This window comes from Rhinolophus hipposideros (genome assembly GCF_964194185.1).
Source record: "Rhinolophus hipposideros genome assembly, chromosome: 13".
Lineage (NCBI taxonomy): Eukaryota > Metazoa > Chordata > Mammalia > Chiroptera > Rhinolophidae > Rhinolophus > Rhinolophus hipposideros.
In genome coordinates, this window is record NC_138059.1 from 8611201 (window position 1) to 8899558 (window position 288358).

A 288358-nucleotide genomic window follows, 5' to 3' on the forward strand; every position below is an offset into this window, starting at 1 on the left:
TGTATATGTGTGTATATAATTTCTTTAAGAAGTAATAAGAGTTTAAGTATCTGCACAATGTTACACAGCAAATAAGTCTCAGAATCATGGTTAAAACTGAGGCCCAACTCCAGGACTAGGTTGCCACATAAATTACAGAACTCTCAGATAAGCAATGAAACACAAAATTAGTATGCATATGTCCCAGCTATTGTAGGGGACACGCAAATACTAAGAAATTATTTGTTGTTTATCTGAAATTCTGGTTTAACTGAGTGTACCGTGTGCGTTGTTATGCCTGCTCTATTTTGTTTTTTTCGCTACAGCTGGCAGCCTCATTGAGAGCCCATGTTCTTAAGCATTCTGCTATTGTACCCTGTACTTGAATGTGAGGGCACTGAGCCCTGGACAAAAAAATGTATTCCTTAAGAGTCACACAGACAATTAGTGGCAGACCTAGCTCCTCTCATCCCCACCCCACCCTGGGAGAGTTAGACCCTCCCTTCTATTGTCATTTCAGATCCCAGGTTATGATGCTTAGTGGGCATAACATTTGCGGGGTGAGAAAGGGAGTTGCTGAACATTTATCATTCGATGAAGGTAGTTTTTACACATTCATGTATATGAATACACTTATTATTTTTGTGGTCCTTTGAAATGTGAAATATTTAAATAATGATGATGGCATCACAACTAGCACAGAGTATCCAACGCAGAATGTGGCTTAACAACTTAATAAAGACTTTGGCTTCATTTAATTTTTTCTCTGTTCATACACTTTACCTGATAGTGATTAAAATATGTGCATTTTGTTAGTACCCACAATTGTCATCCCAATAAACTTTAATTAAAAAAAAAGCCATGTGCATTTTGATTTCAGTGTGCCCATTAGAATTTTTGAAACCTTGGGCAAGCTTCTCCCTGCATCTTACTTCTATCCTCTATAAAGTGAAAAATGGGATTGCGTGTTGCTCTCCTAATATTCCTTTTGTTCTTGAAACTGTATGGTTTCAGGATTTGAGAAAGATCGGTTTGGGTGTTTCATTACTGATTTTTCTAACTAACATTGTGATGGCGTTCTGGGATCTGTCTTTGTTTCATTCACGGGTGAGGCAATCCTTTAATCATCCTCTTAGCCCTAGGTCGGATGCTTACATCAGACAGTTTGGCCAATATGTCCTCTACATAGACATAGAATGTTGTCTAATAATCTGATCATCGTTCCTGCAAAGTTCAGCACAATTCTGAGCAATAGAAGGCAAATACAGTATTTTCTATTTATTGATTAATTAATTATTTCATAGTTTGTGGGCACCAACCATCTGAAGGCTTGTGCAATCTGCCCAAACCCCTTTTCTTTCCATGTTCTTTGGTCACAAATCAACATAGTATTTGAGTCACATGGAATGACTTTTCTCTTACCTATATATGTCAGTGTCTTGCCTTTGTACTTTTGCCTGGAATGACGCTAGTTGAAGCCCTCCATTTTCCTTGGTTACCAATGGGAGCTAACCCATGTATGGTGCTCTCTGCATGTCAGGCACTGTTCTACATGAACTCATCCAATGATCTCAACAGCCCGATGAAGTAGGTGGTATTCCTATCTCCATTTTACAGAAGTGGTGACTGAGGTATGGAGAGATTCAGCAACTTCTCCAAAGTTGTGTGGTTATTAAGGAAATGGCAGCGCCAGGTTTCCCACCCAGTCTAGTTCTGAATCCCCTTCTTCCAGCCAGTGCACCAGGCGACCTCAGCAAAATGAATTTCTACCCATCCGTGGTAGGCTGGCCCCCAAATATGTCCATATCACCATCCCCAGAACTTGTGCATATGTTACCTTACATGGCAAAAGGGACTTTTCTGATGTGATTTAGTTAAAGATCTTGAGATGGGGAGAGTATCCTGGATGATCCCATGGGGTCCAGTGTAACCACAAGGAAGGCAGGAGGGGCAGAGTTACAGAAAGAAATGTGACTTCGCAATCAGGGGCCATATGTAGAGAGATTGGTAGACCCTAGGCTGCTGGGTTTTAAAATGAAAGAAGGACCCAGAGCTAAGAAATGCCAACTGCCTCTTGTAGCTCAAAAAGGCAGGGAAACACATTCTCCACTAGTCCTTCCAAGAGGAATGCCGCTCTGCTGACACCCTGATTTTCGATGTTGGGCATCTGGAATTATCTAATACTACATTTGTGTTGTTTACAGCCACAAAGTCTGTGGTAATTGGTTACAGCAGCCACAGGAAACAAATGCAGCATCCGATGAGACCCAGCTGCAATGGTTCTCCTACTGCGAGGCTTTCCTGGGCATGTGCAGGTGCCGTTGACTACTTCTCTGTGCTCTGCAGTATGGGACTCTTCAGAGCCCTTATTTATCGTACTTATTGGTTGATACGTCAGTCTTCCGCATATTGAAGAGTCAGTAATTTTTCATTCCTCAGCATCTGCCTTGCTACCTGCTATATAAACATAATGTACTCAGTGTTTGTTGACTGACTAGCTGCTATTCAACTAGCCCAGAGAGTAGACTGGGGTCCAAGAATCACCAGGAGAGGAGCTCAGACAGACCTGGGCCACTAATAAGCTGTGTGACATTGGGAAACTGTCTTGACTCCTCTGAGTCTCAGTTTCCATATAGGGCTACAGTATTGACTTTATATGTTGTTGTTACAAAAGTTGAGAAAATATGGAGGCACCTGTCGAGCCAGTCATTTAGCTAATTACCTTATCTTCTGTGTGAGGGGAAACCCAATTCAGAGTCTTGGTGTGTTGTTACCTTGGACAGTTTCCTTCACTTCTGTGTTAACTGGTACCCAGAGCAACTGTATGGTACCAGCAGTGAGGATGGTCTCCCTGAAAGCTGACTGCATAGTGGAAAAAGTAATCATCCCTGCTCTTGGAAAGCACATACTGTGGCTTCATTTTCTCCTCCACTTTGGTGTCTTTGGGGAACAAGGGCCAGAGTCATATTTTAAAGCCTGAGGCTAACGCTGCCTTTGGAAGAATAGAAATTAGACTTGTTACAAGACTGTGTGGGCAGCGGTGTTTGTTTCAGTTTGAGGGGTGCACTAGAAAGAGACAGTAGCATTTCTGTGCTCGTGGTTCTCGTGGCTCCCACCGTCTTTCAGAACACCCATGGGTCCAAGGCATGGCAGGCCCATGAGTCTGGACTCTCCCTTCTGCCCTCCGTCATTCACAGCTTCAATGCTGATTCTCTTACTTGTCCCTAGAAATGAGGGGTCCTCCACTCAGAGTGTAGACAAGGGCTACGTGTCATTTGCTCTACCAGGCTACCTGGGGTGAAGAGAGACATCAAAAGACAATGAGGAAGGACAAGAGGAAGCAGAAACCCCTTTGGAGCAAGAAGGAGAAGCTACAAATTGGCGAGAAAAGGAGAAACAGCAAAGGGGAAGAAGAAGCCTAGAGGCTGGAGTTTCCTTTTGAATGGACCGGTGAAGCTGTCATGCTGTTTTCTCTGTTCCTCCTGGGAACCCGCCCTTTTACCTCTGCTTGCTTCATATGCCCACGCCAGTCGCCTCACCAGAATAATTCCTCCTCACCTCTCAAAATCAGTTCAGGACCTGGCCTTCCCTGATCATAGCACCGAAAACATAGTGTTCCCCTGAGAAGCTGTTCTGCCTCACCACACTGCTTCACGGTGTAGGGCAGTGTGATGTGTGCCTGTCTTCTCCAGTGGACCACGAAGAGCTCGGAAGATTGCTTTATCAGCTGCAGTGTCAATGACCGTACTCTCTAATTCTAACACACTTGGTAGGAAGAATCCCTTGGAGGTTTCTGCCAACAGCACCAATATATGTCCCCCTAGTTTGGAATTAGTACTTAGCGTAGATTATGGGATCCGTCGCTGGAGATGCTGAATGTACCAGAGCCTGAATGGCATCAAACATCAATATCAGTCTATCAAAAAAAAAAAATCAGTCTATCAGCATGTGTTTGTCGGAATAGGCCATTCGTTCATTTATTCATAAATCAATTCATTCTTTCAATAAATGTTTATGAAGCACCAATAGTTGATGACTCGTTGTGTTCATTCATTCACTCAACACCTATTTACCGAGTGCCTGTTAAGTGTGCAAACTGTGTGTGTGTGGTGAATATAACAGTAATGTTTCTCCCATGAAAATCTTACAGGATACTGCAGAAAACAGAGAATACAGGTGGAAATACTCAAATGTAAACTTATGATAAGCACTTTGGAGGAAACCAAAAAGGCGCAGTAACAGAGAATAGACATGCAAGGGTGGTTGGACAGAGAAGTCCTTTCAGAGGAAGTGACAATGAAGCCAGCATTCGGCTAGACAGGGATCTCAGGGGGAACTGAGACACTGGAAGGCAATACTTACAGAGGTTCTCAGCGGGATACTTCCTGCTCAGGACAGTTGCAGAAAATAGAATGTGGATTAAGAACAAAGTGTGGATTGCCAACTCTACTCCGGCCCTCCAGGAAAGATTTCCCAGAGGAAGTAATGTTTCAACTGACTCCTGGAAAATGAGAAGGCATTTTTGAAATCTTCCAGACCAAACGATGAACTTCTCTCCCACCTCCTGCATTTCTACCCTCCAGTTTATGCTGCAAGAAGGATCTTTCTAAACCTCATGTTTGAATATTCAAATCCCCTAATTAATAACTCAGTTTCCCATCCTCTGTATGGGAAATAAAGACTAAGCAACATAGCCTGGCTTTTACAACATGGTCTCAGTGTTAGCAACTGTCCCTTCCTTGCCCTCAAGCTCGTCATCCTTTAGCAAGGAATTCTCAAGCAGGCGCCTTCAGATATGGAGGGTTATCCCAAGGTTTTCCCTCCGCTTGGGTCTGCTCCAACCTCTAGGCTGCTTCTTCAAGGTCCAGATCACCTGTCACCTCGGTGGCACCTGCCCTCGCCACTCCCCTCCCCCCATCCCACACCTAGAGATAGTTAGTTTCTTTTGCCCTTTCATAATATATTGAACCTACCTCTATTTTAGAAGTTATCTCATTAGAGTGTGATTATTTGGGGGTCTGTTTCCTTCATTAGACTGTGTGCTTCGTGAGGGCAAGAATTTTGTCTTAGTAATTGTTCGTTGTACTCCCAGGCCTAGAAAACACAGTGATTGCATCACGGTGAACAGTCAAAGCTTTCTAATTGAATGAATGAGTGAATGGAGGGAAGGGAAATAACTCACTGGGTGAATTCCCATGATAACAGTTTAGTTTAAAGAATATAGGCTGGCATGAGGATCAGAAGGAAATAAGAAAGAATAAGAGATTATACTTAACACCATGAGGAATGTACAAAAAAGTAAGAAACATTGGTTCCAAATTGCCAATTTTCTGAATTCATAAAAGCCATGAAAGCAAAACAGAATTAAGTGTTTGCCACATATATCCATGGATAAATCTGGAAACTAGCCAGAATGGCCCTATCTAATAGTCATCTAGTGAGAGCCGTGTGTATAATTTTGAATTTTCTAGTAGCCACATTTGAAAAAGTAAAAAGGAACAGATGAAATACATTGTAATTATATTTTATTTAGCTCAATAGGTGCAAAGTATTTTCACTTCAACATGTAATCAACATAAAATATTAATGAAACATTTTAATTCTTAGTTTTTGTAGTGACTTCTTAAAATCTGCTACGGATTTCACACTTACAGTACCTCTCAGTTTGGACTAGTTGCTTTTCACGTGTACAATAGCCACACGTGGCTGGTGACTGCCACATTGGACAGCTTAGAGTTAGAGCATCTGGATATTTCCAAAAAGATAAAATAATAATATAATAATAATACATTATTATTTGCCTGCTTATTTTCATTGTATAGGCAGGAAAATAAATATTGATTTAAGCAGAGGGTTTAAATTAACATTTTACACAATTGTGTCAAACTGGTTTTTATATGCGACCCAGTGTCTTTGGAACTTGTATTGCCAGAGATGGGGCTGGGAAAAGTAAGAAGAAAATGGAAAGAAGGGATTACAGTTCCTATTCACAGACATTTTGAAAAAAGTATAAACTTGTAAGCCCTTCCTAAAAAGTTACCCAGAGCCTTAAGCACGTTCATACCTACTGTTTGACATAAGGATCTTACTTGCAGGAATCAACCGCCAGGAAACATTGAGAAATGCTAACTGAGATGTAGGCATTCATTATTAATGAAAATAACTCAAAGTCCGACATTATTAGAGAGGTAAACTATGGTGCATACTTGCAATGAAATATTGTGCTGCCACTAAAGTTTATGCTTAGGAGGATTTTTGATGATGTGGGAAATTGTCTATGACATAATGTTAAGCGAAAAAGCATACGAAACTAAATTTGTATATTCAGTGGTAAACTATATGAAAGGTACAAGGAAAGGCTGGAAGGAAATATGGTAAAGTGATAACAGTATCACAGAATAGTGGAATTATGAGTTGACTCATTGTTTCCCTTCTATTCTGATGAATTTTTCTCACAAGGAGTGTAAGCTAGGTCCATAAGGAAGCAAACAGAAACATGGCAGTTGCATTACCTTGTTCACTTTCCCGTAACTGCCATTGCTCTAGTGAGAAATCCTCTTCCTCACCCTCTTTTCCCTCCACACACATGTGATCTCTCCCTATGGCTTTGAAAAGAATGGAGAGAGAAATGGCTTGCGGGAGGGGCAGGACCTAAAGGCATCTGAGTGATGGGACAGCTCCTTGGAGGCCAAGATGGGAAACCAACCTTCTTGTCTTGGATTTCTAATGTTGACTGGGAACACCTGCCTTGGTTCCTTATCTATAAGAAGCAATGATGATTGTTGGGATGAGTTCCTTTTAGCTGCTTCTGACTGTCTGTGATGAGCCCACTGACAAAGAACTTAAGTTTAGCTTTTTTTTTCTCCCCTCCCCACAATGCATCTATTCAAGTGTAGGTTCTCTGATTCTCCCCCACTCCCAAAGGATTATGCAAAAGCAGTATCTGCAGAAGTAGCTCCAGAATTAGACTTTGTCTCATTCTGCATTCTGCGTCGTCCTTTAATGCCTCTTTAGGGAGTCAGGGTTTGCCTGTATGGTACAGGTTTAAAGTCTACATTTTCTCTATGCAGATTAAGTTCAAACAGATGACTAGACAAACTAGTCCCTGAGACGCTTAGAGCCTTATTATGTCTTTGTTACCTAACATGGTACCCGGTAAGTGGTAGGTTCTTCATATATGTTTATTGACCAGAACTGTTCTTGGACTGATAAGTCCCAACAAATGATGGAACTTTTGATCTCTTCTAAAGATGGTATGATGCAAGGTTGTCAGACCTCTATGCCACCACACTAGTTTCAGCTTCCTGAGCTTTTGTTCAGTGTACTTCTTTTATTAAAATATTTACGCACTCATATCCCTTCATTCACCCAACATTTTGGAGGTGTTGTGCCAGGCACTATTTTTTGACACCCATCAATTATTGGCGGACTGTAGAGGAACTCTGGGGCTTAGAACATTTGGGACTGAAAGTCGAGTTCTTCCTTTCATGAATTGTGTGAACTTGAGCAAGTCTCTCTCAGACTCAGTTCTCTTTTCTATACAATGGGGATAAACTACCTGTGTCACAGGGCTTTTATGAATATTCTATGAAATCATTTGTGTAAATCACTAACCGAGTTCCTGAGATAAACTGAACATTGTTATTTCTTTTAAGTAGCTATATTTCAGATAGGTAGAGACTGTAAAATAGTTTTCATCACTGTGACCTCTTGTTATACGTGTGATGTGTTCTTTTCAGCTTTTGGATCTGGCGAATTGCATGAATGGTTTAGGGGCCCCTAACACCATTGGTTCTGGGGAGAAACAGGACTTTGGTGTCAAGAAAAACATATATTCTTGATGCAATGATGATGTATGTGCTGACTAGTGAGGGGTGCCTGGGTTTACAGGTGCAGAGACCTTTTGTAAAGTGAAATTTCAGAAGCAGTAATGATCTCAATATGACCTGGTGAGGGAGAGAGCTAACATTTGAATATTTACTTTGTGCTGTAGCTTTCATTATCCCCATCATAATCCTTGACCACAAGACAAATTTACAAATGAGGAAACATAGGCTCAGAAATGTTTATTTGCACGAGATTCCCCAACTTCCAAGTGGCAGAGCTGGGCTGTAAATTCAGGTTTGTGTGGCTGAGAAACTCACAGTTTAAATGTTAAAGCATAAAACCTGAAATTGCTAGTCATGGACATTATAATAAACACTGATAAAATCTACTGAGCCCTTACTGTTTGCCAGGAAATTTCTAAGCCTCTTCTACATATTAGCTTATTTAATCCTCATCAAACTCTATGCGATATGTAATATTTTATTTCTCATGTTACAAATAAGGAAGCTAAGGTGAAAGATATTAATGTACTTGCCCATCATCACAAAGCTGGGAACTGAGGGTGAAGAGATTCAGATTACAAGCACTGTGGGTCTGGGATCCTCCTAATAGAATATTTTCAAAAATCGAGCTTCAAATAAGGGTTAAGACTTATGAACTCTGTAACCTGTACATAAATCGTAACTCAAAGAATCTGTAATTTGAAATATAATCACTCTCTACAGTTTTCCATAATTGATCAGAGGTGAGAATTGACAATTTTGCATTTTCAGGATAATGGGTCAACCTATGAAATAGTGTTTTTTGGTTTGACTGCCAACGTTCTGCTCAGTTTTGTCTTCATCTGATTTTTATATTTTCTGAGAAAAAAATAGTCTTAATTACTGGCTGCTGCCTGCATTTGGAAGGCCTGAAATACGTCCATTTCTGTCTCTGATGATATTGGTCAGCAAGCCATGACAATTCATCTTGTTGCCATCCTCACTTAATTTCACTTCTTCAGGTCACTCCCTCACTTCTTACAATTCCCCTGGTTCTCTCTCACTTTTTTTTTCTCTCCATTTTGATTTTTTATGCTTAGTGAGAGACAGATTTAGAGAGAAAGGAGAACTGTAGATTTGCGAATTTTTGAAAGGGTGAGTAAACAAAGTTGCCATGTGTTCGATTGCCGAAGGTGAGTAGTGCACAGCTACACAAGACACAGTTTGTGTTGTCTGGGATGTGGATAACAGTTCCTCAAGTTGTGCATGTACCTGTATGAGTACTGACGTGTGTGTGGTTAAGATGGCATTTGTGTGTGGACATGTCTGTGTATGAAGATGAGACTCATGTCCAAGAATCCATGAGTCACATGTGTAAGCTTGTGTGTTTGTGTCTGAGCATGAGTTTTGATGGTGGAGTGGGAGATATGGGGCAGGAGAGACTAAATATCTTAGTTTCCGTAATGCATGAGGTTGCAGCAAGAGGAGTCACATGTTTCTTTGGCCAAAGTGAAAAAGTGACATTGAAGCACGATGTACGGTAGGTGCAGTGACAAAGTGCCAAGTCAAAATTCTTAGTGGTGATCCAAAATTCCCCCCAGCTTGTTCCTTTCCAAAGAACGCACCCCTTTTTAGTCTGAATAGCATGATTTAATTTTTTCTTGTATGGCAGAATATTTCATTGGAGCTGCACTTCTGAGCTTTACTCCTAGCTTTACGAACTTTTTTCTTCCTGATTCCTGTTCTTCCTCATGTGTAAAAATGATGGAAACAAAAACAAAAAACCAAACATATATGTGTGTTGTGTAATATATATATATATATATATTCCATTATATATATATACATATATATATATATACACACATATATATAATTTTCTTGTATCTCAGAGAAGAGCTGTAAAATCAGGTTATGAAATTTGATAAAAAGACATTCTTAATATATGACAAGTCATACTGATATATATAATACTAAATTTCTGCTTTACACCTGTATTAATGTATTAATAATTCAGTTCATTCATTCTTCAATAAGCATTTGTTAACCAGTTTCATTCTTCCAGGTATTGTGGCAGATATTTGGGGTACCCACACTCTCCTCAAAGTCCCTACAGACTGTAGGAGGAGACGTGCATAAACAGACATTAAAACAAAACACATGGGAAGGCGAACTTGTGACACTCACATTCTAATTGGGAGAAGAGGCCAAGGAAACATAGAAATTCTTACAGGAAAAGTACTTCTCACCACTGACCACCAGTCTCATACAATAGCAATGGCTGAAATCAGACAGCTCTGGAATCAAATCCTGGTTTTGTGTATGTTAGTTGTGAGACCATGGTGAACAACTAATCCCTATACACTTCCATTCCTTCTTATTTAATATAAGGAAGATAGTGTAACCTGCATAGGTTTGGTCGAGAGCCTAAAATGTTATTATGCTTGATACTGAGCGATGATCTGGAACATGGTAGACCCTCAAGAAATATTAGCTATTGTTATTTTTGCTATTATACTACTGGTTTATTTGTCTCTATTTGTATAATTAAATCACTTCTCTTTGAATATATCCCTCTTCTTTAGTTCTACTATCAGTAGAATGCTCCTCATTACCTTTTGAATTACTACAAATGTCTATTTACTTTTCCCAAAATTGAAGACTCAATGTTATTATCTGTGCTGTTTCAAAGGGGTGTATCTAAACCATGCCACCTACCACCAGCTTAAGCCCCTCAATAGTTCCCTCTTGTTTCTTGGATTAGGTCCCAGAGTTGTGAATTGCATATAATAGCAAATGATGGAATTATCTTTTCTGCAGACAACAGCCTTGGTGCAGGGCTTTGGACCAAATGACCTCATTAGCTCTCTTTTAGACTTGGGAGTGTTGGTGTACAGAAACATTTCCTTCTTTGCAAAGGAGGTCAGGGAAAGGGCAATGCAGTGCTTTCCACTAATGAAATAACAGTTACAGTGGGAGAGCAAGTCCCTCAAGGAACTTGACTCTTATTTTTAGCTCAGCTCAAAGGACTGTAGCCTATTTTAGCCAGCCCTGGGATGTCCCACAGCAATCTAAGAGATGAATACCCTGGCTGAAAATATGCTCAGATATTCCAAGTGGAAGAAAGCCGTGAGTAGAGGGATGATACTTATCATCCGACTGCGGGAGGTATGTTTTGACCAAAAAAGAATTTGGCATTTTTCGAGTCTTTGGCCACAAAAAGATCTCTGACACCGTGTGTAAACACTCATGTTTGAAAGTTCAGACCTGGGTTCCACTTTTGCCCACACCCACTATTAGCTGTTTAACACCGAGGACAACAGTTAATCTTACCGAGCCTCAGTTTCCTTTTTGTGAAATTGGAATAATGGTTTCCATCAAAAAGTGTTACTGTGACAATGCAACAAGATAAGGTGTGTAAGATGTCTGTCATATCACAGATGCTCAGGACACGAGAGGTACTTTCCTCCTGATGGGTAGTGGGTTCTGGTGTGGCTCCATGGATTTTCACTGGTGCACACTGCAGCCTTACCTTGGAGATGCCTAGCAAGGAGGTAATGAAATCAGGCTAGTCCATCTCCCAGATCGGGAATTAAAAGAGTCCTAGGCTAACGGTTCAGGACTGTGAATCTGTTTCTTCTGGCATGTATTCCTGCTCCATTTAAGCCTTCAAAATTTGTTTCAGTCCTTGTAAAAAGGGTTCCTGCCTCTTTACATCTGGGTTCTCTTCTTCATTTGAAAGGCCACAGCAGCATACTGGAAAGAGCAGGGTGTTAAATGGCCTCAGATACAGAATTTTGAACATTGAGTCCTGTTCATCATTAACTCTCAATTTATATTTAGGGACAGATTTTCTGCTTCTGTGCGTCATTTGGATTGAATCTTACTCATTAATCCAATTTGTTTCCTTGTTTTTCATTCAATAAATTCTTCTGTTCTAAGCTACTATAGTAATCTGTGACAGTTGTTTAACATTTTTCTAAACATGAAATGAATAGAAAATAAAAAAGAAACAAAATTTGAAACTAGATAGCTAGTAGTTTTGAGTATCTAAAGTGTTTTTTGTTTAAGTTTTAAATGACTAAATTTTTAAAAATAACATTTGGTAAAAGTAAAATAAATGAATCAAACAATAAATTGATACAACCATTTGCAACATATTTGGCAGACAATGATTAATATCACATATGCAGAGCTCTTACAAATTAAAAGAAGTTAGCCAACAGTTTAATAAATAAGAGGTATGAACTAGTTATAAAAAGAAAACAAAAATAACAAATAAACCTATGAAAAAATTGCGAAGACTTACTAATAGTCAAATAAACTTAAGTTAACACATCCATAGCACACATCAAAGATTTTTATTCTGGGTGCCACATAGACATAGGGTTATGAGAGCGTAGGTAGCTCAGTGGCGTTTGGGTCAGTAGAGGTTGGGTTGGGAAGAAGGGACAGTTTGAGCATGTGATCTGTCATGTCACCTAAGATCTCTTTCTTATAGTGTGCTGTGTTTGGTTACAGTCAAATGATAGGAGCAGTTTCATGCCAAAAATAGATGTAAGTCAGAAGAGATATGGAGAATTCAATTGTGTCTTCTTTTCTCCAATGTTACCTGGAGCATGGTAGATGTCTGGATTCAGAGCCAATTAGTGAACTTGTCATGTAAATCTCAGGTTAGTGAGGTATTAACTCCTCTCTTGAGATGGACCAGTGTTAAATAGAATGGGTCCAGTGCCAGGAAGAGAAATGGATACATAGAGAAGAGAACAATCATTTATTGAGCATATGCTATAGTGAAGGGACTCTGCTAAGAATCTTATACGGTACTTTATGTAATGTTCACAACATTCCTAAGAGGTAGGCATAGGTAATTATGCTGATTTAAAAATGGGGAGAGTGAAGCTCAGAGAAATTAAAACACTTGCTTGAAAATCTTAGAGTAAGAAAGAGATGAGCTGGGGTTATTCATACCTGTTTATGTTAAGCTCACTGACCCACGTTTTCCATCCATCTATAGATTATTCTTCAAAGACTTCTGTTCTTTAAAATTTTTTAAATAATCATGATATTGTTTTAAGAAAAAAATATGTTTAAATACGTACTGTTTGAATATAACTAATGATTTTTAAATCACCTGGCAAAAGAGACCTCAGCTTTGAGCAGCAGAAACAATCATCTCCTGCTCTCAGCAGTATTTCTGCCAGGAGAGACTGTTTGCTGAGCAAAACATGTTCTGATTTGAAGCTAGAATCTGCAGGGTTTTTTCTTTTTAAGAGTGACAAATATTCCACATGATACATAAATGTACAATTTGAAAAATATTTGATTTTGATAATAGGAGAACATTTTAAACTTTCATTTTGATGTCTTGAAAAAAACAGTTCATAACTCTAAAAATATTCTCCATCTATTATAGCATATGTAGGTTACACTGCCCATACTGAGCTGTAATCCCATTGAACTGTGTTCTAACAGAGAATGTTATGTTGCAGAAGATTCTTCATTACTATGATAAAAAACTATTTGCAAGAATCCCAGTGAAGAATAGTCATTGGGACCTTAGTGATGAGGAGAAGGATGGAATTAAGGAATGTCCAACTCCTTAATGCAAGGAGATGAGTCAGGTAGACTCTTATACTGGGGGTACCAAAAATATATTCAAGTGGACACTTTGGTCAATGTTGCTCAAGCAGTAGTTCACCGTCATCAGAAGTGTCTGGACGCTGATGGTAACCAGTTTGAGCACCTCTTGTCATTGCAGAAGTCAAATGTGACTTGTATTCATCTTTTGTTATCGGTATATATTGAGTATTACAATTTTAATACAGTGTTTTCCTTTCTTAAAATGTGTATGCATTTTTTTGGCACCCTCTGTAAATAGTAGATTTTTTCCCCTGAGGTTTCTGCTGAGCCCATAAGCCACACCTCCTTTTCTGTTAATTGACATCTTTTAACAGGTATGGGCCTTGGCCACCACTATTACTATGTGACCCTATTTTCTCAGCATTGCCCTCACATCTGGCTTTCAGAACCAAGAGTGGGTCACATGACCTGCAAGGGTCAATCATGTTTTCCGATGTTGGATTTAAAATTGGAATTCAGAGTTGTTCGTCAGATTCTGCTGGTCACCTAGGAGAGGCATGTGACTTTGGAGGTGAGCGTCTTTAGTCATACGGCCAGAAAAGGAGAGAAAACCTGTTTGTGAACTGAAAAGTGTAAACGAGACATGTAAATAAAACATGTCATAGAGTGTGGGACTGAGGACGTTTGGGACTTGATGTTTTTGACAGGTTTTTGTTTGCAGGTTTTAATCTCTTCTGTGTTTTCTGTCCTTGGGTTCTGTGGAATGTCCTTGTCTCCTTTTGACAAAGTTCACCTTTCTTATTTTCCTGCTTAAGCTCATTTGTGTACTTTTCTCTTTTTTTTACCTGCAACCCAAAGAGGCTTGATTAAACCCCCAGGCTGTCACCTGCACAGAAGCCAGCAGAGGCTATTGTTCCTGGGATGGCCATGTGTTATACGGCCTAGAAAGTGAATTAACCAGGAAGTTCAGTGTCCAACTTCCAGGCAGCACAATTGAATGCTGCAAGCCGTGGGCCTTGAGGAGGCTAAGACTCAGAGAGAGCAAATCAAGCTGGGGTCCAAAGGCGAGCGTGCCAGAGAATGTCTGAAGTGGCTTATTTCCCAGGGTTATTGTGAAGTCAGTGAGACAATGTACATGAAAATGCCTTCTTCCTTGTAAAGGGCAAGATAGTTTAGTGGTTTAGGGCACAGACTCAGTAATCAGCTTCCTGAGTTTAAAACTTGGCTTTGCTGCTCTCAGGCTGGGTGACCTTGGGTGAAAGTTAAAACGCTGTGTGCCTCCGTTCCTTTGATCTGTAAATTGGAAACGATAAAGATGGTTTCTACTTCCTAGGGTGACTTTGTTCATTAAAAGAGACTGAGTAAAGTGCTTAAAACAGCTCTATCTGTGCTGTGGATTCTATGAAAATGTTATTAGTTTTTATGCAACTGTATTGTTGGATTTCACTGTCTTAGACATTGTGATACTAGCTTTATAAATAACCATGGCATTCTATACTACAATCTACAGAACACACTATGTGTGATACAAATGTCCCTTGCACTTAGGTTTTATGCTATTAAAAATAATAAAATAAATCAAAAAACTTGTATTAAGCTTTTATTTCATGGCAGGCACTGTACATGTACTATTCAGTTTAGACAGTGGTAACAGGCCTGTGTTGCATTCAGTTTTGTTTCCATAATCCAGATGAAGACACCAAGGAGGTGACAGGTTGAATACTTGGGAGAAAAATCTCAGAGGTGAGATATGGCAAAGCCCACTCAGGTCTAAACCCAAGAGTGATTGACTTCAAACTGGCCAATCTACAGCTTTAATCTCAATGCCCATTCATAACCTCACATAAGAGGTGGGATCAAACAATACGGTGAACGTTTAAACTCAAAAAAATTGATTACAGTAAAAGACACACTGCCATTCATCCCCCTCAAAGTAGTGCCCCTCGCTTTGAACACACTTGTCCCATCATTCTTGCCACTTTCTGAAGCAGTTCTGGAAGTCCTCTTTCGTGAGTGTCTTTAGTTGTGCTGTTGTGGCTGCCTCGATGTCCTGAATCATTTTGACTTTGGAGAAGAGCCGGAAGTCTCATGGTGCCAGATCCAGGGAATAAGGTCGATGAGGGCACACTGTAAAGTTTTTATTTGACAGAAATTATCTTACCAGAAGTGATGTGTGACAGGGAGCGTTGTCATGATGGAGGATGATTTACAGCACTCTTTAAAACACACCTTCTCTCAACCGTAGCTCACACCCGACTGACTGCACCAAACAAGTTGAAACGCGTCACACACTGTTCCTAAGGTTTGACACGCCCCTTCCCGTATTGAAAAATCCCTGCCTTTTTGTTGGATGGCACTGGGCAGCAGCATTCACCGTATTACGGGACCACAATGGAAAGGCTCCGAGTCACACATCACTTCTGGTATGGCAGTTGCTGTCAAATAAAAACATTACAGTGTGTCCTCGTCTACCTTATTCATCGGATCTGGCACCCTGTGACTACTTCCCCAAAGTCAAAATGACCACGAAAGGAAAACATTTTGAATCACTTCAGGACATCCAGGCAGCCATGACAGTGCAACTACAGACACTCACAAAAGAGGACTTCCAGAACTGCTTCAGAAAGTGGCAAGAACTATGGGATAAGTGTGTTTGAAGTGCGGAGGAGTATCTCGAGAGGGATTAATGGCAATGTGTGTTTTACTATAATAATTTTTTTTAAATTTAAACATTCACCATAGTTTTTGATCACACTTCATATATATGGTCATGTAACAAACCTTTGTGTGGGTCCTTCGCTTTCTCAAAGTCAAAGGCAATTTTTCCTGCATGAATTCCTGTAAGTAAGCCACACTCTGCAGCTGGCTTCTCTTTTCTCTTCTTTACCTGGGGAATGAGCCAAAAAATACGAAATAAAATGATTGTTAAGTATTGAGGAAGTGTGGCTGAGCATAGAAAGGGGTTGTGGAAACATGAGAGAGCATTCAGGAGGGCTGGGTGTTGCTCAAGATGTAAGGCAGATTGGGGAGCATAGAAGAGTTCCACAAACTCTTTACTGCAACTGAATAGCTTTTATAATTGCTAGAGAGGCTTATCTGATTAAGAGAGGAGCTGTGGGAGTTGGGAAGATCTGTAACAACCATCTTTCAGATTCTCCAGGACTGTACACTGTGCAGGCCCACAATTCATAGGGCAAAACATAGCTCCATTCCTAATGGCAAACAAATTTTGGTTGATGCAGCGACATTTTTATAATTTTACACACAGGGGTCAATTGATTCTAGAACATTTTTCTCAATAATATCATCCCCTGTGTGTTACAACTCTCATATATACTTAAAGAAGATTTAAGAGTCCACCAGAAGCCCTTTGCATCTCTTTTTGTGGAAAGAGTGGTGCTCAATCTCTAGTTGAGTTCCAGTAGTTCAATTGGTCAACCCAGTAAAGTAATAAAATCAAGGGATGGTTTTTGGGACTTTTTCATGTTCTTCATCACTTCTCCAAGACTTTCAGACAGTCATGGGACACAGCCCCAGAACTGGCTTATCCCAGACCAGGAAGATTTGTTTCTACTTCTTTTTGTCTCCTAGCTTTGACATATAATTGACAAAATCATAAGATATTTAAAGTGTACAATGTGATGATTTGATGTATGTAACATTGTGAAAGGATTCCTTCTAATGAGTTGATTAACATATTCATAACTTCACATTTTTAAACTCCCCCCCTTTTTTTCCCCTGGTGAGAGCACTTAAATTCTGACTCTCTTAGCGAATATCAATTATACAATACAGATGTATCAACTATTGTCACCATGTTATACATTAGGTTCTCAGACCTTATCCATCTTGTAACTGAAAGTTTGTACCAATTTACCAACCTCTCCCCATTTCCCCCAATCCCCAGTCTGGGTTATTTCACTTAGTGTGATGGCTGCAGGGTTTATCCATGTTATTGCAAAAGGCAGGATTTTTTTCTTTCTCATGGTTGAATAATATTCTGGTGTGTGTGTGTGTGTGTGAACTTCTTTATCCATTCAACCATTGATGTTTGCTTACATGATTTCCATACCTTGACCATTATGAACAATGCTGCGATGAACATGGGAGTGTAGAGATCTCTTCTAGATAGTGATTTCATTTTATTTGGATATGTACCCAGCAGTCGGATTGCTGGATCATATGGTAGCTCTATTTTTAACTTCTTGGGGAAACTCCTTCCTATTTTCCATAGTAGTTGTATTAGTTTACATTCTTACCGACAGTGTATAAGGGTTCCCTTTTATCCACCTCCTCATCAGTATTTGTTATCTATTGTCTTTCTGATAATAGACATTCTAGCAGGTGTGAGGTGTTTCATTGTGATTTTGGTTTATATTTCCCTAATGATTTGTGACTTTGAGCACCTTTTCATGTGCCTGTTGGTCCCTTGTATGTCTTCTTTCAAAAAATGTCTATTCAGATCCTTTGTCCATTTTTAATTAGGTTGTTGCTATCATTATTATTAATTGTTGTTGTTGTTGTTATTATTATTATTATTATTATTGTTGTTATTTTGCTATTGAGTTGATTAATTCCTTGTGTATTTTGGATATTAACCCCTATTGGATATGTGGTTTACAAATATTTCCTCCCATTCCCAAGGCTGCTTTTTCATTTTATGGATGGTTTTCTTTGCTGTGAAGATGCTTTTTAGTTTAATGTTTACTTTTGCCTTTGCTGTCTTTCCTTTTGATGTCAAATAAAAACACAATTGCGAAAACCAAAGCTAAGGAGCTTTTTCCCTGTGTTTTCTTCTAGGAGTTTTATGGTTTCAGAAGTTTTATGATTCAAGTTTTTAATTTATTTAGATTTGATTTTGGTGTGTGGTGTAAGATAGGGGTCCAGTTTTTCTTTAGAATGTAGACATCCAGGTTTTCCAGCACCATTTATTGAAGAGATTATCCTTTCCCATTAAGTATTCATGGAACCTTCATCGAAAATTAATTGATCATATGTGCATACATTTATTTCTTTAAACTTTCTCAAGAAAGGAAAATTAAAATTGTGGAATAAACAAATTAGCCAACTGTCTCTTCTTTTCCTCACCTTTATCCCTACCTTCAGGCTGTGTGGTTCAGATGTACCCATCTCACTTTGGGAAGAAAAGCTTTATTTTTGTATCCAACAAATATTTATTGAGTACATGTATCAGACATGAGACTAGGCATTGGGTATGAACTTCTTTCTGTGAGCAGGTGGGCAAATGGACGTACCCAATGTCTTCCGGAATCCTGGTCTCTGTGTAAGGGCTCCCAGAACCATGACCACCAGATCTTATCCTGGAAATCCATCTCCCTTTCTGATCTCTAGTTCTTTCCCGCTTCTTCATGATTTGCCTCCTCTTTGCCAAGATCTCTTGCTTCTCATCTTACAAATATTTACTGAGCACCTACTGTGAGTCAGGTACCTTTTAAGTTTCTAGAAATGCATCAATGGAAAAAATAGAAAAAGATTCCATATATTTTACTGGTGATAACATTCCATGAGCTCATCAAGGAATCACTAAATACTTATTTTCTTCAAAACCCAATGCTATCTCTAACTCTTTGCCTTTCCTCTATAAACCCTTTCAGTCCCTTCTCTGTCAGATAAATATCTAAGAATCATGCAAGACTCATTTAAGTGTTTTTCCCCTATGAAGTCACTCCTGACTCCCTTCCTCCAAACAAAGCTAATGCCTCGTTTCTTTCGGCTCCTGTAGTTTGATCACATATTTTCCTGTCTGTTTTTCACTTTGGACTGTACACTCCATGTGGAACGAGATGATTGCCGTTGTTATACATATTGACCTACCATAGACACTTATTTAGGTGTAACTAACATGGGGGGCAGAGAGAATATCTAATATTCTAAGTAGCTTGTTAAGCCAGTTTATCATATAAACAATTTAAGGATATAGGATATATTGCTTTAAAACAGTCTTGCTTATGTTTCACTTCCTTTTAGTAGAGCTTTAGAAGAACAGTATGAATCAAACTGGGATGCAGAGTATCAGAGAATTGTGGGAATGTTGGCTACATCCAACCGCCTTCATTATAAGTCTATAAGAAACCCTAAGGAATTTGCATTTGAACTTGAAACAAAAGAATACGCAGCCCAAGATGTAGAGGTAGGTGGTAATCTCCAAATCTCTTTGGAATGCATTCATTTGGTAACCATTTGTCCCCATCCTTCCTGGCCTGGATTAAGCAGTGTCCTTTTCTTATTCAGAATGTTTGAGGACAATGTGTTATCTATCTCTGCAGTCTCAGCAGCTAGTATGTTCTGGAACTCAGTGGGTGAATGGTGTATAAGTGATACATTAGTCAAACAACAGGTTTTAATAGGTATTTATTAAACTGACCAGCTATTTGAGCAAAATGACTGAATTACCACAATGTCTTGTTATCTGGGCACTACCACAGACATTACAAACTGCTGTTACAGACTCTAGACAATTATTTAAGCAAATCTCAGATGCCAAAGAAAATGAGCTGCCATAGAGGAAATATGCTTACTACATGAAATATGAAATGAGAGGATATGTTTTACTTTATGTTTAAGAAAATCTTGACTATGATGAGGAGACATAATTTTTGTTGGACTACATCTTTCAATATAAAAACAAAAAGTTTATTGTCCAATAAAATATTTTTAAAAACAGCTTGGTTTTGTATCAAATGGCAAACCTACCACTGTAAAATACAGTTTTCACTAACCAAGTCGATGCATTCCAACAAATATTTATCGAACACCCACATGTCAGCTCATGTAATGTCAAGATTCATAAAACAGCCCCTTCCCTCCAAAGAGAGTTTTACAATAGTGCAGTGGCCCCTGGGGAGAGGTGTAGTTTAATTAAGAGACAGCTGAATGAGCAATTGATAGATCTAGTTTTTAATATTTAAAGCATGTGCAATCTTGGCCAGGTCATTTAGGCTATGTACCCAGGATACATTTCCTGACAGATTTCTTGTAATGCACACCAGTCTAAGCTCTAGCCTTAAAATCTAGGCAATGCCTAGAACATAGGAGAGACTCAATAAATATTTGTTGAATGTGTGAATGAATGAATGAATGCATGAATGAATGAATGAAGGTAGAATATCAAGCAGTTCTGTGTTCCTGCTTTGTTGGTAGTCAGGATTTGGGAAAGAAGCATTATTAGGAAATAATGAAAAAAATCCTCCCAAACACTTTTCTGCTTGAATGAAGGTCAAGGAAGACTCAAAGAGTTTTGGTCTGAACTATGTTTTAAAAATACCAACTTTTCCTCAGACACTGCTGGTGGGAATGTAAATTGGTGTAGCTACTATGGAAAACAGTATGGAGCTTTATCAAATAATTAAGAATAGAGGCCCCATATAGCCAAGGAATCCCTCTTCTGGGTATCTACCCGAAAAATTTGAAAATACTTATTCGTAAAGATATATGTACTCATACTCGAATGTTCATTCAGCATTATTCAAAATAGCCACGACCTGTCAACAACCTAAGGGTCCTTTGGTGGGTAACTGGATAAAGAAGATATGGTATATACATACAGTGAATACTACTCAGCCATAAAGAGATGACATATTGCAATTTGTGATAACATAAATGGGTCTTGAAAGCATTGTGCTAAATGAAATAAGTCAGATAGAAAAGGACAAAAACCATGTGATTTTACTCATGTGGGATATAAAACAAAAAGCAACACATGAACAAACTCACAGATACTGAAAACAATATGGTGATTACCACAGGAGAAGGAGGGTTGGGAAGAAAGAAGAAGGAAAGGGGGCCAATTGTTTGGTGATGGCAGGGGACTAGACTTTGGGTGATGAGCACACAATGGAGTATACAGATGCTGTATTATAAAATTGTGCACTTAAATTTATATAATATTATTTGACCAATGTTACCCGAATACATTTAATACTAAGAAATACTAAGTTTTTTCAGGAAGATTGGCCATTTCAGGCAGAGGAAATAAAAGTCTAAAAATGTGAGAGGTCATGGTGATGTCGGGGATATGCAAATCTCTTGCCTTGGCTGGAAAATAGGGCAGGATACACATGGCGTAGGGTGGAGCTGAACCAAGAGAAGACACGGGTGGGGCCAGTTGAGGAAAATGTGTGCCAACTTCATGTATGTATTCATTGAAAGATGCCTGTGAATGGTACATCCACTCTGGAAAACACTTTGACAGTTTATTATAAAGTTAAACCTATGCATAGAGTTTGACCCATTCCTAAGTATTTCTCCCCAGAGAAAGGAAAGCTTTTGTTCACATGAAACTCTATATATGAATGTTTATAGCAGCTGTATTTGTAACTGGCCAAAAACTGTAAACAACTCAGATTTTCTTCAATGAGTGAATAAGCCGTGATATATCACCTGATGGAATACTATTCACCAATAAAAAGGAATAAAATAAAAAATATTGATAGATACAACTTGAATGAATCCCAAAAGAATATATATATATATATGTGTGTGTGTGTGTGTATATATATATATATATATATATATATATATATATATATATGCATTTATATTCCTTGAACTTACAACATTTCAAACATAAGCTTCCTCAAGTACTAGAAACAATTTTTTCCCCCACATAATATGTTCTGTTTATGACATGATATTTCATAAAGACGACTCACATTTCCCCTGCTTTTTTGCCTCTTTCACAACGATCCAAATTGTTCATTGTACTTTTAATTTATGAATTTGTGGGTTTTACTGAACCTCTTGTAAAGTTTATGGAGGTACAAATATGTTCTATTTTGGTGGGAAACGTTAGACTCAGGATATGCAGATATTAACATATGAAAAGCCCCTTTTATGTGCTTCAATGGATGAGGATTCAGATGGAAAGAAGGTGGGAATGAGACTGGAATTCCCCTCAGAGGTCCTTTGGCGCTAGTCTAAGAGATGAAGATCCTTGTGGACTCCTTGACTATAATCTCTTGCTATGAACCCTGAGTCTCCAGTCCAGAGGGGATATGCGTCACGGTGCCCTGGTAAAGCCCCGTGTTTTTTACGCATGCTCTTAAAAGCTTGCAGAAAGGCAGAGCACAAGAAGCATTAGAGCTCATCTTTGTGTGGACGAGGAAACCAAAGCTTAGGATGGCCAAGTTTCTTGCCCAAGGTCATGGCACAGACCAGGATTAAAACTCAGTTTACCCACATGCCTGGATGTGTGTTCTCTGTTTTATTATCTGCTGGTTGACACTTTAGCTGTTTGCTTGTATTTTTTGAGCAACAATCCCAAGACTCGGAGGGTAAAACTTTTGTTGTCACAAAACAGCCTTAAAAAGAAGTAGGAAGTAAACAATTTATTAACCCCATGCTTCAGAGAAATAAAATAAATCGAAGTAGCCTTTGTTTCTATTTATGTGCATTTGTGAGAGTCTTTCAATGTCAAAGTTCAAGAGTGAGGGAGAAAAGGATTGTTGAAAAGCAGCCAGATCTCCATTTGATAATCACTGTTATCTGCACGCAGAGAAAATGTTCTTGTCCCTTTTGTCGGACAAGCCTGGGCTCTGAGTTCCTTTTCAAAATGTGGAGATGGTTTGCAATGAGTCCTGCACACCCTCTTGCCTAGTTTTGCTTATCTCATGGTGGGGGCATTTTCCAGATGTTTTTCTTGAGTGATGATCTGTGGGGTATTGTCCCAATTTCAACCTTAAAAGGGGCCCAAGTATCAATGGCCCAAGTGTCAATCTGATATTTGACACAGGGCAGCTTAGCACATTGAAAGTGCAGCCACCCAGGAAGTCTAGCAACTTGATATGGATTTTAACGTTGCCATTCGCTTACTATGTGACCTTAAGGAAGTCATTCTCCTTTGTGGCCTCACTTTTCCTATATGGAAAACAACAACAAAAAGTTGGACTAGATTAGAAATGGCATATGGACTGTTCTTTCCCAGTTTTGGGCCTATGTAGGCGTCACAGGTGAGGGTAGACCAGCTCTTCCTCCGTGAATCCCAGAACCTTCGTTCACGGTAACATACTAGTGCTACAAATGTGCATTGTCATTTCTCATGGATACGTCATCATGAACAGAGGTTGAATCTCAAAATATTTTTGGTTGGACGAAAGATGAAACAAGGAACTTGAAACGTGTTGCTGGAATCTGACGTTCTGTCTGACTTTTGCACCTGGAAGTGACGGGCTCCTCCTTCCTATGTCCTCACAAGGAGTCCCGATACCCTACTCACTGATGATTTCCCTGCTACGTCCTCCTCTCACTTAGCTTCTCTGTGAGTTGTACCTACCAGAACCAGTTCACAGTTTCTTATGGCTCTTTAGACAAAGCTGTTTGGATACTTCCGCAAATAAAACAGACTGTTATCGGCATTAAAAGACATTATGCACAGGATGTGTCTCAAACAGGAACTGGCACATGGTTAATAGCCTATTACCATCATTATTATTACGACTACAATTGTTATCGTCACTATTAATAATTTAGAAAAAAGGGTTTCTGCTTATCTGTTAAGGATTATCATTAAATATGTATTCTCCATCTTCTCTATCTTTACAGCAACCAAACCTATTAAGCGCTTCTAGATCTGAATATTTATTCCCTACTCTCTGAGGATGGCTGAGCGAAGCCCAATTTGACTGAGACTTTTATTATTTCTGGACTCTGCTGATAGGAAGTAGTATGTGAAGCCTTGTTGTCTAGGATTTCTTCCCAATGGACAATTTTTATGTTTTTTTCTTTTATATGAGAAAAGAGGAAAAGGGGGGGGGGGAGGGAGGAAGAAAGGGAGAAAGAAGGGAGGAACGAAGTAGGGAAGGAAGGAAAGAAGAAAAAAATTCATGTTGCCCTATTAGAAAGTCAATTCTTTGTTTCTAAGAAATACTGTCATTCTCAGAGGCTTGTTCTGTGTCCCCACCTCAGTATAAAATAGATTTTCCTATTATTTTTTCAAAACTGTGTACACATCTTTCATGGTTGTGACACATTAATTGGCATGAATATGTTTTCCTACATTGAAGTGTATCTATGTGAGAACAGACACTTACTTCTCTCTGATCTTCTTGTCTTCTTCGCTCACTATTACCTTACACAGAGGAGGTGCTTAACAAATATTTGTTAAATCAATGATTCCTAACAGTGAGGGAGACGTGGAAAGCATTTCAAAGAAGCCCTGTTTCATATCTCCCAGAGTGAGAAGGAATTGTGTTGATGTCATTTTGAGAAGTCGAGGTATAGGTCCCCACCTACACAAGTCCATTGCTCTTCACAAATTCCTGGCCGAAGTCTCTGGACACCATGATGGTTAATTGTATGTGTCAACCTGCATGGGCCAAGGGACGCTCAGATACCCAGTTAAACATTATTTCTGGGTGTGTCTGCGAGGGTGTGTCTTCTAAAACAGATTAACATTTGAATTGGATGGAGTAAATCAGATGGCCCTCCCAGATATGGTTGGCCATATTTATCCACTCATTTGTCATTTCCTTTCCCAAACTATTGAAGGCCTAGATAAAACAGAAAAGTGGAGGAAGGGCTAATTCACTCTGCCTGACTGCAGTGCTGGGACAATCATCTTCTCCTGTCCTCATGCTCCTGGTTTTCAGGCCTTCAGGCCCAGACTGGACTCGACACCATCAGTTCAGTGGGTCTCAGCTCAGGCCTTTGAACTATGTCCCTGGCTCTATTGGGCTCGCAAATGGCAGGTCACGGGACATCCTTCACCTCCATAATCTCATGAGCCAGTACCTTCTGGTAAATTTCTCTATATCACCTTTTAAAATAATTACTATTCATTTGATCCTTCTTCTTATAAATGCCATATCCTCTTTATTTTTATTATTATTATCTTTCCTGCTCAGAATATAATTAGGCTTTTAGATCAGCAGAGCTGAAAACTAGTCTTTGTTGAAAATGAATGATGCTAAGGAAAGTAACCATAACCTCTGCCTCCCCATGAAACCCTCAGCAAATTGCACATTTTTAAGGATGGCTTTTGGAATCTATCATCTATTAATAAAAAATGTAGTAACACACTGCTGTTTGTCTCAAGGTGGAGAGCAGGGCTGGTTTGCAGAGACCTAATCATATTGGGGTGACTTCTGCCGCACTCTGTGTTGCTGTTTACATATATTTAACCCTCATTCGGGCCCCGCATGATAGGTTTGGCTCTCATTGTGCACACAATAAATCTGAGGACTAGGAGGGACACGCAATGTACCCCAGGTGCTAGGTTTAGTCTTTGCTGCCTCCTAAAGATGCAAGGTTACAGAAATAGGAAAAGGAATTGAATTTTTTCTGTTTTTGAGTTGAAGGATCTATGAGAAGCATGACATGAAGATGGGAAAGAACGTGGTGTGTCCAGGGAACCTGGAGTTGTAAAGGTTACACAGAGGGGCGTGTCAGGAAGTGGAGTGGAGTAGTACCTTGGGGTCCAAGCTCTGATTTGTAAGGCCGAGCAATGACATTGTGATGACAAACTGGTAGCTATTACCACCACACTACTCTCTTTGGAAACAGGGTAAAATATGCTTATTCCTAAGAAAATGCTGTCTTTCCTTTCAACCTTCAGCTGTGTAATTGATGATAGAAATAATTATCAAAGGCTTTAGAGTCGGCTAAAATTCATGGAAGTCTCTCTTAAAAACAAAAAAGAGAATTCCATGGTAATGCGTGTTATATCCAATCCCTGAATGCATGCGATGCCAATTACTGCCACCTGCCCTGTCTTGTCTCAGTTACAACACCCCAGGGAGACCTGCACTTAAGGCTCTGTCAAAATGTCAGCTCTGTTTCTGGGGCCAGATGCAATAACTTCCCTTGAAGATTGCCGGGGCGGGGTCCCATGTGAAAAGCAACATTAAATCTTCCCTTAGGCTAAACAGGGACTGCCAGTCTAGCACTGTGTTTTCTGCATATATGGCGAAACTGAACATTTCCCTCCAAAAGTAATGCTGTACCAGATGCTCTAGATAGGTTGTTTCATTGAATCCCCAGCACTTGAAAGCCTATTTGTCGTCATTCCCAATTTTCACATAAGAATATCGAGGCTCCAAGATCACACCTTGCTTTATGTGGGTAAACAAGGATTTTTAGCATAATCATTCTCATCCCAACATCTATTCTCCATCTCTCCCATTATACATGGTAAGAATTTGCTTAGATTTCTTTTGAATTCTTTCATTGGAAGCCTTCAATAACTTTCTCCTCACTTTCTTCAAAATTCTGTTTCCATCTCCAGCCTCTACCGAGTCTAAATAACTTCCATCCTCACTGACTTGGAACATTCACCACCATCTTGATTTTTCATGATGGTACCTGTGCAAACAATATCGACACTGAGGAATGGCTCTCTTGAGACGGTCCCAAATGACAAATATAAAAACAAAAAAGTGGTTGCCCATATTTGTGAGATGTGCCAAAAGAGCAGTTTAAAAAGAATGCAAATGATAGTCACCAGTTTCTGAAAGTGATGAAATTCTTCGTCTCCTTGAGCCCATATACTTGATGAGCACTTAATGATTTCACATTACTTTCATAGGCAATATGTCATTAAATGTTCATAATAGCCCTTAGGCAAATATTTAGGAAATATAGCAGTCCATCTGTAAAATTCCTTGTTCAATGTCTCCAAGCTGCAGGTAGCAGATCCAAAATTCAGTTCTAAGGATTATAACTACAGTTAGTGCTGTTTTCACAGCTGTACTGTTGCCTCTCAAAACTTGCTTAATCTTCAATTATTTAATATTTATTCATCCACATATTCTTTCAACGATATTACATTTTTTTTTCATTGACCAGACATTATGCTCAGTATGTGACATCAAAAAAAAAAATCTCTCTTATCAAATAGCTAATAATCTTAATGAAAGACTGGCATGTAACTAATAGTCATAATTTAGTAAAATAAAACAACCTAAGTTTGAGAGCATCATAGGGAGCTACAAAGGAGAGATGGAGTTTTGTTTACATGCTTTGCAGAAGCTGCTTGATATGGCTTTTGACAGATAATAATACTTTTGCCAGGTGGCTAAACATGTGAAAAATTTGTCATGTGAATATTGCCTAACAATCTATTATATTTTGTTAAAAGAACAATGGCTTCAAAAATATACAATGATATCCATATTATAACAAGTCATACTTTCACTTTTCTCTATCTTAGGGCAACATTTAATTACATTAGATCTTCCTTAAATCTAGATCCTCTTGCAGTTGCTGGGTATAATTTTTACACATTTATACATATACAGAGTTATTTTATTTAAAAGATTATTCTCTTTGTTAACCACTTAACTAAGGGTTTCTTTCCTTATTATGAATGTTAGGAAATGTGAATGTTCTCTACATATTGCAAGAGTATTTGAATTTCATCTCAGGGAATTAGGTAGTTCACTTATAATTTCTTGCCTTAATCACATTGGTCGATAGAGAAGCCCTTTTGAAGGGCTTTGATTTCTGTTTGGAAGCAAAAGACTAAACACTCTCATGAAGAGAAACATAATGGTTGTCCAACACTTGCATGAATTAGCCATAGTTCAGGCATTAGCTTTGACATAGTTATAATTTAGTACACAGCCATAAAAAAAAGTGTTGGGGAGTATGTAAAGATCAGGTGTCGTTCTTCCCAATGCTCTGAATCAGTGTCAAAAACAAATCCCAGCTGAGTCCAGACAGATACCTTGAGTGAGATAGACCACATGCATAGGGAAAGGCATGTCCCATCCAAGTGGTGTAGCTTCATGTCAGCTACAGCGAATCGTGGCCATGCGCCATGCAGAAACGTGGGCTATTGCTGCCAGGTCTTCCGCGATTCTATAAGAAATTGGAAAGTTTTATATGGAAATAGCTGATATTTACATTTCAGTACATTATTTGTTCATCATTCATTCATTTAAAATAATGAACTAAGCAAAACACGTAATAGGCGATGGTCCACCAACCACTCATGTAGGAATCCATCTCTCAATGGTGATGCCAATTCACTCAAAGGATAAATAGCTGCCCCACGTGGGAGGGTCAGTCTCAGGTCATCCTGAAGGCAGGGTCACCACTGAGCGACCATTCTGATTGGGTCTCTGATGGCTCTCACTAATGCTACTTTTTTCGGGGGGTGGGGAGGTCTAACTGGATATCTTCTTGGCATGGATTTGGGTCTCATTGATGTCACAGGCAGACACTAGACTGAGTTGTTAGTGCTGAGGGCAATGGATATCTTAAGGAGGAACGGGGAGGGCTGCATCTGGTCTCACTCTCCACATGCTGGGCCTCTTCTGCTTCTCCAGCTGGATAATGGAGAGATGTTTCAGACAATCTTGGAGGTTTTATCTAAAAGTCGCAGTTTAACTTAAGTAGTAATTATAGGAGCCTTGCTAAATACCAAATTGTTTTATTCTGAATCTTAGATAACTATGAATAAATCAAAAATTCCACACTTACTCATTTTGGAGTAAGTGGAATAGAAAAAGCAACCAGATCAATAGGATGATATATTGTTTAACCGGCTATGCACACATAGCCTACTTAATCAATAAAAAAAGATGTAACTCCCTAGTCTGACATCCTGCATTGTGTTTACCTTAAAAACCATTAAATAGAGCAGTGGACTGTTCTGTGATCATTTTCACTTTTCTGTATTCCTTTCCAGGTTAATCTGTGTGTTCTGGGAGAATAACTGTCGATGTTAAATTACTATAGGCCAGAGTTGTGGCTTCTTTTCCTAATTCCAGCAAACTCAAGGCAGGATGGAATTTCATATTCAATAGTACAAGCTCTGGCACCTGACTGCCTAAGTTGGAATCCCAGCTTCACAAAATTGTAGCCCGAAGTTTTGGGCAATTTCCTTGACAGCTCTGGGCCTCAATTTGCAAAGCTGCAAAATAAGATGTTGTGAGGGTCGTTGTATGGTTGAAATATGTAAAAAAATGGTTAGGACAATGTCTAGCCCATAATCAGTGCTTAGTGACGGTCACCTGTCATGATTATGTGCCTTGTAGCATAGACGTCCATGTGATATCCAACTGATGGATAGTCTCCTGTCTGATTAGTAGTTTCAAGCATCTATTGATAAAGAAGGAGGGATATAAGCGGACTGAATGCCTGCAGTGGAAAGTCACCCTCAGACAGGAAAGGGCTATAAAATGGGGGCTTCCCTGATGATCTCCCCAGACACACACTCTGGGTTCCGATTTCAGGAGACCACCTCGTATTCTACACCTTCTACAGATAGACTGCGGCTCAGTCTTCAGTGACCAGCTCTATGCCATTGTCTGTGTGTAGCCTTTGTGGGGAGCCCCAGGTAGGATTATTGCTGCCTCACGCTCTCACAACCCGGGCAACCGCCTCCATGCTAGCACTCACCCTGTACAACTGCATTAAGTTTCTGTCTCTTCTCCACTCCATGAGTGTCTTCCAGAGTCGGGATCAGGTTGGTTCTTTATGTCCCTGGCATTTGCAAAGTGCCTGACACAGCAGAGAGGCTCAAAGAATATTTGTTCAATGACAGATGAAAAATATATTTAATGGCCGAAACACGGATGCAATTGCTGAATGAATGATCAAAGGAAAACAGGAATGATTTATTTCATATCCTGTTCAACTCACTACTCAGCTTGGTCTCTTTGTTACTGCTGCTACGTCCTGCCATTGCTCATGTACTTCCTTTTGTCCTTTGTGCCCTGTCTCCTCTCCATCTTGCCAAATTCTACTTGTTCTCTGAAGCTCAACTTAATTCACAGTTTCTAAAAGTTGTCCTAACCATCTGGCCTTCATTAAAATTCCGCAATTTCCATAATTTCCATAACACACTACTTTATATTTTTGTTATCTCCCTGACAATTTGTAAATTTCCTGAGAGGAAGACTCACATATTCTATTTCCCTTTATGTATCTTATATTGAGAGTGACATTAAGTTTCCAAAAATAGCCACTGGAGCAAATTTTGGAGCCAAGGAGTTTTTTTTCATTATAAGGGAAATCATAACAAGGATGCGTACTAAATATTATTTATGTCTTTTATTTTACTAAAGATCTGAAATAATGTTTTCTAACTTCTATCATACACCAAAATAAATTTTAGATATACCAAAAGTTGAAGCAAAAATAATGAAATTAGAGAAGTGTAACAAGTCCTAAAGGTAAACATATTTAAGACACTGCTGTGGGCAGAACAAGTCAAGAAAAATATTGATGATGTAAATATTGAAAATAGCATCTTTGTGCATCAAACTACTTAATGGCAAATGATAGTCACCTCTGTGTCAGAAAAAATAATATCCTGGATATATAAGGTATATTTACAAATCAATAAGAAAAATGAGCATATCAATGGAAAATTGAGTAAGCAGATAAACAATAAAGAATAAACACAATAATCAGATAAAGCATTCATGCTCCCTAGCGATCCAAATGAAAATTAAGTGAACACCGAGATAAAAGTCAAGACTAAGGACAAATTACTGCAGTGTTTCCTGAGGGAGCTTGGTGATATGTATCAAAGAGCTTGAGAATGTCCCTATCTTCTCATCCAGAAATTCCACTTAACAAAGTTAAAATGAGTCTGATGGAGGGTTGGAATATACTTGCCAACATTGTAATGGCTGCTTCCTTTTCTTTTTTGTTCTGTTCTTTCCTTTTCTTTCCCTTTATCTTATTTTCTTTTAAATACTATGTATTTTTCATCCTTTCTGTAGAGACGACATTATGCATGTACATTAAATAATTCTTAAAATAAGTAAGAATGCAAAACGCTGTTAAAAAGAAACATCAACAAGTTAACACCATTGACTATATCTCTCATGTACAATCCATGGTGAAAATAGTTGTTTTTTTTCAGTTTCTGTCATGTAAACTTACTAATTTTATCTTAATGAGACACAATAAATTTTTGTAAAAAAAAAACACAGGTTTTTGACTTAGGGACTTGAATTGAATTATGGCTTTACTTCTCAGCTGTCTGGCTTGTGGCAGTGTCCACTGTACTGGGAGCCTTAATTTTCTTATCAGTAACAAAGATGTCTCACACGTACCTTTCAGGTTTGTTGTGAGGTTAAATTAAATAAGCCAAGTAGAGAATCTGGCAGAGTTCCTGGTGCTCGGTAAATGGGTGTCATTCTGTAAAATGAAACCCATAGAAACTATAGACAGTTTTATAGTTTTATGTTGAGAAACGATTCAGTCAATAATGGAGGTAGACACACACGTGTTACCATAACTTGAACAGGAGACTTTTTTATGGAAGTGTGAAGCTGTGTGCTTTGCACGTGATAGGTGCTTAGAGTTAGTTTTTTTGGCTCTAGGAGGTGGGCCTAGAATATGCAGAGGCTGGGCCGGCTCTGAACTTCTGGCTACCTTCTCATCATTGCATGAGTGTCTTTGGTTAATCTGCTTAGTGTGTTTCTTCACTATTTATTTATCTGGCTCTTTAACTTGGGACTAGGCGTGGCATGGAATGGCGATGGGGAATGTCAGTTCTAGTGTTGCACGGACAGCTCCACTGACAGAGAGCAGAGGGAGGAAAACAGATGTAGGGATAAGCAGCTTCAATGCCTGCTTGCCAAATCTTTGCTCATAAACTTTCCCAGGAAGAAAACCTCTGTAAAGCCACTCTTACATTTTTCTCTCTTTTTAAAGATCGAGCCTGACATTTACTCTTTATCGCATCCCGTCTCTGAATGATCTTCTAATGCTTAGAGCCTCGCATGGCATTGCCATATCTCCAACACATAGGCCCTAATCCCCTCTGATCTGGCAGGAGTTTTTCTTAGATGTGCGTGATGAATGCTGAGAGATTTGCTAACAGGTGGGGCATGGATCATTCCCAGGCCCTGGGGGGGGGGGGCCGGCATGGCAAACAAAGGCAGTGGGTCTAGGATTCACTGCCCTAACTACTTGTGCATTGAGGGCAGGGAATGGGCTGACGGGGGCCATTCCACACGGTATTTCTGGCGTGTGACATAGAGAAGCTGTTCAGAAAACGTTTGTAAATGTAAAGGTGAGCCTTATCTGTGAAACCGGCCAGGTTGTGTGCTTCTAGTCAGTGATCTGATAAGAGCCTGTGCTCTCAAAAACAATTTGTAAATCTCATCCCTCCTCCCCAGTCAAATAATATAACTGCCAAGGTCCCTACATCCCACTCGAATACCTCCAGCGCAGCCCCACGGAGACAAATATTTATATGACATGGAAAGAAGGCTAATTTTGGATACAGACTGAGCTGGGGGTTCGAGCTGTCCAGGTTAAATTAGTTTATTCCTATAAAGTTCCACACCTATGGGAGGTCAGAAAGGGGTTCTAATTCTCAGGGAGTGTCTCCTAGCAACTTGACTGCTGCCTCCTCTGGGAAGCCACCCCCAATTGTCACTAGCCCCATGTCTCAGATACTGGCTTCCCTCATATACACATGTATTCCTTCATCCCTGTTGCTCACTTCAGTTCCCCTGTTGCTAACTTAACGTCCTCATTCTGGGCCTGCCCCAGAGCAAGTGCTCAATGGACAGAAGTTTCTGGCTCAGGGTCCTGGACACAGAGTGTTGGTGGTGGGTGGTGTGATCGTTCCTGGGACACACTTAATACTTGTCTTTACCATCCATGTTCAGAGATTCAATGGTGATTTCTCCTGCTTCTCACACCATTGTTTTTCTCCTCATCACCTTGGCTTTGCCCTTCCCAGCGTGGGGTGCCACTGTTTGGATCCAACCAACATGTGCTTTGGGGTAGTTCAGAGACTTGCCAAGGAGATATTTCCACAAGTCCCTTGGGATATTGCATGAAGGATAAAACAGATTCCAGGGATAATGATGCAGATGAGACCCATCTTTGGGGACAGAAGGAGAGAGAGGTGGGGGGTAGAAGTGGGATTCCGCTGGCCCCCATCCTTCCTCCTTCTATGCAGGTTCATCCCCAAAGCAAAATAATTCCAGTGAGTTGGGCCGCAGTGGCGGGGATGGGAGTTAATTTTAGAAACTGGAATAGGGAGAGATGTGAGCAGCAGGGGCAGGAATCTGTCAAAAGTCAATAAGAAGGGAGAGATGCCCTTATATTCTAGTTACTAGCTGTGTGGCCTTGAACAAGTTACTTCAGTGCTCTGAGCTTCCATTTGTTTCAGTAATGGCTTCCTCTTCAGCTGAATGTGGATGAGCCACAAAACGTAAGGAAACACTGATGAACCAGGACCTGAAAAGAATACAAGGAGTGAAGCTTTGGGAATCTATGAAGCCACTGAGCCTTGACCCCCACCCCCCACCCCCTGCCCCCAGTGTTCCAACACAGGCATCAATCAGTTCCAAATCTTTCTCCATCTGTGTATCAAATGGTTTAAGACTCAAATTCCAAGGGAAAAAGTCAGATTGGCCTAGCTCGGATCATGTGCCCACTCATGTCCCTTTGATTGCCAGTCTCACTAAATTTAATAGATGATGGAGGGGAAAACTGCTCTGTGGAGAGAACTGCTGGATAGGGGCTTGACCACTAGAAAAGGGACTCAACCAACCCTGACAGAGAGAGGTGACCTGACAGAGAGAGGATTGCAGTAATACATAGCGTGACCTTTCTCCTTTCTAGCCCTTTGTATCTCTTACTTGACCTCCAATGGGCCAAGCCAACTGGCAGTTTGATGGCAAGGGAGCCCACTGATACAATTTATATGAAGCCAGCCTCCGAGGGAACACAGCAGCATAGAGAAGAGTGTGTAGAGTGTCCCGAAAACATTCATAGCAGTGAAGTCTTTCTTCCCTCTTATTTAGAAAAAGGCTCCATGACTATTCGTATCCCAGAAAGGAAAATGATGTGTGTAATGTCTGGTTCAGGAAATGCCTGCTAATGTGGAAGTGGCCAAATGCATGAGTCAGCGGGTTTCTCTCCTCTTCTTCTCTGGTGAGCCTGGTCTCAGCAAGGCCCCGCTCCAGCTGTGGGTGGATGCCCCCTCCTTGACGAGCCTCATGGAGGCTGTGGGTGGTAGTTCCTCCTATGCTGGTGGCTGCCTGAGCTCCTGCCAAGGCTGAAGGAAGCCACTTCAAAAGATACCACCACCACCGCTGATAAATGGAATCAGAAGGACCCTGCTTCAGCCTGGACTGCTTCTGAGTGCTTTTCACCAGGCCCTGTTGTTGAGGGTACATTCTTCTTCTGAGTGGATTTGGGGACTGATGGGATGCCTCTCTGCCAGGCAGCCATTTGTGAAGTACAAACTCATCCCTCAGTGTTCAGAATGTAGTGAGAGGGTTCAGCCTGAACGGAAAGAAAATGGGGCTTCTGCCATGGATTGCCTGTGTGTTCCCACTTGTTCTTTGCTAAATAAGGTTGGAATACTTTTCAGTTTATTCTTAGGAAAGAAGGAACTTGTAATCTCTGAATGCATTAAAAAATAGATGGGCTCAAGTCAAATTTACATTTTTCTTCCGTAGTTTTCAGATGAATCCAATCACTGTGATTCCGTGTTTTAGGAAAATAGACAAAAACAGATACTTATCATAAATGAGTATTTCATTTTTATAAGGGCAGCATGGTATAATAAAGGGAGCACGGCAATGGGGTCTCCAAACCTGGATATTAGTGTCAGTTCAACTTGGGAAAGTCATTTCTCCTCTTTGAGTCTCAGTTCCAACATTTGCTGTGAGAGTTGGGTAGATAAGAAAGTGAAGATTCAAATAGTCGCTGTGACCCCGTATGCCTAGAAAAAGCTCCATAGCAGATGGGACAGAAAGGAATGATGGCTCTAGATGGGAGGCATTTAAAAAAAAAATGGAAATGAAAGCTACCTTAATGAAAAGGGAACTCAGAAATGAGACGATTAAATATAACTAAACACATTTTAAATATAAATACCATGTATTTCCTGATTAGTGTCAGGTAACTATCTCAACTATCTATCCCGATCTCTGGTCTAAGAGGAAAAGGTCAGAGACAATTACAAAGAAGGTGCTTTGTAAGAGCACCTTTGTAAGAGGAGGGACTACATTGTGATCAGGGAGGGCTGCTGTCATTAGTGATTTATCTCCCCTCCCTGGTTTTATTAAAATATAATTGCCACATAACATCATATTAGTTTAAGGTGTACAACATAAGGATTTGATCGATGTACGTACTGCAAAATGATTACCAGAGTAGGTTTAGTTAACATCCATCATCTCACATAGTTACAATTATTTTCTTGTGATGAGAACTTGTAAGATCTACTCTCTTAGCAGCTTTCAAATATACGATACAGTATTATTACCTATAGTCACCATGTTGTACATTACCTCTCCATAACTTATTCGTCTTATAATTGGAAGTTTGTGCCTTTTGCCCACCTTCACCAATTTCCCCACCCCTCAGCTCCCACCTCTGGCACCCACTGATCTGTTCTCTGTGTCTATTCCTTACCTTTTAAGTTTCTTGAGTTGTGGCTTTAAAGGTTTACATTGCATTTTTCTTTATGCCTTTTTATGTTTTAGTATTTTCATAATAAAGAAACGTGGATAGGATTGTTTGTACAACATGGTTTTGTTTTTGATCTCAAGGTGATGGAGAAGTAGTGAGGCAGTAACACGAGAAAACTCTGGGATTTTGGATTTAGGCTCAAATCCTAAGGTTGCTACTCCCTGGCACTGAGTCCTCTCAACTATAAACATTAAAGTGTAATATTTACTTCAGAAGATTAGAGATAAAGACGTAAAAGTCTTTACCTAGGTCATGCATTAATGGGGGCTCTTCTTATCTTGACATTCGTTCCTGTTGTCTACATCTGTCTAATGCCACTCAAAGCTCTTAGGGAGGAGAAGGCTGAGACACACACTGTTGAATTTGGTTGTTCATTGAGCCTGGTCATGCGGTTGTTCTTTCTTCTCTAGGGCACTTAGTATTGAATGTGCCCTTGAATGAATGACAGGGCATTGGGCAAACCAGTTAGTTTCCTCAAGCTGCTCTGAGAAATTGTAGCAGCCATATGGATATCATTTGAAAAGGCTCAGTTAGAATGGAAACAGATTTCCAAGGGAAAAGTGGGACAGGAATCCATCAGGAGGCTGGAACTTCGCGAATCAGCAAGGAAGCTCCTACCTAGGCCAACTCTGTGACAAGAATCCCTTCCTTTAGTGAAAGACAGAGGCAGCTTGGAGTAGCAGTGAGAGCATGGACTTAAGTGCCGGATAGCCCAGGTTTGAACTTAGACTTTTCATTTCTTGACTGACTTTGGACAAATTATTTAACCCATCTCTACCTCAGTATCTTCACTTGAAAAATGGTAGCAGTCACCATACCCAAAGTAAAGGGTTTTTATGACAATTCTGTGCACTGGTATTATTGAAGTGCTTAGAACAGCACCTGGCACATAGTAAATGGTACATAAATATTTTTTTAATAAAAGAGGAGCCCAGATGGTAAAATCTCTGGTTCAGGAAATTCCTAATAATTTGGAAGTGGCCAAAGGTATGAGTCAGCGGGTTTCTCTCCTCTATATTTTTAATATGGACCCTTGAGGAGAAACTTTCGATTATTATTCATGGGCTTAGGAGTCAACTTCCCTACTATTAATTATTGTTAATGAACCTATATGTCACTTGGGGCCTCTCTGCCCACAGAGATGTTAGTAACTTTGGCTTAATATCCTAGGATTCAATGATTGGGATAAGTGTAGAGTCCTCTCCCTGACTTCGGAACATGTTTAACTAATACTGTGAAAGGGGCTGGAAACTATGGCTAAAGTATATTTCTCTCTCATGTAAAAGGGAGTCTGAAGGTTCCTGTCTCAGTCTAGGATGATGCTATGCTGTCAGCAGAAACCTTTCTATCATTCAGATCCATCCATAGCTTCCACTCCCAAAGTCACTTCATATTCGCAGACGGCTGCCTCTGGAACTCCAGCCATCACATCCAGTTGTGGGCCAGCAGGAAGAGTCAGAAAAGTCAAAGAAAAAGAAAGAAAGAAAAGCATATTGACTCTTTTTAAAGGAGACTTGGCAGAAATTGTAGAAATTAGTTCTACCTGTATCTCTTTGGCGAGAATTGAATCACATGGCCTTACCTACCTATTAGAGAGGATCCAAATACAATAGCACCTCGGTTTTCAAACGTCTCTGTTGACGAACATTTTGGTTTACGAACGCCATAAATTTTATGGATCTATGGCATCATGAGCTCGTAAAATTCATGCTAAATTTGCAGTTTTAGGGGTTGATTTTAAAGGGCTAGAATGGATTAATCAATTTTGCATTACTATCTATGGGGAAACTGTGCCTCGGTTTTCGAACGTTTCAGAACTCGAACTGTCTTCCGGAATGGATTCCGTTCGAAAATCGAGGTACCAAGGTAGTCCTTCAGATGAGTGCATGGTCAAGTTATGTCACTGTCCCCAGGAACGCTTTCTTCTATGACTCTCCCTTACCCTCCCCAAAACTGTTTTTATAAAGCCAGCGCGTCCAACTGACTTTTCTGCTGCACACAGGTCCCTGGAACATTATCTAGCTCCTATCCTGTTTTCCTGTAACTCTTTGAGAAACCCAAGTGACCAGCCAGTTAGAAAGCTGGAGAATAATAACAAGGGTGCCAACCATTTATCAAGTGCCTGCCCATATACCCAGTGCTTCTGTTGCAGACATTTAATCTTCACCATAACCTACTGAGGAGACCCCTGTCAGCCCATTATCAGCAGTGAGCAAATTATCAGCCCATTATCAAGAGACAATAGTCAACAGCATGATTTTTATTTTTAAACAGTGCTTACATTTTTTTTTTTTTGTGGGCCATGCATTCATTCACTTATGTGTTTTTTCATTCAATATTTCCTATTTTTTACAAAAGCTCAATGAGAGCATACATAGCAAATTGGGATTGTATGGAGGGTCAAATAGTCAAATACAATCTATGTTTTATGTGATTTTCCATCTAATATTCTTCTCAATTCTTCTCTCATCCTGGGCAGCTAAGCCCACTTCCTTCGCCTGTCTCTGCAGCTATAGTAGTTTCCAGATCCCCCATGATAAGTCTCTTCTTGCCACATTCTGGTTTACCAATGCGATTCTTGAATGCAACACTCAGATTTGAATCTAATTCCTAGATGTGGACAGTCCAGAAAAGAAACAAACAAACAAACAAACAAACAAACAAAAAAGCAAGCCCTTGTTCATGATAATTTTAGTATAGATGGTCAGATAAAAGTGAAAAATTAACTAAAAAAAAAATAATAATAAAAAAAAGGTTGTCTCATTCACACCCAGTGCTAAGACTAACATAAGGTGGTATTGCAGTTTTGGAAGAGCTTGGGCTGTGCTGTTTAGCGATGATTATATTTAATGGAACGTGAGAACTGCCTACAGATGTCTGAAGGGTTGTCATGTGGAACTGAGATTAGAGTTGACTTTATTGCTCATTCTAACTTTCTACTAATAATAACTATTATTTATGGAGCACTTTCAAAAATCAGCTACTGTGCTAAGAGTATGATTTGGAATACCTTTATTCCCTATAACAACTTTATTATTTAGGAGTTATTATTTCTATAAAACAAAGGCAGCTAAGTTTTCGAGAGTTAAATCACCTACTTAGGCACACTCAGAGAGTAAGTAGCAATAATGAGAATCAGATCCATGGCTCTGCGGACTAAAATGAAAGCAGTGAAATTACTGAATTTCGGGCCATTCTCATTTCTGCCCAGGGCCTCGGTTTCTCATCTGTAAAATAAGAAGTTTGAGTCATAGTGTTTATATAAGCAGTAGTATGATGGAGCTGACTCTGAGAACTGATAGGTTTTATTTTCAGAAATTTTGTAAGCCAGTTTTAAACATAGCCATTATTGCCAAACTATATAAACTTCAAAGTAAACATATGACATTAAATTTAAAAATAATAAATATTTCAAACTTATCATTTACTAATTATTTTAATACACTTGACGATTATGCTCTCAATGCTATTTATATCTATTGTATCTGTATGGTGGAAATATTATAAAATGCTGCACTAATTGCCATCTTTTCCCAGCTTCCATTCAGTGAGGTCATGTTAGCTTGATATCTGCCAGGTGGGAGTATTTACACCATGGAAATCAGCAAATGATACAAATCAAGGCTTGGTTTATTGTTTTGTTCATTGTACTGACTTAGGAAAGTGATGGAAAGTATTAGTAATACAGATTCAAGGTAAAAGTGTGTCATATCAATAGATATTTCATGTGAGTAGCAAAAAGAAAATGAGGAAATAGTCTCCGATATTTGAAAATTCTATCCACTTCAGAAAAAAAGTCACTCTCATTGATGAAGGAGAGAAGTTTTTGTTGTTTCACTGTTGTCTCATTCATTAACATAAATAAAAAATATCAATCAACATTCATTCGTCAGTTGCAACCATAGGTTAGCTATAATGAAAAGAATACTCATACAATAAAAGTATTGAACACATTCAGTGAGAAGCAATTGGCTTTATTTATAATAAAGAATACTATAATTTTATTTGTGTTATACATCTTTCATAGCAACAAAGTTAACTATAAATGTTTAAAGGTAAATATATGTGTATCCACATGTAAAAGACTGGAGAGCTGGATGTTAAATCTTTACTGGCATGTCACTGCTTATGAGATCTTTCTCATCTTTGATATTTTAGGAGTCCAGCTAGCACACTTTCTAAGCACGTGCACACAAAGTCATTTCAACAGTTCTGGGATCTTGTTTCTTCACCTCAGGCAACACTTTTTTTTTTAAAGTTTCTGTTTTTCTGGATACTTCAGTTAATAATTAGTTCACATCTATCATTTTGCAAGCTGCTAAGAACTAAGGATACTTTGAGGAAATGCAACAGGTGACTATAAACGAGGAAGTTATGAGGGCTGTAGAGAGCTGCCCCATGCTGGCCGATGGTTTGAAGCCTGACACCGCTCAGGTTCTCGTGCAGGCAATGGGAAATTCCGATTCATGTGACTCTTGGCAGAGCACCCATGTGATATCCTCCGTGGTACTGACGAAAACTCTAGAAACAATAGATTGGAATGAATAAGGAAAAGCACGTCGCAGCACCCATGTCTGAGAGTTGAAAATGTTTGCATTTGGAATGGGCTGCCTAGAGAGGTAGCAATTTCCCGTGCAAAACCATTGCACAGTAAAAGGAGAGTGCAGATAATGCTGAATGTTCTTCCTTTCCCATCAGAACGTGTCACAATCCTTAGGAGCAGGATACCAGAGTGGGAGTTGGGTACAGTGGACTACAGAGAGGTAGCTAATGGCTTGTGAGACTTGCAAGTTCAGAATGTATGAAAAGTCATATCTACTTGACATCCTGGATGGCCAGAGTCAGAATACATGCTCCTTGAGCTGATGTTCTCCACGTCAGTATATGCTCCCTCAATGGCTGTGCATTTCAGGTGTTTGTATATTAGCTCTCATATAAGAGTTTATGTCTCTTGGGGCTGAGAACATGTTTAGCCATAACTAAGAGTCGCTCATCAAATCATTTGTCTTTCCCTCTCTGATCTGTGTGATTTTTGAGGGAAATCAGTACAAATTCAATTCATTCTCCCTTTCCAGTTCCTCAAGCTCTAGAACTGTGCAGAGCTGATAAGAAAACCTTCTTTCTGTGAATTCTCCCCGAGCCAAAGCTCACTTGTAAAAACAGAATGGTTTTTTCTTCATCAATAGACAACATCTTAACATGTGATCTGTGGATTACGGTTTAACAGTTATGGCTCTTTCAGAACTTCAGGGATGAATTCAACTGAAGCCAACCAGTGAATACTTTTTTAAAAAAATTAACCTGGCATTGCTACTTGTTTAGCATCAGTGAAAGGCCAAGTAGAGAGATTTTGAAGATGAGAAAGCTAATTTTGACTGAGTATCCACTTTGTTTCACAATTGTGCTAAACACATTACGTGAACTATATGTTTTAATCTTCACCATTCTAAGAGGGAAGAAACTGAGGCTAGTAGGTTAAGATGGCTTGCCCGACACCAAACTAAGTAGCTTTTAGGTGGCAAAATCAGGATTTTAACTCCATTCCAAATACCATTGTTTTTCAAATAAATCCTATTGCTTGTTTGTATTAATAGAAAGCTTCTATTTGAAAATAGGTGTTTTGACATTTATCTAATAGGTAAACATCATTTTACTGATATTTCATAATTATCTATGGAACTAGATTATCATCGTGACACATGAAGAGAAAAAGGGCTAGTTGAAAAATAACGTAGAGGTTGCTTTGTTTTTTTGTTTTTGTTTTTTTGACTAGCTCAAAGATATGAAAAAGGGGAACCAAAAACAGAGGGAAAAATAGATGCATTAGTGTGACCCAGGTGCACACCTTATATTCATCAGTCAAGAAATATTCTAGTTCCCCAAGTACAGGCTTTCTCCAACCATCATAGCCAACAGTCTCCTTGCCCCACAGACAGCTTCTTTCATTCACCATCTGTATTCTCTACGTTCATCCTTATCTTCTGGTTCTCGTCACTCGTCATCTTCCCTGGCAGCCATGCTAGACTTCCAATCCCTAAAGCTTGCCCGGTGGCCCCAGGAGTGAGCACAAGGGCACTAGCTGCGATGTGCTTTTCCTTATTTATTCCAACCTATTGTCTCTAGAGTTTTTGTCAGTACCACGGAGGAGATCACATGGGTGCTCTGCCAAGAGTCACATGAATCGGAATTTCCCATTGCCTGCACGAGAACCTGAGCGGTGTCAGGCTTCAAACTACTGGCCAGCATGGGGCAGCTCTCTACAGCCCTCATAACTGCCTCCTTTATAGTCACCTGCTGCATTTCCTCAAAGTATCCTTAACTTAGCTCTTAGCAGCTTGCAAAATGATAGATGTGAACTAATTATTAACTGAAATATCCAGAAAAACAGAAACTTAAAAAAAAAAGTGTGGCCTGAGGTGAAGAAACAAGATCCCAGAACTGTTGAAATGACTTTGTGTGCACGTGCACACGCACTCAAATACACATGCACACACACATACACACACATATACACACGCACACACACACGTGTGTGCATACAGACACAATAATACCTTCTCAGTCATGGAGTAAACTGATTTTGATTTAATTCATAGTCTCAAAAATAACTCTATATACATTATTCTAGTATAAACTATAAACCGTAGTAAATCTGTATTTTGGTAATACTCCCCATGCATAGGTGTCAGGACACTTTCCTAAGAGCTGAGGAACCAGTAACTGTCTTTAAGGAGAATGACAATATTTGATTTATGCTTTAAGTACTTATCAGGGATGGAGACAGAATAATTTTGAGTAGTATTCAGAAAGCATCTAACTACCAAGCTTTAAAAAATAATGACTGTAAGTCAGGTGGTGAATTTTCCTCAAGACATCTAAAAAAGTATTTTGTGAGAGACACAAAAGAAAGAAAGAAAAGACATGGAAAGAAAATCTCTCAAAATGGTTGCACTTTGTCTCCTCCCTTGTGCATTTCAAAGAAGCCATTCAAAGCGAGTACATTCTAATATACAAACGAGGGCTTTGCAACTAGCCTGATTATCAATTTGTGTTCTTTTTTTTGAAACAACTTGTATTTTGCAATTTATTCTCCCTTTTCATTATTACAACAATGACTTAGAATGATGTTTCTCTTAACTCAGAGACTGTATTCTCATTACCCGCTGCATTGCTGGTGATTTTTTTTACCAGGTTTGGCTTTCTACAGCGGGTATGGGCTTTGCGTCTTCCCAGACCAGTCTGTCTGGAAAGGGCTTATGGCAGCACTACTGTTTCTCACCTCAACTGTGTCATTTCCTCAGTTTCTTCATCTGCCAGGCTAGAATAATATCACCTTCTCTGGGTGCATGATGGGAGCCAATGAAATAGCTCTTGGCTGATGCTTTCTTTTTCTGTAACAATTCCTGATCCTTCCCTTTTCTCTATAGCCCTTCCTTATCCATCTTCACGACCCCTTTCGCTGTGGTGACTTCTGTGAGCAAGACACTGGATTTTGATTAGAAGGGTTGGTTCCATCCCAGTGCAGCTAGTCATTGTCTGGGCCTTTTCCTCAATTGTGAAACAAAGGGACCTCTGACTTATGACCCCTTCTGATTTATCTCAGCATCATTTATGGTTTGTTTTTATGTCAGCTAATTTTTATTAATCATTGTCTATTACCGAACACTGATCTAAACAATTTACAAATGTTTGCTTCATTTTAATATATTTTAGGTGGTATTTAATGAAAACAATATTAAGGTAATTATGTTATGAATTATGTTATGAATTATGCAGATGAAGAGGTGGAAGCAGTCAGAGAATACCTAAGTTTTCCAAAGGTTTTGCCACTATTAAGGAAGGGGGTGAGGTGGGAGGGAGACCAACTATTTTGACTTTAATCTACAAAGCTTTGATGAAAATCCTTCACCACCTACCCAATCCACTGCAGTGGTCTCTTTGGGCACCACTATTTCCAGCAGCAATTCCCCTGACTCAGTGAGGTGGACCATTCAGCTCAGGCCCTTTAGCCATTGAAACCATTTCTGTGGTCACTACTGACTTAGTCTCACTCACACATTGGACACTGCTTTCCTGCTTTTCCTCCCTTCCTCTCTTCTTTATTCCTTTCCTCTGGTTCTCCTTTTTTTCCCATTGACAAAATTTAATTAATGTCTGTTTTGGTCCAGGAGATATACTCAGATTCAGATAAGAGGATTCAGGAAAGAATAAGACATTATTGCTGGTCTCAGACATTGCACAATGTAATTGAGTGGAAGGGCAAAGATAGAGCTTTACACAGGAAAATTGTAGTGTCATATATTATGTTCCTTTGAGAGGCAGAGAGAGCATGAGATAAGGAGAGATAGGAAGAGAGACAGAACACAGGCTAGGCGAGCCACACAACCAGGCAGGGGCACAGAGACAGGGCACAGAGTGGACAGAACTATTAGCTCTCCCTGGGGAGCTTTGGGGAAGAGATCCCAGAGGTATTCATATCTGAACTGGATCTTGAAGAAAAGTTGAAATTTTATATAAAAATCCAGGGAATCCCAGGCAAAAGAGGACACTAAGACAATAGCCCTGTTTTGCCTTAAGACTGGAGCATTCCATGTGTCTGTCCTTGGGGGAGGAGTGATGGAAATAGGTTGAAAGTATGGCTTTAGACAACATCTAAGGGCTGTGTCCATACTTCATATATTTAGGTATAAGCTGATGAGCACTAGAGAGCCCTTGAAGGGTTTTAAATCATGTTAGGTCTCTCCTTGACAAGCTATTCTTGGAAGCAGTGTGGAGAAGAAACTGGAGGAAGTGGGAGGTTGAGCAGAAAGCTCTTGCGGAAGTTTTGTTAAGAAATGATAAGGGTCTGAACTATGGGGGTGGGAGTGAAGAGAGTGAGGGAGGGGTGGATGATTTGAGAGAGATTTGTTGGTGTAGAACGGGCAGGACTTAGGGATAGAGGAGAAAAGGGGAAGATAACCCCAAGATAGACCGCTGTGTCTCCTCACCTCCATTATTTCTTCCTCTTCAGCCCTTCCAACCTAACTGCATCCCTCCCTGCCTTCTTGTCACCTGCCCTTGTGACACTTAGAACACAAGGGCCCTTGTGGGCAAAAGAAACCCTGAGTCAATAGATTCAGTCCTGACTCGACCCCTAGCCTGCAGCCCTTTTATAGGGATTCTGCAGCCCAACCATGCCTCACGGCTCTGGTCTTGTAACCTCTTTGTTCCCCAGTTCTGCTCCTGCCAGCTTTGGGAATGTTCTGATTTTTCTTTTTCTTTTTTGTAAATTCCAACCACAGGATGTGTGAACTAATCTCCAAAATTCAGTCTTCTGTAAAGTAGAAATTGAGAGATCGTTGCTTCAGATTATGCTGAAGTTAAAGTGTCCTTCTACTTTTGGTAGATAATGTCAACATGGAGAAACATTCATTCATTCATTCATTCATTCATTCATTCATTCATTCATTCATTCATTCATAAACATATTCATGGAGCTGGCAGATGCCAGATGAAGAAAATATAAGGTAAACATTGTCTTCTCAAATAAGAGGATGACTGAGGTCCCTGCTGCCATGGAATGTACCCTGTCTTGTTGGAGCGGCTGATGCTGAAACAGGTGGGCCGTGTAATAGAATAATGATAGACACCATGACAGATAGGGAAGAGATATTCAGGTGGCAGTGGTCAGAAATAACGGTGCAGAGTGAGACCTGCTTGAAGCAGGTTCATACAAGAAGCGCTCTCTGATATTTAACTTCAGAAAGACTAGTGAGAAAGTAGCCGCAGCTTGCAGAAACACATGACTACAGTGCTACACAAATGACAAATGTACATTAATATTGACCAGGAATAAAGGTAAACATTGAGCCACACTTTTCATATCCCTACAGGAAGCCAATGCGGAAGTCATAAAGTACCATGCCACAGGCCGAAGGGACCCTTCGTTTTTAAGAAACCCACATTCTCCTTCTATACGGAGGCACACCTAGGTCTATTAGAGAGACAGGCCATCAGGGGTGGGCAAACACTTTCTAGAAAGAGTGAGCTAGTAAATATTTTAGGCCTTGGGGGCCATGTAATCTCTTTTGCAGCTACTCATCTCCACCCTTGTAGCCTGAAAGCAGATACCTATAATGCCTAAATGAGTCCGTGTGCGTGTGAATAATATTGTATTTATGCATGTGGCTATATGAGTTTTCATGTCACAAAATATGATTATTTTGATATTTTTTCCAGCCATTTAAAAACTTAAAATCTATTCTTAGCTCACAGGTTTACAAAAACAGGCAAGGAGGCCATATTTGGTCTGCAGACTGTTTGCTGGGCAAGGTGATTAAAAGTGCAAACTCTTCAACAAACTGCCTCGGTTTGTTCCCAAACTGCTTTCGCCAGCAGTGCACTTACACGTCCAGGTCAAAGAAAATTGACTTTGATCTTGCTCTGTTCTCTTTCTTATCTTTCTATCCTTTTCTTCTAAGGCAAGCTTCTTAGAAGAGTAAGCTATACTCCCTCTCTGTGGCAAATTGTGTTTTACAAAAACAGCTTCAACAATACTTTCTGTCTCTGATGCTCTTCCAGAATTCTGAACCCCCTTTACCCCCATCAAGACATGGTGTTGATGTTCCACCCCTTGAAACAGGACAGGCCTTTGTGAACCCCTCCATTAACAGAGCGCTTCAGAAGTGACGAGATGACACTTACGGGCTGGGTCGGAAAAGGCAACACAGCTGCTGCCTGCCTCTCTTTCAGGACATGTGCCTGTCGACCTTGAAGCTGCCATGTGGGAAGTATGGAATGGCTATTATTTCCATTGAAAGGCTTTCATTAGACTTCTCCAAAGCGGATGTGATTGTAGGAAAAAAAGAAAAAAAACCCAAAAAACCCCAAGCAAACAAACTGACCCTGTGCATTATGTGACTGGAATATAAGAAACCTGGGAGCTGAGGCCATGATCAGTGCAGAGCCATTCCCTGGAAAGCTTTGATAACAGGTTAGGATCTTTGACTGGATCTTGAAGGCTCCATGTGGCCAGTGGAGAGTTTTATGGGTAGGAGCAGAATGGACAGATTTCTGTTTTGGAAGGACCACTCTGGCTGCAGTAGAAAGGCTGGATTTGAAGGAAGTGACAATGGGTTTGAGACCTGATTAGAAGTCCCTTATATGGTCTGGATAATGAGAACTTAAAGGAGGGCAGTGGTAATGGACATGGGCGTGGATGAGGGAACCGAATCTAGAGATGTTCTAGAGACAGAGTGAAAAGGAGAACACTGTTTAGCTGATGGACAGATATCGGAGAGTTGCTCTTGTAGTTTCTTCTCCTACCGCCTTGTGAGTAGAATAGAGCTTTCTTTCATGTAGCTAAGGCTCCTAGCCTGATTTTCCTTTTCAAGATTTTTCTTTTCCGCCTGTCAATATGCAGTACAGTTCCCACGTGGGTGGTTCCTCTCTTTCCTCTTCAGCAGACACGGGAACCGTTCCTTGAAAGCAAGATGGCACAGATAAGCTCACAGCTGGCCTGACAGTGCTGCAAAGTGTTCCTCTGTGCTCCGCCTGTGAAACACCTGCTCCTGTGGGCCACAGACCTGGTCCCCTGAAGATACCCTGGGAACCCTGTCCCAAAGCATCCTCCCAGCTGTTATCTCTACCCCATCACTGTGTTCGGGGTTTTTAGTCTGGGAGATTACATCTTGACATGCCTGAGTGGAAAGATCATATCCTTGTAATTTTTCACCTGTATAATTTCTCAGCTGCCTTAGTTTAACCTGGTGTATTTATGGCCTAACTGTAATTTAGGAGGATACATAGTAACTGCCAATTCCAAAGGACAGCTCTTTCAAATTGCTGCTCGGAACAGCTTTCTGAGTGAGTGTAGTGAACTGTGGTAAAACCGATCATTTCAGTCAATTAGATTTTTAGGCCAGTCACTTTTTACTGTTCTGAGAGAGAGAAAGAAAGCATCTGAAAGCTAGAATCAATCAATTACAGTCTAAATGTAGAAAGGAGGAAGAAATTAAAAAAAAAACATATTTATATATACAGAGGGTGCCAAAAAATGTGTACACATTTTAAGAAAAGAAAAAAAAAACTATTACAATTCTACTACTCAATATATAGTGATAACAAGAGATGAATCCAAGTCACGTTTGACTTCTGCAATGACAAGAGGAGCTCAGAGTGGTTACTGTCAGCGTCCAGATATTTCTGATTACAGCGAACTACTGTTTGAGCCACGTTGACCAAAGCGTCCACTTGGATACATTGTTTTGGCCACCCATATATATTTTGCAGAGATGAACCTTATAGAGGTCACTTGAGTTCTATTATAGAGTGTTCATTTTACATAAAGCAGAAGTCACCATTAAAAAAAAATGCCTACCAAGATCCTTTGGATAGAAATTGGGGTCAAAGAATTAAAAAGTTGAGATGGGAAAATAGAAATTTCCTCAGCTGAAAAAGGGAGGGCTTGTGAAGCAAACACCTAAGCAGAGCCAATCAGGTAGGGTCTTTTTGGTAAAGAATCTACTGACCCAGATTCAGAAAGTTCTATTACTTATTTATTAATAATTGAAATAGGGCAGAAACCCGCTAGTTCTGAAGATATACAGTAGGTCTTCTGTGACTTCAGTTTCTTTATCCAACTCAAGTCTGGATTATAATGTTTAGAGATTCTCAATGAAGAGATTATGCTCTCTCCTTAGATAACTGGACATCAAAACATCACTATAAAGAGCATGAAAAATACACTAATTGTCTTATAATATGTACTTTGCAACTTCAAATGCATAAATCTTTCAAAATATTTTCTCACATTAAAAAAAAAAAAAAGTTTCCTAGGGACAGGAAAAAGAGGAAATAGGCCAGAACTGGATTTGGGTCATCCAACAGCACTCGTTATTATGATGTTTTGAACTGCCCAAGAATGAATGCTCTGCCTTCGGACCCACCCTGAAGACTTAAGACATTGTTTAAATGACACCTTTTCCACACAGCCACCCATGACCACTTCAGTCCATTGCAGTCACTTCCCCCTCTGGCCTGCTACAGCAGTTGCCTACGCCATTCACCTAAAACCCTCTTTTAAACAGTAATTCTTCTTGCATGATCTAGCAGCAGGAGCATCTGATTTCAATAAGCAGGTCTGGATTTGGCTCCTTGTAGCACTGCTTCCAGCCAAATATGTTTGGGTAAGTATATCAGCCAGGATAACAGAGACCATACTGAGGAGATAAGTAGAGGTGACTTAATACAAAGGGATGAAGAGGGTCCATCCCTAAGGCAAATAGGAGAGGATGAGACAACCTAAGAGTAGCAAGAGTAGGAAGCCACTAGTAACAGAGGGCTTGGAGGGACCCGGGGGAAGATGGTGCTTGGAAGCCAGGAAACAGAGCAAAACTATTGCAGGGCTGCCGTGTGGGAGATTGCACCAAAGAGGGGGAGGGTCTGTCTGGAAAGGGTTTGGAACCACTTCAGAGGAGACACAGCCACTGTCAGAGATACTGCTTGAAGCAGAACAGGAGGGGAGAAAGTCCCTGGTCTCTCCCCTCTTCCAATGTTCCATTTCCTACTAGTGCTACTCAATGGCAAAGTCTACCTGGGAGCCAACTGACAAGGGCACCTCAAAAATGTGCTCCCCAGTGTACTGCACAGAGTGGGGGTCAGGGGATGGAGTTGAGGGCAATGCACAAATCACTGGCCCAGTAAGTCATTCACCTTCTGAACAACTGTATTCTCCTCAGTCAAACTTTAAAGCGATGTCTTTCTCACCCACTTGTTGAGAGTATCATGTGAGCACATTTATATATAAAATTGTGAAGACTACAAATTGAAACTTTTTGATGATACTTTGGAAAAATGTTTTAGAGATTTCAAATGTTAGATGATGGCAGTTCCACTTCTAAAAAAGTAGAAAGTCATAAATATGCATACAGATGTAGGCACAAAAATGTATACCTCAGTGTCTATATACTGAAAGTTGTAAGGAAACTGCAATAGGTGTAATATATTCAGGGCTTAAGAAAAAGAATTTCTTTCTCCAAGGATGTTTTCCTCATTCTACACAACATGAACAAAGGATCATAAAAACAGGATGAAATGCTATGGAGATCCAGAGGTCAGAGAGGACAGTGAATATCTTCCCTGTTTAGATGTCTAGATGTATGACACACAGCGTGTGTGTTATATGGACTACAGAAATGTTAGGGAGCATTTTTCATATTTGTATCCAAATGGGAAAATTCTTCCAGATGAAGATTTAAAAAAAAATTAATCGGTTTTCAAAATTTTGAAGCTCACACCGTAAAGAAGCACTGGGGTCACGAGATTTCTAGCTTAGCTAGAGGAGTAAGAGGTGACACAAGCAGAATTAGGATCCAAGTAACCTGTGAGTTCATTCCAGTCTGGTCCTGTGCTGACCCTCTTCAGGCCTCTGCTTCAGTTTCCTTGTGCGAATAAGGAAAACCAGAGACAGCCCCTGTACACCACTGCAGAGCACTTGGCAAACGGCTGAAACTGCTCTCCCAGGATCTGAGGCTCCATGGGTAACTCACTCCCTAGCCTGGCTGGTCCGTCCTCTTTATGCTCATTCCGCTGATAACTATCAGCGCAGTCAGCCCCGGTCACATTGGAATCATGCTTCAAACATTAAAGTCAGATGCTTAGATTTGCATTTAAGAACCTCCCTCCACCCACCCCCTACACACACTCACACACACCCTTTGTCTACCCTAAAGTACCCTACAAGCTTTATCTTTCACAGTCCAAAGTGCATTCTTCTTGGGAAGGGTCAGAACAAATTTTGGATTCTAGCTTCATAGGGATTTGATCTTCTGTAATTAATTTAATCTCCCTGATTAAGGACCATAAATAACACAAGTGAGGAGGTTGGGACAGGTGTCAGGCCATAGTAGGTGTTTAGTATTTTTTCACCTTGTTCCTTTTGTTCCAATACTACCTTGTGCCCCAGGCAAAGGTATTGTTTACCTTCTCTACAAAATATCTCATATGTTCACCTCCTCATGCCTTAACTCATATATTCTTTTTGCCTGGAGGGTCCATCTCTGTCCTTGATATGCCATTCGATTGCGGTTTCCTCCATGAAGACTTACTTAGTTAACCGAAATCGAAAAGACATTAGAAGGAAAATTCAGTAGTCCTTTTTCTGAATGTGATAAAGACACTAAATCCTTTAAATATGTGTTTTAACTTTCTATTTGTTTTGTCCTCTGTCTTCAATGTCTTACCTATCTCTCTAACCCTAAGACCAAACCAAAAACGATGCTAATATAGAATGAGACTAGACCTTGCAATTACACAGACATACCTAGGTTTGAATTGGCAAAACACAATAAGTGTTTGAGATATTTCTGCCAAATGCTATTTAAGAGGATGTTTCCTTTTCAGCAGGTTGGGATCATTAGCAGAAATGAAATAAATACCCTAGACAAAGGAAGAGCTATCCCAATGCCAGTGTCAAGCTGGAATGTTTTCTAGTCCATTCCCTTTTCTTGCTTAGCAAGCACTGTGCTTCCTGCTTCTGGTTTGGACCTGAAGTGGAGGTTCCCAAATCCCAACAGGAAGGTCATACTTGTGGTCTCCCTCCCTCACTGAAACCTCTCTGAAACCTGAAGCACTGGAATTTCATGTGGGTGTCATTTTCTCAAGAGATTTCCAGCTGCAATTCCCAGAGCAGAGGTGGGCCACTGTATGCTATTAGAAAAGTAACAAAGAGGAGGAATGGTTGTGGATCTAAGACTCCCTTATTATCTTGCCAAGTGTGGGTTCAATAATTAAGAAGAGTTCCTGTGGGGAGTGGTGGGATTTTTAAATATAGGATAGAATCTCAGTAACTTGAGTTATGCTAGTAGATGTTCACATAAAGGCATGGGAAAGGAGAAGATTAATCCACCCATCCATCCATTTATTCATTTGCAAATATTGAGTACTCATGGTATGCCAGTTACTGTGCTCAGAGGAGGTCCTTTTTAGCACTATTGAGACTCTACTTCTGTGAACTGTAGGGAGTCAACTTAGAAATTCAGGTGCATAAATAAGATTATCACATGAATTCTTTAGTTCCATGCACATTTATGAAGAACTTTACAACTCAAGAAACTATGGTAGTCACTGGTGATGCAATTCATTGAGTGCTAGCCATGCTCTAGATGCTTTTGCATATGAGATCTTAGTTTTCACAACAATCCATGGATATAATCACCACTACTTTATAGTTGATAAAAGTAAAGTTTGGAGAGGTTTTGCAATTTTCACAGGAAACATAGTTAATCAGAACCAAGATTCAACTCATTATTTGAACATTTATCTACTGATGGGCATTTATATGGTTTCCAATTTGCAGCTATTATAAAAGGTGATGTTATGATCATTCTTGTTCTTGCCTTTTGTATGCGTATCAACATTTTTATTTTGTATATACCTAGAAATAGAATGTCTGGGTCATAGGATATGTATGCACATATGTGAAACTGTAGTACACATTAGCAGTTGATATAGTTTGTCCCTACATTGTTTTTTCATAATTTTAATTAGTTGATGTGGCAAATTCTGTTCCTCAAAGATGGCCACAACAATATCTTCCATCTCACGTAGAAAAAATCCTAGGATTATGGTCACAGGCACAGCCAAACTCCTCAGCAGCAATCAAACCCAACTCACCAGCCATGTGAGTAAGCCATCTTGAAAATGAAATCTGCAACTCTCAGATGAGCTGCTCCAGCTGAAAGTACAAACAAGTCATCTCTGCTGATTCTTGCAAATGAATTTTCAAATTTTCAGATTCATAAGCAAAATAAATGTTTTTTCATTCTTTTAAGCCACAAAGGTACTATCAGCTTATTAAGTTCTGTGTCCAGTTGGACTGTGACTTTTTATCCATATTAGATCTTTGCATTAGATTCTTCATGTCTCTTATCTTTAACTGTTTATTCTCTCTTTTTACAATGTTCTGCATTCTGCAGTGGTGATAGCAGAACTTCCCCCACCCCAGGACAATAAAATATTTAGCTTTTCCTTGTAGTGTACAGCTCTTGCTGATATTCCATATCCCTTGATCAGTTCGCTTATCTTCTGTTAGTTCAGGAATAAACTAGAAATAGTGATTTATCTGGGACCTATTTCCTACTTTTTTATTAAATTTATTGAGGTAACATTGGTTAATAATACTATATAGGTTTCAAGTGTACAATTCTGCAGTACAACATCTGAGCATTGCATTTTTTTCACCACCCAAGGTCAAATCTCCTTCCACCACCATGTATTTGATCCCCTTTACCCTCTTCTATCATTCCCTCTCCCCCTTTACCTTCTGGTAACCACTAAACTGTTGCCTATGTCTATGAGTTTTTGTTTGTTTGTTTGTTTGTTTGTTTGTTTTTCTTATTCATTTGTTGCTTTCAGTTTTATATCCCACATATGAGTGAAAACATACAGTTCTAGACTTTTCCCATCTGACTTCATTTCACTTAGCATGATAATCTCAAGATCCATCTATGTTGTTGCAGATGGCAGTATTTCATCTTTTTTTGTGGCTGAGTAATAGTCCATTGTGCGTGCATGTGTTTGTGTGTGTATGAGAGACATATTCTTGATCTAATCATCTATCGAAGGACACTTTGGTTCTTTCCATGTCTTGGCCACCATGAATAGGGATACATAAATCTATATGAATAATTGTTTTTAAATTTTTCAGATAGATATCCAGAAGAGGGATTGAAGTACCTAGTCTTTTATACTTCCAAAACAAAACCAACAACAACCAAAAACCAAAAAAAGAAACAAATGAAAAATTATTTTCAGAGACATAAAATACAATTTTCTGAGCTGAAAAAGAAAATCAGAATATATGGACTGAAAGAGCTCACCATATTCTAGGTACTAAATAAGAATGTGGAACGGTTTGTGAAATTTTAGAATTGCAAAGAAAATGGAAATAATTCTAAATGTCTAATATACTGAGTGCTGCAGTGGGAGGAAACAGATTATTTTCAGAGGAACAAATCAGCCTGACTTAGGACTTTTTCAGAAAACCATAGAATCATGAAGGATAAACATTATGCTTTAAGAACTCTATATCAAACCAATATAGTTGCGTGTGTGTGTGTGTGTGTGTGTGTGTGAGTGGGTGTTAAACAGAAAGACATTCTCAGATATCTAAGGATTCAGAAAGGATTCATAAAGAAACTGTCTTAAAATATATTTGAAGATACATCACTAAATATGTAGGATTTATCTTCATATCCCATAGATCCAGGTTTCAGAACTTGCTCTACTATGTTCTAGTTGAGAGACCTTAAATCTCCTCCTTTTCTCATTGATTTCCAGGTTGATTTTACTCTTATGCTTTAATTATTCATAAATACTGGCCTAAAGTCTTTGAAGGTAAAGAACAAGTTGCATAACCTCTTCTCTTCTACAACACGTTCGCAGGGCCAGGGACATAGTGCCAGTGGTCAATAAATATAAGCGGTCAATAAAAGATGAGTGACAGATTCTATGAGTTACTATCAATAAGCCTACTTGCTTCAAATATATGTGTCAGAACTCAGAAACATGTTACTAAAAACAATGATCAAGTCTTATTTTTGTGAGGAATATATTGAAATAGACATAACACTATGTAAGCCAAAGAAGAAGACACCAGTAAATGTGAAAATAAGACATCAAAATAAACAACTGTGTTTACTAGGAGATTAACAATTACATGAGGATCACTTTGCTTAACAGTATGCAAATAAGTTTTTAAAAATAGCTATGAACCGTAATGCTCTAGAAAATATTTGGGATGCAAAAAATGATATTAAGACATTTGTCAAAAGCTACCTTAAAAAAGCATCAGGTAGACAAAGAAATAAGGGCCTTAAATTTATTTCAAAAGTAAATTTTACTAAATATCTAAGGAATGGAATTTAAGTTGTTTGAGTGTATAAAGAGAAAGAAAAAGCTTCTAAAGAATTTTTTACAAATATAAAAAAACTGATACAAAACTTATCAATGGTGATATTGAGAAAATATTGATACAAAACTTATTAAAGGTGACACAATAAATGAAACTACAGATGAATTACAGTTTTGGATATTGATGCAAAATTTCTAAAATGTGTTAGCAAATAGAATTCAGCAGCTTATTAAAAGATTGAAAGATATTATTGCGGTGTGATTCATTCAAAAATTCAATATATGAATATAATTTTCCATATTAATTACAGTTCAAGGCAGAAACAATATATTATTATGTCTGACGATGCTGACAGAATGCTTGATAAAAAGCCAATATCATTTTTGAATAACACAGTTGATAAGTAGCAATGCATTAATACTTAATTAGCAACATGCTTAATAGTGAAACACAAAATGTTTCCATTAAGAAATAAAACAAAGATATTGATTATCACTCCTATTGCCTAAAATTCTGTGGAAAAGCCTTTCCTTTGAATTGAGGCACAATAAATATGAGGTATAAAAATTTTAAAAGAGGAGAAAAATTTCAATTTACAAATACCTGAATAATTTCATAAGCCTGGAAAACCCAAAAAAGTCAACTTGGAAAATTATTATAAATAATTTGAAAATTTAGTTAGGAAAATTTAAAATTAATATCTGAAATCCTATTGACTTTATTATGGTCCAATAAGATATATTACCTAAATAAAAATCCATTTAACAAAAGCCATAAAGTAACGAAGGAATAAAGGCCCAGGAATAGAACTAAGTACAAATGTACTAGATTTATATGAATAAACTTTAAAATGCTCTAATAGGACATAAAGTGACCCATGAGACATAAAATACAATTTGAATTAATGGGAATTAATGCCTAGTTCTAGTTAAGATAATGAAATATTGTAAAGATGCTAATTTACCCTATATTAATCTGTAAATTAAGTGTGATCCCAGTAAAATTATCAGTAGAATTGTGTTTCTAAAATCAAACATGCTGAATCTATAGTTTGGGTAAAGATCAGGCAGGACATTTTGAAACAGAAAGATAAGGTAACAGACTACAATATTACATATTATTATAAAGCTTCCAAGTGTAACAGAGTTTGGTACTAGTGCATGAATAGAAATATCAAAAGAAAAAAGCAAAGTCTTGAATAAGACAAATAGTATAGACATTTGGATTATGATAATATCAACATTCCAAATCCGTGTGATAAAGACAGAATATTCAACACATAGTATTGGGACATGCTACTGAGAAAAGAATAAATTAAGGCTAGTTCCTAATTTATTGCTTTTTCAAAAATTTTAATCTAGATGGATACAAACTCAAAATTAAGATGAAATGGAGTTTTCTTGTAATCTTTCAGCAGTAAGCTTTGTCTAAGCAAAATATATAATTTAGAATTTTCAAAAGTGATAAATATATCTTCATGACATTTTAACATTTCTACTTGTCAAGAAATATTATAAACAAAATCAATATACATCAATAACTTGGGAAATATTTGCATCAATTATGATAAACAAAGACATAAGGTCCTTAAATTTAGTACAAATCAGTTAACAAAAACACTGGCTCAATATAAATACGGACAAAAGGCACAAAAATGTACCATAAAAAAAGAAATACCAATGGCTTTTAAACATAAACATGTTTAACTTCCCTCAAGATTAGAGAAATATAATAAAACAAAAAGAATATTTATAGAGTGGACATGATAAAACGTGTTAGTGCTGGTGAGACTGTGAAACTCCCATTCTTCCTCCCAAACTGTCAGTGGGAGCATTAATTGTTATCTTATTGGAAGGCAATTTGGCAATGTCTACCAACATTCTAAATAAGTAATTTTTTTTAAATAAAAAATTTCAAGTTCCTTTCATCCTGCAGGCAACCAGAACGTGCACAAAAAGCATCATATATCATGACTTTTGCGGCCATAGTGGTTGTAAGCGCACATGTTTACACAGTAGGTGAATGTGTACAGATAGGGATTGATGATGTGCATTATAGAGAATCCATATTGGGGAAAACTTTGTAGAACTTATTTAGAACAATACCCATTACTGAAAAAAAATCACAGGATGCAGTATACTGCATTTCAGTGGATGTGAAAAAAAGTGTATAAAATATGCATCTTACAATTGAACAGAATATTTTTATAGACAAAATTACGATTGTAGTAATCTATTTCTATGATTCCTCTAGAAAAGGGGCAAAAGGTTCGATGGAAAGTTTGTCATCAGTCTATAGACATTGTTACTGCTTCACATTTACCATGTACATGTCATGTCTTTTTTTTTTTTTTTTTTTTTTGTCTTACAAACAAGAACTAGTTAGTAAAAAAGCTCCACCACCTCAAAACTGTCTCCCTTCTTGGATGGGTGGCGCACTGTGAAAAATTTTCTTGAGGAATCCACCTTTGGGGAAATTTCAGTCTCTGCTTCAGAGGCGCTGTTAGAAAACTCCATGAAATCTCGGGCTCAGCTTCTACTGATGAATTTCACATAGTAGCCGCCTGCTTTTTCGTGCTTTGTGTCCAGAACTGATCAGGTCTTTAAGGAACGCCCCCCACCCTCAAGAAGAGCCTCCTCTGTGTGTCCTTTTTCTGGGGTGTGTCCCTTCTGTTTGCCCTAAAGATGCTTTGCGAGGCTCTGATCAGCGTCATAACCTGATTCATCTCTCTGGCACCCAGATAATATCTCTTAATGTTCTTTTACATTCTAAGCATTCAGTAAGTATTTCTTAATTGAACAAGTAAATGAAAATTTTATGTTTTAAAACAAAATTCATTATAAGGAATGAAAAGTATCCTTGTAGCACTGCCATAGGACTTACTATGAGCCAGTGTTGAGTGTTCTACACACTATACATGCAGTGTAAAAATATATGTAATGTATATACATAATGTAGATAACATACAGAATATAAAAATGTATTTAGCTGTATCTATACTTTGTACATTATGCATATATACATGTATATATATATGTGTGTACATATGTATATATATATATATATGTATGTGTGTGTTTATGTATATGTGCCTATATACATATATATGTGTTTATATACACATATATATATATATTTACTTAGTATGGGTAGAGATGAGATTTGAATTCATGCAATCTGGCTCCATTGTGCACAGTGAATGTTCTTCACCTTGAGCCTCCTTTTTCTCACTGTCCATCAGCCCTTCCTGCCCTCATTCCCTCTTAGACCAGCCTGGGTTCCATGACCCACCATTATATTCCTTCCCTCATAAAGAGACACATCTCTCTGGCGTCTCTTGCTCTCATGGTTGGTTCTCTACTTGGCAAAACCTCAGCTTGGTCAGGTCCAACTTGCTGTCTCTTCCACGTCTGCCCAGAAAGGTCACAGAGGCTAGACAAATGCACACAGCCCTGCTCATGGATCACATTTTCCATTTATAACCCCAAACCCCAAGAGGACCGTTAGTCCCACCTTGCAATCCTGTGCCCTTCTGGACTTGTCACTCTCCCACTGTTCTAGATGACTATATACACCATTTTTCTTTTCGAACCACCACCTCCTTCCCCACTTCCCAGTTGGCTGATGACTTTGCCTCTATTTCTCTTAACAAAATGTTCCCAGGGGGAGGGTAGATAACATGAAACACAGAATGGAAGCATTGCATGATGGAAGTGGTGGGCACTAAAGCTTCCTGCCAAGTACAAAGTCCATGTGAATGGTGTAACTGCTACTTAGCTCCAGTTTTATCATGGCCACGAAACCTGGTGTCACCAGAAAGGGCGATCTTTTCAAGAGAATTTGACAGTTCAGATTTTGATGTAAATATCTCTGATTTTAAGTATCTTGAGAATAAAATATTTCGGCAAGCTAGGCTACACCTTGTTGGCCAGTTTGTAACTCTGTAGGAAAGAGTGACTCAAGAGGGATCATTCATGATTTTTCTTATAACTTTGGAGAAGGCAACCAGAATTCTAAGAATAGTTTCGACCAGAGCTGCCATGTATTCTCAAGTATTTCCTCTTTCAACAGCTAGAATGAGTTCAGGATCCAGAAGGAATGTAGGATTTTGAGTCTTTAACAAAGAAAGAGACTGTTGTTTAATGTGGCTGTAGAGAAGTCACGGGGAAGAGCGCAGGGCCCTGGAACTAATAACAGGATTATTCTTACACTAACAGGGGTACTGATCAGGTGCATTACAGAACATCCACACATTTGTAATCTGTGAGCTGACACACCTCTTCCAGGAACACAGCCAGCCCTGAACCCTAGGAGCAAGCTTAGAGAACAAATAGTCTCACCTCATTCTTCTCCTTCCACCCATTGGCAAAACCCAGCTGGAATCCAGAGGACACGTCATACCCCTGACGTGGTTCTTACCTGTCAGAGCACAGAGCAGGTGGAGAGGAGTAGCAAGTAGACACAAGAAAATATAGAAACAATATAAATACACAGATAGATTCTTTTAAATAATAAATGATGTAGAAAACAAACTAAATAGAGCAATGCTGTAGAACAAGGGGTCAAAGTATAGTCCTCTGGCCAAATCCAGCTCACTGCCTGCTTTTGTAGGGTCTGTGAACTAAGGTTGGTTTTTACATTTTTTTGATTGTTGAAAAAATATCAAAGAGAGAATAATATTGTGTGACATAAAAATGATAGGAAATTCGAATTTCAGCATCTCTAAATAAAGTTTTATTGGATCACAGCCATGCTCCTTTGTTTGCATATTTTCTATGGCTGCTTTCATGCTATAATGGCAGAGTTCAGTATTTGCAACAGAGACCATATGGCCTGCAAATCCTAAAATATTTACTATTTGGCCCTTTACAGAAAGTGACTGCTGGGGCTGTGAACTATTATACTTTAAACTGGGTGGTCAGGAAAAACCTCTTGAAATGAATGTGTATTATGACATGGACGTCAGAGAAAAGGGCTTCACTCCACCTTTAACTGGGTTGTCCTACAAAATTTTCTTTAAGAAATAGTCTAACAACCATTTTGCCTGTTTTAGTACCTCGTGAGAGGAAAGTAAATGGCACATTTCAGCCATCATGCGTCCATAGGCCAAGTTTCCAAAATATAGAAGTTGGGCTCCAGCAGAAATATTTCCAGAAGGTTATATATGAAAACAAGGAAAGGAATTATTGTTATAATACCACAGGTGAGTTTTTTCAGCCAAAGATTGCATGTGTTATTTTGATTTTAGACCATCGGATAGATTAATCAGAACCCTCTATAGAAGTGTTTGAACCAAAGGAAACTCATTCTTTCTGCCAAAGGTCCACTAAGTCATTAACAGAATATAATAAAGATCTGAGGCTTTAGTTTTGGAAAAGTTGTCATAAATTCTCCCCAGAAGGAACATCCATCCAGGAACTTTTGCAAATTCCACCCATATTTTAGGTGGAGACTGGCTGGATTAGACTGCTGTATGAGTTGAGGAGATCTAAAGAAACCTCTGTCATCCAACTTGTGTTTAATTGAAAAAACAAAAATCTCTCCTCAAGCTACGGCAAATAATGACCTATTAGGGACTGCCGCTTTATGTATATTATCTCATTTAATTTTCATATGAGGTGAGAACACATATAATCTTTACAACGTTTAATCTGTATGGACATCATACAGACGTGAAAAATTAGGTACTGAGAGGTAATTATTACCATCTCCCTTTTTACAGATGAAGAAAGAGAAGCTTATAAAGTTTAAATACCTTACCCCAATTTTTATGACTTTACTATATAAAAGGCTGGAATATGAATTTTGCATGAACAGTAATTCCAGGATTCCTTTACTGATAATATACCCATAAATACACACACACACACACACACACACACACACACATACACATACACACATGCACAGAGGATACTGCTGATTTCTGTTTCTTGGCATACGAGAAAGCAAGTTTAATCCTTCCAAGCATAAGCTTTTAGTCAATCAGGCCTAGATTAAAATCCTGGCTATCTAACCAGCATGAAAATTCAATGAGTTTTTAACTATGTAACTTTTAATATCTTCATCTATAAAAACTGTTTTTTAGCATGACTTACCCAATCACCTTCATTGCACTACCTCTATTTATCTGCCTTTTTATAAATCTATCCTTATTGAACATGTTCAATCCGATTTCCTTACGGTAAAATAGTAGAACAAATCAAAAATCAAAAGACCAACGCCCAAGCAGTACAAAAAGTAGGCAAAAGAAGATGCCGTATCCACCCCCACCCAATTGTCAAATATACTAATACAAAGAGGATCAACCACATTTGTAATAAATAAATACAAATACAAATAGTTTGCGGTTTATCTAATGGATAAAACTTTGCAAGATTAACACTAATAGCACTGGAAAATTGGTAGGAAAATTGGCAGCACTCGTTAATACTTGGTGACTGAAGTTGATGTATTTCACGCCAGGATTTCCATTTTGGGTTTCCTCCCATTTACCCTCTGCCTATTCAATGTCTAGCTCAAGAAAACTGCTGTTGGCTTCGTACCTATGTTGAGCCAAAGATTTTATCCCATTTAATTTCATTATCATATCAATCCCATCATGTGAATGATATAGTTATCCTTCATTTGAAAAATGAAGGAAAAAAGGCAGAAGCCTAGTGAGGTTAAGTAACTTATCCAAGATTTCACACCCTGTATTTATTACAATCAGTGTGCACCTGACACTACTGATTTGCAGAATATTGTCGGTAGATGGTTCTCTACCTGTTCTGACATCTGAACTATTTTTCTATCTTTAGATGGTGTTACTCCGTCTCACCCTTAGTATCTAACATGGTTATTTCACATAAGGTATTTTTGAATTAATATTATCCATATTTATAGCAGCCTTTCCTGATTGGAGTTCAAAACTCAGGGAGAAAAGAAACATCCAGTTTCAAACACTGACCTCTTTAAATGCTTGTTTTTTGTACCTTTTGTTAATTCAGTTAAGAAATGAGTATCATTAGAGTTGATCTTCACCTCTCCTCATGGTCTGGCAAGATGAAATATCAAAATTACTTCAAGAGATAATCGGGGAGAGATGAAATGCTTTCAGATAAGAAACAAGAGAGCTTCTTGATCAGTTTGTTATGGAAATCACAATTAGAAGAGAGAGATTTCAGCTAGACAAAATGTGAATTCAGCAGTAAATCATGGAATTTCAAGAATCAATGCCCAAACGGCAGTATGCCAATGAAATATAATTAAAAAATCAATTGCCAAGGCCACGGCAGTGTCTCCTGGGCCTTGGGCTTCCTTCTCCTGGAGGTGTGAGCCTGCTGGTTAGTAGCCACCTGCACCACCAGGGCTGCAGAAGGCGTACACCGAGACGGGCTGACCTGCGCCTGTGGCTCCCACACCACAAGTGCTTGGGGGGGCGCTGGTGGCAGGCGAGTCGTGGGTGACCGCACCTGCGGGGTAATTGAGGAGGAGGAACCATCCTCTCCTCCTTCACAGTCATTCTGGACACACTGCAGGGACTATTTTGGGGGTTCCCACTAACTTCTAGGAAGGACGCATGCCCCGCTCTGATCCCAGCTCCATGGACACCTGTGTGATCCTTTTCTCGTCACCAGGAGCTCTCCAGGAGTAGAGACTCGAAAGGATAAGTATTAACAATGAAGGAATAAACCAAATATCTGTTATACCTCTTTAATTGGATAAGCAGAGCAAATTTAAAGAAAGTTTAAGAAACATAGTAATATAAAATGGCAAACATGCCATGTAACCTGGAGAAGCTCACTCACAGATCCACAAGGAGCCTTGTTTAAGAATGTGTGAGATATCTCTCTCGCTCGCTATATATATATGCATATATATATAGCGAGAGAGAGAGATATGCATATATATACACACACACACATACATTCACATATAATATACATATATGTATATATAGTCACAGATATAAAGTACAGCATAGGGAGTATAGTCAGTGGTATTGTAATAACTATGTACCATGTCAGAGGGGTGGTAGATTTGGGGGTTTATCACTTTGTGAGGGGTGTAAATGTCTAATCATTATGTTGTTTTGTACACCTAAAACTAAATTTAAAAAAAGGGTGTTATGTTAGTGTTTGCAATAACACAAGTTGAAAACAACCTAAATAATCTTCAGTGTGAGACTATTAATGTCACTATTATTAATTGTGATATTTTCACAGAATGCAATACAATACGGTAGTTAATACACATGAAAAAGAACTACCGTACCTGTATTTCAGGCTTCATTTCAAAAGCAATGTTCATCCAAAAAAAAAAAAAGAAAAGCGACAACAAATCGAAGAATGACGTGTGCTCTATGATACAAAGCAAATACAATTTAAAATAGGCACAATAATTGCAGATACGTAAACTCAATAGTCATTCAAGTCCTAGGAGTGAGGAGCACAACATTGCAGATGATGATTAATCCTGTTCAGATGGGGAAGGCATGAAGAAGTGTCCGGGGAATCCCAGTACACGGCCAATGTTTCATAACCTAAAAAAAATTTAAAGAAATATGGCAAATATTAATTTTTTGATGCTCGCTACTCAGACATTATTGTACTGTTTTCTGTAATTTTATGCTTGCATCAACTCCATTATAATGAAAATGTTTTTAAAAAAGCAATCGGAACTGTGTTACCCAAATACAATAGGCTACCTCTTCAATCTGGCCCTAATCCCAAATTATTCATTGTTTTCCAAAAGCTTGTTTACCCACTGAGAGGTTTTCCCAGCTATTACATAGCAAACAATTACTGGATGAAACTCCTGTAATTAACTTGCTAGGTCCAAAAGAATTCTGTGTCCAGCAAAACGCTGTCTTTCTGTTTCAGGAATTAATTGTATTTAGAGGCCCTCAAAGAAGAATGGGTTTAAAAAAATTATCTAGGTCACTATTTTTCAAACCATTGTTATAACAAAATTTTGCTTTATTTTGAAGTGAATTGTTACCCAATCTGCTAGATATAAAGCATATATAAATGGGTGTGCTCTGCTGTATTAAATCCCTTCCTGACTAAAAGGAAGCCGCACTTGTTGGAAAAATGTCTGATTCCAGTCTGAGGCAGGGAACATACTAGATGAGGCTGGGACATCTTGTGCCATGGTAAAGAGGCACTCAAGCACTAATGGTGTCCCATCAAAAGGGCACGGAACACTTTGAAGGAGCTGCCACTGGCCTAAGATGGGACATTTAGGAATCAAAAAGAAAAATGACTTCAGTGCATTAAGACACATCAAATACCTCACAACCTACAAGTTACAAATAATACTAAAGCCCCAAACAAGCACAAAACAAAAATCAACGATCCTTAGCGGTGACCATTGAAAGTTGCTTGAGCACAAATCCTCCTCTGAAAATACATAAGTAATGGGACAGATGAAAACAAACACAGAACCAAAAGCAGGAGACCCAGATGTATCGTTCCGTGTTTTACTTGTCCTGATGGGCTATGGGTTGAAAATCACTGATAAAGGCCTTCCTTCTGTTGGACACTTACGTCTCTTGTAGGACCGTTCCAGCAAAGGGCTGCTGACACTGTGAACCTCTGCCGGTACTGGGGGTCCTACCTCCATCTTTTGAACCATCCATTGAATCTTTAATGGCATTACGTTTGAGAATACATTTCCTCAAAGAGGACGGTATTTGTGTTTCTACAGCTTTAATCCATTGGGTCTTTATCTCCACTTGGACATTTTAAACAAAGAGCCAACCCTCTTTCCTATGGCCGTCTTACAGGTTACATCTTACATCTTACATCTTACAGTTGTGTGTAGGCAGCTTTCAGGTGTCTACCGGCCTGAGCCGGATTACATCTCTCCAATTCCTTTCTTTAGTTCTGACTCTATGACATAGTTTTGGTTCCCTCCCCCCCCACCTGGGTCCTCTGCATTGACTATACTCCAGTTCATCTTTCCCTCTTTTATATCATGCATTTAGAATTAAAGAGGAAACGCCCTACATGTGGAAATGAACAGTCCAGCATAATGAGGAATTACTGTTCATACTTGTTAACCTTTCCCATATGATCATTTGGCGATATATTAAGTTCACACACACATACAAAGAAGCACTGGGCCTAACTTTTTAGGTTTGGAAATCTGGTGTTACTCAGGAATCAATGTACAGTTTTAAAAAGTTACCAGTGAGAAGGAAGAACGATTTCACCCTCAGGAACTCATCATGGGTGCATTTTACACACATTGCAAGAGGATAAAAACCTGATGTTTGGACTGCGAGTTTGTTTACCTTCATGCCATGCAATTTCTGCCTGAGACTTAATTCTGTGTGAGGGAGGTTGAGAACAGCCGTTTTCTCTACTTCCTGGAAATAATTTGGCAGGCTCACAGTGAAATAATTGCTCTACTCTATTGCCTTCATGAAAAATTGATTTGTTGTATTTTATTATTAGGTTTCACATGCATAAATAGGAAACAAGAACAATGTATAATTGAAATAATTGTAGGGTGGCTGAATATTCTCATTTTTGGGAACCGTTGAGCTTTTAGGTCAGTTTTAGAAGATGGCTTATACTCTGCAAACTTCAAAACAACGGTTGACATCGTGTTGTTTGTTTCCTCAGTTTAGGCTCTACTCAAGACACATTAAGTCCTTTAGGTGTGGGAAAGAGATGGAAGTTGAGAATAAATGCCTGTCATAAAGGAGACATCTCACACGTGCTGTACCACTATTAAATTTATTATTCTCATTCTGGCATAGTGATCACCAGAAAAGGACCACTTAAGATGCATTCTGAATCATAATACATGGTGTCCCATCTTTCACACAATTTTTCAGATGCTTTTAAGTGTTTAAAATTATTATTTGGTACTGTGTAAGAGTTGTGTTTTTCTAAAATTACCACTCTGCTTTAGGTGGTTAGTAATAAGACTGGGCTTAGAAAATACATAGCGATAGCAGAAAAAGAAACAAATGGATTATTTTGAACGACTGAGAATTAAAGACCAGAGTGTCACAGAATGAGCATAAATAGGAATGTTTTATTCATTCAACAGTTTTTAAAATTAAATGAATACTGAGAGCCAGGTACCATGCAAGGTGTAGGATATAATAATCATCAATAATGAATAGACTTTGGTTTTGGCTTTCATACAGTTTACAATCCAGTGAGGAAGAGAGACATTGAACAAATTAATTACGTAAAACATTAATTACTATTATTACACGTGATATAAATGAATTTTAGATTTCTGATTTGAGGGAAAGCATAGGTTGTCATCTAATCTGGGGTAGAAAGTAATACCAATCTTCTCTCGGGCAACTAACATGAATAGAACGGGGACTAGCAACGGAAAGTGTGGTTTGTGCAAAGGGAGCTTCCTTCATCCCGAAACCAAAGTTTGTGTGAAATCCTTGAGAAGTGTGTCCAGAACAGAGTGAAAACCTATAAAAGAGACGTAAAATGAGGCTACAGGGACAGACAGGGGCCAGGTCATCCAGGGCTTTGCAGGCCATAGAATCCTATGCCTTAAAAACAATGGTAGTCAAAGAAGATTTCCAAGTGAGTAACAAGGGTACACCTTCAAGTTTAAAATATCATTCTGGCTATCATTGATTGGAAGGAGAGGAGATTTATGTTTTGTGTTGTTAATTCTTTCTCTGTTGAATGACCTTGGGCAAGTTGCTTCAGGTATCTGAGCCTTGGTATATCTACTGGCAAAATCAAGGGATGAAACTCAATAATTCTGAAGACATCATAGCTCTTTAAGTCTGTGACCTGAATTACCCTGACATTCTTACTTTGTTCCTGTGCCGCGGCAAATTTGATTTCCTTTAACTGTTAGCAATAACTCCTACACAGCTCTTAAGAGAATTTGCTTTTTGAGAAACATATCTTGAAAGTAGAAATGTCAAATGCAGTTATAAATTGGGAAGGAGGGAGCAAAATGATCACTTATGCAGATGATGTGATTGTCTTTAGAAATTGTAGAGACACTTAAAAACAATCAGAACTAAAAAAGAGCTCAGAAAGAAGGCTAGGTACAAACACATCTTCAAATAAATAAGACTTTGTTTTACATACCAGCAATACCCAGGTAGAAACCAGCAATACCCAGGTAGAAACCAGCAATACCCAGGTAGAAACAGACAAAAGCAATGTATAATCATGACATACAGCTATAGTGAGTGAATGACAGTCCCCTAAAAAGATATGTCCACACACAACTTGCGAACATGACCTTATTTAGAAAAAGTGTCTTTGTAAATATGTCTTGAGATGTTTTTACCCTGGGTTATGTGTAGGACCTAAATCCAGTGCTACGTGTCCTTATAAGAGACAGAAGAGGAGAAAACATGAACAGAAAAGAGTGGAGGCCACCTGAAGACAGAGACAGAGATGGATTAAGGCAGCCATAAACCACTGGATGTCCGGAGCCACCAGAAGTTGAGAGAGGCAAGGAAGCCTTCTCCCTTGGAGGCTTTGGAGGGAGTGCATTCCTACTGACACCTCGAGTTTGGCTGTCTGGCCTCTAGAATTAGTTTCTGTTGTTTCAAGCTACCAAGGTCGGGGTCATTTGTTGCACGATTCGCAGGAAACTAACATGACATTGAAAGCCCCTCACTACTCTCCTGTGAGCCTCATCCTGGTGAAGAGGCAAACCGTCCTTTGAGCAGGATTATCTGGTTTCTATCTCTTTGCTGCAGGTACTGGATGAACCAATGGGCAGCCACAGTTATTCTCTCCTCAAAATCTGATGCAAAGCGCTCTGGGTTCCGGGATAATTAAGAGTACACGCAAATAAAGAAAACCACTCTTCGCGTATAAAGCCATTCTGTGATAGTCCTTGTACAGCCCTTGACTTTGGAACTTTTCGCCTCTTCTTGTGGCAGTGCACATACCATTTCATTTTGTCTGAGGACTGGTGAGAGAGGAGAGAATATATATTACCAAAACGGAAAGGCACTTTGTGTGTGTGAGTGTGTGTGTGTGTGTGTGTGTGTGTGTGTGTGTGTGTGTGTGTAAACAAATAATTTGGAGATAGAAGACTTGCCTTGGAGTCCTGCCTCTAGAATGAGGTTCCTTATTTTTTTGCTTCATTCCTTACCACACTTGCTTTTCCTCCTTGAGCTTTGGGTTGGTCATTTACGAGATGGAGTTCAAAGTTAGTTTGGAAGATCAAGGGAGTTAATTAATGAAATTGAACATGGTTTGGTACATTATGAAGTGTTAAGAAACATTAGTTAATATCCATTTAGTTATTATTAATAGTAATTATCCGTACGCTAGAAACTTCTAGCGTAATTTTAATTATTGTTGGTCCAATACATATATCTTAAAAAATAAATAAATGTGAGGGTGGCTTTGAGAAGAGTTGGAATCACCAGTCCCAGGGTTGAAATGCATCCTGAGACAGAGTTGTGCTCTATCAGTGCTTCTGTAGTCAATAGACCATTGAAATCAACTGGGGAACTCTGAAAATCCACCCCCAGGCAAATCCAATGGTAATTTCTTGGAAAGGGATTTACACATTGGTGTCTTTAAGAGATCCCTGGGTGGCACTAGTGTGAACAATGGGCCAGCAAGCATGATGCTATGATCACTCTGAAATGCTCACGTTCACAGTTGCTTTGGCTTTTCATTGTTAATATTGTATTATTTCTGTTCTTTCTGATTTGGTATTATGCAAATATGATCGTGTTGGCAAAATTACCAAATCACCTAAACGAAGAGTAGACAAATACAGTTATTCTGAATGCTCCATCTTATGTGGTCTTTAGCACCTAGATACTCTCAAATATCTAAATGTGTGTCACTGTGGTTGACGAGACCTCTGATTGTATGGAGACTCAAGAAGGGCTTTTCCAACCAAAGCTAAGAACATTTACAAAGATCATGAGGGCATGAGAGAGAAGGACCAACTCAGGGAATTGCTAGTAATTCCAGTTCAGCCAGAGCATGAGTTATTGAGGATAGAGTGAGCGATTAAATAATTTTTTATGCCAGGACTAAATAGTAAGGATGGTGACACCTCATAAGGGAGTTTAGACTTGAATTACATCAAGTTCTCTGCGCCTTGGTTTCTTCATCTATAAAGCACAAACAGCCCTCCCCCCATAAAGTTGTGTGATGATTTAAGTAAACAACATGTAGGATGTCTGGCATATAGTAGGTGCCCTGTTAGAACTTCCCTTCCTCCATAATCATACCTTTAAAATTTTATATCTCAAATTGTCCTCTAACTTTTACTCTCAGTTTCAGTGTGTTGAAAAAAATAATCCTCTTTGAGAGATGGGATAATAAAGCATCAAGACTTATTTCTCCTTCACTATGTATTGAAATGGGTATTTTCCCCCTTGGAGAGGTCACTACTTGGGTAATGAGGTAGAATAATTCTTTGTATCATTTGACTGGCAAGAAAATGGCTAAGTGATGTGAGGAAAAGAAATGACCTTTCTGAAAAGTCTTTGCTGTAGGGCTTCCCTTTGTGAGCACAGTCATCCTATATTTTACTACAATTTAGTGTATTTAGAATGTTCATGTTGAAAGCATTTCCTCTGGATCGCAATGCCCCTGAGAGGAGTGAATTCCAGGTCAGTACATCCCTTATTTGTTAGAATTCATTGAAGTCCCATTTGAAGTCCAGTGTGACTGTTTAGCCTTTGTTGAGCAAATACCAGCAAATTTTAGGTTTTCTTTGTGAGATACCTATTTGTGCAAGAGCGTTTATATGCATGTCTCATCTTTCCCTCAGATGCTGCTCCCATCTTTTTAAATATTTTCACTCCAGTTTTTTCCAGGTCTGTCTTCTCCATCTCATGTCTGCTGAAGATTTTAGCTTTCTGGCCGTCAGCCACTCAGTCTCATTTAAAAGGAATCTGAAAACTCTGTACATTTCCCAATCAGGTGCAGAATTAATGTGCTGAAGTTTTCTTTAGATTGTGTTTGTTTTTCTCATATCCCTGTGGGTGAGGACATATGGAAAATCTTAGCGGAGGTTCTCAGCCTGGGTTTCAGGGAGACCGGGCTGTGACATCTGTCACCTCTCTGGTTGCCGGGCTCGATTCAGCTCACTGGCTGGCTGGGGGAGCGGAGTGGCATGCCTTAGGCACAGGTGTGTGTCATTTGAACCAAAGGCTCATAGATTGTTGGAAGAGAAAAGCAATGCCAAAGATAATTTTGTCCAATCCCCTCATTGTAGACATTAGAAAATTGAGACCTAGTGGTACACGGGAGAGCCTTATTCAAAATCTTACCTAGAAAGTAACTCCCAGTTTGGAACCACATTCTCTGTAAGTGTACAAAACACAGTGTAGTTCCGTAGAAAGGAAATAGATTTTGCGGTTAGACAGGCATGGCTTTGAATCCCAGCTCCACTCTCATCTGAGAATGTGACCTTGCAAACAGAACTGTTGCATGGGTTGTAGACCATTTATGTGCGACCATTGACCAGGAGGGTGTGTCTGACAAAGAACTTGTGAGCTACACATTGCAAACCAGTACGAGGCATGGTGATCCATTTTGTTAGCCAATTAACAGAATTATGTCTGGAAGCCTTCTAAGTGCTTTCTGGAAACCTGTTCTGTGAGTGCTTTCAGGAAACAAGTTCTGGAAACCTGTTCTCCAAGTTGAAAAGGATTTGGTTCTTGTTTACCCTGCATTTATATTTTAAAGTAAAGAATGAGATTGAACTATGAAAGTTCCTTGAACTATCTGCAGAGAGAAAGATGCTAAAATCTGAGTAGGACTGACACTTTTATTTCCCTTTAAAGAGGGGGTCTGGACTGCAGGGTAGACTTTTTGGGAGACTTTTGGGAGAAGAGCAACTTCTCAGCTTAGCTAGACGTCGCGTGGTCTGCCTGAGAACAACTCGCTATTGTTCACCCAAGAAAATTAACTTCTTTTCCCCTTTATCCTCCTCTACATGTCGTAAGAATCAACCTTTGCCTAAGACCTGTAGTTCATGAAGGTGTTTACAGGCTTATTTTTGATTCTCAAAATAATCTCAGTAAGTAGACAGGGGGAAAGACTATTATCTTTCCTATTTTACAAATAAAATTCATCAGTGAGTATCTGCATTATTAATTTCATTGATTCTTCAGTAATGTTTATGATAGTGTCGTGCTTGCAAGCCCAAATATTCGGTTAAGCCTCCATGATCTGAATCTTACCTGCTTCCTTGCCTCATCTCCTGCATGCGTCCCTCCACCTCACATTTCACACAGTCACCACGAGGAACTCCTCGCATTTGACCTCAGATCACTCTGCAGCTGGGCTGCTTTGTGGATGAAATGAATTTAGGTATGTTAAAAAGTTCAGATAGTTAGCATGCAGTTAGATCAGAATAAGCATTACCATACCTTTTATTACTGTGTTTATGTGCCCTCTATGTAGAAAATCCATTCAACCGTCTTGTGCCTACCTGACTCTGGTACACATCCTTCAAGACATGCCATGTACCACTTCTTTTAATGAAACGTTTAATGACGCCATACAAACTCAGTTATCTGGTCTTCTTGCGTGTGTTCACACTGTTTCTTCGTTATTGCAACCCTAGTACTCTTTTGTAATTGTCTATTATCATTTCCATCTCCTGTTCTGGATTCTCATCCAGACCTGTCTTATTCTGTGTCCTTTTCACGTTTATATGCTTGTGACCAGTCTAGTGCCTTTTAGAGAATGCTTCACAGGAACTCTTTGGCTTGAATCAAACTCTTTTTTTTTTTTTTTTTTTCCCCACCAACTGAACTGGAAAGTCAATGAGAAAGGAAATTGTGTCTTGATCCCTTTAAACTCCCCACAGCTCTTCTAGCCCAAGGCCTTGAGTTATTGGGCACTTGATTTTTCCTGGTTTTCAGGTCCCAAATTAACTTTCTATCACAGGAACCCTCAAGATTCAGACAAGCCCGAGTTCCACCTGGGCCTTTGTGTTGCTCTTCTCAGGCATAGAGGTCATGGGCCAGATAGCTTGGTATCTTCTAGTAAGAGGAACCAAATGCCTCCAGCTTCCTTCCCACTGAGAGGCAGAAAGTTCACAGGATCTGTGTTCTCTTTTCTTTGCTTTTTTTCACAAGGGGAAAGCATATGCCTGAGGCTTCTGCTGCTCAGAGCACCACCTCTCAGCCTTGTCACTGTATAGTTACTTGACTTCCCCTGAAGGAGATTAATTAGCCGTGAAGCCAGCCTGTACCTAGGATTCCTGATTTGGGTTCAGTCATGGTATTTTGGGACTAACTGGAGACAATGCAATTGATTTAGAACATATGTGGGCTTCTCAGGAAATCCTCTGTAGAAGTCATCAATAATAATAATTAAGAAACTCTCTGCTTGCAGGCTGACATAAATATAATTACGTGAGTGATTTCAGCTTTAAACACGACTGTGCTTCCTGTTTGGGGTCCCAAAACAATCTGTGAGCTATCCATCTAATTATTTCTTGTAAAAGATGTCAGGAATAATAAAATGCTTCAAACAGATTTACGAAAGGACTTGGACTTCAGGAAATGTGAAGAGTGAATGCATGTTTGTTTACATATTTTCTCTCTCCAAAACTATCAGAAGGAACTAAAAGTGACAAAAGGATTAAAAAGAAATAAAAAGAAAACATCATTAACCCTAAGACCACAGAATGGGTCCTTCCAGATAACTAACTCTGGAGAAAGTTTTCTAGACACAGTATCATTGGAATCAAACAGAAAAAGAACATCGCTTGTTAAAACTAGGCCACAGAAGGTTTGTCTTTTTTCTAAAAGGCCAAGTTGACTTCTAGCTCACAACTATTTAACTGTATTCTAGAAACTAGTAGTTAGTCAATGAGACTTGTCAAGAAAGTGAAATCATTTTAAGATCTGAAAGAGGGTAAAATTGTCATTATTGGTATGTGAATTGATTGCACACTTAGAAAAGGAAAATGAAAATCTATTTACAAAGGTAGAAACAGAATTTTAAGGAAATTGATATATTAAAAATAATTTATAAGAAATTTGGTTAAAAAGACAGTGATATAAAGCTTTCAATTCTCTATATAAAATAAAAAAAATATATGTAAGCTTAATATAAGCCCAATAAAAACAATAATTGATTTTTTGGAAGTTAGTAGAAAAATGAGAATGGATTGCAAAAAGCAGCGCTATGAAAATGGACAAAATCTAAGAAATATCTGGGTATGTTTCAATGCTATAACAAATTTAAATGTTTTGTTCTGGTCCGTGAAATGACAGACAATTGTTTAATCACATGACATAGGGAGTCTGTCAATAAACTAAAAATATGTGGACATATAATATATGATAAGAAAAGCATTTTAAATTAATGGAGAAGTGAATATTTAATAAGGAGTGTTTAGACAACCAATTAGCCATTTGGTTATAAAATAAACAAACAAAGATTAAGCTACATCTCTTAACTCACATTGACATTAAAATCATTTCTGATGCGTTCAGTTTTTTAATTTAAATATGACAATCACAAAGGTGTCCTTAGAAAATAGGGCAAGACCTTTATAAGAAATTGTCATCCAAAGAAAGAAACAAAAATTTTTGACTAGATAATAATTCGAAAGGATTTATTTGTGGCAAAGCTACAATCCAAGTCAAAAAATGAACAAAAAATTAAAGACTTCTACATGTAGCTCATGAAGACAAAGAGGTTCATTTTCATGATGTATAAACTTTAAAATACTTTAAAAATCTAAATGTATAAGACCCCTTACAAATCACTGAGAAAACGACCAAAAACTCAAGAGCAAAACTCAAAAATGGCATAAGTGGACAGTTCACAATTCAAAAGAAGTGTAAATTTATGAAAATCATGAGCATAAAAATATGCTCTGCCTTACCTAAAATCTATTAGCTACCCAGTTTTCACAGTCAGATTGCAAAGATCAAATAGCTTGGTAGCGTGCAATATTGTTGAATATTCTATTTGTAAAAGTATGATTGATTCAGGCTCTTAGGAAGGCAATTTAAAAATCTTTAAAACCTGATACGCTTTGATCAAGCAAATTTAATCTATAAATTAAATTTATACACGTTCACAGTCATGTGTAAAAGAATGTACATTGTGATATTGTGTGGGAATTAGTTATAGGGATGCTTTCTTAATTAGAGAAACTAAACCATCCCATAGATCTCAATAACTTACTGGAATAGAAGTTCATTTCTCACTCATGGAAAGTCAAGATAAGTGATCTCAAATTGCAGGGGTATCTACAAGTAAACATTAATTCAGGAATGTGGACTTATTCAATGTGTGCCTCCCGCCATCTTTAATACTGGACTTCCAAGATCTTCAAAAAAGAGCAGAACAAATATAGTTACACATGTTATTCACCAACTGAGGAAGAAACTAATGTAAATTCTGCTTACTTTCCATTGGCCAGCTATGTCATATGGCAGTAGCCATTCATAAGGGAATCTAGAAAATGTAGCTTAATTGTCTGTGCAGAGGGAAAAGAAACAGATATGGTAAACAGTTCTCTACCTTATTCCACAGTTATTAATGAAAGACTAGCAAAAAGGATTATAGCACAGCTCCAAAATGAAATAACATACAACTCTGAGGAAGAATGAGCGAGGTTTCACATCTCTAATACAGAATAATCTCCAACATGTGTTTTAACAAAAACAAAGTAAAAAGAGTAAGACAGATTTTTTTAAATTACATTTATTGGGGTGACAATGGTTAGTAAAATTACATAGGTTTTAAGTGTACAATTCTATAATACGTCACCTATATATCACATTGTGTGCTCACCACCCAGAGTCAGTTCTTCCATCACCATGTAGTTGATCCCCTTTACCCTCATCTACCACCGCTCTCCCCTTATCCTCTGGCTGGTAACCACTAAATTGTTGCCTATGTTTGAGTTTTTGTTTCTTTATTTGTTTGTCTTGTTCCTTTATTGATTAAGAAGTCAGTTATTTAAAGACAGTTACAAGAAACATTAGATAAATTGTTCTGTTTAGCTTAGCTAATTTGATAAATGACAAAGAGATCAAAGTTTTGTGATATTAAGAATGAAGAGATGAAAGTAATTTTAAGTGTATGCTCCCTTAGACTCCATAACATATTTATAAATCTAGGAGAAATTACCAAAACTGTTTTCGGTCAGAAGTAGAAAATTTGAAAAGACCAATGATCAAGAAAGATGATTAAAGGTGAACTCAGGAAAGAAGTTGTACCAGAGCAAGACAGTTTCATAGCTGAGCTCTATCTAACCTTTAAAGAATACATACTACTAAAGTTATTTAAACAAAAACACAAGAAGTGTGTGGTACTTTCATGGGTTAAAATTTTTCTAGATGAATACACAAAATATTTTTAAAACAGTTGCTTATGGAGTTGGGGGGGTCTGTGGATCTGAACGGTAAAAAAAAAAACACAAGAAACAAAAACAAAAAACCTTGCTTTGCTTTATAGACCATCTTAGACACCTGGAATTATTTTCATTCCTATTTTTGAAACAATTTGCATGGAACATTTTTTCTTTTTAATAAAGAAAAGAAACAAGAGAATGTGAATAGATAGTGTCCATCCTTCCTAATTTTGGGCCCAGCACCATTTGTTGGTGTAGGTGAGCAAATCTGGAAGACAGGTATCAATGTGTGTGGAGACTCTATGAGTTACCTTCTAACAACCATTCTATATTCTTCTTTAGTTACATAACGTTCAGTTACAGTGGTCATATTGCCACATAGGTAAAATACTACATTTTTTTCCTGTCTCCCTTTAAATAAATTATTGTCATGTGGCAAAAATATCTACATTGAAGTCCATGTTAAATGTTTTTTCTATAACTTTAGATTCTTCTTACAAGGAGGGGTGAGTTATTCTTCCTCCCTTTTCTCCAATTTTCTTCTTGATAGATGGACATTGATAACCAATGGCCAAATAGCTATCTTGAATCATGAGGTTGAACCACACATTCTACGTCTGGTGGATAGAAGATGCCTGGGCCCTGATATCATGGAGTTGATACATAAAACCTGGAATGGATAATTTTGGACTTCTCTACAGAGGGAAAAAAATCATTTTGTTTAAGCCACTGTTAAATTATGTGTGTGTGTGTGTGTGTGTGTGTGTGTGTGTGTGTGTGTGTGTTATGAAACTGAACCTTCTTAATATGCCTCATAGAGGGTCCATTTTCCTTCTGTGTTATCAGTGGGATTGTCCTGCTGAACTGGAGATCATATGGCCATGCTGTTTTTTTACTCCAACTCATATTTCAAAATCAAAATCAAAGCACGAAAGTGACACTAAGTCAGGAGAGAATTGGAAAGCAATAACTTAGGAGTCGATTTTTGTAACTTCAGTTTAATTTGATCAAATAGTAAAGGTATATTCTATGAGGGCTGCTCACCCTTGAGATGAGAGATTCAGAAAATCTGAAAAGAAGCCACTCCTTCCCTCAAAGATAGAAAGTTCCATTGAGAAAAGGATTTTAATAAATTTTCTAAGAAGAAATGTGCTTCCTCTCCATGTCACGTATCTGACTGGAGCAGGTGTACAAGCATCAGGATACAGCCTTCTCCCCTAAATTTTAAGAGGAAGTTTCAAATAGAGATCAGGAAACCAGAGTATGCGTATGAGTGATACATTGCTGGGACTAATTTGTATAACAATTGAAAATTAGTTTGAATATCTTCCTGGTACTGATAATATTCACAAAAATAGATATTGAGAATTTCCTAAATTTCAGAAACTATGCTGAATGCTTGGACTTCCTTCTTTAATCCATATAATACCAACAGTTGGCTCTTATTTTTATAACTCTTATTTAAATGAGGGATACGGTGGTATAGCAATAGACTAGAAACCTAACCCCAAATCATATAACAGTCACATAGCAAAGACAGAATAACCATACCCCCTCTGGCATACCCCCAGCTCCTCACCTTTATACAATATTGCCACAAAGTCTGCAAATAATACATGATGTACAGAGATGTTTATGTTTGGGGTAAAAGGAGACAAAGGTCATGGACAGAGAAGCAATATTCCCAAACAAAATATAATCAAATTGAATCCAATCTTCTATGAAAAGCATGATTACAATAATGGAAATTCACCTAATGCAAGGTTAGGTTAACATCTCACAGGCAAAAGAACCCCCCATATGCATGGAATAAAGGAGTAAAAAATGAATGAGCATATTAATGATGCAGAAAAATATATGATAAAATTCACAATTCCTGGTTAAAAAAACAAGTACATTCTCGGTAAACTATTAATTTCCTCTTGCTGCTGTATGTAACAAAATGCCACAAAGTTTGTGGCTTAAAACACATTTGTTATCTTACACTTCTAGAGGTCAGAAGTTCAAAATGGGTATCCCTGAGCTACAGTAAAGACATGGGGCTACTTTCCTTCAGGAGGCTCTAAGGGAGAATTCATGTTCTTGCTTGTGGATTCCACCCACATGCCTTGGTTTGTGGTTCCCTTCCATCTTCAAAGCCAACAATAGTTGAATTTTTATCACATTGTACCACTCTGACACTACTGACTCCTTTCATTTGTACCCTTGCGATTACATTCAGCCTACCCAGATAATGCAGAAAAATCTCTCCAACTCAAGATCAGAGGATTAGCAACCTTAATTCAATCTGCAAACTTAACACCCCCTTGCCATGAAACATAACGTATTCTCAGGTCCCAGGGATTAGGATGTGAACATCTTTGGGGGTCCATTATTCTGCCTACTATAATAGCTAGAAAATAAGGGAACTATTTTAATATGTATTTCTTAATATTGGGGTTAGCTCTAGCCTATGAAACACTACAACATTATTCTTCTTTTAAGCAGAAATTTAAAAATTCTTTGATCCAAAATTTGTTTAATAATTAGCCTTCCTACCAAAGAAGGATACCAGGACTCCCCGAAAACAAGACCTAGCCGGACAATCAGCTCTAATGCGACTTTTGGAGGAAAAATTAATATAAGACCCGAACTTATTTTACTATAAGACCAGATATAATAATGTAATATAATATAATACTGGGTCTTATGTGAGTTTTTGCTCCAAAAGACACATTAGAGCTGATTGTCCGGCTAGGTCTTATTTTCAGGGAAACACGGTATAAGAATTGTCTCGTTTTATGATTGTTGGCCTGGCAAGTTTGCGACAGATTAATATTAGGAGCAACAGAGAATATGGAGAGTGGGAGGGACAGCATGGGTGCAAACGTGCTCCCATCAAATGTTTCAAGTGTTTGATGGCATATGACACAGATTCTTTCCAGAATGAAGCCTACAGTCCAACCATTGGAAATACATGTCACATACAGTCTCCAGCTTAGGCTCAGTACAGCCAGAACGACCAAAAGCCATTGTAGAACCTGAACTGTGGAAAGCACTGCATAAGTGTGTGTCCAATAAATGAGTGAATGAATGAAAGGATACATAATAAATGGATGAAAAGATGATGGTTAAACCAATGAACCGTCCTTGTTTCCTCTATACTATATATTAGTATTATAGACAGTCACCATGAATTGGCAGTCTATGAACCATTATTTTGTAGATATTGTACATTTGTACATGTACCAATATATGTACACAAAGGATGTGTGCCTGACTTATTAGGCCAAAAGACAGTTATTGGAAAATGTTTGATATTATCATGGCCCCAGAAATCATCATGGCCAGACACAGTTGCCTTAGATAGATACTACTTCGTGGAAATTTTCCTAAAATACTGGCAAAACTCCTCTAACTCTGAGGATATGTTCCAGAAAAGTTGGGCTCCTGCCAAATTAAATCATACGTTAAATATTGAACTAAAAAATGCAAATTTACAGGCAACGTATAGTGGCTTCTCCAAGGTCATGGAAATAACCCAATGTGAGAGGAATCACCATATATCTGAAAATGAAAAAGGCCGTGTACAAAACATTATGTTGTACATAATCGTTTATATATGGAGGATATTCAGATATTTATAAAATGTTTACATTGTTTAGTATAATTTAGGTGGATTTGTGGTTATCTTATTTTGCTTATGTTTATTTCATAGCTTACAAGTTAACAGATATTTGTCATGGCATAAGACACATATTACACTCGAAAATAATTTTCTCTAAGCAGTGCTTAGCATTCAGAAGCCCTCATCCATAAAGCTTAGGAAATCACTAAATGAGCTTACGTAATGTCACTTGCCCTCTATGCTTTCCCCAGTGTCTACCTTCTTTTCCCTTCTTCCAGAGACCATCATCTATTCCTCTTGTGTGACCTCATTGAAATTGTCTACACAACTAGCCCAGGAGGCCTCTGAGAGAAGAATTTTATCGAGTTTTCTCTGCTCATCACTTAAAACAGTACCTTCATTATAGTCAGAATTAATACTAGCCTTTATAAAATATGAAAAAACTGCTTCTTTTTGTCCTCAGCCACCAAGAAAAAGCCCGTTCGATGGTTGACTTTTAGAGTCAGTGTAGCCTCTGGTGTCAGACTCCTGGGTTGAAATTCTGCTGTACTAGCAGGATCGCCTTGGACAAGTTACGTTTAGCTATCGAGGTCTGGTCAGGGAAGAGAGGACAGACTCACATTTAATGTAATGACTATTTACAATGTATGGGTTAGGAGGAAGAAAGTCCCAAGGAGTTGTGCAGTACCCCAGGATTAGATCTGGCTGGCTTCCTTTACCACCCTGAAACCTGAAAGGACAAGGACAGGAAGCATTACCTGGAGACTAGTCCAAAGAGAAGGGAACCATGACCTCAGGTTGCGGGACACAGTCAGTTAGCCATGCCTCTGCAGAGAAGGATGCTGGGGAAGAAATCGTCCTCCCTCAGGTCTCCAGCTGAGGTTTCCTATTGCTTTGAACCCAACTGGAAACCCAAGGAGAAAGAAGAATGTAGAAGCCTAGTGGTGGGGAGAACAGGGCAGGGCAGAGTGTGGATGCCAGTGGATGGACAAATGAAGAAGTCCAGTGTTTCCACTCACATCTCTTTGCCCAAGTACCTCTATAGTAAAGGGGGTGTGGAGTGAGAAAGTAGAGTACTTTTTCCTAGCATTGTTGTGAGAATTGAATCAGTTAATACATGTCAAACACCTGAAACATAACCCTCAGTAAACATCAAATATTAATATTGTTTCTCTCTGCTCATCATGATTTCTTGTGCTACACGTGTTCTAACACCCGTTTTCCAACCAATTGTTTACCTTGAACTTTTTTTTTAATGAGTTCATCTGGACCTTTGATTTCTGGGTAATGTCTTAATTAATTAAACAAGGAGCCCATTAGACAGAGGTGGCTCCAACGCCTTAGCAGCCTATGTACGTAAACCAAAACCCAAGCCTGTAAAAGCTTATAAATTTCAAGGTTAAGAAATCCAATCCTAAAGACAACCAATCACAAAGAGCCAGCTCAGCTTCTGCCCAGTATGGCAACAGCTTAACCTGTAGCCAATCAAATAATTTCCTCGCTTTGTTTCTGTGTCTTCTCTATAAAAGTCTTTCTCCTGGCTCCTCTTGGTGGAGCACTCCTATCCACTTCCAGTATGGTGCTGTCCAATTCACATGGATGTTTGCTCCAATAAACTAAAAAAAATAATAATACTAATCTTTAATATGCCCCAGTTTGTCTTTTAACAATGCCCTGTTTCCCCATCATTGCATCTCATTCCTTGGCCCCTTTCAGCAGACCACAGTCTTAGTCCCTTGTTCTGACACAAATACTAATAGTCTCCATGTTCCCAAATTAAACAGCCGTCTAGGATTCTTCTTCATAAGTTTTCAAAATATAAGACAAATTGTTACCCATATGTTATTTTAGACACCTTTTCACCATTCTGTTTTTCACACAGTCAGATAATTATACACACTTTTCACCTTCCTTCAGCACGATGCACATTTTTAAAATAACATTCACAAGGAGATTTTATTTAATCTTCATGAGTATCTGACTGATGGGACACAATTACCCCTTTTTACATTGTAAGGAGATTGAGGTTCAGAAAGTTTTAGCTTTTTGCTCAACCACACAGCTAGTCAGCATCAGATTATGGAGTAGAGTTAGGTGTCTTGATCCCATAGAACCTTGTTAAATTTCTAATTTAGAGCTAGACTGGATTTTAGAGATCATATCCTAATAATCATTGCACTGTATATTTTTGGTATACTTACTATATGTCTGGTACTGTGCTAAGCTGTATATGCGATTTTTCTGAATATCATGGGAGATAACCATTATAAGTAACTTGCAAAATTCTTAAAGTTAGTTAGTAGCAGAACTGGTAGTCTAATCCAAATCTCCTAAGTAAGGCTATTTCTAATTTTGCCTACATAATCTATAAGTTCTTCATTACTCTTAGAAACCATAGAAAGATTCAGGTTCCACAAGTCCCTTTTTATTGGTTTATTTTCTCTGCCACACAGTGAAATATGGACTATATAATGTCTTATGTTTAAGCAGGAGTTACTTCGTTTCAAAATATTAGTAAGTCGAGGAGTAGAGCCACACATCTGTGGTCGAATTATTTTTTTTGCCGAGGTGCAAAGGCAATCCGATGGAGAAAGAATAGTCTTTTGAACTGGAATATTTATAAATCCATGTGCAAAAAGAAGCCTCTATTCATTATTCACACCCTATACAAAAATTAATTCGAAATGATTCATACACCTACATGAAAAATTTTCAGGAGAAAAATTAGAAGAAAATCTTTGTGAATTAAGATTAGGTAAATATTTCTTCAGTATGATAACAAAAGCACAATTCATAAAAGAAAAAAATGATGCATTGGACTTCATCAAAATTAAGAACTTCTGCTTTTCTAAAGATACTGGAAGAGGATGAAAAGGGAAGCCCTAGACTGGGAGATTTTTCAACTCCCATATCTAATAAAGGACTTAAACATGTAAGAAACTCTTTGAACCTATAATAAGAAAAAAAAAAGTGGGCAAAGATTTGAATAAACACTTCACCACAGAAAATAAGTTGATGGCAAATAAATACATAAAAAGTGTTCAACACAATTGATCTTTAGGGAAATGCGTATTGAAACCACAGTGACATACTGTGACACACCTATTGGAATGACAAAAGAAAGCATCACACAATTAAACCACAACCTGGCAATTTCGAGGACATGAGGAACAACAGAAACTCTCATCCATTGCTGATATGAAAGCAAAGTGGTACCTCCACTTTGAAACCAATTTGGCAGCTTTTTATAAAGTCAAACATTTATTACACAGGACCTGGCAGTGCTCCTTCTAGGTAAATACTCAAGTGAAATGAAAACCCACGTTCTCACCAAAGCCTGCATGCAGATGCTGATATTGGCTTTATTCCTGATTGCCATGAGCTAGAAACAACCTAAATGGCTCTGTTGATGAGTGAATGAAAAAAACAGTGGTATAACCATACAATGGAATACTACTCAACAGTAAACAGATAAAGAACTACCAATACACATAACAATATATAGTAAATTTCAAAATGTATTAGTTTAAGTGAAAGAAGCAACATTCAAAAGGCTGCATTACTGTATAATTCCATTTATATGGCATCCCTTAAAAGCAAAACATAGGGACAGAAAACAGACCAGTGATAGCCAGGGACTGGGGCCTCATACAAGCAGACATGAGGACATTTTGGGGGATGATGGAACTCTACTATATCTTGATGGGAGTGGTGTTCACCTGACTGTATGCATTTCTTTAAATTCACAGACTGTAAAACTAAATGGTTAATTGTTTACATGTAAATTGTAGCTTGATTTAAAAAAGAAAATGACAATTGTTCCTGGAAGATGTGCACCCTAAAATTGAAACCTTCCAGGAGAGAGAGAGAAAAGAAAAGGAACAGAAATAAGAGTTGAGATGAGAAGCCAATAAGTAGGCAAGAATTAGTAAGAAGAAATCCATTGAGGAATAGCCTTTCAATCCTTGAGCTCCCAACTTTAAACCAGCCTTACTAGACAGTCTAGAGCTTTTAAATCTGTGCTGATTAGAAGGTGGGGCCCTCTACAGAGCTCCTTTGAAGACGCTTTCCAGGAGTGGAGGTAAGGGTGGTGCCCGCCCTCCACCCCTTTCCACTCATTGTAAATTCTCCTTTATTTGTACGACACTTGAATTTCAAGGGCAAGTTTATTAACAGAAAGCCATTCTTGGCTCAAAACGAGTTTGAAAACTACTGACCTCATCCAATTCTTTCCTATTTTTAGAAAGGTTTAGAGATGTGTCTATGTTCCCCTAGCTAGTTCATAGTAGAGCTGGCTCTGGGACAAGAGTGACAAAATCAAATATCTACAGGACCAAATAACCGAAATAAGTGAAGTGGGCAGGAAGGACAGTGCAGTAGCCAAGAGTGTCCATCCTTATAGAGGGGCCTGAGAACCACCACGCAAGCGGTGCCACAAGATCTTTTGAGGTTGTTTTTTTTTTTTTTCAGAACCTTGGAATCTGGATTTTCTTGTGAAATAAGACACGTTTTTAAACACTGTTAACCAGTTTCATTTTTTTGTTCACAAACTGTCTTGATAAAATATAACCCATCGTCTGTTAGCTGGGACTGGCTGCAAGCCCCTGGTTTGTGAGCCTTGGTGTGAACTGGACCTCCAAGCTCATGTTTTGTTTTGGCCTCTGACGGTCATTGACCTTGGGCTGTTAGCTCTGAATCCATAGAAGTGAAAAAGAAGCTGCTCTGTTGTCCTCAGAGAATTTGGGAAAACACCCTCCTCATCAACCAAATGGCGGAGATTCTGGAGAGAGAGAATCCCTCCCTGCGTGCCCTTTCCCCAGACGTGCCCCAACAGTCCACTTCCAGCCACCATCAGACAACTCCTACATGCCTTACAAAGCAGCCTGGTCTTGATTGAAATGGCAAAGTTCTTGCCTAGGGAGACTGTAAATTATGTTTTATTTTTGAGTGCCAGTGAAGAATAGTGTAAAGAGCTCTTTACACTCTGAGGAGTGAGATAACCACTCACTGGCTACATAACCTTGGGCAATGTACTTAAAAAAAATTCAAGGCACCATTTTCTTCAATTATCAAACAAGGATGGCAGGACCTAAAGGATGGAATGGTTATAAAGATTAAATCAGATAATATGTTGAGCACAGTGGCTGGCCCCTTAATTGTTGTTCATGTTGATATCCTTATTACTTATATTTTTATTATTGTTGTAATAAGTATTATTTTAAATACCTGGGCCAAGGTCTGGGCGTTGCCACTTCCTAGCTGAGCAATTGTAGGCAAGTCACATAACCGCCCTGAGTCTGCTCCCTCCTCTAAAAAGTGGGCAATGAAATACCTACCGCACACAGCTTCTGCTCATTCTTCTCAGGAGTGTTGTATGAAGGGGGATTAGCATAGTCTGTGGCCTACAGTAGCTCTCCATAAATAATTTTTATGAATATGTCACTGTTATAGATATGTCGTTGTCAGTCTCACTCAACAATGTCAATTATGTGCTGATGGTTTCTTTTCTGCAAGGGATCAAGTTCTGCAATCCTTTTGCAGGAAGTTAGGACGATGTCCAAGCGCTCATTTCCCAAATAAGAGACATGTTGGCACCTTGCCTGGACATCTAACCTGCACTGGGTGTCGGTGGGAGATCACCGTGGAGCTTCTGTCTCTTTCATTTTGAAATGAAGCCAGAGTGGGTTTTCCCTCCCAAGATTCCAGGACCAGTAGAAAGTTCCCTGGAGACGCCTTAATCTCTTCAAGTTACTAACCTGAATCCTTGCATAGATGTTCACCTGAAACCTGAGGTTGGGATAAAGTCCACGTAAACTTTGAAAGCTCTCTGTGTGGAACTGGACAAAGCTCTTAAACATTTTATGGACCCCTAGGCAGCTACTTAAAGGAAATATGGCTCCTGAGAGCCAGACACAGCAGTGAGCTGTGAAAACACAGCTTGATAGATTCCATCCATTCACTTAGCATTTAATCTGCCACGGCTGCACGTCATCTCCTGAAACGTTTCCTAGAATTTCTACTTGACTTTTCATGAGATTACACTTAGTCTCCTCCATTGGTGTGTAGGACCCCCAGAAGCAACACCATGGTTCCAATGGCACAATAATCATTAACATATATAAGATGGTAGAGTTTAACAAAGAATTACCTTATTCATCTTTCACCTTGATTTTTTTTTCTACAATTCCATCCATTGAATATGTTATTATTATATTATCTTCTGCTTATAGGTGAGGCAACTCGAGCTCAGAAAAGTTAACTGATTTTTCCAGAAAAGACTACTTAAGAAAGTGGCAGGCATGAGGTTTAATCCAGGCCAATCTGATTTGAAAGCCAATGCTTAAGCTACATGGTGAGTCAAGACCTCCTCCTTGCATGTGTCAGAAAGAAGAATTTGTATTTTTGGTAAAGTTGCGGCAACTTGCTGAGTTTGTTATGGTCCTCTGATAACTAGGATGGAACTCTATTTTTTGGACTCAAATCCACAGCATCCGATGTTACGATGGTTTAATCTCAAGGCTGAGCCCAAGGAGAAGTGCACCAGCCGGCTCTCATGACCTCCCTTTTGCTAGATTTCTTTTCACAATTTCCACAGTCACTAGCATTTTGCTACCCATAGACATATCCTTAGATGATATGAGCCCCAGGTAAATACAACAGTAGGCCTGTCTTCAACCATCTTATGTCCTTAAGCAAAACCACAGAAAAATAATTATTAATAAGGATAGATTATTGTAAAACAAAAGTATCTAAAGGAAATAGGTGAGATAGGGAAAGGCTAGCTCTCTTATTGATAGGGGCAATCCGTTAAGTACCTAGAAGAGCTCTGTGTGTGTGTGTGTGTGTGTGTGTATCTGTGGTGGGTGTGTGTTATATGTGTACATGTGTTATGTGTGTGTGATGTGTGTGTATCTGTGGGGTGTGTGTTATGTGTGTATGTGTGGTGTGTGTGTTGTATGTAATGTGTGTATGTGTTGTGTGTGTAGTGTGTATGTGTGTGTGCCTGTGGGATGTGTTATGTGTGTATGTGTGGTGTGTGTAGTGTGTGTGGGTGGGTGTGTTTTCCTACAGTGCAGGAATTCCTTCCATCTGACGCTCACTGCCTGTCTCCCAAGCTCTCAACAGCCTTAGTTGTAGCAGAATGGGAAGCCTCGGGTTTTGCCATTAAATTATTCATTTCGTGAATGTATATAGTGAAGACCATCTATGAATAAGGTATTTGCCAGAGGCGGGGAATACAGAAAGAAAGGAGCCAGGGTCTCTGTCTTCAACAAGTTTCTGGTTAATTAGAGTTGTTACCAGTTTGCACAGGGTTGATTAATTATGGGCGGAGGAATAAAATATCACAGATCGGGAGACTGAAGCACAAAGAAAGGAAGAGGTCTATCACAGTCACGTGGTGAACAAATCTGGGCCCAGAACATGAACTTCAGTCATCCCCCTCCTAGTACAATGTCATTTCCATCACACCATGTTGTCTCTTAGACGTTTAATTAAGATCTGTTGGAGAATGTATGTGCTCGACAGAAGAGAAGGAGGCAGGAACAAGAGAAAAGACGAGGGAAGTGAGATCATCTAAGCTTTTGAAGCTGAGCTTTCTGGCCCAGAATTCCAATGCAACAGGAAGTGACTGGACATATGTCAGAAAAGTGATGAGGTTTTAAAGGTGGAGGGTGGAAACTCTCTTCCATCGATAACTATACCTTTGAACAGTGTGTCTTCTATATACTCGTATACATTTCCCAATATTATGGGAATAGAAGCAAGAATGTGCTTCTATTCTTTGCATTAGACTTCTATTTTATGCTCCCCACTCCAGAAAGAAAATTTGAGGAACTGGATAATAAACCTTTTGAGAGCTACCAAAATGCAAACATCAAGAGAATGGGGGAAATTGGGAAAGGTTAGGGGAGATAATCTTCCTAATTTCCTCTGTACTGGGCACTCATACATTTCCTGAATGAATCATTTGGCTCCTCAAAGAAAAGAGACTTGGAAGGATGTCTGCAGTCCAGAGCTGTGCCAGTTCTATGACCACCTCTTTTCATCTTGCAAGGAAAAAAATGGCTTGGCACGTCATTGAGAGTGCAGTGTTACTATTAAAAGAGCAACTGACAAGCCATTGAGTGAAGAGCACTGAAGACTTGGTTCGGCTCCCACACAGTTCAAACAAGCATTCTCAAGGGTGGGGAGGGCTGAATAAATTACTCAACATCTGTATCCTCACTGGCAGCAGCTCTGTAACGGTGGGGGTCCTTTGGTACCACTGTGTTTTATTCTGGAATTAATTGATGTCTTCATCTTTGCCCTGTAACTGGACAACTGCATCACAGAACTCAGAGAAGCCTTAGAGATGAACTGTTCAGTCTCTTCATTTGATAGAAAATTGACGCAGGTATAAAAAAGGGTCTACCGTAGACACGGGCATTCAACAAGTTAGTGGCAGGGTCAGGATTAGAATGAAGGGTTCACCACTTGTGCTCCGGTAACCTGTATTTCTCCTCCCCCAGATGTGGGGATTAAGATTCTCGAGGTTCTTTTATATGTTCTCCACTTTTCCATATGACTCACTACAGTGTAACATATAATACACACGCTACTGCATATTGCAAATGATAGAAGTATCGATGTGAAAGTATTTTTAGGTGAGAAGAAAACTTCAGAGATCATCTTGTTCAACTCCATTAATATCCACGTGATTGAGTAGAAGGTGGGGAAGTAGAAATGAGTCGTACAAGGGCACATAGAGCTCTGCAGTAGCTAGAATGCAGTGTCCTTGATCTTCTAGCCAATGATGGCTGATGGGTGATGGCTCCTTTCATCACAACCCAAATGCTGGTGTGTTTATCTTCCCATAGTCGCTTACTATAGAGAATGAGAAGTTGTGAATCAAAATATTTTCCTTTACCTCTTAACTGGTCAATCTCTTTATAAAAGTCTCTGAATAAATCAGACAAAAATTTCCTCCAGTTAGTCTGGCTCGTCAGCATCCAGAATCTAATTGCATGCAGAGATTGGTCGCATGATATAGTAGAAAGGTCCTAGAAGAAGAAATAAGGTTATTGGGTGATAAAGCATTAAATGTTGGATGCCCAGTTTGGGATGGACTGGTGGAGATATACAAAATTAGGGTCTGGGCAACAAATTCTGCAGTTATCGCCGTATAGCATATAAACACTATTCGGGGGGCCTCATCTCTGAATATCAAGAATGAGATGAATCAGGTGAATGAGACCAAATTCTGACCTTAAAAGAAGGAAGCAAAAATTTTCTATTAAAGAGGAAAAAAAAAAAAAGAGGTGGTTGTAATAGAGGTCTTAAAGAGGATGGATGAAATTTGAGAAGATTGGTAGAGACGTGTCTTTGTCAGTTTGAGTTGCTCTAACAAAATTCCATAAATTGGGCAGCTTAAACAAAAACCATGCATTTCCCAGAGTTCCAGAGAAGTCCGAGATCAAGCTGCCAGCGTGAAGGCCGGCTTCCTGGCTTGCAGTCATTTTCTTGCCTCTGTCCGCACATGGCGAGGGGCAGAGGGGCCTTCTGTCTCTTCTTCTTCTTGTAAGGATACTAATCCCGTCATTGCAGCCCTGCTCGCATGACCTCATCTCAATTTGATTATTAGGTTGGTGCAAAAGTAATTGTGGTTTCTGCAATTATTTGTAACCTTTTAAACCACAATTACTTTTGCACCAAACTAATACTTCCCAAAGGCTTCACCTCCAAATACCACCACATTAAGTTAGGGTTTCATCATAGGGATTTTGGAGGGAAGCAAATATGCAGTCCATCACAGGAGGAATGGGGGAGAACCTGCTCCGAAATACACAAAAGAATCCCCGTGGGGCACGGTGTGACTAGCTGATCTCGTCAGAGTGTCACGTTCTGATGGTGCCAGTCTGCATGGCTGTGGTACCTTCCTCAAACTTGCGGAATACCTGGGCATACAGGTGGAAATATAACACATTACAGAAACACTGGCGATTAGGGACCTAATTTCAGCGTAGCCTGAGGGAAACCAAGAGGGGACTAGGACTTTTTCAGGAGCAAAGGGAAAGTTTCAGGAGCCAAAGACCAGGTTTGGTGGAAATATGGCAGAGAGAAATTTCCGAGGCTAGGGCATCCTGGTCTGAGATGGAAAGGCTGACATTTCAGACGTTAGATGTGGGGCACCTTGTTTGAGAAGTGGGGTGTTTGGAGGAGTCTTTCCAGCTGGGGTAGTGCTGGCCCTGGATGGAAGATCCATAGCTGGGCTAAGGAAGTGGCTGTGCCTTCTCTTGGCTGTACAAGGGCCAAGATATAGCACGTGATCAGCACAGCTCCTGTGTGGTGATACCCCTTATTTATTTTGGACATATCCATGCCCTATTTGATGAAGCTATTGATTTCTTAACCCTCAATGTTCTGTAGCAACCCTGAAGAGGATACTATAATACTATAAAGAAAGAAAAAAAAGACCTGTTATGCACGTATTCTGAACAGTTATATTGTTGCTCAATTCTACTGAGCAAGCATAGGTTAATGGTGTTAGTCGGGGGCAGAGGATTGAAAAGGAGGCAGATAAAACTTATTTTAAACCCCATTTATTATCTGGAGTCTCAGAGTCTTTTCTCCTTTGCAAATTTGCTTTCCCCTCCAGAAGTCTCCATCCTTGAGACGTGCTTGAAATGAAAGCCCATTCTTGCTAGACTTGCAGAATTGCCGCTCAGGCAGGCAGGGCTCCTGGGAGAGGCCATCTCATCCATCAGACCCACTTGCTTTGGAAAGGGGGAGTCCTGTGAATGGGCAAGATGATGACTCCCAACAGCTGGCAGCGTCCAGGTTACAGAGTGGGTGATGCCAGTGCTTACGTGGGCAGCGTGGGCATACAGTGCTGCAGGGATTCTTACATCAGCCCTACCTGACACTGCAGTAGCACACGCACAGAGAGGGGACAGCTTGTTCTCTGCTTCCAGAGGCAGATCAACACATCCAAATGCAGGCAGAACACAAGTGAGGAACTCGGAGCCAGCGTGAGAAGCCAGGTTTTTAAATAAGCAAATTTCTGCTTTCATAGCAGAGAAACTGTAAATAGCATCAGAAAGATCTTTGGGTCAGACTTCTGCCCTCCCCTCTGCGTATGACCCAGGTCAACACACTGATTCAATTGGACAAATATATTGAAGACCCACTGTGTTGCAGGCACTGGGTTTGCAGTTGGGGATAAGCCCTGAGCAAGACAGACGTGGTCTCTGTTATCAGGGAGCATAGCATCCAGGGTTGGAATATACAAATAAAAATTTACAGTGAGGTATAATTAGTATTATGGGACCCCTGAATTGGACAGTCAAAGAGATATAACTCAGTAAATATAACCTGACTAACCCTAGGAGTATTTGCCCAAATTTTCCTCTAGCCTGTACTTGTTTCCTAGGGTTGCTGGAACAATGGACCCAAGGCGGTGCCTTAAAACAACCATCATTTATTCCCTCACATTTCAGAGGCCAGAAGTCAGAAATCAAGGTTTTTAGCAGGGCCATGTTTCCTTTGAAGGTTCTAGAGGAGAAACGTTCTTTCTTTGCTTCTTCCAGCTTCTAGTGGGTCCCAGTATTCCTTGGCTTGTGGCTGCATAACTCCAGTCTCTGCCAAGGTCATCACAAGGCATTCTTCTCCATGTTTGTCTCTTTGTATGTGTTTTCTTCACTTTTTATAAGGACAATAGTCATTGGACGGAGGGCCCACCTTAATCCCCTATAACTTCCTCTTAACGTAATTCCATCTGCAAAGACCCTATTTCCAAATCAGGTCACATTCTGAGATTCTAAGGATTAAGACTTGAGTATATCTTTTTGGGGAACACAATTTAACCTCTTTTACAGCCTAAGACTGTTTTTTTATTTGTGTGTAGGTTTCGACCTTACCATGTCTTTTCCCGGCCATAGCTAGCCCTTTGGGCAATTGACCTGGCTTAATGCTCAACCCTCTTGAAATAATTAGAACTTAGCTCTCAGTTATCCCTGCGTCTTTGTACTTTGGGGTGCTTGGAATGAAAGATTTTTTTCGCTCTCAAATGTGATTTGTGGCTCATAGGATGGTAATGCCTGGAGAGGTCCACCTTAGACCCTGGGTGAAGACGAGACACTGCAAGGCTTGTTGAACAAAACAAATACGGGACACCAACAAGCTCATGTGGGTCTTAACAAACAACATGGAATGATGGAAGTGGTCCCCGAGGAAGAGGGCCTTTTGGAAGTATCTTTCTCCAGCCCCATTACAAATGTCGTAGGTTTTACCCTAGGTTTTATCCAGAACACATAATGCCTTGTGAAGTCACTATTTCAAAATTTGCATCATTTGGAGAGTTGACTCTCTCCATTTGGTGGGGATGAGATCTACTAACTACAACAACAAAATTTCCAAGTTTTACTATGATAAAGCAAGGAAGAAAACAGCATGCTTGCCTGATGTATCAGGCCGTGGCCAGTGAGATGAGAACACTGTTTTCTAGGATTGATTCCCACAAATCCTCTAAATTCCACAGCTCAGGGATGTCCAAAGTCTTCTCTAAGATTTTAACAAAAGCCCAAGAACTAACAATTTTATTTTCAGCTCCTGACTTTGAATTGATCCCATGTAAACCTAAAAGCAGAACTAAGGCTCTTTATCACTTTCTAAAAGAAACCCAATTATACCCAGCATTGGACTGATATTCATTGTTTCATTGTAAGGGGAGAAAGACATCACTGAGCACAGAGAATCCTAGAATCAATCAGTCTCTTTCTCTTTTCTCCCTCCCCTCTCTCTCTGTCTCTCTCCTATAAAGCAGAAGGGCTTCCTATACCTGAAGGGACAGTAGCAATCCTACCTATACCTTCAGAAACTCACCTACATCAAGGACTCATTTCTCTATATATTTTCACTACAACAGTTGGTCTTTCCCTCACACAAATCTCCTACCAGAGGCTAAAAGAATAAACATTTTCTCCATCTCATTACGCTGAGATCGAAAGCCATTATGATTTTAAGAGTTTAATTTGCAGGCTTCAATTATTTTACTCTACAACCGATTACCATCTTTTCTCCAACAAGTTGTCACTTCCTGTTAAACAGAAATGGGACTTTAAAGACCTCTTTGGCATTTATTAGTAGTTTGGTAATTTGGGAGTTAAATGTCAGCAAACATGCTTTCACCAGGCTCCCCTCTTTAAACAACTCTGGAATATGAATGAAAAGCACATAAGTATTTGACTTTTTTTAAACTGGTCTTGGAAAACTGACATCCCTCTAAGAAATATTAATAGAAACAGTCTTTATAGTTTCCTTGCATTCTAGGCTTTATTTCAATCGCAGAAATACATCAGTAACCTCTATTCTGGTGTGCCAAGCCTCTTGTAACAGAGTTCTGTTACCAGAAGACGGGTTAATATGTTTCTCCATAATGTGGTCGAATGGTGCACAATAGTTGTTCTGAAGTGGATTACACATTGCAATCTTTCAGGGGAGGGGAGCTTTTAAGACAGAGTGATGTCCTTGCCCTACCCACAGAGTTTCTGATTTAATTGGTTTGGTGTGGGACCCAGGAAAGGGGATTATATTAAAATTCTCCCAGTGATTCTCACGGGCAGCGGAGATGGCGAAACACTAGTATAGCACAGTGCTTCTCAAACTTTAACGTGTGTGTGTGCGCGCGTGTGAATCGCCTGGGGAGTTGGTTGAAATACTAACTCTGTCTCAAAGGCCATGACAGTCTGCATTTCTAACCAGCTCCCAGCAGGTGTCCATGCTGGGGGTGCTGAGGACAGCACTTGGAGTAAGGAAGATGTGATAGAATTGGCATTATCTTTAAAACTGGACACACCTGAGTCCGATAATTGGTTTGCTGATTGGCTTTGCTCATCATACTAAAGTACACTTTGAAATGAACTTTTATCCTGTCGCCTATAAAGTGGAAATGAAAGTTCTTACATTTTAGGAGTAAAGGAAGAGAATGTGACACAACAGGCAGATGACAAAGGGCCGGGCACTCAGTGGCTAAACAAATGCTACTTCCATTCACTTCCCTCCTCTCCACCTTCCCAAGGGCCTCCAACCTTGGAAAGGCAAAGTGAAATTAAGGGGCTATTGTCCAGGGTGTAGTTGCCATGGGAACATTATTCTTTAGAGCAAAGGGATAGAGGGTGTTAGTAACCACAGCGGCTCAGGGGCCATCAACCACGTATCTGAAAAAAAAAATATGCCTTGAGATCACAATTTTAAGGGCACTCTTTGCATTTTTTGTAATATAAAATCTACTTAGAGACAGCCTACATGGTCTTCCCAACTCAAATGCCCTCTTTCCTCTCCCTTACAAAGGAGAATCACTAAATCTGTAGTTCCAAGTCAAGGTTGTCCTTTACAGGTAGTGAGACATGGCTAGGCAGGTGTTTTAAGGGGTGTTGAGTGCAGAGGTTTTAATCGTGGGCCCAGTCGGGGGGATATGCCAAGTCCATCTGCAAAGATGCTGGAGGCCAGAGTTTTCACACCACCTTGAGTCTGGACCATTGTTACAGACCATGGGGAAGCCTGATGATTGGGAACACTGGATATATAGGTAGGATTTGGGGAGCATTTATCTGCTTGCGTGTGGGCTGAATCAGAAGAACGAAAACAGGAGATGGGAATATCACTCCTTTGGTAATATTTACTAATTGCGGATTGTGTGGGGGACACCACACTTAATGGGGGAGATGTATAGTAAACAAGACACGTATCCTTCCTGCCCTCGTGAAACTTCTATACTACCACTGAGACAGAATAACCAGTAATTAAAGTTATGACATACGTCTAAAGGAAAAATTCAAAGTGCAGCGAGAATAAGTAACAGAGGACCTAATCTGGTAGTTTCCCTCAAACAAGTCTGTCCTCAGAAATGGCTACCAGGTGACTCTCCAGCTGAGAGCTTCCTGTGACATGAGCTCCCTGAGGACGGGGTCGGGGTGGGGGAGGAGTGGGAGGCATATTCTTTACATCTAGGCTCTACCACTTACTGAGAGATTGTGGGCAGGTGTATCAAATGAGGGTAATTATATGTACTTTTCAAGGATTGCTGTGATGGAACGAAGACAGTGTACTGTCTGCAGCATAGCGCTTGTCACATAGTGAAACTCCAAAGTGGTAGATACCTAGTCTTTGGTTTTCAGTCCCATTTCCTGAGTACCTACTGTGCCCCCGTCACAGAAACCGTAACTGCTCACTGAGTATGCCTCTGGTCCTCATCTTCCAGCCTCTTGCAGAGGACTGGTTCGAGTAAGCAGAGTGTCTTGTGTCACGTCTCGGTGGGTTTGCCACTCTTCCTCCTCTTCCCACTGTGGTGAACATGTGGCCACATGTGGAGCTCTTGGGGACTCCACCTGGGTCCTTGCTTTCGATGTGTGTGTGGGGGGACACAGCATCACCCCCTCCCCAAACTTCATTGCACATGTAGCTTGGACAGTACGTAAATCTCATTTAGGTACGTCATCCTAAAGGAGTAGGTTCCTCACCTCAGCAGAACCGAACCCACTCTTGCTCAAAAGAGTGCCCGCCCAATGCCAAGAATTTTTCATGCACCCTTATCTGCAGTAATATAAGTTAGGATCCTGTTGCATTTATACAAAGGTAAGATAATAAATAACTTAAGAAAAAGGCGTTTTAAGCCCCATAGAACAGGGCTAACAGCAAGGCCTGTGCAAAGAACCCTTTGCTTGCTCTTGCTCTTAGTGTAATAAGCGCAGCTCCAACACATTGGACGTTGGGAAGAAGGGAAATGTCGTGTGCTGCTTAGAACAAATTGCTTTGCATTCTGTGATGCTTTTGGTCTTGGCTAAGGTCCTTCTCAGTCTTTTGCTAAGGAGACTTGCAGCCTTACTTCCACCCTGTCCCCCTTACCCCCCCACACCTACCCTAACATTTCACCACAGATTTGATTCCTTCTTGAGGAATGGATTTCAGGCTGGCTGAGCCCTAGGTCACCACATGGACGGTGCCCTCTAGCCTTCTCTCCAGAGCAAGCTTTCTGCTTCTCCTCCCTCTGGCTTCTTAACTTGCCATGGACGTACCTCAGGGCTGCAGAGCAGTACATGATGCGGGTTGGTCGCTATGGCGTTAAACAGGGGAGAGACCATGACTGCTTGCCTGGGAAAGACATAGCCATGCATTTACAGCACCAGAGCCTGTCTCTGTTCCCTCTTCAGCCTCTGCCTTCCTCCTTTCCCCCCTCTGCCTCTCCCTCCCTTCTCCTTTCCCATTGGTATGTTACTGCTGTTTGTGACGGATACAAACATATTTTTGTCAGGTGTGAGAATTCTTCCTCCTTCACTTGTAAAAATCTGCAAACTAGATTTCTACCAATTTCCTTCTTTCTATGTCTCCTGAGCATTATGAAACGAGCTTCAACAGAAACGTATGCTCAGCTGACAATGCTTTGATGGGTTTCTGACAGTGTTTGTATGCCTATCTTTTTCTTCCTGTATAAATACTAAGCATTCTCTAAGTATCTTCTCCCACAAAAAGACAGACATGTGCCCGAAATGAAAAAGAAAAAAAAATTCACTGTCTCTTGATATGAATATAAGTGATTTAACTCTTTCTGTTGGCAAACTGGTATTTATTTTTATTATTATTTTTTTAATATTATTGAAAAGACGTCTTGCAGCCTGGTTGTAAAAGTAAATAGAGCTGGGTGATAGAGAACGATTTGGATAGTGATTTTGGCTCAGCCACCAAGTGACATGTAGTCACCTTTTTGTTCATTCGTTCTCTTATTCAACAATTATAGAGTGAACACATAGTATGAGTATGTATGAGATCCCGGTATAAGTGCCGCGGATATAACAGTAAACAGAAAAGACCCCTGTTTCAAGGACTGTTCTTCCCCAGCAGAGAAAAACTATAAACCAGTGGTTCTCAGACTTTAGTAAGAATCCAAATTATCTGCAGGTGATTGTGAAGACACAGAGCACTGGCCTCCGCCCCCAGCGATTCTGACATTTTAGGTCCTGGATGGGGTCCAGGAGTTTGCGTTTCTATTAAGTTCCCTGGTGCCAGGACCACATTTTGTCAACAACTGATGTAAACAAGTGAAAGGGTAAATACATAATAGAATGCTAGCTAGTGATTAGTGTTAGGAGGAAAAATAGTGTGGGGAAAGGGAATAGAACGATGCAGTGTGATGGGAGCTGCTCTTTTCGTCTGGAGCCTGAGAAAAGGCCTAGCACAGGGCAGAGGACTGATTGAAGTGAAGGCATAAAGCTTTGGGTATCTCAGGAGAGCACTGCAGGATGAGTGGCCGCACCTGTGGAAGGCTGGGCAGGCAGCGCCCCATCCTGGTGGCTGTCATTCCAGCCTCTGTGTTCTTAGGATGCCACACGCCTGTCTAGATTATTGCATGTAACGTGACGGATGGTTCCATCTGGTTTGTGACTTAGTACTTCGCGGCAGGAATAACACCCATTTCATACTTGAATCCCCCTAATCCTAGTCCCGAGAAGCTGGTAAATGAACCAGACATTATTTGAATCCCTTCACAAGTAACTCATTTAATCCTCATCAACGCCACACAAGGTATGACCTGTTATCATTCCCACTGTAGAGATGAAGGAACTAAACCACACCGACGTTAAGTAATTTTCTTAGGATCACAGAGATAGAAAATGCCAGAGGCAGGATGTGACATCATCTCTCATAAATATTGGATGGATGGATGGATGGATGGATGGATGGATGGATGGACGGACGGACGGGATATTGAAACTGAGCCAAGAAGAGTTATCAACTGGCTTTTATATTTTAAGAGAGGGTTTATAAACCAATTAGAAAAAGAGGCAGATATTTGCCCAATAGAAGAGAAAGAGGCTTGCCTATGCAGGTCCAGGCTCCCTCTGTGTAAAAGGAGGGCACATCATTGGAAGCTGTAGGAAAGGAGAAACACATTCAACAAACTGATTCCTCTTAAGGTTCCCTGACAAGTATGTTTTAATCTAATTAATACGTTCAGGAAGTTGGACCAGGAGAAATGTGATTATTTAATTGTTTTGTTCAAAGAGTATGAAGCAGGCTATTAGTCTGGGGTCATGACTCCAAGGTTCATTGCAGGTTATTACCTAGGAGGGTTTTGGAACAAGAGTGGCTGATTGATTCTTTCCCACTGTTACCCTCATTAATTTACAAAGATTCATTGTGTCGGTGCTAATTTGCAGAGTCTGGAATGAAATGTAAAACAGATTCAGACTGATAAGAATTGTTTTGTATCTGCTATTCTGTCTTGTTCCTTCCCCAACATTTTCCCTTCTAAAGATTTTCAGGTGCATGAATTTCCAGTCTGATTATAATTAACTCTTTTTCCATGTGACAGATATTGTCTCTAATAATTAAACAGAGAGCAGGAAGTAGATCTTTGGTATTTCATTTCCAATCCAGCAAAAACTTGGCTCTCCTATTATTCTATGACCTAAGAAAAATCATCTAATTTTTGTTGCTCAGATTCCCCTTCTGCAAAACCTGGGAATAAAATTCAGATTAGAACACCGTACCCCACTTCCCCCATTAGCATTCTTAAATAGCTCCCATGGCCTGCAAGACAAGAATCAAGATTGATGTTTTACAACCCTTGATGATTTGGCCCCAACTTTCTTTCTGATCTCATATTCTGCCACTGTCAAGCAAATATTTTCTGTTCTGTTGTGTCAAATGGTGGCCTGTGTTTTCTCTGTTCTTTCTCTGGAAAGTCTTCCCTCACCTTTGGAGATTTGCCAAATTCTTTCTCTTCCTTTAACTTGTCACTTTCGTGAAGATTTTCTGGCTGCCATAGGCAAATTACTCAACAACTTATGTGCGTTCTTGGTTTCTCCATTGACACTTGTCACATTTTGTTGTTAAGTATTTATCTAAATGCATGTTTCACTGTAATTATTTGTGTGAGTGTGTGTATATATCTGTATGTGTCCTTCGCTTCTTAAAGACACAAAATAGGTCACATCTTAAGCACTTCTTTATGCCAACACACTGACTGGCAATAACAGGAACCTAACATGTTGACTGAGTAAGTAAATGAAAGAATATCTAGCCTGCCTGGCATCTAGGATTGGGGGGATCAAATTGTATACTGAACGCTAAAAGCTCTTTGTAACCCCCAAACTATAAGATAGTGTTCTGATGTAAAGAATCGGCTCTTTATTGAAAGGCTCTAAAAAAGTTTTCCAACTCCATCTTGATCATGGCGTCTGAAATAGTTTTTCTCTTTTTTTTCGGTCAGAAGTAGTCATTTATTGACTCATTGACTTATTCATAGAATCAACAAACGTGCCTGCCAAGCCCTGTAGTAAGCAGTGGAAATAAGGTGAAAAATGAGAAAAAAATGTGGTTCCGAGCCCCATGGATCTCAGAGTCATGATGGATGAGACTTGGTAATTCGCTCAGAGTTTGGGCTGAGTACTACCTCACTTCACCGCCTGTCCAGTGCATGGCTCTCAGTCATGAGAGCCACGAGAGCCTTTCTTCAGTGTGATGCTTTGATCCTTGGTTGGCTGCATCTTGCACCCAAACTTGTTCTTGCACAGTAATGATGGAGCAAGGAAGTTTGTTCAGGGTCCTCCAGATGGGTGGCAGCCTGTTTCCTGGGCTGGTTGACCAGATTCTGGCGGCCATGAGGTGCCAAGGAAAGTGCAGAATGAGACAGTTCTGCAGAGGATTCATCCTGAGACCTTGCTTCTCTATGCTCATTGATGGCATTTAAACCTTTACAGTTCATCCCCAGTATAATATCAAAATGAAATCAAAGTCTTTGTCGTAACATATCTGAACTTCCTTTGATAGATAGAGACAATACAGCGAAAAAGGAAGCTTGAAAGGAAGCATGTTGTTTTTGGCATTTCGATTCCAATCCAGTTTCTTATCTGCAAGAGATGCTTTGCTTCTGTGATCCCTAGTAACAGCCATGCATTTCTTTTCCCCAAATTGTCAAATTCAACAACTTGCTAGGTTTAACTGCTCTTGGCGGCCTCTGGCTATGACAACATGGTTTCTGATGATCATTTTCAGGAAAAGTGGCCTGCCTTTCACTGCCTCTGTCTGGTCGGCTGCTCTCCCATTGCTCTATAAGGAGGTGGGAGAAGCAAGGGGTCAAATCTGTTACTTTTTATAGAGGCGGAGTGAAAATAATTTCCTGTGAAAGCTGAGGACATTCTTTCATTAGTTTTGCTTCCTGCTCTGGGTCTTATACGCTGGGTGATTTTTTTTTTTTCCTTTTGGAACTCGCATGGGCCAACTTCCTGTGCCTGAGGCTGCTGAGAGATAGAGTTTTATGAGTTTAGCCCACCTACACAGTGGTGAGCCTGGGGATGGTGATGAATGAACAGAGGAGAGCAGCTTAAACCATCCCTGAATATCATGCACACAAGTTGAAAGGAGAAGCCTCAAAGAGGTGTTTTGGGAAGGAGCCAACCACAGAGTTTTAGGGTTCAAGAAGACTCAGCGCAGGGGAATATGTTCCAACTTCCTGCCCCATAGATTTCGGTGCTAGTCTTCCACAAATCGCTCTTTTGTACATTAGTCAGTGTGTATTTGCTAAGAACCAGTTGTATGCTGCACAGTGCTCTAGTGTTGGATGGATTGGGCAATTGCCCTTAACACAACTCAAATGGACTTAAATAGAAATGTATTGGCTCATATCACTGAAGAGTTGGGGCTATTTAGCTTCAGGCAAGGATGGATCCAGGTGTTCAGTATCTTTAGGACTCCATCTCTGTCTTTGTATGTCATTATCAGATTTTTGTGTTAGCTTTAGTCTCATTTAGACTTTTCCTACTCAGTAAGCAGATGGCCACAAAACTACAGGCTCGACATTCTCTCACCTTCAACCTCATTGAAACAGGCTTTCTCTTTTCTGATATTTCCAGAAAAAGGCCTGGACCTACTTGTCATGAACAGGGAATGAATCTTATGTTCCACCCTAATCTAGTCGCTATGATTCAGCATGGCCAGGCCTACCTCCGATGCCCATCCCTGTAGGAATGGGGGAAATACATCAGCTCTACCCGAATCGCTTGGCCTGAGGATGAGAGAGCAAAAGATACCCAAGTTCTAAAACCAGAAGAAAAAGGGAATAATACTTGTCAAGAGTAATATCTATTTTAATAAATGAAGAAATAACCTAAGTGATAGTAATTAATTTGCCCAAACTCATAGAGCTAGTAAGGTGTTTTTTTTTTTTTTTTAATGACCCTCAAATCTAGGTTTTGCAACATTTTGACAAGCACTCTCTACTGCTCCAGTGTTCATATTCTCTTCTCACTCAAGCATTCCATGTGCATTTCAGTGTATTAAAGGCAACCTTGTACAGTGACTCCAGGGATATCCACCTCCTGATGTTCACTCCTTGAGGTAATTTCCTCAACTTCAGTATAGGTGGAACCCAGTGAATTCCTTCTAATCAATAGAATATTTGAAAAGTGACAGGCTACCAGTTTTGTGATTTGTTTACAAAAATTTGTGACATCCATTTTGCTAGCAGATTCTCTTTCTCGTGTTGTCTTTGATGAAGCAAGCTGTTAGGTTGGAGAGAGCAGTATGGCCAGGAACGAAGGGCAACCTCCAGCTACCAACCCATAATGAACAGAGACGCTCTGTCTAACACCTGGTGGGGAACTGAATGCTTACAGAACTCAGTGAGCTATCAGGAGCATATCCTTGATGGGTTCCCAACGAACCCAAGGAACTGTGTGACAGTTAATTTTATGTGACTGAGCCACATTATTCTGCGCATTTCTGTGAGCATGGATTTGGATGAGATTCACAGTTAAATTGTTAGACTGACTAAAAGAGATTGCCCTCCCTAATCTGGGTGGGCCTCATCTAATCAGGTGAAGGCATGAATAAAACCGAAAGGCTGACCCTCCCCTGCACAGCAGAGAATTCTTTCTTGCCTGATTATCTTCAGACTGGGACATCTGCTTTTCCCCTGCCTTCAGACTTGAACCGAAACATTGGCACTTCCTGGGTTTTAAGTCTGTTAACCTTAGGAGAGAAACTATGCCATCAGCTTTCCTGGTTCTCAGACCTTTGGACTCAGACTTGAACTAAGCTATTGGCTCTCCTGGGTCTCCAGTTTTCTGACTCATCCTGCAGATCTTGGGGCTTGCCTGCATTAATAATCGCATGAGCCAATTCAAGTATTATAATAAAGTTCTTTATATACATTCACATATTAGTGTGTGTGTGTGTGTGTGTGTGTGTGTGTGTGTCTCCTATGGGTCCTATTTCTCTGGAGAGCCCTGACTATTATATCCTGTGAAATTCCAGGCTGGACTATGACCATTACTTTCAACACTCTGAGGTAATTCATCCACTCTTTACACATACTGTGTTTCCCCGAAAATGAGACCCAGCCCCACAATTGGTTCTAATACATCTTTTGGAGCAAAAATTAATATAAGACCTGGTCTTATTTTACTATAATATAATATAAGACTGTGAGTGGTATAGGAATGATTCAATTTGATAGCACAGCTTGACCTGACTTCCTGGCAGCTTAGCAAAGCTTGAGTGAAAATGCCAGCATGAGCATGAGGATGTCCTGGAGATGATCAGAATAAAAGATGCCATCAGACACATCCATATTTATGCTTATCTAGATACTTGAACCACTCTGTTGAAGAAATCACCTACAGCACTTCCTTCCGCTTTGAGAAAGGACTACAAATTTTGTAAAATACAAAGCCCTGAATGATTTTATTTGATACAAATCATTGTTTTGTATACCATTCTTATTTATTTTTCTTAATGATGAAAGGAGGATCAATTCATATTGTGGACTGCTTGTGCCATAACCTCCTCCAGCAGAAAAATTTCAGAGTGGACTAGAAGAGCGGGTAAAACAGGGAGGATGGCTGTAAACTATACCCTGAATTCATAATTGTGATGTCCTTTCACATAATGAGGTCAGCTCTTTCCACTTAATATACTTCTGGAAGTATCAGACTAGCGATAAATTCCATTCCATTTTTCATGTCACAAATATTGAGCCAGAAAAGGAAAAAAAAAAAAAAGATTTAATCACAGAGCAGCTAAAGTCGAATTCATAAATAATGATGTTTTAAAAGGTGAGTCATTCTTATTCCACACAAATGGCAAATCCCTGAATTATTCATATTTGAGTTGATCTTGTCTGAATTCTTAAATTTTTTTTCTGAGTGAGGGGAAAAACATGTCTTGTCTTAAATACGTACCTGTCTTGCTTAAAAAGGCAGATGATTCCTCTGGGAATATGTGGCGTGTGGCGTTACTATGTTTCAAAAGACAGACCCAAATAATATGTCAATTGATTCCTCCTACTTATCCTACTAATAGTCATTAAGCTTGCTGTGTAAACAAATTTGTACTTCTTACATGAAATTACTGGAAAAAAAGGATTAGAAATTCAGATTGCAACAACCCTGAGATGATAAACCTAAGGGCAGGGGGAAACCTTAAAATTTTTCAATTCCATAACTATAATTACCGGTCTAAATTCTACTTTTAAATTCATAGACTCAGCAGCTTTTGTTGATGTTGGAGGGGGAAGGGAGCACAAACGTTTAAACCACTAACACAACTTGCATTCTCATCATTCCAGCCTACCTCAAGTTAGTGAAAAAGACAGAACAAGGAAACCAAAACCATGTGGGAACCTAGAGAAAGGCAGTGACGTGAGACACGGTTGAAGCAAGTGGTCTGCTAGTGATGGACGGAATCGTAGACAGAAGAGCTGAAAATGTGAAGCTTGGTGTCTTAGAGAAAAGGCACTTAGAAAAACTAAGTGCCTAAAGATGGGAGTTTTTAGCTGAATTTTGGTGTTACTAGCTTTGCGGCATGGGCTTCAGTTTCCTCATAGGTTTACAACATGTATATGAAGGGAAGACTTTCCATATCTGCCAAGCCCACCTCCCTAGATGAGTGTCAAATAAAAGCATGGCTAGGAATGTGTCTTGTAAACTTCATCTTGTATCGTGGATGCTGGACATTTAAAGAAAACAACCGAGGCTGGTACAGTGCCTGGGGTATGATGATCTCCATAAGCCTGGGGAGCAGGAAGAAACTAGACACGAGGGAGGGGTGCATGAAGATAACTGAGCAAGGATGCTCAAAATTCTACAGGGACCAGGGCCATAAAGTAACATTGTCAGGCGAGTCCGGTGGGGACTATGGAGAACATATGAGTATAACCCTTTTAAAAGACGAAACAAATCCTCAGTCACAGCCTATCATAGAATGCTAGCCGGAACTGCCAACTCTTCCAATTACTCATGGAAGCTTTAAATACAGATTCTCATGTGATATAAACTGAATTTAAGTTTTAAAACGAGAGATGGGAGTTGAAAAATGCAAGTGGATGAAACCAGGAGACAGAGTGGGCATGAATGACCTATTCTATAAGACAGAAGAGACTGCTTATTGAGAGCAAAATGAAACAGTCAGTTTAAGTATATATACTTGAATCTACCCAGCAGGCATCATTGAGTACCTGTGTGTTCCATATTTCTTGCATCAAAACCAAAATAAGACACCTTGATTTCTCTTTAAAATTTGTTACATACATGATCTCTACATCTTCCTCTTTCCATGCTCTCTGTGCGTCTGACACATTCACTTGCTAAATATTGTTGACACACGAGAGTATTCACAGTACTTTGCTTTCCCAATTTCTGTTTCTTCTGCATAAAAGTCTCTTCTGTATGCTCCATAGCAGAACTGAGAATTGTTCTTTAAAATCCAACTCCAATGTAACCGTCTCTATCACCCATTTGGAGCCTTCTGTAAAGAATTACTATGGTCTGTATTTTCATAGTTCTTTGCTCATGTATCCTTAAGAGGATTTACTAAGTTGAATTAAAACATGAAATGTGTTTGTCTCAAAAGACTGTGAGCTCTTAAAGTTGGCCAGTGGATTTTCCAACCTGTAAATGCAGCACGTAGAGTGGTTATTGAAACACCATGGGTTCTCCAGAAGTGTTTGTTGAGAGATACATTATACATAGTTCCATTTCCATTTGAGAGATAGAAAACTGGAAATGGTGTTTGGTTGGCCTAATATAACAATGAGTAAAAGTTTGATAGCAAAATGATAACTCTTCTTCATCCCAGTAAGACTTGAAGCTACAGGGAACCACACAGTCTGAAATCTGAAAAAAGTAACATTTCCTGAGAGAGGTGGGATATAAGCACTTTTTTACTGGTGGCAAAATATAAAATGATGCTGAGTATCATACAAGTGGGTAAGAGAACCATATAGTTAAATTGTTAAGCAAATTATGAAAAGCCAAGTGAGGGTTAGTGTGGCAGTGTAGAACCCCTGGGATCCAAAGGTAAAGGAGATATATTTATACTATTTATGTAAGTGTACAGTGTTCTAACAAATGCACTGTATTCACACAAAAATTGTAAAGCATATAATAAGGCAAGAAAAAGAAAACATAAGAAGACAAAGCAATTAATAGAACCAGATTCAGAGATGAGCCATAGTATATTGAAACTATCCAATAGGTAGTTTAAAATAACAGTAATTAATATGTTAAGATTTCTGGAGGAGAAGGTGAATAGCATGCATAAACAAATGGGAAATTTCATCAGAGAAATGTAGCTTATAAGAGTGTATCAAATGAAAATGCTAGGAAACAAAAAGTAAAGTAAAATAAACAAAGTAGCAGAGATGAAAAATGCGTCTGAGACCTTATCATTAGATTCCACATTCCCAGGGAAAGAATCAGTGATCTCAAAGATAGATCAATAAAAATTACCTATACTGAACATAAAGAGAAAAAAATAAACAATTATACAAAAAAAGAGCATTTGAAGCGAGCTGGAAAATTTTTAAACGTCTAAAAAACATAAATTGGGAATTCAGATTGTAAAGAAATATTTCTCCAAAATAATAAAATACATTATATCATAAATTTAAGAAGCTAAGATTACATCAAGAGAATAATACCAATAAAGAGAACACCTATAAATATATTAAAACTTCTGGAAATCAAAGATAATGAAAAATACTTGAGGGTACAATAAAAACAAAGAAGGAAATAGGTGAATAACAGCAGACTGCTCATCTGAAAGCATGAAAGCCAGAAGACAATGAAGTGACATCTTAAAACTCTTGAAAGGAAAACAAAAAGCTAACTGACTTGTCTATATTCTGTGAAAGTATCTTTCAAAATGAAGATTATGCAATAAGAATTTTAAAAACACACTAAAGCAGAGCATTATCAATAACTTACACTGAAAGAATTATTAAAAGAGTTTTTTTGGGGCAACAGATGTAGATGTATGATTCCAGACAAAAGCATAAATCTACAGAAAGTGATAAAGATCTCAAGAAATTGATAAAATAAAGATAAAATAAAATATGAACTTTATTTTAAATTGTTTTAAAAAGGTAAGTAATTGAGTAGAGTAAAATAGTAGCAATGCATTGTGGGTTCATAGCATCTCTAAAAGCAAAGTACATGGTAACAGTAATAAAACAGATGACAGGGAGAAACTGTATAGCTAATTTCTATAGTTGGAAGGGATTTGTACTACACTTGAGACAATATAATGTTATTTGAAGTTAGGCTGCAAAAAATTAAAGATATATGCTATTGTCTTAGGGTAAATTTTCTCAACCTTGAGGAATGTGGCAATATCCTCTGCAGGTTAGGATGCTTATCAGTGTTCTTGAGCTCTACTTACCAGATATCAGATACCAGATATATATGCCCTGGTTGTGAATGGAAATGAAAACTCAACGTGTCAAACTGTATGGTATATAGTTAATACACCGCTTAAAGGGGAATTTGTATCACTGTATGTTTATATTGGAAAAGAAGACATGTCTCATAGCGATGATCTAAGCTTCACAAAGAGCAAATTCAACCCAAGCGAGCATAAGTAAGTAATGAAGGAAGAAATCTATAAAACTGAAAACAGAAAAATAATAGAGGAAATCAATGAAAAAAAAAAGGTGGTAATTAAAAGAGTTTTTTTGGGGGGGGAGGGTAACAGATGTAGATGTGTGATTCCAGACAAAAGCATAGATCTACAGAAAGTAATAAAGATCTCAAGGAATTGATAAAGTGATAAAACATGCAATTTATTTTAAATTGTTTTAAAAAGGTAAGTAAATTGAGTAGAGTAAAATAGTAGCAATGCATTGTGGGTTCATAGCATCCCTAAAAGCAAAGTACATGGTAACAGTAGTAAAACAGATGAGAGGGAGAAATTGTACAACTAAGTTTTGAGGAGCGTTGAATGAATTGAACTGGATCAAAGTAGTCAGAGTGCAAGCTATGGCTTAGAGCATAAGTGATGTATGCAGAATTACCTAGGTTCAGCCGGTGAATAATGTGAGTGCAAGGTCAGGAAAATGCAGCAGGTGAATGTGAGAGAGAAACTCTGTGGAATAGTCCAGTGAAGAAGAAGGAGAAAAGGCAGAGAGGATGAGACAGAAGGGAGAAGGATGGGAAAGAGAAGAAGGGGGAGGAGGAAGGAAAAGGAGAAGAACGACACCAAATAATAATTACCATAAAAGCTAAGAACACACTAAGCACTTTATTATTTTTTAGCTTCACACCTACACAGTAAGTGAGGTATTACTATGTGTATTTTACTGTTGAAGAAACTGGAATTTATAGGGTCACACCACGAGTTAGTAATGGTGCTCACACATCAAACCAATATGTAACATTGTCTCCCTGAAGGAAGAGTAAAAGGAGACAGGGTGTAGGAGCTAGGAGATGGGGACCAGGGAGTCTAAATTAATTTCCAAAGATAATACATATCTGGTTCAAAGGTGAAGGCCCAGTTAATACCCTAAGGGGTATGCCTTTATTCATTTTAAGGGAATAGTGTAATAGGTTTCTATCTTGAGTCTGGAAAGAAACTGACATTTTTTGGGTGTTTTGTGTTTTTTTTTGAGGCGCTCATGGTGATGAGAGTCATCTCAAAGAGAAAGAGGGCCAGAAGAAGCTGAGGGAATGGCAGTGAAATTGAATGCCCTTTGTTCCTGGGGCAAAAATGTATAGGAGAAAGCAACTGCCAAAGAAAAAGAAAGGAAAGGTTAGAGGAAAGACATGATGTAAGATGAGAGGGATAATCAATTTAGCAGAACATTGAGTTCATGCAGTGGCAGCTCATAAGCTTTCTGTAGCATGCAGACAAATATACAATAGAAAGAAGCAAAGGAATTGAAAGGGAGAGAAAAGGAAGGTACTACTTGCCATAACAACTGAATGTGACCGAGCCCTCTGTGTCCATCTGGGTGACTAGGAATTGGAGGTCCAAGCTAAATGCACACACTTTAGTGTCTCTAAAGGAGTGTATTATGTATAATTTGAAAATTTATAATAACTTAAATACCAAGCACAGTGTGTCTGGCATATACATAGTAGGTCCTCAATTAATGACAAAGGCTTTGAACTTCAGAATTTAATTTGAGGCGATTGGAGGAAAAGCATTTAGGATATCACCTGACCTGGGGCAGTGTGCATGCATTGGAGCACACACACACACACACACACGCACACACATGCACACACACGGCTGATATTCGTCAAGGACACATGACACAGTTGTTCCACATGTTTACATGTCATGGTCATTCCAGTGATCAGAATCCATTCTGATTGATTGTGCTCGTGCCATTCCCACCGATAAATATTTTGCATCATCACTGCTGTGCAAATGGAAGCACTCCCACCCTTACCTGCTCATGCTCTTTGCTCTAATTTGATTCTTCTCTCTAAAAAATTCACTTAAAAAAGTCTCTTCATCCTTGATCGATCCGGTTTAAATCACCAGGAAACCTCCCGAACAGAACGGATCACGTCTTCCTCCGAAATCTGATAGCTTTTACTATCTAAATCACGTTGTCAGTTCAAACCAATTCACCAAACATTTCTTGTACTTTTACATGAGACATTCTGTTAGGGAACTGCAGAGATAAAATGATCTCTGCAATGAGGACATTTTAAATATCGTGGGTGAGCTCACTGTGCACACAGCCAGCTAAAGATGAGGCTATCTTTGCAAATATGATCCAAAGACACATGTAGTCGTATATCCCTGTCTTTAGCTTGTTGGTGATTTTTTTTTTTTTCTGTCTGGACTGCCTAATCCCTAATCTTTCTTTTAGGTAAAGCCTAAATATTACTTATTCTGAAAAACCAACAAGAATGTATCTCTTCTCTTAACATATTTCTTCTATAAAAGCACCAGACTTGCAATAGTTACGTGTGTGTGTGTGTGTGTGTGTGTGTGTGTGTGCGTTTCCTCTACCCCACTATAAATGTCTGAAGGGCAAGGGGCTGTACTTATTTAATCCTCATTTTTCAGAATCTAGCATGTCACTTGGCAAAGAGTAAGCCCTCATTCAATAGAGAAAAGACATTTTTATTGTCTCATGTGAGATTTTCTGGTCCTTGAAGACGTAGGGGCATGGAAGGCAGTGTCCTACAGAACAATCACAGATGTTTCATGACCTCAGGTGCTTTTGGACTCTTAACAAGAACCTTATATAATACTGCGAGATTTCCCATTTCATAGATGCAAAAAATGGAGGCACAGAAGTGAATTGATTTGCCCAGAGTCTCGAGGCTTGTAAATGACTGAGCTATAATTTGAACCAGGCAGTCCGGCTCTAGAGCAGTTCTCTTCACCATGTTATATTGACTCTCAAATAGAACATTATATATTTAAAGTGCATACTATATTCCTGGGGTTTGACAAGTATTATTTCATTTTTTGTCCCCTTTTTATTCTGATTTTACTTCTGCCTCGGCCTTAACTGAACGGAAATAAAGATCCCAGGAAGGAAGGAAAGGAAAGAAAGAAGGGAAGGAGGGAAGCAAAGAGAGAGCGAGAGAGAGCATAAATGGAAAGTTTGCCGATATCTTTCCTTAAACACTAGAATCTAATTCTCTTGGTGCCCTTTACATGGTTCTGGAGATAGCATTTCTATTTGACCACATGTGAATTTCACTGTAATACCAAAGACTCAAATGAGAGTGTAGCGCAGAGACATTCACTTATACAAAAAACAGGCAGAAATCAGCCAACGCCAAGCGATGTAGTCAGAGTTCTCTGGCACAGACCCCCATGGAGCTTTCATCTGCTGGAAGCATGTCACTCATCGTGGCATTTTGCGGGGAACCACAACTGAAGGGCCAAGGCGCATTCCCATAAAATGGTTATCAGATGCAAGTCTGCAGTTTCTCAGCGCGCCCTGTGGCTTCAAATTAGCAGCTCACCACAGAGCTAAAGACCATTCCAGGGGCCTCTTTCACCATTTCTCCCCAGAAAAAGGAAATTAGTCCAACGTAACTGTGGAGATAAGTAATTTATTCCTTGTGATTGGCAGATACACTGACCTACCAGAAGCACCGCACTGGAAATGAAAATAACGCAATGCCTTACACAAGTGCACTAGACAATTATGAGGACAATCTTGAGCTCTCAGGGACATTGGAGATCTTACCAAAAAATTGCATAGAACTGGAAGAGGCTTAAGAGGCAAGTAGCCATGCTTTTTTTCTTCCATTTTATTTACAAATGAAAAAATACAGACCCATCAGGATGTCCTGCTTTCCTGAGATCACATTCGCCCTACAAACAAGCAGGGCCTCCAACATGGCCCTCCTAAGCCTTGACCCAAAGTTTATTCAACAATGAATACAAGTTTGGAGGCTTGAAACTTACTTTGGCCCTGACCACGTGGACCACGACAATGTGATGTTTTTTCACACCTTAGTGCTTTAGTTTCCTTACTAAATTGTGTGTGTGTGTGTGTGTGTGTGTGTGTGTGTGTGTGTCTGGGAGTAGCTGGTGAGTAGCGGGGCTGCAGATTTAAATAGGATGGTTAGGGAAATCCTTGCTGAGGTTCTGACATTTGAACAGGAAGGTGTGGCGTCGCCCATGCAGATAACAGGGAAAAGAAAATTTCAGGAAGAGAAAAGAGCAAAACAAAATGTGCTGTAGAGAGGAGATGGAGGACCCCTCATGTATTATAGCACAAGGAAGATGACAACCAGGTCGGAGTGAATGAGTCTGGAAAGAATGGTAGGAAATGAGGTCAGCGAGAAGGGAGCAGATCGTTTAGTTGTTATTCTGCACGGAATGGGAACCATTGCAGGGTTCTGAGCAGAGAACTGACCTGACCTGATTTAGAACTTGACAGAATCGGACCGCGGCAGGGCTCGTGCAAAAGGGGAGAGAGGGACAAGGAGGCCATTGAAATCATGTAATGGATAGGTTATTGTCACAGCAAGACGTCTGGACAGAGTGATTGGGAAGTGAGCACAGATCAAGTAGACTCATAAAAAAAAAATGGAGGTGAAAAATTGAAGGCTAAAAGTATAAACTCTTTAAATGTTGCTCCAAAAGGAAGAAGAGAAATGGGGCAGTCAATAGAGGTGGAAGTAGGGTCGAGAGAGGATTTTGTCTTTTAAACTCAAGAAATGTGTATCATTAAATCTCCTCTCAGATGAGGTCTCTGAAGCTTCAAAAAGTAAAGAAACGTGCCCCCAATCAGAGAGCTATGAGGCAATAGGGTCAGTATTTGATTAGATCTGCCTGTTTTCCCAGGCCGTTTGCAATCCTGGGAAAGTCACATAACAATACCTGTAAGTACCTGACGTTCGGAACCCTTGAATATACTTGAATATACATTGAAATGATAGGGACTGCACAAAACTGTGAGAATCAAATGAGGATATGACCTCCTTAAGGACTGGACCTGGAATGTCTTCAAAGGCAGTTGTTTGAATGAGATTATAGGAGTCCCACACCTCGCAGAATGAATGGGGCTCAACGAAATTTTATTTTTATTTATTTATTTATTTATTTATTTATTTATTTATTTATTTATTTATTTATTTATTTTAAAGAGGGCACAGCTCCCAGTGGCCCATGCGGGGAATTGAACTGGCTACCTTGGTGTCATCAGCAGCACGCTCTCACCAACTGTGCCAACTGGCCACCCCACGAAATTCTTGATGAATACATGTTGAATAAAAATTACCTCAGAGGCAAGGCCTATGACACTGTTTTACAACATGTGGTGTTCGACGATGACTGTGTTTAATCTCAGTGGTATTAACTTTCTCCCAAGCCTCTTACTAGAAAGAGGAGGGAGAAAGGCAGTAAGTTCCCGAGCTCACTCTCGATTAGGATCTCACGCGCAGTTGCCTCCTTTCAGGACAGATGCTCACCTTGCGAGAGACGATTTTGAAGACGTCATACATGAGAAGATGTCAGAGTAGATACATTCTCCATGTGCCCGGAAAGGAAGTGTGAGGAACTTTTCTGTTGGCCTGCAAAAGAGGAGGCAGTTTCCACTTAGAGAATTAAGTCCCTGCTACAGCTCTTGAATTAATGTTAGTGTACTTTCCGAACCAAAGGGATTTTACATTCGAGTAGGCAGCTGTTTTCACCTCCTCAACCAACTCAGTTGATATTCATGTAGAACGCAAGCTCCCAGGAGCTCCCGGACTTGGGGATAATTGCTAGATTAGCTAATAACAGCGGTCCCTCCTTCCTGCTTCTATTACCCCTTGAATAGCTATTCTGGTTGTTAAATCCATTTTTCATTCCAAACAGAAGAACACATTCCAGCAATTAGTGAACGTTTCACAGTTCTTGAACTGTTTATAAGAGTGTGTTTCTGTTTTACATATTATATGAAAAGCCAATAAGTAGAGCATGCGTCATTAATTGCAGCTGCTTTTATGTGTGCCTTTTTTTTTTAACCAAATGCATTAACTTAAAATGCAGTAGCTGAAAGGACACTTTTTAAAATGTATTTATTATTTATAGCCAAAGCTGAATGCCTAAAGTAAATTATTCTAAAATTTGGTATGATACTTCTGAAGAAAACATTTAACCTCAGCAATTGTTTAGCAGGGTTTTGCAAGCATTTCCATATCATGTCAAGTCAATCATTTAATAGTGCCTTTGAAAATGTTTCATTGTTATAAACATGATGCCAGTGTATCATTCATTCCATTAGTTATACATTTTAATACCAGTATTGTCATATGATTTCCATACTGCAAAACGTGCTTATTGTAAGTTCAATGCCTTTTAATAAATTAGTACAGTTGTGCAGTCATTACCCAAATCCAATTGTAGAATATTTCGATCACCCTTGTGTCCTTTTGTGGTAAATCTTCCCTCTCATCTTCAGCCCTAGGCAACCACTGATATACTTTCTGTCTCTAGATCTGCCTTTTCTAGGCATTTCATATAAATGTATTCACACAATATACAGTTCTCTGTGCCTAGATTCTTTCGTGTGGTATAATGTCTTTGATGCTCATCCATATTGTAGCACGTTCTTATTTATTGTCAAAGAGTTTTCCATCGTGTGGGTATGCATTTTTAAAATTTATTCACCAGTTAATGGGCATTTGAATTGTTTAGACTTTTTGCCTACTATGAAGAGTGTGACTTGCTTTGGCTGAATGTACTTCCCTGCAAATTTTGATGATAAGAGTACCTACCGCTCTTCCCCTTCGTTTCATTGATGTGACTTGGCTTGGCCAATGGAATATTCACCGATGAGATGTAAAAAGAAACATGCTTGCATGGTGAGGTCTCTCTCTTGCACCTCTGCCTTCACCATGAAAATTGTTTTCTGGTTGTTCCTGCCCCTTCAGCCTGGTCCTGAGCATAAAAATGTGTGGGAAAGACCCGAGTTCAAACTCTAGTAAAGAACCAAGCCAACACTCACCAGCATTCAGAGACAGAGCTGCCCTGCTGAGCCCAGCTGAGCACAACTGATCCTAAACTTGATGGCAGAAGCATCATGGGTAACAGTTAAGGAGTCCTAAAATGTCATTCAATCATAGGATTAGTCCTAAGGTCCCTGATTTCATCATCTTCGTTCAGTCCAGATGCAGATAAAACTCTTTGACTACAGATCTGTGGCTACGATTCCTATTGATACAGAGACAGGAGAACTAAAAAGACAAGTTCTCCACTCCCAAATACCGAGCATAAAATGGTGAGACAGAAAAAGAAAAACTGAAATAGATAGTTCTGTTCAAAAAGGGGAGGAATTGAAGGCAAAAAGAATAGTCATGATTTACACCTACTGACATTGGTTCCTTAGAAAACTGTTCTGCTATGCTTTTTGTCCAACTAACAATGTTCTTATCTCTACCATATGAGATAGCACCTCTTGCCATTAAAAAATTACGGCTTAGAGGTTTTATTCAAACGGCTTTTTATTCAAAGAAAATTGGGAATTTAAAAGAAGGTCTCCAGTTCCTTTAATCTTAGATTGTATAATTCCGTTAAAACTATTTTGGGTTTACTATGTATCACATTACAGCCAGTCTATTAGTCAAAATGTACATCCACAATTCTTTTTGAGACAGCCTTCTCCCAGTAGACTTATCAGGGCTATTTTGAGATTCAGCTTCTGTAGAAACATGCCATTAAGATCTCAGAAGCAGTTTTGTGTAGCTGAGAGGGTCTAGTGATCCCAACCTTAAATCTTTTAAAGATATTAATAAAGAATTGTATAGCCACACCCTTGATTTGATATTTAATCTGAGGCCATTTCTTAAAAAAAAAAAAAAAAAAAAAAAAGCTGTGAAATAGTTTTAGTTTCCAACTCAGAAAATCTTACATTACAGTCCCTCTAAATTCTGTTTATGAGGTGAATAGTTCTATCTTACCTCATCTCTCTCTTCCTGTAACATACCACATGTGGCTAAAAGAAACCAATTGAAACAAACATTGTTCCTGGTGATTTCCTTAGCCAGATCTGCAAATTCATTAGGGATATTTCTCTCTTCCAGGTAAGTGAAATGACAATTTGGTACTGCTACATTAAACAAATAAACTCTTTTCCAACTTCCAGTTCTCTTAGCACTCTATCTAGACTCTACAAATTTTTTGTCACTATTTTACAAGATTTTTATAACAGTTCCTTCACCACTCTTCCCTCTTCCCTATATGGCCTCATCTGAATGCTCCTAATTTGTGTGTTTGATTTTTGTATGAAAGCAGGCCACTTCTAGGCGTCTGTTTCTATAGCAGTTAGGACTTTGCCGCACAACAAACCGCTCCACCACTTATGCACTTAATACAGCAACCATTCAGTTTGCTCCTGATTGTTTTGATCAGCAATTTGTGCTGGGCTTAGCTGGGTAAGTCTTCTACTCGTGTCACCTGGGACACTTATGCAGCTACAGCCATTGGTACCTCAACTGTGCTTTCTGATACATCTATGCATGGGTGCTGGGTGGGACACACGTGTGCTGCAGGTCAGCCTGGGCTTCTCCGTGTGTTGGCAGAATACCCAACATCAAGAGAGGGTAAGCTCCAGTACACGAATGCTTTTCACACCTCTGTGTACTTCACGTTGGCTTATGTCCCCTGGACCAATGCTCATCACACGGCCAAGCCCAGAGTCAATGTAGAAGGGGCCTCATGAGTGTGTGGATAGAGCAAAGTACAATTCATTGGTGGCCATGACTCTGACTATATAGTGAGAAGCATTGCTTGACAGCCTGACACTATGCTATAATGCCTCATTTTATACTCTTTGCACCTTGTACTTCTCCTTTAAAAAACTTAATTGGTTGTATAATTGGATATTTAACTTCTCACTCCTTAGAAAAATGTATGCTCTTGGGGACAAAGATTATATTTTGTTCACTGCTCTATCTTTACTGTGCATGCACACACGCGCACACACACACAAGAATATTTGTGCATGGTAGGTATCTAAATGTTTGATCAGTGAGTGATCAAATAAAAATAGTCCTAAGGGAAGCACGACAGCCTCCCCAGCTTATTTTCTAGGACCTAGCGTATCTGAACTTAGTTGCACATTTCTTTGTTGCCTTACTTATTACCTGTGTGCCCTTCTCGAATACAAGTTCCATAATGTCAGTGACCTTACCTGTTGTGTTTATTACAAAATGCCTGAACAAACTATACACTCAATACATCTTCAGACATAAGGAGAGAATGGAAATAACGTTAAATGTAATATTAAATACTCATATATTAATATTAGAAAAAGGAATATATGTTATCTAGAAATAGATCAATGAGATAGATCTATTGAAATAATATACTCACTCTCCATTCTGACCAGGTGGTAGGCTCTAAACTCAAAGGCCACCAAAACATACAACTCAAGACTGAGACAGGATATGGTTTCTCCTGGAATCGGAGCCAGATTTCATTTCTCTCTTGGGGAAACACGTTCATTATGAGGTGGAAAGACAAGACGTGGGAAAGCTACCCTGCAGGGGAGTCACAGTGGAAAAGGCATCGCAGTTCCTCGGGTCTGAGGGGGGACATGGCTCCAGAGCTCCGCAGACATGAAGATGAGGGCCAATTAGCATCGTTTTGCAACAAGCACCACACTGACAGAGAACCAGGCCTTTCTTCTCCTCCCCCGGCACTTCTCCAGTTGTAAGTTGGTGCAAATTCTCTTTCCAGCCTCCATGACAGCTCAGAGTCCCTGTATGGTGGCAAAGTGGATAGAGTCACCCCACTGCAACCTAGGAGAACAAGGGAAAGCAAGACAGCACATTAGAAACCCAAACGGTGTCAGAGATGCATTATCATATTTTTACATTCATTCATTCTTTCATTTACTAATTTTATTAACATTTTCACTGAATACTTATTACTCTACGACTCTAGATACTTAAGCTGTGTTGGGGAACCAGTACAATAATCTCCACTGTGGTGAGAGAGACAAAAAAAACCACAACGTATTATTCTCGATAGACTAAGGTCAAAGAAGGGCTTTCCCATGTATCATCGCATTGACAATCCCCTGATCGTGTCCACAGGATATGAAACTGTCCTGTCTCTGCCCAAATCTAATGAAGCTAGCTGGCCTGCATGGAGACGCTGGAAGGCCCTTGACTGAGTCCGTGCAAACACCCTCAAAAGAGGATGTTTATCTCCTCCTGGTCCAGGTTTGCTCAGCCTCTCCTGCAAACCTTAGTCTGAGGACCTGTGCAAGCCTTTGGATTGACAGTTTTCTGATAATCTGGTTCCAATACATTTGCCAATTTCCAAAGCTCTTTAATGATAAGACTTGTGCTACACTTACTGGGTCCCTGTGGTGCACCAGTCTCTGTGCTAGGTACAGAAACGTGACTTGCTAATTTCCCTTTCCACACCCTGGAAGTCAGTGTATTATCCCCATCGCGCAGATAGAGCAATGGAAGCTCAGAGGGGTGTAAGGTTATCCTTATAGTGGAAGGAATAGTGGGAACTTCCATTCATTTAGCGCACTCTGAGTGTCTATTGTATTCCAGGACCTGAATTGGGCCTGTGCTCAAGACAATTATTTTGCTTCCACAAACTGAATTCTTTCTGCCAGTTCAGTCTAGCTTCTAGAAAGGAGGTGGGGGAGGGACGTAAAAAGAGAAAGTAGGGCTAGAGGATGTGAGAGACAAACATCCAGATTTGTCTGTGAACAAACCCCATCCCATTTTCTTTGATTCTTCCCTCTCAGACCCCTCCCGCACCCCTCCCTCTATCATGCCCATGTCCTCACCTCTATGACCCAGGCAAGCGTTTTTTTCTCCAACATCTCCCTTGAAAGGATAACAAAAGTGTTTTCACTGGCACTGTTGTCATGTGATCAAAGCATAGCTCAGGAAATGGGGTCCCTCGAAAGCTGTTTATCTAAAATCTCTTATTTCACCAGTTGGAACATTTTAAAAGAACATTCTGCACCTTCTCTCCCAAGGGCAAATATTTCGGTTACCTGTGTACTAGGAGCCAGGCTGAGGCCACACATACTCTGCTTAGTAAAAGAAAACATCACTCTTCTGTCAGAGTTTTTCCCTTTGTGCTCATGGCCTCTCCCCACGACCCACCAGCCGAGCTCCGAGGCCATGAGGAAATCCTAATCTCCTCCCTCACAGGAAGTTTGAGTGGTTCAAGGCAGGGAAGATATAAAGACAAAAAGCTCTAAAACCAAGCTTAGGTGGGAATGTTTTTTATTACTGATGAAAAACAGAGTCCCTTTTCTGGGTTATTCAGATGAGCTCCGAGTAAATATTTATCTTTTCAGCTAATGGGTCTGTTCTGAGGAGCTCTGCGACTCCCAGACAGACAAGCTGATGGATCACTTTTTGCTTTCCCCGTCTGAGGGTAGGACTGGGTGAAATTATTTGGCACAGGGAGCCCTTTTCCTGCGGCATGCCTGCCGGCGTGTATGGGGCATAACATCCCTCTTTGTTCCAGAACAGGGTGGGTGTGAGGGGAGGCTTTCCTGGGCCCGCCCAGTGCTAGCACTCTGAAATGATTTACTAGTCATATCGTCAGTGTTCCCAGAGCACATAGCCGCCTACCCTGAGGAGAAGGAGAAAGATGGATGGCTGGGTCTGCAACCACCACCTTTCCCTTAGGTTTGAATGGAGCACTTTGTTCTTTGGTGGTTTCAGGGAATGTGGTATTCACACCACCCGTACCCACAACACACACACACACACACACACACACACAAATATACATATATGAATACATGAAACAAGTACATATGGACATACTACACTGAGGGATTTTTGAGGGCGCAGGCTAATCCTTATTCATATTTGTGTTCCCAGATTGCCTAGCAATGCCTGGCATAGAACAGATGATTAATACATACTTTTTAAATGAATACATGAGTAATTATAATTGTAACCATTTATTTAGGACGTAATATGTGCCAGGTTTGGAAAGAAGTGCTTCATAAACATTCTCTTATTTAATCTTCACAACAGACCATGAAATCTGGTGCTGTTACTCTCCCCATTTCACAGATATGAAAAGTGAGGCGTGGTCAGGCAAAGTGATTTCTCCGCGGTTACACAGCTGGTCAGTGGTAGTAGGCTGACTTCACAGTTATGTTTCCAACACTTCCCTCTACAAGCTCATCTACCCAAAGTATAAATTAAAAATATTTCTACATCGAACAAGATACAAAGAAATGGAAAAATAGTCTGTGTTCATGGATTGGAGGAATCAACATAGTTAAAATGACCATATCACACAAAGCAATATACAGATTTAATGCAATCCTCATCATAATCCCAAAGTCATTTTTTAAAGAAATGGAATTTAAAAAGTCACCAGATTTGTATGGAATTACAAATGACTCAAAAGAGTCAAAGGTATCCTGAGAAAAAAGAACAAGGCCGGAGGTATCACAGTCCTTGACTTCAATTTATAATATAAAGTGACAGTAATCAAAACAGCATAGTATTGGCAGAAAAACAGACACAGACCAATGGAACAGAATTGAGATCCCGGAAGCAAACACACACACACACACACACACACACACACACACAGAAACACGGTGCCAAAAAAATGAAGACACATTTTAAGAAAGGAAAAAAACTGTATTAAAATTATGCCGATGGTAACCACTTTAGTACCTCTTGTCATTGAAGAAGTCAAACGTGACTTGTATTCATCTTTTGTTATCGATATATATATATATACATAGTTATTGATACATATTGATATCTCTCTATATATACAGATATATATGTTGATACATATCGATATATAAAACTGTACAATTTTAATACAGTTTTTTCCTTTCTTAAAATGTGTATACATTTTTTGGCACCGTGTGTGTGTGTGTGTGTGTGTGTGTGTGTGTGTGTGTTTGTGTGTGTGTGTGTGTATTTTTTCACAAAGGAGCCAAAAACATACAATGGAGAAAAGAAACCCTCTTAAATAAATGGTGCTGGGAAAATTGGGAAAAAAATGAAACTGTACTGCTGTTACCACACGAAGTTGGACAATTAAGTTCGCGAACTCACCCTAGAAAAAGTGCTACCTACCTCATTGCTGAATATCACTACGGTCACCTTTGAAGCACTCCCCTTGGGAAGCTATGCACCAACGCCAGCGCCTAGTCCACCCTTCAAAGCCATTTTGGAACTCTTTTACTGGAATGGTCATCAGAGCTGTCGTAGTATTACCCTTGATGTCATCAACATGTCTTCCTTTCAATATTTCCTTTACCTTCGGGTAAAGAAAGAAATTACTGAGGGCCAGATCAGGTGAGTAGGGAGGGTGTTCCAATACAGTTATTTGTTTCCTGGCTAAAAACTCCCTCACAGACAGTGCCCTGTGAGCTGGTGCATTGTTGTGACGCAAGAGCCATGAATTGTTGGTGAAAAGTTCAGATTGTCTAACTTTTTCATGCAGCCTTTTCTGCACTTCCAAATAGTAAACTTGGTGAACTGTTTGTCCAGTGGGTACAAATTCATAATGAATAAACCCTCTGATATTAAAAGAGATTAGCAACATCATTGCAACAAGTTCACGAACCTAATTGTCAGAACTCATACACTAAAATTAACTCATAATGAATCAAAGACCTAAATATAAGACCTGAAACAATAAATTGCATAGAAAAAAATATAGGTACTAAACTTATGGACCTTGATCTTAGAGAGGATTTTATAAATTTTACCTCAAAGGCAAAGGAGGTAAAAGCAAAAGTAAATAAATGGGACTATATCAAACTAAAAAGCTTCTGTGCAACAACAAAAAATTTCATCAATAAAACAAAGAGGTAACCAACTGAATGGGAGAAGGTATTTGCAAATAGTACCTCCAAGAAGGCGCTAATATCAAAAATATATAAAGAACTCAACAGCAGAATAACAAACAATCCAATTAAAAAATGGGCAGAGGACCTGAACAGATACTTCTCCCAAGAAGACATGTAAATGGCTAACAGATATATAAAAAAATGCTCAACTTCAATAGCTATTAGGGAAATGCAAATCAAAATCACGGTGAGATTATCACCTCACACCTGTTAGAATGGCTTTTATCAGCAAGGCAAGTATAAAGAAGTGTTGAAGAGCATGTGGAGAAAAAGGAACCCTCAGACACTGTTGGCAGGAACATAAATTGGTATAGACCCTGTGAAAACAATATAGAGGTTCTGCAAAGAATAAAGAATAGAATTACCATAGGACCCAGAAATCCCTCTTCTGGGTATCTGCCCCCAAAATATGACTATATTTATCTGTAAAGATATTTGTACCCCTATGTTCATTGCAGCATTATTCATGGTGGCCAAGACATTGAAACAATCAAAATGCCCTTTGATAGATGATTGGATAAAAAGATGTGGTTCATAAAAATTAGGTTGGTGCCAAAGTAATTGCAGTTTGAAAGCTTAAAAATTGCAAAAACCGCAATTACTTTTGCCCCAACTTAATACAATGGAATGTCACTCAGTCATAAGAAAATATGAAATACTGCCATTTGCAACAACATGGATGAGACTTGAGATTATCGTGCTAAGCGAAGTAAGTCAGACAGGCACCGTCGAAAACCTAATGATTTCACTCATATGTGGGGCATAAAACTGAAAGCAGCAAGTGAACAAAACAAACAAGCAAAAACTCATAGATACAGACAACAGTTTAGTGGTTACCAGGGAGTAAGGGCAGGGGGAGGTAGAAGAGAGTAAAGGGGCTCAAATATATGGTGATGGAAGGAGATTTGACTTTGGGTGGTGAACACACAATGCAATATATAAATGAGGTATTATAGAATTGTACACCTGAAACCTATATAATTATATTAACCAATGTCACGCTAATAAATTTAATTACGAAAAAAGAAAAAATATGGTTTTACAAATGTCATATACAAATAGCACTTTTGTCACCAAGGTGCCAAAACCCTCCCTGGAGGCCTTGGTTATGCAGTGTCTCTGTCTCAGACGTTTCTTTCTTATCTTTCCTCCCCATTTCTAGTCGTCAGACACTCAATGGAGCTGTCAGCTTCATAGTGAAGACTGTATTTCAGTAAGGAAAGAATTTTGAATTTAGCTTCTTTCCAGCAGCACAGATATTTTCCTGAAGAGTAGACTACCAGGTTCCTGATTGTGCCAGTTTTCTAACACTGCCAGAACAAATTGTTACAGATAGAATTGTAATGCAACACTCATTATCTTGCAGTCTGGTAGGTCAGGAGTTGTGGGCAGGCTAAGCTGGGCTCTACTCAGAAAGCTAAAATGAAGGCATGGGCCAGCTGAATGCTTATCTGAAGGCTTTGGGAGAGAGAACCCACTTTCAAGCTCATTCAGGTGTTGAAAGAATTCAGTTCCTTGCAGGTGTAGGAGGGAGGTCTCCATTTCCTTGCTGGCTGTCAGCCAGACACTGTTGTTTGCCCTTAGAAGCTGCACTTCTGCCTTCTCATGTGGCCCAATCCCCCTTCAAACATGCAAAAGCATGACACTTCCTTCTCACGCTTGGAATCCTACTGACTTCCTCTTCTGCAACCAACCGAAGAAAGCTTTCTTCAAGGATCATGTGATTAGATTAGGCCCACCGAGGTAAACCCCCTTTAAGGTTAATTATTCCATATAACATAAGACAATTACAGGAGTCATTCACAAGTTCTAAAGATTAGCAATGGGATCTTGGGGGCCATTCCTAGAAATTCTTCCTGCCATACTTCCCTTCATTATAGCTGAGGGCAAAGAGGAGAAAGTTTGAAAAGGAGGCAAAGGGAACCAACTCAGGTACACCTTGGTAGTGGCCAAAGCAGAATGAAGAAATTGCATCAATACTTCAAAAATAAGTCAAAGCGCATCAGGATAGAGCCAAGGCTTTAAAAGGTGGCACTTAGTGGGCACTTAGTGGGCCCTTGTGAACGAGCCCCCACTGTTCACAGTGAACCATGCTATTGCATAGAAGGACATCACACATCCCTTGGTTGTGTAAGAGCAGTTTACACCTGTGGAGTCCTTTCTGTATTCTGGCCCCCCGTTCTAAGTGCTCTATTTGTATGAATTCGTTTTATTTTCAGATAAGAGTATGATATTAGGAGATTATTACCCCATCTAACAGATGAGGAACCAGTGGCCTCAGGAACTTGCTAAACATTGTACAGCTAGTGAGTGTTATAGGCGGGCTGTGAACGCAGACAGCCTCGCTTCTGAGACAGTGTGTTTCACCATTACACCTGACACATCTCGTATTGTAACCATTTAGAGATCCAGTCATGGGAGAAAGGACTAAAGCAAAAATTGGAACATCAAGTAGGGGACTGTGGCTCTCGGACGTGAGCAATACCAGTAGATGTCAGAGTGGTCTGATGGAGAGAACCTGGGACGTGGAGTAAGAAAATCTGATGTCCAGTTGAAACCATGAAAGTAATGTAGGTTGTGACTTTGAGCAAGTCATTTCAGTTCTCTGAGCCTCTGTTTCCTCAGTTATAAAATCGGGATAATAACATCTGCCCCTCCATCTTAAAGGATAGTCATGTGGTGCGCTGGTGTGAAAACATCATTTTAATGGGTTATGTAAATCTAAGGTAGTATTTCCAGCTGATATTTGTGTTTTGTTTTTTCCAGATTCCAGGAGTTACGGGCCACAAAGAAGAATAGCCTTGTGAGGTAAGAACAGTTTTTATATCCTGAGGCCCCAGTGCTTGCTCAGCAGCACATTTCATGTTAATGCTTAAAGAACTGCCATTCACTGAGCCTTTTGCTTAGTTTGCCTTTGTTTCCCTTCACACGTGTGAAGTCAGCCCACAGGCATCAATGCCCTTGAGTAATTCCATCAGAGATTAGTAAAGGACATTTTAATTCCGATACATGGAAGTTGATTGTAGGAAGTGGTTCATGCAAGTAGGGAGACAAGAGATGTCCCATCTTCTACCCTCTGCAAGTTAGAGACCCAGGGAAGCTGGTGGTGTAATTCAGTCTCAGTCCAGAGTCCTGAGAACCAGGGTGGCCCAGGAAGGACAGGAAAGCCTGAAGGAAGTCACAGGGTCTCTTGTTTTTCTCTGCAGAGAAATAGAAGGGAGAGTGAACTGATGGACTGTGTAACCTAAGGAAAAAGGTGATGGTTAGAAACTGCTTTGGAAAAAAGAGAGGGAATTGAGTAGACGTATGTTAAAGGATTATCAAGACACACTTAGAGGCTGGCTAAGATTGAAAACCATAAATTTGTTATGAAGTCAGTTAGCATGATTATGCAAAGTTCCTTCAATGCGTCGCAGCTGGGGAACAGAAGCAAAAAAATCCCCAGTGTTTGCTTGAAGCTCAGAAAGAAACAAATATTTATTAAGCATTAACAGTTTATCCATCTATGCTCATAAAAGTATTTATTGAGTACCTACTATGTTCCAGACACTGTTTTAGGCTTTGAGAAGTGAACAGTAATCAGACAGACTAATTTTCTTTCAATTTGGGGCTTGCAATTTTGTGGCAAGAAACAGAATTATAAATAAATAAATGAATACCTAAATAATAATTACAGTTTGTAATTCATGTCATCAACTACATACATTTGCATTTAGATATGTGCATACATGTAGGTATTAGTGTATATATGTACACACTATATGTGTATCTCTATTTCTATCTCAAATTACATTGTGAACCGCTGTTCACTAATTTTATTACTGCATCTTAGAGAGGTTAAAGTCTCAAGGTCACACAGATATGGGTCAGAGTCAAGGTGTGAACTCAGGTGCTATGCCCCCTGGCCAGAGCTCATTCTCTGGTTTCACCAAGCTACACTACTGAGCTCCCTGGCGGGGTGAGGAAATGGGAGGTAAGAGGGAATGGGACTCGTTGGTATTGACAAAAAAGAACCAGAAATGGCTGACCAAAGGAGAAGAACATCATGACGCCAGAAATAGGAGTGAGGTCCTGTTTTGGAAAAGGTGGGGGTCAGATAGGGGGGTGTCAACGTTTTGTTGTTTTCCTGGAGGATTGCCAAGTTATTAAGAGAGGGATGATGATGGGGGCGATGTGGATAAGCCCTGATTTGGTCAAGCTCCCATCAGTATTGTACCGGGAAAGTGTGGCTTAGGACTTCCTGTAAGCTTCTACTTTAAGATGGTGTCGGTCTTTCCTTGATGATGGCTAGTCTCTTATTCTTAGTTAAGTATCTAGGGCCTATCCCAGAGGGTCACATAGTAGGTCCTTCATACATTGTTAACTGAATTGATTGAGATGTTTATAATGTACCCAGCAAATGGTAAATGCTCTAGAATGTGGTAAGAGCTCTACACTGTTACTGCCATTGTTGTTGCTTTGTTCCCCGCATAAGCGTATGATTTAAAAATTAAAACATCCTACTTTTATTTGAAGGGAGGGAGGGGATCTGGTGGTTTATTTACCTGTAGAACAGGCAATTTCCGAAGCTCTAAGGTATATCCAATTAGAGAAAAGAAAATCCCTTTGTCAATAATAAAACTCTTGTCGAGACAGTTGATGAATACACTGGAGATCATTTAATGAGCCCACACCACAGCCTCCTCAGTTGTGCTGCTTCTGACTTAAGGGGAAGAGCAGAGTTTTTTTCCTTTCCCCTGAAAGATTTTTTTGTTAACTTTTCAACTCACTCAGCATCACCTGAGTCAGCACATAACCACGCATGACAGTCTAGTTCAGTGAATAAGCAACATGGCTTATTTATAAGCCTTTTTCCCAACTGGGATCCTGGGAAAACTGCTGTTCTCAGAAGTAAATAACGGTCAGAATACCTTAATATATACTCAATGGAAAGTCTAGTGATGGTTCTTTTGTGATGGGCGAGACAGCAAACTCTGAATTATTCCCGGATATGTTAGCATACAATTCTAGGGAGAATGTGCCATATTGAACCCCTCCCCCCTCAGTATTTTGGTTTTATCCATTGCCCCCACCTAGGTGACACTCTTAGATAAATTGTTACAATAGCTTCTTATCTGGTCTGTTGTGCCGGGCGGCCTATGGGGGCTGTAGTCCCTCTCCCCACGTAAGAACGCAAGATATGGCGAGGCCAAAAAGGATCAGCCACGGAGCCATCGGTAGGGGAGTTATACTACTATAGTCTCACTGGAGGCTGGAGCCACATGACCTGCAACCTGCTGTCCACTTTTCTGCCTGCTAACCAACCAACCAACTTGTTAGCTGCACTCCACTGTGCTAACTGCAATTCTCTCTTGCTAGCTCAGCCACCATCTTCTTGCTAGCCCCCCATTTTCTGCTAGCGTAGTCACGGCAGTTATATTAGTGGCCAATGGCTCACTGGTTACAGCTCACAGCCAATGAGCCACAGCTGATGGCCATCCAGTCACAGTTGATGACCATTTCCTACCTGAGCCATCACCTTTCCACATGAGGCTGAGAGCCTGGAAACTGCACTCCTGGCTCTGTCCCCACATTGTCTCTCTGTTTTCAAGCTCCCTGCCCATCCCCACTCCATTCTACTCACTCAGGAAAGATCTATATTCCTTAATTCCTACCACATCAGCGCCTGTGCCATAAAGCATCAAATTAAAAACTGTCAGTTATCAATTGTTCGCCATGTGATGGACAATTTACATAATCATTTTTGTCTGTTTCCATTTATACCTCAGTGCCTAGAACTTAGAATTCTACACATCTGGTCAAAGATGGCATCAAGCATATTGGTTGAATGAATAAATCATATCATTTCATGTTCAATGGCACCTCATCTGGTGTATATTATTTACCTCTTTCAAGAATCTGAGGTAATGGTTTAGTAAATCACCCAAGACTGTAGGCGCGAACCCAGGTTTAAAACGCAGGCCTAGCTGATGTCAGAGCTCCCTTGTTAAACTAATATTCAATTATGGCTCAAAACGGCTTTTAAGCAACTGCTGTAAATAACTGCAAACAACAAGTCCAACCCCTAGTCTGCCCCAATTCTCCAGAAGAACCCATCACCTGCTATGGCCAACATGCCTCCCACGTTGGTCCTCTCTTTGTTCAAATCCTACTCATCCTTAAAGTCCCATTGCTTCCATCACCTTCTCCCAAAAGGCAATCCCGATGGTCTCTATGATGGTTTCTTCTTAGAATTCCTGCTACAAACTCACCCGAGACTCATGCTTGGATGCTAACTCTTATTACAGTTTGTTACGTTGATTGGAAGGGAGTGAGTTTTGCAGTTTTATGTTCCCCACCGGATCTGGTAAAGTGCTGGACACCAGGAAAGTTCTTAGCAAATGCTTTTTAACCAAATCCTAGTAAATTTGACATCAACTCCCGTCCATTTCCAGTTTCTTCCATCACAGTCGTGAAGGGATATTTACCAGAAAGTATTTTCTTCAGGTTGAGAAGATGTCACAAGCTCACGAGGCCTGGATGGAGACAGAAAAGGAGCTTTTTTTCTTATGCTTCCGGGCATGACTCCCAGACTCTCCCGTACTTTCTGAAATCGAGCTTCTGGGAACACTAAGTGTACACGTGCCTCCCCAGTCTCCAACACACACACACACACACACACACATTTCATGGAACTTGACGACACCCAGCCTTGTGAGCAAGAATCTGAAAGTGGAAGGTGACATGGAGAAAGGCACAACAGAACCACATAAGTACAGTTTTCAGAACGGGTTCTGTGCTCCTGTAAAACAAGGCAGGAGAGCCTGCCTGACCAGAGAGAGGTGGAGATATTTCTAGTGCATTGATTTGGAAATCATCAAACAGAATCCTAAATGCCAAGGCCTGAAAACCTATCTCCACTGTTCTTTCCTTCCCTTTTAAGGCTGGCAGATCTGCACGCTGGGATAACACCAAGGTATTTTTAGCAGTGTGTATTGATTTTTTTTGTCCTTGGAAGCGACTCTGTTCTATTATAACCCAAAAACAACAAATAAGAAAAGCCAGCTGTGGCAAAATCTCATTTAAGGCAGCAGCTTAATGATAACGCTGTTAAAATAATCATATGTTCGACCGTATCTGAAGTTACAATGCTTAGATCTTCTGGCATAAAGAGTCTCTCGCGAATGCTTTGCTTTCTGAATAATGCCTTTCACTGAGTGTTCTCTAGCAAAACTGTTAGGTAAATGGAAATTTTCAGATGCGGTGTGCTTGCCTGCTGGCACAGCATACGCAGTACAAGAGAGGGACAGTCAATATCAATAACTGCCACTGGTAAAACAATCAGAAAAAGCTGAAAATGTGTCTACTCATGGCGATTTTTTTTCCCACTATCCAGACTTTCTAGCTCTGTCAATAAAAACATCATCCATGGATTGAAGAGCCTTGTCTTAAACCTTTGCTCCCTTGTACCTGTGCAATACCAGGGACCAGATGAGCTAGATTGTATGGCTTTGCTTATTCCAGTAAAATATTGAGTCTGACAACCTCTTGTCTTTTTCTCATAGACACATCCACCAGCAAAGCTCTATTTATGTCCCAGCCTAGAATACCGTAATATCCTATACCTGGCTGCCCTTTTACTGCCCTTTTGTGCAGGAGGACATGTTTCCCTCTCGAGTTCCTGCCTGAGTCCATCAAATTGTGCATTGTTTTCTTGGAAGTAACTTGGGCCTGTCTCTCGACTCCTGCTCTCATTTCTCCCCTTGGGAAGGGGAGTTGTGCAGAGGATTCATGAGATCGGTAAGCTATGAAGTATGCATCATCTAGACCTCTTTCCCCCTTTATTTTGCAAAGTAGCTTGTTGAAACTCATACGCTCTTGGTTCCTCTATCCTCTGTGTTATGGGGAGGAACCAGTGGTGCCACACAGATGTTTATTTCTCAGGAATTATATTACTAACCTTGATTATGGTAATTGCTCAACCATAGTCTCCTCCCCAGTTTTATTCCTAGTAAACAGGCAAATTTGATCTCCACCTACCTGACTTCTGGATCCGTCCTTACTATAAAACTCATTGAACTATCCCACTTGTGAACCACTGTTCACTCTCATTTTACAGATGAGACTCAGAGAGTTCGAAGATATTTATTTCCCACAGATAAAGTCAGAGTCAAGATTTGAACTCAGGTACCATGACCCCACCAGAGCTCCTTCTATGGTTTCACCAAGCCATCCTATGGAGCTCCCTGGCAGGGCAGGAAAGAGGGAGGTAGGAGGGAACTAGGTTAGTTGGCATGGATGAGAGTGAACCATAAATGGCTGACCAAACAGAGCAAACAATCATGAAGTCAGAAAAGAGAGAGAGGTTCTGACTTGGAAAAGAGGGAGAAGGAGTCAGGGGTTTGCAGTTTTCCTGGCGGATTACCGGGATAGTTAGAGAGGGAGAGATGTGCGCAGAGAGTAGGCTCTGATCAAACTTATCAGTATTCTACGGGAAGTATGATTGAGCATTTCCTTTTGAGCTTCTACTTTAAGTGGTGTTGGTTTTTCCTTGATGATGGCTGTTCTCTTATTCCTACTTAAGTTTCTGGATCTGATCACAGAGGAGCACCTAGTAGGTCCTCCATATGTTGTCAACTGATTTTATGAATTCAGATGTATATAATGCACCTAGCAAATGGTAATTCTGTTTCCATATACTCCAGCCTCTGGAAAGAGCTCCATAAACAGTTTGTTTTTGCTATGGTTCACAACTTGGTAGATGTAGCCAACATGCCAGCCTAAAAGGCTTCATTGTAAGAGTTCTTCTTTGATCACATGACCTGCAGCCAGCTTCTAATTAGCTCTGGATACTAGAATGTTAGACTTAGGTGGGAAGTTGGGAGCCATCTTGAACTACACACCATTTAGTGGAAATGGCCTTTCTGAAATCAACGAGACTATCCTCTAATTCCCAGGTCAGTAAATCTGATGGTGAAGATGCCGTAGCTTTCATTTGTCACTGCTCTAATTGTTAGAGCAGTTTTCCACACCCTGAATTGAAACCTGCCTCTGTGTATCACTCATTGGTCCCAGTTAAGGTGTTTGGACCAACACAGATGATGTTCTCGCTTTTAAGGTTAAGTAATGTGGGCAAGTTGATATGGTTGGCCGTTGATGTAAGACTTCAGCTCAGTTTTGGCTGGCTCCAAACTCCATCCTCTTAACTGCTATGCTACCCTTTATCTTTTCTTAATTACAGAACATGGGTTTTACTCTAGAGAAATTTCATGAAAGCAGGAATCATTCACTAATCATTCACTAACAAGCTTTGTCTCCCCATGATGCCTAGTTCGAAATAAATACGTGGAGTTTAGGAAATAATAATTAAATAAACAGATTAATTCGGTGCTTTCTTTTTCTTTTTTCGTTTTGCAAAACTTTGAACTACATTCCAAGCCTGTCCAGATGTCCTTAAATGTTAATTCTGTCATTTGGTCTTTCTTCTGGTTTTATGCCATCTGTACATTTGATAAAGGGCTGTCTATATCTTACAGAGTGGAGAATTATTATAACACAGTGACCTAGTGCATGGATTCTGAAAGCATGTTGCCTGGGTTTGACACCTGGTTCCCCCCATTCTTCCTGTGTTACTTTGGGCCATAATTTAATTTTTCTGTTAATAGGAAGAAACTAGGATCTTCCTGAGTGTGGTATAACAGGTATGATCCACTTTGTATAGCATACACTTTTCTAACAGGTCCATAAAATTATAAGGAGAGACCTTGTCACATATATTGCCAATATCAAAACAATATATTGTTTAACTATTCTAATGACTTCATAAAACTGGAAAATAAAAGCTTAAGTTTGTCATAATGAACTTCTGTGGGCTTTTTGCAATCTCCACTTGGTTCAATGCATTATAACCTTGTATATTCACATAGTCTGTTCTAGAATTTTTCTTGGGATTGATAAAGGACCTCATTTGTTTGTTGGTCCTGTAATCTGTATTTCCCTCTTTTCAGAATTCAGAGGAACACTTGTCCATTTCCACTTTCCTGATACCTCTTTCTTTCATGATTCTACAAGATGACTTGCGATTCTTCCGTACTCATATTACCAAGAATTTTTGGTATCTTGAAAGGTAATATCTTTGCATCTGGAAACTTAAGGAAGATAGGACTTGCTCCCTAACTGTCTTCTCAGCTATTGTAGCCTTCCATTCCCTCCTAACTGCATCTGTTCTATGCCTTTCACTTTAAAAATTATTCACTTTGGTTTAAACAATAGGTGCATAAGAGCTAAGCAGCTCTGGTTTCTCTGCCACCTGTTAACATGCCACCGGCCACAGTCCACAGCCTCCCCTTCCCTTCTTGCTGCGTCCTTCCCGATCATGTAGTATTGACTGGCAGGGTATCTGTGGAGTCTCCTATTCCATCCCTACCTATTATTATTCTATTCTAAGAAATCAATGTTTTCATAATGCAGCTTAATTCTGTTTCTGAAAATCTGTAGAGAAGTAGCTGTCCTAGACTTGCTACTAAATTATTTCAAAGTTTAGCCACTCACACTTGTGGGAAATATGTTCTTACACGTTCTCTGTCCCTTTGTGTTTCCAGTAGCAATATGAAGTTCGGCTATAATGGTGGGGCATATAGGGGAGCTATATAACTTCTTGTCCTAATCTGGATCCTTTTAACAGTGCAAGGGGCACTATTAAAAATTTACCAGTACAGTAGCTTGGGGCTCTTCTGGGCAAATGGAATGCATTACACCATGAAGGTAGTCCTGTTTTTATACCAGGGAGAAATCTGGGTGCGATAAACTAGAAGAGCCAATTGATTAAGATCAGTAGCTTAGAATGAAAAGTGACAGCTATGGGACTTTAATCATTTAATCAAGTAGTATTGATACCTGCTATGTACCAAGTTCTGTTCTAGGTGCTAAGGTCCCTAGAAACTCCATCCTGGGGCAACCTCACCATCTCTAAGTGGACATTGGATATGCTATCTCCTTGTCTTCAGGTGATGCAAGCTGGTGTTGGGGGTACGGGGTGGGGAGTATAGAACCTGACCTTGGTTTCCCTGATTTCCAGGTTCTGGTCTGACAGGTACCTCTCCCCAGGTACTTCCTAAATGCATGTAAAAATGAGGCAGAGAGATGCCTCTACCTGGTCTTTTGTTCCTGGCAATGAGACCACTTTTGTTTTTCTTCAATGTATTGGGTTTGATAATTTTAAAAAGTTAGGATATTACCAGTGTGTGTTCAAGGGGATTTAGAGAGTCAGTTATAATTTTGTCTCTCATAGTCAGGTTAGGATGCAATCCTGTATCTGCATTAGAGTCAGGAAGACCTGGGTTTGAGGGCTAGCTAGCTCTGCTGCGTACAACTTTGTGGTCCAGCTCTCCATTCCTCAGTTTTGTCATCTGCAGAATGGGGATAATTTGCTCCCTCATAATATTATCACGAAGATTCAGTGAGATGGTGCACATAAAGCCCATAGCACACTGTCCAACCCTAAACCATGATTTCGTCAGAAAATAGTAGTTCTTATTGTCACAATTAGCTGTTTCCTGGTTACTTTTTCTTTCTTCGCCATCTTGACACAGCTCTCCAGAATTCACAAATCTGTAGGCTTCAAGACTTTCAGAGCTTGCTGGATCCATCAAATCCAAACCTCTTGTTTTACAGATGGTGAAATTGAGTAGAAAGGCTAGAGGCCTTGTTCTGGACCACACTAGTTAAATTACTGATCAAGGGATAGAGAACTCCCATTCCAGGGACTGTTCTTACCTCATCTTATTCCCAAAGGCTCCCAAAAGAAGCTTTTATCACCTAAATGTTTAGGCCCCCAAGTGAAACAGTGCTTTACTGACTGACAGTGAACTAGGGTGCAGTGGTTTTTGTTGATTCACCAGCTACAGCAACGAAATTCCACGGACACTTTAATTTCATTAATCTGGGCAGGGTCCTGCCCAGGACCGAGATACCAGGTGTGAAAACCTCTGTCACCTACTTATACCATCCACGAGTAAAAATGAGAATGCACGTATTCCCGCAGTGAAGACAGGAAATTACACTGTACTTTGGCTATGAGATTCCATCTTTTATATAATAAAATTGCCCACAGTACTGTGATTCCTTGTTGCAGTCCTACAGCTGTCTGCCACTTCCGCTAACTGCCACACTCTGGAGAAAGCATGAGATAAAAACTCCTAATTATTTTCCATATATTTTTATTCTTTTAGCAATTCCTATAGTAAAAAGATGGTACTGTGGGAGAAGTGGTTACCATGGAAACTGACCGGTCTCTTATAGCTTGATGTGCGGCAAGAAAATAGGAGCAGCCTCTAGCTCTCAGGAATGCTAAGATAGTGGCAGGACACCTTGCTCTCCCAGCTCTCTGTGCCTGCCTATTTGGACCTTACAAAAGCATTGTACAGTTATCTGTGTTAAGTGACTCTGGAGATATGAGGGGAGGGTGTTATGACATATTTTCAGGTGCTCCTGACACAAAGGAAAGAAGCCCACACTGAATCCACAGACACTGGAGAGTTTCAAAGAAATATGCTTTTCATTGACCTGTTGATGATTTGCCCCGGGGTTGGAAGCAAAGCATCCTGGGTTGAGAGCTCAAGCATGCTGCTAACTGCCTGCCTAACCAAGGACAATCGGAAAGTGGCAGATTAAATTCACCAGCTGTTTCTTGCTGGTTAGCATAGTGGTTAAATACATAAACTTTGGGTCAGCTTTCCTTGGTTCAAATTCTAGCTCTTGCCTCTTCCTAGGTCTATAATCTTGGGCGAGTTCTGTAGCTCCTCGGCTCGTCGGTATCCTCATCTGCAGAATAATGATGATGATGACGATGATGATGATGGCAATGCTATGATAAATCTTTCTTCACATATTTTTATAACATTTAAAAACATGTACCATTTAAGTACAGTGCCTGGTATGTCTGTATACACTCGTTAAATTTTAGCCATTACAATTGCTTATAAATTAAATGAGTTCATCAAGAGATATGATACTGTGTGCCGTATAAAAACTATGATTTTTAGAGAAATCTTACTTTGTAGTGACGGAAAATTTATGCAGGGTTAAAACTCATGGCCACCCTGCAAGATAGGCATTTACACTATGTATTAGGAGTCACTAAACACTGCGTTAGTATTAGTAATATAATATCTACTATAATGCAAACACTAGATATGTTCCATATATATGTAACACTACGCATATACCAAATCTCAGGACCATTATAAAGGCCTTCATTATAAATGAGCTCTTTGTGTAAAGTGTGGTACAAAATGGTCATGTATCACCGTTATTATTTATTTGTGAGCGTCTTCTGTCAAGGTGCTCAGGAACTAAAGAGAAAAAGAAGTACCTGGTCAGCTTGCAAAAAGTCTAGTGGGGACCATGCCATTAGGTATGATCTGTGTTACAATGTGGCAAATTGATGGATAATCCAATGAGTTTCACTTTCCAGGGAATTCGCCCTCTGCCTCTAGTTTCTTCCATAAGAGCTGAGGAGAGAAATGTTCACGTATGTGTCTCTTGGCACAGACTCGGCGTATCCAATATCCTGTGTGAATTCCTCCTTCTCCTCTCTCCTACATCATTTTCAGCCCCTTTCTATATGTATTGATGCTTTAAGAATGTTGTCTTACCCAATCGAATATGCTTTTACTTTCTGATGACTCCCAAGCTGTCCTCATAGCATGAACTGTCCCTCCTTCTCCTTCCTGCCACTCCCATTCCTCTTATCTTCTTAGATAGACTTTAGTTAGCTTTTCCACCACAAATGACATATCCCCTCCTTACACGGTCCCCTAATGGGAGATCAGATATTGTCCACGGTCCTAACTTTGTATCAGACACACACCCCACATCTTTGTTGCGTGCTACATTATATCAATAATGTATTATATTCATAATAATTTTCATGACCTTCAACACTGCTAACGTCCCAGGCGGCTGAGGCAACATCTGTGTTTTCTGCGTCTCCCCAGAGTGAAGCACAGTGGAAAAAGGATGTGTTCAATGTTTGTCCATTGAGTTGAATCGGCTCTATCCAGGAGAAAATTATTTTAGCATCTAAACCTTCCTATAAAAACTCTCTAAACCTAGAGGAAAATATATCAGAACTCAGGCTCACATTAAGTATTTAGAACCAAATGACTTGGGTCTGTTTGGGCCCCTTTACTTACTAGTTGTATGACTTTGAGCCAATCAGTTTGCAACTCAAGCATTCATTAATTTTTTTTCTATCGTTTAGTCTCTCCTCTTCTTTCTCTCTCTCTTTCTCTCTCTCTCTATCTCAGAATCATCCTATATGTTAGGGCGTATGCTAAATGCTAGATGCTGGGGACACACAATTGAACAGGCATAGTTTCTACTCTCATGTTTAGATGGAGGTAGAGTTGGAATAGTGCAGTGTTTAACGGGGCAAAAAAGAAGTAGAAGCCAGTTATATCAAGGTGGGGAGGGGGAGATGGAGTGAGTTAAGGCTCACATAAAATGTGCACAGCAATCATGTCTGTAAGAGCTATATGCATTTTAATTCCTCATACTACTTTTAATGCTACTATTAGAGGTGGGTTCAGTGTATTTGTAGGAGGAAGGAGAAGCCCAGTAGAAAAACAGCTCTCTAGGTATAATAAAACAGAATATAATCAACTACCACTGTAAGAATCTCCTAGCAACCATTCACTGGCCAGCCTGCCTTGTGAGCTGGTGAATATCTATGCTCAGGCTTGGAGAGGGAGTCTATGGAACAGATACATTTGAGCAAAGTGGCCAAGGAAAGGGATATGTCAGTCACTCAACAGTTGCTAACGGAGGAGGATGGCATGGTAAAGAAGGGGCTACACCAATGGGAGTGCAGCCAACTGAGCTGTGAGAATGAATGGAGTTTAAATGAGAATGTAGATGCCAGCATCTCCAATCCAACATTGCGGTCCAAGCCTCCTTTGTAGAGTGTATGTGCCATTTTGTATGTTGGTGAGTGTGGGATGTGAAGAAGAGCACAGGATGAGAGTGACCCGTGCAGGAGACAGACATAAGGTGTTAGGAGTCTGCTGGAGGCACAGCTCCCCACTTTGCGTGGAATCACATTCACAAACATCTGCTGATGCCTAGTCTGAGCCGGCAGTGGATAGGTCCTTTCCTAAAATCTCCCTTCATGTTGACTGAAGACATAAAACAAAGGGAATCTTATATCCTATTTGCAAATGAAAGTAGCTGAGAATCAGAGATTAAATTACATACCCAACGTAGCACAGTTATTAATAAGCAAAATGAGGGCTGGTCTTTTGTTTGTATCTAAGCCCAGCACTTGATCTTCCATCCATAGACACAGAAAAAGATGTGCACATCTGTACTATTTAGATTGCTTTGGGGGAAGTTCATAATTTAAATTTGTGAGCTCTCATTAATATCGGTAAAGGCAGACCATGTTTTGTGCTGTTTCATAAAATGTTTAAAATTCTGGGGCATGTTCGTATCCTAAATTGCTGTGGAGAGAGTGATGAAATAACCACTAAAATATGAGAAGGGTTTATGGGGATCCAGAGCCAAACTCCTTCTTTATTACATTTATTTATGTAAATTTAAATAGTCACGTAAATTTAAATAAATAGGATATTATTGTCTTTGTTTAGGATGATTTTAATCAGTGGTATCTTGATGATGTGTTCGATAGTAGAGAGAAGGAAAGTAGGGGGAGTCAGGGAGGTGGAGAAGGAGAAAGAAGGGGAGATAGAATAATACAGTTCTAGAAGGTAGAACTGGAAAAGATTTTGGAGCTTATCTAGTTTAACCCCTTCCATATGCTAATGCGAGAGTTGAGGCTTCGAGAAATGAATTCACTTCATCAAAACTACAGGATAGCAAAATGTCAAGACATTCAAAGTTTTTTACAGACACTATGGAATTCTTCACCTATGAGGAAAGATTCTCTCATACTTGATGTGTGGGTCCTTGTCCTTGAAGACAAGTAGGGTATCATTTCAGAAGCAGAAATGTGTTTCTTTGAGTTGGGGCGTTCCTCAGTTTGATGTGAAACAACCTGTATCTGAGGTTTGTTATGCTTCCTGAAAATGCATTTGATGTTCATTGAAACAACAAAAGCCTACTCTTCGTGCCCAACGCTTGACTTCTGACTGGCTGACCTGTCATCTCATTCAGGTCTGTCAGACTTGACTATGTCCCAGGCCTCCTGCAGTTTCAAGAGCTTGACTGATTTCCATGGGTCAGTAATGTACCCTGGAGGGGGACATTGGCAAGATGGTAAAATAGGAAGCATCACATCCTTTTTCCTCCACAGAGACACTGATTCAACAGAAATACATGGACCAATTTCCTTTATGAGAAATCAATAAACCAGATAAGAGGGTACTATACCCCCATTGGGCATGAAACCAGTTGTATCAAAGCCAATAGGAAAATTGTGGTACTTTTATTTACCATAGTACCTCCCCCTGGTACACAATCAGGAGGAAACTCCCAGCTCTTGGCTTCTTTCTGGAGGCGGAACGAGAAGACTAGAAAATATATTCAGCATTCTGAATTTTTTTAGGGGGAGGGGGCTCTTCCTAAGGTACTGGCTTCTACGTTACCTGTTTGGAGTGCCGATGGGACCTGGCACACTCTAGATGCCTGTGGACTGCTGAGAACAAAGGAGCTGGGCAACGTGCTACTCCTCCACCCAATAAGAGAATATAAATTTTTCTCAGTCACACAGAAAACATTCTCCAGAATAAGTCACAAAACAAATCTTAAATTTAAGAAGATTTGTAATCACATTTTCTTAGTCTGTTTAGGCTGCTATAACAAAAATGCCATAAAATGGGTGGTGTAAACAACAAACATTTATTTGTCACAGTTCTGGAAGCTTGGATGTCCAAGATCAAGATACCAGATGATTTGCTGACTGGTGTGGTCTCACTTCCTGGCTTATAGATGGCCATCTTCTCACTGTGTGCTTACGTGGTCTTTTATAAGGACACCAATCTCATTCACGAGGGCGCCACTCTCATGACCTAATCACCTCCCAAAAGCCCCACTCCCTAATACCATCACATTGGGGGTTAGGATTTCAACATATGAATTTTAGGACACAAGCGTTCAGTCCATAGCATATACCAAATATTTTCTGACAACAATGGAATGAAATTAATAGCAGAAGAAAGACAAATAGTCACAAGTATGGGAAAGTTCAATAACACACTCTTCAACAATCAATGCATCAAAGAAGAAATCAAAAGGGAAATTAGAAAAGGTCTTGAGACAAAAACAAAACACCAAAATGCACCAAGCTTCTTAATCCAGTCATCTACAGATGGGCATTTCGGTTGTTTCCATGTCTTGGCTATTGTGTAAAGTGCTGCAATAAACATAGGAGTGCATACAGATTTTTGAATTGGAGTTTTGGATTTCTCTGGGTAGATGCCCAGGAGTGGAATTACTAGATCATAGGGTAGTTCCATTTTCAGATTCCTGAGATACCTCCATACTGTTTTCCATAGTGGCTGCACTAATATGCAATGAGGGGGGTTCACAGTGTGAGGGATATAAATGATGAACATCTAAGTATTACCTTGTCTTGTACACCTTTAACTAATAAATTATAAAAACAAACAACAACAAAAAACCCACCAAAATGCATAAGATGTAGCAAAAACAATATTAAGGGGAAAGTTTACAGTGATAAATGCCTAAATTAAAAATGAAGAATGATCTTTAAAAAAACAACAAAAACAACTACCGTATTTCCCCGAAAATAAGACCTAGCTGGACAATCAGCTTTAATGCATCTTTTGGAGCAAAATTAATATAAGTCCCGGTCTTATTTTACTATAATATAAGACTGGGTCTTACATAAGAGACAGGACCAGTTCTGGTCTTTAATATAATATAATGTAATGTAATGTAATGTAATATAATATAATATAATATATTATAATATAATACTGGGTCTTATATTAATTTTTGCTCCAAAAGATGCTAGAGCTGGTTGTCCAGCTAGGTCTTATTTTTGGGGAAACACAGTGACTGTATACCTCAAGGCACTAGAAAAAGGACAAACTAAACCAATGTTAGAAGAAAGAAGGAAATAAAACAAATTAGAGCTAAAAAAAAGAAAAGAAATAAAGAATAGAGAAATAATAGATATAAATTAATGAAAAAAGAATAGGTTTTCTGAAAAGATCAAGAAAATTAACAAGACCTTCAGCTAAACTTAGAAAAAAGAGAAAAGACTAAAATAAATAAAATCAAAAATGAAAGAAGAGACATTACAACTGATTTCCCAGAAATAAAGAGGATTTTAAAAGACTATAATGTACAATTGTACAACAACAAATTGGATAACCTAGAAGAAACATATAAATTCTTAGAAACATACAACCTACTAAAATTGAATCATGAAGAAATAGCAAATCTGAACAGATCTGTAGTATGGAGAATGAATCAGTAATCAAAAACCTCTCAATAGAGAAGAGCCCAGAACCAAATGGCTTTGCTGGTGATGTCTACCAAACATTTAAAGAATTAATGCCAGCCTTTTTCAAACAATTTCAAAAAATTGGAGAGGAGAAAACACTTTCAAACTCATTTTATGAGGCCAGCATTACTGATACTCAAACCAGAAGAAGGCACTACAAGAAAACTATAGGTTAATATATTTGATGGATATAGATGTAAAATCATCAGCAAAATACTGGTAAACAAGGTCAAGAATACATAAAAATGATCATACAGTGTTTCCCCGAAAATAGCACCTTACCAGAAAATAAGCCCTAGTATGATTTTTCAGGATGACACCCCCTGAACATAAGCCCTAATGCGTCTTTTGGAGCAAAAATTAATATGAGACCCGGTCTTATTTTCGGGGAAACACCGTACGTACACCACACCAAAGTCATAATTAAAGCATCCATTCAACTGTATTGAGATCTGTTATGTACTATACAGGGTTCTTTGTGTGCATTGGTGAATTACTCTATTGAGAAGCTGAGTCTGTGCTTAAATTGATTATTAGAATAAAATGTCTCCATGGACGTTTTGGACGGGAACAAATATCAAGGACTTTTGGTAGGGACCAAATATCTCCGTGGATGTTTCCACAGGACAAATGTCCTGCAAGGTATACTATAAAGGGTCCGACCCATAGCGAGCCATCGATAAATCCTTCCTTTTGCACCTCCTTCCTTTGGGGCACTCATTTTAGTATTATGGGTTTCAATTACCTTCATAAATGAGGGGAATTGATCTCTGAGGCAACATTAAACTTCTTCTTTCATCTGATTTTAAATAAGTTGAAACTTGTAATAACAATCTGTAGGTCTACCACTCTACACCTTTGTCTAAAATGGATCAAAAGTTCCTGCAGAAATTAAACCTAACCAAAACATTGAAAGCACAGATACACTCAGATTAGCAAGACTGCCTGGCCCAAGCTCCTCAGCGCCTGAGCTGTTGTGTTTACTGTTACTAAGGCTACAAGAGTTTGTTTACTCAGGAGCACATCTTTAACCATTTTAAAATGTAAGACATAGGGACAGCTTGTACTCCACTAAGAAAAAAAAAAACACAACAAAAAACCCACAACTCCATCTGGAGAGGCTGGATATGATAGACCCTTTAATTTCAAGAGTAACATAGTCAAGGAGTTCAGTGAAGAGATGACTTAATTTTATATTTGGTTTGAAGATAAAAATCTCCATTTTCCTTCATCAGCTAAGGAGCACAATGCAGCAGTGTGGGTTTATAAGAGATGTTGGCAAACTATATCCAGTCATTTTCCACTGTTGAGCCCTTTGCAGACTTAAAAAAAAAAAAAATCCTAAAAACTTAGAAAGTAAAAAGCCCCCAGATTTAGGCATAGAAATTATTAGTGTATGTTAGAGTTGGAATGAGATGCAAGGTCTACTAAGCCTCCTTTGATTTTATTTCTCTTGTGTGTATTTCATACTGAGAGCAACTTCCCTTAGAAATGATAAACCACAAACACATTGGAGATCACATTTCTTATCCTGCATGAATACATCCAATTTGCCCAATGACTTAGGTGGTAGGTGTTCCCAACATGGCCACTGAGTTGGGTCACTCTGGAAGCCAACTTAATATCATGTTGCCCCCTAGTAGCTTGCATCTACTTTTAGTTTATGATCTAAATCAGTTATTTTTGTTATTGGTTTTTTGTTTTATTTTGTGTATAATTACTATGGGCTGGTTATATGGAGGTACCTCATAGTCAAAATGTTGGGAACCACACATAAAGAGAAAACTCTAAAAGCCAGAAAAAAATGAAACATTATATACAGGGAAAGCATGATTTGAATTAACTCAGACTACACATCAGAAACCATGGAAACCAGGAGACATTGAAATAAAAATAATTTTAGATAAAGGAAAACTAAAGAAATTTGTCCCCGGGAAACCTGTACTGCCAGAAATACTAAAGGAATTTTTTCTTTAGGCTGAAAGGAAATAATACCAGATATAAACTCAGATCTTTAAAAAGAATGAAGGTCATTGGAAAAAGTAAATACTTGAGTAAAAATGGAAGACTATTTCCCTTTTAAATTATTTAGTTTAGTTACAACTATGCAAAGCAAAACTATAACTTTCTTGGAATTATATGTATTTTTAATAATAATCACAAATATAGTATTTAGAACAGAAAGGGGGTGGTTTCTACATTTTATGTCAAGTGGTACTATGTCAACGTTAGGTAGAATGTGAAATGTTAAAGCTACATATGCCATCCCAAGAACAATCACTAAAAAAAATAAAATAAAAACAAAAAATAAACAGGTAAAGCTAAAAATCCAATAGATGCAATAAAACTAAGTCCTAAAAAAATATTCAAATAATTCAAAAGCTGGTAGGAAGGAGGAACGAGAACGACAAAAAGGTGAGGCAAACAGAAAAAGGTAAACGGGTAGACTTAATTCAACCATATCAATAATTACATTAAATGTTAATATTTAAACACTCCAATGAAAGGTCGAGACTTTCAAAATGGATAAAAATACAAGACCACTCTACACTGTCTACAGGAGAATCACTTTCAATAAAAAGGCACAGATAGGTTGTAAGCAAATAGACAAAAAGGATATACTATGAGAAAAATGTGGTGGGTCGTCTCTAAGATGGTTGCCAGAAATCCTTGTCCCCTAGTATCTATGCCCTTGTGTAATCTCCCCCCTTGAGGGTGGGCTGGAATTACTGACTTGCTTCTGATAAATATAATATGGCAAAAATGATAGGATGACACCTCCAAGAGTAGCTCGTATAAAGTCTGTGGCTTGTCTCGTGGGTTCTTTCCCAATCTTTCAATCTCCTCTCTCTCTCTCTCTCTCTGTCTCTCTCTCTGTCTCTCTCTCTCTCTCGCCAGCTTGTCTGAGGACACTCAGACAAGCCTGTAAAAAGCCCACATGGGAGAGACTGAGGCCCTCAGTTCAACGGGCCGTGAAGAACTGAAACCACCCTCAACCATCTGAGTGAGACTAGAGTGAGTTTTTCAGCCCAAGTGGAGCCCTGAGGTGACGTCCGTCTTGGCCAACAGCTTTGCAGCAACTTCATGAGAGGCCTTGAAGCAAAATTACTTAGCTAAGCCGTTTGGTTAATTCCTGGCTCACAGAACTGTGAGATGATAAATGTTTGTTGTCTGAAGCTAATAGATATTGGAGTAATTGGTTTCACAACAATTTATAATTATTATGAAGTAAGCTTGAGAAGGCTGGAGTGGCTATAGCAGCAAGACATAAAGGAGGAAAAGAGTTATAACACAGATAAAATCAAGGCAAAGTTATAACAGAGATAAAGAAAATCATTGCACAATGATGAAAGGATCCATTTATCAGAAGGACACAACAATGACAAATATCTGTACCCCAAAGAACAGAGTCTCAAACTACCTCGAACAAACATTGATGAAAGTATAGCAAGAAGTAAATAATTCTACAATCAAAGGAGATTTTAATGCCCCATTCTTAGCAATTGATAGAACAACTAGAACAAAATAGTCAATGACTAGATAATCTGAAGGGTACCGTCAACCAGCATGACCTATTTAAAACCTAAGGAACACTGTTTTACATTGCTACACATTCACCAAGAAGATACATTCACCAAGAAAGAACATATGCTTGGCCATAAAACAAGTCACAATAAATGTTAAAGGAATGTAGTCTTGTTCTTTGAGTACAATGTAATATAATTTGAAATCAACAAAAGTAAGATATCTAGGAAACCCTAACTATTTGGAAATAAAAAATAATTTTAAATAATCCATCAAAGAAGAAAGCACAGGAAATTAGAAAACAGTTTTAACATAATTATAAAGAAAATCTAACGCACTAAAGTATATGCGATGAAAATAAAGCAATGAATGATGAGAAAAGTATAGATTGAAGTGCTTATATTAGAAAAGTAAACAGTTTAAAACAACGAGCTAAGATTTCATCTTTAAGAAATTAGGAAACAAAAGAACAAAGTAAAGCCATTAAGTAAAGGTAATAAATAATAATGATAAGAACAGAAGTCAATGAAATAAAAAACAGCTATGTAGTAGAGTAGTGAAAAATCCAAGATTTGATGCTTTGAGAGAAACCAGCAAAATTAATGAAAGTTTAGCTACATTGATCAAGAAAAAAAATAAAAAAAACAGAAAGAATGAAAGAGTATCACCTGGAGGGCAGGTTGAGGAGGAATCTAAGAGAAGCCTCACCTTTGTTTGTAACCTCCCCATCCCTGCTGACTCATCCTGTCCTAGAGCACTAGACAGAGCTCTGTGGGAGCTGTTTTAGGGGTGTAGAGGGGACTGGAAGGGAGGAGTGAATAAGTTTGTAGGACTGGAGTTTCTCAACTTGAACTGAGAGTTGCTCGCTGGGACATAGCCTTACAGATGGCACCCACCCATGGGTGGCCTCTTTCTCAAGCATTGACACGTTCAGTTTATACATAGAAACACTGAGACAGCTGGAATTCAGGAGTCTGGCTTAGGGCATGATGTGCCAGGGAGAAATGGGCCCTGAAGTTCACTCAGAAGACCTAGGGTGAAATGTTAATTCTGCCAAATAGAGTTGGTTATCCTTGGACAAAGTCTTTCAACTTTCTGAGACTCCGTTTTCTCGTATTTAAAGTGAAGACAATGCCTCTTTCTTTGGGTTGTTCTAAAGGCTAATCGAGCTAGAGAAGGCAAATCTGAAATGTGTGACATATAGAAAATAATCAATAACCTTGGCTCCATGCAAGCAGGTATCGGAGCGAAGAGGTGAATGTTCCCGGTGCTGGCAATGCTAGAAAAGGCCCCTGTCCTTGTCGGATTCTCCTTTGCTTCTAAAACCCACCAGAGAAGCCTTAGCTATGAGGGAACGGTAGAATAAATGAAAGAAGAATAAAAGAGGAAGAGAGGAAAGAAGTGGAGGGAGGAAGGAAGGAAGTCAGACACTTTCACGTAAATGCTCATTTAATTCTTCTAAAAGCGTATGAATAGTGATAGTTGTACCCATGTTAAATATTCAAAGCCACAGCTAGTTTTTGCCTTTGACCATGGGCTTCTACTCACCAAATATATATTGATGATCCCTGAGGTGGAAGATATGGAGCCAATCAGTCTCTTCAGGGGATAAAAATGTAAATGAGACATGTTCTGTCACCTTATGAAATTCACAAAATGTAAGAAGAGTGCAGTGGACTGAATGTTTTTATCTTCTCAGTGTGATGGTGTTAGGATGGGGAAACTTTGGGAGGTAATAAGGTCAAAAAGTAATAAGGTTAATCCCTCATGAACGGGATTAGTACCCTTATAAAAGGCAGCCCTGAGCTCTCTTTTCTCGTTCCACTATGTGAGGACACAATGAGAATATGGTATTCTGTAACCAGGCAGCGGGCCCTCATCAGAATCCAACTATGCTGGCATCCTGATTTGCACTTCCAGCCTGCAGAGCTATGAGAAATTGTTTCTGCTCTTTAAGCCCCCCGTCTATGATCATTTGTTAAAGCAGCTGAACTGACCAACACTCAAACTAAGATAAGTGCAAAAACCAGACTAACAGTAAGCAGTGAAGGAAGTCCCAGATGAGGAGTACATTGAACTCCTACACATACAGAGGTCAGCCATTCATTGGAGCCCTATGGGCATTTTTTTTTTTTTTCAATCTTGCAGTCAAGGCTCTTGCTGGTACTAATTAGGGAGTTTTCATCTTGACCTTAGTTTTTTTTTTTTTTTAAATATTGTATTTTATTCCCATTTGTTTGTTTCTTTATATTCCCCTTTGTTTTAGACAGAAATTTTTTTCAAGGCACATCATTTTTAAATCACCCTTCTCACTACATTGAGAAAAAAGGTGCAAACCTAAAACAATGTGCAGAGAACATATTTTGTGTCTTCTGGAGAAGATAGTTCATTTAGAGACAGCTTCAAGTCACTGGACAGATGTAGGGTAGGGTTTCCTCAGTAAAACCTTAAGTCTTCATCACAAGTTAGTTCTTATTTTCTCCACATGATCTCTGCTACTCCAGAAAAGGGCAAGGGATGTCCTGCTCGCTTCTCAGACATACGTACTTGTCCATTGTTGGTGAGATTCCTAAAGTCAAGTGGAATACATTGAGTGTGTGAGACAGAATGAGCTCTGCCAACAAAAGCTTTTTGGCAGAAGTGGCAGCAATAGCTTACGTTTGCACAGAGCTGTATACAGAACACTTTTCTCCTAACTCAGCAAGACTCGGGGATAATCTTACAGGCCCTCTGAGGTTTGCATGGAGCAGAAGGGCAAGGGGAAGACGGCATTGGGTGGGACCTTGCTGGTGTCCGGTGTTTCAGAATAGGACAGGTGCCCGGGGGTGCATATAGCAGCCCTATGTGGGCATTGTGGTTCCAGGCAACATATCAGGGTTTAGGAGTCAGATGACAGACCTCCAAGAAGATCTGGGGAACCCTTCAGGTAGAAAATATTAACAATAATGTCAATAACTGCCAACATTTACTCATTTTTTACCATATGATAAGTGGTATACCAATACCTATTTCATCCTGATGATGACTTGATACATATTATTATTGATTATTATTAATTATTACTCCAATTTTGCTGAAGAGGAAACTGAGGCACAGTAACTCAAGATCACCTTGCCCAGTGGCTGGGATTTGAACCCAACCCTCTAAGTCCAACCCTCAATCCTCCTCCTACGCACAATGTTATACTGATGTAACATCTCAAATCCCAGGTATTATAACACACACAACAATTCAAGAAAATCAGACCCTCTGTCTGTGATGTGGAAGCAGAGATCCAGGAGATACATCTTGCCCTTGAGAAGCGTGTGCTTCCCGAGGACAGCCAGCCAAGAAATTACATAAGAGCAGTAAAATGGCGTGATCCGCCATGACACAGTGACCTAGAGCCCTCTGGGAACCCTGGAAGGAGAATGGAGAATTGTCTTTCTAAGGAATTGCGAGTCCCTTAATGGTATGGGCTGCCTTTTCCTTAGACTTCCTGGGAATTCTCCACAGTGTCTGGATCAAAGATAGTCATGTGGCAACTCCCGAGCAGAATTCATCCACCTTCTGCTGGTGATTCTTCATGAATATGTGCTGCTATTGGCACAGAGGGCATTTTAGAGTGAGTTCTCACAGAGGGGAGGAAAAGAAAAGGACAACACTAAACCATTAATGTGCACCACATAGAATAATAAAGGTCAGATGATTGCTCTTAGAAGAAAGAGTACAAAAGTATTGTTTTTGTGTTTGGGGTAGGAGAGGGCTCTTCCCAAAGGAGATGAAATTTAAACGGGATTTTAAAGAACCTAAAATTTACCAGGAGTGAGAAAATGGCATTCCAAAACATGGGTCAGCGTATGTAGTGGCTGCCAAACCAAATGAAGAAGTGAATTATCAGGAGAACTTGTTCCAAAATAAAATCTTACTCCCTGACCTTGGGTTCTGATTCAAGCAGTCTGGAGTTTGTCCCAGAGCTTGTGTTTCTTTCAAGTCACCCAGGACTCTCGATTCACTCCTGGGCAAGCTATTTGGGAGTGATGCCAAACTGTATACAAGTTTGTTTATAAAAGGCCAGAAAGCACTGAAGAACAGGCAAGCATTTCCGTGAAGTGGCTGAGGGTTGATTGGAGAGAAGGGGTGGGAGATGTGACAGAAAACATAGGTGGGGACTAGAGAGTAGTGGCTCTAACTATCTTATAGGTACAGAGGGCCAGTATGGTTCTCGAGCAGAAGAGTATCCTCATCAGCTGAGATTTTTTATCAGGACAAATCTGGTTGCATTTGGGGGGAATAATTAGATTTGGAACACCTACAGTCAAAGAGACCATATAAGAAGTTACTATGATAATCTCCTGAGAGGAGAACCGTATTGAAGAGAGTGAGGATGGAGAGAAAGGCATACATTTAGAACATAGTTCTCAGATGGAAGAGGCAAGCTCATCATCAATCATGACATTTTTTTTTGCTAGTATGTGATATTTAATTTTTGTCGTTACTTGCGAGCTGTTGTGAAATATTTCTTTATGTGCAAAAAACTTACTTGTACTCAACTTCCTATCCTAAAAAAGTCACAAAAATCAAAGAAACACTGAAATTGTTGCCTTGGGGTTTAAATTTATTCATCTAGAGACAGGTTTCAAGATTCTTCAGACAATGGCAGAATTGTCTATGGATGAGTTTATTTGAACACTTTCCAAAAAAATATTATAAATCCTAGAAAACAAACTGTTCCACGTGTTTAAGACTGAGGAGGGTAAGCAGAGAAGTTTGTCATATCCATACCAAATTTCAGGCACTTGTCCCCAGACGTTTTCTTCTCTAGCATGTATCTTTCACTCTTTCATTTGGTGACATTTTTTAAAGGGATGTTAATATTTTATTGGCTCAGCATTCAAAATATTGGGGAGAGAATTTTTGAGGCTAAACAATAAGAAATATCAATATGTAGGAATGTTTGGAAAGACTGGAAGGAATGGGGAGATTCATTCAATATGCTTTGAGTGAGAATATGACTTTGTAGATATATAGAAAAATGTTCACACCCTTTAACCAGTAACCTCACTATTGGAAATTTCTCCCAAGAACATAATTCTAAAGGAGGAAGAAACTGTGAAAGCAAAGGCTTTGGATCAGAAAGACAAAGAAGGAGAAGGAGACCCTAAATATCCCAAGTACAGCAGAATGGTTAAATAAATTGAGTGAAATAATCAATGACATAATGAATTTAATTTTTTTATCCAAAGTTATAACTGGTCAGACGAGGGTGATTTTATTCTTTAGATGTTTCACACCAGGAGTTAGTTAAGTATGGCCCACTACCTGGTTTCGTAGATAAAGTTTTATTGGAACATAGTCGTGTTCTTCCTGTACATATTTTAAGCTACAGTGGTAAAATTGAGTAGCTGCACAAAGAAACCTGAGAAACAGAAAATGACCTGAGCAACCTAAAATATGCATTATCTGGCCCTTTATAGAAAGGATTTGTGACCTGAGACTTAGTCTAAAGTAGGAACAGTATTTCTCAGATTTGTTTGCTCTAAGCTCCCACACCAGACAATGATCTGTAGCACCCCACGTACACGTGTGGGCAAAAGGCTAAAAGTATTTGACCAGGAAGGAGCCTGAGGATAAGAGACTCCTTAGGTTTCGGAAATCTTTTGCTTAATCCAGGAAGTGGCTACACAGATGTAGACATACATTAAACCATCAAGGTGCACTCTTAAAATTTATGTACATAGTATGTATATTTTATACCTCAAAAAATTAATAACTAGGTTTTATTAAACTGGGGACTTGTGAAATTTAATGGAAAAAGAAGGAATTGTTTCTCTCTCTCTCTCTCTCTCTCTCTCTCTCTCTCTCTCTCTCTCTTTGTCTCTCTTTCTCTTTCTGTTTCTAACCCTTTCCTAACCCTTCCAGAAGATTCCAAATTGAGCTATATTTAGGGTATCAAAACATGGGATAGCATGTTATGAAATAGCAGACTGCTTTCCCAGGAAAGGAACAAAACTGGTCTTGAATTCTCAGATAAAATATCAAAAAACAGAAGCAGTTTCCTTCTGCCTGAAATAGTTAACTAAGTAGATTTCCCCGGTTGCTGCAGCCAGCAATCAGACGGTTGTTGGCCCAAAGCAATGGGTTGTGCAAAGCATCCAAGGAGGGAGTCAGTGTTTCATGATCTGCCCCGAGCCACAGGCTCCTACATTAAATCAATCAAAACCATCCACAGATTTCTGGATTTACTTTAAGAAAGTAGCATTTCTATGAACCTCCTAGACAGATACAAGGAACAGCTTGACTGGGTTTAGGAACATCTTGCAAATAACAATTCCCATTGTTCCAAGTTATCCTGGCTAACGAACAAATGATTTCACAGCCTGACAGAATGTATGTAGCTCTATATGGACTTTGCACTTGGGAGAACGTCAGGATTTGTTTTCTCAGAAGAAAAGTTTGGATCATAGCGCAACCCAAAGTGAATGATTTTTGAGGTCCACTGGTTTACGTTAGTTAACTAGGAGAGGGAAGTGTTGCAATCGGATCTGGCGTCCTAAACAATATATACCCTTCTTGCCGCTTTTGAATACAAGATGTCTTAAAAGATATCTCAAAATTTGATTTTAGCAAAGCCACACTTAGAAGGCCCAGTATCAGATTCAGTGAATCTTCATTGAGCATTTAGTATACTCTTTGAAATACAGATGAAAACCACGTGTAGTAGGTGAGAAACTGAATTAGCCAAAATTCCCATAATACTCCATCCCAGCAGAGCCCGAATTTGAATCAAGATTTTCTGACCTTGGGAAACTCTCTAAGTTTCTACTTAATTACAGTTGCTTCTTTAAAGTAAAATGATAACATCTAAGGTCTAGTCATATCTCTGCTGTTAATTAGTTATATTAGTTGGGCTAATAACAGTAGCCCCCAGTTTTCCATGGGGGATACATTCTAAGACCCCCAGTGGGTGCCAGAAACCATGGATAGTACTGAACCTTATATATATATATATATATATCATGTTTTTCCCTGGACATATACACCAACGTATGATAACATTTAACTTATAAATTAGGCACAGTAAGAGATTAACAACAATAGCTAATAAACTAGAACAATTATAACAGCATGCTGTACTAAATGTTAGGTGAGTGTGGTCACTCTCTCTCAAGGAATCGTTTGAATTGTTTATTTCTGGAATTTTCCATTTAATATTTTCAGACTGGGATTGAGCGCAGGTAACTAAAACCATGGAAAGTGAAACCGTGGATAAGAGGGGGACGACTGCACTTTATTGCTTTAACTTTAGTCTCTTGATCTGATAATAAATCAGTTGCACTAAAATGTCTCTCCAAAATGTTGTGGGTTTGCACCTACCGTATTTAGCTCTCCAAATGTGTCCTGGTTTATTTCTTGCTATAGCACCAAAAGAACCACATAAAAACCAAAGACAGTTTTATTTGAACTAGAAATCTGTTGGGAAATTATCATTCAAACCACTCAATCTATTCTTTTCCGTAATAAGATTATTTAAAAGTACCCACTGTTACACAGAGAGACTTGTGATGAAAGGCCTGAGCTATATAACCAAGGCCAGATTTTTTAAGTTCAGCATAATTGAAAGGAATAATGTACAAAATGACCTGAGAATGTTTAGGACAGAAAAAAAAAAGGAAATGTTTTGAAGAAGTGAGTAAGTGAACATTCTAATAGAAAAAGTTGTGATTTTTTTTTTTTCTATAATATGAAGTGAAAAGAGTGTTGCTCTCATATTCGCTCATAGTTTCATACAATTTTCAGAAGGATCTCATACATCTGTGCTTTGCTGTAGTATCATGAAGGTGGTAACCATTCTGCTGAGCCTATTCTCTCCGTGTGTATTTCCTTGTGGAAAATTCTTCTTCATTTCTCTCTAAAGCTTTAAGCATGCATCTCTTCTACCTGAATTATACTCTTGGAATGGCAACCCCAAATTACAGAGCTTTAAAATAATTCAACTCCTTGCTATTTGGCAAAGCCAGACATGATCCGTTTTTCTTCTCAGCCAGTTCAAGATTGGAATGATAATAAAAACTGACCTTTTCATATTTCAGTTCAAATGAACAAACATTGATTAAGTATACATCACAGGTAAATATAACTGCTGGATTAGGGGGATAAAAGTTTCTGATTATAAGAACCCATTCCCAGTAGGGCTAAAATAATAATAAAATGAAGTACATATATCCAAAGCATTAGGTCTGTGTCTCATAAATACCATAAAGAAGGAGAAATGAATGTGTCTTGGAGACCTACAGAAGGCTCCAGAGGAAGGGCCTCATGAATGGAATTTTTAAGATGAGTGGGAGTTATCCCAGTGAAGGAGTTTGAAAGGACACTCCTGAATGATGGCATGCAAGGGAGTTACACATGACATAGAGAATTTAAATATCTGAATTAAGTAATTGAAATGAAATACTTGACATAGTGGCCTGGGTGCTTTCCCAAGGACCATCAATCTTCCTATTTGGGCAATTCATGAATCTTACAGCCCCGCTTCTTGGCCTCTCAGAGGGGTCTGTGCTCAATTCACAATTTTTTCAAAGATTTTATGGGTTATCAATGTAGCCTGATGAGTAAAGCACAGAAGGGGTCCTTACAAGAAAATGAACAAGAGTGATATAAATACCAAGTGTTAACGAATTTCCCACATGCAATTACAATTCCTAGTTGAGGAAAGGGAACCAGTCCTTTGTAGCCACACCCCAAACAGTCACTGAATGTGAGCTCAACTTTGAGTTATCCAGCTTCCCCCAGCACAGGGTGATTTCCAGAAAGGGACCCATCTGTGAGTCATCAGTATTCAACATCCCTGGCAGTTGGGGGAATAAGAGCCTCAGTCATGAAAGAATCTGGATAGTGTGTTACAGTATCCACTGCAATCCTCGCATTGCTTAGGCCTATTCATCTATTAAAAATACATGTGTCTAATCCTAATAACCTTTCAGCTCTCGCTGAAATTAGTTATTGGGTTTATTCTAGGACTGAAGTAACAAATACTGTAACACACCAAGGTCGTGTCACTGGCATTTAAGGCAAAAATCACTTATCCATCCTCTTTGCACCTGTAAAGAGAGAGGCTAGTGAGGAAGGGAAGAGTGCTAACCAACCCCTACAACACACAGGACCATCAGCCAAATGAAAACCAATGGGTCACTTCGTTTTGCATGGAAAGTAGCCTCTGATGTAGGAATTCCATTGAGGCAGGAGATACAAAATCACAGTGGGACGTTGCCAACACCCCTTGAGTGCCATCTCCTCTCAGCCTTGGTACCTTGAAAATCTCCCTTTTGTTATGTTGCAAAATGTTTTTGCATGCCCTAAGTTAATCCTCACAGTAACCTTGTGAGTTCAGTATTCTTATTCTCATTTTACAAATTGGAAAATTAATGCTAAGACAATTTAAGTTTACTTTCCAACTATACCAGATGACAGAGCTGGAACCTTCACACAGGTCTGTCTGGCGCCCAAATTATGCAAAACTTTTCCCCTGTAGTAAACTGCCTCTGGGTGCTTCAAATTAAAATGTACCTCTAAGGGGGGAAAAAATGAAGTCACTGTGGAGAAAGAGAATTTTCTAAAAAATCACTTAGGAGTGGAGAGAACTCATTATGAACCCAATTCCCCTAAAATCTAAGCACGCTGGAAATGAATTTCTTGGAAGCAGTTTTTGTTCTCCAGAGTATCATTTAGTACAAGAAGAAATGATCTACTCAGGTGTCTCACCTCTCTGAAGTACTTTTCAGTAAATAAATGAAACAAACATGCCCTCCCCCTAAGATGAGTTGAATCTTCGGCAAATTCACAGAAAAAGAAGAGGAATATACTTCCAAAACTCATTATTGGAATTAAAAATAAAACTTCATTTCTGAAGTTCTAGTAAAGTCTTTAAACTGGCCTGATAGCAGCATAAACAGAAGTGAATGACTTCTTGTTCAGGAAATGTCTCCTGCTAAAGAAAAACATGGGAGTACAGGGGAGATTGTCTAAATGCCAACTATTAACAATGATTGGTGATGCAGGCAATCCCAGCTGCACAGTCGAGAGCAATAGTAAGACAAATGCTTTGGCTCATCATTGATATGTCCTCTCCCTCTCTGTGAACTTAAGCAGATATGCACAGCCATTGCGTGGTTGCTTCAAGTCTGAAGAGGGACTATTTAGATCACCCCACCACATCTGGCCCCTCTTTACATATGAGAATCAACTTAATGCAGACTAGAACCCTTGATGCATTCAGTTGGTAGAATACTTTGAAAAGCTGATAGTTTGATGTAATAAAAATAATACAGTCTTTAGAGTCCAGTCCTTGGAACATTACTTAGTTTCTCTTTGTCTGGGCTTCTCTGCGAATGAAGGAGAGATGGGGACCATCTGCTTTGCTGTAATACAGGGAGAACTGAATGAAATGATGCCTGGGCCATCGTAACTGCTCATGTTGCTTCTTCTTCCCTTTTTCATGATGGACTTATGCTCAGGATTTGTTGCAAATTCTAATAGACCTCTTGTGAATGAACTTTGTATGGATGGCATAGGTAGGGCAAAGCAGCAAGCGAATGTACAAACATTTTGTTTAATCATTCAGAGCTATGTTTTAAAATAACTTCCTCCAAAATATTGAGAAAATATTAATAGTTAAATAGGTATTATTTTTACAAGGTTACAAGTGATGGGAGAATCAAATTTCATTGGAGTAGAGAAAATGCATATAAAGCGCCTAGTGCCAAGCCAGGGTTGTGGAAGGTGTTCAGTAAATAATAAGTTTCTTGGAGGAAGGGACCGTATGTTGTATCTCTTTTTCACATTCCCCACCCTGTCTGTTCCCCACCTCTCTCCCTCCAATCTGCATAAAGGTATTCCTTCCTGGGTCAGCCCCATTTAATTCTCAGTGCAGCCGTGATCAGAGAAGCCAGTATATTAAGAAGGCTTACTCATAGTTAAATAAAACCCAATTATTATCGACTGTATGGATTACAGAATGTGTATGGCAAAAGGACCCCCATGCGTGAAGAGCAGTGAGAGATAGAGCTAAAAGGCAGGCAGAATCCCTAGCCTGGTAGCCATCCCTGAATTGATTGGGGAAAAAACTAGACAGTTGTTGATCTTTGTATATCAAGGAAGGGTGTTCTCCACGCCCTACAAGTGCTGGAGAAAACTCATCCAGGCTCTCTTTCCACTCTCCCATCCATTGTCCTCCATTAACCAAAAGGAAGAGGTATTGCGTCAAAATTGGATAGAAATGCTTCGGGTCACTCCTGTGCATTTGCTCCAGTGAGTATCTAGCGTTGTGGGTATCTTGACTCACCTTTTCCAGGTTTCTCCCTGTATTTCAGTTGTGTGGCTTATTATTGAATTGTCTAAAAATTCAGGTTTGGAAGTAGAAGAAGGTGTGCCATTGTCACTGGTCAGGATGTAGCAGTGGTAAAATTAATACTGCATTTGATTTCTGCTGTGCTTCATACGTCCATTTCTCAAATCGGTGGGGACCACCAAGAGAGGAGGAATGATTGGCAAGATTTCTCCTGTACCCCACCCCAATGCTTGTAATGCCAAGAGATTTGAACTGTGATTGTGGGTAATGGTGAGGCTTAAAGAATTTGTAAAAAGTGCCCAATCTGGAGAGATTTGCCCAGCCTACACAGGTCGTTGGAGAGGTCATGAGAAGCGATTCTTTGAGTTTGTACTTTAAAAGACCAGGATATTCGTAGGTGGAGACGGAGTGGCATTCTAGACAGAACGGACCAAAAGGATAGGGGGAAAAGGTAGGCATTGGCAAGGAATAGGATGGGAATTGATGTACTGTTTCTAGAAAATGGGTATATATATATATATGGAAGCATTGGGAAAGAAAGCTTTGAAAGGTAGGTTTACCTGGGGAAAGGTATAGCTAGCCTAGGAAACTAAGGGTTTTGATGTGTTTGAGGTGGGTAATGGAAAATCATTGGAAGGTTTTATAGAAATCGTCACTTAAGAAGATTTGTCAGTATCAAATAGCCCTACCGTATCAAAAATTGTGCTTTGATACGTGTTTGAGTATGTGTGCATGTGTTTTGTTTGTTTGTATTATTACTGCTAAGAGGAGATGCGTAAGGTTGATTTTCACTGAAGTTTGAACTTAGGCCAAGCCGAAATATATTTGTGTGTCTATCTCTGTGTGTGTGTGTATGTGTGTATGTGTGTGTGTGAATAAGCATGTAAAAATAGCAAGATATTTATACACATTCAATATTTCAGCAAGAATGTTCATGCTTAAACATTAAAACAACTTATTTTCAGTCTCATTTGCTCTTAAAAGGAGGGACAAACCCTACCAGAGTTTGGGATTCTCCACATGTCTTGAGCTATTTTTTCAAATGCCTTGGGTTTGGCAGGTCTCAAAGTTAGTGTTTGCCAAGCCATTTCTCCCTTAATTTTTAAACACGCATGTATTCCAAGGGAAATTTAATGCATATGTTTTTTATTCGTTTACACTTAACTCATCAAAAATGTTTTAAGGACATTTGAAGTCTAACAAGCCTTCAGAGTCCCCATTATTAAAACCCTGGAAATTATAATTAAATTCTGGAAACTCAAGATTAGCATTTATTCAGAAATTGGGACTCCCAATCAAATGCCTATGCCATCGATGAACAATTGGAATTATGTTCTCATGTTTAGTTCTTAGTGTAGAAAGCCGATGTTACCAATACTGCATCTGTTCTCACGTGGTTGTGGTGCATTTTTATTGGACCAACCAAAGCTTCTTGGTTCTCCCTATGACCAATGAAATACTGTTGAGAGACAGACAAAGAACAGTTTTACCTACTAACTTATGCTTGAACTATCATGTTTACCTCATTGACATGCATAATTACCTTACTCAGTGGCAGAACTGTGGGTTGGAAATTACCCTCAAGTGACCACCATATTAATTTCCTGACACATAGCCCTGAACTTATTATACAGGTAGAAATTCAGCCAACATTGTATAATTGGATTTCTGATACCTGACTGGTTCTCCACCTGTGAGAATTTCTTCTTCTGTGGTCAATATTGAAGACAATGAGTTTTTGCATTTATTTGCTTGATTTTTCATTAAAGGAGAGGCTGAATTTGGGGGGGTCCAAATTTTATTTTCAGATTAAGGAAAACGTCAAATTTCTTATAATTTTCATAGCTGTGAAGTGAGGACACTGAATTAGGTTAATGATTCTCAACCTGGTATTTTTTGACTTAAAATGTTCTACATAATTATTAAGATGGAGGGTCTATGAATTATGTTTCAGTATTTCATAGGACATTGAAAAAAATGTGATTATTATCTATTGCCTTAAAAATATTGACATCATTGTGAATGTTTTGAATAATGTAAAAGGAAAAGTAATACATGTAATATATTAGTCTTTTATAAATGCAATTTGGTCATTGCAGTTTTTTTTTCTTTTCTTTCTTTATTTCTTTTTTTCCCCAAAGGAGTATTGTATATTGTGAGGTAAATAAAACTTCACTGGTGGTAACCAATGATGGAAACCACTGGGATTAGTGATATTTCAGGTCCTTTCGAATTTTAAGGCTTGCAGGTGTCTTACTTTAATATTGACAGTATACTTTGAATAGAAAGTTTCTAGTTAGCAAACATTTCTTGAGGGTCTTCCTAACTGATGTTTCTCTCTTCTCTGAAAGCCAGCCCCAGTATATAGAGGTGTTTCATCCAGTAGAAGTGCATGTTCCATGGGAATCTTCTCTTTCTACTCCTAGCCACAGCTGATGGCTCCATTTATTATCACCTGACCCTAGCTGCTAAATTAGATTTTCTCTTAAAAATTTGAGCTGAGAGAAACAGAGATTGAATTCTTTTAGAGCTAAGAGTTATTGATGACGATACTCAGAGTAAATATTTTCAAAACCATCTAAATTCTCTGAATTCTGCCCATTCCCAGGAGTACTTATTTTCTAGCATCATCATAAACTTAATGGCTTAAAACAATGCAAATTTATCATCCCAAGTGTCTGTGTGGCAGCAGTCTAGGAACGGGTTGCCTGAGTTCTGACCTCAAGGTTTCACACAGCTAAAATCAAGATGTCAGCTGGACGTGCAATCTCAGGCTTAGAGTTCTCTTCCAAGATCATGCAGATTGCTGGTGGAATCATTTCTTTTAACTGTAGACTGAAATTCCTTCCTGGCTGTTGGCCCAGGAGTGTTACTCCCAGCTCCTAGCAGCTTCAGTCAGGTCCTACCCACAGAGCCCTCTCACGTCATGACAGCTTACTTCTTTGAAGCCAGCAGGAGAATTTCTCTCCAGTCTACTATGACAGTTTTACACCATGTAATGTAATCATGGAGTGGCTATCCATCATATTCATAGGTCTGACCCACATTCAATGACAGGAAATGATACAGATCATGTACGCCAGGGGGCAGGATCTTGGGAACCATCTTAGATTTCTGGTCTGGTAGTTCAAGTCTTATTTTCTGAAATAGCCTGATGTCTTTTAAAAAGTTATCTTTGTGTGTATTCTTACCTAGCTCTTGTGTTTTGTTAGTTTGGTTTTCTCACTTACAACAAAAGAACCTTAACTAATACAGACAATTATGTACCTGGCACCATCCCCAGGACTCCCAGGGGATATCTGAAATAGAGGGAAGATATTTTTACAATAGAATCATATAAATTAATTTAAAAACAAATCAATGATCTGGTAATTGGTGTAGAAAGGTGGTAAATTGACTTTCTTTTCCATGTCACCAAACTGGTGACCTTGTAAATATGTAGTAGCTCTTTCCAAGAGGAGCGGTGTGTGGGATTATTTCTAGCTGGCATTCCTCACAAATGTAGCATAGTTTCCTTGTACTCATTCTGTGGAAAATATAGGGTGTAGCACTTGTAAAATGCATAACAGTCAACTGTATTAGAAAGTCTTTTCTCCAACCATCACCAATTGGTTTGGCAAATTAACTGATGCTTCCCATCCTCTCTGTAAATTACCAATTGATGCTAGTGGCATCTCAACATTCAAAGCGAAAGTCTACTTACTCACTGTTGCCCAGTTGTACTGTTGCTCCCCCCACTTGTTGTATACTTACTAAGGGTCAGTTGTGTTTGTTCCCAAAACGTGTTTATGCCAATTTTGCCTATTGTAATTATGCATTTCAATTAAATATTCTATAAATGGATAAAATAATATGGAAAGAGAATTATTTATGCTATGATATGAAGAAAACTAAGTGGAATGCTTTGGAAAAACTCAATGAGTACAAATTGCTTTTGAAAAGCAACTGAATTGTGTCATTTAAGTAGTATGGGTGACATGATTTTAAATGACCAACAAGCCATGATGAAAGATCTAGAAAAGATCTGTATCCAACTTGGTTCAGAAGTCTTCCAGTTTGACCATCACTTTAAATAAACCAAATTAGTAGATTATACATAATATTTATATAAGAAATACAACATAACACTCCACTTAATAGATCCAATTTGAATGAGAAAACCTTGAGTCTGAATAAAGTTATGAACCAATAAATACATTTTAGTAAGCTTACATTAAAATGTAAGATACACACATATCATGTTTTAGGATATCCTTATTTTTACTAACTTTTTAATTATCCAGCCAACTATAATCCTGATTATTTGTACTTTAGCAGGTTTTGTCCCCTCAGTCATGAGCCTATATCATTACTTTCAACTGTACAATAACTGTCTTTTCTTACCTTCTTTTGGATGTGTTTCTGAGTGTCTGTCTTTCCTTTTATTACCAGGCACTTCTAGGCTCTGGGAGATAGTTTTTCCAAATAATCTACAAATTTCCTTCCCTAAGACACCATCCAACCCACCATTATTTTGTTGTACATTTTCCATTTTCTCTTTATCGGCATTTTTATGTCATGTAAGCTTCTGTTTGGGAAAGACTTGCAAGCAGGCTTTATTGAGTCAAGAATCAGAAACATGGGGATATAAATGTTACAATGAACAACAATTACGAAATCCAAGAGACAGTAAAACATGATGGTAAGCACAGAGCAAGGAAAACAATGAACCCAGCTTCAAATCAGAGTAATACACCTGACTAGTTTTGTGACTTTGGATGAGTCATTTAAATTCATGAGCCGATGTTTCTTCAATTTGTAAATGGCCTTTGGTGGACTGTGTAATAAACCTTCAAGAACCTCTCCAGAAAACAAACAAGCTAATAAACAAGCCAATTCTAGAAGGTTCTTCAACCATAAGTCACCAAGGTTTGTTCTACAGGAAACAAACTATTTTTTCTCTAGGACCTGAATAACCTTGACCACCACAGACTGGACTGGAGGTCAGGGTTTGAGTCAAGAGCCTAGACTTAAAAATGTCCTATTTGGAAACCTGGAACAAAAACTCCACCAATCAAGGGCACTTTCTTGGATGGTGACAAACAGCCCTATTAGGTCCTCTATCTTAAAACTGAGAGCGAGGCAGGAGCAGTGATGAAGAGAACCTGAGTTGTCAGAACAGCAACTGAAGGAGTTGATTTGGGGCTCTGAGGTCAATAACAACGTCCGTCATTCATGTTATCCTAATTCTCCCATGATGCCTTGTTCTTCAACCATTTGGACAATTTTGGTTCCTCCTCGTATTCTCATGTATCCTCAAAACAATCCTCCATGACCTACAGTAACCCAGCCTGCCACTGTTCCTTGCTTTGAAACCGCCCTCCTCAGAGTTCTAATGTGAGAATAAAATCATGTACATGGAGGACAGCTGGGCAACTTAGAGAGTTCTGGAACATAAAAGAAAATTTCCATCAGGTGTCAAGCCCAAGGTAGAATGTGGTGGTGTAAATAAGTGGTGCTGTTATTGATCCAATTCTTTTTACGTAATTTTTAGAGTTGAGGAAAACTGGAAAGGGTTGATAACTTTTAGTTTCTTTCAGGGAGAAAAAGACGCAGTTTCTAAATTGGTAATGAAACATGTCTGTGATGGAAGAAGTTTACATCCTCCCCAAGAGGCCCCAGAAGCTCCTGCTAGAGGAGCTCGGTACCCATTGGGATGTCTCTGCTCCATTCTCCCAGCATGACAAGCATGACAACTATAGGCATAATCAGATTGTTACTTCATACTTCCAAAGGCATGGCTCCTTTTCAGCCCAAGGCATATGCTCAATAAACATGAAAAGGAACCTGTCAGAGGAGTCCACTGCCCTGGAGTCTCTGTGGGAACACGTCACCTTCTTCCTGGCCCTGGCAGAAAGAGCTGGAGGAGCTGGTAGGAGAATGCAGAGCAGCTCAGTGGGTGGTCAGGATGGAAGCCTGCAGCAAAGAGTTCAGTCACTTTAGAAGAGCATTTTTTGCTGAATTGAGAACAGTCTCCACGGGTGCTGTTCCTCACTCCTTCGGTTGCTTGGCACAATTTGTCCCTGGTGACATGGATGCCAAATTTGAAGCTTGTTGTTATTATAGGAAATGGAGGGTCGGCTTTTATTGCTCGTTTCCAAGAAATAAATCCTTTTTTGGCAACTAAAGAATAGCGCTTCAACCAGAGTCTGGTTTAGGTATATTTGAAAGGCACCCTGCCTTGCTGATATAATTTTATGCGTGTATTCTCTCTTACTGGCTCCCCTTCCATTCTGCATCATCCACTGCACAGACACACATACACTTAGTACCCACACCCAGCGCAGGATGATCTCTCTCTCTCTTTCTCTCTCTCTCTCTTTCTCTCTCTCTCTCTCTCTCTCTCTCTCTCTCTCTCTCTCTCTCTCTCTCTCTCTCTCACACACACACACACACACACACACACACACACACACACACACACACACACACACACACACACACACCAAAGACTATAGAGGTAAATTCCTGACTAACACATAAGTACACAGAACAGATGTTCCAAATTTGCTGCTTCCGCTAAATCTCAACAATGGTAACAGTTGTGATAAGAGGCTTGTTGCTTTTGCTTTTGCATCCAGAGGATTCCCTCTACCAGCCAAACAAAGTCGTCATCTCTTCAGCATGTTTCCTAGGATGGCACGCCAATCCAGGCAGCATCATGTCCAGATTCCCCCTGGCTCCAGGCCAACTCTCATCCTTGGACTGACTTGTCAAAATGGAGCACGGACAAAAATCCCCCAATCGACTGGCCACACATACCCTCCACTTTCCTGACTTTTCTTAGAGCTTGTATTCCTTAAGATGCACCATCAGGAAAATCCTGTTCCTCCTGATTCAAACTGGGCATAACGGCAGAGCAGATGGTGCTGGAGTGTTAAGTAACAGCAGAGGACAATGTACAATTTGTTTTTAAAAAACAAATGACGCTTCTCGGAAGGGACAGTCTAATTGGACTAACAGAAATCAAAGTCAAATTCAGGGAAATGGTTTTTTAGCAGTCAGCAAGCTGGCTGTTTCCCTGAAACTAGAATGCAAAGAATTTAGAATCCTGACTATTTCTCCTGGTACTAAAGCTAATATGCATCACAGGAAGAAGCAAACAGTAAATAACAACACTGCATCCCAGCATGTCAATATGACACGTCACTATTTTCATATTTCCCATATCTGCTCTCATAGCATCCTTTCAATCAAGCAGCAAAGAATCCATATAATTTGTTTTCATTTTTTTCTGTTGAGAATAGTATGGTTCCAAGATTTTCAACAATTTTTTCAAGGTCAAAGGAAATATACTCAGATCAAAGGAAATATACTCAGGAAATATACTCAGTCCTGTTGATTACTCATTTATGCATGCAAGATGCCTATATGCTTCATTTATTATGCTCTGTGCCAGGAGACTTTGCAATGAATAAAATCATCATAATCCCTGCTTCCATTAGGTTTACAATTTAGCAAATAGAGACAGGCAATTAAATAGAGAATGACAACAAAGTACAATAAAGGGGGCCAGACTACAGAGGATCATCTAGTCTGGAGGTGAAAAGGGGGAATAAATGTATTCTTGGAAGTCACAATGCCTAAACTGAGATCAGAAAAATCAGAGGGCATTATTGTGGTAGGAATTGGAAGCTAAGGAGGAAAAACAAAGAAGGAGGAAATGTATTCCATGCCAGGAAGAGCAGGTACGTGAAGCCCAGAAATTAAGTCAGATTATGGTGGCTTGGAGAACCCCAAAACAGTCTAGGATGGCTTGAGCTAAGTATGAGGCGGGGTGAGTGGTTGGAGGTGTGCCACAAGAGGTAAGCAGAGACTTGGAAGTGTGAAATTTCATGAGAATCTTCAGCAAAGGAGTTTGGATTATGTCTTAAGGATAAGGGTGACCACTGAAAGTTTTACTGGAGTGTCACAGATTGAAAAATGGCTTGCCAAGGGTTAAAAACAGCGGCTGTAAATCCAGTTAGAACCTGATAAAGTAGTCCAAGATTTGGATTTTGATAGTGGGGATCTGAAAGAGCTGGATGGATTCCAATCACGTGCAGACATTTAGCCCCAACAGGATTTTTGGAGTGATTGAATTAAGTGGATTGGTGGAAAAGATGACTTATATATGTGGGGCTGTGTGAGTGATGAGTTGGAAAGTCTCTACCCATTCAGTGTCTGTGGGTTATCATAGCTTCTCTCTTAGATTATTCACGATTCCCACCCCAGGGGTCTGATGGCAAGGGTCAGCATTCTAATTAAACAATCCTATGGGTGACATCCAGGATATCATTCTAGTCAATCTTAAGTTGCTGGGGGATCAGATTTAAGGACAGAATACACAGAAGACATTAACTTCTTGGAAGACATTCCTTGGAATAGACTTTTGGTATATACCGTGTTTCCCCGAAAATAAGACCTAGCCGGGCAATCAGCTCTAATGCGTCTTTTGGAGCAAAAATTAATGTAAGAACCGGTATTATATTTATTATTGTATTATATCATATCATATATCATATCATATCATATTATATTACATTACATTATATAAGACCCAGTCTTATAGTAAAATAAGACAGGTCTTTATATTAATTTTTGCTCCCAAAGATGCATTAGAGCCGATGGTCTAATCGGCTTGGGGGAAACAGGGTATTGAGGAGATTTTGGTCTCCATGTAAAAGCATTAAGGTCCAGTTCGTTGTTGGTGTAATAACATCTCCGTCAGCTACCTAATCCAGGAAACTGAAACTCCACTCTGAGTCCTTGACCTGGTGAAAGGCAGATTTTTAAAATTTTCGGAGCTAAGGAGGATTGTGAAACTCATCGTATTCCAGCCATTCCTTTTACATGAGACTGACCTAGAGAAGTGAAGTGAATTTCTATGTCCCATGAAAAGCTTATGAAAGAATCATCCCTAAGGCTCAGTTTTTACATTCTAGACCCTTGTTGTTCTTTAATTAACAGCATAGGCTATTGATTATGTCTCCTATGCACTAAGTATTATATTCAGTGTTTACTGTACATTCTCTAAAAGATAGGGATTGTTTTTCCAATCATACTGCAAAAGAAAAAAATGGAGGCTTGGATACCTGAGAAATTTGGCAGCCCAAACCTGCTCTAGCCTTCCTATCACTTCAAATTCCACGTGCTTCCCACTATATCCTGCTGCCTCTCACAGTCTTCAGAATTAAGAAAATGTCTCTAGTGAAAACGATTGCAGATTAGAGCCCCACTCAGGGCATAAGTTTCATATGATGTCAAGCAGAGAGATTAACCCTTTCCTCCCAACCCTCTTATATGGAAACCGAACCACCCCTCAGCTGTTGCTGGTGACCTGGGTATTTATGACAAATGTAAAATACCAAACTTTCTCACCAAGAGCTTATTGTCCTGCATAATCTCTAGAGAGTGGAGTGAGGGCACAGCATGAATCTATGTTGTCTTTTTATTATTATTATTATTATTATTATTATTATGACAACAAGTTATAGTGTATTTTAATCTTTTCAGTTCATAGAGTTGCCTTTTGTGTCTTTGTTGGATAAAGCCTTTTCTTAAGAGGAATGGTTATTTAAGCAGGTCTCTTCTCTTCTCTTCTCTTCTCTTCTCTTCTCTTCTCTTCTCTTCTCTTCTCTTCTCTTCTCTTCTCTTCTTCTCTTCTCCCTGTCTCCCTCCCTCCCTCCCTCCCTCTCCCTTCTTCTCCTGTCCCCCTTTCTCCCTTTCTCCATTTTTCTTCCTTCCTTCCTTCCTTCCTTCCTTCCTTCCTTCCTTCCTTCCTTCCTTCCTTCCTTCCTTCCTTCCTTCCTTCCTTCCTTATTACTTTCTTTCTTTCTTATGACCCAGCCTACCATATGGTCCAGCCTACCACAGTTTCAATTTGAGAGTGGATTGCTCTTCCTCTGAAAACTTAAGCAACATTGTTTTGCAGACCAGCCACTAAGTCCCTGAGAGGGTTACAGCCATTTGGGGCACCACTTAATTCTGTGACGTATTACAGCTTCCTTTCAATGGCCATTCCATTAGGAAAAAATTTACAGCTCATGATCAACAGCTGTTCCTCTACAGAAAACAATGTAATTTATTCTTTCCCTTTTAGCATGCCGGAGTCCCATGCTGTGTGAGACTAAGACTTGCACTTGACATTCTGTGAAAACTACTTAATCCTTAAAAACACATGGAAAATCCAGTCATTTGTTCACTCGTTCATTTGTGTGTGTGTATGTGTGTTCATCTGTTCCCCTCCCCACCCCACATATTCTTGCATACATTTACTCAATCATTTGCTTGTGGTTTTTTTTTGTTTTGTTTTTTGGTTATTTTTTTTTGTATTTTTGTACCTGTCCATTTTAACTATTTTCTCAAGTGTACAATTTAGTACCACTAATTACATTCATGCTGGTGTGTAACCCTCACTAGTATCTGTTTCTAAAACTTTTTTATCACCCCAAACGGAAACTTTTTTATCACCCCAAACAAACAACCATTATCTTTGCTTATTTTTTTTATTATGTTACTCAACAAATATTTATTAGGGACCTAAATTGGCCAAAAGTCTATGTGAGAGGATGTGGGGGGGTATATATAAAACACTTAACCTTTTATGATTTGATGTGAAGGAATGAAAACTCTGATGGGCATATACTATGTACCCTCCCATAGCCCAGAGAACACACTGCTGTTGCCCTTTCAGACCTGCCAGTCTGAGACAGCGCCTCAGTCTTCATTCAGGTAATGTTCCAGAGCAGGAAGGACAAAGTATAAACTCACCAATCTGGTTTGGTCTTCTGACTTGGCTTTAACTACCTCCCGAAGCCCAGCTCCTAGCAAGCATTGTGTTTTTCATATAAATCTGGTCAAGTAGAGAAAGGGGCAATTATGAATAATTGATTGATAACCAAAGCATCATCAGCAACAACAATAACAAAAGCAACAATAAAACCACCAAGTCCACCAGGACACTCCCCCTAATCTTATAAAGCCCCAGCACCTGGGCTAAGTTTATCACCCCCAGTTCTTAGGGAAACATCTTTGTAACCACCCACTTGCAGGTAAACTGAAAATCTGACTAAGAAGCTTAGTACCTAAGTACTTAATACTAAGTACTTAATAATATTAGAATAAAAAGTTGAAATGCCTGCCACGACCCTGACACTTCGAGTTTCTTCCTACTTTCACTACTATAACCTTACGTAATCTTACATTGTCTCTTCTGTAGGTTAACTCAAAGGGGTCCTAATTCTCCCCCCCTGTCTCCCAATTCACCCTCTCCAAAGTGAACTTTGTGAAGGACAGAGGCAATTAGGTTACTTCCCTCTTCAAAATTCTCCTGTGATTCCTTCTCAGGATGTCCAGCCACCCGATCATGCCACTTCCGGCTTTTCAGATCTGGTACCCACTATGTCTCCAACCTCCACTTTCAAAGCCAGTTTCCCATCCAGCCATATTGAAGTACATATGACCCCTTCTGCACATATACTTCTCCATCTATCTGAAATAACTTCTCCCCTCTTATCTGACTGAACAACCCACCCTTTCTTTAGAAGACAGACTCAGTATCTTTTCTTGTTTGTCATCTTCTATGGTCCTCCTAAGTCATGTGGGTATATGTGTCTTGCTTTCTAAAACTGTATTCTGTACGTTTATCTAACATGACACTTTCCCTGATGGTTGCGATTATCTGTTTACAACTGTGATTTGCCTTCTCATCTGTAGTCTCTTTTGGATAAAGACTATGGTATATCTTTTGCATTGTAAGCTCTTAAAAAAATGACTCAAATTGCCTTACAAACAAACAAACATGTATTTAACCGAAAAGTTCAGATATATAAGGGACTGCAGGTATAGCTGTTGTAAATTTTCTTACAGTGTGATCAAATCAGATTCCAAATGTTTTACACTCCACTCTCACCTCCACTTTCCCACTATCATACCCTATTTTCAGATGACTCTTTCCTTGTAGGTATAAAATGAATTCCAGTCACTTGTAGGTGTACGTCCAGGATTCTCAGGGGGAAAAAAAAATCACTTTTTATAATTGATTTTAATTGAGTTGGGCTTTCAACCTATATGGCTAGAAGAAATAAGTACATACTAATTTGCCTAACTTTAAGTTACATGGTCCAATTTTTAACAAAACATGGATTCCCTCCAGCACCATTGAAATAGGAGAGGAATTGCAGTGATTCCCAGAAGAAAGTTAGAATATGGTTATTCAAAGGATACATTTGTATTGAGCAACATGTGTGTACATGTATGTGAGCACACACACACACACAATTCTTAATTCCACTCAGTCATGCTCAGTAAATGACAATGGATGAATAAATCTGTGTGTGTCTGTTTACTGATGCCTATATACAAAGAGCAAAATAGACACCAATATGCATTGTTTTCCCTAGAAAAAAAATAATACATTAGTCAAACTGTATATACTCTGTTAGCCTTTTATTTTCATGGTTCACTACTAAATGAGTGGTTCTAGATCGACTAGTTAAATACACAATTTTATTCATGCTAAATATGCTAAGTATTCATCTTAAATACTTCAAGACAGCTTTCTTTTTTTTAAATGCAATCAATTTGACCCTATAATTCTCGTAAGTCATTGGGACTTAATGTTATAATTTATTTTAAAAACTAAGTGTTCAATGTTAACTTTTGGGGAATGCTTTCATCCTTGGTTTCTATTTCTTTCTATTACCCCTTCTCACTACTACATTTCATATTTTAGAACCTCTTTCTTAACTAACATGTATTAGATGCCTTGAACAGTAGTCTGTACATACTCACACATTGTATCGTTTTGTTTAATCATCACACGCCTTTGAAATAGACAATCCAATCCAATCCTGTCATTCATTTTGTCATTCAACCTACACATGTGTTTAAGGAGTACTACACACCGCTGCTCACCAGAGGAACAGTGACACACATATATTTCTTTGCCTTCAAGAAACTTACAAGTTAGTGAATAAGACAAACAAGAAAACACGTAATAACACAAGAGTACTCAGAGTTTGCTTCAGTTGCCATGAGACCATAGAGAGAGCCAAGTACGCCACTTCAAGGGGGTCAAAAATAATCTGGTAGAAGAAATGAAGCCGAATTTGTGTAGCTTTTCCTTATTTTAATAACGAGGAAGCTATATTTCTGAGGGATACATGACATGTCTAAGGCTACACAGGTATAAAGTGATAGAACCAAAAGACAAACTAATTTTGCACCATCCCAACCATCCCTTACAGATTAAATATTAACCTTTGAATCACAAGTCATTGGCCTCAATAAAAATTATATTAAAAAAATAAAAACAAAAAAGCAATGTAAGGGAGTTCAACAATAGATAGCTTATCACTGATCCACGCACTAGCCTCCCCTCGGGCACTCCTTGAAGGATGATGGGATTTCATGTGGTGATGTGGGCAGAGAATATCATGAGCAAAGGCAAAAGCTAACTGGACAGGATATATTCAGGGAACCCTGAACTAGCCTTTCTCTCAAGCCATTTAATAAATATGAGGGTGGGACGTTGGCTTGTGTTAATGAAAAGCCAGACTTTAAAAAGCCTGTGAAGACTGTGCTAAGATGGTTACATGGAGTTCTACAGATTCTGAGGCATCATTATGGTTTTGAAGGAGGGGAGTGGCAAAATCTGCCTTATTTTCTAAAAAAAAAAACAAAAAACAGCAAGAGGCAGAGGAGACCATGGCTGAAGACGTAGATTGAAAGATTGGAAAGCAGATAGATGGAAGATAGATTTTATATATATATTTATATTTATATATATATATTTATATTTATATATGATATATTTATATACATATACAAATATATCTGGTTTCTGATTTTTCCCATCTATGATATCAAAATAATCATGACAAATTTAAGTGTAAAGAAATGCTAAAATATTAGTTTTCAAGTGATTATGGCTAATGATCCTCAGGGCATAGACTTTTGATCCTGGAGTGACCCTTAACTATTTTATCTATTTCTCTGTATCCAGAAGTGTGGTCATGTTAAGTATCTAGGGATAAGCAAAGTAATTTCACTAATCTCATATGCACATTCCAATTGAATGATGAACACTGTATCTTAATATCTTTTTGAAAAATATGACTATAGCATCACACCAATGATTACACAGATATCAGAGGGCCCGGTAACTAGTCATATGGTGATCAGGTACAGAGAGACCATAGATTTGGTGCTTGAGTGACACAGAACTGAGCAAAATGGTGACTATCATGCCTGAATGTCTGGCGTCTGGGAAACAATGATCCAGTCTAGGTACCTAAATTTCAGTTATATGTCTTGCCTCATGATATAGTAAGCAGCAAAGCTAGAATTGGAGAGAGAGGAGGCTTCCAACTCTAAAGCTAATATTCTTGAAATATCCTGTGTCAAATATTTCTTTCAACAGCTGAGGAAAGTGAGTGCCAAAAGAGGAAGACCCAATTTGCCTGACAGTGTTAATACAGAGAGACCCAAAGAGACTGTAGAGACTCTGCACTGGTTTCTCATTCCCAGAAGACAGTGTTTAAACAGATAAACATACTGCCATTTATGTGGTAGAATAAAAGGGTTAATTGAAGGAGAGTCATCAAACTCATATCTAAAGGCCTAAGTCTTTCATATTCATTGGTATTGAGTATTGTAAGCATTCCTAAGAGTGTTTAATTACCTTTTTTAACCTCACCATGATTAATTTGAATTCTTTTTATAGCTTGTTTTATAGTCTATTTCCTAGTAAAGTTTTGTTGTTGTTGTTGTTTGTTTTTGTAATTCAAGGTCCTTGAAGCCAGAGACCTTATCCTTAGTCTTATTTTTATATATTCTGTGTCTTGGGATAGGCTTTGAACCAATGGACGTTCAATTTATTGGTTGAATTTTACCTAAAGACTTGTAAATCCTCAATTTTTTCACAAATTATATAATCAACGCATTCACGCATTCACATTTTCATCAAATATTTAATTCCCATTATATGCCAGGTATAGTCTAGCCTGTTTTAGTTTATCGGAAGTTTTGATTCAGTGCAGTCCCAATAAGTGAGATCTCACAGTAAAAAAACCACACTGAAGGCAAGACAAATTTACTTATTCCAGTAGAATGATAAGTATAAAAATGTTTATAATACATTTTTTTTGTTCTTTTTTTGTTCTTTTTCACTAAGTTTTGCATTAAAAGCATTTACTAATTTTATAATGAAGAAAAATAGATTGTATTAAAAATAAAATTTTCAGTTTAATTATAAATATGTAGATTTGGCATTCATTTTACTAATTTAACATTATTCTCTCTCCACTTTCCCCTGAAATTTTCCCTTTTGCTAAAAAAAACCCTCAAAGTCATAGACATAATTTCTCCTTTTTACATCTGTTTCTCACTTTATTCTGATATTGGAAAACTTTAATCTTCTTAAAGAAGCGTTCCTTCTTAAATGTAAGAGGTAGCATATGCTATAGAAAGAGCCATGAGTCAGAAAGACCAGAGTTCAAAGTCACCTCTACCTTCACCAGTGAAAATTTGAAGAAGTTATTGAATTCCTCCCAGCCCTTGGTTTCTTTATAAGTAAATACGGGGTCAGTAAATCCTTCACAATGATTTGCAGAGGGAATTCAATGAGATAAAGAGGGAGAAAATGCCTGCCACATAATAGGAGTACTCAAGAAAATAATTTCCCGCTCTACTTCCACACTGGTATTGGAAACTGAGGACAAGACAAATTAAGATGTTTTGTCAAGATGTTCGTGGTTGAGCGAGCCTCAAAAATGGGCCTTCCCAGTGTGGAGGTTCCTCAAAAAATTACGAACAGAATTACCATATGGCCCAATCCCTCTCCTGGGTATCTACCCAAAAAATCTGAAAACGTTTATACATAAAGACACATGTGCTCCAATGTTTTCATTGCAGCTTTGTTTACGGTGGCCAAGACATGGAAACAACCAAAGTGTCCTTCAATAGAGGAATGGGTAAAAAAGTTGTGGTATGGAATGGAATACTATTCGGCGGTAAGAAAAGATGCTATAGGAACATTTGTGACAACATGGATGGAACATGAGAATATAATGCTAAGCGAAATAAGTCAGACAGAAAAAGCAGAGAACCCTATGATTTCACTGATATGTGGTATATAAACCCAAAACAACAAAAGAACAAGACAAATGAGAAACAAAAACTCATAGACACAGACAATAGGTTAGTGGTTACCAGAGGGTAAGGGGGTGGGGGGAGGGAGATGAGGGTAAGGGGGGTCAAATATATGGTGATGGAAGGAGAACTGACTCTGGGTGGTGAACACACAATGGGATTTATAGATGATGTAATACAGAATTGTACTCCTGAAATCTATGTAACTTTACTAACAATTGTCACCCCAATAAACTTTAATTAAAAAAAAGTGGGCCTTCCAGTACCAGTTCAGCCTTCTGTCATGTATGTCGCACTGATTTTCCTAATGCAAGTCAGACCTTAGAAGTATTACAAATGACGTTTACACTTACTCTATGTCTCATAGCGCATCTCCCTGTTTCCCCGAACATAAGACCTAGCTAGACCATCAGCTCTAATGCATCTTTTGGAGCAAAAATTACCCAGTCTTATTTTACTACAATATAAGACCAGGTCTTATCTAACATAATATAACATAAGACTGGGTCTTATATTAATTTTTGCTCCAAAAGACGCATTAGAGCTGATGGTCCGGAGAGGTCTTATTCTCGGGGAAACACGGTATGGAGGCAGTTTAAATAGCATCAAACGTAATCATTGACATCATCTCTAACAAATAAGTAATGATCCCTTATTATGTAATACAAATTCATCTTAGAGAGGTAGATTTAACTAATGAATGCAACACCCTCCTATTGAGGAACTGATTGGATTTCTTAGCCTATATTGTGGCTAATAATTATGGAATTATTCTCTACCCAGGGCTGAGCAAAAGGCATTTTCTGCTCTGATAAACAATGACACAAAATGTCTCTGAATCTCTCTACAAGAGAGTTTGTAAGTATTTTCAGGAAGTTAGTCACAGCACTTGATTAAAGGGTAAGAGTATGTTGAAAAGAAGACTACTTCCATCTTGGAATTTGATGTTTACTTCAATATCCTGGAATGTGCCCAAGGAAGGGGTGTGCTTTCCTTTGACTCAGCCCCCTGATTGGATAAAAGAGGACTTCCAGTGACTTCTATCAAGCTTACCTTGAATTATATAAACAAATGAATCTAGGGAGTGAAAAGGCATTTAAGAAATAATTATAAATAAACATATGAGTATATGGAGAAAAACGTTTAACTTCTCAACCATTTAGAAAACATATCTTGAGTTACTTAATATTCTGCCTATACCATAGACAGATGATTAAGGATAAGTCATAAAATGCTGTAGATTTTGTAATCTAGGCCACAGGCTGTATTTGTCACCACCATCAAATTACCACTACATAGATTCAGCTCTTCTTTTCCCATCTTGGAATACATTTTATTTGGGATGGTAGCTTAGTGTTTTGAAATGGAGAAGAAACATATCACTTCCAGACATTTTCAACGTGGACAATACGCTTTGTCTGCCTGGGCCTCACTTTCTCCAACTTTCAAATAGAGAAATACAGATCTGTACCATCTCACAAAGCACAGAGTTGCTGTGAGGGGCAACTAAGGTGACGTACGTAAAAAGAGTTAGTAAATGAAAACTGAGTTATAGAAATAATAGCTATTGTGGTGATCTCCGTCTTTAATCACTCCATTAAATCCCTTTGTAATAAAATGCTTTGTGATGGAATCCATCATGGAGACTTTAGCCTTCCCACTAGAGTTCAAGCTCCTGGAGAACAGAGTTTATTCATCTTCGGATCCTGTATCATCTGGAGTTCATGTAAACGTTTGTTTTCCTTCCAGATGCACATTCTCCTTAAGTGCATTTCTCTCCCCTTCCCTTCTTGGTAAGAGACGCTCTGCAGGACAGCTGAGTGGGTTTTTCAAAAGCGTTGAGCTCATTCTTCACCAGGAGTCTGCAACTCAATTTTAGTCTCAAGTGTTGATGGAAAAGGTCACGGAGTTCAAGCCACTCTTCAGTGAAAATGAAACTGAAGGAGGGCACGCAGCCAAAAATAAGGCCCTTTCTAAGTAGTGTTTGGGGACATGGACTTGAATACTTTAAGTGCCCTAGACCTCCCCTTGCTCCAGGTCCATCCCAGCTCCCTTCTCCACCCCTCACAGGGACAGGAGGGTCCTGCTACAGGAAAGCAGAGTTGCCCTTTCCTGACACCAAGCTCAGCAGAAAGGAATCCACCTCAAACAGTCTTGTTCATTCAGCAACCACGTCTGACCCTCCTAATACTTAGGGCCCCCCTCTATTTGCGAATGACGCACCTCAAGAAGCCAGCTGTGGATAGCAAAGGGACAATGTGTTTTGTTTCGTGGAAGGACTTGTGTGAAATGCTATTCATTGAACTATCTCTGGAATGCTTCCCTTGTTTATGAAGGAGGAGTACTGGGCAGGAAGAAACTTTGTTCTGAGATAAAGGCTGTATAATCTATGTATAGTTCCTAAAACACTTTTTGTTAAAATCTTTGAGAGCAGAGACTCATATCTGTTTTATTTTAAGCAGGGTATCTATTGCTCATGAAAATTGGTAGCCTACTACAACTTGTAATTTAAAGGTTTACAATTACTATGGACATGAAAATTTGCATTGATACAAATCCTTTTGTTTTTTCCTTATGGTCTTCTTCTATGTCAGTTAGTATTCAAAAAATCAGAACCTCAACCTTGTATTTGCCAAATAGCCTTGATATGCTTATATGAATTGGAAGTTCAGGTTAGACTCTGTGACGCCAATGCGTTTGTAGTTTGGTAATGTTTTATTTTTCACTTCCAGTTTTAATAGTACTGAGAATTTACATGCTCACCCACTGTAATTAGGGCACTTACATGCCATTAAACTCAACCAATGAGCTGACCACATGCACTGTTCTAGTAGGTGCTCAATAAAGCTGTGATGGAAAACTGAATAAAAGCCTAAGCTTCCTAACATGATAAAACAAGGCCCTCTCTGTTCGGGATCAACCTAGATCCTCAGTTTTCTCTTCGTTCTTTTCTCTGACATCCACAACTTTATCAGCATTGAAATTTTGCTTGCAGTTTTCTCCATACACAAAGTATTTCATGCCTCCCTAAATTAATTTGTGCTGTTCCTTTCCCTTGGGTTGACCTTTCTGCACTAATTCATCCAGCTGACCCCAGCTTATCTTCAGAACTCAGTTGACACATTGACACAGAAATTCTCTCTGACAATCCTCTCCAACTGCTGTTTCATTAAACTCTTCTTATATCATTTTATACCACCATGAACATAGCGTATTTCAAATGATATTGGAGTTTCTTTTCACGTCTGTGACTTCTGCTATGAACTCCTAAAGAGAAGGAACTTACTGTGGCTTGAATCATGTCCCCCAGAAAATATGCTGAAGTCCTAATCCTGGTACCTGTCAAGGTAACCTTTTATAAAAGTAGGATTTTTGCAAATGTAATTAAGATATAAACTAAGTGGAGGTCGTGCTAAAGTAAAACAGACCCTTAATCCAATATGACAGGTGACCTTATAAGAGGGGAAGGGACACAGAGACAGAGACACACAGGGGGGAGATGGCCACGCAGCAATGGAACCAGAGATTGGGGTGGTGCAACCACAAGCTAAAGGATGACAAAGGTTGCCAGCAACCTCCAGAAGATGGGAGGAGGCAAGGACGGGTTCTCCCCTAGAGCCATCACAGAGAATGAGGCCAACATCTTGTTTGCAAAATTTTGACCTCCAGAACTGTGAGAGAGTACATTTCTGTGTAAGCCCCCGGGTTTCTGGTACTTCGTTACAACAGCCTAGGAAACTAACAGAGCTTATCTTATTTAATATCATATTTAAAATGTCAGCATAAGTCTTGCCACATAGTAGAAAGTCAAATGATTGTTTAATTGTCACTTAAATGAATCTGAAAACACCTAGAATGTTCTTCTGCTTCCTCCCAACTCCTTATTCAGCAGTAATCCAAGTCCTACCCAGCCACGAAGCCCCACATAAATGGCTCTTAACTTTGAAAAACTTTCTCTTGTCAATGCTGTCCTTTCCCCTCTGGATTCTTGAACCATTTTATTGTTAATAATCATCTTAATCTTGGATATTCCAGTGCACCATAGTATAAAACTTGTCTCCCCCAAAGATTTCACATATGTTGAGATCTGGAAGAAATTCTAAATCAGTTTTCTAGGGTCACTTACATACGAATCATTTTATATATAGTGTATGATATAATCCTAACTACTTCCTGCATGGCCCACATTTTCAAATGATAACAAGAACAGTAAGGCTCAGATTAATGAAATAACTCACCCAAAACACCAGGATAGGAAGTGGCATTTTCAGGATTTGAACCAGGTTGTGTGATTCCTGATTGTGCTCTTTCCATTTCTGCCTTTTAGTAAGACTTCAGAGTGGTAACCATTGACTGAAGTCCTCAATTGTCCTTGCTGACACCGAATAAGAAATCTGAGACTTTTGACCAGCAACAGGAGCTGAGCATATAAGTAGGTGGGACATGAAGGTCCTGCCATCCTACAGAGTGGAAACCAGAACCAGCAGCAAATACATGCAGAGTCCACTGGCAATCTCCTATAATGAGGTCCAATCTCTCCCAGCTTTCCACGGAATGGCTCACTCTAATGCAATTCCCCAAATAGCAGTTCAACTTTTAGTAAGTGCAGGTCGGATATTATCTGTAAACGGTAGCAGAAAAGAATAACTCTGAGGAACTTGCTAGAATACTGTCTTCATCCTCTTTCCAGTCATCATTGTCTGATTTTTCCTTCCCAACATATGCCTGGAGACATATGATTGCAGAGGGGTGCTTTCTTTATGAAGAACTAGAATTCCTATGCTCTAAGGAAAATTTACAAGTGTTATCAATCTCTATCCTTCTAAAGTAAGACCAGTGCCAGAAAACATTTTGTAAATTTCTAAGAACTACATCAAGAGCTATTGTCATTGCTTTAAAATATGTACATGGTATTCCTTGATGGTTTTTATATAAGCAATTGTGTTTTTTTTCCATTACCTTAATTTAATTAAAATTATTTTTACGATACCACTATTAATGTTAAAATAGTATCTTAATCGGCTTTGGCAGCTGTAACAAAATACTATAGACTCATCTCCACTGTTTTCACAGTTCTGGAGGCTGAAGTCCAAGATCAAGGTGCTGGTAGATTTGGTTCTGGGTAAGGAAATATTCTGGCTTATAAACAGCTACCTTCTTACTGTGTCCTTACGTGGGGGTGGGAGAGAGAGAGAGACAGAGAGAGACAGAGAGAGAGAGAGACAAACGAGGAGAGGAGAGGAGAGGAGAGGAGAGGAGAGGAGAGGAGAGGAGAGACAGAGCACTCTCGTCCCTCTTTTTTCCTTATTAAGGTCACTAATTCCATCATGGGTGTCCTGCCCCCATGACCTCATTTAAACCTAATTATTTCCCAAAGGCCCTACCTCCAAATACCATAACATTGGGGGTTAGGGCTTCCACATATGAATAAGGGTGGGAAGATGGGGGGTGGGACACAAATATTCAGTTCCTATAATACAAATAATATGCGATTTGAAACAATAGCTTTTGCTCACCTCACAAAATCCTAACTATTCTATAAATTAAAGAGCAGATAATGCAGAATTCTTAATTTTGAATATTCTCAAGAGCATGAAATGTTTGTTTTGTTATTCTAAAAAGCCTCAATTTACTTTAAAAACCAATATGGTGAGAAACTTAGGTTTTATTCCTGGTCCCAGCACTTAGCAACCATGGATTACCTAACCTCTTTGAATGGTCTGGCCAAATTTTGGAAAAGTTGCATTTCAATAAAAATGATGATGGTAAAGGATTATAGCTCATTCAGTAAAACAGGAATCCAGGTGTCTTCAGTGATATAAATATAATAAATAATATAAATATTAATAAGTATAATAAATAAAAATAAATATAAATAAAAATACTTTGTTATAATATAATAAATATAGATAAGATGATTGAGTTAAAATCATTTGATGGTTATCATAGAAATAATTCGTTTTGGTAAGAAACATCAATGGACGCTAAAACTAAAGGATGGAAATGGGGTGTGAAACAGAATTTTGCATAGTCTCAAAGAACCTCCTCACAAGATATATTACTAATTGCAAAGGTGGAAAAAGTAATTTTAGAGCACTGAAAACTGGCCAATAGCAAGTGACCAAAATTAGTACCAGCTCTAATGGGGAAAACTGGTATCACATACCACTGGATGGGAGGTGATGGGAACCCAGAATCACTGTTGTGACATTCTGGCCCAAAATATATAACCTGAGTCTAACCATGGACAAACATTGGACAAAACCCAACTGGAGAGACATTCTAAAAAGTAATTCATCTGCTATCTTAAAAATACCAAGGTCATGAAAGTCAAGAAAAGACTGAGTCACAGTCCCAGGTTAAAGGAGATCAGAGAAACATGACAAACTGGAGTAATCACATGATGCTGGATTGGATCCTTTTGCCATAAAAAAATATTACTGGGACAACTGGTCAAACTTCAGTGGGTCGCTGGGCAAATGGAGATACAGTAGTTCTTTGTACTAATCTTACAACATTTTTTAACTTTTAAATTGTTTCCAATAAAAAGTAAAAAAAAAAAAAACAAGGAAATGATAAAGACAACTTGAATTCTGGAAATAGCTCAATTTTGTAACAAGAGGAAAATAAGTTCTAAAAAGGATTTTGAATTGAAAATTAGATTTGATATGAATTTGGAGAAACTTTAGAAACTTTAGTTACCATTGTTAATATTCAGAGTAGAGGAAGATATTTTTGTTCTTGATAGAGTAATGCTAGTGCTTGAATAAAACATCTCAAAAGCTCAAAATGGCCTGTTGCTTTGATCTTCTGAATCATGGTGTAATTTAGAGGAAAGCAAATGAAATTTTATTCGATCACGTACATGATACATTTAATTATAGGCATTATTTAGTGGATACATGAAAGCATTCTGTTGGTATCTTTTGTTTCTTCCATGATAAGAAGAAGGGAATTGTTTTGAGTACGGGGGAGTGGATATATTTTTCCAGAGGATAATGCAATTTAGAGGCTCTGTGTGTTTTAAGTGTTTCTCAGTGCTGATTAAAGCCTTGCACTTGGATTGGAAAGCCAATGCTCATCTGTGTAATGAATGTCCTTTCAGTACATGAAAGAAGGACTTCTTCGTAAGTAGAAGTTAGAGTCATGACAGGATTACACAAAGACAGGTGGCAGCATGCCTACTATTGGAGAAAAACTGACAGAAAAATGTTTCACCTTTAGAGTTTGAGAGCCATTTCCAGACTTATTGAAAATGAAATTTTCTTGTGCTTTATTCTAGCAAATTAAATATTCCTTCTTTGAAGTCTGTATATATTAATCCCCATTTTATCCCAGTTACCCAGAGAAGCATCAATAAATAACTGATAAATGAATTGAAAACTGAATAAATGAATAACAGTGGATGATTGAAAGGAAGATCATCTCTTCTTAGTGATTCAGTTCTACTCTCTCTTCTTACATTTTCAAATTTCTAGAGCAGAAGTCAACACATTACCACTCGTGGGCCACATCTGGCTTACAGCTCATTTTTGTAAATAAAGTTTAATTGGAACATAGCCTGCCCCCCGTTTATGTCTTATCTATTGCTACGTTCACGCTGTGATAGCAGAACTGAGTGCTTACAATGCAGACTGTATGCCCCATCAACCATACAATGTTTACTCTCTAACTCTTTACAAATCAATGTTTGCTGACTCCTCTTCTACAAAGTGATCAAGTCCTTAAAATTTAAATGATAGGAAAGCCCAAGAGAGAGAACCCGATGGAGTGTACTTCCAGGATATGATTCATAACAATGACTTCAGCTCCTTAGAGACCCTTGAAGGCAACTCATACGTAATAATCTTCCTGTTTGTCCTTCATGACGTGAACTAGGACAACAGAATCCTCTCTGGGTATAAACGCCATATACGACAAACCCTCAGCTAATATACTCAACGGTGAGAAACTGAAAGCTTTTCCTTTAAGATCAGGACCAAGATAAGGATATCCCTTCTCACCACTGTTATCTGCATAGTATTTGCAGTCCTCGCCAGAGCAATTAGGCAAGAGAAAAAAAAAAAGACATTCAGACTGGGAATGAAGACGTCAAATTGTCACTTTTTGCAGGTGACATGATTCTTTATATAGAATACACGAAAGACTCCACCAAAAAACTTCAAGAAATGATAAATACAGTAGAGTGGCAGGACACAAAATCAACACGCAGAAACCCATTCTGTTCCTATATACTAACAATGAAATTTCCGAAGAAATGAAAAAAAAAATTTCTATTACAATTGCAACAAAAAGAATAAATAAAATAACTAGGAATAAACTTAACAAAGGATGTGAAGGACCTATGCATTGAAAACTATGAGACATTATTAAAAGAAATTGAAGAAAACACAAAGAAATAGACATTCTGTATTAATGGATTGGAAGAATCAACATAGTTAAAATGGCCATTTTACCCAAACCAATATACAGATTTAATGCAATCCCCATCAAAATCCCAATGACACTGTTTTTAAAGAAATGGGACAAAAAATCCTCAGATTTGTATGGAATCATAATAGACTGCAACTAACTAAAGCAATCCTGAGAAAAAAGAACAAGGCCAGAGTTATTACACTCCCTGACTTCAATTTACACCACAAAGTGACAATAATCAAAATAGTGTGGTATTGGCAGAAAAACAGACACACAGACCAATGGAACAGAACTGAGAACCCAGAAACAAACCCGTATATTTTTGACAAAGGAGCCAAAAACATACAGTAGAGAAAAGAAAGCCTCTTCAACAAATGGTGCTGGGAAAATTAGAAAGGACGTGCAAAAAAATGAAACGACTGTCGTCGCCATAACCAATATTAACTCAAAATGGATGAAAGACCTAAATACAAGGCCTGAAACAACAAATTATGTAGAAGAAAGCATAGATACTAAATTTATGGGTCTTGGTTCAGAGAGGATTTTATGAATTTGACCTCAAAGACAAGGGAAGTAAAAGCAAAAATAAATGAATGGGCAATATCAAGCTAAAAATCTTTTGCACAGCAAAAGAAACCATCACCAAAACAAGGAGACAATCAACTGAATAGATTTGCAAACACCACCTCAGATAATGGGCTAATTTGATATAGGACTTGTTAAAAAAAAACAATAATGGGAAGAGAAGAGCACTACTTGTGAAAGTTGGATTGGGGAAGAATTATGAAGACCCCAATGCCTAATGTAAAAAATGGCAGCATACACAAGAAATAAATATCATTATGGGGTTTAACTAAGTTTATCCATTCTGGACATGATATTCTTCACGGGAAGGGTCTGATTCCAGCCACCTCGGCCAAGTATCTATGAAAGGGATTGCAGTGAAGTTTCCATTTTTATGATGGTTCAGATTGATTAGCAATGGCTACCTATAGATCTGAGTTGTGAAGGATTCTGAGCAACTTCTAGATTTACTGGGAAAGAATACCGTGATTGATTTGTAATGCCTGCCACCAGCACAGAAATGCCACAACGTGTCATATGTTTGCTACTATGATTTAAATAATACGCTGGGGGTGCCAAAAAATGTATACAAGTGGACACTTTGGTCAACATTGCTCAAGCAGTTCACTGTCATCGAAAGTGTCTGGACACTGATGGTAACCACTCTGAGCACCTCTTGTCATTGCAGAAGTCAAATGGGACTTGTATTCATCTTTTGTTATTGGTATATATTGAGTATTACAATTTTGATAGGTTTTTTCCTTTCTGAAAAGGTGTATACATTTTTTTGGCACCCTCAATATATATAATTAAGGATACTTTTTAATTTAGGTATTTCCAAAGACAGCAAAGGGATTTGTTGAGAATGAGTGCTAAGACTAGGTAGGTGTACATTATATAATTTTATAGAAAAAAATAAAGGATACACAGTAGACTCTTACATTAATCTCCAATTGTGTTTACTAAAAAGTACGGTAACATGCATACATGTGGCTAAAGGAATAGTTTATTGGTTGATCTGACTCAGGCATATTTCCATGGGTTACATATTGCATTTGTTCCATAGCGTCTTGCCTGAGCTAGATATGTTACTCTAAGTCACTTAAAAATTCTTTGTAGTGAGCATTAATTTCATTCCATAAAATCATACGAGAAATAAATATACCTTTACTTTTAAATATATTAATTTAATTTCTGTATTGTTTCAACTCCATATACAGTTGTGGATGGGAAATAAACTAAGTCAGTTGAGAGCATCACCTCATATTTCCCCATGGGTGGATTTGGGAATAACAGAGACCTTGCAGTGTCTGGGAGAGGCAGATTAATCTGATATTGAATGAGTTCTCCATTGTTGTCTTTTCTACAGATCCTCTTTAGGTCTTGGTAATGCACAGTGAATTCACTGCTTCTGTGCCATGCTGAGATGTAGAAAATTTCTGGGAAACCATCAAGGGACACACACACACACACACACACACACACACACACACACACACACACACACAGTTCTTTCCTTTCTTCTGGTATCTTCTTACCACATTGGAATCTCAACTGACAAGTCAAACATACATCCTTACAGCTCTGCTTCCATAAACCTACCTTGTCTTTCATCCCTTTCAGTGAGGAGGCCAAATAGCATACATTACCTCAGGGACCCATCAATCTCAGAACTCTCCTTAGCTTCCTCCAATTCTTGTTCCCCAGCCATGGAAGCTGGGGAGTATTGCCTATGTGGGGTGGGATGAGAGGAGGGATAAACGTGAGGAAAACATTTAGCTAATCAATATTGTCACTGTATCTACTTCTGCAGTCACTAAAAAATAGCCTTTAATTATTGATGCTTTACGTGTTAAGGTGGGAATGGATGCAAAAAGCAGCAGGTCTGACAGCCATGCATTTTTCAGATTTCCCTGAGGACCGTTTCTTCTCTAGGAAATGGGTGTTCGCTTCCTCATTTCTCTTTTTGGTTTTCCTTCCACACAAAGTGAAATAAGTGAATGAATGACCTAGATAGGACCTCATTGTAGATGAGGAGGAAGATAAACTAACCTGACCAAAGAGTCACATAGCTGATTCACAGCAGAGCTAGTCAAGAACCAAGGCTTTGATTGTGAGGTCAGGGTGCTTACCTCCAGAGCTGTGCTTCTCCAAACGCGGTGAGCATGGAAAAAATGGTGGGGGAGGCAAATGACTTGAACAGACAATTCACAAAAGATCTATAAATAGCCCAGAAGTACGTCATTAGCCATCAAGTTAATGAACGTTATTACTCTAGAAGGAAATGCAAATAAAAGCCATCATGTTATGCCACTCCATACTTAGTAGTATGACAAAAATGAAAAGAATACTATAAATACCAACTGTTGGCGAGAATGTGGAGTAACGGGAACTCATACATTGCTGGCGGGAATATAAAAACTCCTTGACAGTATTATATAAATTTAAACATATACTTGTACTTACTATAGGACCATCAATTCTATTTCTAGGTGTTTATACAAGAGGAATAAAAACATATACCCACAAAAAATAATATAAGAATGTGCATAACATTAGTATTCATAACAGCCCAAAATTTGAAGTGACCAGTATATTGATGAACAGGGGCATGGATAAAAATGTGGGTATATTTATACTCTGGAATACTATCTAAAGGAACAAACTACTGATACCTATCACGTGGTTGAATCTCAAAAGTATAATGTTAAAAGCAAGCCAAACACACACACACACACACACACACACACACACACACACACACACACGAGGTCTGAGGAGTTTTTGTACTTGTTGCGACGATGTTGCTAACCTTTTTTGATATCAGAGGGATTGATTATACATTATGAATTTGTACCAACTGGACAAATAGTTAACCAAGTTTACTATTTGGAAGTACTGAAAAGGCTGCGTAAAAAAATTAGACGACCTGAACTTTTCACTAACCATTTATGGCTCTTGCATCATGACAATGCACCAGCTCACACGGCACTGTCTGTGAGGGAGTTTTTAGCCAGTAAACAAATCACTGTATTGGAACACCCTCCCTGCTCACCTGATCTGGCCCCAATGACTTCTTTCTTTACCCAAAGATAAGGGAAATATTGAAAGGAAGACATTTTTTTTTAATTTATTGGGGTGACCATTGTTAGTGAAATTACATAATTTCAGGTGTACAATTCTGTATTACATCATCTATAAGTCCCATTGTGTGTTCACCACCCAGAGTCAGTTCTCCTTCCATCACCATATATTTGATCCCCCTTACCCTCATCACCCACCCCCCACACCCCTTACCCTTTGGTAACCACTAAACTACTGTCTGTGTCTATGAGTTTTTTTTTCTCATTTATTTGTCTTGTTCTTTTGTTGTTTTTGGTTTATATACCACATATCAGTGAAATAATAGGGTTTTCTGCTTTTTCTGTCTGACTTATTTCGCTTAGCATTATACTCTCAAGATCCATCTATGTTGTCACAATGTTCCTATATCATCTTTTCTTACGGCCGAATAGTATTCTATTGTGTATATGTACCACAACTTCTTTATCCATTCATCTATCGAAGGACATTTTGGTTGTTTCCATGTCTTGGCCACCGTAAGCAAAGCTGCAATAAACATTGGAGCACACGTGTCTTTATATATAAATGTTTTCAGGTTTTTTGGGTAGATACCCAGGAGAGGGATTGCTGGGTAGTATGGTAATTCTATTCGTAATTTTTTGAGGAACCTCCCCACTGCCTTCCATAACCAGTCTGCATTCCCACCAACAGTGTATGAGGGTTCCTTTTTCTCCACAGCCTCTCCAACACTTGTTACTATTTTTCTTGTTGATGATAGCCATTCTGACTGGGGTGAGGTGATACCTCATTGTGGTTTTTATTTGCATTTCTCTGATGATTAGCGATGTTGAGCATTTTTTCATATGTCTATTTGCCATTTGTATGTCCTCTTTGGAGAAATGTCTCTTCAGGTCCTCTGCCCATTTTTCAGTTGGGTTGTTTGTTTTTTTGTTGTTGAGTTTCATGAGTTCCTTGTATATTTTAGATATTAGCCCCTTATTGGAGGAACTGTTTGCAAAAATCTTCTCCCGTTCAGTCGGTTGCCTCTTTATTTTGTCGATGGTTTCTTTTGCTGTGCAGAAACTTTTAAGTTTCATATAGTCCCATTTGTTTATTTTAGCTTTTACTTCCCTTGCCTTTGGAGTTAAATTCATAAAATGCTCTTTGAACCCAAGGTCCATAAGTTTAGTACCTATGTTTTCTTCTATGCAGTTTATTGTGTCAGGTCTTATGCTTAAGTCTTTGATCCATTTTGCATTAATTTTGGTACATGGTGACAGATAGCATGTGGCTGTCCAATTGTCCCAGCACCATTTATTGAAGAGGCTGTCTTTCCTCCATTGAAAGAAAGACATTTTGATGACATACAGGATTCCAAGGATAATAGGACTACAGCTCCGATGGCCATTCCACAAAGAGTTCCAAAATTGCTTTGAAGGGTGGACTAGGTGCTGGCATGAGTGCATAGCTTCCCAAGGGGAGTACTTCGAAGGTCACCACAGTGATATTCAGCAAAGGGGTATGTAGCACTTTTTCTAGGATGGGTTCACGAACTTAATTGTCTGACTCTCAGTATTATATATATATATAAAATATAGTATGTAAATTATACATGCCATATATATATATGTATATATATATATATATATATATATATATATATATATATATATCAGAAATTAAGTAATATAATAGTGTTGAAAAATGTAAGGTTCTAAAGTTTCTAAAATGAACCTGGAGTTACAAATGTGTGTGTGTGTGCGCGTGTGTGTGCCTTAACCTGGCCAATCAGAGATTCTAACCTGATAAGTACGAGCTGAGCCAAAGAATGTATCTATTAATTAATCCCGCTGAGGTGATTCTGCATTTTGAAAATACTGCTCACTTTGCTGCCAAGATATATTTTTAACACTATTTTTTAATAAACCTCCCTTTGATTGCCAATTTTCTACTTCCACAAATATTATATAACTTTTCTTCACATTTCAGTATTAATACTGGTTTAAAACACCCCTGTCCATTCGTCTGCATATCTGGATTTGTTTTTCTGGTTTATTAGTTAGGTTTGATGATGTGAACTCTCATAAAATATGTAAATCTCGTAATTAAAACACTAGTGAGAACCAGAGTTCTCTTTGGGGCAGGTATTTGCTTTTGACAGGAATCCTATGTACCTGTGCTGCACTTGTTTTTCTCATGCTTTTGCTCTTCAGCTGGAAAGCATGAATGACACACTATTGCCTTGGAAGAAACATAATGCCTGCCAAAGAATGTTGCCCATAATAGATGTTTGATAAATGGAGTTGGCTTGAATTGGAATGGATAGTTCAGAAAAAGAAACAAACAAACTAGATAGATAGATAGATAGATAGATAGATAGATAGATAGATAGATAGATAGATAGACAGATAGAGAGATAGGTATATATATAGACAGAGAGACAGAGAGAGAGAGAGAAAGAGAGAGAGAGAGAAGCACTTAGAGACAGCATGAGCTGGACAAGATTTCAAATGAATAAAGACACTTGAAACTTTCTTGTTATGTACCATGTATTATGAGTCTGGCAGTGTGGCTACTCGTGTTCTCATTAAATCCTCAGCTTTACTTTATAAAGTATTAGGTTGGTGCAAAAGTAATTGCGGTTTCTGCAATTATTTTTAACCTTTTAAACCGCAATTACTTTTGCACCAACCTAATAGATATCTGTTTATCCCCATTTTACAGATGAGGAAAGAGGCTTGAAGTGGTTGAGTGGTGAACATCAAACAACTGTTGCGTGAGTCAGAGTTTGAATGTTCGTGAGTCAGAATGAACAACCAATGCTATTTCAGAGGCTTACAACAATAAATGTGTGTTTTCTGTGGGTCAGCCTTGGCTCTGTTTCATATGTCTTCATGTTGCAGAACCAAAGTTGAAAGAGGAGACTCTTAAAAAGAACATGGGAGAGGTCACACGTCAACCACACAGTGGCTGTTAAATCTGAGAGGACTTCACATCTGCTCTCCTCCCTTTGGCAGTGGGTGAGAATGTCTGACCCCTTACAGGAAATGGTAGTGTGAACACTCAAGGTCATGGACTGAATGTTTGTGTCCCTCCAAAATTCATGCGTTGAAATCTGATTCCCAACACGATGGTATTTGGAGATGGGGCCTGTAGGAGGTGATTAGCAGTAAAGGTGGAGCCCTTACTAAGAGGATTGGTGTCCTTAGGAAAGAGACCCCAGGGAGCTCTGTAGCATTCTGTTTCCACCATGTGAGGATATGAGGAGAAAACGACAGTCTGCAACCCAGGAGAGAGTTTTCACCAGAACCCGACCATGCTGGCACCCAGATCTCCAACTTCTAGCTTCCAGAATTTTAAGAACTAAATTTCTGTTGTTTGTAAGCTCTTCAATCTATGCTGTTCTGTTACAGCAGCCTGAACTGACTAAGACACTTAGGGGAAATAAAATACAGTCTACCAACAATGGTAAATAAATGGCAAGGCCAAAATTCAAATTCAGATTTGTCTGCTATTAAGATCCTTTCTCCTTCTACTCAGATGATTCATTCACTCATTTGCTTACTAATTCATTAATTCATCAATTCAATAATTCAGTAATCCAGCTATTAGTAGCATAGATAGTGGCTAAGAAGATGGGATTTGGATCTGGAAAGAATTAACTCTGAATTCTGTTTCTTTCAATTATTGACTATGAAATAACTAGACTTACATTCTACATCATCATGGAGGTGAACTTTTTAGACATTTATCCTGGAAATAGTAACATGTGTACAAACCCCACTTGTGTGAGTAAGAGCTCATTTTCAAAGCCACATGGATCCACATGGATCCCTGGAAGTTTTCTTTACCTTTCTGGTACTTTTCTGGTTCTTGGATCCCGTAGTTTAGGATTCTGGAGATACAGAGTGTGTTATCTAAACAACTGTGGAAACTGCTTTTATTTTGACATCTAAGTACATTAAACAAACTACCAGTTACTGGGACTATCATTTCACATCAAAAACAAAAGAAGATAAAGGATACGTATTAAATTATTTAGACTGCGGGAACATATTTAAAAAGCAGCATGAAAATATATTTCATGTTATTGCCTTGCTTACAATTTTTTTATTTATTGCAAGTTCTTCAGTGGGAAATGCTTGCTTTTTATTACATTATTGCAAAAGATATTCACATAGGTATGATGATAAAGATTAAATTTAAATTCTTTGTGTTATTTCACTCAATTTGGAATATTACGGAAAAACTGAGAGTACCAAAAATAATGTATTTTTGCCTAAACTTTTCCCATCTATTGGTCCTCAAAGAAGGCAGGTCAAATGTATGTGGAAATTGCAAAAAAAGTACGTAGGAGAGTGTTAGCTTCTGGCCTACATTTTCCAAAAATGCACAGCCAGGAATATGTCTGAGGATGATGCTGGAAACTCTCATTCATGAACCAACATGCCCTGAGGACCAGTGTTTTAAAAGAGTTCAAGAGCTAAAGAAGCCATCACTGGGGATGGTGGCTCAAGTTGTCCTTAGGTCTGATTCATTTATTTCAAAAAATGTATTGAGTGTCATATGTTATTTCTAGGTGCACAAAACAAGAATCTGACTTTGCAGATTCTAGTGATGGGAAATAGCACCAGTGCTCATGCGTGACTTCAAAGAGTGTTTTCTAATGGTGCCACGAAACAGGACAGCACACTGCAGCCGAAGACTGGCCAGCCTTGCTTTCCTTCTTCATTAGCTGAGCAAAGGGCTAACAGGGGTACTGTTAGGCGATAGCATGCTGTTGCTCATTGGAAGCCCGCACTTGAATTTAATAGCACGTGACCTTGTATAAGTCTGACCCTGCCACTCTTCTGTGAAGATCCTTCCTTTTGCAACTCCATGCCCTGGTGTACCAGGCTGTGCAGGACCTGTGCCTTGACCCAACTTGTATGGCACCACTGAGCACGCTCCAGACATGCTCTTTTCTCATTTACCACAACTCATCAAACTTTTTCACGTCTCAGGATCTTTGCCCATGTTCTTCTCTTTACCTATAATGCTCTTTCCTCCACTGGATACCTGTATAACTTCTGTGCATTTTTTAGAGCTAAACCGAAATGCCAGTTCTTCATAGCTCTCCTTCCTGACTCAAAAAGAGCTCTCCTTTCACCTAATTAGTAATTTTTTGTAGCACCCCCTTCCCCGCCACCCACCCTCTGACTATAGACAGCAGACGTGAATCGAGTTCTTTCCCTGTAAAACTGGTTTCAGGTCTGTTACGAATCAGGGGAACTTCAGCTCTGAATCATCACCATTAACTCCACCATCAGCACTATGATTATAACGACCAAAGCTATCATCACAGAAAGCTTTCTCCAGGCCTGCAGCTGGGCCCCATACATTAAATGGATTACTTCCTTTAATCCCACAGTGGTTTTATAAGTGTTCTTATAAGATTATTATCCCCAGTTTAGAGATAGGAAAACTGAGGTTCAGAGAATTTCATTCAGCTGTTCAAGGCCTTAAATCTAGTAAGGAGTGCATCAAGGATTTGAAGTCCTGAGTCTGATGCCAGCACCTGTATTAACTACTATCTTTTGTTTCAAACGAGACATCCTCAGCAGTCATTCTGGAGACCCCAGGGTCCAGGCCGAGACTCATGCTTTAATTCCAAGCCCTTCTAGACAGGGAAACTGGGGGCTACTGGTTTATGTCCTGACTTCCGCTGGGTTGGCTCAGTAAGTGGAGAAGTCTTTGGTCTACAGGAAAATTTGTCTCTGAAAAAGTAGAATTGATCCAAGAAAAACAAAGCAGACACTGATGTTATCAGGAAGCAAGAGGTAAATACTGTCCCAAGGTATCCCATTTTAGCCTCTTACAGTTCTGACCCTGGGGAAGTAATTTCTTAGAACCAGAATTTGCCTTCCTGTATTTTGTAGCTATTGGCCACGATAAGTGGTTGTCATCAGATTTCAGGGCAATCATTATTTCTATCTTTCAGTCTTCCTTGAAGCTCCCATTGATAAATAGAGAGAGTCCCCTTATAATTTCAATAATGTTAATGATATTTGTTAATGTTTCGATTGTTCAACGCACTTTACCCTGTATTCGTTTATTGGATCCCCATAGCAACTCTTTTATAGGGCAGGCATTATTATCACCACTTCTAGATGAGAATACTGAAGACCAAGGATCGTGGATGGCTTGTACAAGTTAGTTTAGCTAGCAAGCAGCAGAGCTAAGGCTGGCTCTCATTCCAAAATCTACCCAGGCCCTCCAGAGGGATCATTTGAAGGCTATTTTTATCCTCATCTTATCTCTCTGGTTGCTTATTGGTACCTGGTGAGATATGTCAACTCAAATGTCACAGAGAGTCATTGGGCTGGGAGGGCAACATCCTTCTCATCCACATAGCTCTCACTGTATAGAAAATGGGCCTGGTGAGGCAGATGGGGCTAGGGTCATAATTTCTCAGGAAAATGGCAGACAAATGGAAAAAAGGTCATAAATATCATCACATACCAAGCCTGACATTTACCAAGTACAATTGTTTCATCATGAAAGTCTCAGGCTTTTTGGAGCCTTTCAATTAAGCTCCCACAAGACATCCTGCTTTCTTACCAAGGAAGAGGAAAGGAAAGAAAAACAAAGTGTGTATATGTGTGCGGGGATGGGTGGGAGTGGGTGGGGGTGGGGAGTGGAGATGGCAGATGAGAAGAGGAAGACCAAAAGGGACATTCCTGTGGTTTCAGGAGTAAATGGAGCTTCTAATTCTTTGTGACCAGGAGTAGGATTAAGAGTGCAAAAGGGCAGGGCATACCAGGGCATGAGGTCAGGCTAGGTCTTACAAGAATATGACCCAGGAAATGCTGGCAGGCTGGGCCCCCATACCTTCCCCAGCAGGCCTCCAATTAGAATTTAATGGCCAAATGTGGAATGCCTTAGTTGTTCTGAGCAGAAAGTCTGTGTTCAAAGCAGCCGGATCTTTTTGGCTAAGTAGAAAAACATTCCTCTGTGGTCAGTTTCCCCCTGAACTTTGCTAATGCTGGGACCTCACTGGCAGTGGTGACTTACAAAGCCTCCTGTGCAGGTGGCCCAGGCGTAACCTCCTGTTCCTTGAAGATGACACAAAGAAGCATCAGCAGATCCCCTGGCTCTTTTTGGTATTTGGGGAAATGGGGGGATAGGAAGAATCATCTGAGCAGGGGTCTTTGTGCTGTGGGTCTTGCAAATGTGTATCCAGTTGAAGACACGTAGATAGAAAATGCACATGTGTCCGTGGAAAGACATGACAGCGTTAAAACAGTTGTATACTTCTGGATGTGTGTGTACCTGCTGTATTTATTTATGTATTTATCTCTCTATTCACTTATTCACTTACTTACTTTTCTTAAAGGTTGCTCTTGTATCCTGCCTTGTCACAGAGAGGAATTCAAGCAATTTGCCCAGTGTATTGCACGCATGTGTGCCTGTATATGCATGCACACTCATGAGCATGTACGTATATGCAAGTGTAAAAGAAGGAAGTGTGTAATGAGCAAATGTGCATACACAGATATGTGAATCTGTATACCTTGTGATTGAATATGATTGTGATTGAATATGTAGATTTCGGAAAATACGTTAACATCTGTGAAAATGCTGCTGGAAATTGGGATAACAGTGGGTAAGTGTGGCCATGAGTACATGCAGTTGCATGTGTTGAAAGTGTTGAAAGTGTGTGTGTGTGTGTGTGTGTGTGTGTGCTTGCGTATCGATGAATGTCTCTGAGATGAGGTATTTTGCTTTGCACGTGTTGTTTTGTGTGAACATGAACGTCATGGGTGTATGCGTTTCATGTCTTTGTAGAAAGTGTATATGGATGGGTATAAATGCCCCTTTTGTAGTCTGTGTATTTACGTGTAAGTTTGCAATTATGTGTTAATACCTATGAATCCAACATACACTTTAGTATGTGTATGTATGATTTGTCTAATGAATGAATATGTATAAGTCACGACTATATGACTCCATGAGTATTTGGTTATGTCTTTCTCTGGCAGGAGCTGACAGAGGATGGGACTGTGGAAAGTATGTTCCGTTTGGGGAACATGAGTTTATGTATGGGTCTGGGCAGTGAGTTAAAAAATGTGTCTGAGCCTGTATTTGTGGTCCCCTCATTCTGTAACTTTGGAGGATAAGTAATTTAGAAGTGAGGCTGCCCCTGTTCTCATCTGACCCAGCTTCTCTCTTGGAATCTGAATATGGAGAGAAAATATGTCCCATTTCCTTCTAACAGTCCAATATGGTGTCTGGACACACACACACACACACACACACACACACACACACACACGTAAAGCAAGTGACCAGATGAATTTTATCTAGAGCAATTTTAATGCTATTATGTCAGCCCTGAATTTAGGGTGACCTCAGTCATGGTTTTAGCACTGAAAGCCCCGTATCCCAGGAAGTCCCCAGTCTTATACAAATTGGGCCAGTTGGTCCCCCCTACCTACATTAGTTGGTGAGAGACCGCAAAATAGGGAAACTGAGTCTGGGCCATACCCAGGGGAGTGACACAGAGTTATTATTTTGTTTCTCTTCAAAGAGGAAAAGAAACATGCCCTGAATCCTGTCAGAGAACTATATTTTCATGAGCGAATTTACTTGCCACTTAAGCGCTGCACACAGGCTAAGAGCATGGAAATTGGTAGCTGCTCGGATCTAATTTGGAATTGCACTGTGCCCCTTGCCAGACACATAACCAGGGCTAGTTTATTTGGACATTCCGAGGCTTAAGTTCCTTATCTGTAAAGTGAATATAATAACCACTTCACAGGGTTCTTCTGGCTAAATGAGAACATGCAGTTGCAAAGCATTTAAATTACTGCCCATATGGTACAAATTCAACAAGCGATACACATCATTATTATTCATTCATTCTTATAATATATTTATTGAGTAATGACAACAGACAAGGTGTCTGCTAGAGACTAAAAATATAAATATGCACTAACATGGTCCCTTCCCTAAAAAGTCTTCAATTTACTGAAGTTTACTTGTGAAACCTAGTAAAAACCACTTTTCTTTTTCTAATTGCGATGAGCCAAAATTAAGGAATATATACATATAGAATAATATGCATTTTTATACCATATATTTGTAATATATATACATAAACTATATAGGAGAGTAATATATAGTACATATGCACATTACATTGTATATTGTATTATATATATATACATATGCATGTATATATATATATATATATAAATAAAACAATGAATGTTAATTATATACTCCCAGCAATTTTAAGAATAAGCCCTCATCATCTTCCAAAGCAGCAGCTGTTCCTGAGATCTTTTTGAGGGCCTGGCAGTGGGCAAGGTGCCAGGGGACACTACACAAAGCAGAGCAGTACTTCCATGGAAAGATTGCCTCCAAAAAATGAGGAAGGACAGATGGCCACAGATTGTTCTAAAGTATAAACCCAAGTGTCAGACATGCAGGAGAAGGCTGAAGGGAAATCGAGGGTTGGTGGGGGGCGGTGCAGCGGGTGCAGTTAGAACAAAGTTTAATTCACGAGGCAAGAAGCCAGACAAACTGTGCCATTAAAGGAGCTGGTGCCTTGCTCAGTGCTAGGCACTGAGAACAGAGAACGTGGGGTCCTCACCACCAAGGGGATCCCAGTGGCTTTGGGGGCATAGAAATTCACACACACAATTGTAATACAGGTTACATATGCTTTAATTAAGGTAAAGAACGTGGAACAAACCTCTTGAGAATTGGACAGCTCTTGTCAGAGTAAAGAAGGCAATAATTGAATGTGCCTTGTGGATGGATTCACTAGGCAGAAAATTAGTGGTTGTTGGTTGGGTGAGATGTGGGTGAAGGTTATGTAGGAGACCTGCTAGAGAGTGGGAATGATACAGGCATGCAGAGATTTGGAGAGGCACCTCACGGTGGCCAGACTATCTGAAACCCTTTCCAGACTGGAGAGCCCTTGTACACCAGACCCACTCATGTACGTCTACCCGGTGCTCTTGGTTAATGTTTGTTTAGTAAATGAAGGAATAACACAGGAGCAGTCACGTTATACATGGCTAGAAATGCCCTACCAAGGAGTCTGTAGTTTATTCTGGAGGGAAGGGGAAACCACCAAAGTATTTTTAGGAGGAAAATGATGTGATCCAAATTTGTATTTTAGAAATGTCACTGTGGCCTCAGCAGGGCATAACTGTGTTGGCAGAAATAGAGGGACACAGGTTAGGAGATGCCTGAAGTCATCCTGACCCTGCCTGTGGGCGGCTGAATGGGGACAGTGAGTGGCAGGAAAACTGGAGGACAGGCGCCTAGTCCACATTGCTCGACAGAAGTAAATCTCGACAACCTCCAATTCCTCAGATCTCCATTTGTGTATGGATGTCACTCTCATTTCCTCCAACTTAAAAGCTCCATTCAAGATCTTTGAAAGAACTCTAAGGCTTCTGAGCAAATGTGATTCTGAGCACAAGGGGTTTTCACACTAACCAGGTGCCCTAGGGCAGGCCGAGTCACAGGGGGGAAATAAACAAAGAAAACACTGAGTGTCACGGCAGTCTTACCTGGATCCTCTTCCCAGCTCCCAGCTCTTCCACTTAGTGGCAGCCTGACCTTGGTCCTATCCCTTATCCTAGTTTTCTGTTGTATAAAATGGGAACAGTAATATCAGGATGGTGGTGCCCCGGGGATTTGCTGGGGAAACAACATGTGCTAGTCTCTTTAAAATCTTCCAACAACCCTGCAAACCACGTATTAATTATGCAGAGTCTCTGGGCAGAGGTGGACTTCAGCAGTTTCCAAGTGAGAAACCAAAGGCTGCCTTGATTACCAGAGCACCAGCCGAGGGAAAGGTATTCTCCTTAAACCTGTATCGTCAGGACTCCGGGCTTCTCTCCCAGTCATCCACAGGACAGTTTGATTTCTAAAGATTCCTCTCCCCCAGCATGATGCTTTATAAGAGAATGGGAATTCAGTTGGAAGACTAATAGGACAATGTCCTGATGGCAGCGTTCACTGGGTTCTTTCTGGAGAGAGGCACATCCTGGAGGGGCTTCTAAGAGAATGGCTGGCGAGCACATAGCCTATAAAATACCCCAGCCCCAAACCTCTCTGTTGACTGCTTCTCTCACGTGTGGGACCCGACATCCTTTTGCACACGCTGTATTTCCATGAACATTTCACAGTCTCTCTGCCCTTGTTTGTGTTAGGTTATCCAAGCACTGTTTTTTTTCTCATCCCAGTAGCTCCGGGAGCACAGAAGTCAGCAGACAGATGTTCTTGATTAACAAGAAAGACAAATGGTGGTGAGGGTTGTGGGTACAGTTGAGATCCATCAAGCACCTTAACCTGTACTGAAAATAGAAAGGCTTTGTCCAGAGTTTGGGGTCTTGGATTAATCTTGAGTAGATGGTGCAGAGGCATGACCTGACCCAGCCAAGTCACTGTCATTGAGAGAGGTGGAGCACCAGAGACTCAGTGTCACAGAAACGTATTGCTTGGGCGAGACTGTCAATCATCCAGTACAACTGCTCAGAAAGTGCCTTCTTCTTTCAATATACACTTGTAGAAACTTCCCGTTTTTTGGGGGTACTTTACTAAGTGCTGGGTCCATAACAATGAGGGCCTGCTCCCCAGTCTCCAAGAAGGGGGGTGGGTAGATAGCTTTGTTCATGTCTTCCTTTACTAATTTATTTATTCAATAAATATCCATTTGACAACTATGTCATAGGCAGTGCTAGAGGGTAAGGATAAAATAATAAAACGTGGCCCCCCTGTGCTCATGGAACTAACAGTCAAGTGAGGTGGGGCAGATGTTTTTGAATATTAACGAAAAATGAGAAACTATGAAGGAAACAGCGAAGGAAATCTACGAAGGAAACTCGTCTAGTGTTTAGGATCAGGAAAAGTCTTTAGGAAGTGACACATGGGCTAAGGTCTGAAGCATGAGTGCGAGGCAACTAACTGGAAGATTGAGGATCAGGAAAAGTGTTCCAGGAAGAGAACAGGCTGGTTAAGGGCTTTGGAGGCAGGAGCAAATGAGAGGAAGCCAGTGGGCCTGCAGTTTAGGGAGTGAGAAGATGACTAGAGCGAGATACCCCTGGATGAGGTTTAGAAGCCACACTAAGAACTTTGTTCATTATCTCAGAAAGAGTGGGATGACATTAAAGGGTGGTAAGTGAGGGGGTATGAGGTCATCTTTGCAGTTTGTGATGATAACTCTGTCTGTGGTATAGTATACAGATCAGAGAGGGCAACGGTGAAATTATTTTGTTTGGTGTCAGGATTTTGATGTGCTTCAAGTCAGACGGGAGAGTGGTTGGACTACAGTGGAAACCATGGATAGACAGAAGTGACCCAACTGGAAGAAGGAATACAACATAAAACGATAGGTGCTACAATAGAGGTGAGCACCGCGTTCTCAGCGTGTACCGGGGAAAGGGGATGGTTACAGGTGAGGAAAATGAAGCTCATGCAGCAATGATTTGTCTAAGATCACCCAGCCCATAGGTCATCTTATCTCGGCATCCTGTCTGTCTGCCTCCCAGGCCCCTGGGAAATTTAGCCAGAACTCTGCTGTTCACTGCCCTCCAGCCCCAGCCCTTCATGAAGTGTTTCCTGCCCTCTTCTGCACAAAAATCCACATTTTCTCAAGGCCCTGGAGGGTACTTAGAGGTCTGACCTGCAGCGTCTAACACATTTTTGTTTCAAGCCCTGCATCCATCCAGGCCTCGGACCCTGTTTTGAGAAAATAGAGGGAATTGCCTCAGTGGTGGGCTCTACCCATGTGAAGACTGAGGGGTTGAAAAAAACAACAACAAAAAACAAAACTCTAAGATCACATAGTACAAAGCAAGAGCTGAGGAACAAATGTTAAGCATTTCCTGGGACAACATTCCGCCATTACTCGCAAGGCACTGTAACTGCCAGGTACCAAACAATGCGCCTTGTGCATGCATTGTCATGGAATCTTCTCAAGCTTCTCTGTGACAGAGTTGTCATTGGCCTCCGTGTTTTTTTTTCCAGAGGGAGAAAGTGAGCATTTCTTTCTTTCCTTCACTAAATCATAAAGTCTGTGAAGGTATGGATGTGATCCATGTAGCCATCCCAGGAAAATATTATCTCTAGCACATAATAGGTGCTCAATGGATAGTTTTGAGTAAATGAATGAGAACAGACCAATGAAGTATATACTGCTCAAGGCTGTAGAGCTTTCCCGTGCGGGTAGGAAGGACGGTGGGGGATTCGCACCCAGGTCTGTTTGCCTCCAACCTCCACGGTCCTTCCATGACACTGCACTGTCTCGTACTGGCACCAGGGAAAGACCCGCTGGACTATGTAGTCGCAACCCTCCTGAGAGTTTGCTGAGGTGAAATTGAGACCCAGAAAGGAAGTGACTTATTCAAGGTGCCCCAGGATATTAATATCAGGTATGGCCTGAGAATCTAGGTTTCCTGTTTCCAGTCTCTTTGTCCTTTCTCCCACCCACCCTCAAAGCAAAGATGGAGAAGGCTGGGTAGTGCGAGGGCCAAAGCAAAAGTCCCACCTGGACAAACTCAAGTGCAGTCCAAGCATCTCCCTTGGAAGTTGGTGATAGTAGACAAGATGTCTCCTAAGACTCAAGTTTCTAATCTGTACAATGGAGTTCAACAATAAGGCTTTATATCAGGTACATCTGTTGTGAAGATTCTGTGAGATAATCCATGAGAGACATGGTTTTGGACAAAGTCTCATCTACAGAAAACACTGGATAAATGTTAGCAGTCTTTCTTCCATTTACAGTTAAACTAGTATAACTTACTTTTGTGAGCCTTGGTTTTATCATAGCAAAAATGGAGAAAATAATAGTACCTACATCACAGTTGTTTTCCTGAAGACTAGATGGCATCATAGTGCTTAAAATGGTACCTGGCAAATAGTAAGCACAAAATAAATGTAGGTTGTTGTTATTATTATTATTATTATTATTATTATTATTATCTAGCATTTCAGAAATAGACGTCTTTGATGGAGTGAGTAATGCACAGAGTGATATGTACCAGAGACTTTCCTGTGTATTTGAGTGGGAATTTTAGAAGGGATGGGACATTGTCAGCCTCTCACTAGCCAGATTTCTCTCAGTCCAGGCTACTACTTATCCTCTGGGAAGAGCCAGAAGAAAGCAGAGTCTAACAGCCCTCCGATCAGATGGAGCACAGGTCCTGGCATACAACCCTTGATGTCTTTTACATTTTGCTTACTTAGGGGTTTTTCTTTTTTATATTGTCCCCCTATCATGATGATTTAAGCTCTCTTTGAAAATGGCAGCCTGCTCAGCAGTGGCCTTGTTTCAACCTGTGACTGGAGATTTATAAAGGGGGAAGAAAAGCCTTGAGTGTTTTTGGACAGTCATCGTAGCATATTAATCATAATAGCTACTGTCTCTGGAATGCCCTGTGGATATGGGCATTCATATGATGATCAATTTTATATGTCAACTTGACTGGACCATGGGGTGTCCAGATACTTGATCAAATATTATTCTGAGTGTTTCTGGGAGGGTGTTTTTGGATGAGATTAACTTTTAAATAGGGAGACTGAGCAGGCAGATTGCCCTCCCTAATGTGGGTAGGTGTCATCAAATCATTTGAAGGCCTGAATAAAACAAAAGAGCTGACCCTCCCGTGTAAGAGGGGATTGTTCCTGCCTGACTTTCTCTGAATTGGGACATTGGCTATTTCCTTGCCTTTGAACTCAAAACTGAAACCTGGGCTCTTCCTGGGTCAGCCTTTGGACAGGAAGTCACCAGCAGTTCTCCTGGTTCTCAGGACTTTGAACTGAGACTAGAACCATACCATCGGCTCTCCTGGGTCTCCAGTTTGCCCACTCACCCTGCATATCTTGGGGTTTGCCAGACTCCATAATCGCATTAGCCAATTCTTTATAATGTGTGCATATACATATCCTATTGGATTATCTAGAGAATCATGACTAACACATCCAGTATTTTATAGCCTTAAAACAGCTCTGCGAGTTAGGCATTCTTATTCTCATGTCCCAGTTGAGGAAATTGAGGCCAAGATGACTTTTCCTTGGTCACATGACTAGAAAGAGATGAAATCATAATGAATGCCTGAGTCTAACTCCAAGTTCTCGGATTGTAATAATTGTGATATGCGGCCTTGTGAAAAGAAGGGACATACTTCTCAAGATTGACAAGGCCATGAAAAACAGGTGAAATCCAAATAAAGTCTAGAGTTTAGTTAAGGGTAATGTACCAATGTCGTTTTATTAGTTTTGCCAAATATATCATGATGAGGTAAGTTGTTAATATGGAATAAACTGGATGAGGGGTATACAAGAACCTTTTGTAATATCTTTCCAAGTTTTCTATGTATCTAAAACTATTCTTTTTTTAATTAAAGTTTATTGGGATGACAATTGTTTGTAAAGTTACATAGATTTCAGGTATACAATTCTATATTACATCCTCTGTAAATACCATTGTGTGTTCACCACCCAGAGTCAGCTCTCTTTCCATCACCATATATTTGATCCCCCTTACCCTCATCTACCACCCAGCTCCCCCTTTACCCTCTGGTAACCACTAAACTGTTGTCTGTGTCTATGAGTTTTTGTTTCTCATTTGTTTGTCTTCTTTTGTTGTTTTTGGTTCATATCCCACATATCAGTGAAATCATGTGGTTCTCTGCTTTTTCTGTCTGATTTATTTCGCTTAGCATTATATTCTCAAGATCCATCCATGTTGTTACAAATGGTCCTATATCTATTCTAAAACATAATATGGTTTGTATTTTTTAAAAAGACATCATGTTGGAATATGAGACTGGTTGGTGAGGTACTGTGTTCCAGGATTTTATATATATATATATATATATATATATATATATATATATATATATATATATATATATATATATATATTATATATACACCATGCCAAAAAAGTATACACATTTTAAGAAAAGAAAGGAAAAAACTATTAAAATTGTAATATTCAATATATACTGATAATAAAAGATGAATACAATTCATGTGTATACATTTTTTTGGCACCCCTGGTATATATACTATTTCAAAGATTGAATTATTTTCATTTTACAGATTAGGAAATTGCAACATAGTTCTGACATGCATAACTGAATTGTCCTAGCTGAGCCTAGGTTTAAAAATGGGACTGTCCCGCTCCACGGCCACTCCCACATATAACTGAATGACTGTACCCCTCTTGTCTCTGATGAGAATTCATGCTTTGCTATGGTCTATAAAATGGAGAGACTCTGTGTCTTTCTCTATCAACCCATTTCTCAAGATCCAGTTTAGTGTTCTCAATTTCCATGAAGCTTTTTCCAATTACTATATTTATCACTGAACTTTGTTTTCTGTGGCTTCTGTGACTTTTGTGGTCTCTGTCGGATTCCAGGGAACCCAATAACTAGTGCCTCTCTTGATAGTCACAAGTCAGGGAACTGAGATGAGGGAGTGAATTAGATGTAATTCCAAAGCGTCACCTTTCTTATTTATAAAGCGGATGTTAGAGAGTGAGACTGTTATCTGTGACCAAGTGGGTACCCAAACCCTGAACTCCAGAATTAGACAGACTTACCTGCAACCTGCCTAGTCATGTGGAGGCATGCAGTATAATGCAGGCCACATTCTATAACCAAATATATTAATTTGGGGGTGGAGGCGGGCAGGCCTCATCCCCAAAGGAGGAAGACTAACGGTCTGTTCTACACTTTCCTTTTTTCTTTCAAGCTCACCAATCAGATGTAAGAAAGCAGAGAGAAGTCACAAGTATTATATCAACTGATCTTCCCACAAAAATACAGAAGCATCTTTCTCAAAGACACACCTTGAACTTGCTTTAAGTAATTCTGTCTTCACTTTAGTATTAGCCATGTCTATACAAATTGCTTCCCAGCACAGATCACGAGTGAGAAGAAGACAGATATTATGAGTTACCCCAGTGCCCCAAGGATATTATCCAACTGGCAGATACCACGATGTAATGGAGAGCGCCAGGCCCTGTAATCAGACTCAAGGATTTGAATCTGATCTTTCCCATTTACTGGATTTGTGATGTTGATGTACTTAACCTCTCTAACCTTCAATCTTTATACCTATGGAATACGGTTATCTATTTTCTGAGCTTCTTTGAATACCATTGGTATCACCTCTATCAAATGTCTGGAATATAGTGTTAATTTAATGGCAGTCCCCTTTTCCGCTTTCTCTTCCATTTCAACAAACACTTTCTTATTTAAAGGTCTCCTGCTTTTATTAAGCTGAGGCTCAGTTTCCTCATCTATGCAACCAGCAGTGGTAGCTAGTTCTAAGTGTTGCCACGCCAGTTAAAGAGAGGGATGTGTACATTGCCTAGCAAAGTGCCTGGCCTATCAGTAGGGAGCAGGAAAGGTTTTTGCAGCAATCATGGTTAGATAGGTAGGTTGTTGTCGCCCTTCTTCTTGTTATTGATCTGGAGAACTAGGGGGGGAAAGCAGTGTACCTAGAAGAACCTCACGTCTACCGTCCTTAATATTCAGTTAATCTGAAGAAGTATGAGTGATTTTGCCTGTAAAGTACAGAGTACACATCTCTTTAATCAGATCTGCTTCTTAATATCCTAATGGGCAGACTATCTGGGATCATTAATGTCTGTGATGTAGTTTATGTTCATGTTAACAGAGCCAAATGTGAGCGCATTTTTAACAAATCCAATCAACAAATATAATCATATCCACTCTAAAAATGTCCAAGCCATTATCTTGTTAAGAAGCCATAAAACAGAATGTCATTCCTTTTACAGTCAGAATGTAGATATTTGGGCTGCTGTCTCTTCAGACAAAGAGAGTGTTTTTCATTCAAGTTCATGACTAACAATGAAATGTTCTCTTATCAAAAAATGCAACAAAATGTCACCTCAGCTTTTGGAGGAATTGAAATATAAATGCAGACTCATATTTTTGTACTTTTGGGGGGATGGGGAAGGCCATAATGTAACGACTTGTTCCTTGAAGAGAAAGTATCTAAAAGGGAAGAGGAATTTCTCCTGAGAGAGTTTCGGCTGATGATGATGGCTTTTCCAAATACAAAGGCTGGCAATGCATTTTATAGCTGAGTTCTTTAAATGATCAAGGTAATTTCTATTGAGAGTGTCCATCTTTATTTTCGAATTCCACAAAGAATATTTATATCACTTCCGGATGTGAAAGCCAGTATGGGAGACAAAGCTAAAGTCTCTGGACCATATTGATGGTTTAGGGAAAAATGTATTTGGCTTTTGAAAGTTAGAATGCCCCAGAAAATATTAACTAAGATATGATTCCACTGGGCATGGCTAACTAACAATATTGATAATACAAGTCAAAATCCCCAATCACAATTCAAAATCCAAATGGCTCTAAAAACTGAAATTATTTTTGTAATTTGATGACTATTTCTGACATTATTAACTTGAGTCTATGTATAATATTTTTTACCCTCATTTAGAGTGAGTCTTGGTGGCTTTTGGTACAGAAAAATTAGTGTATTTCCTTACAGAGAGCTGCCCCGGACCTCTCTGGGCTAGTTAACACACATACACACACACACACACACACACACACACACACACACACACACACACGGTGAATTATATTACTTTCCTAAAAATTCAAAATTTCTGAATTAAAAATCAATCTGGCCCTATGTGCTTCAGATAAGGAATTAAGGTCCTGAAACCACACCTGTTCATATGTGCTGATATAGTGTACTTTCAAGACATGGTTTTTTATTTTCTCATTGTAATTATCTTATTTTATACTCATAGCCAGACATTTGAAGTAGTGATTTAACTCTACTTGCAGATGTGATAACTAGGGCTCAGAGCTAATAAATAACTTATCCTAAGAAGAGATTCTCAGTGCAAATGCTATGTTCTTTACCATTATCTCCTAAATTGAGTGAACACCATTAAGAGGCACAGTATGAAGCCCAACTTGAGAAATAACTATTTCCTTTTTCTTTCCCTAAACTGTTGATCATTACCTTCGTTGGTTTTCTTTAGCTGGAGCTACAAAAGATCTCTAAACAGTAGAGGATTATTTAAAAGTTAAAGCGGGAGTCTGGGGCTAAGAACTACAATAGTCTATGGTGTGATGGGAAACTGGCTGGTGCGGGGAGGAGATAAGATCCTGATTTGTAGTGTTTGCCAATTTCTGGGGTGTAAATGCTCCCCCTATGGCCAGTTTCAAGCTACTAGCTCACAGTACTGGCTATTACAAGGAGATATAAGCCAGCTGCAGGCCACCACTGGAACTAAGCTATTGTTCAAAAGTTCAAGGTGACAGTAGGTAAGACCCTTCTTTTTTGAAAACATCTCGAGTACCCAAGGAAACTTTTGCTCCAGTCCCTATGTATTTACTGAAAATTCCTGTGGGAAAGGAAGACTGTTTTGCAATTCAAGGACCATTAAATAGGAATCTACTGTGTTTCAGGCACTGGGAAAAACACTAGGTTTAAAAGGGTAAATGGATTACATGATCTCAACCCTCAAGCTTTTTACACTCTTGTGGGCAAGAGAAACAAGCAAGATGGTGATTGCAATACAATGTGAAGGCTGGATTTTGATCAACATCTGTTTACTTAGTTTCTGCTTATTCCTTTCCTTAACCATATAAGGCTTCTTGGTTTCCCAGGTTATTATCCAAATAGCCCCCTCTGGGAATCCAGAACTGTCTAATCCCTGTTTGATGACCATCAGGGAGACTGTCCTGAGCTTTCACGCCCACCTTGAATTTCCCAGTGCATGCCATGGGATGGACTGGATCAGTCTACATGCCCTCCAGGGCATGATGATTTAAGAGAGAAGTGGGACAGCCTTACTACCAGATGAGTTCTCTTAGTACTGGCCCTGCCATTCCTAAACGGATTACCCTTTCTATCTGCCCTCAGAGGAAATGTGGGAGCCATTATATAAGTGAGACCAAGAAGACTCACACTTTGCCCTTCTTTCCTTCTCCCACCATTTATTCAGTAAGAAATTACTGAGTACCTGTTACGTGCTAGATACCCTGCTAGGCTACTGGGACACAAAGTTGAAAATTGCTGTGCCTGACCCTTCAGGAATACACTTACTGTCTGGAAGATATATAGAAAGCAAATCATTGCAAAGGGGGATGATAGGTGTTTTAATGGAGGTATTGCCCAGATCCCAGATTGGTGCCCAGAACAGGAGCGCTTGGGGGACACTGAAGGTTTCAAAACATAGGAGATACCTGAGCTGGATTTTGAATGAGGAAACATCGTCCTTTTCTTGCATCATGCTGGGGACAGGGAAGCTCAGAGAACTGAGGTCCTTTGTGAATAGACTGGTATAGAAACAGGAAAACTGCATGCTTTCTATTGTAAAAATTTGTATTTTATACACAGACTACTAAGAAATTTGGGCATATTGGTATCGTCAACATCTGGCAGACTGCCTGGCATAGAGTATTCAATAATCATTGAATAGAACAAATGACTGTAAGAAATACAGATGTAGTTCTTTGTCCTAACAAACCAGAGTAATTAAAACAGGTAAATAGAATATGTGAAGTTACTCAATCCCAGACAGAAAATATCTGGGTACTTCTGAAAGGAAGCAGTATTCAGTTAGGATATCAACTGTGCCCCTGGAGCCTGGAAATTATAGTTTAGATTCCCACATTCCTTATTTGGGTAGCAATTGCTCCATTTCCTGGGAAGGTCTTGATGAATTTATGGAAAATTTTGTATTCTCTTTGTTGGATAAAAGAAACAACAAATCTGAATAACAGAAAAACCATCTTGCTACTCCTATGTGCTAATTTTGGAAAAATGACTGAAGCTTCCATAGGAATATATGTCGGTTTTCCTGGGATAATCCTGCTTTATGGCTGTTTTCTGTCCTGGTATAAGTATCAGCACCACCTTTCCCAATTAGAAATGTCGCATTTAGACGAATAAATTCGTGGCTGAAATTCCAGTTAAAGGAACATTTTTTAAAATGCTGTATGCACAGATCAATGTAGGAAGATATTATTTGTAGTATTTGAGAGTGAGAAAAGACATAGATATTCAGCAATGATGAACTGCCTAAATTAATATTGGGCATCTCCACATGTGAATATCACATCACTATTAAAAATAATGATTTAGATTTATATTGTCCTACATGGAAACATGCAAATGATATATTGTTAAACATTGAGAAAGACAGGTTTCATGATAGTATGTTTTATTACTTCATTCTTTTAAATGAAAGAGGGAATGAGGGAGAGAGAGAGAGAGAGAAAGAAGAGAAGGGGGAGAGAGAGCAGGAGAGAGAAGGCAGTCACAGTTTATCTCTGCTCTTTCCTTTTGTAGCTGAAGGGACCAGTCCAAGTCGTTCAGCCTTTTGGACCATCAATTTCTATGGCTGTAAAGTGAAGTAAAAATAATAATTACATCTTGGTACCATTCTGATGAAATGGTACATTACATGTATTTTGACCCAGTGGTTCACAACCAGTGGCATTTCTGAACCTCCAGGTGACGTTAGCGATGTCTAGAGACGTGTTCTGTTTGTTGCAACTGGTGGTGAAGAGAGGTGGTGCTACTGGTTTCTAATGGGTGGGAGCTGGGGGTGCTGTCAAACATCCTGTGATGCCCAGGAGAACCCAACAACAAAGAATCATATTGGTCCCAAATATCAGTAGTGCTGAGGTTCAAAAACCGATTTTGACATAATAAGCACTCAATAAACGTATATGAATGCTAGTATTTTTAATAAGCTAACAGTGATTATCTTCCTATGATAGAATTCTGTGTGTGTGTGTGTGTGTGTGTGTGTGTGTGTGTGTGTGCGGGTGGGTGCGTACATTTTCATTGTACTCCTCCTTATTTGTATTGTGTTAAATATAGACGAGTTGAGTAATAAAAAATAAATAAAAGTAACATCTCAACAACAAGGTCAACATCGGTATTTGAAATGAAGCCTGTTGAAGTCAGAGAACAAATCTCATCTACGTAGGGCAGGGCCTAGCCCTTAATAGGTGTTCGATAGGTCCTGACAAATTGGATTAAAATATACAAAGCAATAATGCTAAGAAAGGGAGAGGAAGCTAGTTTGTATGACCAAATTTGTGTTAGCATTTTAACAAAGCGGGTAGACTGATTGGTAAGCAGTACAGTACAAATATGTGAATTATATTGCAACCGTCCTGTCTGGAAACAGTTTGTCAGCTGAACGTCTGTCTTCTTTGACATGTTCTCACCAATTGCCACACCCATGTACCTACCAAACATTCATACACATAGTCTTTAAAGGCTATACGACCATGCTCATCTCATTTTCTTGTGCTTCATTTTATTGCACTTTGCACAGACTGCATTTTTTTTTTTTACAAATTGAAGGTAAAACCCTCCACTGGCAAAAAGATTATGACTAGCTGAAGGCTCTGATGATAGTTAGCATTTTTTAGCAATGAAGTATTTTTTTTAATCAAGGTATGTGCCTTGTGTTTTAGACATAATGTGGAGTATTCACATGTGAAAAGTTACGTGAGATTGAAACATCTGAAGCTCTGTGTCTTATCTGTAAAGGGGGGGATTAGTCATGTGATATCTGACATGTTATGTGATCTCTGACAATCCAATGAGACAGTGTTAGAGAAGTGTTATAAATAGTGCAATACGCATGTCCTTGACACACAGTGATGTGTAGTCGCTGTTACCCTTTGTCTTTCCAAAAGATAATTATTTTGCAGAATGCCACCGTTTCCATTAGAACCAAGTTTTCTTTTAGTCATGTACTGGGAAGTAACGATGAACACATGAGTCAGTGAAAGACACTGCAACGTCACGGGTTACAGTCACCAAATAGCTGAAGCCAAATTTTATTAATGTTCTCAATCAACATTTCTTATATTTTTTTAATATCCGTGATACCCTTTAAAATCAGAAAATACTCTTAAAGACACATATAATGGTAGTTGAAATTTGAAAAAAAAATTAAATGTGACAGCTAACTTGGTGTCCACGTGAAACTCTATACATTATCTTTCCAAACTCCTCATACTCCTCTCCACCTCTGCTTCCGAGATTTGTTTTTTGTGTTTCTCCTCATGTATCATTGAGAACCATACTTTGAATAATGCCAGAACTCTTAGGGTATCCCAGTGAATCTCTTTTTGCCGGGTTTCACAAGGTCAATCAAACAGACCCTTCGTGGTTCCATCATGGAATAATCCATCAAGTCAAAAACAATTGACCTGCGTCAGCCATGTCAGCCACATATTGATCTACCCATTGAGTTCTGCTCAAATACGATGAAGGTGAGGAAAGCTTTCACGGCATTAAGAAATGAGCAAGGGAAGGACCCTGGGCAGACCTTTTCCCTCTCTTTCTTAATGATAGCTGTTATGTTGTAAATTGATTCTAAGGCTGTTAACATATGAATCTGCATGCACCATGGCGTAATGGAAAGAACTGGGTCAAAGTCTCCTTTTGGCCACTTGTCTGTGTGAGCATAAACCTCTTCTCCTCTAGTGGTTTTATCCATAAAATAGGAATCGTATTCGATCCATTGGCAGAATTAGATGTGATCATGGAGAAGCCAATGGAAGACAATAGTTAATAGAAAAGGTTCTGGAGTCAGATGACATTGATATGGATTCCGGGTGTTCTCGTAGCAGTTGATTTAACGTGCTTATATCTTAGGTATGAAATAGTAACTACCTCCTGGAGCCTTTGTAAGTGATAGTTAGCATAAAAACCCATAAAACACTTATTTTAGAGCATCACACTTTGAAAACACTCAGTAAAAATCAGCTTTATTTTGTCTGCCTTTTGAAATTTCTTTCATTAGCTCTTTATTTCCTATGTTTTTCAGCGTTATCATTTCTGTTTTATTTCACATATGCTGAGCAGCTACACTGGTTGAAATAGCCACTGTTGGTTGTTCACCAAAACTCAAACCCCAAGATTTCCCCAGTTGTAAAACTTCCCAAAGTTGGCTGGGCATATTCTTTCCAAATTACAGACTGAATTTCTAAGTCTCCCCTGTAGATATATGTGGTGATGTAAATGCTACCCAGTTGGATGTAAGAAGTGGTATGGCTAACTCCCAGGCAGTATCTAAGAGAAAGAGATATGTTCTTTTCTCCTTTCTCTTTCATGATATTTTCTGAATATTCATATGAATATGTTGGCTGGAACTGAACCATGAACTTGGAGATGAGGTTAAAAAGCTTTAGCTATAAGTTGGGAAATGGGAGTAGAGGAAGGCAGAGCCGAAAGATCTAAGAAATCTGAGACTCTGATGATTATGGAGTCACCACAGCAGTCCTGGACCCTTTATCAGAATTTATAGCTGACATTGCAAAATATAGTCATGTTTTACTGATGTCACTACTGATTAGGGTTGGGGAAAAGTTATGTGATCATACTAATAGGTATAAGTGATTTCCACAGTGCTAGCTGAGAAAATGCCTGTGGATAATAAATAGGCCGGATGATAATCTATTTGCACGGGTGCAAGACTATCTTTATCCCTCTTTATTTAAGTCCACAGAATAAATGAATAAGTGAAAAGATTTTTAAAAATTCTGAATGAATGTCCTGATCTCCAGCTCAGTCTATTTCAGAACAAAATAATCCAGCTCTTCTCCCAGGAGTACCTGGGAATTAAATCTAAGTCGTGTGTTTTGGAAATAACAGTGTTAGAAAAGACACAGGGCTCAGGTCAAGGGACTTGGATTCTGCTCTATTTCTTCTTGAACAAATTATGTGTCTTTGAGAATCTGCTTTTTCTAAGCTTTCATTTATTTCTCTGTGTAGCCTGAAAAGTTGTTTATAGGGTAATAAATATATGTCTCTTGAAAACTTAAAACCTGAAACTAATAATAATAATAAAAACCCCTGAAACACTTGTAAGGTATTATTATAACTAGTTCTATTGGTGGTTGATGTTGACTCATAGGTTCCATGGAAGAGAACCATAAAGGGGTGTTTTGGAAACGAAAAGTCTGCTGACAGGCCAGTTGACAGTACATCCTACTGGGGTTGAGAAAATGCATTGATGCCCTTGGGTCTTCCTTTCACACCTGCCCCCAACCCAATCCCTGCCCTATGTGAGGAGACACAAGCCTACTGTTCATCACAGCCTTCCCTTGCCATCAAAAATATGCTGCTGCTTCAGTCCATTGGAGCAGGCGGTTGGTTGGCAAAACCATCAGGCACCTGTTGGGGCTGAGTCATCCCTATTCACAGGATATGCCTGACTGCCTGGGTGTAGAGTGTTCAGTTGAGGGTGAGAGCCCTTGTTAGCCTGGGCTGGTGCAGCTGATGCTCTCATTTATTGGCAGCTTTTAGGGGAAACCAGAGAGCCATGGTCTCATTTCACTTGCTCCTCACAGTACAGTGGCGCTGCATTTGTTCAGGCTCAGGAGCCTCACAAGGAATTATGATGGGCTTGAAGGAAATTGCCTGTTTCATGGAAATGAAAATGAGCAGTGGTGGCGTGGGTATGTGCCTCCTTGGATCCCAGACACTTTCTTCCTGCATACCCAGCTTTGCGAGCACAGCTACTTAAGTAAAGGCCCACACCATTGTGTCAATTCCAGAACCAGCAGGCTTTGTAGATAAAAATTGGCTTCTTAGTCAATACACTTTTGATCTTAGCTGTCACTTTTGTATTTGTTAAACTAATTCAGGAGTATTGGAGTTTTTACAGGAACCGACTGGTCATCAGTATTGGTTTCTAGGGCCGTCTAAATAATTAACCCCTCCTCCCAGAGGCCTGCCCAGAATTTCTATTTAGAATGGAATTAGGAGTTATGACACACCTGGAAGAGGAAATTTGTTTCCTATGAATTTTACAGAATATTGTGAGATATGCTTCTCTAAGAATGGTGAATGGCTGATGACCACCCAGGTCTTTACTACTGGCATTGACTTCTGCTCTCTGGGTGTTGGATTCACTGCAACATAGAAATAGAAATAAAATAGGAATTAACAAGAAAAAAACTACCATTGTTACTGATAAAGCAAGTTTACAGTGTGCAGCCCAGCTGGAAACTGTGGACAAAACTTTGTTCTTTTTCCCCGCTGAATTAAACTCACCAGCTCTGTCACAGATATAATAGTGGGACATGCAGGGTTTTCCTCACTGAACTGTAGTCTATGCTCATCAGCTTACCTCAGGGAGGTGTGGCCAGTTGGTCAGAAGTACAGGCAACAACCTTTCGATTGGTATTCTGAGTTGGAGGAGGGTCATTGGAACCTCCAGTTCGTAGCCAGTTGGTCAGAAGCACTGGCAAAATGACCTGGGCTTGTGATTGGTGTCTGAAGCTGAGGTTGTTCTTGTGGGACTGAGCCCTTTCTCTGAGTAGATAGTGTCAGAAATGCGTTGAATTGAGTTCAATTCTCAGACAACACTGCTGGTGTCTGAGAATTGCTTATTGGTGTGGTAAACGCCCTCCCCCACCATACACACAGATTGGAATTGGGTCCAGAAACCCAATTGGGTCCAAAGAGGGATTATATATTATGGAAAATGCTAAAAATAAGGTAAAATAGTGTTACCTAAAAATAAAGACCAAAGTGAAAGTCAATAGCCATTTATTTGAGATCCAAAAGAATAGCTATTCAGGAAGCACTGATTCAGGCAGAAATCCAAATAGAGTTCCAATTAGGAGATGAAGGCAAAGAGTATTTATGAGAAAAAGAAGAACAACTACATGAATAAAAGGAAGGGATTTGTATTGGTGTAGATAGGCCACACAGTGATACTAATTCTAAAGAATGGTTTTAAATTTTTTGATCCATAGTCACAATGCCTAGTTTCTTGTTATATTTCTGAACCGTTGTTTGGGATACAATGCTGCTTTAGGCCCAGTCTAAAGGATATTTTGCTCAGTTTTAACATTTCAAAGGTTTGAGGACAAAGGCAATTCCTCTGGGATGGCAGCTCTGACTTCATTTTAAAGTGGCTCCGTTTATGTTCTTTTTCACAATAGGGTTTGTTCATCTAAGTATCTCTAGACTTTAAGTGTAACAACGCCTAGTTCTACCTATTATTTTCAACATTTACCATTGACAGTAGCATGAGGTCTACCAAATCTGAAGATAAACTGAATTATTTTAAGAAATAGCTGAGTATCAGGTACAATCAAAGATTGTTTCCGGTTCAAAAAGAATCATGATAAGAATAAAAGACTCTCAGTCAGGAGTGATCAGGCCTCACTGAGGAAAATTATCCTTGTCCCTCTTAAATTTCATTCCCCTCAAATTAGACTTGAGTTCACACCTCTGAGTTGAAGATGGATGTTTGAATGAAATCTGAGATTTTGTATTAATAAGGAAAACACTCCTGAGAAATATCAGTAAGACAGTTAAAAGTTTTATGAGATGCTCTGTGGAAAGTTCTAGGCTTTCAATTCCCTCATACTCTCAACTCTAAAAATCCCATAGTCTCTATGAAACCGCTTGATAAACACCCACCTGGTCAATGTCATGTCATTCAAAAGGGCAATTTATGACCAGGTGAGTGAGTCCATCCAAGACACCTTAATCCTAAATTTAGTAGAGCAATTCATAATATGTATGTGACATATAGACCACTCTGTCTAGAAATAAAATATAAACCTCTCTATGAAAATGGTATGAAAGCTATAATGACCACTCGAGAAAGTCTATAGATCCCAAATTCATTATACAAAATGCCTTTCAAATGAAACCAAAGTTTAAATAACAAAGTTGAAATATAAAGTCTACATCGGCAGAATCATGCCTAGAACAAAGTAGAGGTAATGATATAAAAGGGGCCCTAAAGTATTTGTTGAGTGAATGAATAGATGAACCAACGACCCATTTAATCAATAATTGTATGTTAGAACCAATGGCATTATTTTATTCTTTATCAATGGGCTCTATGTTGATAAACTTATCTGTCCCTGTTAATTTAAACATTGTTTATATGTCAATAATTCCAAATTTTTCATTAGTACTTTCGACCACTCTGTGGAACTCCAGACATTTGTATCTAATTATCCATATGAAATCTCCAAAGGGATGTCTAATATAGATCTCAAAGTTAGTATAGTCAAAAGAGCTATCTTTCTGTGCCCTACATTGTTTCAAGATAATTTTCCATATTCTGTCCCTGTTGTCTATTGCTGCACAGAATAAAATATATACCTCTAGGTATAAATATGGTCTGAAACAAACCCAAACATAGAAAACAACTCCAAGAGTTGCTGACTTAAGACAACTATTTTTTTCCCCACAAATTTGCAATTTGGGAAGAGATTGGCAAGAAAGGCTTATCTCTGCTTTATCCATCATCAGGTGGGCAGCTCTGCTAAAGGCTGAATGGTCCATTTCCAAGGTGACTCACTCATACTCTGCTGGCAGGTTGGTGCTGGCTATTAAATCTATTAAATCCAACTGATGCTGAAGGTCAGGATCCTTGGTTCTTCTCCAAGTGGGTTTCTCTGTGTGGTCTGGGCTTCTTCACAATATGGTGTCTGAGTTCTAGAAGGGGGTTATCTCAAGAGAGAACCAGGCAGAAGGTATATGACCTAACCTCAGGCATCATATATCATTTCTATAATGCTGTTCCATCTTCTGTTAGCTAAGAAAGTCACAGAGACCCAACCAGGTTCAAGGTAGGGAAACATAGACTCTTACCTCAGGGAGTGGTAAGGTTCTAGAAGAGCATGGCAATATCGTGGCCGCCATTTTTGGAAAATAAACTATGCCATATATTTACATATCAGAAGACAAGGGCACAGTCATTCTTTTAGTCAGTTGTTCAAGCCAAAAATCAAAATGTTATCCTGGATCTGTTTCTTTTCTCCACAATCACACTCAATTAATCAGAAAATCGACTCAAAACATCACAAACCTGAGGATGGCTTCATCGCGACGACAACCTTTCTAATCCAAGCTGCCATCATCTCCTTCCTAGGTGGCTTAGTGGTTTCCTAATCAATCACCATCTTCCCTTCTTCTGTTCCTATATTCCATTCTCCATACAGCCAGGATAATAATTTTAAGACATGATTCAGATCATATCTCTCCTGGCTCACAAAATATTCAACGACAGAGTGAATCATAGCCTAGTGATAAAGGGAGAAATTCACCATCTAAATGTCAATGACTCTAATATATATAAGCACAAAATATGAACAGCAAAAACTGACAAAATTGGTTTGACAATTCTGTACTCATACGTAGAGATTTTTTTTTCATAGTTCTCTCAATAATGGATTAGGCAGAGAAAAAGTGTTCATGACACATTCCTTAACAGGATAGAGGTGGGTTGATATGCTCATCCCCTTAGCCGGATGGGCTGTCTCATCTGAATGGTTATGTTTATAAATATTTTTATGCATATTGAAAAATATTGGTAATCCCTGCCTTAGACCACCTCGCAAACAATGACATGTGCCAGAACGGTGCTTGAAGGAGTTGACCAAGACCATCATCCAAAATAAAGACCCTTATTTCATAGTGCTACCAGACAGGGAGACTGTTGGGAAAAATCAAGAACTCGCCTTCTGTGTGTCAGGGTGCAGCATGACAAACCAAGATTCGATGTGAACCTAGGGTGAAATTCACTTCTTCCCAGGTGGTCTTCCAAACCCTCTGCTCGTATTAATACTCTTCCTGCAGGCCCCAGAAAGAGCACACTGCAAGTGCGTAGATTGATATCAGCATGTGCTGGGAACAGCTCCAAGCTAAGCTTTCAGCAGTTTGTAAAGATGTGCATGTAGCACAAAGCAAAAGATAGATTAGCTTGACCCTGGAAGAGAGAACAAGCAGTGTTCTTGTAGGGTGTTGCCACTCGATTTTGTTAGGGGCCTGCCTCTCAGACAAATGGATGGACTGAGAACATCTGATGATTCCAATGGCGGAAGTCAGAGTGAGGACATTTTTTTTTTTAACTCCCCAGTTATTCTATGGATAAAGTTATGACACTTTAAAAATGAGAGCAAGAGTGAGAGAGATTAACTTCAATCTTCAATGCTTTTGACTGGGGAAAAGGCATTGATTCATCTAGGAGATTGCTAGTAGCAGGTGTCTTGTGTGGTTTATGCCAGCAAACAAAGTTGTGTGGGCACTAATCCTCTTCCATCTGTTTCATAACAGGGAGAGGAAATAGGAGAGGTGGTGCATAATTCTAGTACTGCAAGATCCTTCCACCCTGGAATGTGGAAATCACACTTCCCCCTCACCGACTTGGTGATCTAGGCTTTCTGGGGAGGGCGGTTACTCCCCAGATATGGACTCATATCTGTTCATCTGCTATGATCTATCCTGTGAGGCTTCTCAGACTTGAAAGGAGCCAGGGAGGGGTTGAGCATGTCTCTTAGAAGGGTCATAATACAAAGTCCCTGCAGCCCCGCTTCCCTCCGTTTACATGCGGTTGTGCCCTGGCTTTCCCCAGAAAGGAGCTTTCTGTTCCAGCTTGGTTAGCAGTTTTGGGAAGAGCAGAGCTGGAGGACTGGAGCACAGAGAACAGTTCAGTTCAGCATATCCACTCACCAAGCAGTTCCCCAGTGCATATTATTGGCCAGGCGTGCTGTTTTTTGATGAGTCTGAGCTTCTGAGAATATTCTGGAATGTGGGAAGGAAGCATCAGTTAAATATCCAAACAGTTAAAAGTTATTTTGACTGTTTACACTGTGCCCACCACCAGCTGCGAAGGAGGAGCTCTAGGAGATTAGGTCTTTGATAGGAAAGATTGGCAAAGGTCATAGGAAGAATGCCAAACCCAAATTCATAGAGCCAAGGTGTTTGGCCCTTTGTCTGCCTGTGATGTGCCTGTCACATAAAGCGGCCGAGGGTCCTTAGGTGGGTTGCTTAACTTCTCGGGCCATCAGTTTCCTCATCACTCGTAGAATAGAAATAATGACACTTGTGTTTCCTACCCTACAAGGTTGCTGTGAATGTCACATTAGATAATTTTGAAAGCACTACATGAATGTTAGTTTTCATTTTATTACTATTATGAGAAAAAAAATACAAACTACGAGAAGACATATATTCTAAGTGGTACTTGGTTCTTTGGCTGGCAGTTTTCTATAGAATGAGTTTCTGGGATGCTATTTGATCTGGTCCTTGAAAAAGAGGTAGTCTTTCAGCAGGTAAAACTAAGACATACATGTCGCACAAATGGCAGAAAGTATGTGTGTTAGTTTCCTAAGGCAGCCTTAAAAAAACAAAAGTATTTCAAGATGAGTGGTTTACATTAATAATAGTAGTTATTTGTTGGGTCATTGTTCAGAAGGTTACAAGTCCAAAATAAAGATATCAGCCAAGCCATGTTCTCTCTGAAGGTTCTAGAAGAGGATCCTTCCTTGACTCTATCTTCGGGTGGTTGCTGACAATTCTTGGTGACCTCGACCTTGTAGACTCACCTCTCTGATTTCTGTCTCCAGCATCATCTGGTGTTTTCCCAGTGTGCCTGTGTCCACATTTCCCTCATTTTATAAGAGCACCAGTCATTGGATTAAGGACCACCCTAATCCAGTATGATCTCTTTAACTTGATGACATCTGCAAAGATCCCATTTCCAAATTAGGTCCCATTCTCCGGTATCAGGGGTTAAGATTTGAACATGTTTTTTGGAGGGGCCTCCGTTCAACTCATAACATTATGTAAACAGAATTCAAAGGAAGGAGGCACAAGATGTGTTCAGAGAAGCAATGAGTACATTATCATGCACATAGTAGACAATGTGATAGATGAGTGGAGAGCAAGAATGCCAGATTGAATTGCAATCAACAAACAAGTACCACGCTACGAGTTTGGAGTATGGAGATAAATTAGACCACATCTTTGAATGAGAGACATTTTGTGTTGCATGCAACACCTTCCTGTACAGAAATAACTACACTATAGGTGGTCTGTGCTCTCATAGACTATGACACATACGATATATATGCTTTGGGAATGTAGATTATGCCTCTGCTCTCTGTTTTATTCATCAATAAATGTCTAGAACCTAATTTCTGATGTACCGGGGCACCAAATAAATACTGTTGAATAAATGGATGAACATCTGCTTTTATGTAGATGAAGAAACTAATGGAGAGAGTAACTTGTTGACGGAAACAGATGATGTCAGTAAAGCTGGGATAAATCCTGGCCTCTTTGGCTCCAGAGTCCTTGTTGTATTGAATACATTCTTTGAATACTTTCTTAACTCAGAATAGTTTATGGGTCTGGTCATTGTTGTCTATTTTCCCCTGTACATTAAGTTCGGATAATACGTGGCATTTTGCCTTCCTGAGACCACAAGGCAAGGTTGTTCGTTAGGCATGCCATTTGACAAAGCAGTGGCCTTGATCTGGCTCCACTCCCTCAAATGACATGCTCACTTTCTCTCACAGATGTTAGGCAGAGCCTAGAGAACACAGTGACATTTGGCATCTGCAAGGCCCATTGTAATTTCTCTGTCACAGGCACTGCAGTTCATGCTTTTAATATCCATTTAAATTAGTGCCATATCCTGACCCTCTGCCACTGGAGATAAATAGCTTTCAGAAAGAAAGGTTTACCCCCAGGCAGTGATTATTGAGTTGGGAGATAAAATAGAATTCAGGTTCATTAGATAATAAAATCTCAGGATCACAAGAAAACTTCAAGTTCATCTGGTTTTATTCCTTATAAACAATGCTTGAAGCTTAACTCCCGCATTGCCCCTGAACACACATGCATACACACAAATACGCACACAGACACATACAACAGACACAGGATTATCTGCAAGACTTTTCCAAATGCTTATCCCACAGACATAAGCACACACAGCATCTTGGCCGTTGCCCATTGAACACAAGGATAGAATTTTGACCTAAAAAGAGTAGTTTTTATAAAAAGAAAAATTCAGTATTCCAAAAATAATTGGGTTGAGGGGGGAAAGAGTCTCATCAGTGGATAAAAGAAAAGCGGAATGTTGTGTGATATTTCTGTGGCATTTCATCAATAATTACAGTCTTCACTTGCAATTATTTTTCTGCCATGTTGTAAATGGTTGAAGCCATATTCAAACTTCCGTGATGCCAATAGCTGACTTCACGTCTCTTTCTTGGTAGCAATGATTGGAAGAGCAATTATACTAGACGTTTCGGCTGAGCAGTGGCTGCCTTGAATGGCAGTCTTCCAGTTCTACAGAAAGTATGAAACTGGCCAAAGAAGGAAATTGATTACAGGGCATAGAATGCCACATTTTACCTTACCCACATTTTACCTTACCCACTAATTATAATTGGTAATTAGACCAGGACATAGAACGCCACATTTCACCTTACCCATTTCTTGGCTCCATTTCCAAGACAGCACCATGCAGCAGGTACAAAGAAGAGACTCTGCTTGTGGAAACTATGATAGCTAACACAGCCACGCTGAGACCTCACCTTCAGCTGGCATAGGTAGGATTTGTGTTGTAACAGTATGTTAATTCAATTAAAACATAAATCTCTTGCTACTCAGGTGGGAGATAGGAGACCATCACTTTGTTTTCAGCAAACTCATAAAAAGAAAAATTCTGTAGTGGGAAGAAAGTGTTGGAATACCAAGGCCAGGGCACAATCCCTTTGACACCAGGTAGAAGTTGTGCCAACATGCTTTTGCTTATAAATAAGAGATCATGAAAAACTTTGAGTTTTAACTTGGTCCCCCCACCCCAAACTGTGAAGAGTAGAGGGATAATATGCTTAGATCAGTGTCTTAAAAGTGTCATCTGACGACAGTGCAGAAGGTATATGGGAAACGGGCAACACTGGTGGCAAGATGAATGAGGAATCCAGTAAGGCAGAAACAGCGGAAAGACATCAGACATATTTTTAAAACACTCAGGAAGTAGAATCTGTAGAATTTGGTAACTATTTGAATGCCGGGATGTGGTAAGGGAGAAGGGGAGTCTAGGACGAACCCAAATTTCTAGCCAGGTAACTGCACCGGATGGGCATTCACGTCTTTTAGGAGGAGGAGGAGAGGTAAACAGTTCTCACACTTTTAGGCAAAGAGGTAAACACTCCCACACTTTGTTCAGTTCTTACTCAGTTGTCATGTCATTATAGAGACCTTCTCTAAGCACCTCATTTTTTTTAAAAGTCTTCCACAAATCATTCTCTATCCCCTCATTTTTCTTTATGCTTCTTTTCCATTATATATATATATATATATATATATATATATATATATACACATATATATGTATATATATATATAATATACATACACACACATATATACATATATATATAAATATACATACACACACAACTGGGATATCAGCTTATGAGAACAAAAATGTTACCTATTGTGTTCACTGGCGAAGCTCCATGGACACGGACATTTGGCAATTATTAGCATAGAACAATTGCTTGGTGACTGAACAGTACCTCTAGGAACCAAATGCAATTCTTAACTGTTTACCTTCAATCTTTAGTGAATTTTTCTCTTTTATTGGTGAGAATGAGACTATCCCCAGTAGTTGCTTGCTGATATGTTTCCTTTTCAGAAAATGATGTTTCTTTTTTCCCAATTGTTCCAACTGGAGACTGATGTTTGAGTATCATTGCGCTGCTTGGGTCATTTGCCTAGTCCTGAAACAATCTTTGTGGTCAAAAGATGGAATAAACTGGTTGGCTAAGAAACATGTAGCTTCCACCACTGCAGTGGGGTTAGTCCACCCCTGAGCCACACAGACTCAGAATGGGAGTGCTGTGTTCCCCAAAAGAGAATTGAGATGGGGGTACCATGGGGAGATACAGGTTTTATGAGGTCTAAAAATTTCACAGTTTGGGGTGCCATGCTTACGAAAATGATTATCAAATTGCAAATACAATCTTAATTTTAGGACAGGGTGCATGTAATGGGCCCTGAAACTTAAATTATCATGGCAAGTATGTCTCTGGGAAAGAAAAAGTAACAACAAAGAAAACAGATGTCCCCACAAGGGGACTGAGAGGGAAGGGAAAATGTAGCTGCAGAAGGGAACAGGAGAGGAAGACTTGATTATAAGCATGAAGAAGGACGGCTGTCAATTAGACCCGACAAAACTCCCCTCTCCTCAGCTGAACACATTTCCTGCTCAGTGCAAGAATTTGCAGTGATTTTTAGCCAAAAAGGAGAGGAATGCGGAATTAGGTCTTAAGCTTTCTGTTCTTCCCATTGTCTACAAGTTGATCTGAACGGACTTGTGGAAAGAACAGCTGTGTGTCCCTAGTACAGCTAATCCTTTTTCTGGGGGAAAAAGAAGTTACATAACACAAATGTGTTTAGCTGGATCCTCGATCCCCCCATAATTTAAAACATCCCAAAGAATGCCAAGTTTGGCTGGGGTGTCAATATGAACAAGTGAGTCCTGTGCTGTACATCTGACACCTCAAGCCAAGGGAAGAGGGGTCTCACTTCCTGTGTTGTGGAGGCTGAGCCTGCTCCCTGGGGAACAGGGGGGCTGCACGTGTCCGCAGCCACACAAATGGACTCAGTGCTGGGAGTCTGCGCAGTTCTGTCCGGGTCAGTTCACGAAGTGCTGCCTCCGTGTATCTGTGTAAAACTCAGCAAACATGGTCCCACAGAGGTCAGGCAAGGCTGCAAAGGTATTCCTCATAGGAGCTGGGAGAGAGGGCAGGGAATGGAGCATGTGTGAGCCAAGCATGCGGGCCGCCCCATGGATTTCCTCCTGCAGTAACTAACGCCCGATGACAAGCATCTTCTCCATTTGCCGTGTTTTTCTGAGCTCTCTAAGATTGTGGATTTTGTGTCACAGACTCACTAACGAGTGGAATTTGGACGTCGTCGGGGCCAACTTCCTTGTGTAACTGAAGAACGAACTCGAGGCATCACTGGTGATTCCATGTATGAAGTGCCTACTAAACGCTAGGCAACAGGCTCAGTGCTTTCCCTGAAATATTTCTAATCCTCGAAAGAACCCTCCTTCTCAGTAGATTTCATGACCCTGCTTTACAGCAAGCAAACTAAGAAACAAAAAATGTGCCCAGAAGGAACTCCTCATCGATAGAACTCCATGGGTGATCGATCTTTCCTAATAATATTCTTATGTTATGATGACCATAGTTGTTTACAATTAGCGAGCCCCTTCTATGTGTCAGATACCATGTTAAATGCAGGGTGTGGTGTGTGTGTGTTTTCACAAGGAAAAATTTTTGTTATGAAAAATTCGGTAATTTATCTAAGGTCACTCCTCAATATTTGATATTTGAACCCATGTCTCTCTGATTCCCGTGATTCTAAGTTAAACGCTTTGCTTATACTCCCCGTGTTCCCTAGGACTCTGTGATTTGGACAGCTGTGTCCTCCATGACCAGCAGCCTGGCAGCAGCGCCATAGAATTTATGACAGGGTAGCTAAATGGGGAACGCCTCCCCACAGAACAATTTTACACTTGCCTGATGACTCCAAAGTAGTTCACTCTGAACTGTACCAGTGGGCCCCTAAACCACGTGCTTCGCCTCCTCCACGGTGTTCAAGTAACCACAGCCCTTGGGTGGACGTGTAGCAGATCCCACGAGCTGGCTTCTTTTTCACTGTCTTGATTGCCAGCCCCCTGTGGTGGCCAAAGAACAGACTGCCTCAGCATTTCAATGTGAAAGTGCACATTAGCGTTCCACGTGTGTTGGCCAAGGAACGCACAGCTCTGCCCGCTTTGTACTTCACCTTCATCTAAATAAAGGATGGCAGCTTGAGGCCCATGGAGGGCTCATTGGGACATCCTGGGTACGACGGTTTGATACATGAAACCCCAGAGACAAACATGACATATTTGAAGGCTAGAATCGTGGCCAGTGCTTTTTCAGTAACCTCCCTGAAAAGAGCTGGTTTGAGATAAAAATGGTATCCCACTTGAGAAACCCTCGTGTTGGTCTGGTAACGGCAAACGTCCAGACATTCCAGAAGTCTGTGGAAGAAAAACTAGATTTTCAGTTTCTTGGGGCTTGGGTTTAAATTCTCATTTCAAAAGAATCCAAGATGAAAGAACCCTACTGGCTAATTTTAGAGCACACTGTTTCATCCCCCTGATTGACTCAAACAGGAAGAGGAAAGCAAACTCAGAAAAGAATTGGAATCTTTACTTTAAAACCGACTCAGCTCATGAATTCAGCCCATGCAAAGCCTTATTCTTTGACATTCAAGTAAAACACTCTACAGTTGGTACTATGAAGTAATTTTGTGAATTCATATGAAAACAAGGATCCCCCTAGATGTACCTGAGCTAATTAATTAACAGCGATGGTGTGAAAATTCCTCTATATCTCTAGACCCCCATTTCCTTATTTCTAAAACTGCAAGATGGAATCATAGAATGTAAAGGGAAAAAAGGAGCTTAGAAATCACCCAGTTTCCAATTCTTGAGAAGAGGAGCTCTCTGAAGGTTACAGAATCTGTACAAGGTCAAATAGCTAGTTAGTGGCTGAGGTAGGACTACAACTTGATGTTCAACACCAAATCCATTACTTTTGCTTTTCTTGTTCTTGAAACCAAACAGTTTTGATAAATCTTTTTCAAAAATTCCACAGCATTATTGTAAAAATACATTTAATGAAGTCACCACCATGAAAGGTTTGAAAATACAACCAGAATTTTGAAGTGTTTGCCACAAGCAGCTGGAAGCAGTATTTGCCACAAGCCACTTGTATTGTAAGGGTGACACCACCCCCTCAGCATGCGGAAGGCTGGCTCTGGCAAACCCAGCCACTGCCCAGTGACAAAAAGCCTCAAGCAACCCGCGCCGAGAATGAACCATGAGCAACTGTCCCTCTAACACCTGACACTGCGGTATTGAGGATGGAAAGAAACCCAATCCTACCCGGGTGCCTGTCTTCTCTGCCTCAGATATGAGCTCCTGTTATCTCTCCAGGGTCGAGAGTCTAAAACTTCTGGAGATGACTGAAGGACAGATATTTCCAAAGGATTAGAGGACATGAGAACTGAGAACCAAAGAGAGGAAGGTGTTTCTTCATTTGCTTTCTGCCACCTTCCATTATAAAATGGGAGTCTGATCAGCAAATTCCCTATAAAAAAAAAAAGTCCCTCCGTGCCTCCTCCATTGTTCTGATTCCTCCAGGTTTCCTTCTGCCTTTTCTGCCCAATGTTGTACCACTTCCCTGCCCCATCCCACCAAACTTTATTCTGTTCCTTAAAACAGCTCTACTGTCTCTTGGTCTAAACTCATCTCATTGCCTGGGGAGTTCTTGTTCCCTCTGCCTGGAATGTGCACCTTCCACCCCTGCCCCAGGATCACCACCATCTTGCAAACAGGTACACATCCCTTCTTCAGGAAAGTCTTCCCTGACAGTGGGGTCAGCACCCCTCTTCTGATCCCCAAGGCGCACTAGTGGTTACCTCTGATAGAATTTATGATACTATATAGCAATCGTCCATTTAACTTGCTTTCTTCTCAATATACTGTAAGCTCCACGAGCTCATGGGGCGGTGTATGTTTTGCTCAACACTTTATTCCCAGACCTTAAACCCAGTTCTTGATGTAATATAGGTCCTTGTTAGGTAGTTAGTGGATAAATGACCAACACCTAACACTTATGGAATGCTTATCACGTGACTATTACTGTATTAAGGGCTTTGATACATTCATTCATTTAATCTTTGAAGAAAATATCATTATTATCTCTACTGAAAAGAGGAAAACACTTAGGCTAGGGCCTTAAAAACTTTTCTAAAACTACATGATTACCTAGTAGCAGAGAAGTGAATGGAAAGCAAGACGTTTGCCTTGGGAACCCATATTCTTACCCACTTTATTGGCTGATTTCCCTCATAAACTCTGTGACTTCCCTGGGATTTAATACAAAGAAAATTTTGCACTAGAAAAGAATCTCTTTCAGCACCATGCTATCTTTGTCTGTCTTGATATTTGGATGTGGGGTGTGGTGGGGGCACAAACATATTTCCTACGTGTCTTCTCACTGGCAATTGTGTCAGAGATGTCTCAGCTCCCATGCCCTGACCTCGGGGAAGAACTCCCCCATTCCAGTTCTGATGATTTCTGTGAAGAAGAGAATGTTATCAAGGCAGGCCCACGGCATCCTTAGCCCAACAATTACTGGCAGTTAACAACAAATTCTGTTTCATTTGTGAGAATTCACCCCAATCAAAGAATAACCCAATATTGTTTACAGTGTTTGTCAGGGTCGAGATCTGGGGCAAATAAGGGTAGGCGTATTTCATAAGAAAAGAGAAAATCAGATTACATTAGCTTTATTACCTCAAGGCATTATTAAAATAATCATCTCTGAAAAACAACATGCATGACCCCACCCCCCCAAAAAAAGTGGACACTATGAAAATCAGATAGATCTGGTTGGGTGGATGTGGTAACTTCTGTTTTTACAATCTCCCCAGCAGACTTTTCCATACCCATTTTTCTGGTTCAACAGACTGCAGAGGAATGAGCTAACTCCTTTTGCACTTCATGGCCTGGTATCCATCAATCACTGGGTGTCACCAAACATAAGTACATAAGGGCTCATTCATTCAACACATATTTATGAAAACCAGTTTTCTGTGAAGGGTGTCACCAGTTGGGATGATGGTGCACTTAAACCCTGGGGGACCCATGTCCAGTCATGAATATAATTACAAATCTGTGTCCAAGGATGAATGTTTACCATCAAGGCATGGATTCCATTTGTGAGATTTATGAGGTCCTACAATTAAGTTCATGAACTTGTTGCATGGATATTGCTAACCTTTTTCAATATCAGAGGGATTATTCATTATGAATTTGTACCAACTCGACAATCAGATAACCAAGTTTACTATTTGGAAGCGCTGAAAAGGCTGCGTGAAAAAAATTAGACAACCTGAGCTTTTCACCAACAATTCATGGCTCTTGTATGACGATAATGCACCAGCTCACACGGCACTGTCTGTGAGGGAGTTTTTAGCCAGTAAACAAATAACTGTATTGGAACACCCTCCCTCCTCACCTGATCTGGCCCCCAATGACTTCTTTCTTTACCCAATGATAAAGGAAATATTGAAAGGAAGACATTTTTATGACATTCAGGACATCAAGGGTAATACGACAACAGCTCTGATGGCTATTCCAGAAAAAGAGTTCCAAAATTGCTTTGAAGGGTGGACTAGGCACTGGCATCAGTGCATAGCTTCCCAAGGGGAGTACTTCAAAGGTGACTATAGTGATACTCAGCAAGGAGGTGTGTAGCACTTTTTCTAGGTGAGTTCTCGAACTTAATTGTCAGACCTTGTACGTTGTTCCTTTTAATTACTTACCAACTCTGTAGTGTGTAGGTGGTCCAGCTTGGATTGGTCAGATCCCCGGATATAAACACGGATTTTGCCATTAATATTGCTACTCAGCATTAAGATAATTGATATCTTAACAAAATATTTTAACTGGAGAACAGTTAGCAATCATTTATACCTCAACATAAGAAAATGTATGTTGTTAGCTACAAATGGAGGTAAGGATAAATGTTTTTTAAAAGAAGGGATGGGATATATCTGGAGCCTGGGACCCTGGACTCAAGTGGAATTCATAAAAAAAAATAACCTCAGGCATCCCTGGACCATCAGAAAGAAGCGACAAGGGTGCAATGTGTCCGTGGGAGGAAAAGGAAGACATTGAGGTTGGCACATAAAGGAAGAGTAAACAGAAATGTCAAAAGCTTGCATCACATCCAGAACCCAGCTCTTGTACTTTCAAACCAGTCAAAAGCAGTTTCACACGAATAAGTATTCTCTATAGTCATCTGTTACAGACAAGAGATTCAACAGGTTCAGAAGGACTCTCAGAGATGAAAAAATAAAATAAAAATTCAGGATAACAAATACAGCTCAGCCTAGTAATATCTTTCTAGGTGTCACATCTGCCCAAAGATAGAATGGTCTGCCTTGGGCGGTAGCAAGTTTCCCACCGTTGGCAGTGTTTATGTGGAGGTTGGAGGACATTCGGGGGACACGATGCTCTGAGATGTCCAGTATCAGCCAGTCCTTTAGACAAAAAGAGAGAAACAAGCAAGAACTCACAAATCCTGTATTGTTTCACTCAGGATTGCAGTTAGCTGCATGATATCTGCATAATAGTAACTTAGAGAAATAGAGGGTTGTTTGTTTAATATTTTAAGAAGTCCAAAGTCAGGTGGTTCATGTTGGTGACGTGACTCATTAGTGCTATCCTGGACTCAAGAAATGTCTTTTTTTTCTTTTTTCTTTTTCCTCTACTATTATTATTATTAAATAGGCCTTATCCTCATGCTCATAATAATGATAAAGTTAATGATAATGATGATGGCTGGTGGTGGTGATAATGGTGATGATACTGACACTTTGTAGTACTAACCATGTGCCCGACGCTGTTCTAATTGCTTTCATGTATTTACTTATGGTTATACGATAGTCGTGGTGATAGACCTCCTATCTGTGTTCCAGTAAACAAAAAAAGGGGTGTGCATGTGGGAGAGCAATGAAAACTCAAGTTATAGGCTCTTTTCTATCATTATAAGTATTTCCAGAAGCCCACCCCAAAGAAGTCTGCTTTGTTCCATTGGACAAAATGTGTCACCTGACTATTCTTAACTGGAAGGTGGGGGAGGGAAAAGGGATCACGAATAAAGGTGGAGTCAGCTAACGAAGAGGTGGTTTCACATGAGTAAAGCCTCTTTATATTCATAATACCAGTCGATCTTTTCAACAACCCTATACACTAGACACCAAAGGAAACTGACAAACAGAGAGTTTTGGGTAACTAGTCATTTAGGTATTAATTTCCAGAGCTGAGAAGGGAGCTCACCTATGCTGACCTCAGAAATTGTGCTTCCATGCTTGTCCTACTACACAAGACTACCTCCCTAGATTGGTTTTAATGTTGCTCCCTCCCGGAAATTTGATAACTGAGATGTGCTAATCACCTTGAAATAGAAGATGGAATAGAATTACACAGCCACATGCCCAGAGTCAGTTCTTTTCCTGGAATGGCTGTCCATGAATTTGCTGGATCTGCAAAAGGTCTCATGAGGTGAATGCTCAAGGCCCCTTAACCAGGCACAAGTTCAGGCTGGCACCAGAATTAAGAGCACTGCCCCTGCTTCTGCTGAGTGAGGCACAGATTCTCTGGATGGAAAGTCATTCTCTGAAAATAGGTTAGATCTTTTCAACAGTGCAGCACATATCAGGTCACAAGAGCATCACTCATGCAGCCCCGGATTAATGTCACCCAGAGCAGTGCAGTGACCTCACAGGGGTGCTCTTTCCTGAGTTGTTTCATGTGACCTCCCAGGAGTGGCGTAAGCACTAGGAAAATCCAGATCACTGTGAGATGGAGACATTTCCCTTTTGGCAGAGGCAGAGGCGATTCCTGTAGGATTTATAGGTTAAAAGGCTAAAGGAGACTTTGATGACATTCTGCCTAAAAATAACTGCTATTGCCCTGGAACCACTTCTGCCCGTGGGGAGGCAGCATAGCACAGACAGAAGTGCAGGCTGGCTGGGATATGCATTCCAGTGCCCCAGTCCCCACACCCCAGCTGTGCTATCTAAACTCTCTAAACTCATGTGGCTAATTTGAGAATTAAATGAGGTAATATCTTGAAAGCACTCAGCAAGGTGGTCAGTGGCATGAAGGGAGGAATCAATAAATGTTGGCTGCAGTTCATTCTAATCGCTGTTCTTGTTAGTTACATTATTATTATTTTTCAGAGCAGGTCTTGAGTTTTTTGTTGTTGTTGTTTTGTTTTGTTTTTTACCATTTGAAGGACAAGCCCTGGAAAGACTCCCAGGTATTTCCAGGGTGAACTTGAGGTCCATGGTAGGTATGTGGTTCCAGAGTTCGGGCGTCTATACCACACACTCCAGTAACTGAAAATTAAAGCTGAAAGGGTGTTTGTGGACAACTTCAGAATAGAAGACTAGAATTATGCACACTCATCCAGAATCTAAAAGATCTTTAAAAAATTAATCATCTCCGTACTAAGATGACCCAGTGGTGGGAGAAACAGTCGGGGCAGGTGCTAGAATCTCAAGAGTCAACCCGTGGGTCTGACCTGATTGTTTCCTTGGAAAAAGCCCCTACTGAGATGAATAACAGTATCAGCCACTAGCGCTGTTTCAGTGCATAGACACTTACTCGAATGCCCTGCTAACATTCTAAATGTACATGTATTAGTAGTACATGTAAGCCTCCTAGTTCTTTGAGGTAGGTGCTGGTATCCTCCCCATGATAAAGTTAAAGAGAATGAGGCCCAAAGAAGTTGAATTGGTCCAAGAGTACACAGTCTGCAATGGGCAAAGCCAGGCTCTGAACTAAGCTAGGGGGTGCTATCCATGTCGGCCTCTTCTCTAGCAGCTGCCTCTGCTCTTTACTCACTGCTCTCCAGCCACGTTGGCCTCTCAGCCTTTGCTGGGACACATGCAGCTTATTCCTACCACTGGGTCTTTGTATTCCCTGTTTTTTTCTAGCCTAGCTGCATCCAGGGGTCCCTCAGAGGCGAGAAAGCCTGCTGAGTCAGTATCGTGTATCACAGACTCCAAATTTTAAAAATATAACAAAAACGAAAACAACAATCTTTGTGGGAAGTAGTATACTGTGCTTATTTTGAAACTGGAATAAATTTCCAGTTCTCACCACCAGCCCCATCTCCCAAAGAAAAAGAAAAATCATCCATCGGCATCCTTTAGGTTATTCTTTCATCTCAGTTTGCCCAGGACAGTCCCAGGTTATGCCAGTTTCCCCATTGTAATTATTAAGAGCATCGTCTTTCACTCAGTTTAGACAATGCAATACATGGTCACCTGTTTATAATGGGAATTTCTACCCCCGGTATCAGTTTCTGAAGTAGGATGTCTCATTTAGTTGCAATTCTTTCAGGACAGCAGGCAAGGAAAAAGAGGAATATACTTAGTATTTGTGTCCAAGTCTGTGCTTTTCAGTCTAGTTGGCCCTTCTTTCAGTGATGAGAAAAACTTCCCAGCTCTAATATCCCTCCACTCACCCCCCCACCAGTTACTCTAAATTCTTCTATCAGATATTGCCTTGACCGTGAAGTTGATAATATGGACTCACTTTTACAAGTTTATTTTATACAGCTTACCCTTTTATGCATAGATTTATTGTTTCCACATAGAGAAACACGGTTAAAGCCTAGGTTTTCTTCTTGTTATTGTCCATGGTGTCTAATGAAGGCTACTCATAAACTAGAGATGCTATAAAATTGATAGAAAAAACAAAATGCAGGAAGAAGAGAGAGATGGATGGAACATGGAAATGGAAGGAAGGAAGGAAGGAAGGAAGGAAGGAAGGAAGGAAGGAAGGAAGGAAGGAAGGAAGGAAGGAAAGAAGGAAGGAAAGAAAGAAAGAAGGGAGGGAAAAGGCAAGTTTAATACATATTTCCTGCAACACCAAGAACACTAAAGGGAACCCAGCTGGTCCCTTATAACAATGGTTTGTCTTCATTCAATGCAAACAGATGCATTCTTCCACTGGCCATCCTCCCTGCTACTAAGAGCAACATGCATTTCTAGACTGAAGAGTTGCAGGAAGGCTGGGCTGTAATTGGATTCATCTCATATTAGCTACTTAAGAGAAACAATGTGCTTTTCTATGTGGACAATCTTAGAAGCGCCCCCAAATAAATAAAGGATGAAAGGCATTTTGTTTAAAAATAAGGAGTGCTTTCACCATGGGCTGCTTTCTTCGAGAGCACTAAGTTTCTTCACAAACAACTCCAACACAGAGGTTCTTTTATAAGCCAACAGCCTTATTACTGCCTAAGTTTGAGCCTTCTGTTGACTGGTACAGCAGAAATCTAGGGATTTTGTATCTCTTTATAAGTTTGATTTGCAAATAGTATGAGTGCTTATCAGATGAAAAGTGTTGCTTAAATGATAGTCGGAAGTAATTACAAAACCAAACAAAAAACAAAAAGATAGCACCCTTTTTCAAATGTTGAGGATATATATTTATTATAGGTTCTATTTTAAAATGACAAAACATAAAATTTTATAACAAATCTATTTCTCTATATTATATAAAAAGTGAAGTAAGATTTAAGGCAGTATAATTGCTTACATACAATCATCTATTTTTCTTTTTACCTTTCAACCATTAATGAAATCACCTCCTCATTTAACTCTGATTTTGTTTATTCCTTCATGCATATGTGATTTACATTTATTACTTAATGACTAGTTTGTGCAAATGATAGTATATAAGAATTGAAAAAGTAATAAGATGACAAAATTTAGCACTCCTTTATGATTATGTCACCCAATAATCAGGAATTGAAGGGTACATCCTCTACCTGAAAAAGGGCCTGGACAAAAAGCACAACTAACCACATGTGCAATGGTGAGAGAATGCATTTTCTCCGTTAAGATCAGGAAGAAGAGAACGATATCTTCTCTTATCACTTCAATGCTACATTATACTGTAGGTTCTAATCAGAGCAATTAGGCAAAAAGTAAAATAAAGGGAATCCAGACTAAAGAAGAAGTAAAACTATCTCTGTTGGCAATTGACAATCTTGCATATAGAAAATCCCAAGGAACCCACTAAAAAATTATTATTACTAATAAATATAAGTGAGTGCAGCAAGGTTTCAAGATAGAAGATTAATATGCGAATGTTGATTGTATTTCTATACACCTGTAATAAATGATCTCAAACTATAATTGGCAAAACAAATCCGTTTACCATAGTATCAAAAAGAATCAAATACATAGACATAAATCTATGTCCAAAACTTATACCCAAAAAACTACAAAACATTCTTGAAAGAAATTATGGAAACCCTAAACAATTGGAAAGGCATCCTGTGTTTATGGATTGAAAAACGTAGTATGGTTAAGATGGCAGTCCTCTCCAAACTGATGGATAGGTTCAAAGCAATCGCTCTTAGGATCCCAGATGATTTCTTTGTCTAAATTGATGAGCCCATTCTAAAATCCATATGCAATTACAAGGGGCCCAGAATAGTCATAATGACGCATAAAAAGAAGAACAGAATAATAGAATTCACACTTCCTGATTTCAAACCTTACTACAAAACAATGGCAATCAAAACAGTGTGGCAACTGGTACAAGTAAAGACACATAGATTAGTGCAGTAGAATTGAGAATCCAAAAATAAATCCATGTGTCTTGGTCAATTGGTTTTCAGCAAGTGTTCCAAGACCATCCAATGGGTAAACAATCGTCGTTTCAACAGATCGTGCGGGGCCTGTTGCATTACATTTATGGAACTGCTCCCAAGTTGGTTTGGCTGTCATGGGCAGTGTATGGGGGTATGGAAGACTCTAAAGGAGAGGTAAGCCAAGGACAGACTGTGAAACCAAAAATAGTGTTTAATCACCTCCTTCAATATTCACAGCAAGGTGCAGAAAAGAATCCATGTACTGGGGTTGTAGTATCAGAAGTTCCTTTCATCAAATACGAGTCTTTAGGGTCTTTTGACTTCAATATCCTTATATGTAAAATGAGTAAGTACTCATATAAACTTACTGTAAAATTTCTTCGGCTTCCAATTTTAGGATCCTGACCATTTGCAGACAGGCCTCTGGCACAGACCCTTAGGACAGAACATTTTCATTAGAAGCACACCATTAAATAAAACAGTAACCACAGTACAAGTGCCCTTTTGCTTATAAAATGAGTTCAACAGGAACACAGGATAATTGAAAAATAAATCCAAGTCATACTTTCAAGAAAGTTAGTTTGTTCCTTCTCCTCTTTTTCCCACTCTGGAGGATATTTTGCCAAGCCTTCTAGCCTTTGAAGCGAGCATGCAGGAAGCCTCTACTCTCACTGTAGCTGTAGTACTCTGCTCCAAGTACCAGGCACTGACACTCAGCCAGACGTTCACCACCCCATGAAGCCAAGCTCAAACCACAAGCAGAAGGGCTTACATGGGAGACAGCATATTGCGCTGATGTTAGACACAGAACTGCCAGGTCAGACCCCCATGTTTGGACAGCTGTGTTCCTGTTGGAAAAATCATCTTCTCTTTCTCAATCTAACTACATAACTATAACTATGGCTAATATATATGTGTATATGCATACACACAAACACAGATGCATGTATATGTCTATACATTGTATTAAACATGTCTTTTGAGTCTGCATTTTTTTATGCTTTGACATCTTGAGGCTTTGCTGACCCTGAAGGTACTGCCCTATGCAGGGTTAGTTCATGTCTAGAAATAGCAAACAACTGGGCTATGAGATTACTTTTCATATGCAAACCAACCAATCCAGGGTCCATACCCCCAACCATCTCCCTTATTTAGCTCCTGTACTCCAGGCTACTATCTACCTGCCCTAATAACCCCAGGGCCAGGTTATAAATCAACTTATAGGCTCTACACCCAGTGCCTGCTGAAATTGCTCAAACTAGGCAATTTTAAACCTCCTTAGCCTGTCTCACCCATTCCTTCCTGCAGAAACCACAATAAAGTCTCTTGCCATAGTTTTCCCCTCTCTTTCTGCCTCCTCGCCTACCTCCGTACTACTTTTGGCGCCCTGCCCACCGCCGTGATGTGGCATGATCCCTTCTCTTGAGATCTGAGTATAACAAACTATCTTTACAATGTCAGTCACCTCCAGCTCTATTCACTGTGTCATACCTAAATGATAATAAAGCTTATACTTTAAGACATATATATGGAATAGTTTCCTTTGAAATCTTTTTATACAGCAACAGATAAACCTGTTTTCAAATCTCACTTTCACTAGTTTTACTTGAGTTCCCTTGGGCAAATCTTGGCCTTTGTTCTCTCATCTTTGTAAAAATATGATAATAGAAACTTGTCAGTAATTTTAACAATTCTATTGTGTGTGTGTGTGGAGAAAGAGGAAGAAAGAGGAAGACAAAGAGAGAAAATATGTAGAGCTACACTAAAGTCGATGTGTAAAAGAGAGATGTCTGTATTATCAACACTACCTTGGAAATCCTTTAGGAAGCAGCCTTGTAAATTTATATATGACATTTTTCAGTCAGCCCAACACAGTGAGTTTTTCCACCAACATTGAAAACTTGTTTCTAAGTTGGGCACCTGATGAAATTTTGTCTTACTAGAATATTAAATAAAAAAAAAAACACACATAATGAATATTCCAAATACCATTGAAATGTATACTTTTAGATGGTGAATTTCATGTTATATGAAGTAAATATCAATTTAAAAATTCTATAAACAGTAAATAAAGGTAAGAGGATGAAAAGACAAGCCACAGAATGGGAGAAAATCTTTCAAAGACCTGTATCTGACAAATGATAGGTAGCCAAAATATATTTTAAAAACGCTTAAAAGTCAACAATAAGAAAACAGACAATCTGATTTTTTAAAAAAGAGGAAAAGATCTGAACAGATACTTCAACAAAGAAGATATACAGATGGGAAATAAACATATGAAAAGATACTGAAGAACATACGTCATTAATGAATTGCAAATTAAAACAATAATGAGATACCACTACATACCTATTAGAATATCTAAAATCCAAAACAAGGACAACACAAATGTTGGCGAAGATGTAGGACAACACAAAAAACCCTTAATTCATTGCTGGTGGGAATAAAAAATGGCACAGCTACTTTGGGAAACACTTTGGCAGTTTCTTAAAAAAGATAAACATACTCTTACCATATAATCTAACAACCACACTCCTAGTTGTATACCCATGTGAGCTGAAAACTTATTTCCACACAAAAACCTGCACAAGGATGTTCATAGCAGCTTTATCTATGATGTCTTTCAATGGGTGAATGGATAAACGAACAATGGTACATCCATACAATTTAATATTATTCAATGGTGAAAAGAAATAAGCTATCAAGCCACAACAATATGTAAAATATCCTTAAAAGTACATTTCTAAGTGAAAGAAGCCAATCTGGAAAGGCTACAAACTGTATGATTCCAACTGTACGTCATTCTGGAAAAAGCAAAACTATGGAGACAGTGAAAAATTCAGTGTTTGTTAGGTGTTCAGAGGGAAGGAGGGAGGGGAAATTAGGTGAAGCACAGGGATTTTTTAGGGCAGTGAAACTCTTCTCTCACTGCTGTTTAACACCAAGAGGATAAATGACAAAAAAATATATACCTAGGCATATCATTTTCAAACTACAGAAAATCAAACTAAAAATCCTGAAAGAAGCCATAGAGAAAAACTACCTTATCTATAGAGAAATTACACCCGACTTCTCAGAAATCATGCAAGCAAGAAGAGTGTGAAGTGAAATGTTTCAAGTATTGAAAGAAAACAACTCACCAACCTAGAATTCTGTACCTTGCACAACTGTCATTCACAAGTGGTGAAGAAATAAAGACTTTCTCAGACAAACAAATACCAAGGGAATTTGTTGCCAGTAGACTTGCCTTGCAAGAAATGTAAAAGAAGTTCTTTAGAGAGAAGGCAAATAACATAGTTCAGAAACTTTGATCTATATAAAGTAAGGGTGGGAACTGAAGATGGAATAAGTAAAGATAAAATAAAAACATTTACTTTTCTTATTCTTAATTGATCTAACATATAAAATTTTGTTCAAAATAATAATGCCAACAACATATTCAATTATATGTATAGTATGCTTAGGGGTGTGTGTGTGTGTGTGTGTGTGTGTGTGTGTGTGTGTATTTATATTAAATGAAATGAATGACAGTAAAAAATAATAGAATCAACAGCCAAATCATAGAATAAATAAGAATTCAACAAAGATGTCTGTACAATATCACCCGACAGCATCAATGGTATTTCTTTATATAAGCAGTAACTAAGTAAAAGTAAAATATTATATAATGCCTCATAGTATCAAAATAGGAATTACCTTAAACATAATAATAAGATCTCTCTGAACAAACTGTTAAAACCAATAAAGGATATAGAAGATAATTTGAATAAATGGAGAAACTTGCATGCTTTTAGATAGGATAACACCAATTGAAACACATCAGTTCCCCCGCCCTCAAAAAAACTAACCTACAAATTTAATGCATGCCCAATAAAAACCCATTTGGATGATTTTTATAGATGTGGTAAACCTAAAATTTATATGGACTAAAAACAGTTAAAGCAACCTTAAAAATAGTACTGGGAGAAAGATATTAAGACATGCAGCAAGAGTATAGTAATAAAAAGAGTGTTTTCTTGGTGTAATAACAGGAAAATTGACTAATGGCAGATAATAAATAGTTCTGAGACAGACATTAAAATATGAGATCTAAATATATGGTAAAGATGGCACAATTAAGGGAAAAGGACAAAAATTTTTTAGTAATTCATATGATCAAATACTGGTTTATTTTAGCATGAAAAACAAATTCAGGCTCCCATTTAATATTGCAGCAACAACAAAATTGTGAACTCTAGAATGATTAGAGCCATAAATGTAAAAAACAAAATTGTAAATTTAATGAAAGTTTATTTTCCTTATATTTAAAATAAAAGCGGACTCGATATGTAAAACATAAATTTATCTTCCAATCAAAATTAACATCCCCCAAAAAACTAGGCAAAAGACATGAACAAGCAAGTTACAGAAAACAATAAAAGTAAACAAGCACATGACGAGATGATCAAAATCATTCACAAGCAGAGATGTACCTATGGAAACATGACAACATAGCACTGTGTACTTAGACAAGCTAATTGTAACTTTCTAGACCACGTTATTTCTCAATCTTTTAGAGGTACAGACTTCTCTTCATTAAAGTGCATCATTAATAGGTTGCATTTTAAGCAAAACTCAGAGTAACCTTTTTTAAAAAAGAAATTTGTTATAAAATAATTCCCTTTTCTAAATAAGCCCCCCCCCCATTAAATAGACTTATTTAAGTCTCAGTCGGAAGGCCAGTAACAAGTGTAACAAGTGCTATTACTCTGCTCATCACAGTGATGCGAAACCAGCAAAACCAAAACGGGAAAATCACTGTGCTATGTGGCTGTCATTTATGCAACAAGTTAAGGTTTGGTTTGGTGACTTCCATCGTGCTTTTTTGATTTCCAACAGTGCATTAACTTCCATGAGTTATGACCATTGAAGTTTCATATTATAAGAGGTGGAAAGAATTTAATGGAAGTCATTCCACTCGATGATTTAATTAATCACTTATTCACTCATTACTTCATTAACAAATATTGATGGAGGTCCGTTATTCTGCAACATTGGTTTAAATTCTAAAACTTCAGTCATTAAGTCAGAAATAGAGCCTGTCCTCTAGAGGCTTATAATTCGACATGATCCAAGTGGTGTGTTCACTGGATAGTCGCTTCATCTGTTTGAAACTGGATCTTCTCAGCTGTGTAACTAACAGAAAAATTCCCAGAGGGTAAGGGGAGAAAAGGGTGGTAGATGAGAGTAAACAGGGTCAAATATATGGTGATGGAAGGAGAACTGATTCGGGGTGGTGAACACACAGTGTGATATATAGATGATATATTACAGAATTGTACACTTGAAATCTATGTAATTTTACTCACCATTGTCACCCCAATGAATTTTAATTAAAAAAAAAAAGAAATAAAAAGAAAAATTCCCACCTCACATTGTGGTTGTGAGAATTAAAGCACATCGTGCACTGACATTCTTTATTCCAAAACCAGAGTTTTTTCTTTTGTGGCACTTGTGAGTTTATGGCTACTTTGAGAGTCTACTTTTTACTCTGCAAAACCTTACCTGCAATGCATATTCTGTAAGGTTCTTCTTTAGCTCCCAAATAGTACAAGATTGTTCAGCAAAAGAATTCCACTTTATTTTAAGAATCTCATTACCAATTACGGTATATTTTATCAGACACACACACACACACACTCACACACACACAACACACACACACCAAACTTGGCATTTCAACACCCGTAAATCTAAAAACTCTTCTTAGCAATGTGTCTATGAGGTGTGTAGCCTCTGAGGGAAAAAAGAACTCTAAGCATTTGTTTGGGTGTCAACAGAGGGAAGAATGAATGTGAATATTGGCGAGTCTACTGGTCTCCACCACAGGCCAATAGCCTTTCGATGAATCCCACAAAAGGAATGCGTGGGTGATTCAACACCAGGCTTCACACACAGAGGGCCCTGAGATCTGGGAGTGTGATTATTTTCCCAGAAGCCTCATAAAAGAGTTTTGAATCACCTCTTCCATTTTACAGGTGATATTTCCTCCAGTTGGATACAGTAAGTCTTGTCACCTCAGCCAAATGGTTGGGTATCCAGATGACTGTAGGTGGAGAAGACAGCCAAGATGTTATTGAACACGCCATTTTTAATGGGGGAAACACCTTGGAAAGTATTATGGCAGATTACTTTTAGAGAGAGTAGGTAGAAGTTGGCCAGTTCACCCAGGCAAAGGAAAGTTGTAGAAACTGAAGGAGATAAATCTAAAGTGTCTGGTGAGAGATATCCTGATCGAGTTAAGAACAATTTAATTACCAAAGTATTTAGAAGGAGTGACAAAACTGAGTCACAGATGATGTGACTCGTGCAATGACCCACCAAATCACTCTTACAGTGGTTGAATGTGCATATTTAAACAATCAACTGACTTTTCTGTGCATTTGGTCTGCTGACTTCAGTTTTGTATATATGGTTTTTCAGGCCTGGCCCATGTACAAATGCACAGAAACATCTGTAAACTGTGCAACTACAAAGAGAAGTATAATTCTGGGGCAATAAAATGTAGAAATTCCTTTTGAACATTGATTGGCTTTTTAGAATGTAATTCCAAGAAAAGATGACGTAAGAATACTAGTCATGTTTCTTTTTTTTTTTCTGTCAAAGATGTTTAATGTCTTTCATTGTGTTTAGCACACTGTAATGTACGGACTAAGGATCACTTCAAATATATTTTCAGATGTTTTTGTTTTTTATATCATATAAATGTATATATAGCAAAATACTTCTTTTGGTTGTTTGTTTGTAAATTAGATTTTAAGTGTAGAGAGTTGAGCTTGTTATCCCAAGCACAGTGGTATCGTCTATCCTTGCAGGTGACACTGGAGTATAATTCACCTGTTTCCCCAATTGTCTGGTGCTCAGTCCCGTCCTCTAGTCCGTAGATACCCAATAGAAGGCATTTACTATATGCCTTTAAACATTAGCATGTTTTCATAAAATGCCTAGTGTTGTTTTATACATGTGTGTTTTAATTTACATAAATTACATTAGGTTGTAATATAAACTCATCTTTTTTATCAAACCCAGCACACTTTGCAGGGGAATCGACCCCTGTGGCTGTGGACATCTAGTTTGTGTTTCTTATTCATGCCCATAGTTTTTCCTTAAGAGTTAACCTTGGTTGCCTTCAGTTCCCTGCCACTAAAAATAACACTCTGAGAAGCATGGTGCCTTATGAATATTTTCAAGAATTGTTTCGGATTGTAGGGAAAAAATACGATTTTAGCTAAATATTGTCTAATTGCTTCTCAGAATGGTTGTTCCAGTTTACTCTAATTCTCCTGTACACAAAAATTCATTCCCTCTCAAAGTCTTGACAGCAATTGGTAGTCCCAACATTTCCAGTTTTTGTCATTCTAATGAGCATAAGGTAGTTTCTGATTGTTATAATCAGTGTTTAGTGTTTAGTCCTGCTATTTTTCATGAGCTCAAGCACATTTTTATATACTCTTCAGACATTTGGACTTTGGTTTCTGTATATTACCTGGTCACTTTGACTTTTTTTTTTTTTTTACCAGTTTCCTGCTTCAGCCTGTTAGTTTGGAGTTAAAGTATATTTTGGAAATTAATCCCTTAATTTCAAACATTAAATATATCTTCTCCCAACATGTCACTCACTTGTTAACATTATCCAAGGTATCCTACCCAAATATGGATCCAGAAATGTGTGTAATCATTCCACTCTATGGTTTGTGTATTACACTCTTGTTTAATTCTATTTTTAACATCTGTAAGTCATTAGGATATCCTCATACAAGGTCTTTTATTAAACATGTATTTTTACCTTTATACAGTAATAGCAAATGATTTAGGAAAGGATAAGGAGAAGAGTTGAAATCAGGGAGCAGAGACAATGCTCTTTTAAGGATCTCTATTGCAAAAGACAGTAAAGAAATGGAATGGAAGTAGAAACAGGAAACGACATCAAGAAAAGTGGTGAAAATGTCTCTTAGTTAATTGCTATATTTCTAATTGTTCCACAGTTTGTTTACCACCTCCCCCATTCATGGCCATTTGCTTTGTTTATAGGTTTTTGCCACTACCAACATGACATAATTAAGATCGTACACAAATCTACCTGTAGAATGTAGATTGCTTTCCCTACCTCCCAGTTATCCCAATATTTACACATTTATATTTACAGGTAGTAGTAGTGTTTTGTTCTTTCTATGGTTAGATTCACAGGGATGGCATTTCTGAATAGAGTTGCATATGTACTCGTGTATTTTACATTTAATCCTTATCTATCTATCTATTTATCTATCACATATGTATTACTTGTACAATTTGCATTGAAATTTACATTAACTTACATTTCCACTGGCCATATTTGAATATATTTAACAAAACCAATTCTTATGGGCAAATAAAACACATCTCTGGATTGTAACCTTTGGTGCAAAGTCTGAGTCATGATCAAGAAAAGCTACAACACCTATTCTATTTGATCCTCAAAATGGGTCTATGATACCCCGTTTACAGATGAGAGATAAAGACACACAAGTTCTCAGCACTAGGAAGTAAACCCATCTTCACACTCAGCTTATCTGATTCTAGATACCTCACCCTCATATTTTCAAATCTTCTTTAGTCACCAGTTCTATTCAGAGACCCTTCTAGGCTCCTGTGACTCAGAAAAGAGAAACTTCTTTCAGGTTAGACTGATACTTGTGTTACCCACCATGTAAAGACCTGGCGATAGGACCCGCTACCTACCCTCCTTCCCCCAAGGGGTCCCTGAGTGTCCTCCCACCCCGAGGCCCCACGGAAGGTTAGTACATATTACACATTCCTCCAGCAAAATGAGTCCACTGGCAGGCACCCAGGAATACAGACTCACCCACGAGGCTCCCCAGCCAGCTGGAGTTTGTCCAATTGTGGGCATAGGTGACCACAGACACCGGCGTAAACTTAGGTCCTGGAGACTAGACCAAAGGCATGGCGGGTCGGGTGGGGGGAGCCACAGGCATCCTGGACAGACACCAACCAGTGACCTCTACCCTGGCTGTGCCAAGAAAAACCGAGCATCAGAAAAGAAACAAAAGAATCCTTTCATTTCCCTGTCCTATCTTCTTCTCCCTCAGAAATGCGTGGCTGGTATTCCAGGAGTCTAAGGGTCTTAGACCAGATAACACCAATAGCTACCACTTCTTAGGGAAGCCAGAAAACAATAAGTTATAGGCATCTCATGTTCACTATCTTTCAACTTCAGGAAACCACGAAAGGTAGGAGTGATTATTTCTGATTCAGAAATATTAAGTCACATACACAAGATTACACACCGAGAAAGCAACAGAATCAGTATTGAGACTCAGACTTTCCTGACGTCAGTACTCACGGGCTTTGTGTTTAAACACATACGTGTCCATAATAAAGTTAATAATGATAAGGAATATCTGTGTGTACTGACTATGTGTTGGGCACAGGGTCAAGTGCCTTACACATATTGTCTCAGTTATCCTGACAACAATCTTCACTTTATCAACTATTTCCTCTATGATTTTAAAACCATTATTTTCTTAAGCAGATGAGAGAACTGTCTTAGATACCTAACCAAGTTGTCCGAGGACTAGTAAGACCCAGAGATACAATGTGAAAGTAGGTTCATGTGACTATGGCGCCCCAGCTCTGGACTCTCTTGTCTCCCCTAAATGTGGGTAGACTCCTCCATCTCTGTGGTTCATCCTCTTTCTGGAGATAAACCTGGACATATTTCCTAATGGCAGTTGGAAGCTGTGTATATCTCAACGCTCAGACAATACTTAAGCTCTAAGAGGAGCTTGACTTATCAGATGAGTAAGCAGGGTTTTTGCTTTCAGAGAACGTTTCTTAAGATTTACCTTCGAAGCTACGAATTAAAAAGCTGCTTGACAACTCTGTCAAATCATTATTGTCAATAACCGCTTCATCTAACTGGAATATTTCTAAGAGTCAAAAGAAAACCACCCTGACCCTTCTGTGAGAATTCAAAAGTCACTAGGGCTTTACTTTCTGAATAGATGGAATGTCAAAGGTGTTAACATGTGAGCATGGTGATTCAATCATGAGCTCTAGAATCACACAGACATGGGGTTTACTAGCTATGTGATTTGGGCAACATGCTTAACCTTTCTCAAAGTCAAGTTCCTTATCTATAAAGTGAGAATAAAAATAGTAGCCACTTCAAAGCACTGTTGTAAGAATTAAATGAGTTAATACATGTGTGTAACACATTGCCTGGCTCAGTCATTGGTCCTGTAAATGTTGGCTCTCAGTAGATACCACGAACAATCTGCTGGAAACACCAAGGAAATGAGAAATGGATGCGCCATCCGTTTTCTCACTTTCAAGGTATTTTCTTCTCATTTCATGTTTTATTCGTAGTAGGCCATTCTTATATTTCTGTTCTTATATTTCTAAAGTCATATTTTTATTCTCTACTCAAGAGAAGTTTGACTCAAGCGGCAACATGTATGTCATGTACGTCAGGAGGAGAATTCAAGACTTCCCTGCATTCATATAAAGTCCTATGAAGCTCCTTTAAAAAATAGAAGTGAATTTGTCTATCTGCTCAATTCCTTCTTAATGTTTTACTTTCGAACCTCAAATTGGAACATAGTTTAATTTGTAGTAATTGTTATTAGAATCCCAACACCAAGCAGGTCATTGAAATAGTTCAATGACTATTCGATAGTTCTTTTTAAATAGTTCTTTTAATAGAACTATTAAATAGTTCTGTTTTACCACCCCCCCCCCACCTTTGGAACACTACAAACCATGAAACAAAAAAAGCAGTTTTTAAACAGATATGCAGTGTGGTTTTCTTACATCTTTCTCCAAAGCCTTAGAAAATTACTACTATTGTCATTCAAGTTGGGAAATTTAGTCATATTTTCTAAACTGTACGGATATATCCCAGGGTGGAAAAGGACAGAGAATAAGTCTTCAACAGCTGGGAGAGGTTTTGTGGATTTTATAGTGATTGGGAACTACTACCAAGGAAATATTACACACGGCCTTCGGCAGGAACATATTATAAAATCCAGAATCTTTTGTTATGGGTTGACTAGGGTATTATTCATAATTGTTTTTTGATTTGGTCTTCTTCCCATCTCCTCTTTAACAGAAGCTTTTCTGCCTTGAAAAATTATACCATTTAAAGATGCCCCATGTCTCTGGTTATATGCTACATAACCTGGCAAATATTACTAAAAAAAAAAAAAAAAAAGCTCACGAGGCCAGTAAAATTTGCAGTAGCAGATGGCATTTTCACCAACTAACAGAGCCAGTTTTTCACAGAGGTAAAAGGGGGATTACCCTTGCTTCAGCAATGCCAGGAAACGTCCATCATTCCCAGAATATCTCAATCCTTCAACTGACATTCATGAATCCCCCGAGCATCCTGATAACTCCAGGAAAGCATCCAAACTCATCTGTGTCTGGCTCTTGCTTGTGTTGCCCGCCCCATCTCACACTGCTCCTTGCCCCTACCAACCCTGACCTCCAGCCATTTACAGCTTGCATGTTGGCAGCTTCTGCCAGTGACAAGTGACCCCAAGCAGCTGATGACATGTAATAATAGGTAAATTTATTGATGCACGAATTTTAATCACACGTGCTGTAGGCTGGTGACCCTGAGGGAGTCGTTTGGCAGCTGAGTGAGACTAGCTGGCTGCTGAGCATCTCCCTTTCTATAGCACGTTGCTGTTTTGCTGTTTATTCCTGTATGCACTCTATATGGGGTGTATCAGTTACTTATTGTCCCAACAAGGCTGTTCTGCAAACAACCAGAAACTTTAGTGGCCGATTGTAGTAAATGTTCATTTTGCTCCTGTATCTGCGGGCTTCAAAGGTTCGCGGATGAGCACTGGTTGATTTCACCTTGGCTTGCCCATACATCTGTGATCTATAGACTGCTGGATGGTCTAGGATGGCCTCAGTCAGGACAGCCAAAGCAACTTGGTTCTGCTGCCCTTGTCCCTTAGACTCCTGCAAGCCAACCCAGCTGTGTTCTCAGAGCAATGGCATATCTACAAGGCCAACCACACAAGCACTTTCAAACCTGCACTGTACCATGCATGCTGACACCCCATTGGCCAAAATGAGTCACGTGGCCGTTCCCAGAGTGGAAGGCACTGCAAAGTTATGGCAAAGAGGAAGGATACGGAAGGAGTGAAAAACTGGGGTCCTTTTTGCAATTAGTTTACCACATGAAAGCAAGGGATTCCAGAGCGGTGTTGGAGAAGTGCTCCCTTCTATCCCACTTGAGTTCTTGGAAAAGGTCATTCAGTCTCTCACCTCCATGACATGGCACCGGTAGCTATTTCCCTCACTCTTCACATGACCACTGTGCCCCACCCAGCACTGTGCCAGTCCCTGGAGGTGTAGACACAGGAACAAATAAAACACAGTCTCTGATTCTAGGAAGAATACAATTTATTAGGGCACTGCCGCTGACATTGAGTTAGATAATACTAATTAAGGATTGAGTTAGATAATACTAACAAAAACAGTAACATAATGCTTGGTCCATGGTAAGAAGGGAGAGCAGGTGGTGCTGAGAGGCGTCCCGTCCCTGTGACACATGTGTGAGTTTCTCTGCAGCTGCAGTGGACAATTCTTGGTGTCTGACATCGTCCCACTTCAAGTACCCATAGCTCTTTCTCTGAGGACTTTCTCCCACATCAATGGGAGTTTGCCAATGCACATAGGTGGAACCCAGAAGCGCTAGATATTAATGTCCCATCAGAAATCCTCGGCCAATGAGACGGGAGTCAAGTGGTCAGCATTCCAGCTTGCCATCCCTCATTGTGATAATATGGAGAGGTGGTCTCCACCGTTCCTCAGCGAGAACCCAGCAGTGACCCCAGCGGTGCGGCTCTCATCCATGCACTGTGTTTTTCTACCTTTTCCATCTCGCTTCCTTCACTCACTTCTTGGGCATCTTGGGGACATCTCCCATATAAAACACCTGCCCCTATGACCTTATCCCAGAATCTACTTTTTGGGAGAACCCTAGTGAAGACAGGAGGCATTAATTTTAATTAGCTATAACTACTGGGAAGGCCAGTGTGCAAGAGTAGAGAAATTCTCAGGGAGCATAGAAGGGGGTAGGGCGCTGGATCCTTCACATTTGTTTGTTTAGATTAGAGACCTGTGCTAGTCACCTGTGAGCTTCACATACTCAAATAGGTAAAGTCACTGCCTGAGCGGTTCCTGGAGTTACCTATTTTTACAGGATTGAACAGAGGGAGGGGGTAGAGGAAAGAGACACAAAAAAACCTCCTGAGTCTGAGTAGTAGTCTGAGTAATAGCCTTTGTAGTATGATATGAGTTAACCTATATATCAATGTCTAAAATGTCTTCAGTAGGAATTCATCTCTTTAAGTAAGCATTGCCCCACCTCTGTGAGTGCTTTCTGCCAAATTTAGCTACAGACAAAACAAGTCGCAATGTAGGATAGTGGAACATGTTTCTTTGAAAACAGAAAGATCTAGAGTCAAATCTTGGCTCTGCTATTCACTAGTTCTGCGACTTTCAGCACGTCAGTGTCTCAGTTACTTTAGCTGAAAAATGGGAATAATAACCTCTACTCTATGGGTTTATTATGAGTATGAAATAAAATAGCATCCATAAATCTCCAGGCATTATACCTGACATATAATAGATACTCATTACATTTTATTATTAGTTTGGAGTCAGACAAACGTGTTTGAATTTCAGTCCCACCACTAGATGCTTACATGACTCCAGAACAGGGGTGTCCACACTGCGGCCCGCGGGCCAACTGTGGCCCATGATCCATTGTTAATTGGCCAGCAGCAAATTCCAAAAATATATTTAGTTTACTTAAATAAACCAGGTGAGACAATACGTACTTCACCTCGAGTGAGTGGCCCGGATGTTTGTGTATTTTACCGCATATGGCCCTTGGTGAAAAACGTTGAAGAAAGTTTGGACACCGCTGGTCTAGAGCAATATGACGCAGTGGTTAGAAGCTCTAGTGCAAGCTTTGAAGCTGGGTGGATTTGGGTTTAAATCCTTTTACTACCATATGCAAACTATGCCACCTCTGATGAGCTCCTTAACTTTTCTGAGCCTCAGTTACTGGTTATCTCATCTTTAAATGGGAATGACATCTGTAATTGAGCTCTTCTAAAATATGTTTTTCAAACTTAGTATCGCTGCTATCAGAATGCATCTTATCATTAAAGGCATGGCATAGTTTACTTGGCAGCATTTTATTAGTGATACATAAAGAATGATACATGTTGTCATCAGTATTGTCTTAGATACATTAAAATAGGGCTTTCCCTAATATGGGTGGTTGTGCAAATTAAATGAGATGGTACTTCAAAATGTTTGCTTCTAATAAATAATCTGTAAAAGTAAACTATACACTTAGCTTTTTAATATTTTTTTTTCAGTCTTAAGTTTCTCACCTACAAAATGCAAATAATAACACCAATCTCCTAAGGTTCAGCGGGAAGCCAAGTGAGTTAAAGCATTTAACACAGGACCTGCCAGGAAAGATTTCAGTCATTATTCCTGTGCTCACTGGGGGTTTTGGTTGCAAACAAGGGACAAAGTCTGTAGCCAAATTAGGCAGGAAACCCATTCATTGGGAGGATAGTGGGCATCTCACAGATCCGATGGGAAATGCAGAGACCCAGGCTTGAAAAGTAGTAGGAACTGGAGCAGCTCCAAACCCAGTATCAGGACACATAACCCACTCATATTGGTGGAACATTCAGGTGAGACCACCACGTCTGGAATCAATACTGTCATCACTTCCATGGCTCCAGCCGAAGTCACTGTCACTGCCACCAGGATGGCATTGCTGAGACTGCTGCTGTCATGATCTGACCTTAACTGGCCTATGCCCTTGGCAGCAAGACGTTCCTTGGCTGACTTAGGTCGCAACGTGCTTCCTGCTTGTACTAGAAGACTGCTGCTGGGAGCCAACAGAGGGAAACGGGCCATGAGAACCACTCTCGTGCCAAATAATATACACAATGATATAGGGGTCACCCTCCACCGGGGATGTTTTTCAGAAAAGAGTTGAATAATGGACAGCGAAAACACTAAAAGCAACAACCACCATATCGTAAATTTCTACTAGATTACTTCTTGTAAAATATGCCTTGGAACCAGGCCATAGATATATATATATATATGGGCAAAAACAGAAAACACAATGAAGTTCTCATATTTTGTGTTCAAAAACAAAATTTGGCCTCTGAAAAGAAAAAAAGAAAAAAGCCTGTTTTTAGGGTGCCAGGGAGCTGCAAAGCTGGGATTATGAGAACAGTATGCAGGTATCAATTATGATGTCTCAAGTGTCCCTAAATCTACTGATAGGAGATAGCACTGGGGGAAAAGCCCTCATTTTAGACTATAGAATTATGATTTAAGGGATTTTCTTTCAAGAGAACATAGGTAGGTGGCAGGTGGAGATGAAAGAATTAAAAAACTTATTCAAGAACCTTCAGGGAGTTCAGCTCAAGAGACCTTTGCCTTGGCTTTTGTCCAGAGCTGGGTGTCTTTGAACTTCATACTGAATTGGGGGCTGAACACACACACACACACACACACACACACACACACACACACACATTTAAATTGGTAGCCTTGTTGGCCACCCTCCTCTAACCATTTTGAAACCTCACCCCTTCCCTCTAGAATTTCTGCAAAGGGAAGTAAACATCAGTGAGTTCCAGAAAGGACTGTGTTATATGTCCACTGGGGCTTCTCCATGCACAGAGATGAGGAAGACCATCATCTTTCAGTGATGAGAACACAGACTTGGAAACAAAACACACCTGGCTTCAAATCCTACCTCAGCTATAGGACCTTGGGCTAGAATTCTGTTCCTCTGATTCCTACTATAGTTACAGATGATAGTCACTACTTTGCAAGGATTTGATTGGCATGGGGAGGAGGCACATTGAGTACCTAGTGCATACACACACACACACACACACACACACACACACACGCCGACTAATTTCTTCCACGGATATTAAACTGTATGACTATCTTTTTTGTTTTGCTTATATTGTTTTCATTTCTCAGTGATCACTGAGATGCTTAAAATCATTTATGACACCTTCCTAACAAGTATAAAGGTCATTCTGAATCTATTTTTCCATTTATTTTGACTTTTACTTTTCTTCTTTTCATCACTTTATGGTACTTTGCTGTATGTTAAGGACACTGTCTTAAAACATGCCCTCAATGGTCAGTACATTACCATCACCATGAGAGGTCCAGAAAAGTCCACATAAATGATTAGCAGGGCAGCTTAAAACGAGGAAGTTGGATTGAACACTATAGGTAGCTGAAATCTTTTCCTTGAGAATGGAACTAATTCATTGTTTTTAAGTTTGGGGAAATTGTACTGACAGAGTAATGTCAATTACCACATATCATTGGCTCAAAGAAGAGAGCCGATAATCCTGGTTGGGAATGCATACTCTTTACTTCCTGGAAATCCAGGAGAATAAACTTTAGGATATCGGGGGAGATGTTCTTCGCTCCATCAAGCAGACTTCACCTCTCATGTCTCATGCCCTTGAGCCTTTTCCTGTCCAGAGTCTAATCTCTCTTCCTCAGAGAGCATTGCAGATTGGGCAACTGACCAGAGCCCTTCCGGCCTCCTGAACAAGGGGCTCGATTTCAAACGTATACTAATTCTGTTCTTTCATGTTTATTGATCCCATTGAATATGTAATTTTATGGGAAGCCATATGGCAAACTCTTACAAATGAGATGTAAGGAACCAAATGTTGAATGATTTCACTTCTGTTATTCCTGGTGTCAGAAGTTGGCAGGCTACCTAATAAGGTGTTGTTTTTCCCTGAGGAACAAGAGACAATCACAGATACGCATGCAAAATTGAGGGGGGGGCATAAGTAATGACATGTAAATATCAAATACGTTTAAGACTTGGGAATGTTCTTATATTCTCTGGGGAGAGCAGTGGCGCATGATTAATATCCTTACATCTGGGAAAACAACTAATTTTCTAAATAATTCTCTCATTTGCTTAAAAAAAAATGCAGATGAGCAGTAAAAGGGAAAAAAAGATACACTGTTTCCAGGTTGCCAGGCACTGTATAGACTCTTCATACATGTTGTCTCATTTAAACTCCAAAACAATCAGCTGAAAAAGAGACATTTTTACAGAATGAACACATTGAGGCTCAGAGAGGTAAAGTGATTTGTCCATGGTCACACAGCTGGTAAGTGGAAAGCTGAGAGATAGGCTCAGGTTTTAGTCTTATCTCCAAGTCTAAGCTCCTCCCCTACGACAGGTTCATACAGACTAAAAGTGCTACATGAAATGCAAAGACATGCTCTTGATTTCCTCAGATCCCACAGCAGAGCAAGAAATAAGTGGGGAAAAAAAAATTGCACAGACTCCCAGGCATCTACTGCAAGCAGGAAATCACACTTTCCCATGAGCCAGGCCTGCCAAAGAGCATTTCACGGGGTCTGCCTGCCAGGGTCCATTTGGGTGGCGTATCCTCCAGGCCCCACCCTTTCTCCATAGAAACATGATTTACTAAGGGGCTAGCTTTCAGCTCTTTTATGTATCATGGTTGGAATCCAGAGCTAGGGGAGGTGCCTCTCAAGCGAGAGACTGCCAGAAGTTTCCAGCCTTCTGGAATCTACAATTTTGTCTCCGTGATTTTTTTTTTTGTTTTTAATTAAGGTATGTCAGTAGAAAATAACCTCAGCACAGCACATTCGCAGGTTATGGGCAAGTATCTCCTGCCCAGTGCCAGCAGACAGTGTTTACATGTCTGCGTACCAGTCACATTTCCAACGAAACTCAAGGAGCAGTTCAATACCTATAAGGGTTCCTTATAACTCCCAAGCTATTGCGGAGAAGAGAGGGTGGGGCCATCTTTCCAGCCTGTGGCACTTTGTATATGTTGCTTTGAAGCCTTGGAAACTGAAAAATGAATCACCTTTATGACTTGGGTCTCTGGTGCTAGAGCTGGAGGCTTTCTGAAAGAGGCCTTTCTCACTGGGCAGAGGGCATCCACACCCCCCATCCAGATCCACCATTCCAGTGCAGGACGGAAGAGTGAGGACAGTGGTCCCTGGTCTCAGTGGACCCCCTTTCGAATCAGTGCCTGGTGATTAAGTGCCTCTTTAACAGCTTCTTTCTGGTTAGCAGACCTGCAGAGGGAGTTTTGACCAAGGGCCTCCAACAGCTCAGGTGGTTTTTGAACCTCTGGTGAGGCCACTCCTCCATCAATGACTTCGCTTGCAGTCGGAAAAAACTCCGTTTTCATCAAGCATCTGCCATACACCAGGCACTTGATTTAATTCCCATAGCCCTCTGAGAGAATAGTATAAGCTCCTGTAGGCATAAGAAATGAGAGTGGCGTAGGGGCGCACTTTGCTAGTTGACACTGAAGTTAACCAAGTTAAGAATGGGCCCAAGGCATTCTGATTCACCGCGCAGCCTTCTTCCTGTTACATCACCCTGACTCGACTTGTTCACTTTCACACAGTCCATCACTGTTATGAATTCATTTAATAAACATCTTTTGAGTGTCTGTTACGTGCTACATATGGCGCTAAGCACAGAGATACAGCAGTGAGCAGGCCAGACTCGGTTCCCAAAGAGGTTACAAAATCCTGGGGAGAGAAATACAGTGAACAAAGAATTGGAATTGTGTAGAGTACTAAGGCAGTGCAATGTTACATGTTATCTAAACATATAGCAAGACACATGCTGGTCTCGGGGGCATGAGTGGAGCCACAGGATGATTCTCTGAAGAAATGAGGCCTGAAGGGTGAGTATGAGTGAAAGAGTGAAGATGAGCAGTGTGGGGAAAAGCAAAACACTCCCCAGGCAGAAAGAAAAGCACATGCAACGGCCCCGAGGCATCGAAGGGTTTGTGCTGTTCAAGAAACTGGAAGAAGTTGAGTTCGGTTGGAGTGTTTCCTGATTGCTCCATATTACAGCCACTTTGCTAATAAATGTTGGCCAACTTACTCCTCATCTAATGAGAAAAGAGAAGATAGCCATTCAGATCAGAAGTCACTGTCATGAGTAAGAATGTTTTTTTTTTCTATTTGTTTGTTTATTTGCCTAGATTGGCCTCGGTGTGAATAACATCCAAGAGGAGGGAAAGAAGTGACTTCAGATTCCACGAATCTCATGACAATTCCCATCAAGTCACCAGAAAAATCATGAAAATAAAGGTAAGTGTCCCATCCCATCTATTACCGTCATTTTAGCCACCACATTGGCTCAACTATTGTTCTCCCCTTAACTCCAGAATTGATGGCATTTAAAGGTTATTCTTTGCCATATATATATATATATATACATATATATATATATATATATATATATATATATATATATATATCAGGCATCCTAATGGATATGCCCTGCCCCCTTAAACCCTAAAAGGAAGCTAACTGTTCTCTGTAGATCCTTGTCTAGCCCTCTCATGTGGAACTATCTATATCCTGCCACTCCTGGTCCCAGGAAAATGCTAATTCATTGGCCTTCACTTCCATGAATCCAAAACTCCATTTAGAGTGGAAATGGTAGGAAGGAGATTAACGTTTCTGGGCACCTACTCTGTAACATCTACCATTTTGTTTAACCCTATCAGGTAAATTACTAACCCTGTCACATAAAAAACTGAGGGCTTGATAATTATATTATTTGCTTATAATCACATAGGAAGAGTAAGAGCAAAGACTTGAACACAAGTTTTGTTCTGCAATTCATGTCCTAAAGGACAAAGCACTTTTTAAGGTACTTCCTATATGACTCTACCCAGCCTTGAAATCTAGCTGCATGGGGGACTCATTTTCCTTCCCTGGAAGTCTTTAGGTGTGTTGCCAGCACCAGATCTGAAACTCAAGTGTGTAAAATGAGGCCAGCCATATTTGAGCAAATGATCCCGATAGACTGACTCTTAAATCTCAAAATAAGAGGCATACGTATGATGAAACCCTGGTTGGGAAATTGGCCTTTCAGGGCTACAAGAAATCTTAGGAGAACAGATTTTATTTTCAATAGTAAAATACTCCAAAGGCTAACTTCATTCATAATTTACTTGAAGGAAGAGAGACAAAATGAGCATCACATGACTCAATTCCATGGGGAGCTAAATCTCCTTTGTTCTCATAAACCATCATGGTGAAACAGAAAGAGTGTCGGTCTCAGATTTGGTCGAGCTTGGCTTTGAATTCCACTTGTGCTATTTCCCAGATGAGTCATATGGACACATTACTGCACTTGTTCTGAGTTTCTGTTTGTTTGTTTTTCGAATGCATTGGGGATATGAGTTTAAAAAATAGCCGATAGGAAGCAAGGAGGCATTCACCCAATGCTAGTCTTGTCTTTCCCTTTTCAATAGACTCATCATGTGCTCAGCAGCTGTCTTTAATAAGTTATGGTTTTACCATGATAATTCCCATCATTACAATAGTATCGAGCACTGACATATCATGTTATCGTTTGTATTTTCAAGTTTACTATATGATTCAATCATTACAACAACCGTTAGATGTCAGTACCGTTGCGTTAGCCCAATTTTACGAATGGGAAAACTGAGTGCTGAGGGCAGCACGACCTGAGGAGAAGCAGCAGCATCAGTTCTGGGACCTCATTGCCGGGGCCTGAATTCCAGGGCTTGTTCTGTGACCTTCAGCGAACAACAGACTCCATCTGGGCTTCAGTTGCCTCATCTTTAAAGCTGAGAAGAGTAATGGGATCTGTTTCACAATGCTGCGACCGTAAAATAAGTTATTACTGTTATGTACTACTTAGAACAGTAAGCATTCCATTAATGATATATCTTCTTTTCCTCTGCAAACATGTGTTAGGTGTTTGGGAGGATGAAATAAGGCAATAAATAAACCAATGTGCATAAAGCATTTAGACTTGTTCCTGGCACACAGTAAGGGCCCAGCAAGTGGTACCTGCTATTATTTCCCAATATCACTCAGGTGGTAAGAGTGGTTTTTGAAGGACAGTCCTTGGAACTAAAGCCACTGCAAGTGGGGACGGAGAGAATGGAGGAAACGAACGAACTAGCGGAAGTCGTGCCATATACCAAGCACTGTGCCAGGGTCTTGGCAGGCTTGCTTCTTATATTATTCTCCAAATAATATTATGAGAAAGATACAGCCAGAAACAGCGATTTTGGAGGTTCAAATACATTTTCCCTATAGTTTCTAATTTTTAAACAGGGAAAGACAGGTTGTTTCATTAACTTCCTGTCATAAAGAAAACATAAGGAGAGTCCAGTGAATTAGTGGTCCACCTGCCTCTCTTATGGGATACTCCTGATAAGAGCTACTTAGGCTGGTTCCCATCATGTAGAGGTTTCCATCCCCACTCGCTGCAACCATGGTAGAAAATCAGAAGCTGCTGCTCAATGTAAATGCTGTCTTTGACTCCCTGAATCCAGTGCGTTTGGGAGACAGACCTCCTGGCCTTTCTAAGGAGACCACTCAGGGTGAATTCCAGTCAGAGGCTGGAAACTGGGCTGAAAGGGAGCCTTGGAGTAGAAGGTGTTTTTGTCAGAGGAAATCCACTGATGCCAAAGTTTTGTTGCTTTTGACAGGGAGCCTAATTAGCCTTTAACTCTTTAACCACAATGCCCTCTTAAAGTGCAGAGAGGAAATGAACTACCAGCTCTCAGAGCCACGCGGAAGACATTCAAGTAATGCCCTCCTTCACTAATCCTCTTTCAAGGCACAATAGTAAATATGCGTTATATTTAACCACCACCTTCCCCTGGAGCTAAGCATGGGTTTCAGTGAAAATAAATACTCTCTAATGTGTCTCTGAATGTTGCTGGCCCGGAATTGCAAACAGAAAGTCCTGTGCCCTCAACCCCAGTGGCGTGAGCTGCGTAAGGACAAGTACAGGGATCATTTGTTAGCCGGGATTTAGAATTCATCTTACTTGCAAAACGGAAGCTTGATTCAGTGTGACGATCACTTCCCAAGTTTGTCTCTTTTCCAGTGCTGGTGCGGGCTGAGACAGAGGAGGGGGTTTCCAAGGCACAGAGGCCATGGCACCGGTTATGCCCTGGCTGTGTCTGTTATTGGCGTTTATGTTATAGCAACATTCATTTAGTGCATCATACATATTTTATATACGTAATATGTATTCCTATATCATATATGCAGATATCCATATTATATATCATATATATGATTGTATATATAGTTTATTCGTATATGTAGTTTATTCTTTCACGTAGAGTTCATTCATATATGTAAATATGTATTCATATATAAACTACATATGTAAATATGTGTTTACGTGAACATATGTGTGGGTATACATATACATATTTAATTTAATACACATTAAATACATATACATATTTAATGTGTGTATGTGTATATATGTGTATATATATCCTTGGATGTGGGAAAGAGCTGTAGAGGTTAGGTGTTTATTTCTAGCCTCTTTATCAATTCACTGATAAAGTTATTGTTTGCTAGAGCAAAAAAGTAGACTCAGAAGTCATCGAAGTTGAGGAGTTTTTCAACCGTAATCCCCAAGTCCTAGGTTTCTGCAGAGGGGCCACAGAGAGATATGTATTTAGATATAATTGCGTCTAAATCTGAATCCCAGCCATGTCACTAACTTTGTGACCTTGAGTGAATTATCTATATAATGGGAATAATAATAATAGTAACACATTATAGGGATGCCATGAGTCTTACATACCTTAATGAGTGAAAGCGTTTAGTACAGAGCTGGGCATATACTAAGGGCTAATGAATGTCAGCTATTAATTACTGTGTATCAAAATCTCTATTTCACTCTCTGCAACCACGATTCAATACCAGTATCCTCTGAAGATTACACTCGAAAAAGGGTTCTACGATTTTCCTAAAAGATTTTAAAAAACGTATTCGCCTAGTCTAATGTGTTCAGTACATATGTAAAGATGATGAAATCCAGAAAGGGGAGGTGACTGTGTCAAGGTCATGGAGAGGTTATGGTCTGTTGAGCAGAGGAACGTCTCAGGAAAAAATTGGTCTTGTTGACTTAAGAAAAGCTCAGTGGGAATGGTTAAGTGTTTATTAAATAAGGGGAATTGAATCCCGTCCCTATACTGACAGCACATCCTCCACCCAACTCACATATAGAAACACGTACACAAACACCCCACGGGCAGACTCACTCACACACATACACACACTAGCACACCTACAAGCACATACTCACACACACAGTGTGTGCGTATGTACTCACTTACTCATACACAAACACACACACATAATATCCTGGGTCCAGAGCCTTGTTAAACTGTTTTATTTTTCATTTCCACCTTGTACGCTGTATATAAACTTCCAGGCACACCAGTCCTCAGGACGTATCTTGTTTTGGGCGGTAAGACAATTCTACCCAACCAATCAGGGTGCCTCGGATGCCCCCTTGCTCAACTCTTTTCCTGACCCATCTATTGAGCTTTCCCTATATTAAGCTGTTTACAAGTATTACCTCCTTTAATGCTACCAACTGCCTGGTCAAGTAGGTAGTAGCTACTTATACTTTTTCTATAGACAGTGAAACTCAGATTCATGAAAGTTAAGCAGACTGCCCAAATCTCAGGACCACTGCTTGTCCATACCAGGATGTTTAGCCAGTTTTGTGTCATTCCAATGTCCACGCTCTGTTCCAGGATTTCTTAAGCTGAATCTTCAATCCATTAACTGATTAAGGAAGCTCAAATAACTGGGTTTCAACCGGAACCTAAAATAACAGAAACAGAATAGAAGAAAAAAATATGTAAGAGTGCATCACACACCCAGTCAAAGAAAGGGTAATTTTTGTAAACCTCGTCTAACCATGCATGTGCTTGTGTGCTCAGGATAGCTATGTAATCAAGTCTCCATCAGAAAAAGGTTGAAAGCTACCACCCCATTATTCTATACAGCTGGGGTCAGGCCAGTCATTCAGCAATGAGCTTCCTGGGAACCCTCCAGGCAGAATAAATTGCTTCCGCATGTGTGTTCCCATAGCATAGTGTACATTCCTAGCCCATAATCCTAATCAAATCGCACTGGTTTCCTCTCAAAGGGTGTCCATGTATGTGTGGATTCCTTCCTCCAGTGCCTTTCACCCCCACCTGTCTGTACCTAGTACAGCACCTCAAACAGATGGACACCAGTGGGTGTTCATTGATTTGAATTTGATGGAATTGAAAACTGAGCTATTTAAGAGGCGACTGCTCCCAGTTTTCATCTCCTAGATTTCTCTCTTATGGTCCAGCCTGAGATCATTGTACCCTTCCTTTAGCATCTATAGCAAGGACAGGCTGAAGAAGAAAAGAAGAAGCAAAAAAAATGCAAAAGAAAAAGAGAGTAATATCTAAAATTACAAATTATTAATTACTTTTTGGATCTCAAAAAGATGAGGGACTCAGGATTATTTTTAAATATACATTCTGATATAAAGGCTATGGGACTTTATTTTATCCAAGTGATCATAGGCCCATGAACTGTCAAAAGCTAATAATTAATAGCTGAATATAATTGGCTACATCCAGAGGAAGGACCCAAGCTACAAGCCAGCAGAAAGAATGAGAACTCCCCAAGCCCTCTTCCTGAGCTGTTCTTTTCGCCAGCACAGAAAGCCAGGCCAAACACTGCCTCCTGAGGCTACTGAAGGTTTGCTTGCAATGTTTTGGTTGTTTGTTGTTGCTTTAGTGCTCTCCATTTTCACACGCTTCCATGAAAGGAAAGCGGAAATGCTGAGTCCTGAGTATTTTGTTCTCATGAGGAGGAAGCCACAGCAGAACCTGATCGAGACAGAAACCCCTTAGGCCCTATTTTCCCTTGTTCCCTGTAGAAGGAGCAGGCTTGAGTGATAGGGGACATCTTCTCCAATCAACAAGGAGCTCTTAATTTGAAATCAGTGTTGACCAACTGGGGCTTTGGAAAACAAAATGTTTTCTCACTCTTGCTGACATAATCCAGTTGCTGACATAATCCAGCAGGCTGCATTGAATTAGTTGTACAGATTTTTCAGAGAAAGTCACTTCATGCAGTCTTCTATTGTATATTTGTCTATTATTATTATTGTCATTACTACTTTGATGCCTCATTATCTACTGTTATTATTTAAGGCTTTCTGATCCTACTTTCCAAGGTTACAAGCCTACTCCAAACTTAGAAGATAACACGGAGGGAGGGCAGAGCACATATTGGGGGTGGAAATGGAATGGAATAGAGCCTTTGACACTGTGGAATATGGTCAGGATAGAAATGGACACTTTGTGAAATATAATGCTGCGTAGTTTAGAGAATTCAATCAAATCAGATCTTAGATAATAAAATTATACAGAAAGCATTTTCATTCAAGTCCCAAATCCCTCATTATTTTAATCTCTTAACCTTGCCTCTTTAAGAAGAATATACTGCTTTAAATTAAACCTGGATAGGGCATTAGAGCACACCCATCCTTACATCTCCCATTGAGGTAAATCACCACCTCCTCACCCAGATTGACCCTTCCCCTCCTTTCTGTCTTGACCGTTACTTTCTTAGTTCCAACTCCACACCCTTTTATGTACTTTTCTCACTGTCTCCAAAGGATAGCATGGAGGAAAGAGAAAAGGGTCTTAATGGCCATTGATAGTTGAATGGTTGACAATTAAATTGTGTGAATAAATTTTGTGCAACATTTGAGGCTATTCACAAGAAGATATTAGATTCATATTTATGAACCGGGAAAGTAGTCCATGATGAATTTGGGGAGAAAAGTAAGTTTCAGAAGAGTTGTTTAGTATGGTACTATTGTTCTAGAAACAAATAGCTATATACCTATTTTATATACATATACGTGTGTTGGTATGTATGCACTTTTTAAATATTAAGTATGATGTAAAAGCATATAACCTGGTCATTAAATTTGATGACCTCTGAAGAAGAAACTTAGATAGCTAGAGAGCAAAGGGGTATAGAGTGTTATTGTGGGAGATCTGTGGCTATGTGTGTATATTTAATTTTAAAAGGAATAAAAAATTATTTATATACTAATTTCATCTACATATAAATATGTGTAGGAAGGAGAGTAAAAGTAATATATAAACATAATAATATCTGTGCTACAGTGGCAGTATCTACATGCTATTTTTTTCTCATCTGTTTTTCTTTTTGGTTCAAATGTGGTTTTACTACTTTTATGATACATACGTAAATGATAGGTAGAAGATATATAGATGCGAGAAAGAGAGAGAGAGAGCGAGAGAGAGAGAGAGAGAGAGAGGAGAGAAAGATTGAGAGATTTGAGTAAGAATTTACTATGCGACCATAGATATACTCCTAACACGTCTAGGACTCAACTCACCCATTTGCAACATAAGGTAGTAGGCCAGAAGTTCTCCATACTTCCATTTGCTTGGTGTGATCCCTTATTCTGCGGATGATTGCAGCATATCATAGGACTTAGCTAGTTGATTCTAGACTAATTCTGTATTACATTATCTATCAAGGGAGAACAAAAGTTATGGACATGCTTACTCACTGCTTAGAAGAGTGTGGCATGCAATAGTAAGGTATTTCAGAGAAATATTCAAGTTGTAGATGACATGTACAGCAATAGTCTTTAAAAAAACTTTATGGAACTGATTGGGTTGTACATGCCATAGATACAGAGGGACCCTAATTATAGTTGTATTATCTTTGTCACAGACGGTGGCAACAACTCTAACAAACCCGTGTAGCATCAAGATGTTGATGACTGTTGGGACTTGATGTCAGACTAATTAAGCCTTTGGACTTAGAAAATATGGATCTCATTACATACGTCTCCTGATTGAACCTTCCTAGTCACCTACAGGAAACTTTACCATGAAATACAATGTCCTGTTTACTCTTACGCCCTCAGGCCCTAGTATCCAATGATGTGAAAGTTATAGTGCATTTCTCCTAGTTACTCAAACTCGTCATACTTTGTCAGCCCTCTGTGCTTCTGCATATATTACACACTCAGCCCAGACCGCCTTTCACATTCTTTTTACAGCTGGCAAATGTCCACTCTTTCATAAACAGGAAGACCATAAAGCAGACAGTCAAACTTCTACTTTAGCCTTGCATGCTTGATGAAACGCAACCTTGTTTTTGAAACCTTTCCGGAACCCATCTCTTCCTCATGCCTGCCAAGTCCTGGCTCTTATCGCTCTACCATTGGCTTCATTTCTTTGTGCTATATTCTAGCATTTTGGAACTGAAGCATTATTGCTCATTTCCTCTATTCTGCTAGGAGCTCCTAGAGGGAAAAAAACTATCTTTCTTTGTTTTCCCATTTCTGGATACAGTGCCTAACACAGAATATGCATATACATACATATAATGTGATGAAATGTTATATGTGTTTATGTGATATATATCACATATACATGATATATACAATTGTAAAAAAAAAGCAATCAAAATATAACCAAAAAAAAAAAACAACACAAAAATTGGCAAACAGAGACATTTCTGAAACACAATGAATACACTATAAATTTATTAGATTGATTCAGTGCATAGTCCGAAACTTTTACTAGCTGCCTTTCTACCCACGAAAAATAGAGAACGAGCTGGGATAAGTGCAGTTCTTTGAACAATGTTCTGCTTATTTGGCTTTTGCAAGAATTCTCAAATCTGGCTGGATAACCATGGCATTGTAGAGTGTGGAATGATTATCCCTGCCCCCAACACTCATCAATCCACAGTGTGAAACAATTCTTAGCCATCATGATTTCCTCACAGTTTAATGGGCTTTGGGGAGAAGCCTTTCATGTCATTGTGAAGTCCCATCTTGCCCTCCCACCCAAGACTGAAACAAGAAAACAGACTCTGCTAGTGTATCAGTGCCCATGACCTCTGTGTCCTGTGATGGAAGCCCCCCAAGATGTCATTGTTAGAGGCCTCCTCCCCCTCTGGACCAAATCAATCCCTTACCAGGCAAAGAATAGAGACGCACTGCTGGATGCCAGATTCAGCTCCCAAATCATTAGGAAGACAAAAAAATAAAATAAAATAAAATAAAATAAAAAGGCCCTGGAGAATTTTAGCCTTTAGAGCCAACTCCTCAAAGTTATCTTTCTAAGGCACTGGCAATTCAGATTGGGAGTGGAATTATTTCACTGAAATGGAAGATAAAATAAGATTAGTCTCTGAATGCAGACCTGAAATTAAACCCTGTAGAGTGAGAATGCTCTGTCCTCAACTGGGAGAGCAATGAAGAAGCTAAAATAAGATTGCTAAACTTTTTTATGATTTGAAGGGGGGAAATCATTATTTTATTGTGATTGTTGATTTACTTTTATTTTTATTTTTTTTCATAATAATATGCAACACTGAAAGCACGAATGTGCATATATTCTCCACTCTCATTGGTGAATATTTTTGTCTTTATATATTTATTTATTTAAATCCTGACTTATTGAGGAAGCCTATTAAATGCCCACCATAACATGATATTAAAAATAATAAATAGAGAAGGGCAAAGGGGAAATGGGAAGTGAAGTTTAAAAAACAAAACAAAAACAGAAATAAATGCTATTACAAAACATGTAATTCACATACAAAAATATGCCATATGATTTCAGAAAAGTTTCTGAGTCTGATTTTCCTAGCATTCAGCAGCAAGAGGCAAATATGATGAGTGTGAAAATTGTAGGTCTTATTAGCTAAAAGTAAATTAATTGCCTGGAAGAACCACAGCTATTGTAGATATGGAGATTTGAGAGAAATGTCTCTCTTGGGTCCTCATAGAGGTGACTGTGTACCTTAGCCAGGTCTACAATAACACTTCCCTGTAAAAAGAAGAAAGATTTTTGTACTATTTCTTTCCCCTCAGGACAGGGGAAAAGCAAGAAAAAAAAGGGTATTTCTTCTTATGTAGTTTACTATGATAGTGCCTTGTGCTTAAAAAAAAAGAAAAAAGAAAAAAAAGAAAAAGAAAAGAAAAAGAAAAAATCTATATCCTGCTAGAACCATTGTCCTGTGTCCCATTAGGGGGAAAAAGAAAGAAAGAGAGAAGAAGCAGAAGAAAAGAAAATTATGGGGAAAATAAGCATGTTTTCACTTTATTCACTCATTTATTTGAAAAATACTTATGTCCTTCTCTGTGATTCAAAATATTTCATAAATATGCTTTTTTCTAGAGATCTCACTCTTACTCAGTTATAAGAATATGAGGACTCTGAGCAAATTTGGAAACTTTTCATTTCACAATATCTAAGCTATATAGGGTGGAACAGATGACCCCCAAAACCTCTTCCAATTTATTAAGCATTCTATGATGTTGAATGTTAAAATAAGTATTTGGAAAATAAAACAAAACAAAACTGGGAATGTAGAACAAACAAGTGTATCTTAAAGAAGCAACTGAATGAGATTTCCTTGGACAGAATCATAGTTTTCACAGTATAGACCGAGAAAAATGGCAAGAGCTCTCCCTATTGCTGAATTTAGTCCACTGTTGTCGGCCATCTTTGCAAATTTTCAGATTATTTTGCCTCAGAAACAAAAACTGTCTCTAACAGGACAGCCAATGAAAAAGTCTAGGCCCTTGGAATTAGAGAGAACTGGATGGAATTCTAGCCTTTTCATATAATAACCACTACATGACGTTGGCAATGTATTTACTCCACACAACAATAATACATATCTCAAATGTGCAGATTAAATAGCAACAAAAGTGCCTAGTGTTTAAAACAAGGGACGGGCTCAATTAATATTTGTTTCCTTCCTCTTATAGAAATTCTAGTCTTACAAATAACAAAGCTAATACACATTTAAGAGCTTTGTTGTCTAAGTATTCTCTAATACTGCCAATTGGAAGCTAGAGTGAAAGGTAAAATTAAAAGTACCTGTAAACAAAGGGAAACCTGTGCTCTTTCACAGCAAAGGCACTTAATTTTAGCTTCTGGAACTGTAGGCCAGGTTAGTTCCTTGAACAATTTCCTGAGTAAAATATATGCCATGGAGACATTTTGACCTGAGCGATATCACTTTCAGTAGAACAAAGATGTTTATGTGCTGTATAGTATTTTGGCATTTGATGCTGGGAGCAAAGTTTAAAAGTTCTGAATATACATGAATATCCTAACTTCATTTTGCAACAACTCTTTTGAAAGGTGAACTTGATATGCTTTAAAATTTCATGCCTTTGGGTCTAGTTAAGATGGCATCCCTGAATGGAACACATTTAAAATCGACACTCTGGAGTGGACAAGTTGAACCCAAATGATTTTCCTCTTCCTCCTTTTTCTCCTTTTTGACAGACAAAAATACTTGTCAATGAAAAACACTTTAAGGAACTACTTTGTTAAAAAGAGATGATTTTTAGAAATATAAATTAGTAAACAAGAAAAATTAAAATTTTAAGGAAAAAAATAACCTCACTAGAAATCAAAGACTCCTAAATGAAAGCAACTTTTTGATAACACTAATGAAGTTACTGAAATTATACAAATTGTCACAGCCAGTACTGTCCTACTGCAATGAAACGTATACATTGTTATATCATTGAAAATGTATGTGTTTTTAGGTAATTAGCAGAGAAATGAGTATTAGTATTAAAAAAGCCATTCACACTCTTTGACCCAATAATTATAAATCTAGGAATTGTATTTGTTTGTTTGTTTGTTTGTTTTCAGAGAGCACCAACTGTGTATCTATAACTTTCAGGAAATTGACCTGCAAAGATTAATAAGGCAAAAACTCTGTTTGAAAAAGTATATAGTCTAGTGGAGAAATTTAAAGAAACAATTTGTCAGAACTAAGAGCAAAATATGTTATGCCTACAAAATATCCAACATCATGAGATGAATTAACTCTATCAGCTTACTAGAGAGTAAAGTATATAGCTATTAAGTATGGTAAATGTGAACACTGTACAATATAGAAATCACCATGAAAAAATATTAAGCAACATTTAAAGAGTATGATTTCATTCATGTAAAACATATATTTGAATGGAATAATATGGAGAATCTGAGAAAATAAAAACTATAAATGTTATAGTAGTGGATTTTTAAAAATTCAATATTGTTAGAGATGACAAGATTGGAATTCAATATTTTTAACTAAAAAAGAAAAATACAAAAAAAAATCTAGTGAACAAAAAATTCATTTCTTACCTAGTATTTCCTGATTAATAATAATTATATAGAGATACACAGTATGGGCATAACAGAGGAATCTGGAATTTTTTTTTTTTTTGTCATAGCTGCAGACTACATTCTTTTAGGAATGTAGTTTTCTAAAGATCACCTTTAAAAGCCCCTTTTGAAATACAAGCTAAAGATGGTTTAGGAGGTGCAGGGGGCTGGGTAGAATAGGAATCAGAAATGCTCAGCAAGTCATTTAATTTCTCTAGGTTTCCACATCTGGGAAATGGGAGTGATTATGTCTGCCTGACTTAAAATGTTTTTTGGATGGCAATTGACTAAAAAATGTAGATTAATATTTTGAAATCATTGAGACACTGAAACAGGACATCCTAAATCTTGCCAACTTGTTATCACCAATGACAATATTCTGTCGCCCTAGTCCTTAGGAAAAAAGCCACAGATATATGAAAGTAGGACACTGAACAAATGTGATTTCAATGAAGACATATACTTGGTAAGGTATTCAATACCATGATAGACATTTCTGACAACATAAGATCTATAAATCCTCATAGGATAAATGCCCAAGAAAGGAAATGATTTTGTAAAGGCTAACTTTGTACTGTCCTGTATTAATGGACTTTTTAAAAAAGGTATAAACTCATTTTTCTTTCCCACCATACAGTATATGTGTTTAAGAACAGAATTATGCCTTCATATATTATTTAATCTACCTTGTGCAATGAAGTCTCTACCACAAAGAAGTCTCCCATTAAATGTTTCTTACAGAAAAGAAGGAAGGGGGGAAGGAAGAAAGAAAATAAGGCAGAAAAGTGAGTGAAAAGAAAGAAGGAAAGGAGGGAGGAAGCATGAATGGGAAGGATTAAGACAAGCAGCCTGAAAGAGGGGCATGTGTGGTGTTCTAGATTTGATGTACACAGAAAAACAAGAGCTGCTTCAAGTCATGTTGCATCAGGAGAAGGAAACAGAAGTAGCATTTCTGGCCACAGGTATAGCAGATGCTGCAGATTGGGTAATCAATATTATACTGTCGACAAAGCTTCAAAGATAAGTGACCTAAACCCTTATGGTTCCTGAATTACAGAGCAGTGATGATTATAAAATTGTTTTTCAAAGTGTAAGGAGATATACAAGTGTGAGGATTGATCAATGAAATAAGTTTTCAGAATATAAAATGGATCCCTTTTCTTATGACCAGGAAACCAGTCTGAATTCCCCACATTTGAGCCCAATGGAGTGACTACAACCTTCATTTCCAAATCCCTTTTAGTTTCTAATATAAATCATCCATTCAGTGCAAACCCTTTGATATATGACTTCAAATTTCCTTCTGTTGATTAGCAATGCCCCACTCTCACCACCCTCAGAGTGCCTCTGCCAGCCTAACCAACTTCCTGAGCTCCTTGCCATCTCAAAAGACCATCTTTTGGCATCTGTAATTTGTAGAGAAATGTTGTGTCTGGGATGCCTGACCCCTGACTCTTCTCCCTTAGATATCCAGTGAACTCCTTCTTCATCCACACCATAGTCAATCTGCATTTCTTCTGAAAAGCCTTCCTTAATTCTCCAACAAGATGTACCCCTTCCTCTTCTGAACATCCATCCGGCTTTGCTTGCTAAATATTATTTGGAATAAGTAAATGGAACAACGAATGGATGAAACAATAAAGCAAGGGAGGAAGTCCATCTGTTGTGAAATCAGGACTTTGCCCCTTCCCCCACTCTTTTTTGGTAGTGAAAAACTACTTTTTTTAAGAAGTTTTAACAAGAATATAAACATAGTAAACCCAATTTTTTATTTTACATATTTCTGATTTGGAAGTTACATGAACTAAAATGAGAAACAAACGGACTGCTCAGCAATGCATGGACCTGGAATGCATTCATCTTGTAAATCCTGATCACATATTTATATATATATGTTCTAGCTTACCATTGTTCCTAGCTTCTCTATTGTGCTTGCGTCACCAAAACAATATGTTTTAACCCTTTGACAACTCATAATTTTGTTGAAGAAAGAATAGCCATTTTCTTTGATCCATGGTTGCCCAACTTCTTCATTTTTAGATTTGTAAATATCAGTTAGATCTGGACTTTGGACTGGAGTCATGGCTTCACAACCTTACTTGGTGACAGATTATTATACCTCTCTATAACCTTAGTGGAAGTGGAGAGGAAATAATAAAATGGAGAAAATAATAGGGACTCTTAAATGAGTCTCTTTCTCTCTTTCTTTTTCATCCTTTTTTCGTTTTAGAGATCTATGTGCCAGGCACGGCGTTCAGTGCTTTCCATGTAGTAACTCATTTATCCTGGCAGACAGCCCTATGAGTTTAGTCAGAAATTGCATGGAAAATGGTGCAGTGCCTAACACGTAAAGAGCACTTTTTACATGCTGGTCGTTGTTAATTTTTATTGATTCTTTTAAATCTAGACTTGAAATTGATGATGGCGGGACCTTGATGTTTCTCTAGTTTGCATCCTCGTTTCAAGGATGAAAATGTGGCAGGAGGACAAAATGATGTCCAAATGGCAGCTCATAGGCTAATATCTTCATCTCCTGGTGTTGGTTGAGCTCTCTTTCTAATATGCACTATATATACCCCCCCCCCTCTCTCTCTCTCTTTCTCTCTCTCTCCATATATATATATCTGGAAAAGAGTCTCCCTGGTAAATCTTTATGTGGCCAGTATAAAATGTGTACAGAATGAGCGGATATTTTATTATGGCTTTTGGAAGTATGAACATGGGTCATTCGGGACTTTTGATAAATGCTGTTTTTTTTTTGGATTATTATGCATGTACATTCTAAAACATGTTTTTAAAATTATCCCAAACTACTAAGATAATGTATGTAAATTCCAAAACTTAAATTAAGTCTTTGGGAGGAGGGGAGAATTTCATTGCAAAAAAGCTTGCAATGGATCTTCAGGAAATTTCTGGCTTGTTATTTGTAACCTCAGATAGTCTCATGCTATTTAATTTTTACTTCTTATTTCCACACAATTATTGGGAGGATAGGGAAATTCAGAGTTTCCAATCTTGTGACTGTGTTTATCGATTGCTTTTCCTCCCTACCCTTATGTTATTTTTTTAAATTAGGATGAATTTTATATTACAAGTGAATTTTATATTACAATCTCTTGCTAAAACCAACAGCCTGCTTCGGCAGAGATAAGATTATCACAGACTGCAGTAAAACAATGTGAATATCTCAAGCCAGTCAGTGACTCTTGCCACTTGATATGTTCTGAGAAAATTATTTTTACCAGGTAGAAATGTCACACCTGCCTCTGTAACTGCTCAATCCCCATAATCCATGAATCATGCTATTGCTGCATTACTTTTTGGGGAAATAACTTGGGAAAGAGCATATGTTTTGAAAGCTGTTAAAACGGAAACTATTGACATAAATATGTATAGGAGAAGATCAACATGTGGAAATTTTCATGGTGAGTTTTCCTTCAAAGTAAATGAAAAGGGATGTCAAACCACAAAGAATCCTTTCCCTGAGCTTCTGAGAGTGATAGCAGAAATCTTCAAAAGGCACTTAATAGAATCATATCCAGAAATGGTTGGATCATAAAAAGGTGTAGCATTCAATTCTCTTTTTGAAATCCTCTGGAAACCTCAGCTTTCTCCTCAAGAAAATGAATGTGACTTTGGCCTCCTTCGAGGTGAGGCTGTGCTGGGAGTCATTTCTCAACTAATGGCTGGTTCGAGGTAAGCATGGTCCAGCTTCCCCTCCCCACCTCTCCAGATCTCCCTCAGCCGTCAGGGCTTGGGCTCTCATATTTCTTCCCTAAAGCTTTTTCTGCTGGTCCCTGCTCCATTTGACCGCGCGTGCACTCTTTCTTAAAACCTAAAGTGCTAGATGCTTGTAACGTTTTTACATTTACTTCAAACGCTGTCTTGCATTATGCTCACACCATAGTCCACCAAACTACCAGATTCTTAAGGCAGAGATGAAATCCGGCTTCCTTAGTATCCAGATCACTCTGTGGAGGCTTAACAAATATTGGCAATAATTGGCTTAACAATGGGGATAGTTTAACTATACATTTACCCGTCAGAGCAGAGATTTCTTATTCAAAACGGAAAGAACTGGCATTTATCAATCCCCTGCTATCAGATAATATGTGGGTTTTCTTTATTATTATTAGTTATTATTAATGATATATGTTCCTAACAACAATGTTAGTGTTTGTGTCTCCATTTGGTAGCTAAAGAAATTGAGGCTCAAAGATGGTGAGTTGCTTGCCCAAGAATAAGCTCCTATTATAGCCAAGGTTTATGTGACACTAGGATTACCAACATATATGTGGGGAAACAATCAACCACTAAGCATGTATGTATATGTGTGTGTGTGTGTGTGTGTGTGTGTGTATGTTTCTTTGTGTTTTTTGGTATCAGAGATAATGCCCCCATAGATCATTGGAGATGACCACTAGGGAAGTCTTTCCTGGTCCTCCTTGCAGCTGGAACACAAATCTTGCCCCTTTGTGAGTGATTAGAATCTCTTTGCTTGTCTTCCTGACTCCCCAGCAAGTGTAGATTACTGAAAGTGAAAACAGATGGGGTAGGAGCAGGTGCCATTTTATTCATCTTAGTCATTCCTTATCTACCCTTGTTCTCTTTTCCATCTCCCAGGAAGGGAAATCTGTGAAAATGACAAGTGGTTCCTCTTCAGTGGTAGATTGGAAATTGTTTCAAAGAAAAGAGTTCAAAAAATTTATAGTATATGATAGCTTTGTTTCTTGACTCAATCTGTAGACTTCTTTCTTAGCCTTTCCTTTCATTGTTCCAAATAAAGTGTATTTAACTTACTAGTTCTGGTTTATCCAAGGCCTAACCTGTACCAGGCATGGTATTAAAGCATTGAAATGATACAAATATGATCAGAGACTTAAGGAACTCAAGAAATATATTAAAGGTGACTAGTGTTGGGAGTTCAAGTGGGAAAAACTAGGGAATAATATACAGTTTAGATTCTACTCACTGAACTAGTATTAGTGCATAGAAAGTGCTGTGGGGACCCAGAAAGGGACATCCAATTGATGGCTTAAAAGAGTAATTTTGGAAATTGAGCTAGATTTGGGAAAATGAGAACTTGGATAGCTGAGAATAAGATCAAAGAATGTTCCAGGCAGAGAGAAAACATGAACAGAAGTGAAGAGGTAGAAAAAAACCAGTGGGTATTTTCAGGGAAACTCAAATAGTCTAGAGTTGTTAGAGCACAGACCTTGGTAATTAGTTGGGGTGTATTTCAGGCTGGGAAAGGGGAAATAAACATCATGCTAAAAAGTTTAGACTCTATCTCATAGGCCACTAGTGATTTTATTTTTTAGTAGAAATTTGGTTTGATTAGCGCTGAGCTTTAGGAATGGCAGAGATACTGGACCCCAAGAATGGGATTTCTCAACAGTAGCATTATTGATCATTGGGCCAGATAATTCTTTTTTTGTGGGAGTCTGTCCTACGCATTGTAGGACATTTGGCGGCGTCCATGTCTTCTACCTCCTAGATCCCAGGAGCTCCCCCTTCCTCATTTGTGACAACGAAAAAGTTTACAACAGAGACCATATGGCCCATAGAGTGAAAAATATTTACTATCTGCCTCTCGGTAGAAGAAGTTTGTCAACCACTGCCCTATACCAATCTTTGCTACCTTTCTTCCTCTCTTCTAAGAGCTCCGTGCCTTCATACTGCATTTTGGTTATTAGTCATGCAATCCTGTTTTCTCCAGTATTTATTACTAACCCAAGCACCAGAATTAATTTTCCCCAATCCCAGTTATATCCTCCCAGCAATCTTTATTTCCCAAGCTTTATTGAGACAAAATTAACAAATACAAATTTTATATATATTTAAGCTATGCAATGTGATGGATTGATGATATGCCTATACATTGTAAAATGATGGCCAAAATCAAGCTAATTAACATATCCACCACCTCACATAGTTACCGTTATTCTGTGTGTGTGTGTGAGAACACTTAAGATGCTCTCTGTTACCAAATTAGAAGTATGTCATACAGCATTATTAGATATAGTCACTATTCTGTACATTAGATCTCCAGGTTATTCATCCTGCATAACTGAAACTTTGTACACTTTGACCAACGTTTCCAATTTCCCTCAATCCCCAGTCCCTGACAACTACCATCCCGGTCTCTGAGTCTATGAGTTTGGCTATTTTAGATTCCATATATAAGTGAGATCATGCAGAATTTCTCTTTCTGAGTCTGGCATATTGTTCTCCAGATTGATCCATGTTTTCACAAATGACAGGATTTCCTTCACTTTTAAGGCTGAGTAATATTCCAGTACATATATACATTTTCCTTATCCATTCATCCATGGATGGACACTTAGGTTGTTTCCATATCTTGGCTATAGTAAATAATTCTGCAATGAATGTGCGAGTGCATCTTCACAATATTTATTTTATCTCCTTTGAATATAGACCCAGAAGTGGGATTGTTGGATCATATGGTAGTGCTATTTTTAATTTTTTCAGGAGCCTCCATACTGTTTTCTATAAAGGCTTTACCAATTTACATTCCAATGAACCATGTTCAGAGGTTTCCTTTCTACACATCCTTGCTGCCACTTGTTCTATTTTGCCTTTGTTGTACTATCCATTCTAACAGGTCTCAGATAATACTTCAGTGTGGGTTGTTTTGTTTGTTTGTTTTTATTATTAGTTTCAAGTGTACACAACAATGTAATAGTTAGACATTTATACCCCTCACAAAGTGATACTTCAGTGTGGTTTTGATTTGAATTTCCCTGATGGTTAGTGATGTTGAACACCTTTTCATATACCAATTAGCCATTTCTATGTCTTCTTTGGAAAATGTCTATTCATTTCTTTCATCCACTTTTACATACGGTATTTTGGTTTTTTGCTGTTGATTGAGTTTCTTATATATTTTGGATGTTAACCCTAAAACCTATTTTAGATGTATGTTTTACAAATATTTTGTGGGTTATCTCTTCACTCTGTTGATTATCTCTTTTGCTGTGCAGAAGCTTTTGAGTTTGATGTAATCCCATGTGTTTACTTTTGCTTTTGTTGCCTGTGCTTTTGAAGTTAAACCCAAAAAATCATTGCCTAGACCAATGTCAGGAAGCTTTTTTCCTGTGTTTTCTTCTCATAGTTTTACAGTTTAAGTCTTTCATCCATTTGAGTTAATTATTTGTGAGATAATTATTCCGTATGTGCATATCCAGTTTTCCCAGCACCACTTATTAAAGAAATTTTTACCCATTGTGTGTTCCTGGCACCTTTGTCAAAGATTAATTGACTATAAATCTGTAGATTTATTTCTGGGCCCTCTATTCTGTTCCATTGGTGTATATTTCTGTTTTCATGCCAGTACTATGTTGTTTTAATTTCTGTACATTTGTAGTGTGTTTTTAAATCAGGCAGTGTGATACCTCCAGCTGTGTTCTTACTCAAGATTGTTTTAGGTATTTGGGGTCTTTTTTGATTCCATATGACCTTTATGTTTGTGTTTTTTCATTGCTGTGAAAAATGACATTGGAATTTTGGTAGAAATTGTATTGAATCTGTAGATCACTTTGGGTAGTATGGACATTTTAACGATATTAATTCTTGTAATCCACGAATACAGGCCATCTTGTCATTTATTTGGTGTCTTCTTCAGTTTCTTTCATCAATGTTTTATAGTTTTCGGTGTATAGGTTTTTAATGTCCTTGGTTAAATTTATCGCTAAGTATTTAATTGTTTTTGATGCTATTGTAAATGATGTTTGGTTTTGGTTTTCTTAATTTCTTTATTTGGGTAGTTTGTTGTTAGTGTACGGAAATGCAGCTGATTTTTGGATGTCTGATTGGTTGAGCATGTAACTTGCAACATTCACCCTCCTCATTTGTAAAAGAACACACATTCACCTAAAGACTTTAAATAGCAACACAATACAAAGATGAATCACTGAAATGAGCTGAAGTCCCACATTGTTTTTAAGTGCTTTACATCCATTAACCATTGATCCCTTTTTAGCACCCCGATGAGGTAGGTACAATTTTTATCCTTATTTTTACAGAGGAGGAAACTGAGGCTCAGAGAGGTTAATAGCTTGCTTGTGATTAAAAAACTGTCAATGGGCACAGCTCAATTTCACACTCAGGTAGCCTGGCTCTAGAAGCCATGTATGCTTTTAACCACCATGCATACCCCGCTCAGAATATGGTAGTTAAGAACATGGGTTATGGAATCAGAGAACATTTTCCTTCCATGGGTGTGCCTTTGAATAAGTGACTAAATCTCCATTACCTTCATTTTCTTCATCTATTAAAGCATAGTAATAGTTGTGCCTGATTTATATGGCCCTTATGTGTAGTAAAGGAATTAACACCTGTAAATGTCCAAATGCCTAGGACATGGAAAGAACACCCCTGATCGGTGTTGGCTTTTATTCTCATAGTCTTAACTTTGCCGAAGATGTCATTTTAGGCAGAGCGCAAGGGCAATGTGCTTGAAAAACAGTCTTCTTTGATGTTCTTTAATCCCCTGAGTCGAAAACCTATTCTGCTCATTCATGAAACCAACTCTGACAACATTTACCTGTGCTTCATGGGTGCATATGCCATCTCCTTGTACAGAAAGCACAAAGGGGTCCTTTTGGTATATCTGTGGTCCTGAGTATAATCACTTTCTTTTGCGGTTTGGATTTATATACACATCGTAGCCGCAGGCATGCAGGCATGTATTTTTAGATCACGCTCTGAAAATGGAGCATCCAAATTTTTAAAAATAAACTTGTGCAGGGCTAAAGCTGGAATCAATGAGCATATGTGTGTGTGGTGGTGGGGGGGGATGGGAACCACCAACCTTGCCTTCTCCTTGTCTTCACTGACAAGCAAGTCTTGCTTTCCCAGCCCCGATGTCAGCGAATTCTTTCATTTGCTATCCTAGAATGAGCAGTGCAGATCTCAGCAACTGACAAGTGAGAAGTTTGCCGTTAAATATAAATGTCCAACTCCTCCTGGAAATTTGGCTCCTGACAAATGTTCCTGAAAACTTTTAGGATGTGCCTACATATTTCAAGGGCCCCCTTATGAAACCTCAAATGAAATCAGGCTTTTCTCAGCAGATCTTCTTCAGGCTGTGAGCTTACTACGTCCCCTCACAGGGGGTTGGGACAGTGAACTACTCTGCAGGCACTCCTCAAAAATGGGGAGGACACATCTTCGCTCCCTATTCCTATCCCTCTTTGCCTCTCAGTGCGTCCAAATAGCCAGAGAAGATGTTTTCCAGGCTGATTACTGTTGCCAGGGCAACTCCACATTGATCCCTTATGGTAATTTTGGCAGATACCTCAGGGATTGGAGAGTAGGGTTGGGCAACAGCTCTCTGGATGGGAGAAGAGGGTGTTTTATTTTGTTTTTATCATCAGCACTATCTGTTTCCAGCCCTAAAGAGTCAAATTTTGAAGCTCAATTTTAAGCTTTGGAGAAATGCTCAATTTGATGATAATTGTAGATGGAATGAGAAGAGGCCCCTGGGATTATTGGAGAAAGACCTCACTGGAAGAAGCTTAGCTTCCCAGGATGGAGATAAAGGGAGGATTCAGGAAGAGATGGGAGAGAAGAAACAATTGTTATTCAGCTGCTAAATGACCAAATTAAGCCTCAGGGACCAATCCTGCACTTTGCCACCTAGGAAGATTCAGAAGGGGGGGGGCGGGTAAGAAGATCATTTGGAAATTCCAACAATATTAAAGAAAAGTTATGTTTTTCACCTAGCACCTTAGAAACAGCCTTAAGCAGACAAGAACAGGAAAAGACATTTGTAAAAGAATGGCACTGCTGGGACAGAAATCTGTTATCTTCCAGTTTGGACTCAGACGTGACCAAATCCTGCTGGAAATTCACTTTGTGCTTTCTGAAGGACACCAGTCCCTGGAACTTCTTCACTTAACATGCTATTTTGTTTGTAAAGGCCTCAAATTGCCTGCTTCGATTACTCCAGCCTGCCTTCAGGGCGCAGGGAAGAAAATCAAGGGAACAGATTGACTGTGAAGTATTCCAAAGAGAAGAGATTTGGCAAGTGATCCTATTTCAAAAACATGTTATCAGAAACGGTCATTTCACTTTTACCTTATTCATTATTTTCTGAGGAGCAGGGGTGGAAAGAGAGACAGTTTTGCTCTCAGCTTTGCCAGGAATACAAAGCTACCTCGTATTAACACTGTGACTGAACCGTGTACTTCACCTCTCTGAGCCTTGGTTTTTCTCACCTGGACAATGGGAAGCATGCCACCGTTTGAGGAGGCTTACTGTTAAAATTAAACACCAGGTAAGTGCCCAGCGGGTTACAAGCACTTAGAAAACAGTACCCACCATTCCTGTCCCGTGTAGTGACTCCCAAACACAAAGCTAAGCTATTATGTTATGAGAACTTAACAAAATCTTTATGAGCTATTTGGGGAAATTGATTCCATACAGACTTGAGGATTGTTTTTAAATTGGGAAGAGCAAATGTTATTTTATCAGTATCGCTAAATATTATCGCTGTTTCCTTTAAGAGACCGAGTGGGATTGGGCTTACATTGCATACATATTTCATCTGCAGTTACCACATATGTGTGTGTTGCTCAGCCAGCAGCACATATGGAACAACTCTCTGTGGAAAATCAGAATGATGTCATCTGCCTAGCAATACCAGGATATGAACTCACACTCCCCCAGTGCTGTTGGAGCTACACAGCTACCAGTGTGCTCCGAGGAAGGGAGGCTATTTTGAATGCTTCCGGACCAGTAGGCTTTGATTTTCTTCTGAGAAATCACTGGGAGGGTGTAATCTGATTTCCACAAAGAGAAGTGGGCGCGAGGGGCCAGGAATAGTTTATTCTTAGGGATTCCTAAAGAACTCGTTGGAAGTGTTTCTCATATTTCAGAGCAAAAAAGTACAACATAGAGCAAATGTATTCCATTCCCTTTTATGTTGAGGGAAACAGTCCCTCTGTCCTTTCAAGAGCTCCACTCCCTGGGAATGTGCTTAGACTTGCTGCTCAGTCTGCATTCCTCTGTGGCATTTGCTGAACAGATTGGCTCTAACGCAGATCTCAGTACTTCTCTGGTGATCTCAGGGGTTTGAAACAAGGCTTTCAGGATGCAATGGATGAAAGGAAGTCAGATATTTGGGCCTGTTGTCTCCTTGACAGAAATCTGTTTGTTGGTTTTACTTAAAACAAATAATGAAAGAAATTTAAGTTCATTCATGAAACTGTATTGGGATGGCTTAAATTCCTTTTTTTTTTTTTGTAGCTAGGTACAATGCCTTTCATCAGCATTGATCTTCCTATAGAAAAAAACAAAAACAAAAACAAACAAAAAAACTGCCTGGTTACTTGGAATTCAGGCTGCAGTCTATTAAGAACGAATCCCCGTAGGTTTTTAGAAATTTCCACCGTAGGCCACACTGAGCGGCTCACCTGGTAGTTGGAGACATCAACTGCTGGTACTTGTCATGAGCAGGATGTGGCTCTCGAAGTAGCAGTCTCACACATGTTTCTCTGTCCACCATGTCCGACTTTATTAGAAGAAAGCCATGAATCTAGTCCTGCTGACTCGGTTTACCACGGGCATTAACCAACGTTCCGGCCAGAGGGTAGTCTCCAATACCCTCTGGTATTGGAGGTAGAGTGGTTTCACACAAGCGGGTCACACAGGTTTGCAAGCAATAGGGTTAGGCAAGGCGAACAGTCTTACGAGAAAGAAAGATGAGAGAGAGAGAGTCTAGTGTTCAGCGAGAGTCCCCTTGGCGCTGGGATGCGTAATGTCACGTGTCGGGCTGGGCTGGTGAGATGGTCAGGAGGCAAAGCTTCAAGTGCTCCATCTGGGAGGAGTGCAGGTGCGGCTGTCAGCTCATCGGTGGAGGCCTGAGCAATGAGCCGTCAGAGAGCTCTGGTTTTATGCTCAACACTGGGTGCGGTACACCTATCTGCAGTGCAATAAAGTTCATCTGCAATTCGATTAAGCTGTCTAGATGGTCATACTCCACCCTGCATCTGTAGTTATCTGGTTAAGGCATTCACTGGGTACGCCTGTCACGTGATACTCTGGCATGACTGTCACTTTGTGACTGACACAGCTATAGAATTGCTAGAGTCCATTTTGTGTCCATAATTAATGCTCTGTACATTACATGATTGATTTTGTTCAGAGGGTGGGTTTGGTTAAGCAGGGTTTTAAAAAGCATTTGTGTTGGAATGGCTTTAAACAGGGCATGCCTTCTCCTTTTCTCCTCAGATGTTAGCTCTCCCTTAGGAAATTACCACTGGTTTTGGCATAACGTAAAATTACTTGCCCAGTTTCCAGAGGCATTTGAGTTTGAGACCCTGGGACTGGAAGGGACATCTAACAAGATGTAAGTAGGATGTGAATTCTTTGTTCAAAGTCCGCCAAATCCTGACTGCCATTAGGTGAATTTGGACAAGTCATATACCTCTAACTCTCAGTCTCTGTTGCTCTACCATAGGTTGCCTTCTTCTGCTCTGTGTCTTTATTCTGGAGTCTAGGCTCAACAGCCCCTATCTGCACATAACCAGGTTCATTGCAGAGCAGAAAAAGAACACAGCAGAACCACCAGCTTCTCTTAAAACTTCTGTTCAGAAGTAACATTTGCCACACCAGTTAGATTTCATTGGCAGAAGTGTCAGGGAGGAAGAAACTTTCCTCTACCCTTTGAGGTTCTTTCAGCTGGACTAATAATGAAGTAGACATGAGACACATTAACAAGAGAAAATGACCAAATTAGATTAAGTATATATGTATGGGAACCCTACATACACAAGAGTGTTAGAAACTCCATACATGTAAGAGGTACAGAGACAGAAAGTGAAAATGAAGTATACATGAAATTGTGAGCTAGGGATGAAGTAAAGCACTGTGGGCTTCAGAGGGGAGGAAGGGTATTTGCAGGATGGTAAGAAGAGAAGATGTTCAGTAAGAGAAGTTTGCCCTGCCATGTTGATGTGTCATAAAAAGTTATTTCTGATAAGTTGTATTATTGGAAAGACCCCTAATTTATATTCTTTAAGAGAGAAGTACAAGTTTCTCATGAGCCTGCAGGGTCTCAATTGCCTTGAGCTCAAAATAATTCACATGCCAAAGTGGCACATCTTGGGGAGACTTGTTCTGAACCCTTTCAAGAGTAAGTCACATGAATGAGCCTACTTCCTAAGAGGGAGAAAATATCATCCTTCCACAGGAAAGGGCAGCGAATATTTTGAAAAATATATAATTAATCTAAAAATCAATAAAAAAAAATATTTGTGAGCCTAGCAAAAGATAAGGGGGAGGTAATAATGAGTCTTCCCTCAATTAGAAAATGAAAGAGATATAAGAAAATAGTAAAGGACATAAAAATTCTGTTGTTTTTGCATGCCCAATATTCATTCCACCTTTTATGTCATACAAGACTCTCATTTTCCCTTTGAAAATGATTTCTTTTCCTCTTTTGCAGTTCTGGTAGAACTGCTACTCCATATATCCTTCCTCTGCCGGCCATCCAAACTCAACTACCTTGGACATTTGTGGTAGATGCAGAGCTATGCCGCCCAAATTCCCCTTCAAGGAAGTACTTGCTTCCCAGCCATGGGGAGTGGTGTCAGCAGACAACCCCCCATTGTCAGCTTCTTCAGGGTTTACCTCAACTGCCGAGAGCCCCCAAGCCCAAGCTTGCCTAGGCAGCTCGTATATGGAATAAGGGCGGGGGGGGGGAGTCCTGAAGACGTCATTTCTGGTTATCTAGGGACATGGTGATAGGCAACACTTGCTCCAAAACTCCCCCTGGGTTGGTTGAGGCTTTGCTGGATCTGCATTGCAGATCAATTTTTCTTCTGCCGAAATCTACTTGCTCCCACTTCCCTTAACAGGTATTGATTCTTAATAAATGTCTTGTAACCGAATTCTATCTCAGTGGGTGCTCCTGGAGAACCCAGCCTATAGCAGTTACTGTACCTGGGAAATAGAGATAGCAGGAGAGTAATGCATCAGTAATTTTGTGCTTCCACTGGAAATGAAGCATATTTCTAACACTAACAGACTGTTGGCCAGAGCTAGTCCAATGGCACCACCTAATAGCCAGAGAGGTAAGAAACATGAGATTGAAGATGGAATTTTTGGAGAACATGATTCTGTCTGGTGCCGTGTACTTTCAACTTCTGTCCTAGCTGCTATCGCATATCTTCCCCATGTATTTCTTTTTAATTGAGCTAGCCAGAATTAGAATCTTTTACTTGCAAGCAAACACTTCTTTCTGATATAAGAAGACTTAGTATAAATTCCTCTTTTAATAAGGATGGATGAGAAAGAAAGATAAGAGATTAAATAGTAATAGGGTCAGAGAAGATGTTATTATCTGTACCGCGTGGGATAAATATTAGTTTCATTGGCTATTATGGAAAATTCAGGATAGTGGCTATTATGGGTTGAATTGTGTACCCCAATAATTTTTATGTTGAAGTTCTAACCCCCAGTATTTCAGCATGAATCCTTATTTGGAAATAAAACTGTTGTACATGTACTTAGTTAAGATGAAGTCCTTAATTAATTAATTAGGTGAGTCCTTAATTCAATGTGACTGGTGTCCTCATAAAAATGGGAAGTTGGATGCGGAAAAACACACATGGGGAACATCATGAAGGCTGAGATTGGGGTAAGGCAGCAGAAGCCAAGGAATGCTAATGATTGCCAGCAAACCACCAGAAACTAGTAGAAAGACATGGAAGAGACTCTCCCTCACAACCCGCAGCAGAAGCCAACCCCTTCGTCTTGGAGTTCTAGCCTCCCGAGCTGTGAGACAACACACTTATGTTGATTTAGCCACCCAATTCGTGGTGCTTTGTTACGGCAGCCCAAGGAAACTGATACCATGGCCTTGATAGAATATACAGGGGAGTGACAGAAATGTTTGGTGGAACAAAGTCTTGGAGCAAGTGGAAAGGGCTGACAAATAATAAACAACAAAGTAAGGAGAATATCTCAACCTCTGATATTTTGGTGAAGAAAGAAAGAACATGAAGACTGGTGTGAATAATGGCGCTTTGGGGGGAGGACTTTTTAAGAGCAAGGGTAAACCATTTTAGGTCCATAGTTTAAAATTCTGATATATATCTTTAAAAGTGTGGGGACGCCTGAAAGCATCCCTGTTTCTATAAATCACCTGTCATAGCGATGTTACAAGTTGACTGACATCAGCAATTTTAAAAATACTGGTCTCCATCATGATATTCCTTTTAAATCGGACATCGTTTAGTATTAATGATTAAAAGGAAGGGCTCTGGACCTAGAGTGTCTGAGTTGAATCTGGTATCACAGTTTCCTGTTGTGACATAGATTAAGTTACTTAAACATTCCATCACTAAAATCCTTCATCTATAAAATGGAGATAGCAAGTGTCTAACCTCAGGATTAGAAGAAAATACTTAAGAGGATTAAAGCACGAATTAAACTGCCTTTCTTCATCTATAAAGTGAAACTAGTAATAGGATCTAACACATAAGATGGTTGTAAGGATTAAATTATGTGAGCTGAAGCATATACATAACATACAAACAGCAGGTATTGGTATTTCATAAGTGCTCAACAAAAGTAAGTTATCACTACTATTATTGTATCCTCTCATATAACAATTTCCAACTATTGTAAACTCCTCTACAAAAAATAAATACTTATATTTATTATCAATGTTCTCCTATCAAGAAAGCTGGAAAGTCACACAAGAAAGATATATTTCGCGAAGGATATTTCTGTCGTCTCCAAATTCTAATTTTAGAGTCTTCACTTTTGATTTTTTCTAGGCTTTGTCTTTTTATATGTAAAATGAGGAAGAATCGATTTACAGAAAGACGCTTACCACATCTAGATGATAATTTTAGTTCCTTCACCTGGAAATTTTTCTAGCTTTCATTTTGCTCTTTCATTATTTATGTTGCCTACTTTATATTTTATTGAACTATTCTGCTTCTATAAGTCAGTTATGAAACTTGCTAACATTCTGCACAATTTCCTGAATAATTGGCCTTTACCACAGTTTTCTGTTTTATAATTGTAGCCATCTTAACTCTTCAAAATGTCTTTTTACATTGCATAAAAAGAGAGATTTTCCTCATTAGGAGCTACCTGAAAGACATCTCTCTGGGGCATGGGTTTCCTCTCGAGGACAGTTGACATACCCAGGGGAGTCACTGTCACAAGACAATGACATCAATAACTTTTATTCCTGTACACTAGGTCCTCCCTTCAGCAAGGCATAACCTCTGTATAAGTGACATTTATGAGACTATCAACCTCCTGCTAAATCTAGAATTTTCTATTCTTAGATTCAGTGCAGATCCACAGCACTGATATAGTGCATGGTACATGATAGGCGTTTAATTAAATTCATTGGAAGAAATCAGGAGGAGACACATTACCCATGACTATGACTCAGCTGGCAGTTTTGCAAAACAAACCCTAGTTACCAAAATAGGCCTGACATTGCTCCCTCTTACTTATTTCAAAGCCATGTTACAGAGTTTTACAAATAAGGGAATTGATAAGATTTTAAATGCATGTAAAATTTATAATTGTATTTTCTATAAATGTCTTCCAAAATAAATAAAGTTGAGTTTTCTGCTTAAATAGCGAATATATGGACTTCTACTTCCAGTCAAATATAAAGATCTTGTGGTAGACTGTTTCTCCCATTATAACACTTCATAGACGTGCTTAAAATAGATACACATGTATTAAAGAAAACTGAGGAAAATATGAAACAATAGGTAACTCTAACAAAGAGGAAGAATGTCTATAATGGACATTCTACAACTGAAAAATACAATATACATTAAGAAGTCATTGTTTTTAATAGCAGAAAAGAAATTAGTGAATATGTAGACAGATCAATAGAAATTATTCAAAGTAAATAGAAAGGAAAGAATGAAGAAAACAGAATAGATTATAATAGAATTATGGGAGACTGTAAATAGTCTAACATACATATAATTGGAGTCTCAGGAAAAAAGGGGGGGAGAGAAGAGAAAAGCAATATTGAAAAGATATTGATGAATAAGTTTATAAAACTGATAAAAGGTAACTTAGAGATTCAAGAAGATAATTGAACTCTAAGCAGGATACAAAGAAAAATCACATATTGACACATCATTATTAAATTTCCGAAGACCAAATATAAAGAGAGATTCTTAAAACAACCATAGAAAGGGACACATTGTCTTCAACTGGTAGAAAACTTTTTGGTAGAAACTATGAAAACCAGGAGATAATGAAATATAATAGCATCTTCAAAGTGCTGAAAGGGGGAAAAAAAGAAAAAACTACCTAGAATTCCATACCTTTTATTGAATATTCTTCAAAATGAAGGTGAAATATAAATGTTTACAGACAAGTTTCAGAGAACTTGTTACCAGTGGGTCCACACTATAAAAAATACTAAAGAACAATTCACATTGAAGAGAAATGATCTCCTATTAAAAAAGATAGAATTTCAGAAAGAAATGAAAACATTAGAAGGAGTGAATATATACATAAGTATAAAATATTACAGAGTCTGTAAGCCAACAACAACAATGTCCTGGGGGTGTTATAACTATATAGAAATAAAATAAATGACAACAATAGAAGGGAGTAAATGAATTTGCCTGATACGAGGGTCTTGCATGGTTCAGGAACTGTTAGGGTGCTAATTTAAGATAAATTGCAATAAGTGAAAAATATATATTATAATCAAGGTGCAAATACAAATAATATAAAATGTATAAGTAAAAAGTGAATAAAGACAAGAAAACTGAATATTAACATTTTAAAATTAATCCACAGAAAGTTAGGAAAGAGGAACAAGGAAACAACAGCTTGATCAACTAGAAAGCAAATATAAAAATGGCAGACTCAAGTTGATCTGCGTGAGTAATTACATTAAATGTAAATTTTTTAATCACCTACTTGAAAAACAAATTTGTCAGACTAGGAAAAATAAATATACACACCCAATTCCCAAGTATGTGCCCATTTGTAGAAACACACCAGTCCTCGTCCTCTAAGAATACAGATTAATTGTAAAACAACAATAATGTTGTCATTGTTATAGTGTGCAAACACTACCAAAAGAAAGTTGGTATGACTAGATTAATATCAGAAAAAATAGATATTGATGGAAACATTAAAGAAAGAAATAGGAACATTTTATAAAGATAAAAGATAGTAGGAAGTCATAACAAACCCAAATGTATATGTATACCTATAAACGTAGCTTTAAGATACATATATGTATAAATATGTATATATGCATTATGGATATATATCAATTATCAATTATTGTTATAGATTCTCACTTTTTTTAAAGTGCACCAAAACTCAAATAGAATATAAAATTTATTTGAAAACCCTATAAACTAATTTGAACTGATTCACATATATACCAAAAATCTACACCAAAAAAAAACCACACAACAGAATACAGTGTCTTCAAATGTAATCGGAATATTTACCAAAATAGACATTAAACTAAGCAAAGTTAGTCAATGTAAATTTGAAAGGATTGAATTCACACAGAAGATATTATCATCTGACCACAATAGGCTTAATGAAGAATTAAATAACGATATAACCAGAAAATCTGCAAATCTCTGAAGACAGCAAGCACTACATCTTAAAGAAATTGAATCTGCAATTTAAAATTTTCCCCTAAATGAACAAACTGACTCATAAAGTGGGAGAGAGCAACTTCTGGCCCAGATTATTTCATTGGTATATTCTTCCAAGCATTTGCACCAGAAATAATACCAGCCTTACACAAATTCTTTCCAAGAGTGGAGAACAGGAACACTTCCCAACTCATTTTATGAAGACAGCATAACTCTGAAACCAAAAGCAGAAAAGGATATTTCAAGAAAATAAAATTATGAACATATATTTCTCATATATTCAAAATTCTAAACAAAATATTAGCAGATCAAATTTAGAAGTAGAGTAAAAAGATATTACAGTAAAGTGGAATTAATTCTGGGATTATAATGTCGATTTATCTTTCAAAAATTAATCAAGATAATAACATTATTGATATAGAGGAGAAAAACCACATGATATGGTTATATACAAAAAATATATCTGATAAAATTTGACTCTTTCAAAATAAAAGTCTCAAAAAGTAGGACTGTAAGAGTTTCTTCTCAGTGAGGGAATTAGATCATGGTTAAGTGTGTGTGCCCAAGCCCAGCTCCGGAGTTTGCATTATGTTTTAACCTTTCCCTCAGTTCCCTCTTCCGAACAATGGCAATAACAATATTATGTTTCTCATCAGAATTGAGTTAACTAACTCATGCAAAATATTTCCACAAATGCTGGTCCATAATAGGTACACCATAGACAATGGCTATTATAGTTAGTGATGTTATTGCCATATTGTCAGCACTTAGCACATTTCCTAGAACGTAGTAGATGTTAAATGAGTGTTTTGTAAATGAATAAATGAGCCTATATGGACACAGTACCTGCAAAGTGTGCAGTGTACTGATAGGTGCAGAGAGGTATAAAAGACTCAGCTCCATCTCAGCCTGTTTTTAGCACTGCTCATAGGTCATGATACTTTACACGATGGGCTTTGAGGGCACCTGAAGAAAAGATCAGTCTCTGCCCAGAATGGACTTCTGTCTGGACAGTTGTGCAAAGATGTGGAGAGATGCTTGCCACCTTCTATCACAGGAGCAAGATGATTAGAAGGAGAAGAGAGGAGGGGAGAAGAGAAAAGAGGAGAGGAGAGGAGAGGAGAGGAGAGGAGAGGAGAGGAGAGGAGAGGAGAGGAGAGGAGAGGAGAATGGAGGACAGAGGAGAGGAGAGGAGAGGAGAGGAGAGGAGAGGAGAGGAGAGGAGAGGAGAGGAGAGGAGAGGAGAGGAGAGTCGAGGAGAGACTGCAATAGAAGCCAGGAAATTGAGGTTAATTCTCTCTGTGTGGCATTGGGCAAAGTCACTTAATACTATCATTTACTCCATCATATTGGAATTATTTATGCTCTATTTGTTCCCAGTAGATGGTGAGCTCTTAAAGGAAGAATTCATGCCTCATCCATCTTTTGTGTCCTGTATTTCACATGGTAATAGCTCATAGCTGCTTTTGGTGAGAGTTTTTCAAAGGAAACTGAAGTTAGAGGCTCCATTCTTCACTTCTGCAAAATGTCTGTCCAGCTCTTTAGGGATTATATGAAATGGGAGAGCATACACTGAAGACATTGAAACATTCCAAAGGCTACGGAAATGTGTGCTGTCACTGTTAGTTTTATTAAAAAAATAATAGCAAGCAACCCATACATATATAACACATGTTATACTTTACAAAGCATTTTTCAGATCTAGTGCTTAGTTTAATCTTAGCTGAAAGCTTTACTTATAGGAAGGCATTATTATACCAGTTTCTCAGAAGTTTCAATTTAAATCAACATTTTGGAAATAAAAAATATGCTTCATATTTATTTAGGAACATTTGTTCTCCACAGAATGTTATAGTAATTCTTGCTTCATAAAACAATGTGTATTCCTTTCATAAAGTTTGGATGTTTGCATATTGAAGTTTCATTTACCAGGGTCTAAATGTGAGATAGGTAGATAGATAGATAGATAGATAGATAGATAGATAGATAGATAGATAGACAGATGATAGATAGATAGATGATGGATAGATGGGAAGATAGATAGACAGACAGATAGACACATACATGTACAGGGGTGCCAAAAAATGTATACGTATGACTTGTATTCATCTTTTGTTACCAGTATAGAGTATTATAATTTTAATACAGGTTCTTCCTTTCTTAAAATGTATATGCATTCTTTTGGTACCCTCTGTATTTTGCCTTGGCATCAGAGACACTTCAGATGTAGTACATTTTCTGGTTCAATAATTTCTAACATAGATATATTGATTATATTTCTTCATTTTAAACGGTATAAAATAAAGAGTGAGTACCAACTTAGGAGTTAGACATACTTGCATCACATTTCTTATTTCTCTTATGACCCATTGCCTACCTGAGTCTTTATCTGTACAATATAGAGAATAATTGCATCTTGCTCCCAGAGTTATCTTGAGAACCCAGTGAAATGATCCTTGTAAAGTATGACAGCATTGGACCTGACAAACAAGTGCCCAACCAATGACAGCTTTTGCTATTCTTTGTTATTGATCATTATATTTCATAAATTAATAATAGTTATTAAGAAAATATCTTTGGATTTATGATAGTAAATGTAGCGGGTGATTTTGTTGTTCGGGTCTTTCATTAGGGGAACCACTGACAAAGCTGTGATACGATTTCCCAGCTGGTGCATAGTTTACAAATAAGTCCAGGTTAGGGTCCAGTAAATTACAGCATCTTGCTCCAGTCTGTGGTTCCAGCTGGTATGTATTTTTTATGTCTGCTGTAAGAAATCACCACAAAAATGTAGTGGTTTTAAAACAACAGAACGTATTATCTTCTAGTTCTGTAGGTCAAAATTCTGAAATGGGCCTCAGTAAAATCACGGTTCACGGGCCTGCTTTCCTCTCTGGAGGCTCCAGGGGAGAATCCATTTTCTTTCCTTTTCAGCTCCTAGTTGCTGTCTGGGGCTCCCTGGCTTGTGGTCCCCTCCAGCCTTCAAAGCTACCAGCGCTGTGTCTCTCTGGGCCTTTCTTCCATAGTCACATCTCCTCTGATTCTGTTTACTGCCTCCCTCTTCCACTTGTGGTCACGTTAGTCAGATCCAGTGAATCCAGAATAATTGCCCTAACTTAAGGTCAGTTTATTATCCATCCACAGAATTCCATGTGCATTTAATTTCTCTTTACCATGTAGCATAATATCAGGTTAGTGCAAAAGTAATTGTGTTTTTTTGCAATTATTTTTAACCTTTTAAACCGCACCAACCTAATATATTCACAGGTTCCAAGGATTAGAACATGGACATCTTTTGGGGTCGGGGGGCATTATTCTCCCTACTACACAGCTCCCAATGACACTAAGTTCGACATCTAAGTCTCCAAATCTAAATTTAGAAAAGAGGCAGGTTTTGATTCTGATTTTGGTTTTGAACTGACACCTCCTATGGCCCCAGGTCCTATTTTCCCCTGGGTCTGTGTTATCCTAGCAGTGTGACGCTTCAGAAATACCAACCCACAAAACAATCCTTGTTGCTAACACTGTCCTGTGAGATCAGGACACCCAGTCCAGCTTGAGATGACAGCAGGAATTAATGACAGTTTAAAGTTCATGTCGTTTCATTTTTTCTTTTTCTTTCTGGTTTCCTGTATTTTCCTTCCTCTCTGAAAACCACCTAAGAAGGTCCAGCATTTACAGCGTCCTTCAAAGCCCCGCATTCAATTTCATGGAAAGTTAGGAAAGTTCATGGTGAAATAAAAATGTCAGAAGATTTAGCAGCTGTGAAGCTTACCCTGACACTGAAAAAAGCTGTGGCCCTGGGCCCAGGCAAGACACAGCCTGCCCTGGATTATCCCACAGAACGTGAAAATGCAAACCGTCTTGTACCAAGTGCCTCCTCTGTGTCAGGCTGGGAGGAAACATCTCCGAGCAGCAGCACCACCATTTTGAAGAACGTAACACTGAATTTTAAAGGGACGAGGTCACTTGGCCAAGGACAATCCCCTTCGAAGTAGCAGTCAGGTGTCAAACCACAGTCTCTTGTGCTAAAGGCAAAGGTTGTCCACCTCCTCCAAGACTCTCCCCTGCACACCCTATCATCACACAGGCCTGTCTTTCCGACTAGGATGTGAGCTCTTGGAGATTGCAGCCACATCTTTTTCATCTGTTTCCAGCGCTCAGCCTTGGGCCTGGTGTGTCGTCAGCATTCGGCAGCGTTTGCTTATTTTATGAAAGTGTGATTGAGTCAGGACACTGGATGGTTGTCTTAATTACACCAGCCTACAGAAAAACTCATGTCCGGAGGAGGCCATCAAGAGGCAACATCGACTTAGGAACTCATGGAAAATTGGCCAGGGAAAATTTTTTTCTCCAGGAGCCATTTACATGCTATTTGATTTGGCTTTCTGAGACATATTAATCAATCCTCCAAACCCCATCCAGGGCGCCACTGCTCTCATTTGTAATCAGCTAGCATTTATCTACCGAGGCACTTGGGAGGGCGAAATGGAAAATGCAGCTTTTCAAGAGAGTGCTTTCATTTAACCCCTCCCACTCAATTTCATTTAAAACCATTTCAGTTGCAGGGGTTCACTGCCCTGCCTGAGAGCAGTAAACCTGTAGCTAGTTCATTCAGCGCACAATTATTGAACAGCTTGCACCTACTAAGTGCCAAACATTGTACTTGGGCTTATGTCTGTTTGGAGAGTGAAGACCTAGCGTGTGATCAACTCACATAATGCTACATTTACCTAAAATTCACACACAGTAAATGTATAGTGCTCCACACATAGAGGCTAAATCCTCTTCTAAGAATTTTTTCAGCTTGCAGAAAAGTTTAAGGACTATTCACTTTTTGAATGACTTTTGACTGCCATGGAATATTTTTAATGGCTTAAGAGTCCTTGGAGAAATTGTCTGAAAATATCCTTAAGGGAGACCCAAGATAGGCAGACCAGGAAAATATATGAATCATATAAATGCTTGAAAAAGTCAGTATATGTCATCATACATAAAAAATGGGACATCTATGCTAAGTATTCGCGATTCAAACATGTTTTCCTTTATTATTTTAGAGCAGTTTTCGCCTCACAGAAACACTGAGGGGAAGGTACAGAGATTTCCCATCCACCCCTGCAGCCACCTATGTACCACCTCGCCCATTATCAATGTCCCCATCACAGTGGCCCCTTTGTTACCATTGATGGACCTACATCAACACGTCACTATCACATGAAGTCCATAATTTACACGAGAGGTTCACTCTTGATGTTGTAGATTCTGTGGGTTTGGACAAATGTATAATGACATGTATCCATCATCATGGTGTTGTCTATACTCTTCACTGCCCTACAATTCCTGTGTGTTCAATGCATTCATCCCACCTTCCTCCTCCCCTGACAGCCACTGATCCGTTTATTGTCTCCATAGTCTGGCCTTTTCAACATGTCGTAGAGTTGGAATCATACAGCATGTGTGTAGCCTTTTCAGATTGACTGCTTTTACTTAGTAACATGTATTTAAGGTTCCTCCATGCTTTTCATGGCTTGATATGTCATTTCTGTTTAGAACTGAATAATATTCCACCATCTGTATATTTGTTTATTTGTTTGTTTGTTTGTTTGTTTGTTTTCTATTCACCTGCTGAAGGACCACTTGATTCCTTCCAGGTCTCGGCAATAATGAATAAGCTGCTATAAACAGCTGTGTGCAGATTTCATATTGACTTGTTTTCAACTCATTTAGTTAAATACCAAGGTGTGATAACTGGATTGTATGGTAAGAGTATGTTTAGTTCTGTAAGAACCCACCAAACTTGTCTTCCAAACTTGCCCAAACCATTTGGAATCCCCACCAGAAGTGAACGAGTGTTCCTGTTGCTCCACATCCTTACCAGCATTTGTTGTTGACAGTTTTCTGGATTTTCACTATTCTAATCAGTGGGCAGTCACATCTCACTGTTGTTTTTGCATTTCTCTGATGAAATACCATGGGGGGCATCTTCTCATATACTTATTTGCCATCTGTGTGTTTTCTTTGGTGCTGTATCTATTAAGGTCTTTGGCCTATATGTTAATCAGGTTTTTTTCTAACAAATCATTGAGTTTTAAGAAGGTTTTTTTTTGCATATTTTAGGTAACAGTACTTATCAGATGTGTCTTTTGCAAATATTTTCGCCTAGTCTGTGGCTTGTCTTCTTATTCTCTTGAGATTGTCTTTCGCAGAGCAGACATTTTTAATTTTAATGAAGTCCAGCTTATCAATGATTTACCTCATGGATCGTGACTCTGCTATTCTAAATATATATCAAACAAGTGGTTATTTCTACCACTTCTAAAAATGCACATTTATTTCTGCCAAAAGAATTGTTGTACATGACTTTATTTATAATAAGCCCAAAGTGAAAGCAATTCATATTTCTATTAAGAGTCGAATGGATGAATTAATGTAATATAGGAATATAGACTTATATACACCATATATAATGTAACACTATGTAACAGTGAAGGACATGCTACTACAAAATATAGCAGCATAGTTGAATGTCACAGACATTCATGAGCTCCTTTATTCACTTATTCATGTACTGAGTGAATACGTTTTGAGCATAAACAATTTATTAGGTGGTAAGCAAAAGAAAGAGATTCATAGTGTGTTCTCAGTGTTACCACTTATATCACTCAATTTCCACAGCAATCCAGAGAGGCAGCTATTCTCCCTCATTCTATTTTTGCCAGCAAGGAAGCTGAGCTCTCCTGAGAACACAAATAAGAACACCAATATGATGTACCCAGAGTAGAGAACTCATTTCTGTTTTTATTCAAAATTACTGTAACAGAATTCTTAGGTCCAGTCTCTCTCTCCTGCCCTTGCTTTAGGTGAGATCCCCTTCTCTCTGACCTATGCTCTTTGAATTTTAATTCACTTTTTAATCTTTCTGGGTTTTGATTGAGCTTTTCCCTAGCATGCTACTTCTATGAAGGTCCTCTTAGTTTGAAATAATGTATCCAAAAGGAAAATGACACCCATCTCTGGTCATGCTTGGGGTCAGAGAAATTGCACCTCGCCTAGACTTAGTGGCTACAACTTCCGGTTTTCCAGGTAACGCTATTGGACATAGATACATCGTCATGTGGTAGGGAAACTACAAGTATTGGTTCTCTTTCTTGCTTGTTCAAAATTAGGCAACCATACGGCAACTCTTGAGACCTGCTTTGTGTGAATCTAGATTACATGCTTATTTAGCAATACCACGTTTCCCTTTTGTACAATAAGGAATAAAAAGAACCACAAAATATAGCTCCCATCCTTAAATAATCACAAATGGTTGGTGGGGGAAGTGGTGAGAGAGTCTATCCATGACAACAATTAGTGCATGATACAATGATACATAGAACGCTCAATTAGAGTACAGGTTCTTAGGAATCAGAAAAGGCTGGTGATATGGTAAATTGAGTAGATCAGAAAAGATGTGAGGAGGAAGGGCTCAGAAATTTAAACCAGACTCCAAAGAAATCATAGGCTAGGTTACAAATGGGGAACTGGATAATTTAGGCAATTCTTCTCTCTCCACCTTAACCACCTTAGTGGCACGTTATTTTTAAGTCCTCTTGTCCACACCTTTAGTTTGCTCTGTATGAGACATAATCGCATGAACTCCATCTGCTACATTGTCTCTAGCAAACGTTTTACTTCCAAATAATATGGAAACAGTCATTCTTCTTGAGCCATAGAGTGGGATTATAACCTAGTGAAACAAGCTGTTCTTGGCTTTTTCCTCCATCCTGAACACATCATATGTAAGCCTGCTCTTAAAGCTTTCACTGTACTCACTCATCCAGAGACTCGAATCGCTGTAAGAACGCCTCTCTTAGAGTCAGGCCAGTGGTCTGGGAGTCAGGGTTACCGCAGCCTAATCCCTGTGGGCACTTTCTGACACCCTTTTGGGTTGTACAAGTAATGAGTCATCTTTGAAACTTCTGAGATCTGCCTTCTTCTCCTCCAAGGCTCCTTGCAGACTTTCCTTTCCATTTGCCAAAGCCTCTGATAACTTAGGAAATTCAGCAATGCACCCATTCATTTCAAGGAAAAGTTTTCCTACCTATCTTTCTATGAAGCTGTGCTTTTCCTCTTTCTCCCTTCTCAGGGCATATATTTTTTGCAAATCCAGGTAACACCTACACGTACGCACTATCTGAAGCCATGTATTCCCTTAGGTGAGTTACAGCACATTTTCAGTCCTCTGTTCCTTCTGTAAAGTTCCAGAGAGTTGGACTAGAGAGGTGATATACCACAGTAGTTACAAGCCCAAGATACAGGCCCCCAGCCTTGATTTAAAACCATGCCTGACATATGACCTGGACGAAGTTTTCTGACCTGGCTAAATTTCCATCTCTCGATCTGTAACAAGGAAAAAATAATTGAGAGTGTTAAATAAGAAACTACATATAAAATGCTTAGCACGCAGTGCCTTTCCCATTGAACATACTCCCTAAGTGTTAACTACTCTTAACTTGGATTCATCAAGCATTTACTGAAGATTCCCCACCTCATCCCTAGGCCATACATTGCATGTAAAGTGGTGAGCAAGATAGTCGTATATCTTTTAGTGGCTGAATAACATGGACAAGCCAAAACCTTCCTCTATGTCTTGTCATTCCTACCTTCGTCACACCTCTCACGCCTGTCTCTCCCTTTCAGTCCCACTTCTACTGCCCTCTTGGAGAGGCAAGGAGAAGGGGAGGTCGCTGTGTGTTTATTAGGCACTTATTGGCCAGGGATCATGGGGCATCTTTTTCAAACAAACAAATGCAGCCTCAGGTGACTGAGGGTGGGAATGCAGCCAGACGGGGCGTGCTTGCCCACTCAGTGTCAGCGCCTGAATGAACCTTTTCAGAGAGCGAGCCAGCCTTTCCACAGTAAACATATCTTGTGACAACGCTACGTTGCTCAGCTACATAAACTGTGATATGGTGAGTGACAGTAGCATTCCAGTCCCCTGAGAAGAGGGAACTACGAGGGGGGTATTTTTACACTGCTACAGAACTCCAGTCTTGCTTCAGCTGGAGACCTGTAGAAATAAGGATACCAAGAGTAACATTACTTTATGTTAATTTCAGGTGTATGGCATAGTGGTTGAGATATATAAAATGTTGAATGTCAACTGTACTTGAGTAATTATAAAAGGAGGGGAAAGGTGAAGGGGAATAAGAGGTTCAAATTTCCAGGTATAAAACAAATAAGTTATGGGGACGTATGTACAGCATGGGGAATATGGTCAATAATATTGGGATAGCATAGCACTGGGTCAGATGGTTGCTGGACTTATCATGGGTATCACTTCTTTAGGTGTATAAATGTTGAATAGCTCTGGTGTACCCCTGAAACTAATATAATATTGTATGTTAGCTATATTTTAATGAACATCTTTAAAAAAATAAAAAAGAGTACTATGAGTAGAACTACTAATGTGACTAAAATAATGATGAGTAGCCTTATATCTGTGTAACAGAATGGATATTACCAACAATCCCATACAATGGACAGATTGTATACCATCATCTCCATTCTATAGATGCAAAGCCGTCCTCAGAAGCCAAAGAAAATTGTCAGGGACACGCTGTACAATTTAGGAGAGTGAGAGCCTTTCCTGCTGGAGTATACCACCACTGAGGAAAGCGGGGGCTCTGAGCCTTCTGAGCAATACTGAGAAAGTTAGCATGAGAAGCCAGGTTCAACTGATCCTAGGTGAATGTTTCAAGTCCTAGCTCTGCCACTCACTTGCTGGAGCCTTTGGAGAAATCACAGAACCTCCCAGAGTCAAGTGCCTCATCCACTGAATGGGGATTAAAAGGACTACTTACTAGTAGTCCTTTTAATGGTCAGAAAGATGTCTTGTGAGGATTAAATGGGACCGTATAGGTAAAGACCTTAGTCCAGTGCATGTAGACTGTGCTCATTAACCAGTTGTCATGAATAGTTTCTTTTTCTCATCTTTCTCCTCTTCTTCTTCCTGTCCTCATCACCTTCTCTTTCTCTTCCTTCTCATCGTCTCATTATTATCGTTGTTATATTACTATTATTACTGCTATGGAGCAGTGTAGTGGAAGATGTACCGTGTTTAGAATTTCAGTCCCAGCTCTAGCTAGCCTTGTTGAACTAAGACTCAGAGAATATATATTTCTGGGCTGTTTCTAATCATTATACCATCTTGTAAATGGTCAGATGTTATATTAGACTGAGACAAACAGCCCATTTTCTCATTCATTAATTACTTTTGAATGCAACCAGCCTGCCTCTAATTCATGTATCTCTAAATCTGCATTAGATGAACAGGACTCCCAGTTAGTCATGATGAACACGAAGAGCTTGCTGTCTGGTTGGCTGATTTAGTGGGAATCTTGCCTATAAGTCACATCCTCCCTCATATTCAAATAAGTAATATCAGCCATTTGTTTATCCAGACTACTGTCTCATTTCCACTGTTTCATTATAGGTACACAGATTCTCCAACATCAAATGATCTCATGGATTCAGATGGTATTCTTCCGTTCTAGGCATGTGGCAGTAACACCCTGGGCCATGGAATTAGGTCATGGGGTAACTATGGCTACCACAATATGTCTGAGATGCCTGGGTGTTTCCCTCTCAGCCGTTACCATCTTCTGCCAGCTGCCATATTATAGTGGAAAGGATGAGAACTTGGGAGATGACGGAATCTGTTTTTGAGTCTTATCTGTATGATGGATAGAAAGTTACATCTTCTCCTTACGTTTTGGTTCTTCATCTTTAAAATGGGCTAGAAATACCGGTGTTGTTACTTGTGAGAATTAAAAATGCTTTATAGAGAATTAAAAATGCTTTATGTCTGACATGGTATTTGTCACATAACACAAGCTCAATAAACCATAGCTGCTATTATTTAGTGAGATAAATAATTTGTTATCCACGGTGGTACAAAAGTGATACTTTTCCCCCATCCAGATATGTATACTTCCAGCACCAAAATGTGAGGTGTGGGCTGCCATCTTCTTATGGCCTCTGGGACTCGGCCTTGACGTCACTTCTCAGGTCCCTGATGTAACATCTGTGTTCTGCGGAGCCCACCTGGCTGGTAATAGCATCAGCTAGTCTGAAGAGGTTCCTCTCTAAGCAGAGGCAGATGGATGTTGTCTGACCTTGGCCTCTGTGCCTCTCATTGCCCACTCAGCTATCTTGCAAGGTGGGAAAGGACAAGTTTCCATCTTATGTTATGCTCATAGTCTGAGGTAGGACAATTAAGTTCGCAAACTTGTTGCAACAATGTTGCTAACCTTTTTTGGTGTCAGAGGGATTCTCCATTATGAATTTGTACCAACTGGACAGTTAACCAAGTTTACTATTTGGAAGGGCTGAAAAGCCTGTGTGAAAAAAGTGAGATGACCTGAACTTTTCGCCAACAATTCATGGCTCTTGCATCACGACAATGCACCAGCTCACACAGCACTGTCTGTGAGGGAGTTTTTAGCCAGGAAACAAATAACTGTATTGGAACACCCTCCCTACTCACCTGATCTGGCCCCCAATGACTTCTTTCTTTACCAAAGATAAAGGGAATATTGAACAGAAGACATTTTGATGACATTCAGGACATCAAGGGTAAAGCGATGACAGTTCTGATGGCCATTC